Source organism: Sorex araneus, chromosome 6 (assembly GCF_027595985.1).
Source record: "Sorex araneus isolate mSorAra2 chromosome 6, mSorAra2.pri, whole genome shotgun sequence".
NCBI lineage: Eukaryota > Metazoa > Chordata > Mammalia > Eulipotyphla > Soricidae > Sorex > Sorex araneus.
Window position 1 is genome coordinate 74,609,572 of NC_073307.1, and position 288,358 is coordinate 74,897,929.

Genomic DNA, 288,358 nt, shown 5'->3' on the forward strand with positions numbered 1-288,358 from the left:
GGGTAACTGGTGGAGGGAGGTGGACACTCTGGTTATCTGTGTGGTATTGGGATAATGTATGAAGAAAAGCATAATTAACAATATTTTAAATCCTGGTACCTTAATGAAAGTGGTAAAATAATTTTTACAGAGTGAAAAAGACTCAACAACATTCTAACTTTTTAAGCTTTATGGAAACGCCACAGTTTACAAAGTTGTTCATAGTAGTTGTTTCAGGCATTCAATATTCAGCACCAGTCCTACCACCATTGTGACCTTTCCTTCACCACTATCCCATTTCCCAACTAGCTCCTAGGTCTAATCCTTTAGTAAGCACAGAATAATCTATTTTGCATTGCTTGCTGCAACAAAATAGAAAGTGAAATCATAAAAAAAGTAGTTCCAAAAAATTTTTGTGGAAATTGTTATATCTCACACTGGTGTTACCAAAGTCCTTGTCTGAGGACTTACTGAGCTTTTAGTTGCTAGTTGAGTCTTCTGTGTCATTGTTTTTGCTTATTGAGCTTAGTGAGCTTCTATGCTACTTGCCATCTAATTTGTTGCGGTTCTACTGGGTTATCAGTAGCAGTATTGTGGAATTTGGAGGTGTTGTATGGCCACATATGCGGCTGCATCTTCCCCAAGAGTCCCAGGGTCTGTGAAACTGGGCTGAGTCTCAGCCCACTCCCCTCCCGAGGAGGCCCCACTTGTTTTCAGCCCGAAGGCCAGTGTGCCTGTTAGTCTTCTCTGCTTGGCTTGGCGTCTCTCCCACAATCAGATGGAAAGCAGTGAAGCTGGACTGTTTATGTGATGGCAGCTGTCGGGTGTGGGTGCGGCTGTTGGGGTTTCCCAGCAGGATGGGGACTCAGCTCGCCCCCCCCTAAGGGGGCCTTAGAGCTTTCAGTCCTAAGATCAGTGTACATCTGAATTTTATCAGCTTAGCCTGGTGTTTCTTCTGAGTTAGTCATACAGCTGTGAAGTTGAGCAGTTTACATGGCACGTAGATGGCAGAGGCTGTTCAAAAGTAGTAAAAACAAAAATTAAATTATTTCAGTTAGAGGGTCACAGTAATAATGTAGGTACAGGTAAATAGTAAGAGAAAAAATGGTAAAAATTACATTTCTAATTTGAGCCCTGTTTCAGATACATGAGAAGTAATAACAACAACAACATAATTAGATCTGACTAAAATTCTGCAAATTAATTCCATACATTATAAGGTCTACAAAAAAGTAGCAATAATCTCTGATCATTAATGTTCAAATTTACCTTGATTATTCAAATAGCACAGCAGGTAGGGCCTTGCACGTTGCCAACTGGGTTTGATTCCTCTGCCCCTCTTAGAGAGTCCAGCAAGCTACCGAGAGTATCCCACCCACATGGCAAAGCCTGGCAAGCTCCCCATGGCGTATTGGATATGCCAAAAACAGTAACAACAAGTCTCACAATGGAGATGTTACTGGTGCCTGCTTGAGCAAATCAATGAACAATGGGGCAATGTGCTACCATCAGTGCTACATAAAAATAAAATGTTGTCTATTATATAAAACATGCATGGATATCTACACATATGCTTCATGTAAATATATGCGGCTATATGTTAGTGCATATGTATTTTCTGTAAAATATGTATATATGATGGTAGTAAAAGTCAATGTATACATGGGTATATAGATATATGTAAGCAAATACTGAGTATATACAAAACATAATATAGATTTTAAATACATAGATTATATATTTGTATTAAAATAATATATATAATACATGAAAATTTTTCAGCAATGTTTAAAGTCATACACTGTGTAATCACAAAATAAAATGGGGGGTGCCCTCTCTCTACACTTGCGTTTGGTGGTCAGGCCATTTTCCCACCTTGGATGGCTGAAAGCGGTGGATGAAAGAAGAATAAAATGGGAGCCAGGCTGGTTGGTGATCAGTTGCCATTTATTCTTTCTCCGCCTCCTTCCAGTCTCACTCACTGCCCGTATCCTCCTCCTCAGCCCTCTCCCCGAGCCTAGTTATACCTCCTCTCGAGGTTGGGGGCAGCAGTTACACACAGGTGAGGCGGCACAATCAACGCATGTAAAGGCCCTTCCTTCTGGGAGGAAGCTCTTCTAAAGATCTCCTGCAGCAGGAGACCTGCTCAAGGGCCAAATACCGTCTAGGGGTGTGTTTCTCCTTTCCTTAGTCCAACAACCATTTCAGCATTCATCTTAATTCTACTTCTTAATATTAGTCATTAAGTATGGACACAGCAAGAGATACATTAAGCTTATAGGATGGTTCTCCTGGGGACATCTCACTATAGATCCAGACTACAGTGCTCAGGACAGATTAGTCTTTTCTAACCCAAGCAGGGTCCTAATCCAGTTGTTACTCTTTGGATCAAGACAAAATTTGTCCATGATCGTGCCCTTAACTTAGAGTTTAGTATTATGGCTCTTGGACTGGCCGTTTCAATGTCAGGGCAGCTCACAACTTGCTCTGGGTCCATCCAGTCCCTCGTAGGGAACCTGCTATTGGATTGCTAAAAACTAAGGGCAACTGCAGCTTAAGTTAAGAAAACAGATGTCCAGGAGTGAATATTATTCAGATTTAATAAACTTATAAATTATAAAATTATAAAAGCATAGCGTTAGCTGTCTACTGTCTATACAAAAAGGACATTGCTCTAAAGTAAACTAGGCAATTGGACATAAGGGAAGGGGAAAAGCAATATTTCACTTACAAATACAAATCCAGAGATTTCTGAGGAATTTGACTCTTCAAGTCACAGGTACTGCTTAGGGGAAATGAGTGATTAACAGGTAGAGAAAGCAGAGCACAGAGAAGTTAATGGGCGTGCTTCGGGAGCACTGTGATGGGTGTTACTAGTGAACCTAAGCTCCTCGTGGTACAGGAGAAATCACAAACCAATGTTGTCCTACAATACACTATTCTATTGAATAAGTCATAAAATTTCAGAAAATAGCTTCTGACTTATGTCAGGGACTATGAAGCTAGTATTCATATTTGATTTCTTTTTTGCTTAACTAGCAGATGGCATTGAGAAAAGAAAATGTGCTGCCAACAGTTTTTTTCCATTTACAGATTTATAATGTCCCTTTACCCCTTATAATAATCCACAAAATTGTTAAAACCAAATCTGAAAAAAGAATCTCTATTATCCTAATGTCAAACCAAAATTTAATCTCTGTCCTTATAGCAATGAAGTTTTCAGTTTTCTTCCTCAAAAAAAAAAAGGGGGGCAGAATTAGTGCTTTTATCCTAGAAGTCCAAAATTCACCTGATCAACACAGTTAATGTTGATTCCTCTCTTGAACTTCATTTTGGACCAGTAAAACCTTTGATCTTCAGATGTCAGTCTTTAAAGCTCATGACTTTAAGCTTTAAAGTGACTCTATCTTATTACCTGAGTAGGGCCCTAAAGTTTGAGAATTCTACTTGAGTAACAATCTTCAGTTGAGTTAGAGTCCTCTTTTTACCCTAAATCTCTACCATCCTGAATTCTTTAATTCTCTAAGTGCCTCATCTTGACCCCTTTTTAACTTCTACTTTTAGCTTAGTAACTTCTTGCCACTTAGGCCTCTCTCTGTCTCTCTGTCTCTGTCTCTCTCTTTCTGTGTGTGTGTGTATGTGTGTGTGTATGTGTGTGTGTCTGTCTGTCTGTCTGTCTGTATTTGAGTCACACCCAGCTGTGCTACTCAGGGCTAACTTCTGGCTCTGTGCTCAGGGATCACTCAATGACAGGTTCAGGGAACTATATGGGGTGCTGAGAATTGAACTTGAGTCAACCGCATGCAAGGCAAGCACCTAACCTGTTGAACTCTCGGATCTCAGCCTTCCTTCTCTTTAAATCGCCATACATGTTGTTTAATATGTTAGATGGGGAACCAGAGAGAAGAGAGATAGTGCAGTGGGTAAGATGCTTGCCTTCATACAACCAAAACTCAAAACCCAGTTTCAACCCCGGCACCATATATGGTCCCCTGAGCACCACCGGAGTCACAAGTAAGCCCTGAGTACATCTGGCTATGACCTCGAAACAAAAAAACAATTGTGGGGCCATACTCGGCATTGCTCAGAGACTCTTCCCAAGTCTGAGCTCTAGGGTTGCTCCTGATAGTCACCATATATGGTGCCCGGGTGGAACTGAGGCCTCTGGCATGCAAGGCATGTGCTCCAACCTGTTGATCCTAATCCTTTAGCCACATCCTTTGTTGCGCTTATGATCCTGCCAAATTTGGATAGAAAACTTTGTCCTTGTAGGGTGTGTGTCATTTACCTTACCTTGACAACTAGTTCTCTGGAAAATCCTGTCAGCAATGAGCAGTGGGAAGCCCCATCTATGCCTCCTGTCTGATTGGAGGGATGGCTGGACGTGTTGAGCGTCTGTATTCACTGGGTTTTTCAGAATGAACTTTCCACCCTTTGACAGAACCTTCTAAAGACATGTGTTCATCCCTGAACATCTCACTGATCAATCGCCAAGAGAAACAGACTTTTTCTTGCCCTGGATAAAGAGCAAGATGGGTGATTCATCTGTCACTATTAGTAAATGGGTTTGAACATTAGGGAACACATAAAGAAAAGTATTAGGATGAATCAGTTACCAGGGTTAAATATATATATATATACATATATATATGTATATGTATACATACATACATATATATGCACAGCAGAGCTTGGCAAGCTCCCGTGGCATATTCGATATGCCAAATACAGTAACAATAACAGGTCCAAATACAGTAACAACAACAAGTCCAAATACAGTAACGATAACAGGTCTCATTCCCATGACCCTGAAAGAGCTTTCAATATGGCACTGTTTGGAAGGATGAGTAAGGAGAGGCTGCTAAAATCTCAGGACTGGGATGAATGGAGACGTTACTGGCACCTGCTTGAGCAAATCGATAAACAATGGGATGACAGTGATACAGTGATACAGTGGTATGTATACATTTCATGATTGCAACCTATTAATTATGTGGTAATAAGAAACTAGAGAGAAAATAAAGTCAACAAAAATTAGTAATATTAGAAAGTATTGAGTCACCACAGTTAGATTCCCATCTTATATGGAGAAATTCAAAAGAAATGTAAGGAATCAATGGCACAAACCGTAAATTCTATCTTGGAAGAAGTTAGTTACCAAGATTGGTAACTTGGATGAATTCATTAAAATTTACAGAGTTTCATATTTCTTCTTTTAGATACTGCTGCTAAGGACTTTCAAAACCAGTAGTAGGGACTGGTAGCAAGCCTTTCATTTGGCAAGAATAATTTTTTAAATTCCTCCTTTAAGGGACTGGAGAAACGATATATAGTTGGTGGGACGCGTGCCTTGAATGGGGCTGACCTAGGTCCATCTGTGGCATGCCTTGAGTCTAGAGCTAGAAGCATGCCCCGAGAATATCTGCATGTTCCCCAAACCTCCCCCAAATAAAATTACTTCTTTGAATTTGAACACCTTTCATACTAAATACAATTTCGTATTCACTGTTAAGTTGATCCATCCCCTTAAGTCAGGTGTTTTGAAAAAAAAATCCTGTAGTTCTTTGGTATCTGGCTTCTAAAGCATTTGAGGGGCCTTGTTCAGTAAAACTCTCCAGAACGCAGATATAAGAATTTAATTATATCCACCTTGGATTCTGTGTTGCAGAGCGCATTGGGAGTATTTAAGAGCTTTGGTAGCTGGAGGGCTCCAGAGGTTCTAGAGGGAAGGAACAAGGCTGATCATTGCAGACTGGCGGGATACCAGGTCCCTTGGAGCCTGACTGTGTTCCACAGCAGACTCACAGGTACTCATGCATTGTTCTTCACAAGATCTCTGTATTTCAGTAGGGATCCCAAGAGAGAAATATTAAGGACTTGGATAAGATCAACACACAAGAAATTAGCCTAAGTGGCCTATGACTTTATATCTGGAACCCAAATTCAACTCCCATGGTCAAAAATTGGAACTCTGATATTTGATAGTGTGAAAGTGCCCTGGAAATGCGTAGGACATGAGCACTAAACTTAGTATGCTGGGGAGGACTGGTAAGAAAAAAACGTTAAGACCTTCTTGTAAAAGAAAGAAAAGTTAATTTTCTAGCAGTATAGTTTCTGGGTTAAAGGGCTCATATGTCTACAATTTTGACAGATCCTCCACCGCATTATACAAACATGCATTCCCATCATTGCATAAGAATGAATTTTCCAAACTCCTATCAACATGCCCTGCTATCAGCCTTTGTCAAGTCACTGAAAAATTATTTGTTAAATTTTAAAATTGCATTTCTTTTGCTTCTTACAAATTTAAAAGATTTCCTTAAATTGCATTAAAACATCCACATAATTGTTATAATGCATATTTCAGTAATTATAACATATATTAAATCATTGATTTATAGGTCATTTGTGTTTCTATCTCTTTTTTTTTTTCTTTTTTGGGTCACACCTGGCGATGCACAGGGGTTACTCCTGGCTCATGCACTCAGGAATAACTCCTGGCGGTGTTCGGAGGACCATATGGGATGCTGGGAATTGAACCCGGATTGGCCGAGTGCAAGGCAAACGCCCTACCTGCTGTGCTATGGCTCCAGCCCCTCTATCTCTTTCTTTAATTTAAGACTCTATCCCTCTATTGGTGACGTGTGCTTTAAGGAGTGGGGAGGGACAGTTCACTGGGTGGGAGCTCACACTTTGCACACAGGATTTCAAGTTTCTATCTCTGACACCATGTGGTCCACTGCACACTGACCTGGGAAGAGGCCTTGAACAGCATCAGGTAGAACATAAAAAACAGGACAAAATAAAACATGAAAGTTTCTCTACCATTTTGCATTCCAAATAAAAATATGAAGTGTTCTTGGGATCACTGTATCACTGTGGTCCTGTTGCTCATCAATTTGCTCGAGTGCATGCCAGTAATGTTTCCATTCATCCCTGTCATGTTCAGGGTCAGGGGAATGATGCCCATTATTGTTACTGTTTTTGGCATATTGAATATGCCACGGGTAGCTTGCAGGCTCTGCTGTGCATTCTTGGTATAGTTCTCAAAAATATATTTATAGTTAATGAAACTTTAGCAAACTTTAGAGAGTCTCTTGCCCCCGGGTCTGGCTGTCTTCCCCGGGGCCCCTCGGAGGGGGTGGGCTTCAGTTTCCCTCCCTGCCCTGAGCAGAGTCCCAGAAACCAAAGAACTCTGGAACTCAGCCACAGCCATACTCAAGGCTCCTCTCCACAAGCTTGGATGAGCCTCACGCATGAAGGAACCGGCAGAGGAACCCAGGTGTGCGGGACCCAGGCTGAGATCTCCAATGCTGCTTGGATTAGGACTGGGCCTCTTCTACCCAGATTCTTCATTTTCCAGTAGCTAGGCAGTCACACCCAGAAACTGACCCTGGTGCGGTGTAATCCCATTAATGGCCAACATCCAGAGACTATAAAAACAAAGCTCTCAGACATCTTATAGCCCTGTTCTCCCTCTGGGAGAACCTGGCAGGCTACCGAGAGTTTCCTGCCCACATGGGAGAGCCTCACAAACTCCCGGTGGCATATTCATATGCCAAAACCAGTAACAATGATGGGTCTCATTCCCCTGACCCTGAAAGAGCCTGCAATGCGGCACCATTGGAAAGAACGAGTAAAGAGAGGCTTCTAAAATCTCAGGGCTAGGATGAATGGAGACGTTACTAAGACCACTCAAGAAATTCAACAATCAACGGGATGATGATGATGATGATGGAACTTTAGCATCTGACTAAAAGAATATGTTATATTTTTCCTGTGTTCTGTGAAATCCAAGTCTGACTTTTTGGTTTTGTGGAATCTTCTCTCTGCTTGCTAACATTTTTGTGCTATGTACACTATATTACTCTATTAATTGGGGGCAATTAATTTTTTCCAACATTACCAAAACAGATCATTTCCTTTGTTTAGAGATAATTTTTAAGTTAATCAACATTCTAATAAAGTGCTTCATCAACTACTAATAGAAGTTATTTTGCTTGTATGATGGTTAGGTAAGCCAACAACTTCACATGTACTAAGAAGTACATGTGAAGTACATGTACTTCAAGTACTAAGAAGTACAAAGGGTGCTTGAGTTACTTGAGCTCTAAGTAGTAGATTTCAAAGGGCCTGATTGTCCCCAAATGAGTCTCTGTTGCATTGTTTCTCTTGAAGTGAACACGCATTCATTTTTAAAATTTAAAAATATACAATATCAGGGCTGGTGCGATAGCACAGCGGGTAGGGCGTTTGCCTTGCACGCGGCCGACCGGGTTCGATTCCCAGCATCCCATATGGTTCCCTGAGCACCGCCAGGGGTAATTCCTGAGTGCAGAGCCAGAAGTAACCTCTGAGCGTCGCCGGGTGTGACCCAAAAAGAAAAAAAAATACAATATCTAGTTCAGTGGATAATATACTTAAAATGCCTCAAAACAATGTTGCCACTAGGAAGTCTGTACTAAAACAAATTTATAAATGTTTATTTAAATGTGGAGAAACTGAAACATACATAGATGGCTTGGTCAGAATGTAAAATATATTTTCTTTGGGGTATCACTTGTATCACTTCTTGTCCTGCTTTCATAGGGCCCAGGTCTCTGAGGCATATGTTAGTGTAGGAAGAACAGTGGGGTTGAAAAGATGTGCCTGAAGCCGAAGTTTCTTTGTCCTCTTAACCACTTCTTCGACGCTCTTGAGGGCGGAAGGCGTTCCATGCTGCTCTCTTCCTCCTGCACAGTTCTGGCGCCAAGTCATTCCTCATGTTGAGTTCTCGACCCAGGTACATATAGCTGCTGCATTCAGAGATGTTTGTTCCATTGAGAATAAATGGAACGTCAGGGACTAGTTTGTTTTTCATGAACCTTGTCTTGGTGAGATTCAGCTGTAGTCTGACTTTTCCACACTCGCGGTCGAAGTCGGCCAGTATTTGTGCCCTTGGCTAATGTTTGGTGTTATTAGAATGATGTCATCAGTGAAGTGGAGGTGGTGTAGCTGCCGACAGTCTATCTTCACTCTTTTTCCAGTCATCTCATGATGTTTGTGAGGGTGGCACTGAAGAGTTTCAGTGAAATGGTATCACCCTACCAAACCCATCTTTTTTTTTGCTTTATTTTATTATTATTTTTTTAAACTTTTTATTAAATCACCATGTGGAAAGTTACAAAGTTCTCAGGTTTATGTCTCAGTTACACAATATTCAAACACCCATCCCTTCACCAGTGCCCATATTCCACCACCAAAAACCCCAGTTTACCCCCCGCCCCCACCCCCTACTGTATAACTAATGAATTTCACTTCATTTTTTATTTACCTTGATTACATTCCATAATTCAACACAAAACTCACTATAGTTGTTGGAGTTTCCACCCAAGAGAGACAGACCTACTACCAAGGAAGCATTTGATAATTAGTTTTCCATTGCTGGAAATGAAGAGATATGTAGCCCCACTGCTACAAGTACATAACTCTCTTTTTCTTTTTTCTTTTTCCTTTCCCCCCCTTTTTTCCCCCCCCTCATCCCCCTTCCCACGCCTCATAGTATGGTGTATGCCACGCCGCGTTGGCCAGCGTAGGGCTTTTGCTTAGTTCACAGTCCAGAGAGGTGGCTGCTACATTAATAACCTTCAATATTTCAGCAAAAACTTACTGTTATTATTTGGAGTTTCCCCCCCAAGTCAGACCTGTTCAAAAGGAACCGTTTCACATTGCTGACAATTATAAATGTAACTTTTATAATTTATAAATGTTTACTTAAATGTAAACCGCGTCCGCACGGTTTTGGATTTCTGTATAAAGTCCAGGGAAAATTCTGCCAGAAATTACATAGCCCAGCTCACAGTCCCAGTGCATTGCTGTAAGAAGTCTCTGGAATCAAAGTGTTTAGGCGCAGAGGGTCCGCTTCACGCTCAGCGGCTCCGGATTTATCTGGGCCGAGGGCGTGCCGGTTACGTCCCCTTCCCATGAGTTCCTGGGAGCCCCAAAAGTAAAAACTGAATACCTCTGGGTTTGGAGTCATAGAAGATGGCGCCTGCCATGCAGTTGCTGCCAACCCGCCGTTTTCCGTGCAGGAAGACAGGGTGGGGAGGAAAAAAATCCACGCCCTGGCAGCACAGAGTTGTAGCCCAGTTCACAGTCCCAGTGCATTGCTATTAGATGCTGCGCTGGATGCCCAAATGTGTTAGGTCTCTGGAATCAAAGTCTTTAGGCGCAGAGGGTTCCAAACCCGTCTTTTTATGTCGATGATTACTTCTTTGTAGAATGGTAAGATCCTGGTGGTGAATCCGTAATACAGCTTGTGGAGGATCCTGATGTATTGAGTTTGAATGCCCTGTTTTCTCCTCCACTACCCAGCCACAACCACGCTCTAGGCTGTTTTCCAGACCTGGAGCAAAACGGCAGCATGACACATCATAAGACACTTAATACCTATTTTCCATAATTACCGCACCATCACAAAATCCCGTTGATCATCGAGTGGCTCGAGTGGTCACAGTAACCTCTACATTCATCCTATCCCTGAGACTTTAGAAGCCTCTCTCTTCTCGGCCTTCCCAAGGATGCCACATTGGAGGCTCTTTCAGGGTCAGGGGAATGAGATTCAGCTGGTTACTGGCTTTAGCATATGAATACACCATGGGAAGCTTGCAAGGCTGTCCCATGTGGGCAGGAAGCTCTCAGTAGCTTGCGAATTTCTCCCAGAGGGAGAAGTAGGTTATAAGATATCGCTTCTGGGAGCTTGCTTTTAAGCCTCTGGATGTTGGCCGTAGATGGGATTACACACACCTGGGTTCCTCTGCTGGTACCTTGATGCATGAGGCTTGTCCGAACGTGTGGAGAGGGGCCTCCAGCATGGCTGGGGCTATGTTCCGGTGGTCTTTGGCTGCTGGGAGCTCTGCTCGGGGAGGGGAGGGAAGCTGGTGCCCATCCCCTCTGAGGGACCCCGGGGAAGACAGCCAGGTGTGCAGGCAAGAGACTCTCTGCCGCACCATATTTGATGCAGTTCAAACAGAGTGTGAACCATGTAAGGGTGGACCTGTAAGGGAACACCTGTAAGGGTGATTAGAGGCCGCCCTAAAAGCCTCCGTTTCTCTCAGAGAGCCCGGCAAGCTACCGAGAATACCTTACCTGCACAGCAGAGCCTGGCAAGCTACCCGTGGCATATTCGATATGCCAAAACCATAAGAACAATGGGCCTCATTCGCCTGACACTGAAAGAGCCCCCAATACGGCAGCGTTAAGAAGGATGAGCAAGGAGAGGTTGATAAAATCTCAGAGACGAACTAGACTATCAAAACCAAGAAGAACTAAAATGACTGTCTGTACTTTCAATGCACGTATGCTGGCATCGGAAGCATCCATTGAGAACTTGATGGTGCAAGCGCAGAAGATCAAGTACGACATCATTGGTCTGACCGAAATGAGAAAGCATCGATCACATCACACCATTTTCGACACTGGAGAAGAACTCTTCCTCGGAACATGCGAATAGAAGCGTCAGTGGCATCAGTGTCCTTGTAAACACGAACTTGGCCATGAGTGTTGATTCATTCGAATGCCTAACAACCTGAATCAGACAGTTACACTTGAATAGATGTGGCTCACTGCCGGCAGTTTCTATCTTCATCGTCTATGCACCAACATCCAATTACAATGAAGAGGAAATTGAGAAGTTCTACATGGAGCTGGAGAAGTTCTATAAAGAAGACCACACCTTCTACAAGATCATTGTCAATGATTTTAATGCCAAGATTAGACCGAGAAGATCACCCGAAGAACTCCACATTGGGACCCATGGCCTAGAATGGAACGAACAGGGTGAGAGACTGAGTTCATCATGTCAACCAAGAACATCCATGGTAACTCACAGTTCCAGAAGGCCAAATCTAAACGTTGGACATGGGAGTCTCCACGTGGACAGTTCCACAACAAAATTGACCACATCCTATTCAAGTTTTGCCTGACTGATGTCGCTGTTGTCCCAAAATTCCAAATGCGATCTGACCACCGTCTCCTTCGTGCAAAATTCTACTTCACAGAGCTGGGAGAAAGAACTGCAAAGTTTAAGTTTAAGAAGAGAACTCCCAGAATGACCACCAACTGGGAGCTCTTTGGCACTATTGCAGCAATGTGCGAAGATGATGTCGTTGACAACATTGACAAGGAATACGATCGACTGGTTCAGCACCTCCATGACTGGGCAAGGAATGTTGAGATTGGGAAAGCCACAAACAGATGCCTGTCTTCGAAAACTCTCGACCTCATTCACCAACGTGGTTTGGCATGAGCCTCAGGCAATTACAAGCTAATGTCTGAGCTCACAGAGCTATGCAGAGAAGTGATAAAGGAAGACCTCAAAGAGAGAAGAGCAGCGGTATTGGTCGATGTGGCCAGAAGATGGGAAAAGTATTCACAACGCTCTCCTGTCCTTTGCTAACTACAAGTCCAAGATGACTCCCCTCTGACGTACTGATGAATCTATCACATCTTCCAGAAGAGCAATGGAGAGGATTTTTCACGACTTCTACTTGGATCTCTTTGATAGCCACGTCCACCTGCCCACATACCAATTCTGCAGGATGATATGTCATTCCCAACGTCCTCCCTTCTGAAATCCGACATGCCATTTCATTGATAAAGATGTGTTCAGCACCAGTCCAGACAAGGTCAGACCTGAACACCTGAAGAATCTGCCGCCAGTACTCGTCAATACACTGGCTTGGCTCTTCACATGCTGCTTGTCCAAATGCAAGGTTCTGTCCCAATGGAAAACCAGCAGGACCGCTCTGTTGTATAAGAAAGGAGATATCCACGACATCGGCAACTATTGCCCGTTCTGCCTGTTGTCTGTCGTCTACAAGTTGTTCACTAGAGTCATCCTGAATAGAATAGGCAGAACACTGGACAAAGGACAACCATGTGAACAAACCGGGTTCCGAAAAGAATTCAGCATGATCAACCATATCCACATGGTGACCAAGCTCATTGAGGTTTCACAAGAGTTCAAGATGCTGCTCTGTCTAACATTCATCGATTTAAAGAAGGCCTTTGATTCTGTTGAATCTGAAGCAGTCATCAAAGCCCTAGCCAAATAGGGCATTCTTTGGTGTATTAACAACATTTTTGTTGATGTTTTGGGGTCACACCTAGCTTTGCTTATTCCTGGCTCTGTGCTCAGGGGTAACTCCTGGTCATACTGGATACTGGGGACGATTATGTGGTGCCTGGGATTGAACCAGAGTCAGCTGCGTGCAAGGGAAGTAAACTAAGTGCCTTATCTATTGCACTATACCTCTGACCATGATATGTCCACTTGGGAAAATAGACCAGTGTTCCTCCAATGATTAAAGATAGAATTACCACAAGACCGAGAAATTCCATTTCAGGTATGTATGTATACAACAGATTTGAAAATATGTCCAGACAAAAACACTTACACAGGTGTTTATAGGAATTTTCTGTAATAACCCAAAAGTAGAATAATACAAAACGTTCACCAATAGACCAAGCAGCATGACACAATAGTTAATTTTCATTTGTCTCTTGGCCATCCCTAACAATGCTGAGGACGTACTCATGGCTCTGTGCTCAGGGATAACTCCTGGTGGGGTCGAGGGACCGTATAGGGCGCTGGAGACTGAAACTAGGTCAAGAGTGTGCAAGGCCAGCACCCTACCCACTGACCTCTACAGCCCCTACAACACAACACTACACTTGGTTTTTGTTTATTTTAGACTACATCTGGAGGTACCCAGGGGCTATACTTGGCTCTGTGCTCAGGAGCCACTCTTGGGTCTGTGTTTAAGGATTGCTCCTAGCTCTGTGCTCAGGACATGCACAGGTACTGGATTTGTCATAAATGAAACAAGGACCCTAAACTTTGTATTATATCTCTGGTCCCACAATGTATATATTTCATATATACAATAATATGTTCATCTTGAAGGGAAAAAAAAGACTGAAACATGCAACAATATGGATGATTATTAAAAACACTTTAAGTGAAAGGAATCCTTCCAAAGACCACATATTTTATTATTTCGTTTATGTAAAATGGCTGAAAAATATATAATACAAAGAATAGATTCATGGTTACTCAAAGTTGGGATTGAGAGTGATTGTAGGTCAAAGGAAAGAATCCCAGAGTACAGTTCACTATAAAGAATATATTGCAAAGACTGTATGGAGTTTCTTTTGAGGAGATGAAAGTATTCTAAATTTTATTGTAAATAATATTTCACAATTATCTAAATATGTTAAAAACACTGAACTGTACACTTTAAATGGGTGCCTTGTATGTACATAAATTATAGTGCAATAAAGTAATTATTATAAAAGACAATGAACCAGAAATTTTGCTATGTTCAAATGTTACTTATCTCAGAAACAAAAATGAGAATGCTACTTACCTTGTCTGCATTGGTCTACCACAGGTGGTAACCTTTGTTTTAGATGAGATATTTCATCGTGTTTTTCTTTTTTCCTTCTATTTCTTATTAAGACACCATGATTTACAAGATGCTCCTGATGGAGCTGTTTCAGGCATGCAGAGTTCCAGCACCACGTTCCCCTCTGCTGCCCCCAGGTCTCCTCCCACCCTTCAGCCCAGTTCCCTTGGCAGATAGAAAGCAAGTTTATTTCATCTTGCTTACTCCAGCAAAACTTAAAGGAATAGCATATGTAATCACCAGTAAATAAATTCATAAAAGTCCAATGAAACCTATCCCTTTGTATTAAAATAGAAATATTTTATACAAAGTCACTAGGAGTTATATTACCAGGTTGTGATGTGGCTTTTAGGGCAATACAGCATAGTAAAATGTTTACTTTTTGTGGGTTTTTATTTTACTGTAGTTAACACTTTCACTGTCACTGTCACTGTCATCTCGTTGCTCATCAATTTGTTCGAGCGGGCACCAGTAACGTCTCTCATTGAGAGACTTATTGTTACTGTTTTTGGCATATCCAATACGCACGGGTAGCTTGCCAGGCTCTGCCATGCGGGCTCCATGCTCTAGTAGTTTTCCGGGCTCTCTGAGAGGGGCAGAGGAATTGAACACGGGTTGGCCGCATGAAAGGCAAACGCCCAACCGCTGTGCTATTGCTCCAGCCCGTTAATACTTTATTATGAAAAAATTCAGAAATTTAGCTAAGAAGATTTTAGCTAACATCAGTCTACTTATCGTTAATGATTCAAAGTTTTAGCTTATCTTTGTATGTATGGACATATTAGAGGCATCTAACCTCAGAGGAAATTCAGTTGTAACTTGCTTTATATTTATTTAAAAAATTGCACAGCCAAGTGTGCTGCACCCATAAACGTGAAGTGGAAAATGGGCTCTTATCAATCCCTTGAAAAGCTTTGTAGGAAAGCCCAGAAGATTCATAGCAGATCCATCAAATGAGACCTTATGAGCCAATGAGAATGGTGGAAAAAAACAAAACAAAACAAAGCTCAATGAAATTGATATCTCACCAAGAGCACTCTATCCAATGTGATGTAACTCAGATGTAAAGGAATAATACAGAGATTCTCGGACTGGCAACAGTTTAGGCATCTCATAGCTTAAAACCAGTTTTGCAAGACAATTTAAAGGAGATTCTTTAAAAGATAAGAGAAACTTCTCAGCAGTTTGTCACTTCTGGCACTTAAAGTTGCCCTCTATTAGATTAAGAAAGATTTATGTATTCTTCATTTTTAAAAGGATTTTATACTTTTCAATAATGAATTAACATTTTTTATATTGCCTGTTCTATGCATATTCAGGTGACTTTTTATCTATCGATATTTTTATTATGATTTCTTATTAATGTGGATAGATCAGCATAACTCATTATATTTTCTAACAAGGGGCTGGAGCAATAGCACAGCAGGTAGGGCATCTGCCTTGCATGCGGCCAATCCAGGTTCAATTCCTCTGTTCCTCTCGGAGAGCCCGGCAAGCTACCGAGAGCATCTTGTCCGCATGACAGAGCCTGGCAAGCTACCCGTGGCGTATTCAATATGCCAAAAACAGTAACAACAAGTCTCACAACGGAGATGTTATTGGAGTCTGCTGGAGCAAATCGATGAACAGCGGGAGGACAGTGCTACAGCGCTATTTTTCTAACATAAAACCAATATTCCCTTTTAGTATAAGGCACACTTTTTTACTTTTATAGGCTTATTCATATTTTCGCTTAAACTTTTCTTAACTCTTCTCTCCTCACTCACTAACTTGTTTATTTGTTGGATTTATATGTTTCATGTAAAATTAAAGGTGTGATTATCATATAACAGTTGCAGGCAACTTAATGTGAAGTGAGGAGAAGAGAGACATCCAACTTAAGTGCCTCTGCAGCTTCACTCTTTATGGAATTGAGGGCTGCTGGGTGTCTGTGATGAGTACCTCATGTTTCACCAGCTCACGAGGACGTTGTCAAACCTTTAAGCGCTTTCAGGTGAGTAATCCTCTGGCACTGCAAGACTTCAGCAGCACTGCATTGTTGCATTGAGCCACCAAGACTGGCTGGGAAGAACTACTCCCTCTCTCCCCCAGCTCAGGCCTCCTTAGCATCCTTTGAGAGTCCACCACCTCCTAAAAGTAATTGCATTCCTTCTAAATGTGGGGGTAGAAATATTAACCTACATACTATAGAATATAACTATATTTGGAAACAAAATTTTAAAAGTGGTGGCTAAAGTAAAATGAGATTGTATATCACTGTCATCCTGTTGTTCGTTGATTTACTTGAGCAGGCACCAGTAATGTCTCTATTCCTCCCAGCCCTGAGATTTTAGCAGCCTCTCCTTACTCATCTTTCCCAACAATTGGAGGCTCTTTCAGGGTCAGGGGAATGAGAACTATCATTACTGTTTTTGGCATATTGAATATGCCACGGGTAGCTTGCCAGGCTCTGCCTGTGCGGGCGGGATACTCTCTATAGCTTGCCAGGCTCTCTGAGAGGTTTGTATAGATCTGTTACTGTATTTGGGATATGACTACGCCATGGGGAGCTTGACATGCTCTCCCGTGTGAGCAATAAACTCTCGGTAGCTTGCCAGATTCTCCAAGAGGGAGAACTAGGCCATTAGATGAACTATTATAGAATTAGGCTATTTCGGGAGCTTGGTTTTATAGTCTCTGGATGTTGGCCATTGTTGAGATTACATGGCGCCAGGAGCAGTTTCTGGGTGTGACTGTCAAGCTACTGGAAAATGTGGAATCTGGGTGGAGGAGGCCCAGTCCCGATTGGAGCAGCCTTGGAGATCTTGGCCCCGGGTTCCGCACACCTGGGTTCCTCTGCTGATTCCTTCACGCATGAGGCTCATCTGAACAAATGGAAAGTGGCCTCAAGCATGGCTGTGGCTGGGTTCCAGAAGTCTTCAATTGCTGAAGCTCTGCTCGGGGCGGGGAGGGAAACAACCATCCCCTCTGAGGGGCCCCGGTGAAGACAGTCAAGTGCAGGGGCAAGAGACTTTGTGTCTTTCAGATTATATAAATGGAGTCTAATCTAATATAATGTGTATCAGAGAAAGAAATTAGCACAAAGGATTGGGGAGGTGACCAAAAGGTTTGGGCAAATGCCTGGCATGTGGATTCCCCAGCTTCCATGCTCAGTACTGAATGCATCCCTGAGCACCTCATGAGTGACCACTAAGGGGTACAGAAAGATAGGACAATGGGCACAGTACTTTCACTGCATGTGGCTGACCTCGTTTGGTCACCCAAGCACTGCCAAGAATGACCCCTGTGTGCAGAGCCAAGAGTAAGATGTTTTTCACTTTCCCCAAAAGAAAGAGTGTGAGAGTGGCCATGAGCAGCAGCTAGGAGTAGCTCACAAACACCACTGGGTATGCCCCCCATGCCCCAAAATAATGGAACAAATGACAGTATGGACACATTTAAAAGGAGACTGAGAAGACTGGAGAGAGGCTGCTGTCATCTGAGCAATCCAAAGGAGGCTGAGCAGGGGCTTGGAGAAAGAAGCCAGGCCTGTTTCCAAGGAGACACACATTCAAAAGGCTAGGCAGAAGATCCGGCACGGACAATATTTGGATAAAAGAAGAGAAGTGGAGGGGCTGGAGCAATAGCACAGCGGGTAGGACCTTTGCCTTGCACGCGGCCCACCCAGGTTCGATTTCCAGCATCCCATATGGTCCCCTGAGCACCGCCAGGAGTAATTCCTGAGTGCAGAGCCTGGAGTAACCCCTGTCCCCTGTGCATCGCCTGGTGTGACCCAAAAAGAGAAAAAAAAAAAGAGAAGAGGAGAATCGCCTGGTGTGACCCAAAAAGAGAAAAAAAAAAAGAGAAGAGGAGAACCCCGCGGTGTAAACGTCACTGCTTCTAAATGAGAGTAAATATTCAGACCCATGGTTCAGAATCTGGGGTTAATCTATAAGAGGCAGGACTGCCATCTGGGTCCTTCCAGAGACCCCAGTCTCACAATACCGATGACAATGCCTGGGGCTCGGGCTCCTGGGCAGGAGATAATTTTCAGTCTTTAGCTCTTGCAAAGACTGAATTCAAAGCTCCGTGTACTGGAAGAAAACTCATTTTAGCATTGCATTTAATTCCGGCGACTATGGCTGACAGCGCAGAGGAGGTGCAGGAGGGAACCCAGTGTTCGGTGGGAGATGGTGGCCGGCACATGGGGCGCTGAGACGGTCCCTGCGTGTGGGGTGCCGGCACGTCACCGCGGGAACTGGGTTCCCTGAGCGAGTCTCACAGCTGGCGGCAGGGGCTATCCGCCGGGTGGAGCGCTCGCTCGGCAAGAGGCCGGCTCGGCGGCCTCCCCGGGACCCTCGGTGGCAGCTGCAGCAGGTGACCCTGGGCGGGGCCGGAGTGGCCGGGCAGCAGGTCCCGGGGCCGTGGAGAGCCTGCGGGGACCCAAGGGCGTAGGGCAGTCGGGGTCAGGGGTCCGGGCGGCGCGGCCCAAAGCCTGCCCAGCCGGGCCACTCCCCGCCTCCGGCCCGGGCCCTGCGCTGCCCGCACCCCCGGGACCGCGACCCCCGCACCTGACCCCCAGGCCCGCCGCCCGCGCTCTGACAGCGGCCCCGCCGGCCAGCGGACGGCCTGCGGCGCGGCGTCCGGCGTGGCTCGGCGCCCGGGGGTGGGGCGTGTCAGGGCGTGTTGGGGGCGTGGCCTGCCGGGCCGCGCCGCGCGCGGGGCGGGGCAGGGGCGGTTCCGGGGCGTGGCGGGGGCGTGGCCGCGCCCGGGGCCGCCGGGAGGCCGAGCCTGCTGCATTGCAGCCGCCGCGGCGCCGCTCGGCTCTTCCTCCCAACAATGGCGGCTCCGAGCCCGAGCGGCGGCGGCGGCGGCCCGGGCCCCGCGGGGTCCCCCGCGCCCGCGCCCCCGGCCGTCAGCAGCATGCAGGGTAAGCCCGGCCCCGCGGCCCGCGCCCCAAGCCCGGGAAGGCCCCGCACGGCCCGCGTTCCCGCGCCCCCGCGCCCCCGCGCCCGGGCCTGCGACCCCGGGGCCCCGCGCCGCGACCCAGGTCCCCGCGTCTCCCGGACCCCAGCCCGGCGCCCCCAAACCCCGGGCCCGCGCCGGTCTCCGCACTCCCCGGCCCCGCGCCCCCCTCCCGCGCCCCCTCCCGCGCCCCCCGAACCCCCGCGTCCCGTGCCCGGCGCCATCTGTGCCCCCGCGCCCCGCTCTCCCTTACGCCCGCGCCCCGCCCGCCCCGGCGCCCCGCGGACCCCACAATCCCGGGCCCCGGCCCCGAGTTCCCCGCGCTCGGCCCGGGCCTCGCCTTAGGGCCGCCTCGGGCGCCCGGACTGGACCCCCGGGCCGCCGGCGTCGGTGCCGGGAGGTGCCGGGCCCTGCGAGACCGCGCGCGGGCGGACGCGGCCCCGGGGAGGGCGAGCGCGAGCCCCGCGGCCGGGGAGCGGGGTCCGGAGAGCGGGGCGGCCGGAGAGCGGGGGGCCGGGGCGCGGGGCCGGGCGGCCGGGCAGGCCCGTTGGGACGCCGAGCCCCTCCCGGGCCTGCCGGGCCTGCGCGGAGGTGCGAGCCCAGGCCCAGCCCGCGGGCCCAGGCCACCGGGCACTTGGGGCAGTGGAGCTGCCCCCGCGGTAGGGGAGCCCTGGAAGGTGCTGTGTTCCGGAAGGTTCCTTGCTCAGGCCCGGGGGCAGCGTGTCTTGGATCTGGATGTTCCTGAGAGCGCGCGAGTCAGGAAGCAGACAGGAGCCTTAACTCACCTTTATGTTCCAGTAGACTGCAGAAGAGAATTTTAAACACGGAGAGCGGTGACAAATTATAAACAGGATGATGTCAGACATCAAGAGGACACTTGGTGTTGCACTCAGATAGAATTCAGAGGGAGCTAACTATTGGATGCCACTACAGCGCACACATACCATATAGACCAATTGCGGGATGGCTCTCTGCCTTGACAGGTTTGCGGTACACTTGTCGGGAAATGAAATGGCAGAGTGACAATTAGGTATTGTTACTTATCCAAAATGGGTAACATAAAGCTTGTAACTACTGTTAGGAAGTGTTTGGGGGTACAGGAATTGGCGCTTCCTGGGTGCTTGGGGCTGGGAATGTGCATCTGGAACACCACGTGGTGCCAGGGACCAGGAGAAACACATTCTCAGGCATTGCTGAGTCCAGCTCACCGCGCTGTATGTCGGTGTCTCACTGGCCGTGCCCCTCCATTTAACACCCAGCAAAGCACCCAAACCACCACCAAAGCAAAAATGGAGCATCTGCCAAGTACCAAGACTGGCAGGTGAGTGTGGGTATGCAGAAAAGAGCAGGGCAGGTACTCTTACTCCCAGGGGAGCTATTAGGGTGGAGGAATATGAGAAGCAGGTAAATAAATTAGAAAAATGTTATGAAGATAGCACACTGGATTTTCTAATAGAAGATGAAATGGGACAGTGCAGAACTCTAATAAGATAACCAAGAAAAACATATCTGCAAAATTTTTATGCTAAAGAAGGTAGCGTAAAAGAAGAGAAAACAGTATATAGGAAGGTTCCAAAGTGCAAATATTTGTAGTGTTCTGGCAACTCATAGTTATTACTTTTGTTATTCACTATTCTCCCTACACCTGTGTTTGAGTACTTAGTAAACTTAGTAAGCAAAACCCATTTGAACAGGGAGACAGAGTTAATGGTGAATATGCTCTTAATACTGTAGCTTTGACTGGTTGCGTCTCCTGTTAGTTAAATCTTGTTCTTGAGACTTTTTATTAAAATGAAGAGAAGTGCTTGCAGTTTAGCACAGTCCAGGTTCTAAAGTAGGACCAGAAGCAGCAATCTGGATCTCTCTCTGCTCCCTTGCTCTCACTTTCCCTGTCCCCTTTCTTCATTCTCCCTCCTCTCCTGAAGTTGTTAGTGATCCTACTTTCATTTATTTATTTTTTAAACACTTGAAAAATTATTTTGTTTTGGGGGACCATATGCGGTGGCAGGATTTGAATCATTGTCAAAATCAATTCAGTATCAATGGCATGCATGTCAGAGCATTCCAGGAAAGTGTGTTAACCGCTGTACTATCTTTTCTGGTCTATTAAAAAAAAATTGGGCACTGATTTGTGATACTGTTAATATTAATGCTTCATCAGTACACTATTGCTACATCACACCTGCTATTAGAGTAGCCGCTTCCCTTTACTCTTTGAAGCAGAAGGAAGTAGCTTTGGGCCGTATGGAATGTGCCTCATTTGTTGGACATTGGGGATGTGAGGGACAGGCTGGTGCTGGCCCCTGGACGGTCCTGTACACTTTCTTGTGGCTTCATGTTTGTGACTCAAGACCATCCCAGTTGGAGACATTTCTTTTTCTTTTAAAAAAATTATTAAATCACCATCAGTTATAAAGTTGAAAAGTTCTCTATGAGTGAGTTTTGGGTGTACTGTGTTTTCCAGTACCAAGCCCTTCGCCAGTGTCCACTTGCGTCCCCGAGGCATTTTCCTGATGCAGTGCTGGCGATCAGTTCTGGATATTGGATTTGAACACTACAGCAGGATTTTAAGAACTTTGTGACTTTGGGCAAGATTCTTAATCTTCCTCAAGTTTCAGTTTCGGCTGGACTGATAATACAGCGGGTAGGGTGTTTGCCTTGCACGCAGCCGACCTGGGTTCAATCCCCGGCATCCCTTATGGTTCCCCGAGCACTGCCAGGAGTAATTCTTGAGTGAGGAGCCAGGAGTAACCCCTGAGCATCGCTGGGTGTGACCCCAAAAAGCCCCCAGTTTTTTTTTTCCCAGCTTCTCAGCTGCAAAGTAGAAATACTGCTGATTATGTTGCAGTGTTTTGAGCCTGCGAGGACAGCATGGCTGGGCTCGCGGGGAGAGGTCGGGCTGGCCGCCACTGTGCAGCGGCCGTCCAGCCCTGATCCCTGGAGTCTGATGCGCACTTACAAAATCAAAAACATTTTTTTCCTTCAGATTATTGTCACCTGTTATCTCCCTGTGGCAGCCTCAGTTCCCTACACTTTGTTGCTACTGAGTCCTGTCCTCTATAACCTGTTACTTTCCAGTTTTCTTTTATAACATTGTTGAGCATTTGTCCAGTTTTAGGTAGTTGCTCTGCCCATGTACAAGCTCTGTTGCTTTGGGGAATTATTTCTTAAAGACTTTGAGGAGTGATACCCGCCTTGTAGGTTGACTTAAACATCACATTAAATTAAAGCATATGAAAATGTTTTAAAATTACAAAATGTGGGGGCTGGAGCAATAGCACAGCAGGTAGGGCATTTGCCTTGCATGTGGCCAACCCGGGTTCGATTCCCAGCATCCCATATGGTCCCCTGAGCACCGCCAAGGGTAATTCCTGAGTGCAGAGCCAGGAGTAACCCCTGTGCATTGCCAGTTGTGACCCAAAAAGAAAAAAAAAATAAAATTACAAAATGTTTAGAGGTCTGTTATTAGATGTGTTCCTTGCTGTAGTTACTAGTCACTTAAAATATAGATTTAAAAAGCAGGAAACCTTTGCCCCATTTTTCTCTAATGTGGTTTATCAGAGTCAGTGTGTGCCGAAATTTAAGATGGCATATAAATTGACTCTCTACTTTTTTCAGTTTACCAGAAAGCCCATCTTTTCAGCTGATGTAATCCACTGAAAGTTCAGTTTTCTATAAGTACATTTTTGGTATTGAAACAGTGATGATACATACGCTCACTAAAACTGACTTGGCTTGATCACATGTAATATTCCTTTCCCAAGTTTTCTTTTCCACAGTTCATTGTTGTATTTAGAGTTTCTCCTACACTTTTCTTCTTTTCTATTCTGGAGTAATAGGATTCCCTCCTCCCCCCTTTTTTAAAAATAAAAGCACTGTGATTTACAGAGTTATTCATAGTTGAGCTTTAGACATACAGACAGTATTGCAGCGTCAGCCCCCCCACCAGTGTGAGCGTCCCTCCGCCAGTGTTCCTGGGCTCCCCTTCTGCCCCCCCCACCCCACCCGGCCTGCCCTCTTGACAGGCACCTTTTAAGTTTGGTAAACTTTGTTTTTTTTTTTTTTTTTTTTTTTGCTTTTTGGGTCACACCTGGCGGTGCACAGGGGTTACTCCTGGCTCTGCACTCAGGAATCACTCCCTGGCGGTGCTCAGGGGACCATATGGGATGCTGGGAATCGAACCCGGGTCGGCCGCGTGCAAGGCAAACGCCCTACCCGCTGTGCTATCGCTCCAGCCCCAAGTTTGGTAAACTTTGTAACCCTGTGTTTTAAATCAGTTTCTTTTTAAGTAAATTTCTCTTTTCATTCTATTTCTCCTATCTGATTTGATAAGCTACGTTGATATAGGTGAGCCCCAGTAATTTTCCTTATTTATAGGGATCTATAGGAATTATAAGCAACTCTCTCATATAATCCAGGCCAGCCTCCTTTGCCATCTTCATCTCTGGGGAGTAGAGGTGACCCAAATGAGAAAACCTGAGAACTCTTAATGCAGACTTAAAATTAGGATGGGAGATACACAGCTCTTTATCCTTACCCTTACCTGCTGTGTATTCTTTAATGTTAGGTGAGCATTGGTCTCTTTCATAGTTTGGAAATTTGCCCTAGTAGTGAGGTGGATTTTAATCCAGGTATCTGAGTAGGATACTCTTCTTCCTACTGTATGCACAGGTTCAGAGGTTCCCGTTTTAGTCATTTGAGCCACTCAGGTCTGAGAATAAAACCTTGCCAGAAGTGATGCAGATCCAGGAACAGAAGGGAGAGATTATTTTTGGCTTTAAGTGGGGTGGGTGGAAGCTTGAAGCATCTAGTCACCCTTGGGTCGTTCTGGAGCCTTGGTGCTTCCTACTGCTCCTTTATGTTAGAGTCCTAAATGTCTGGAGGGTTTACAGTAGCATTCTGAATTGGGAGGGCATTTTAATTGAGAATCTCAAAAGTTGAAATTTTAGATCCTTAATTGTGGAAGCCAATGTAGATCTGGAAGATAATAGAGCTCCAACATTTTGCATGATACAGCGAGATAGCCAGGTGATATTTGATCAAATGGCATATGTTGCCTTCTGGCTAAATCTGTCATCTGGCAAATTATTGTCCGTGCTGATGGGATAAATGCTAGTCTCTCTCTCACCCCAGCCTTGGTAAGTATTCATGTATCTCTCCACACATTCTTTTTTTTTTTTTCTTTTTGGGTCACACCCGATGATGCACAGGGGTTACTCCTGCCTCTACATTCAGGAATTACTTCTGGCGGTGCTCAGGGGACCATATGGGATGCTGAGAATCGAACCCGGGTAGACCGAGTACAAGGCAAATGCCCTACCTGCTATGCTATTGCTCCAGCTCCCCCCATTCTTGGTAGCATTGAGAATTAATTTGTACCCACAGAAAGGACTTAGGACAAGAAGTGTTAGGTGGCTTAATTTATGGCCATTATAGAGAAAGCATTTGTCAGTACAAGTCAAAGTGTGCCTGCTTTTTGAGAGAAGATAATAATTATATCATATGTAGCTTGATTCTTGAAGAGCACAGGGAAAGATGAATGTTTATTACAGCACCTTTTTTCCTAATAATATTTTATCTAACCAAAAATCACAAAGATAAAATTTTCAAAAGGGGCGATGAGAATAGTGTTACCAGATATCTTACTGATATATCAGGCAATGTCAGATAGTTGTATAATTTTAAAATTAAAATTTAAAAAGGCAACACTATCGGGCTTCCCTGATGTGTTTTCTGGCGTTCCTGAGATCTGGGTAAAGTTGCCAGGAGGACGTATTCAGCGTTTTGGAGTTGGAAGCCGTAGGATACTAAGCTGGCCCTGGGGAGGCCTGGAGCAGGGACGCAGGGCTTGGGGCCCGGCGCCATCGGGAGTTCTTCCTTTCACGCCTTCCAAGGTGACCAGAAGAGAAGGAAAAGGTGCAGCTTTATAGGCTGAGCCTTTTTTTTTTTTTCTGGAGTTGGTGGCAGGGGCTGGTTACTGCCTTGGCTCCATCCGACGAGGGCCAAGGATCATGATGAGGATGATAATAGAAGCCTCTTCGCTTCACTCTTACTTCACTACCATTTCTCTTTGGCGGTGGGAGCCACTCCCGGCAGGACTGAGGTTGAAGGACACGCATTGCTGGGGGTAAAACCCAGGTCCTTGTCCTTGCCGTGCATGTGCTCTGTCACTTGGGCCACATCCAGGGACCTTCTTTCCTCTCCCCCCAGATGTTTCAGGGATTGAACCAGGTCTCATGCATGCTAGGCACACAATTTCCTGCTGAGCCACATTCCCTGTACTATTTTTTTGGACTTGTACTGGAGCAATAGCACAGTGGGTAGGGCTTTTCCTTTGCATGCAGCCGACCTGGGTTCGATTCCTCTGTCCCTTCCTCTCAGAGAGCCTGGAAGGCTACCAAGAGTATCCTGCCTGCACGGCAGAGCCTGGCAAGCTCCCCATGGCGTGTCGATATGCCCAAAACGGTAACAAGTCTCACAATGGAGACGTTACTGGTGCCCACTCGAGCAAATCGGTGAACAATGGGATGACAGTGCTACAGTGCTACACATATATAGTAAACACAGTAAATTATAGGTTTGGAGTTAGGACTGTTAAAGTACTCCAGGACTGAGCTAAGAGGGCGAGGCTGAGAGGGGAGTATGGGAAAGATCAGAAGAAAGCAGGTGAAGAAAGAGGAGAAAAAGGTTGGGGAAAAGCTGAGCGTAGCTTATTTCCTTTCATATAAGCATGTTAGCACTTTTTCTTCCACATCTCAGTCTTGACAGCGTGTAAACCTGCCCGGGGTAGGTGGAATGAGACAGTGGATTTGAAGGAAGAGGGCTCTGTGTACCTACACCCCGGGATACAGGCGCTGCGCCATACTCAGCCTGTGAGACACCTGAAAGTTAACTGGTTGCTAGCAACAGATGTAACTGTGATCTAGAATATTCCTGGAGAAATCGGAATATGTCTGTTGAAACTTTAGGCAGAAGTTTGGAGACAAAGTGAAAACTCAAGCATTGAGTGATTGTGAGCGAACACCAGTCTTGACTCTAGCACCGTGTTGCTTCTGTGGAGTTGGGGGTGTTGGAGCTTCTCGGCACCGTTTCTCCCCCACGCCCCCCCAGTCTGAGCGCTGGCGTCCTGTCCGCTCCCCGCCCCTGCCCCTCGTGTCCCTGGACAAAATGAATTTACGAAGCAGCTTGGTGTTCCCCAGACTCGCACAGCAGGCCTTGATGGGTAGGGCCGTGTGTAAACAGTCTCAGTAGTCACAGAGAGGCTCTTCTCTGTAGTCCTTAGAAATACAGACGTGTGTGTGTGTGTGTGTGTGTGTGTGTGTGTGTTTGCGCGGGGGGTGGGGCACACCTGACAATGCTCAGGGATTGCTCCTGGCTCTGTGCTCAGGAATTCCTTCTGGTGGTGCTTGGGGGCCTTGTGGGATACACGGGGTGGCACCTGCGTCTGTGGCAAGGCAGGCCCCACCCTGTACCCACTGTCTCTAACGCCCCGAGATTCAGAACTATTTAGCTAAGATTTTTCCTGTTTTTTGAGGGAATGTGTTTTTTTGATTTTGGCCCCACCCAGCGGTGCTGAGGACTTTCTCCTGGCTCTGTGTTTGTGGGTCACCCCTGGAGTGTGGCAGGGGCAGCCTGCCGCTGCCGTAGCACTCTCGTCTCTGAGCCTTGTTCTTGAGGGGCCTCCCGTGCAGTGCTCAGGGAGTTTAGGGCTCTTCCTGGTCTGGCCGTTGTGTCAGGACTGAGGCTGCTACTGCCCTGCCTGGGGTTTCTGGGTCCTGGGGCCTCGCCCGGGAGCCCCTGTGACGTGTGCTGCACGCAGGACAGGTGCCTCGTCCCCTTGCTCCTGCGCTCCTCCTGGTTCCACCTGCTGATGTTAAGTGGAATTCTGACTTCAGGTAAGGTATTGTATTCCAGTCAGTCTAGCTCTTCCTTGCAGGACCCAGGGTCAGTGAGCGGGTTTTTAATTTGTTCGTGAGAGATGTTATTCAGAGAGATGGATCTTGGTTCGAGGCCCTGGAATCTGTTTACTGCTCTCTTCATATATTGAGTATTTAGAAAAAGTTATTGTTGTTGTTAAATTTCCTCTTCTTTATACTACTTGCACCGATTTTGTACTAATGGGAAAGTTTTGAGAATTACTTAGTACTTAAAGTGGGCATGACTTCTTTTTTAAAAAATAAATTTATATTTTTGGTTGGATTACAGAACTATTAATAATGGTTTCTCAGGGGTGTAATCCCTGCACTGTACCCATTACCAGTGTACTTGTCTCCCTGTTGGAGGGTCCCAATACAGTGGGCATAACTTCTGTTGGAGCAGGTATTGGTTGGTTGCGTTTGAATGGTCTTGGTCACATACATGAAGCACTTGTCCCGAGTCAACATAATTTGTCGCGTATAGATTCAACTCCTTCATTATTTTTTTGTCGTTTATGTATAGTTTATGGTCCCTTCCTGACTTGGTGCTCAGGGGGTGTCTACCAGGGGTGCTGGGGGACAGTGCAGTACCCGGGACTGGGGCCAGGGCCTCTGTGTGTCCTCCCACCCTCGCTTACCTCCCTGGCCTTCAGTTTCCTCGTTTCCCTGTCCCTTCAGGCTTCCTTTTCCCGCCACTTTCTGAATTCCTGTTTCCGTGTGTGTGCAGTGCCCTCCCGCCCCCACCCTGCCTTCCGACTTCGCCCCCCACGCAGCGCTAAAGAGGAGAGGATTGCCTCAAAGCTGCTGCTGTGTTGACCAGCGTGGCTCGGGCTTGCGAGCCAGGGGACTGGCCGCTTCCTCGTCCACTCAGGCTCTGGGATGTTTTCTCAGCTGGACGCAGCGTCCCTGTGCTCTCTCCTCTCCTGCTCCCGAGGCCAGTGTCCTCGCCTCCCGTCCTCTCTTCGGCTCGTGTTGCCTGGCTAGTAGGAGCACCAGTTTCTGGTTGCTTGTGTAGGGACTCGTGGACTCTGTCTTTCTGAAGTCAGTTCCTGCTGCACAGTTCACACGCGCACCTTAAAGTTTCTGTTACATTTTATTTGTAACTTATTTTGAGCTTATCAGGGTTAAGTTGTGGAGAAGTTATCAGTGCAGTAACTCCAGGCTTTCTCTCAGTTTCTCCACTCCCTTCCAGGTTGCCATTTTTGATTAGGTTATAAAGCATCGTGTTGCTGCTGTGGCACTATATGTCCTAGTAGCTACATTTGCATTTAAAAAAATTTTTTTCTACTTATATCAGTAATATCTTTATCTTAAGAAATTCAGTAAATGGATGAGGAGGATTATTATTCTGGCCCTTTGTCATGTCCATTTTGATTGAATATCACTATCACTGTTATCCCATGGTTCATTGATTTATTCGAGTGGGTGCCAGTAATGTCTCCATTCATCCCAGCCGTGAGATTTTAGCAGCCTCTCCTTACTCGTTTTTCCCAAAGATTGGAGGCTCTTTTCAGGGTCAGAGTATGAGACCTGTTAGTGTTACTGTATTTGGCATATCGAATATGCCACAAGCTTGCCAGGCTCTGCCGTGCAGGTGGGATACTCTCGGTAGCTAGCCGGGCTCTCCGAGAGGCATATATACATATATATTTCCCTTTATTGTGATTTGTTGCACAGCCACTCATGTGTGAGGCTCAGCCTGAGCGTGTGGAAGCAAAAATTAAATTCTTCAAAATTTGAACCAGTGGTCAAGAAGAATTGTTTAGTGGGTTCAGGAGAAAATCTCTTTCTCCAGCATGTTGATTGAATATAAAAAGACATATTAAATAAAGGTTAGGGTGATGCATATTCTTAATATACCTTCACTGTAATAAATATCCATAGTCTACTAGGGAAGCCAGGCATTCACTTGGTAAACTCAGGGGTTAAATATTTTGAGAAAGATTTGTTATTAAACAGCTTGTTTTATTTGGTATGTTAAAAATTATATCTGTATACAAAAAACATAGGTATTATTAGCACCATGGGACTTAAAACTTTTTCCAGCTTCTAAGTAGATGTAATGTATTTTCTTCCCTTAGAAAGTTCTGGTATGCCGAGGAATATCTTGGGTCACTGTTTCTTTTTCAGGCTTATATCAGGAAAATTTTAGGATCTATATTAATTCATTATTTTGCTAATAGATTCTGACTGGAGAATCCTACTTTATATGTACATAGATTTCACAATTTATCAATGGAAACGACTCATTAGTAATTTTCAGGAGCTTCTTGCTATTATTATTGAATACTATCGAGAATAAAAGTAAATACATTGTGTAACTCAGATATAATAAAAATATATTTAAACCAGCTGACATGGTAGGGCTAATGTGATTTGAAATGCTCTTAAATTGATTTTATTCAAAGTATAAATGTAATATTATGTTCTAATTATGGTTTGTTTGATTTACAGTAAATGAACTGGAACTTATCTCTTTTACTTTAGGCTTTCAGATAAACTTCTGTGAAAAGGCACAAAGTAAGCTACAAATTTTATGATATTATGCTACTTATCTCTTCCATATTCATTTTGGTATTGGGAATGCGTCCACTATTGTTTTCAACTAACCTATCATGGCAGTTTTACGTAAAAAGAGCTTCCATTTTTCATGTTTTTTCCAATTAAAATTTTGTGTTATATTCTTACTGTAAATTGTTCTTGTTTTCATTTGAACTTGAAGTTGGAAAAATAGCTGTGTTGACACAAGCCAAATGGATATAAGTACAGAAAGTACGTAGATATCCAAATGTATATAAATATTCATACATATATACATGACAGGCATAAAAAATGAGATAGACTTCAGAAGGTCTGTGTAGGTATAAGGATATATATAGGTATTCATACTGTGACATTAGAAAGATATGTATAGGTTTTTGAATTTAATCATAATTTAAATAATGCTAAAGCAAATCTTTTTCAGCATGTGGTACAAAAAAGTAAAAGATTAAACCTGGGTTAGAGAGACAGTACAGGGGTCAAGGTGATGCCCCGAGCACGGCCAACACAGTCTATTCCGGCCCAGGGGCGTGCCCGGCCCGCCGCTGCAGCCGCAGGGACTCTGCTCGACACGCCGTGGATTTCAAACTCTACACTGAGGACGTTTTTATTTCTATTTTTTTTTACGACTTGCTCCTGCCTTCAAATTCTTGCTCTCACCTCCAACGGACTGGTATTCTTTATTAGAACATCGTTTTTCTAGACTTAGTGGGAGGTTTTCTATAGAAAGCAGAGTTTGAAAAGTTAAAACAAATGCATTTTAAATTTGTATCAGACATAGTTAAAACAACAGCTCAATTTAGTGGAGAGATTCTATGGGGGTTAAAGTGCTTGTCTGCATGCAGCCAGGGTTCGATTCCCGGCACAGCCCAGGAGCGGAACTGCTAGGCACGGCACACCCTCCACCCCCCAAATTAAAAAACAAAAAACAAACCTATTCAAGGAAACTACTCTCCAGTTAGTGTAAAAATATCCCCAAATATGGCTAGTTTCATCTTCATTTAATGGGAAATAATGATGACCACTTTTTGTAATCTGTCATTCTTCCTTTTCCCTTCTTTCAGCATTATTGTGACATACTTAATGTATGACACTCTCTAAGTGAGTGTCTAAGTAAGTAATGTACTAGTTGTAGTGACATATTTCACTTATGTACTGTGAAATGTTTATCATAGTATGATTAGTTATTCCCATTACTTTAAATTGCTAGTTTTTTTTTGTGATGAGAACGTTTAGGATCTATTTTCTTAGCAGCTAACACCATGCTTTACATAGTTTCTTTAGTGATATACCATTCTAAAGTAAATTAGTTGGAAGGAAACAAAGTTGAATCTGGAAAAAATTTCTTGGAATCAAAGTGATTAATTTCTATTGGTTGACCATTGTAAATTTCTTTGAAATAGTTAGGAAAGCTTTGTTACTTATTTCACTTATTTTTGGGGCCACAGCGACAGTGCTCAGGGATTGGTTACTCCTGGTAGAGCTTGGGGTTCATACGGGGTGCCAGAGATCGAACCTGGGTGGGCAGGTGCAGCGCCAGCTCCTCGCCTCCTGTGCTCTCTCCAGCCCCAGCTTCAGTTCTGGAGCACTTCGTGTCTGATGGAAGTGGAGAGTGAGTACCAGAGCTGGGCAGCGCATCCTTGGGAAAGATTTTTGAGTTGGTTGATTGTGATTGTCATCTTTCTAATCTTATAATAGAAATAGTGTAGTTTCTTTCTTGTCCACAGTGAATCTACCTATAGTATATGTGGTAAAGTTACAGCTTACATGTTTTTCATTTGTATGAAACATGTATTTAATTTTAAATTTTATTTTATTTGACATAGTATAGTTAGCACACACAATAGTGTTAACGTCTCTGACTCCAATGCTTTTGCTGAGGGTGCTGCCTCAGCACCGGGCTCACGCCCCAGACTGAAGGGGACTGGACAGGGCCTCCGGCCGGTACGTCCTCTCCGCAATTCAGTGTTTATGGTTTGGATAAAGAAAAAGTTACATGCCTTCACCACCACCACCCGAGGGCCCCCAGCCAGGCCGGCTTCACTGTCTTTCAGATGTGAAAACTGGCCTGGTAGTTTCTGGTGTGGGGCCCACACGGGCTGCTGCTCGGGTGTCCTTGGTGTGCTCGCAGACCCCGGGGTGCTGCAGTCAGCCCGCGCTCCCCGCGTGCAAGGCCAGGACTCGAAACAGGCCTGCACTCTTACTAGACCTACTAGTTTATTTGGACATAAAATACTGTATTGATTTTATTATGTTTAAAATCATGTACCCACTAATCTACAGTTCTGGGAGTAGACAAATGTCTTTAGCTGCCTGAAGAGGCCTGTCCTGTCCCAGGTGTTCTGCCGCCTGCGTGGACGGGTTTGGGGAACCTCACCTGCGGAGTAAAAGCATGTGGCTGTCTACTCGGATGCTTTCTGGCTGCCTTCACTATCTCCTCATATTCCCACTGACTTCCTCTGACTTCTCACATCTCACTTAAAATTTTCTCTTCTGGAGTTCTTTATTACTTGCTGACTTTTGGGGCGTAACATAATTTTATACAGGGAGTCATGAAACATGCATTGGACACCTAAGTACCGTCCAGTAAGTAAGACCATTGGTACAGAAGTGAATTCCGTAGGCCCCAAGCCTTGGCTTGCTGTAGTGGACTAGAGCTGATCTCTGTTGGTTTGGTTCAGCTGCTGGTACTATCAGTACTTAACTGTTTTAAATTATATTATTTTATTTTTAATTAACAAAAGCAAGTGAATAGAAAAGTAGCTGAACTCTGGCTCAGTGGTACAGAAACAGGTGGACTGAAGACCTTGACTCCTTCTGCGCCATCGTAGGAAGAGCAGCACTGAAGGGTGTGTTTTCTGAGGGGCTGTGTTACTGACTGGAAGTCACGGATCAGAGGCCAGCACTGGGGACCATAGCAGAGGGGACGTGCTGAGAGTGTAGGGGGCAGAGCTTGTCTTTGCTGCTGCTCACCCTCTTTGCGCCCTAAACACTGCCAAGAGTGACTCCTGAGCACAGAGCCAGGACCAACCACTGAGCGCAGTTGGATGTGGCCCCAAAACCAACAACTAAAGCCCAGAACAAGAGTAACAAAACCAGGTCCCTAGGGGGCCACCGGCCTCTGGAGTCTCCTCGCCTGCCTGGGCTGCTGCCCGGTGTCGGCGGGGTCTCGGGAAGCGGAGGTGTTGGCAGGGACAAGCAGCTCCAGCTGACCATCATTTTATCTTTGTGCCACTGGTACCTATAATTCAGGAAGTTTTCAGTTGTTCACTTATAATGACTCTCTTTTCCAAGATTTGTACCTCAAAGATTAAAAGTGCAGTTAAATTAAAAGTTAAAAGTGGTTTCTCATTTCTTTCTTTTTTTTGCTTTTTTTTTGGGTCACACCCAGCAACGCTTAGGGGTTACTCCTGGCTTTGCACTCAGGAATCCCTCCTGGCGGTGCTCGGGGGACCATATGGGATCCATATGGGATACTGGGAATTGAACCCGGGTCAGCCACGTGCAAGGCAAACGCCCTACCCGCTGTGCTATCTCTCTAGCCCCTGGTTTCTCATTTCTTGAAAAAGCTTGCAAGTGGCTCAGTGGTAGAACTCATGCCTTCTATGTGTGAGTGTCTGGGTTTCCCCAGCACCATGAATAAAATTAATAAAATTTAAAAATGTATGAACTTCCCATAGTAATGATATTTCCCCCATTCAGGTATAGTGTGAAAATCTTTAGTTTGAAGAACATTTAAAAATTACCAGAAAGCTTACATTTAATTTGCTAAAGCCGATTGTATATTATACAATTGTGAAAGGAATGAAGTTCAAAGAATCCAAAATTTAGTGTTAAAGGTTCAATAAATTTGAGTATTGTTGCTTTTAATAATTCACAATCCAAAAAGTTATTATGATTTTGATGACTAATGGAAGCTCTCTAGGATTAATTTTTTCCCATTGTTTGGCTTTCACATAGTTTTTGTTTTTGTATTGTCACATCACTGTTTTGGCTTATTACAACTGCCTATTATATGTAAGTTAGTGGAGTTTTATTGGAGATACATGTGTAGGTACTTATATGCAGCAAATCTGGGAGTCCACATTTAATTTGGAACCCAGATTTCTATAAAAATTCAATAAAAATCCACTTTGCATTTCATAGTCTTTCATTTTATTAATGATAATTTGTGCATTGCTTGTTGCTATTCTGAATATGTATGTATAAAATAATATTTAAATGAAGTTATGACTTAAGACAACATTGTTATATTCCTTTTAATGCTTTTGGATCACTAGATTTTTTGATGATCCAAGTCTGAATATAAGTCTTTATTACAAAAATAATTTCTTTCCAATGTAGAGCTCCTGCATTTAGAAGATTGGTTAGTTCAGTAGTTATTATTTACAAATCATTTTACTATAAAGATGTTTATATGATTTATGACCAACTGTGAATTATTGTCCCGGTAGCTTTTATGATCTACCTTATTATTATTATTATTTTTTTTACTATTATTCACTTTTGCTTTACGAAACCTGTTGTTTTGGGAAGGGAAGGAGATTTGCTTAAGATAGAGTATGTTAGAAATACGTTGATAAATGTCAGTTTTACCTTAGTGCATCAGCATTTGGATATTTTTATTTGGGTGAGAATTACCACATGTAAAGGAGCCTGGTGCATAGAGATTTTCTCAGGAAATGTCCAGCAGAACCAGGTATTACTCAAAGTATGAATAGTTAGGAGTTTGGCAAAGTCTGTATTAATGTTATGTTTCACATAAGGCACTTTTACTTTTAAAACAATTCTGCACTGTACTATATTTTTGGCTTATGATTATAGAGTTCTTAGAATGCTGAAGCCAAATTTAGATTGTGCTGAATTTCTGTAGCATTGCCATTTACATATTTGGTAGATTTATAAACTTTTTATGGCTTTTAAAAATTATTTTATTTGGGAAATGTTTGTATAGTATGAGTACCTTTACTAGAGAGATATATGCTCCAGGCCCAGCTGTTATCCTTTTTTTTTTTTTTTTTTTTTCTTTTTGGGTCACACCTGGCGATGCACAGGGTTCTACACTCAGGAATTACCCCTGGCGGTGCTCAGGGGACCATATAGGATGCTGGGATTCCAACCCGGGTCGGCCTCGTGCAAGGCAAATGCCCTCCCCACTGTGCCATCGCTCCAGCCCCTCAGCTGTTATCCTTAAGTCACTAATAGAAACAAAATTATAGGTGATGATTAATTTGGTAGCACTGCATATCAGACTATTTGGAGAAATGATGGATGTATCATAATGACAAATTCTTCTTTTATTGTGAAGCTAGTCTTTTAGAGTAAGTATCCATAATTATTTTAAAATTGAAAAGTCATGAAAAGAAAGACAGACTCCAGACATTTGGGGGGTTATGAAATAAATTTACTGACATTAAGACATGTTTATAATAGATGTTTTCCTCAAGAGTATTTGACTTAACCGGACGTGAAATATAGAAAACTAGAGAGAGTAAGGTTAAGATCTTAGAAAATCAAGTTGATTGAATTCTATTTTCCCATTTTATGTACCAATTGTGTTTTCTTTTGGTTTTTGCTATATGGGGCAATACTCAGCTCTGCTCAGGAATTACTTCTGGCGTGGCTCGGGGACCATTTGGGGTGCTGCGGTTGAACCTAGGTTGGCCGCGTGCAAGGAAAGAACCTTACCTGCCATGCTATCTCTGATCTTGTACCAATTTCTTAAGTAGGTAAAATATTATCATTTGGCACCTGGGTTTTTATACTCTAGCGATTGTGAACAGTGCTGCAGTGGACATACAAGTGCAGATGGCATTTCTGCTGTGTGTTTTTGCACACGGGGGGTTTATTCTCAGAAGTGCTATCTATTGCTGGGTCATATGGAAGCTCAGCTTCTAGGACATCTACACAGTGGGATACTATACAGCTGTTAGGAAAAATGAAGTCATGAAATCCGCTTATACATGGATGGACATGGAGAGTATCATGCTGAGTGAAATGAGTCAGAAGAAGAGGGACAGACATAGAATGACTGCACAGACTTGTGGGATGATGAGAACATAGTATGAGACTGACACCCGAAGACGGTAGACACAGGGCCAGGAGGACTCCTTCATGGTTGGAAGCCGGTCTCCAGGGCTGGGGGAGAAGGCAGTTGGGACGGAGAGAAGGAGACCACACGTCAGTGGTAGCTGGGAAGGATTGCTCTGGGTTGGAGATGAGTGCTGAAAGTGGGTAACGGACCAAACATGATGCCTTTTATTTTATTTTATTATTATTATTTTTTTTGCTTTTTGGGTCACACCTGGCAATGCACAGGGGTCATTCCTGGCTCATGCACTCAGGAATTACTCCTGGTGGTGCTCAGGGGACCATATGGGATGCTGGGATTCGAACCCGGGTCGGCCGCGTGCAAGGCAAACGCCCTACCCGCTGTGCTATCACTCCAGCCCCACATGATGCCTTTTAGCTTTGGTGTTGCAAACCATATAAATGCCCCACCCCAGGAAGCAAGTGTCTGCTGTAGAGGCAGGCCTGGGGGAGGCTGAGCAGAGGGAGCATTGGTGGGCGCGTCATGGGGCTAGTGGTGGAGGGAGGGGTGTTAGAACATGGTGTGACTGAAACCCGATAATGGAAGTTTTGTAACTGTATATCTCATGATGATTCAATGAGGAAATCATTTGGAATTAAATTCAGCTCACTTTTTTTAGTATACTTAAGAAATCAGATAATTGCTCTTGCTGCAGTTAGGGGTAAGAAAAGTTTATTTAAATGCATACAGTTGTCGAAGTTAATTGAAAAATCAGATTTTTGTAAGATTAGCCACATATTATCCAGTATTTTTATCTTGTCTGAGGAATCATGACAAATTGCCGATGGAATGTCCATCTGCCTGGAAATGTTTTATATTTAAGAGTAAAAACTGTAGTGGTAGTATAGGCAGTCAGTGTTTCTATATTCCTTTATGCCTTACTTAATCCAAGCTTTTTGATCTTGGAAGTATTGTGGATATGAATTGCTCCTGGAAAATGGTTCCGTTTGGAGAACTTTAATGTGCTAGTATGTTGAATGAGAAAAAGAGGATTGATTTCTCCATATTTCAGTGCTTCCCCTTAAATGCTGGTTACTTCAAGCACTGAGGCAATGTTTGACAAAACTTCCTCAATATGCTGTTCAACAAGTATGGGGCAGAAATTTTATGGAAAATTTCCAGAAAGTATTTCCAGTTGAGAATATCCATTCAAAGTGGTTTTCAATTGAGCATATAAATTTAGGGAGATAGTTTTGAAACAAGGAGTAAATGCTTGAACTCTTTTTTATATGATTTTGTGAGTGCTTTGCAAATTGAAATACAAGTATCTAGATGAGATGATTTGCTAAGAGCAAATTTTGACTCATCTAGATCTATCTTTTCATTAAGTATAAATTCTAGGTGATTCAATGGTAAAAATCAAATGTATACTAGCATGGTCACTCCCATTAGAGAATCTCTGGCCCAGATTTCACATTTAAGAAGCACATGTACACTGCTAGTGGTGAGAGGTACTGTATAGTCTTAAAGACGAATGACGTCTACAGACTATTCTGAAGTTTCTGTTTTTGAGCGATCGTGGTCTGTCTATAATGGATAATAGATAACTCTCACTTTTAATTTTGGGGGATGGGAAGCCTGCTTGCCTGGTGGTGCTTGGGAACTGTCTAGTTTAGTTACCCTGACAGAGTATATGTTGCAGCCCTGTGGGCCATTTCCCTCGCCTCAGCGCTTTGTATTCTTAGAGTATGGAGTAGGGCAGTATTATCAGCAGGGCTTTAAGCGCAGTCTTCTGTCAGTGACAGGGCTGGTCAGAGGCTGCGTGCTGTCAGCTGTAGTGTTTGATTCTTGAAAAAGGGAGGGTGCTCATGTGAAGGATTTTCTAGACTAGATTCCTAAATGGTAACTAGAACTTGAGGTGCACAGTGTTCTGATCTGAATCCCACCATCAGTGTTGACTCCCTCCACCAGTTTCCTTCACTGATTTCCCTCCAGAGGTGTCTCCAGATTCCCTCTTATCCCCCGAACTACCTCCATGACAGGCACATTTTATTTAATTTTTTTTATTTTATTGAATCACCATGTGGAAAATTACAATGCTTTCAGGTTTAAGTCTCAGTTATACAATGCTGAAACAACCATCCCTTCACCAAGTGCCCATATCCCACCACCAAAAAAAAAAAAAACATCAAAAACCAAGTATACCTCCAATCCCCCCACACCCCAAACTGATAAATTTCACTTTACTTTCTCTTTACTTTGGTTATGTTCAATATTTCAATAAAAACCTCACTATTATTGTTAGGAGTTCCCCACTAGAGTCAGACCTGTTGTGGAGAGATACGAGGTTGCAATAGCGGCCACGCGGTTTTGGATTTCTGTACTTTAGCAACCAAGTCCAGGGAAATTTCCAGATATTGGATCATTGCAAGCTTGTAACTCTCATCTGTGGTCGTCATAATATGGGGGTCGCCACGCCCTTCACCCCCGGCAAGGAAGAGGCGAGAGAGAGAGAAATACCTTTCCCCTCCTGGGCAGGCATGGGGCCGCGGCTTAGTTTTCAGTCTGGAGACATTCTGCGAGGAGCTGCCCATCCCCAAAGTAGTTTAGCTGGCGTCTGGAGTCACGCTCGTGCAGCTGCGGAGAGGCTGCACACGTGCGGCCCCCGGGATCACATCTTGGCGGCGAGCGGGGCCGGTGCCGGACAGGCACATTTTAATGTTTGAGGTACTCTGGCTCTCGTTCTTGCCATTTGGTTGTCTCTTGTTTATATCTATACACATGCTCCAAACCATGGATGTACTTGAGGTGCCTCACCTCGTCCCTATTACATTGATCTCATTATCACCTCCGGTTTCTTTCCTTCCCTATCCTCATTTTTGTGATGTAGGTTCAAGGGTAATCTAGGTGTCCCCTCTTTGATAACATGCATTCTCTCTTATTTTTATATATATCACAGATGAGTGAAATCATACTCTGTCAGTCCTCCATCTTCTAATTCTCCTCACTTAACATGATCTCCTCCAGTTCCATCAGAGGGGCTGCCATTTACATGATTTCATGATGCCTTGCAGCTGCATAATATTCCATTCTGTGTATATGCCATACTTTAATTATCCACTCACAAATCAGTTGGTTTTTTAGGTCTTAACTTGCAGTATTATGAGATTTAGGTTTACTATATTTTTTCTGATTTTAGTTTCTAGAGATCTTTATTTCTAGAAGAATGTTGTCTAGTAATATGAATTCACTGTATCAGTGTCATACTATTGTTCATCGATTTGCTCGAGCAGACGCCAGTAACGTCTCCATTCGTCCCTGTCTCATATTGTGTAGTCCAATGGTGTATTGGCTCTTTCAGGATCAGGGGAATGAGGACTGTCGTTGTTACTGTTTTTGGCATATCAAGTATGCCAGGGGTAGCCTGCCAGGCCCTGCCATGTGGAGGGGATACTATCGGTCGCTTGCCGGGCTCTCCGAGAGGGACGGAGGCTTTTGGGACGGCCTCTAATCGCCTTTACAGGTGTTCCCAGTCTACCGAATGTAAGCTTTTGGTCGACTGGCATGTTGTAACCATCTGCACACTGACAAACACACACCTACCTGCCTGTGTCTGGGCAGCACCTGGGCCATCTGCGGCCTCAGGTTGATCTTGTGGTTGCTGGAGTGCGCCCGGAGGTTGTTGAGAGCTGGCAGAGCAGGCCCCTGTCGCAGAGGGTCTGTGCCAGGTCGAACACCCGCGCCGCTGCTTCTCCGTGCCCCACCGACACCATTGTGTTCGAGTCTTGCAAAAGAGCTGGCGATGTCCATCAGGAGTCACGCGTAGAGTCCCAGCAGGGATCCATGCCTGGCGTGCTGAGCTGTGCGTTGACTAAGGTGAGATGGTGAGCCGGGTTCGGGCGGTGTTGGCGCCATCCTGCCTCCAGTCAGCTATGGTGTGGGAATCATGGAACACGAGTAGGAGTGCTTTATGATGTGTCGTGGCCCTGTGGTTTAGGAATCTGTTTACTCCTCATATGTGAGGCTCAGCCCGAGCATGTGGAAAGCAGCGGGTGGGTAGTGAAGGTCAGCTGCCGGGGCTGGGTACCTCGGGGGCGCCCCGAGTGAAAACAGCCTGGCGCGGAGCCCGGTGGCATGGTTATGGGGGCCTAACTTTATGCTCCCATCCGGAGAAGCAGCTGACTTCTGGAGAAGCAGGAGTCCTGGATGATGGCTGGTGAGGAGATCATCTGGCGCCGGCACGTAGTAATATAAATGATCTAACATAATTGCCTAATATTATATTATTGTCTGGCTTTCTAATAACATAACAACATGAAGGGGAAAGGGATGTACACTAAGGAAAACATATGTTAGTAAATCAAACTTGACTGCCCAGACAGATGCAGAGATGAGTGTTGAGGACTCTGAGCACCTCAGCCCCCCCTTCTCCCCGGCCAGCTGACGGAGATGAGTCAGGTCAGAGACTCGGGCTGCAGCGCGGCGCGCTTCACAGTGGCGTCTTTGGATGTGCACTCTTCAAATAGAAGTCGGTATTGTCGAGGGTCCCACACCCGGTGGTCCTCAGGGGCTACTGAATGGTGTTCGGGGTCTTGTGCATGGGGGCTGGGGTGTGGTGCTGGGCTTGTAAACAGGCCTCCTCGGCCGAGCTCTCTGACCCCCACTTCTTTCCGTGAGGAATCGAGAAAAGAATATTATTTATTTCTAATAGGCTATTAAGGACTTTTCTAAGAGAAATGGAAACAGAATAGTAGAGTGAACCTCCACATCCTGGCTCTGGACGTAGCGTCAGCCATGATTGATCTGTGGACAATTTGCTTTCTCTTCTCCTGTCATATGTGTTTCTTCCTTGCGACTGGGAGGGGTGGCCACTCCCACTGGTGCATGGGGCTCCTCTTGCCTCAGACTCGGGCTACTGACCACGAGCTCGCAGGCTAGCCCTTTCCACTCTCTCTCCGACCTGTCTGCTGAGGTGTTCTAAAGCTGCTCTGATCATTATTCACCCGCAAATGTCAGTTACCTGTTTCCTAAGTCACAGGGATTCTCTGAAGTGCTGATGAACACAGGGAGAGAGATATTGTAATAGGCAGGTGCTTGCTTTGTGTGAGGCTGACCTCTTGACGCCACATTTGGTCACCTGTGCAATGCTAGGGGTCAGTCCTTACCTTAGGGGTAGGAGAGGCCTTTGAGCATTGCTGAGTTTAGCTTATAACTAAACTAAATCCTCCACCCCACGCCTCCCTCAATAAAAGAAAAAGAAAAGACCAAGGGACTCTTGTCACTATTTGTTTAAAAGGTTCATTTTATTTTAAGTTTTTGGTTTTGAGGCCACACCCAGCATTGCTCAGGTCTGCTCCTGGCTCTGGGCTCTGAGGGCCATCTGTGGAGCTGCAGGTGACTCTGGAATTGCCTTTTCTATCCTGTCCACCTCTTTCCTATCCAGGATCTCTTTCCGGTCCCACTGCTGTCGCTGTGAAATGGAACGTGATCATGCAACCACTCTTTAGATGGCCTCAGATGCTTTACAGATGCCTTGTGGTTAGGCTGTTCAGCTGGAAATCTTCTACACATTCTGGGTTTTATTAATATGTCTCTTAAGTTTCTTGAGATATATTTGGTAGTTTTTCTTGCTATTTTATTTTTGAAAGAGTTGGGTCATATATTTTATACTGCTTTGCATATCATGTATTTGACTCATCATATTCTTACATTCTTTTTAAAATTGTTGTTTTGTGTTTTGGGCCATACTTGGCATGCTCTGGGTTTTGGGGAGAGTCACAGCTGATGGGGCCTGGGAGCCACGTAGTACCCAGGCTCAGACCTGGGCCTTTTGTATACACAGTGCTTGCTTCTGCCCTTAGGTCCTGATCATATTCTTTTAGGAATTAATATTCACATATTTCTCTTTGTATAGCATTGGCATATCCTTGCTTCTTCCTCAGGGAGCTTAGATTTACTGAGTTACTCCTACAACAGTGCCCCTGAGGCACACCCAGTTTCATCAGGCACTAATAAATCTCTATTTCTTTTCTCTTTCTCTTATGGCCTTTGCATGGTTTAGCAATGGCTTTTTTTTTTTTTTTTTTTTTTTTAAGCAATGGGCTTTTTGTATAGACAAAAAGGAAGACAGTTGATGCTATGCTTTTGTAACATGGGAGTTAATTGACTCCAAAATAATACTCCTGGGCACCTGTCATATTTTCCTGACTCAAGCCTCAGTTGCCTTTACTTCTAACACCCCCAAAAGGAGAGTCCCAGTGAGGGACAAGGATGGACCCAGGGCAAGCTGTAAGCTGTAAGCTACCTTGACATTTGAAATGTACAAGCTAAGTGCCATAATAAGTATAGTCAGTAAAGAACACTGTCATGGAACAAACTCTGATGAGCCAAAAGAAGTAACTGAATAAGGACCCTGCTGGAGTTAGGAAAGCTAATCTGGCCTGGGACTGTAGTCGGGGATATATAGTGAGACGTCCCCAGGAAGAGCCAACCTTTAAGCTTAATAATATATTTCACTGTTCATACAAGATTACTAGAAATGCAGTAGCACTGTAGCACTGTCGTCATTGATTTGCTCGAGTGGGCACCAATAACATCTCCATTGTGAGACTTGTTATTGTTTTTGGCATATTGAATATGCCATGGGTAGCTTACCAGGCTCTGCCATGGGGGCAGGATGCTCTCAGTAGCTTGCCAGGCTCTCTGAGAGGGGCGGAGGAATTGAACCCGGGTCAGCTGCGTGCAAGGCAAATGCCCTACCTGCTGTGCTATTGCTCTAGTCCGAGGAATACAATAAGAAGCAAATTTACTATGATTGTTGAAATGGATTACTAGCCAGGGAAAGGAGAAAGCAACACACCCCAGATGGAATCCCGCCCTTGAGCAGATCTCCTAACCTAGCGTGCTGAACCCTCAGCTGAGATCTGGTCCTTGAGTTAATCTAGAACTTCCCTGAAGGAGGGGCTTTACATCTGTTTGTCGTTACGACAATGCTCAACCCCACCTGTGTGTACCCCCTTCACAATTTCTATGTAACTCTGCTGTACGGAGGGGGGAAGGAGGAGACATTGCTGTGCTGGGAGGGAGGGACTGAGCTAGGCCAGGGAAGGGAAGAGAATGAAGAGGTTGGGGAGAGGGAGAGATAGCGAGGCTGAGGGGAAGAAGGGTTCATGCTGTGGGGGTCTGACTGTGTTGAGAAGTTGCTGTGCTGTCGGGAGAGACTGAGCTGCCCTGGGGGAGAGAGAGAAACAGACTACCTCCAGCCTGGCTCCGTCCTGCTCCCTGTCCCGTCTCCATTCCCTGGGCCTCTGTCCGCTTCCTGCGGCTGGCGAGGGGAACGGTTCTCGGCCACCGAACTTTTGCGTCCTGCGTGCCCACGCAGTTTGAAACTCACAGTTATTCTGTGTTTAGATTGATATTTGGCCAGAGAGATTCAAATTTTGGATGCAACACATCAAGAGGCTTCTGATGTTCAGCAAACTTTTATTAATATTGATCAGTGCTTTCTGATTAATGTTGGAGAAGTGTTCCAGTCACCCTTTTGATCACCACTTTGATCACAATGAATGACTCTGTCATAATTATTTCATTAGTAATAGCTATTCCCATTTGTAATACTCGAGAATTCTGCAGAGAGGAGCAGCTAGCCAACAGAGTTTGTATTAGCATGTCATTGAGTCAAGAGGCAAGGAGTGTGTGAGGGTGCACGCGCGCGGGCTGTGGGGCTCTGGCGGGGAAGGCGGTCTCCCCTGCTGCTTGGCCTTTGAAAGCAGTGCAGTTTGGCTTCCGTGCAGTCTTGTGGGCTTACAAAACGGGGAAGAGATGAAGGATCTCATCTGTGAGCACTGGCGAGCAGGTCTCTGGGGATGCCGGGCCGCTCAGCTGGCATCGCAGACAGGCCCCTGGCGTGGCCTCGTTGCCTCTGAGATGGGCGTTTCTTACACTGTCTCACACGACACATTAGTTCAGTCACTGGAATGCTACAGAGGTATTTGCTTTTTGTTTTTGTTTTTTTTGGTTTGCCTATCTACAAAATGAAAATTTCACTTAATTTCTAAGAAACTCATTTTTTTTTTGTTTTGTTTTTTTGGGTCACACCTGGCAATGCACAGGGGTTACTCCTGGCTCTGCACTCAGGAATTACTCCTGGCAGTGCTCAGGGGACCATATGGGATGCTGGGAATCGAACCCGGGTCGGCCGCATGCAAGGCAAACGCCCTACCCGCTGTGCTATTGCTCCAGCCCCAGAAACTCATTTTTTAATAAACAATTGATCAATAAATTCATGTTGTTTTGCTTGTGCCTGACACAACGCTTCCTATGCACCCTGATGCCTTGCCAGCTGCACCTTCTTCTCTGCCCTCGGTGCCCGGAGTACTGCCGTGGGGCTTCTCTTGGCTGTGCGCGAGTCTTGAGCACTTGCTGAGCCCCAGTAACCATCTCCTCGTGTTTCTGCTGCTTTGGCAAGTTCGGCAACAAGCTGGCCGAGCCACCGGCTATTTTCTGAAACTTGCCAGTTCTGCCCACCAAGTCTGCCTTGAGCTCAGTCCTCTGCCGGTGACCTTTGGCTCCTGCCTGCACAGCTTCATCAGCCCCTGCTGCAGTCCTGCTTCACCTGGGCTGGCCTGCTGTCACCTCAGGCCCGTGTCAGCAGTGAGCTGTGGCCCAGGCGGAAGTCTGCAGGCATCTTCCCACTCCAGTTAGCCCCGTGGACAGCCCGTTTCCAGCCCACCCCACCCCGCTGCTGCCACAGCTAGAAGCTGGTTTTTTTTTTTTTTTCAATTGAATCACCATGAGCTATAGTTACAAAACTTTCATATTTGAGTTTCAGTCATACAGTGATTGAACACCCATCCCTCCACCAGTGTGTATTTTCCACCACTGATGTCCCCGGTGGACTGCAGCGATAGCACAGCGGGTAGGGCGTTTGCCTTGCACGAGGCCGACCTGGGCTTGATTCCTCCGTCCCTGTCGGAGAGCCCGGCAAGCTACTGAGAGTATCTCGCCCCCACGGCAGAGCCTGGCAAGCTCCCCGTGGCAATTCAGTATGCCAAAAACAGTAACAACAAGTCTCATAATGGAGACGTTACTGGTGCCTGCTCGACCAAATCTATGAACAATGGGACAACAGTGTGACAGTGCGACTGCAGTGTCCCCAGCATGCCTCCCCCACCTCTATGGCAGACAATTTCCCTCTTACTCTCTCCCCTTGTGGGTATTATGGTTTGCAGTAAAGAGAGACCATCAAACTAGTGTTCCCCTTCTTCCCGCTGATGTTCTTCCCTCTTACCATTTCTTATAGAAGTGACGAGGCTTGACACACCGCTTGGTAGGGATGTTTGCTTTTGCAGTCTTGCCTGTTGGGCTGGGCTTGTTGGAGCTTGCGTTCTTCTGGTGCCAACACGCACTCTGAGTGCTTACTTGGGCTTCTGGGGGAGTTCATCCATGTGCTTTCCAGGAATACTGCAGTGTTCACAGTCTCTGGAGTTGTGCTGGCTGGCTGCCAGGTCTGCTGAGGTGCTTTCACATGTCTGCCCGCTGTGCAGCCGGAGGCCACTGGGCTCACAGATAACACGGCTTCCAGGGTAACTTGGTGCGGGGGAAACTGGGCTGAATGGAAGCATTTTGCCACTGACCCCATCCTTCATCCCTTCCATTAATGAAGACTTCTTTCTTTTTTTTTTAAATAATGTAGGAGTACTGCTATTTGTTCAGCCATTCATTAAACTGATTGAACTGAGCATGAACTCCACATTACTTTTTTTTTTGTATCACTATGAGATAGAGTTACAAAGCTTTGGGGTTTCGATTCAGCCATATAATGATGGAACACCCATCCGTCCACAGTGCACATTTTCCACCAACAGTGTCCCCATTATCGCGCCCTCCCCCCATCCCGGTCCTCACCCTGCCTTGGTGGTAGACAGTTTCCCCAGTAATTCTCTCTCTAATTTTGGGCATTATGTTTTCTTTCTTTTTCCTTTTTTTCTTTTTAGAAGGTTATGTTATTTTATTTTTTGTTTTTTGCATCATACCCAGTGATGCACAGGGGTTACTCCTGGTTCTGCACTCAGAAATTACTCCTGGAAGTGCTCGGAGACCCTATGGGATGCTGGGACTCGAACCCGGGTTGACCGCATGCAAGGCAAATGCCCTACCTGTTGTGCTATCACTTGACCCCCGGACATTACGTTTTGTTTGAATTTTCCCACCACTATTCAAGCCTACCTGCCAGGGGCAGACGCTAGATGATTTATTTTCCATTGCTCATTTTGAATATCATGAGGGCTCAAGTGGTCACAATTGTAAATGTAAATTTCTAGATTGTAAATGGTTGGGTTCCAGAGACATCTCTATGGCATTAGTCCATTTTGGGAGTCAATTGGGCATCTCTGAGCCAGGGATGTTGGTGCACTAAGATGGAGCCCAGAGTCAAATTGGGAGTGTGATAGCTAGTCTTCTGGGCAGGTGGGGACCTGGGGAGAGACAGCCCAGGTCCCCATGCAGCCTGGAGATTCAGTCTGAACCTGCATACCTGGGCCTTGCTTGTGGAAGCTTTTGGTCACCGGGATTCCATCTGGAGTAGGTGGGGAGACTGCACTTGCTCCATCTGGGGTGCCCTGATGAAATTGACCCGGTATGGAGCCTGGAGAGATCTCTGACACTGTGGTGTCTTCCGGGACTTGCTGCTGTGTCTGTGGGTCAGGGCTGTTGGTGTGCAAAGATCCACCTTACAACATTTTCAGCAGATTGTATATTGGTGCCGGAGTGATAGCACAGTGGGTAGGGCGTTTGCCTTGCACACAGCCAACCCAGGTTCTATTCCTCCGTCCCTCTCGGAGAGCCTGGCAAGCTATCGAGAGTATCCTGCCCACACAGCAGAGCCTGGCGTATACAATATGCCAAAAAACAGTAACAAGTCTCACAATGGAGACGTTACTGGTGCCCCTTTGAGCAAATCGATGAGCAATGGGATGACAGTGACAGTGACAGTGACTCTATTGGTGAGGCCCATCCTGAGGCTGGAGTCAGGCTGGGGGTATGGCTGCGATTTTGGATTGTAGAAGTAAGTTGCTGCTGGGGCTCTGCTTGGGTGTGCATAGGCCAATCTGCCCCCTCCAGTGTGCCCCGGTCTGTTCGGCCATGCACAGGTCCGAGTTTAACTGTGGCCTTTGACCTTTTTCGAGACTTATTTAGGGGTCTCTGAAGAAGGCTGGCAGTAGAGCTTACAGGGTGGTGCTGGAGTTTGTTCTGGGGTGACTGCCAGTGCTTCCATATATGTTGGGAAGTCGGGGGAGGTAGCCCACCCCAACTCTGAGAAAGTCTGGAGATTTCAGACACATAACCCCCCATACCCGAATTTTCAGCAGATTCTCTCTTGGTGAGGTCCGTCCTGAGATGGTGGAGTCAGGCTGGGAGTGTGGCGGTGATTTTGGATTGTGGAAGCGAGTGGCTGCTGGGGGCTCTGCCTGGGCAGGCACAGGCCAACCCGCCCCCTCCAATTTACCCCAGTCTGTTCAGCCATGCACGGGTCTGAGCTTATCTGCAGCTTTTGATCTCTTTTGAGATTTATCTATGGTCTCTGAAATAAGGCCAATAAGTGAGCTTGTTTTGCTTAGTCAGAGTTGGTTTGTGGGTGTGGTTCCCACATAACTACCTTTTGGGCCTTTAATTTCTTGGTAAATTTGGCCCCAAGTTGTTGGGGCCTGGCACAGCGGCAACTTTGGGGTGTCAGGAAGCCTTAAGGCACCATCAGGCTGCTGATACAGTTGCCCCGCAGGTACTGGTTGACCTGCAGGCAGCACCATACCCCCGAATGAAGACTTTTTGGTGGAGGTTTTCTTGGGCCAAACCTGGCGATATTGGCTCAGAGATTATTATTTTTGGCTGCATGCACAGGAGTGGTTGCTGACAATGATCAGGAGACCCCATGTGTGATGTGGGAATTCGAACCAGAGCTGTGATTCTAACTGCTTTGCAGGGCAGTTGCCTGGCCTCTGTATTATCTCTCCAGCCCTATCCAGGAATTCAGAAACCTTTTGAAATCTTGTCATTTATGAAGACAGTAGAAAAATGAGTCACATAATTCTTGACTCTTTTTTTTTGAGTGTGAAATTGAAGAATCAGTGGATATATGGGTATGCTTTTGCAAAAGTAAGATTGGTTCCACACTGGAAGTCCAACTGTATATTCAGTGTTCGGGATGTTCAGGTTTTGGGGCATTGCTGTTCCAGTAATTGGGAACCAAAACTATTCATCACTAACCATTCCAGTGAGAATAGACGTTAAATAAGAGTTCTCATTCAAAAAACCTGCAAGACCTGGGGACCTGCTTCTTTCCCAAGCCGCACCTCTGTGTTTCATGACTAGGAATGACAGTGGGCATCATTACTGACAGCTACAAACTCTGCCTTTTCCACCGTTTTTCTTTCTTTCTTTTTTTTCTTTAGTCACTATCTTCTAACAGTTGTTAAAGTTTCTTCTTCGTGGTGTTCTAAAACTCATTTGCTCTTTGGTGTTTTTTTCTTTGAAATGAAAATTGAAATTTGAAATAACTTGGAGTTCAAGAGACAGTATAGTCGGTAAGGTGCTTGCTTGCACGTGGCTGACCTGGGTTCAACCCTGGGCACCCCTTAAGGTATGAGCCTGCCAGGAGTGACCCCTGAGTACTGCTGGCTATGGACACACACACATCACACACCACCCCCCCACACACCATACACCATACACACCACTACCCCCCACACCACATACACACACACACCACACACACACCATACCCCCCTCACCCCCTCACCCCCCAAAAAACAGCCAGCAAACAAAAACAAAACCAAAAAAACGAACTGGAAAATAACAAAGAAACTGTTAGTGAAGTTACTGTGAAGTTAAGTAGATGGGATGCAACTTGTGTTCTTTGATTGTCATTTATTCTCTTTTTTTTTAAAAAATTTATTTATTTATTTTTTATTTATTTATTTTTTTAATTTAAATTTTATTGAATCACCATGTGGAGGGTTACAAAGTTCTCAGGATTATGTCAGTTATACAGTACTCAAACACCCTTCCCTTCACCCGTGCCCATATTCCATCACCAACCACCCCATTATACCTCCCGCCCCCTCAGTCCCCGCCCTTGTAAGTGATAAGTTTCACTTCGTTTACGCTTTATCTTGGTTACAGTCCATGTTTCAACACATAATTCACTATTGTTGCTAGGGTTTCCCCCCAAAAAAGAGAAGACAGTCCCATTGTCAAGGAAGTATTTGATGGCTCTCCATTGCTGAGAATGTAGAGATATTAAGTCCCGCTGTTTGTTACATAACTTTTCTATTTTTTTCCCCCCTCGTCCCGCGCCACCGAGATCACGCCTGTTTAGTAATCACCACGCTGCCTGACAAAGGGAAAACAAACCAAAAGAGATGGTTATTTCTCGTCATCAGCCGGCGTGGGGCTCTGGCTTAGTTGATAGTCTGGTAGAATGTCTGCAAGCAGTTTCTGGAACCAAAAGTAATACGCTGGTATCGACCCCGGCTCAAGATTCCACCAGCGTCCCGCTGTTCCAAGTACATAATAATTTATTCCCTTGCATCCCATTCCCACGCCACCAGGTCCGTGTCAGCTTAATGGACATCATACTATGGTTAACGCCACGCCGAGTTTCTTCCCGAGAAAGAAGGATATTTCTTCTCAGCCGGCGTGGGGATATGGCTTAGTTCAGTCTATAGAGATGGCTACCACTTTGGTGGCCTTCAATATTTCAGCAAAAGACTTACTATTCTTGTTAGGATTTCCCACCAGAGTCCGACCCGTTAAAAGGGAACCATTTCATATTGGTGATGATTAAATGACAATAGGTTGCGCGGCCATGGCAGCAGCCTCGCGGCTTTGAATTTCTGTATAAAGTCCAGGGAAAGTACAGCCAGAAATTACACGTCGCTACAAACTTTAACCCTATTATGGTCCCCCCAAAGTCCAACCCATTACAAAGGAACCATTTCATATTGCTGATGATTAGATGACATTAGGCTGCTGCGGCTGCGCAGTTTTGGGTTTCTATATAAAGTCCAGGGAAAATTCTGCCTAAAATTCTATCGCTACAATCTTTTACCCTTTAACAAAAAACTTAGTACTATTGTTTGGAGTTTCCCCCCACGTTAAGCCCTGCCAAAAAGGAACATTTACACGTTGCTGACAATCAAGAGATATTAGGTTTTGGATTTCTATATGAAGTCCAAGGAAAATTCTTTTGGTAATTGCATCACTCGCTGGCAGCGCCTGGGCCAGAAGCTCCCAGCACACAGTTTGGAGGCATTTTGGGGGCGCCACTCGTGTCCAAAGTGGTTCAGTTGCCTCCGGGGTCGATCTCGCGCGGGGCCGCAAAGGAGCGTCCCCACATGGCTCTGTGCTTAGATGTCGGCCGGCACAGGGCGGATCCGGGAGTCCCGCCCATCGGCTATCCCGGGCTTCCTGTAGAGTCTAAAAACCGGCTATAGTCTCGCTGCGTTCAAAAAGAAAGAGTTGAGAGAGAAAAGACCATACCCTGCCGGCAGCGCCTGGGCCAGAAGCTCCCAGCACATAGTTTGGAGGCATTTGGGGGCGCCGCTCGTGTCCAAAGTGGTTCAGTTGCCTCCGGGGTCGATCTTGCGCGGGGCCGCAAAGGAGTGTCATTTATTCTCTTGATTAATCTTTGTTCTAACAGTTTTTAGTCTTGGGTGTCGTATCTGGTAGAACTTGGTGGCTCCTTCTGGCTTGATGCTTGGAGTGTCAATGCTGGACGCTTGGCAGCACCGTGTGGCTGGTGACGGGTTAAACTGGGCCTCCTGCACCTGACCAGCCTGTTGAGCGTGCGCGCTCTTTCTCCCTCCTCTCTCTCTTCTCTCGTCTCTCTCCTCCCTCTCTCTTCTCTCTTCCCCCACTGCCCCCCCCCCCCCCGCTGCTCCTGTCGCGGAGTTTGGTCTCCATCTGCCATGCTCACGGGCTGTTCCTGTCAGTTCTTGGAAGACTGTGTATGGTGCTTGGGCTCTGAGGGCTTGGGAGCCTCCCTGCACCGTTGAGTGTAGATTACATGTATGTGCAAGAATTAGTTCGTAATTATGTCCAGTGAAAAAATCAGTGTTACATTTTAATGTCACTGTTTTGGGCATATCGAATACGCCTTGAACCTGGGTCGACTGTGTGCAAGGCAAACGCCCTACCCACAGTGCTATTGTTTTTTTTTTTTGTTGTTGTTTTTTTGCTTTTTGGGTTATACCTAGCGATGCCCAGGGGTTACTCCTGGCTTTGCACTCAGAAATTATCCCTGGTGGTGCTCAGGGGACCATATGGGATGCTGGGAATTGAACCCAGGTTGGCCGCATGCAAGGCAAACGCCCTACCCACTGTGCTATCACTCCAGCCCCCGTTCTAGTCTCACAATGGAGATGTTTCTGGTGCCCGCTCCAGCAAATTGATGAACAATGGGATGACAGTCTTGCAGTGCTACATTTTAATGTATTTGAAATTGGGTTCAAACAAGCGGTTTAGACTCTGGTCACAGGAACCTCATACGTGCTATGTTACTGCTTACGTAGACAGTATTGGCTTTGTGTGGAAGATGCTTATTCATTTCTGCCTCTTGTTACTTGCTTTGATGATACCAGTTGAATTTGAATTTAGCAGTGTGTTGCCTGTTCTTGAGCATGAGTGGGCTGGAGAGATACTGCAGGTGCTTGCTTACATGCCGCCGACCCCGTCAGTGCCACAGGAATAGGCTCCTGGCACCTGCTGTTTGGGTTCCACCACCCTTCATCACGGGGTAATGTGGCATGGGTGTGAAAGGTCATGAGTCCACGGAAGACCACCACATGCCATGGAACCTAAGGCAGTGGAAAATGTCCAACAAGACTATTTTTAAACCAGAAGATTGCTGCTTTACCATATGTCATGAAGTTCTGTCAGAAACATTTCTGTAGTTAAATCTCTGGTTAACATTATGAGGTAGCTGACTTAGCTTCTAGTTTTACATATTTTGATTCACTGTCAACTGTCACTGTCATCCCGTTGTTCCTAGATTTGCTCGAGTGGGCGCCAGTAACGTCTTCATTAGTCCCATTTGCGTGCTAGTGGAGCCCGATGGCGTTTGCTCACTCCAGAAACACGAAGAGCATGTTGTTGTTACTGTTTTTGGCATATCGAATACGTCACGGGTAGCTTCCCCGGCTGCTGATATTTTGATTAATGAGGAAAATCCGCCCCCCCCCCACCGCCAGTAAATATAACCCTTGTAGTGAGATGTCATAGAAACTTTCCCCTAGAGATCACTGTATCACTGTATCACTGTCATCCTGTTGTTTATGGATTTACTTGAGTGGGTGCCAGTAACGTCTCCATTCACCCCAGTCTTGAGATCTTAGCAGCCTCTCCTTACTCGTCAATTGGAGACTCTTTCAGGGTCGGGGGAAGGAGACCTGTTATTGTTACTTTTTTTGGCATATCGAATATGCCACAGGGAGCTTGCCAGGCTCTGCTGTGCGGGCAGGATACTCTCAGTAGCTTGCTGGACTCTCCAAGAGGCACATATATATATATATATATATATATATATACATATATATATATATATACACTTCCCTCTATGGTGATGTGTTGTAGCCACGTGGTCCGGGAATATGTTCACTCATGCGTGAGGCTCAGCCCGAGCATGTGGAAAGCGGCCTGGAGCGTGGCGGCGGGTGGGTAGTGGAGGTCGACTGCGGGGCTGGGTCCCTTGGGGCGGGGAGGGCTCCCACCCGCCCCTCTCCGGGGCGCCCCGAGTGGAAACATCCTCTGGCCGGAGTCTGTTGGCATGGTTATGGGAGCCTCAATTTATGCTCCCTTCCCCCCCTAGAGATAGTAAATCAAAACTTGGACTTTGGGTCTTAATTTGTTCAGGAAGTGTTTTCATTTCCTATGCTGTACAGCAGGGTAGAGAGCACTGAGCCACGGCAGTGCTGTGTCTCATTTCTAAGTAAATGCCGACCGTTCTTCTAGATGAGTACTTTGGTGCTGATTAGAAAGGAAGATTGTGTCTAAGTGTTGGTTGTGTTCCTGAAGAAAAAAGGGCAAATTATATTGTTGATGACTAGTTAGAAATTTTACAGTGTGACTTTTTTTGGTGTTCCCTTTCTGCATCTATTAAATCACTGGTGAACAGTTGATGGCTTTTTAGAATTGAGGGACTCTTTAGGATAATGTTTTGCCAAAGTGTAGTGTTAACCACTGGGAAGAGTCTGTATTCCACTGTTTTGAAGCAGTAAGTAACTCAGGCTTCTGAGTGCAGATTGCCGACCACTCCATATAATGATCAGTAAAATTTAAAGAAGTTAGGTTGGATAAATGTCAACTACGATCTGCTAGGGTTAGGGTTAGAACAGAAGAGAAGCTGACCCCCTGGTTTTTCTGAACTGGCATGCTTTGATCATATACTGCCACTCTTTGCTCTAAGTCTTTCACGTAAAGAATCTGTCATTGAATAACTTTCATGTAAGGAATCTGTCCTTGAATAACTTAAAGAATCTGTCTTGAATAACTACTGAGTTGATAATCTTGGATAATATATCAGCAGTTTATCTATTGACTATTGATCTATCAATATAAAAGTAGAAATAAAAATATAGGGCACATCTTTCCAGTTTATCTTCAACTAAATGTAAGAATGTTTTGTTGTTCTGCACTGTGACTTACAGTGTTGATAGCTCAGGGTTCCGTGTGTGAAACATGCCAACATGTCAGTGTCCCCCACCATTGTCCTCGTGTCTCCTTTCTCTTCTCTCTTTCTCCCCATCTCTCCTACAGTGATACCTTTCCTGATTGAAATTCTAAAATCTTGTTTATATTCAGATATTAAAAATAAATTGCAAATATTAATAGAGATAAATTTTATTTCTTAAAATTGACCTTGCATAACTATGATCACCTTTAGGAAATCTAAATTTATATTTCTTTCGATTTTGGGGCCATACCTGGTGGTGCTCAGGGCATACTCCTGTGCTGAGGGATCACACTGGCAGTGTTGGTGTGGGGATTGGCTGGGGTTTGGCTGTATGTAAAGCAAGTGCCACCCTGTTGCTCTCTCTCTGGTCCTCAATTTCCATTTCTTTTTAGGGTCTCAGAATTTGACACTAAGGTGTTATTTTCTGACACCAGCCACTACTATATTTCTTTGAAACCATTTGAATATCCAATAATTCAATGCAATTCTGATACTTTCCATTTGGAATTAGCATCAGGTTCCACAAATCGGTAACTGGGGAGGCAGCCAGGTTGTTATGGGTCTCCTGGCAATGAGTTTCATGTAGCAATAAAAGGAAGATGTAGTGTGAAAGTGTTGTTTTGCCAGAGCCCCATAGTTCCAGGCTCAAGATTCAGATGAGCTAGTCCTGGGACTCCGGATTCGGAGACCCAGTCTGGGAACCCAGCTGAGACTCAGTTACTCAGTTACTGGACTCTGTCAGGAGACAATTCGTCTAATCCCCGATGAAACTCCTAACTGCAGAAGATCATCATGGCTCCAACTCCTTTTTCCTTGACACTGTTCTGCTGAGGGCTCGTGTCTGTGCTCGAAGCTAGCGCAGTTTGCAAATGCCCTGCAACACTGACATTGCAGAGTAGCACCATGCTGCCTGCAGCTTCCCACATTCCAACTTATGTATATAATTCCTTGCCTTTTCTTTTTCGGATTTCCTTTTCCTTCTCTTATCTTGCCTCTCATACTTGCTAAATAAAACATATTTTCTTCTTTTTGTCTTTTTTTATTAAATTATTCTTTTATTGAATCACTATGTGGAAAGTTACAAAGCTTTCAGGTTTAAGTCTCAGTCATACAATGCTCGAATACCCATCCCTTCACCAGTGCACATATTCCACCACCAAGAGTCACAGTATAGCTCCACCCCTCCCCCACCCTCCCCAGCCCCCCACCCCGCGTAACTGATAAATTTCACTTTCACTTTACTTTGATTACATTCAATATTTCAGCAAAAAACTCACTATTATTGTTTGGATTTTCTTCCCCTTAAAGTCAACCTGCTGAAAAGGAAGCATTTGATAATTTGTTTTCCATTGCCGAGAATGAAGAGATATGAGGTCGAGTGGCTGCACTAGCAGCCGCACGGTTTTGGATTTCTGTATTTTAGTATTTAAGTAACTAAGTCCAAAGAAATATCTTCCAGAAATTACATCCATGCAAGCTTGTACCTCTCAGCTACTTTATATTCCACATATGAGTGCAGTCTTTCTATGTCTGTCTCTTTCTTTCTGACTCATTTCACTCAGCATGATACTTTCCATGTTGATCTACTTATATGCAAATTTCATGACTTCATGTTTTCTGAAAGCTACATAGTATTCCAAAGTTTCTTCAACCAGTCATTTATTTTTGGGCACTCTGTTTTTTTCCAGATTGTGGCTATTGTAAACAGTGCTGCAATGAACATAGAAATGCAGATGCCATCTCTACTATACCTTTTTGCCTCTCCGGGATATATTCCCAGGGGTGGTATTGCTGGGTCAAATGGAAGCTCAATTCTTAATTTTTTGAGAAATGTCCATATTGTTTTCCAAAAGGGCTGGACCAGTCGGCATTCCCACCAGCAATGAAGGAGAGTCCCTTTCTCCCCGCATCCACGCCAACACCGGTTGCTTTTGTTTTTTGGTCTGTGGGCCAGTCTCTGTGGTGTGAGATGATATCTCATTGTTGTTTTGATCTGCATCTCCCTAATGATTAGTGATGTTGAACATTTTCTCATGTGCCTCTCAGCCACTTGGATTTCTTCTTTGGGAAAGTTTCTGTTCATTTCATCACCCCATTTTTTGATCGGGTTGGCAGTTTTCTTCTTGTGGAGTTCAACCAGTATATCCTTGTTATCAATCCTTTATCAGATGGATACTGCGTAAATATCCTTTCCCATTCTGTAGATTGCCTTTGTATTTTGGCCACTGTTTCTTTTGAGGTGCAGAAACTTCTTAGTTTGAGATAGTCCCATTTATTTATCTTTGTTTTCACTTGCTTAGCTAGTGGTGTGCCAGCTTTGAAGGTATCGTTGGTTTCAAATGTCATAGAGGGTTTTGCCGACCTTGTCTTCAATGTACCTTAGGGATTCTGGTCTGATGTTGAGGTCTTTAATCCATTTTGATCTGACTTTTGTACATGGTGATAGGTGGAGGTCTAAGCCCATTTTTTTGCATGTAGCTGTCCAGTTTTGCCAGCACAGTTTGTTAAACATGCTTTCCTTGCACCACTTCACATTTCTTGCTCCCTTATCAAAGATTAGATGATCGTATATTTGAGGGTGTGTGTCAGAGTATTCAACCTTGTTCCATTGGTCTGCAGCTCTGCCTTTTGTTCCAGTACCATGCTGTTTTAATGACTACCGCTTTGTAGTAGAGATGGAAGTTGGGGAGGTTGATTCCTCCCATTTTCTTTTTCCCAAGAATCGCTTTAGCTATTCATGGGGGCTTATTGTTCCATATGAATTTCAGGAGAACTTGCTCCATTTCTTTGAAGAATGTCAAAAGTATCCCTATAGGGATCGCATTGAATTTGTACAATGCTTTGGGGGTTATTGCCATTTTGACAATATTAATTCTTCCAATCCATGAGTAGGGGATGTCTTTCCATTTCCTCATGTCCTCTCTTATTTCCTGAAGTAGTGTTTTGTAGTTTTCATTATACAAGTCCTTTACCTCCTTAGTTAAGCTGATTCTGAGGTACTTGATTTTTTGAGGCACAATTGTGAATGGGGTTGCTTTTATCATTTCACTTTCTTCTCTCTCATTATTTGCATATAGGAAAGCCATGGATTTTTGGGTATTGATTTTATAGCCTGCAGCTTTACTATATGAGTCTATTGTTTCTAGGAGTCTCTTGGTAGAGGTTTTAGGGTTCTCTAAGTATAGTATCATACAATCTGCGAATAGTGAGAGTTTGATTTCTTCCTTTCCTACCTGAATGCCCTTAATATTTTTTTCTTGCCTAATTGCTATTGCAAGTACTTCCAGTATTATATTGAACAGAAGTGGAGAGAGTGGGCATCCTTGTCTCGTCCTTGTTCTCAGAGTGAAGGCTCTCAATTTTTCCCCATTGAGGATGATGCGTGCCGTAGGCTTGTGATAAATGGCTTTGACTATATTGAGGAAGGTCCCTTCTATACCCATTTTGGCGAGAGTTTTCATCATAAAGGGGTGCTGAATCTTGTCAAATGCTTTCTCTGCATCTGTTGATATGATTATATGATTTTTATCTTTTCTTTTGTTCATATGATGGATTATGTTGATTGATTTCCGGATGTTAACCCATCCTCGCATCCCCGGGGTGAATCCCACTTGGTCATGTTGTATGATCTTTTTGATGAGTTGTTGAATTTTTGTAAGAATTTTGTAAGAATTTTTGGAAATTCTTTTCCATCATGTAAAGACTTGAGCAGAATCCTGGTAAAGATTGAGTTTTTAAAAAAACTTTTTTTTTAAAGCAGTTCCTCAAGTTCCTGGACCAGACCTGCTCCTAAGCTGCGAGGGTTCTGTTACACAGTCTACTTCTGCTTTAGCTGAGCTGCAGTGGGGTGCCCACGCTGCCCACCTTTCTGTTGTCTGAGGGCAGCTGTGACTATCTGTGACCATCCCCCATCCACGTTGGCTCAGTCATTTAGTCCACAGAATGTGGAAAAAGCATTTACAGTTTATTCTGAAGAATGCAATTTAGGAATGGTCATATGGAAGAGCTGCGTACAGAGAGGTGACTTATGCCTCACCTGGATGTACCATCATCTTAGCACTAACACGTCTTCATTATCCAAAAAGCTGCTTGAACTTTTTTTAGGGTTTTTATGGAGGTTTTATTGAAGGTACGATTAACGCTGACCGTTGCTGAGCGGGCCAGCTGCTGGCACCTCCTCCCTTATGTGCCTGATAAACGGGAATTCTTTACGCATTGGATTTTTTCCCTCCTTCACTGGAAGTGAAAGGTTTTCTCCTTCCTTCTTTTGCTGTTACTGTGGTGGTCGGTGGTGCTCGCGCTGTTGGCTCAGGTGCATGTGTAGATTTCGTGCTCGTCGAGGTGCTAGACTGACACACTTGCTCCCTTAGTCGTGCTCAGGGAAACTAGTGCTTACATACTTTCTGATTGTTGCACTTGCTGGTTATCAGCCAGGGATTGAACTCATGATCTCAAACTTTTCAGCAGCTGAGCCAAACTTCAGCCTCACAATTAGTTTTACTTCAGAAAATTAGTTTTTCTGAAAAACCATCTGTCACCTTGAAGTTACGCGTGTCACTTCCCCTCCCCAGACGCCTCACTTTAGTGGCGTAAAGTCAGATGTGGTTGAAAGGGCCTTGTTACAGTCTTGATAATAAAGATTGCTACCACTTAGGAAACGTGTTTTTCATTTAATTTTTTTATTGAATAACCATGAGCTCCACAGTTACAAGTTGTTCACGATTGGGTGTCAGTCATACAATGTTCCAACACCCATCACATCACCAGTGTACGTTTCCCACACCAGTGTCCCCACCCAGTTTCCCTCCAGTTCCCGCCCCCAGGAACAATTCATTTACGCATCTCCTGACAGTCCCCTCCCAGCTCCCCGCCTCTCTGCAGCCCGCCTCTGTGGTGGACATTCTGTCTGTCTGTCTGTCTCTCACACACACTCTGTCGTGCGCATGCTCTTTCTCTCTTTTCCTTGGGCATTATGGTTTGCGATACAGGTACTGAAAGGTTATGTTTATCCCTTTACTGAATTTCAGTACTCAGTTCTTGTCTGGAGTGATCATTTCCAGCGATCACTATCATCGTGGGCTTCTCTGTTCTAGCTGCCCTCCCCTCTCCACCTGTAGCTTCCAGACATGGGTCAGTCCCACGGCTCTTGTTTCTACTGTCCTTAGGTATTAGTCTCCTTCTATTTTTTTTTTTAATATCCCACAAATGAGTGCAGTCATTCTATGTCCGTTCCTCTCTTTCTGACTCGTTTCACTTAGCATGATATTCTCTAATGTCCATCCACTTTTAAGCAAATTTCATGACTTCATCTTTTCTAACAGCTGCATAGTATTCTTTTCTGTAGATGTACCATAGTTTCTATATCCGTTCATCTGTTCTCAGACACTCGGGTTGTTTTCGGGTTCTGGCTATTGTAAATAGTGCTGCAATGAACATACGAGTGCAGATGGTATTTCTACTGTGTGCATTTGGGCCCCCAGGGTTTATTTTCAGAAGTGGTATTGCTGGGTCAAATGGGAGCTCAATTTCTAGGGTTTTTTTTTTTTTGGGTTGAACCTGCACAGAGGTCATTCCCGGCTCTGCACTCAGGAATTACCCCTGGTGGTGCCCAGGGGACCATATGGGATGCTGGGAATCGAACCCGGAGTGGCCGAGTGCAAGGCAAATGCCCTACCCATTGTGCTATAGCTCCAGTCGCTCAATTTCTAGTTTTTTTGAGAATGCTCATATTGTTTTTCAAAAGGGCTGAACCAGGCAGCATTTGCCATCAACAATGAAGGAGAGTCCCTTTCTCCCTGCATCCATGCCAGTACTGGTTGTTCTTGTTCTTTTTGATGTGTGCCAGTCTCTGTGGCAAGAGATGATATCTCATTGTTATTTTGATTTACATCTCCCTGATGATTAGTGATGAAGAGCATTTTTTCATGTATCTTTTGGTCATTTGTATTTCTTCTTTGAGGAGGTTTCTGTTCATTTCTCCTCCTCATTTTTAATTTTTTTGTTTATTTTTATTTTTATTATTTATGTTTTTTCTTTTTGGGTCACACCTGGCAATGCACTGGGGTTACTCCTGGCTCTGCACTCAGGAATCACCTGGCAGTGCTCAGAGGACCATATGGGATGCTGGGAATCGAACCTGGATCGGCCGCGTGCAAGGCAAACGCCCTACCCGCTGTACTATTATTGCTCCAGCCCCTCCTCCTCATTTTTTAATGGGGTTGGATGTTTTTTTCCTTGTAAAGTTCTACCAGTATCTTATATATCTTTGATACTAGCCCCTTAGTAGATGGGTATTGCATAAATAATTTTTCCCATTCCACAGACTGTCTTTGTATCATGGTCACCATTTCTTTTGAGGCACAGAGAAGCTGCTTCTTCTTTTTTTAATTGAATCAGCATGAGACACGGTTACAAAATTTTCTTGTTTGAGTTTCAGTCATACAATCAAACACCCATCTACACTATGGAATACTGGCAGCTATAAGAAAAGATGAAGTTATGAAATTTCCTTATAAACGGATGGTCATGGAGAGTATCATGCTAAGTGAAATGAGTCAGAAAGACAGGGACAGAATGACTGCACTCGTTTGTGGAATATAAAATAGCACAGAAGCGTCTTAATTTCACGTAGTCCCTATCTTTGCTTCCACTTGCTTGGTCAGTGATGTTTCATCTTAGAAGATGCCTCTAGCTTTAGTGTCATGGAGGGTTCTGCCTGTGTTTTCCTCTATGTACCTCATAGATTCAGGTCTGATATTGAGGTCTTTAATTGAGTTTGATCTGACTTTTGTGCTTTGTGTTAGAAAGAGGTCAGAGTTCATTTTCCTGCATGTAGCTGCCCTGTTTTCCCAGCACTGCTTGTTGAAGAGACTTTTCTTGGTCCACTTCATATTTTCTTCTCCTTTATCAAAGATTAAGGGAGCACATTATTGAGGGTCACTGTCAGGATATTCAACTGTATTCCTTTGCTTTGCATTCTGTTTTCCTTTCTATACCCTACTATTTTAATTACCACCACTTTGTAGCACTGTCGTCCCATTGTTCATTGACTTGCTTGAGCAGGCATCAGTAATGTTTCCATTCTGAGACTTGTTACTGTTTTTGGCATATCGAATACACCAGAGGTAGCTTGCCAGGCTCTGCCTTGCGGGCGAGATACTCTCGGTAGCTTGCCGGGCACCGAGAGGGGCAGAGGAATCAATCCCAGGTCGGCCGCGTGCAAGGCAAATGCCTTACCCGCTGGGCTATCACTGGACTTTGTAATACAGAGAAATTGAGATTTTGAAGAGCTCTACCAGGAATTTAAATAAGTCTTCTGTGGGAGATATATACCAAACATGTTGTTGTATCAGACATTGTAGCAAAACTACCTTCAAGGTTTTGAGGGAGTCTTATCTTCAGTTACCTAGGAAGAATTGTGCCCAGTATCATTTTGGCTACAGTCATTTTGTCTGACTTTTGGTAAAATAATCAATACACCTAGTCTCCTAGGGTTGTTTTCAAGATTATGTTGAAGGGACCAGGAGATAATAGAGGGGCTGTGGCTCCAAATCTCTGCTGTCCCTCACTGTATCACCGTCATCCCATTGCTCATTGATTTGTTCGAGCTGGAACAGTAACGTCTCTATTGTGAGACCTGTTGTTACTGTTTCTGGCATATCAAAAATGCCACAGGTAGCTTGCCAGGCTCTGCCGTGCAGGGGAGTTACTCTCAGTAGCTTGCCGGCTCTCCAAGAGGGATGAAGGAATCTAACCTGGGTCTGCTGCATGCAAGGCAAATGCCCTACCCACTGTGCTATTGCTCCAGCCCCTCAAAAGAATATATTAAATTTCCTTATTTTTTTTTATTCCAATGTACTTGTAAAAGAAGCTCATGTAAGGAGTTAATTCATAATTAGCAAGAAGAGTTAGAAGAATTCCTATTATAAATACACACACGCATGTGTGTGTGTGTGTGTGTATGTTTGTTTGTTTTGTGTCATACCTGACTTCTCTTGGCTCTGTACTCAGGGATCACTCCTGACAGGGTTAGGGGATCATATGGTCCCTGGGGATTGAATTCTACTGGGTATTGAACCCACTTCAGCTCATGCAAGGCAGATGTTTTATGGTCTTAATCACTGCCCTATCTTTTTGCCTCATTTCATATTGTTTTAATGAGCAGATAATGGAAAGATGGGTAAAATTTATTTTCTAAAAAATGTGACTTTGTTAAATGGCTGACAGATTTTAAATACATTTTTTATTTTATTTTATTTTACTTTAAATACATTTTTTTTAGAAGGATGAGTCAGAAGAGTTGCTTTTGGTACAGTTTGGGTACTGTGTATTACCTGTCAGGTGAAATGTAAATCTTAGCCCTATGCCTTGGAGCTATTCAGAACCCCCAAGTTCTTCTAAGCCTTCACCTAAGAACAGCTTCATTTTTCTTCCTTGTGTTGTGCAGATGGTCTTTTTAAAAACATCATAGTACGTATCAAAACATTTGAAGCACTGATTTAAAAGGTATTGGTTGTAAGGAAATTTGATTAGTGTACTCCAAATTTATTGGAGTTGGAAGTTGAAGTGGTCATGATAGGATACTGTGCTATCTGCCAAACAGAAAAGGCCACTGTGATCTAAGACCAGTTCACACTTTGATTTTTTGATGGGGCTCATGTCAACTTTTCTGAAAATACCTGTTGTGTGATGTGTCTTAGTGGCTGGACAGTAAGTTCATCTGGAAGCTACTGTCTATATTCTGATATATTAATGAAAGCCGGAACAGGCTTTGTGACTTTTCTTGACAGCTAGTTGCATGTTTTGTGCTTTGCCCAGCTAGATAAGATACGTGGCAAATTTGAAGTAAGAATCATTTAGTTTAGATTTTTCTTTCTTTTGAAAGTTTTTATTTAGCCATTATGACTAATAGTGCTGTTAATAGAGTTTTGGGCATACAATATTCCAGCTCCAAAACTACTCCTTTGTCCTTACACCAACATCCTTTTTCCTTACACCAGCACCTTCCTTTCAGTCCTACTCCTTTAGTAAACTCATTTAAAAATCTTAATTATTACAGTTTGGGTTATAGGGTGTCAGCTCTTACTGGCTTTTTTCAATCCCACCTCTATACCACTAAAGTGTCCAGTGCCCCTGACCAATGAATGTCCTTATGTTACCACCAGCCTACCTCTTTATCCTCTTTTAAGGAGGTTCATCCTTAGCATTCTTACTTTTTAGACTTTTAGGGCTAAGGATTTTTCCACATTTGATGCCTCTGGTTCCCTGTCTTGGTGTTCTTTATCTCACTCCTAAGTGACAGCATAGGTGTTTTCTGGTATTTTCCCTTCTGTTTCTGGTTCTGCCTACTAGCACACTGTTCAGTTCCACCCAGCTTGCAGCAGACTTGATGATTTCATTCTTCATTGTGACTGTGACATCACAACTCTTCATTCACTCATCTGTCATTGGGCACTTGGGTTGTTTAATGTACATATATTGAAAAAAGAAATTCTAATATTATTTTTACGTGGTCAGACAGCAATGTGGTTTGGGGGAGCCCTTAAAGAGCTTCGTGGGAATTCTTAGAGGTCTAACAAGCAGAAGTATGTTTCTGTTTCTCTGACACTGCTCACTGGAGGAAGACATCATTCTTGACTTTTCTTTTCTACTCTTGGTTTTGGGGCTACACCTGCCAGTGCCTAGGGTTTACTCCTGGTGGGCTTGGGGAACCATATGAAAAGCTGGGGGTCAGCTGTGTGCAGAGCCAGTGCCCTGCCCATAGTTGTATCTCTGACTGTTCTGCATGGGAGATTTCGAGGACTGGAGAGACAGCTTAAAGGGCACCTGAGACCCTGGATTTGACTCCAGACACTCTTTGGTAGAGCCCTGGTCACCGCAGAGTGCATCATCAGGACTGGCCCTGGTCCCCTAAGCACAGCAGTCTCTCCCCACACTGAAAAGGAGTTTGTGGAGTTGAGCAACATGCACTTTCTAGTTCACGTCTCTCCGTGAGAACTTTGTGGGACAATTTAAAAAAATTAAAATTCAATTGAAAATAATTGAATTTTAACTTTTTTTTTTTTTGTCTTTGGTGGTGGGATATGGGCACTGGTGAAGGGATGGTTGTTTTTTTAGCTTTTAGGCTCGCACTCAGGAATCCCATCCACCATATGGGATGCTGGGAATTGAACCCGAGTTGGCTGCATGCAAGGCAAACGCCCTCTGCACTCTATGCACTCTGCTATTGCTCAAGCCCCTTGATAATTTTGATAATTTTGGTAAATTATCAAATTTTGAAAATTTTGATAATTTTCTTCCACATTAGTGGTTTATTTGTCTTATTTTTTTTTTCAGGGGAGGATGTGCTCCTAAGCAGTACTCAGAGGGCCTGGTGGCCATCAGGGTCCGTGGTCAACCGTAGTTGAACACAGGGGCTCTCTCTGGTGTAGCCCACATTGGCAGCGATCGCCTCGGCCCTCCTCTTGTTCCCTGAAGGGGCTTGTTTGTATCCTCTAAGTCGCATCTCTGGGAATGGTTCTCCTGTGTCTTCTTCCTCCCTAGCTCCTGCCACGGCAGAAGGTAGTTTGTTCTGCGAGGGCTTAGGAGTTCAGACAGAGGTGTTTCCTTTCTGCCTCTCAGAGAACTTGGTACTATGGAGATGCAAAGCTAAGGTCCTGCTCAGTAGAATCTGATTCTGTCTGTGTGACTGAGGATAAGCATTTAAGCTTATTTCAATAAAGCCTTGACATGTGTTTCGGTGGTAATCCTATAGTGTCTTTCTGAATTATTTGTCTCTCTGGGTATTTTTGAGGAGTTTGTACTCTTTGAGACCTGACTACTTTATCTGGAGGAATTCCATTTGTTAATAGACAACTGAATCTGAATCTGACAAAAGACACTGCTAACATTGGTTTTAATAGCTGCTATCTCAAAAGTGATGTATAGAATTTACTGCAACATTTAGAGTCCCTTAATACATTTTCACTGTATCACTGTATCATTGTATCAAAACCATTTATCATTGATTTGAGCGGGCGCCAGTAATGTCTCCATTTGTCCTAGCCCTGAGATTTTAGCAGCCTCTCTTTACTCGTTCTTCCCAGCGGTGTTGCATTGGAGGCTCTTTCAGGGTCAGGGGAATGAGACCCATCATTGTTACTGTATTTGGCTTATCGAATACGCCACTGAGGGCTTGCCAGGCTTTGCCGTGCGGGCAGGATGCTTTCGGTACCTTGCCAGGTTCTCCGAGAGGGAGAACTGGGCTATAAGAGGTCGAGCAGCAACTAATACATTTTACATAATTAAAATAATGAAACATAAATGATTGCATTTTGCATAATGATCATAAAGGGGCTATCACAGTTCAAGTCATGGAAAGCTGTAGCAGAGAGTGAAGATTCAATTATGAATGTTTACTGTTTGGAAGGATTTATCAGGGCATTCTCTGTATTTTAAAGAGTGAAACTTGATAGACTCACCCTTTCATTTTTGATAGGTTAAAATTTTAATTTTTCTGGGCTGTATATATAGTGTAGCTAGGTGCTTACATTGCTGGTGGCCAACCTGGGTTTGATTCCTGACACCATCTTTGGTCTCCTGAGCACCGCCGGGAATGGTCCTTGAGCACAAAGCCAGGAGTAAAGCCCTGAGTGCTGCTGTGTATGGCTCCAAAATTACAAAAACAGAATTTATTTTATTTATTTTAGTTTTCTTCGTTGGGTGATCAACTTTAAGAGGAAGTTTGGGTCCTGTAAAACACACACACAGTAATGATAAATTCACTTTATTCAAAGATAATTTAGAGCTTTTAAGCTTTCAACTTCTTTCTGTAGAGACTTGTTATTCAAACAAGGGCCTCAACATAAAACATAGTCTACAACAAGCAAAATACTTATATTGCTTTAGCTGATATCTGCAAATCAAACAGTCTGCTAGTAGTTCTTCTGTCTTCTGTGTGGTACACACAGGAACTGCGAGGAATAACAGAATCCTGGAATCTGTTTAAAATCTTTGAATTTAAAACACATTTGTTCTAGAGAGGGGTGCGAACCATCTGCCAGAGGGCAGGGACGACTAGAATGGGGTAATTCCGTTTTTTATTTTGTGAGCAGAGCTTCTGAGGCCAAAATTTGTCAGATAAGGAAGATTTGTAGCATTTAGGAATCTTGGCATTAGTTCAGCACCTTTCTGCCTCATATCTCAAGACACCTGATAATTAGACCTGCCATGATAGTGTGGTTGAAGCTGTGTACTAGTGATGTCTTTGTTCATGGTCTTTATATTTAGAAAAAATAGAACTGAGGCAGAGGGGTGAAAACACTTGACCATAAGTAAGTCATAAAGAGGAATCTCAAAATTAAGTAGATTGACTCTGTTTACCTTGGGCTTCTCTAATTTCTTATTGAGTATATAATTTTCAAGTTGGATTTAGATAGGAATAAGGATTTTTAGAGGATAGCATTTAAAATGAATCTACAAAGCAAGTCGAATTCTTTATTTCCATATTATTCATATGTATTGTTGGTTTAAAGTTATCAAACTCCAGTTTTTAAAATATTTTTTAAAGTTAATATTTCCATTTGATTTTAATATGATTAATACTTAGAATAGTTCACGAATCATGAAATCCCATTAATCACCGATTTCTCAGGCGGGCCCAGTAACATCTCATTTCGTCCTTTCCCTGAGATCTTAGAAGTCCATCTTGACTCGACCCTCCTAACTATGTTGCACTGGGGGCTCTTCAGGGTCAGGGGAATGAGATCCAGCTTGTTACTGGATTTCGCATATGAATACACCATGGGAAGCTTGCAAGGCTGTCCCATGTGGGCAGGAAACTCTCAGAAGATTGCCAGTTTCTCCCAGAGGGAGAAGTAGGCTAAAGATATCTTTAGCTTCTGAGAGCTTGCTTTTAAGTCTCTCTCTGGATGTGGCCGTTGATGGGATTACACACACCTGGGTTCCTCTGCCGGCACCTTCCTGCATGAGGCCTGTCCAAACGTGTGGAGAGGGGCCTCCAGCATGGCTGTAGCTAGGTTCCGGTGGTCTTCGGCCGAAGACCACCGGGAGCTCTGCTCAGGGTGGGGACGGAAGCTGGAGCCCAGCCAGGCGTTCGGGCAAGAGACTGTCTAAGATGGTGGACTAAGAATAGTTACCATTTTTTTTTTCCAAAGCCAGGTATTGCATTTTAAGTGTATTGTTTATCTTCACAATAGTGTTGCTGAGTAAGGGGATGTTTTTAATTTTGATTTTATAGATATGTAAACTACTAGATCAGAGGATTACATGTTTATCCTTATTATTTTTGTGCCCCTTTAGTATCTAGAAAATTTATTTTTATATGTGTGTGGGTAGGTCAGATAATTTACTTAAAAAATTCTAGACACTGTAATTTACAATAATACTAATGCAGTTTTAGGCCTACAATGTTCCGGCACCACACTCTCCATTAATATCAGTATCCTAACCTTTTATTTATTTATTTTTTTGGTGTTTTTTTTTTGGGGGGGGGGGAATCACACCCGGCTATGCATAGGGGTTACTCCTGGCCCATGCACTCAGGAATTATCCCTAGCAGTGCTCAGGGGATGCTGGGATTCGAACCTGGGTTGGCTGCATGCAGGGCAAATGCCCTACTCATGCTATCGCTACAGCCTCTATCCTTTTAAATGAATTTTTGTTGGTCTCCTGGCCCTGCAGCAGGGCTGAGGAGTGGGGGGCAGGTCACCCCTAATGAAGTTTGCGCATAGGAGTGTAAAGATGGTGCTTGGGTCTGGCAGTGCTCAGGGTCCATGTTGGGTCCAGGATTGCACTTAGGACTTGGACTGTCTCATCTCCTTGGTCCCGCTACACTTGTGTCTCTGTTGTATGACACAGTCACATATATAATTTTGATATTTCTTCATATGAATATTATATTGGCCTTCCTCCAAATCTAGTGATCTATGCATAAAAGTTTTAAGATGTTTTAAAAAAAATGTTATTTGCATATTTTTTTTTCTTAATCAAATTTAAGATTCTGACGTGCTTAGCTGTATGGATGAATAACAGTGTTTTATTGGTGAGGTCAGAAGTTACAAGTACAGTTTGGTGAATTTCTTTTTTAATTGCTCACATATTAAAGATGAGAAGGAGAGGGCAATATAATAGTTATTGCTAGTAGCTCACTTAATACCTGGATTGCTAGAGATTACAAGTCTAGGATAGAATTTATAGGTTTATTCATTTTTCCTAATTTCAAATGTAACATCTTACATCTGTTATTCTGTTGAGCTCAAAAAATACATCAGGACATTCATCACACTGTATTATTTAAAGAGAATAGGAAATGGAATAATTTTGCCTGCCACTTTATTTTCTGACTTTTGGACTTGTATGAATATAAAGTTGTGTGGTTGAATAATAATACATGTCTTGGTTTGTTTTTTTTGGGGGGAGGGGGATTTGGGCCATACCTTGTAGTGCTCAGTGCTTGCTTCCGCTCTGCACTCGGGTCATTCCTGGTGTGGCTGCAAGGGGACCTTTTGGGGTGCTGGGGATCAACCCTTGACTTTTGCAAGCAAGGCAAACTGCTTAACCACTGTACTGTTTCTTCTGCCCTGTCCTTAATTTCTTAACCAGTGATTCCAGATCATTTAGAAACTGACTACTGTGTTTTCAGAATGAATTAAGAACTTGAGTCACAGGAGAAATGGGAATTTAAGACAGACAGACAGACAGACAGACAGACACACACTCTCTCTCTCTCTCTCTCTCTCTCTCTCTCTCTCTCTTCTTCCCACCCCTCTTCCCTCTTCTCCAGTTGAATAATCGTAATCCAGACACTCAGTTCTTAAAGGCATTCTATGAATAACTCTCATGCTGTAGCTCATGTTCTCACTTCTTTATTTATTTGGTTGGGATCTCCTGTTACATAAGTGAGGGTTTATTAAGAGAGTCTGATTCCGATTGCTGTTAATCTTCTTTGGCCCCTTAGTAGTGGTGAGAATAGAATGATCTATTTTCTTTTTCTTTTTAAACTTTTTTATTTTATAAGGTATCACTGTATCACTGTCATCCCGTTGATCAATGATTTGCTCATGCGGGCCCAGTAACATCTTGATTCATTCTAGCCCTGAGTTTTTAGCAGCCTCTCTTTACTTGTCCTTCCCAACGGTGCTACATTGGAGGCTCTTCAAGGTCAGTGGAATGAGACCCATCATTGTTAACTGTATTTGGCATATGAATACGCCACGGGGAGCTTGCCAGGCTCTCCCGTGAGGGCAGTAAACTCTGGGTAGCTTACCAGGTTCTCCAAGAGGGAGAACTAGGTTATTGGATGTTGTGTGGCCGTGTGCTTCCGGGAATTTGGTTTTATAGTCTCTGGATATTGGCTGTTGATGGGATTACATGGCTCTGGGGGCAGTTTCTGGGTGTGACAGCCTAGCTACTGGGAAATGGGAAATCTGGGTGGAAGAGGCCCAGTCCTGATCCGAGTAGCCTTGGAGATCTCAGCCCCGGGTCCCACACACCTGGGTTCCTCTGAGGGTTCCTTCATGCGTGAGGCTTGTCCAAACGTGTGGAGAGTGGCCTTGAGCATGGCTGTGGCTGGGTTCCAGAGGTCTTCCTATAGTACATTTTTTCCTATAGTACACCTAAAAGACCTTACAAAGTTTTATTCAGTCCTTTCCTGGGCACACATTTGCTGCCTAATTATATACTGAAAGGCCAAAAGTGTTTTGTCCAGTTGGGCTTTTTGTTAGGAGGATGATTTCCTACATACCTAAAATGCTTTTTTTTTTTTTTTTATGTTTATCGGCAGGAGCCATAGCGTAGCAGTAGGGCGTTTGCCTTGCATGCGGCCGACCTGGGTTCGATTCCTCTGCCCCTCTTGGAGAGCCCGGCAAGGTACCGAAAGTATCTCGCCCACACGGCAGAGCCTGGCAAGCTCCCTGTGGCATATTCAGTATGCCCAAAACAGTAACAACAAGTCTCACAATGAAGACGTTACTGGTGCCTGCTCGAGCAAATCAATGAGCAATGGGATGACAGTGACAGTGATGTTTATCAGTAGTAACATGGCATTTTACACTGACATTTAACATTATGTCAGTTTCAGGTGTACAGCATTATAAATCAGAATCTGTGGTTCACCACAATTTACTAAGTTTGTAAATAATTAGTTTATCCTGTTGTGCTTTGACCATGAGTCTCTTTGGATTGTAGGATTAATCCTAGTTAAATGGAACTAGTCCCTTGTAAAAAATATACAAGCGCACACAAGCATGGAAGGGTGTGATGTGTGTTCGCTGGCTCTCGGGGCTGCGCTCTCTCTCTCTCTCTCTCTGCTCGCATTCGGTGCTCTCAAGCTGCTGTGTATGGACCGGATCGGGATGGCTCCTCCTTTATGCTCTGCTTCTGTGTGTACTGCTGTGCTCTCTTCTGTCTGTTCTCTATCTCTGACTCTGTCTCTGTCATCTCTCCTCTGGTCTCTTCTGACCTCTCTCTGTCTCTGTCATCTCTCCTCTGGTCTCTTTCGATCTTTTACTGATCTCTCTTCCAACCTCTCTTCTTCTGATGTCTCTCTCCGGAGCCCTGATCGTACGTATATGAAAGGATCTTGCTTTTCTATGGTGTGATGAAAGAAAATAAGCTCACTAGGTTAATGAGATGATAGTGGAATGTTGATTAGTAAAACAATCTGTATTTTAACCCAATAAACATTAGTAGAACTGCTGTGTTGTTCTAGTTACTTAGTACAGATGTTTGTTAGAGTTAAAAATAATCGAGATAGTTAAACATTTGGCACAGAGAGTTGCTTATATTTGATGAAGGGAACAGGTTTGAGGAGAATGAGAAATAATACATTGGAGACTCAGTATAAACAAAGGCCCAGACTGATTTCTCTGATTTTGGAAACTTTAGAGACGAATACAAGGAGTATGCTCTGGGCTCTTTTTCTTCCTGGCTCAAAGTAAAGAAGGCTGAAAGACACCTTCCTTCAAACATCAATATTTTGAGTCTCTTGCTATATTGTCAGAATAAGAGGAAAGGGATATTCATAAAACTCAATGAGAATCAACATACTTTGTCAAATACCTGTTTTTAGAATCACAGTTCTGTATATTCTCAAAGATCCAAGTCTAGGAGTAATTGTTCTAACAACTCTAGAAAATAATTGTATATAGAGAATTTTAAAAAGTTGTTTAAAATAGTGTTGAGTGTTAAGTTAAGGCATGGCTTTGAAACTAATAATTGATTTAGTAGCATTGTCACTGCAGTGACCGAGAAGATCCTGAAACTGTAGAGCTACCTAGGCTAGCTCTGGGTCAGCTGTGATGTGAATTTTCCCAATGTTGTTAAACAGCATCCTCATTTAAAATTAGCCACAAAATGAAAAAACGTTAGGTAATATTGCCTTAAGGGGTGGGGCAGTGCTTTTCAGCCTGATGTTAGGAACGGAGATAAATTTTTCTTATGAGTCATATATTTTGGGTGCAAATTACTTTTGATAATTTAACCTACATTTGAGTAGTTTGGTTTATGAGGCCTCATGTAAAATTTGTTCCCAGATTAATAAGCATTTGGGAACAGACATTGAATTTAGATGTTAAGTATACAAAGACAGTCTTCTTTCACAGGAAAGAGCTTCAAGCAATTTAAGGTGCTTTTTTCATACCTGATTTTTATCCTGATCTATATGACAGGTCTCTCTTTTTAAAATTATTTACTTATTTACTTTTTGGTTGGACCACACCCAGCGGTGCTCGGGACTTACTCCTGGCTTTCAGGAAACACTCCTGGCAGGCCTGGGGAACCAGGTGGGGTATTGGGATCAAACCCAGATCGGCCGTGTGCAAGGCAAGCCCCCACCCACTGTTCTGTTGCTGCAGTCCCCCTCCCCCCTTTAATTTACTGGATCATCATGAGACACAGAGTTATAACGTCGTTGAGGTGTTTGATGCCGGGATTTAGGTTTTCAGAGTCTAGCACGCATCACGTCACACCGTTCGCTTCCCTCCACCAGATTCCCCGTCTAATCCCAGCAGCAGAGTTTCTGAATTATCTGTCTTTCTCTTGATTGGTTAAGAATTATTTAGTGAGTTTCACCAGTGGGGGCATTATTATGTTTCACCAGTGGGGGCATTATTATCTTTCTTAATTTTAAGTTGTATACAAGTATTTTACTCCTGAAAATTTGCACAGGCCATTTATAATATCTCTTCTTTCTTTTACTCCCTGTGGAAGTTGTGGCAGACTTTTGGAAAGCAAACAAACAGAAACAAAAACCAAGCTACTTTGGCTCATGTTCTATTTATTTATGGTTTTTCTCATTAAGCATGTCTGAGTACTTGATGACAGATTGCCTTTAAAGGGCTTGATCTTTTGGAGGCCTTTGAGGGAATAAAAGGTGAGATGAACCAGTTGTGGTAGAGGTTCTGGTATTAGAGAGGAAAGAGATGTTTTTTTCAAAAGTTCATGCCCATGGATAGTGAAAAATAGCTTCTACGAAGTAATTGTAAAATCTGCTTTTTTTAAAACCCTTTCATGGATCTCAACTTAGATGGATTTCTTGAGGGTATTCCTTTTCCTTTAGTTTGCCTAAAGTTAATCTTAAATTGAGTATCATTTTACTATAATCTTAAACTGCTCATTTTGAGATGACTCTTCAACAGAGTGTAACTTGGAGTTGGTGGTGAGTGCAGCATACTGAGGATGGGCCACGTAAGCTGTGCTTACCTCACTGTCTGGGACTTACTTTAGGCTGTTTTGTCTCTTCTTAGGAAGTTTCTGAGCTTTTATAAAATTATTTGGTATCCTTTGTCAGGGAAAGATATGAATACATACTTGAACTGTTTTCAAGATAGTCACAGATTTTTTGAAGTAGAAAGTGTTTAGATTTTAATATACTGCAATTTAAATCTAAATTAAAATATAATTTTATAAGTTTTTACATTTTTACACTTTTTTACTTAATTATGCAGTAAATGTCTTTAAAATTTTTTTCTTTTCTTTTCAAAGAGTTGTCCATAGCAATATTTCAACACTAATCCCACTGCCATTATACCTCCCCAACACCATTATTTCAAGTTTTCCCATCACCAGTCAAGCCTGCCCCAAAGACAGATGCTAAATTATTTATTTTGCATTGCTTGTTATGAGTAATTGACTGAAAATGATCCAAAATGGTTTCCTGTGTGAAAATTGTTGTATCTCATCTTGGAGCCATTAGCCCCTGTATTAGCGATCATGACATGTTAGAGTTTGAGTCTTGTGTGCTAATATCTATCTATCTATATTTGTCCACCTTCCACCCCATCAGATGAGGTGTGCTCTTCTGGGTATGTAAGTGGCAGAATTGTGGGAGGTGTCACACGGCTGCTCTGTGGCCTTGCACTCTGGAATTCTTAAATTTCTCATAGGGTGCTAGATCTTATTTTTTGTAACCGAATGGTGATTTTGGGGTCCCGCGGCATCCCTGCAGCACGCTGCTCTCTCGAGATTCATCTGTGAGTGTCTGGATCCTGGCGCTGGCGCCCAGAGGCAGGGTGCGGGCGCCTGCCCAGCAGAGGGAGGCGGGTGGGGGATGGTGGGGGGCCTCCCCCGCCCCAAGGCCCGGACACCTACAGAGTCCCACGTACCTGGGCTTTCCAGCGGGTCCAGTCTCGTGTGGGGGCTTCGACTGACTGTGAGCATGGCGGTGACTGGGTTCTGGAGGTTTCTGCCACGGGGGTTGCTTGGAGCAGGTGGAGGGACAAGCCCGCCCCCGGGGCGCCTTGGCTGCAGCCTGGCGTGGGCGGGGAGCCGGTCTGTGCTGCAGCTCTTTGCCGACGTTCCTTTGTGCCTGCAGTAAGTGTCATGAACCCAGCTTCATGTTTGTTTAAACGTGAAAGCAATACTGAATGTCTCGTGTAATGTCTGTGTAATATATGTGCATGTTTTCACAAAAATAGATCATAATTTGTTTTTTGTTATAAAAGTTACCTATTCCCTAAAATTGAATTTTTGAAGAAATTTTGGTGTCTCCAATTTTGGTGTTTCATCTGGCTCATTTTCGCAGTGATTCTTTGCATGGTTATTGTTATTAAATTGGAGCCTTCCATTAATTTTTGCTCTATAGAGATCACGGTGAGATGAGTGATTTTATTTTATTTTGTTTTTTTGCGGGGGAGTGAGTGGAACTTTGTGCCACACAGAGCGACACTTAAGAACTGTTCCTGGCTCTGTTCAGTAGCGGTTCCTGGCCGTGCAGGGCACAGTCTGGTGCCGAGGAGGGCCCAGCGAGAGCACTTTCTCCCCACAATGTCTCTCTGGCCCAAGGTGAGGTAATTTTACAAATGGCTTTTTTTTTTTCCACAAATGGCCAATTTAACAAATGGCTTTCTGCTTTACTTGAGGAATTTGTGGCCATTGAGCTCATTCAGGTTTATGGTTTCAGAGATCCTTAAATGTCATCGGCTTCAGGGGCTGTATTTGATTTCTCTCTGGGAGACCCTTTCAGTAAAATAGAATCTTTAGTTTGCCTTGTTCCATCAGCAAAATACATTCATCCTATTCTAACATCCCCCAAACTTTTTTTTTCCTGGTTCTGGTGGGGTGGTACCAGATCATGCTTCCAGGAGCCTTGCTACATTATGCATCAACTCATATCTAGGTGTCAGTAGTCCTAAACCTCAACAGCAAAGTAGCCTAAATCAGATACGGGTGAAACTGATCTGATTCAGTGCGACACCTAATTTTTCTCCATCTCTGGACCTAGAGACTAGAGAATGGTGTACCGGCTTTTAGAGTACAGTGGTGGGTCAGAGTTGGGTAGCAGTTAGCGGCATTCCCATTCACAAAGGGCTAAGTAGGGAAAGGTGTTAAGTATCTATGTAACTAAATCCTAAGGAAGAGATTTTATAAGATTTATTGATAAAGAAATCTGATCAGTGAGTAAAATATGTTACAAAATAGTATTTTAGAACATATTTTTAAGTATAGATTAGAAATATATAGCATGTAGCCTGTAACAATGATTACTTGGCATAATTGAATTTATAAGTCATTATGTTTTAAAAAAGTTATATATTTGTTTGTGTAAATACTTGAAATAATTTTTTTAAATGTTTACTGAGTTACTTGATTTTTCTAATGTATTTATTTTATTTGTGTAATATAACATTTAGATTTCTTCCCTTCTCATTCCGAAGAAACTTCTCCAAATAAAGGATTACTTTTTTGGTAACACAAATCCCTGTGTTACAAACTTGAATCTCATAGTACCATGATGTTTTCATAAAAGCATGTTGTGGTTATGAAATGTCTTGATCTCTTTACGAAGTTGTTTATATTTAATTGAGGTAAAATGACTTTGAATAAAGGCACCTGAAAAGGTACATTTTTAATGAGCTGAAATTGTTAACAGTGGCATTTTAATTTGCAGTAGGGATAGCATCTTTAAATAAATGTTATCTCCAAAACATTGAGCACTGCGTTTTGTTATATTGCAATATAGGGTGATTTCTGCTTAAAAACAATTTTGTATAATTTGAGTTTAATTTTTTCTTAATTTTGAGAAGTTCTTTGTTGCCTTTCAAAATATTGGCAAATATGAAGTAAAAGCAAGCTTTTCTTTCTTTTAATGTGAATTTCTTATGCCCTTAGAATAGTACTTGTTTTATAGTACTTGAAACTTTTACTTTTTATTTGTCATTCTTAGGTAAACGCAAAGCATTGAAGTTGAATTTTGCAAATCCACCTTTCAAATCTACAGCAAGGTTTACTCTGAATCCCAATCCTACAGGAGTTCAAAACCCACACATGTGAGTATTTCAACTAATCAAATAATAGGTTCAACTCAAGCAAAGATTTTTAAGTTAATGCATCTTATGAAATTTTCTATTCTGAGGGGTTGGTTTTCCATAATGCTATGTAACTTAGAGAGAAATTGATTCTGTAGTATGAGGTAGGTAAATGCAATTTTTTATTTTTAAAGTTACTTGTAGATAATAAAGAGCTTAGGATATAGATGTTTTTAAAAAATTTTCTCTTACAAAACTTTTTTAGAAATTATTCTTTCCCTTCTGGATTTTCAATTAAGTTACAAGAGATATTTTAAAAAAAATTGACTCTCCCCATAGAACTGAATAACACATATGCCTACTAGGTGACAAATTAGATGTTGATTCTTAATATAACAAAATTTCTGTAAAAGTTCCTGTAAGCTAATAAAAGAATCTGTACACGGCAGTGATTATTTTTAAAGTTTCTGAATGTTCTTAGTTAGAACAATAGAAATAGCATCACACTAAAATCGCTTTATTTTTTGTATTTTTGAGTCACACCTGCAGGACTTCTTGTTCTGCGCTCAGAGATCAGTTCTGGCTGTGTTAGGAGGAGGGGTGGAGATTTACCATATGGGGTGCTGGGGGTTGAACCGTGTCGGCAGTGTTCAAGGCAAGGCATGGCATATGGCATGCTGGGGCTTTAACCATGTTGGCAGTGCAAGTGATGGCACCATATGGGATGCTGTGGGTTGAGCCATGTTGGCAGCATGCAAGGCAAGTGCCTTCTCAGCCAGGTTCTCTCTCTGGCCCCTTACACTTCAAAATATTAATAATCTGTGAATTTGAGAGAATTCCTTCTGAATGATACTTTATAGAAAACTTTGAGCTGAGGGCTGGAGAGATAGTACAGCACTTGGTAAAGCACTTACTGTGGACACTTAATACCAGGCACCCCATATGGTCCATGGAGCTTGTCAGGAGTGACCGTTGAGCGCGGAGCCAGGAGTAAGCCCTGAGCACAGCTTGGTGTGGCCTCAAAACTCAATAAGCTCTGTTCAAAAAAAAAAAAGAAGGGAAAAAGGAATCTTTGCATGAAATGATACATTAAGTATGATATATTTAATAATAATATGAATATTTTTATCGTGACCTGTTATGAACACAAAGCTTCATTCACTTTTTACACATATCCATATCATGATTCCCCCCTGCTTCTGGCATTAAGAACTATGGAGCAAGTGGTCAAAGCGTTGCTTCAGACAAGCTCTCAGGGGCTATGAGTGTCACTCAGTGGTGGGGCACTTGCCCCAGCCCTAAGCCTTATTTTACCACCTCATTGACTTCACAGCATAATCATTACTTTTTTTTTTCTTGGTAATACCACTACATATACTCACACACTCACAAAACACATATACACATTTCATATAAGAGTCAGATCCCACTTTTGTGCAAAATAATTGACATGAACTCTCTGATGAGTATGCTATGCAGTACTGTATGTGTGAGGTCCTGGGTTCGATCCCATCACTGCAAAACTAAGAAAGAAGGAAAGAAAGAACTGCCAAAATAATGTTTGTTTTCAGTAATTCCTCAAAATTTTATTTATACCTCAGTGACTGCAGATATATTTATACTTCTTAAAGAGGCATACTAATTACTATTTTAAAAATGGTACTGCGTTTGTAAACAGAAGCTAATGGATAAAAGGTAGAGTGTCTTACAATATAATGCTTAAAAAATTTAATAATGTTAGAAGAAAAGGATTGTTCACATACATATGTTTACACACATCTATGCTTTCACCTGTAACCTTACAGGTAATGAAAGATGTTTTAAATGAAGATTGGAGTAACAATTTTGGCAATAATGACTTAGTTTTATTAGACTGGTGTTCATAGTGAGATGTCTTGTCAGAATATATCCCATAATTCCGGCCATTTTATCTTTGAAGTACCAAGTGGGGTCTATACTGAGGACAGAAATTCCTATTCTATTTTGGGGGCCATACTGGCAGTGCTCAGGGATCACTCCCATTGGTGCTCAGGAGACCTATGGGGTGCTGGGGATGGAATCGGGTCGGCCACATTCAAGGGAAGTGCCCACCCTGTTGTACTGTTATTCTGACCCAAGAAATTCTTACTGCTAAATATTTCATCAGAACTCCCTCCAGTAACAAGGAATAAATCTTAAAGGAGCCTCCTTCCTTAAATTGTAGTGAAAGCTTGTATGGAACAGACTCTTGCACTCTTGACTTACTCCTGCTATTTTGGTTGCTAGCTGAACCACATATCTGAAATGTAAGAAATAAGGGCCATAATTATAAATGCCTAACATATCTGTTTCCTTTTTCTTTTGCAAAGCCCCCTTGGATAAGGAGAAATACAACCCCACTTATATTTAGAATTAAAACAGACTTTCCTATGTGTGTACTCGCTTCCCAGAGTTTTTTCATGTCATTGAATTTATGAAGAAATCTTTTCTTTAATAATAAACAGGGTGAAAAGGGTTTTTCCAAAATTTGAGTTGGTCTGAATTTTTCTTTTTTTTGTCTAAAAAATTTTATACTCTGACATTGAATTTTTTTTTTTAATTTTGATTTTCTGTTTTCTGGATCAAGAATTGGCAGTAACTGACATTGGTGTTGACGTATATTTTGACTTTAGACAACATAGTATCTCTCCTTTTCTATTCACATTTACAAGGAATCCTTTTGTACACTGAGTTGTATACTCTTAGGCATTGAAAACCAGTTAGTTACTTTTTAGGATAAGTGCTTTGTAGCCACAAAGTATAGCTTTGGATTTGTTCAGCTTTGAATCCAAGATGTCTTAGAGGATTTCCTTGATTATCTGACCCTTATATTTTAGCAGCCAGTTATAATTTACAAGAGTAGACTGTGCATTCTTTTGGTAGGGAGTGATTGTCGACTACACTCAGGATGTTAGGGGTCTCTGCAAGGTCTTAACCCCCATACTGTCACTTCAGCCCCTGTTGTTTTTCTTTAAACACACACACACACACACACACACACACACACACACACACACACAACTGAATTTAGGAAATAAAATTCAGACAGGAACCCTGGGCTTTAAAAATAGTCACAGGTTAAAGTTAATTTTTTTTTACACATAAACAATAGTATGAAGGGGCCAGCAAGATGATTTCAAGGGCTGGAGTGTTTGCTGTGCTGTGGAAAGCACATGGTTCTCCAAGCGTTTCCAGGCACGTGCTGCTGCTTTCCCTCAAAAAAAGTATTAAAATAAAAACATTTGTCTCTGATACCTGGGTGTACCAGATTTAACATTTTTGTCCTTGGCTCTTAAAATGAAAGATAAAGCTAAAAACCTAAAAGCCTAATAAAGGAAAATTGTATGGCTGTATTTTAACTTTACTTCAGAATTTGATTGTACTAAGGCCTATATGTTTTTTTTTTGTTACCACAGGAGTATTCTTATTAATGTAGAAGGCTTCTATTAAAATCATTTTCTGTACATAAATTCAACACAAGCAGAAGCAGATGTTCTAGTCTTGTATTCTGTGCTCTCAGCATACCAGAACGTTCAGAATATATTAAATACAGCTGTTGTTACTAAGGAGCTCCCCTTTTGTTTATCTTCATAACACAGGGCAATCTATAAGGAGAAATAGGTTTAAAATTAGTATTGGAAATAAATGATGGTGAACAGGATGCATCTTATGGCTTATGATAAACATTTTATTACCAATTTGTTCTCAGGTTAGTGGGCTGTCTTTGTTAAGGCCAAGAGGATCTCTACAATTCTATCATTATTTCATATAAACAAAAACAACAAAAAGGTTCAGTTGTACTAGATAACATCAGAAAGTTTTTTGTTTTTTTTTTAAATTGAAGCCTAGTTAACTGTGTGCAAGGCTAGTACCTTAACCCCTAGACTATCTTAGAGGATAGTTACATTTTTTTAAAACCGAATCGCTGTGAATTACAGAGTTGCCAAGTTATTGCAATTTGAGTTTCAGGTGTAAGGTGTTCCAGCATCAATCCCTTCACCAGGGTTCCAGTTTTCCTCCCGCCTCTGGCCTGCCTTTTATGGCAGGCACTTTTTTTCTTTTCTTTTTTTTGCTTAAAAATCTTTCTTGTGAGTATGTAAAACTTAAACTTTCCCCTCTTACAGAAATCTTAAATATTTATCTTCAAGGAGGCCTGTAGGTTCCTCCTACCCTTGGAGGAAGGCAGAGGCTAGGTGATGAGCTCCTGGCCGGGAAGAAGGTGGCTGTGTGGTGCCGGTCAGGAGCAGTGTGCGGGCCGGGGCCCGGGCTGTGAGGGCCCAGAAACACAGCAGAACCCAGATCGGAACAAACAAGAACCACAGCACCTGGAATAAATGTTTTCTTTTTGTCGTGTCTGATATAAACCCAGGCCATGCGTGTGAGCCGTGCCCTGTAGCATCGGGCCCCTTCTGGTTCGGGTGCGTCATGCTTACTGTCAGTGCTGATCTGGAGAAAGGCCTGGGTCCAGGATGTCTTCAGTGTGCCTTGAAAATAACATTCCCTAGCTTTCTAGTTTCCCCTTTTCCTGTGCCTGGGACCAAATCCGGGACCTTGTGTGTGAGGCTTGCACTGAGCCGTCTCCCCATCCCGCCTCCCCTCTCCCTTTTCTCTCTTTTTGTGGTGGTTGTGGGGTCACACCTGGCCATGTTCAGGGACCTCTTGCAGCTCAGTGCTTAAGTGCTCCTGGTGGCGCTCCTGACCTTGTGGTGCCTCTGGTGTACGGAGCACGAGCTCCAGCCTCCTGAGCTCTTTGCCTGCCAGCCTGCTTTTTTCAAACACAGAGAATAAGGAAGAAAGAAAAATGCTTAATCTTATTAAGCAGATAGTACTCGTGCAGCCCTTTAAAACTTGCTCTGGCAAGAGAATTCAATCAGAACGGAATGTTGTAACAACAGCAACCCGCTTTTCAGTCCTTTGCATTTCTCTGTGGAGATAGAACTTTTTGTTCTCTCTCTATATTATCAGTATATAACTTCTGGGTTATGCTCGGTTCGAGCCTCATGCATGAGTGAAGTCCCACGCAACCTAGGTAATGTGGAACTTTGTGACCTTGGACTCTGGGCTCAATGGGACCTGGGAGCAGAGACCCTCTGCCTGCTTTCCCCAGTCTCTGGTGACCCAGGGAGTCATGCCCATAAGCCACCTCCTGCCGGCACCAGATAATATCCTCATTGGCCACCGTCCAGAAATCATAGCTCCTTCTCCCAGAAGGGAACATAAAATGAGGCCCCCATAATCATGCCACCGGACTCCGTGCCAGGCTGTTTTCACTCGGGGCGCCCCAGAGAGCCCTCCCTGCCCCCAAGGGATCCAGCCCTGGCAGCCAACCTCCATAACCCAACTGCTGCCACGTCCAGGCCGCTTTCCACACACTTGGACCGAGCGTCAATATGTATTCAATATGTATGAGTGAACATATTCCTAAACTGTGTGGCCACTTTGCGGCCACACAGCACCATCATAAGACACTCCCTACTCATTTTCCATAATTACCACACCATATTTGATTGGAAGGAAGATGTCGCTGATGCCGCCCTGAACTCTTCACGCTCTCCTGAACCCGGCTCACCATCTTGCCTTAGACAACACGTGGCTCAGCATGCCAGGCATGGAACTCTGTGCATGATCCCTGCTGGAACTCCACGCATGATTCCTGATGGGCATCGCCAGCTGTTTTGAAGATTTGAACAGAACAGTGTCAGCGGGGCATGGAGAAACTGTGGTGGTGGCCACAGTGTTGCTACCTGCCCCGGCTGGACCGAGTTGCAGCACCGTCAGACATAGAGCCATGCGGCAGTGTGCACAGTGGCTCATTCACTGTGGGGTGCTGTCATCCAACCACCGGGTCACCTGGAACTTGGCGCAGGTGTTCGACCTGGCACAGACCCTCTGAGATAGGGTCCTGCTCTGCCAGCTGCTCAGCAACCTCTGGGCGCACTCCATCAACCTCAACTTGAGGCTGCAGATGTCCCAGATGCTGCCCAGAAATGAAGGCAGGTGGGTGTTTGTCAGTGTGCAGATCGTTACAACGTGCAAGTTGACCAAAAGCTTATATTCGGTAGACTGGGAACACATCCATCCCTCTCAGAGAGCCCGGCAAGCTACTGAGAATATCCTGCCCGCATGGCAGAGCCTGGCAAGCTACCTGTGGTGTACTCAATCTGCCAGAAACAGTAGCAATGACAGTCCTTATTTTCCCCTGATCCTGAAAGAGTCCCTAATACACCTATGGGCTACACTAGCACGCGACAGGGATGAATGGAGATGTTTCTGGCGCCTGCTCGAGCAAATCAATGAACAACGGGATGACAGTGATATAGTGATACAGTGAACTTTTTGTAAATTTATGAAAATGTGCTGAAAGCAACGTTATTGTGTGCACTGTTTTGTAGCTGTTTAAAGAAAAATCTTCCCAGGCTGGAGCGCATTACTTAGCATGCAAGAGGCTCTCAGATCGTCGCTACGCATCAGAATCAGCGTTTGAGTATGGAGCCAGGTGTGTGGTACAATCCCACTAAAGAAACAAACCAAACAACTCAGTGTATCTTTAAAAGCATTTCTTAGTTAGCGCATATTTTTAAAGAATGTGAGGCTTGCACTGAGCCATCTCCCCATCCTGCCTCCCTTCTCCCTTTTCTTTCTTTTTGTGGTGTTGTGGGGTCACACCTGGCCATGCTCAGAGACCTCTCGCAGCTCAGTGCTTAGGTGCTCCTGGTGGCGCTCCTGACCTTGTGGTGCCTCTGGTATACGGAGCACGAGCTCCAACCTCCTGAGCTCTTTGATGAAGTGGTTAAATGTTTTTTTTCAGTCTTGGCATTATTGATATTTTAGGTTGAATAATTCTTTGTTGTAGGGAGTTATTCTGTGCATTGTAGAATACTTGTATTTCTAGACTTAATGCTTTAGATGCTTAGAACTGACCTATGCAAGTTGTAGCAACGAAAAATGTCTCCATCATTGCTAGATGACACCCTTGGGGGCAGACCTGCCAGTGGCTGATGAACTCTTCATAGAGATGGTTAGTATTGCTCTTTCCAGATCAGAGACTGCCAAGACAACTGACAACTGATGTGATTCTGTTTTTATGAAGTTTAAGTTTGGAAGGCATTCAGTAAATGATTATATATACAGAAGGGGGAATTCAAGTGGAGCCACTAGCGTGCATCAGGAGTTTTGTGAGGAAGACAGTGAATGTAGAAGGTGCCTGGAAAGATGGCCATGCTGCTCACGGTGAGGGGCTTTCAGGTCATAGCTGCAGGGTTGGGATGACGTCCAAAGCACAGTGGAGAAGCTAGGGAAGACTTCATGTCTGCTGAATTATATCTCCATTTTAAGGTGATTTTCAGGCTGCTGATATGTGGAATTCAGTGTATTCATAAGGATATGTGTATGACCACATAGTGGTGATGATAGTGGAGGTAAAGGGAGGTGGAGAGATTCCAAAGATATTTTGGAGGTAGCATTAATAAAAATTGGTGACAAATTGAATGTGAATGGTAAAGGTGGGTAGTAATTTACAGTGATTTTCATAATACTGCTACAGTGTTATAGTGGATTTAAGTTATTATTACAGATATGGGTACAACTAAGCATGGGACATTTGTGCATTAAGAGGACTGTAAAGGTAAGAGTTCTGGGGCAGAAACACAGTACAACAGGTAGTCAGTGGCCTGCACACGGCCGCCTGGGCACCACACAGGGTTCCGTGGTGAGAATCTGAATCTGCCACCCAGAGAAGAGAACGTAAATTAGAAACTTAAAAGTCGAGTGTTGACTTTACCTTGGACATGAGAGTCAGGTCTAGGGCTGAGCCCTGAGGAGTCCTGATAGTTCCAGAGAGGTGGCAAAGTGCCAGGGCTGGGGAAATGGCTTTAGTAAAGCATGAGCCTTGCACTTCGGGACCCGGGGTCAGTGCATTTCTCTGCATGCTCCCTGCCCCAGCGCTGCCGCTGAAGACGGCCCCACAGCTGGGCTACAGCAACAACCAAAGGAAAGGAAAGAAGAGAGAAGCAATAGGTAAAGATAGAAACGATGGAGAGGTAGGAAGTGGGGAGAAGTGTCATAGACACCAAGCTCATTTCAAAGGACAGATGGAAGAGGATTATGACCAGCTCTCTGAAAGTCTGATGAGTGTTTTGTTGAAGAGTCCTGGCTTACCCCCACCCTCAGACACTTTCCAGTGATTCATTTCTTCATTCGAGGGAAAGAGGTTTTAGCTGCCTATGAAAATTGGGGTACAGATAGATCTTAAGACTGTAATCTGTTGAGTCTTGACAGCTTTCTGTACCTTCTCTTGAGACATCCCAGAGACAACCCGTTTGAATGAACCTTGGGTTCAGCTCCACATGAGCAGCGTTTAAGGAATCCGTAGATAGCATCAGTGTGTGAATGTGAAGCTTCCTTGTTCTGCTTAGTAGTGCTCACTCCTCTTGGGGGAAAAAGTCACTTCTTCACAAATCAGTACTTATCAAAGTACTCCAAATTTATCTTATTAATAACTTTTCTTTACTGACTGAATAGCAGAATCTTAAAATTTGTATTTGCAATTTTTGAGCATACTTCTGAACAGTTTTGTCCCTTTGAGACTTTTTTCCCTTCAATTTTTCCTTTTGCCTCATCTTAGATCTTAGCAAAGTTACTCATTTATTAGTGCCAGGAAGCATGCAGTTACCACGGTAACAGACAGATCAAGTTTACTGTGGAAATTTCCGGAATTAACAGTGCTGCATTGCAGAAGGATGTAAATAAAGCAACATTCATCTACAGATTGTAACACTGTGGACACAGAATAACAGTTGCAGTGGTGTGCAGGGTACTTGTTATGTTTATTTGCTAAAAAGAATTACTGATTGTGTGTGTATGTTAAGGAAAGTGTACAACAGCTTGAGGCATGTGCTGATAAAATCAAGAACAGGGGAAAAGCATGAAGAAATACCTTGGAAATGAAGTTAATAGTGGGGATGAAGGAAATGGTGACAGCCCCTGTTTATGAGTCAGAAGGATCAATATCAAAATGAAAATTCTACCGAAAGCACTACATAGATTCAGTGCAGTTTCTATAAAATACCTATGACACTTCAAAAAAATGTAGACCGAATGCTCTTTAAAATTATATGGAGTAATAATTACCCTCTACCCTTGTCAGAATAGCTAAAGCAATCCTAGAAAAAAGAATATTGGAGACTTTTCTTTTTCTAACTTAAAGTTATGCTATAAAACTATAGTAATCAAGACAGTCTATTACTAGAATAAAGGTGAAAATTTCCATTCCATTCTTTTAAGATGAGTGGAATGGAAATGAAAGTCCAGAGACAGGTCCTCAGTATATGGCCATCTAATCTTTGACAAAGGAGCGAAGGTGATGGAGTGGAGGGAGGAAAGCCTCTTCACAAGTGAGGCCGGGAAACCTGGTGTGCCAAATGCGAAGAAAGAATGCAGACTCCTTTCTCATGCTCTGCACAAAAGTCATCAAAAGGCAACTTGGTATCAGACCCGAATCCATAAGTTATGTTGAGGAAAACAGGCAGAATATTTTGTGACATTGAATATAGGACTGTCAATGATTTGGTGCCATTGGCCAAGCAAACAGAAGCAAAGAGAAGCAAATTGACTACATCAGACTAAGAATTTTCAGCATTATTGCAAAAGAAATAATGGCCAGAATAAAAAGACACCTCATAGAATGGCAGAATATACTGTCTGCCACTCATCTGACCAGGGTTGAGATCCAAGAGACTTAAAAAACTTGTAAAATTTAACAAGAAACCTATCAACCCTATCAAGAAGTGGGAAGAAGAGATGAAGAGAAACTTCCTCCAAAAAGACATAGATTAGTCAAGCCGATTATGCTGTGCATCACCATCATTGATCATCAGAGAAATGGAAATCACTTCACACTAGTGGGGCTGGCACACATCAGAAAGACAGAAGCAGCCAGTGTTGTCGTGGATGTGGGGAAAAGGGACCTTTTCCACTGCTGGTAGCAATGTTGACTGGTTCAACCCTTTAAAAACTTCCCATTTTTATTAGTTTCAAATTTTGTCTTATGCAATGTGGTTTATAGTACCATTACTGATAAGACTTTGTCCGTGACAGTCTCTCAGCTCACCTCCCCCTGACTCCCCATCGCCCCTGTGTCCCTGTTCTGCCCACCCCCCACCCCCACCCATTCTGAGTCTTTCCCTCCATCCCTCTGCAGTACGTTTCTGATTGAAGACCAGTTCTTGATTTCTGTTACCTTTGGTGTAGATGCCAAGAAGTAGAATTGCTGGGTCAGAGAGTAGCTTGATTCTTAGTTTTTTGAGAAGTGTCCATATTGTCCAAAAAGACTAGACCAGTTGACATTCTCGCCGGCTGTGCCAGTCTCTTTCCCCACACATCTGTACCAACATTTGTTGATTTTGTTCTTTCTGATATGTGGCAGTATAACTGGTATGAGATGACATCTCGTTTTAATATGTATTTAAATGATAATAATGATAAATGATGGTAGAAAGTTTTTTTTTATATGGCTTTTGGCCATCTGTATGTTTTCATTGAAGTTTTTGTTTCTCTCCCCCTATTTTTTGATGTGGTTGGTTGCCTTTTTCTGTTAAGGTTTTGGGCCACACTCGGCAGTGCTTATTGGTCACTCATGGTGGCACCCCATATGAAGTGCCAGAGACCGAACCTGGGTCAGTCACATGCAAGGGTAGTGCCCCAACTGCTGTGCTACCTCTCCAATCCCCGTTTTGTGTTTCGCTTTTAAAGTTCTACCAGTGCTTTATCTATCTTGGCTATCAAATATCCTCTCCCACTCTGTGGGCTGTCTTTTTATTCTGGTATTCAATGTTTGGGGGGGTCCGGTACATATGCTTTCTCATTTGATGTAATTCTGTTTATCTTTGCTTCCATTGCCTTGGCCAGTGGGATTGAATCATTGAAGATATTTCATGCTTTACTGTCATGGAGTGTTCTCTTTTTCTTGAGATGATTTATGGATTCGTATTTAAATTTATATCATTTAAATACATATTAAAACGAGATGTCATCTCATACCAGTTATACTGCCACACATCAAAATTCTCAGGGCCTGGTACTGAGAATTTTAATCCATTTTGGTTTGACTTTTTGGCTTTTGTGTATGATGTTAGGAGTCTGTGTCTTTAGTGCATGGGACTGACCAGTTACCCCAGCATCATTTGTTGAAGAGATTTTCTTTGTCCACTGGATACTTTTTTGCTCCTGTTTTGAGAATAATTTTCTATAGCAGAGGATCTGTCCTTGGACATCCAATTCTATTCCATTGGCTTGAGAATCTGTCCTTATTTCATCATCACATTATTTGGATAACTACAACTTTATATAGTAAAGTGTTAAATTGGGAAAAGTGAAACCTTCTGTATTTTTTTTTTCTGGATTTTTTTTTTTTTGGCTATTTGATGGGGGTGTTACTATTCTATATGAATTTCAAGAGTGTTTGATCTCTGTCTTTAAGAAATGTCATGGGTGTGGGCCACCGCCTCCCGTCTCCCCGCCCTCCCGGTGCCCTGGCAGTCACACTCATGAGGTGCCTCTGGGCGCCGTTTAGTCACATTAAGGGCCATGATTCAGACACTCACAAATGAATCTCCAAAGAGAGCAGCACACTGCAGAGATGTCTCCAGACCCTGTGCCAGGCTGATTTCACTGGGGTGCCTCAGTGGGGAGCAGGCGTTGTCCCCCCTGCCTGCTCCAAATGAACCCCAGTGGCCACAAACCTCCAGAACCCACCCAATTGCCGCCATGCTCACGGCCAATCTTCACAGGCTTATCCTGAGCCCCCCCCCCCCCCACACACACACACATGAGAATGAATCTGCTGAAAAACCCAGGTGTGTGGGCCAGTGACTGGAGACTCCAGGCTTTATGGAGTCGGGAATGGGTCACCTCTTCCAATCTCCTTGGTTCATGCCCATGAACTGCCTCTGGGCACCATTTAATCTCATTAACAGCCATGATCCAGACAGTCACAAAGGGATCTCTGGAGAGAGCAGTGCACTGCAGAGATGTCTCCGGACCACAGTTATTTAAAAGTTTAGAATTTCAGTAGCGCTCAGCCTCTGACATCTTGTACTGTTCATAATAAGCAATACAAAATAAATTATTTAGCATCTGCCTGTGGCGCAGTCTTGAGTCATGGTGGGGAAATTCGAAATAATGGTGATGGAAAGGTGTAATGGTGGTGGGATTGGTGTTGAAATATTGATTGTAATGAATTATCATGAACAACTTTATGAAAATAAAATTATGAAATAAAAAAATTAAAAAGAAATGTCATGAGTTTTTAAGGTTTAAATCAGTCAATTGCTTCAGGCAAGATTGCCATTTTGATTATGTTGACTCTGCCCATCCACGAGCAGGGAATGTGTTTACATTTCCTCATGTCTTCTTTAATTTTATTTTTTTAAGTGGTGATTTGTAGATTTCTTTGAAAGTTTATAGTTTTCTCTGAAAGGTCTCTTTTGTTGATTCCCAGGTACTTGATTTTCAGAGGCACAACAAGCTATGAATGAGATTGCTTTTAAAATTTTTCATTATTTAGACATAAAAAAAGCCATGGAATACTGCACATTCATTTTTGTAGCCAGCCACTTTACTGTGCAAGTCTTATGTTTCTAAGAATTTCTTTGTAGAATCTCTAGGGTTTTCTTTTTTTTTTTTCTTTTTTGGGTCACACCCGGCAATGCACAGGGGTCATTCCTGGCTCATGCACTCAGGAATTACCCCTGGCGGTGCTCAGGGGACCATATGGGATGCTGGGATTCGAACCCGGGTCGGCCGCGTGCAAGGCAAACGCCCTACCCGCTGTGCTATCACTCCAGCCCCCCTCTCTAGGGTTTTCTAAGTACAGTATATCTTCTGCAAATAGTGAGACTTTGACGACTTCTTTTCCATCTGTATGCCCTTAATATTTCTTTCTTGCCTAATTGCTATGGGAAAGACTTCCAATACTATACTGAATTGTAAAGGTTTGAATATGTAACGTTGTTATGTGCCTCATCTTTGAGGAAAAGCTCCCCTCCCCTCTCATTATTGAACACCATGTTTACTTTGGGATTGTGGTAAATGCCTTGAACTACTGTGAGGAAAATTCCTTTAATTCTCATTTTCTTGAGGGCTTTTAATCATGAGTGGGTATTGGATCTTGTTGAATACTTTCTCTGTATTTATTGATATGATTGTTTTGAATTTCATTTTTCTTATATTAATATGTGTTATTTTGTCTGCCCTTCTATCCTTAGGATGAATGCCACTTGGTCATGGTGTATGATCTTTTTCCTTATTGAATCACCATAAGATACACAGTTACAAAGTTGTTCATGATTGAGTTTCAGTCATACAGTGTTCCAACCCAACACCAGTGCACATTTCCCACCACCAGTGTCCCCAGTTTCCCTCCCATCACTCCCACCCCTTAGGCTGCCTCTGTGACAGGCACTTTTCTTATCTTTCCTTTTGAACATTATGGTTTGCAGTACAGGAACTTAAAGGTTATCATGTATATCCGTTTGCTTTCAGAACTCAGTTCTTGTCGAGAGTAATCATTTCCAACTGTCCTTGTCGTAGTGGGCCATTCTCTAATAGAACCTACCTGAGCCGCTCCCTGTCCCCAGCTTGTGGCAAGTTTCTGACAGTGGACCAGTCCTCCTTGCCCATGTTTCTGCTGTCCTTGGGCATCAGTCTCATCCTATGTCTTTATATCCTACGAATAAGTGCAATCATTCTGTGTCTGTCCCTCTCCTCTGACTCATTTCTTTCTGCACAATACTCTCCATGTTCATCTATTTATAAGCAAATCTTATGGCTTCTGTATGATCTTTTTGTTGTATTATTTGATTCATTTTTTGTTAAGGATCTTTGCATCTGTGTTCATGAGGGATGTAGGTCTGTAGTTTTCCTTTTGGAGGTTGTCTGTCTGTTTACAGTATTGGGGTTATGCTTGCCTCCAGCAAGCTGTTGGGGAAGCTTCCTGTTCTCTCAGTTTTCTGAAAGAGGCTGAAAGGATCAGGAGTAGGTCTTTAAAGGTTTAAAGAACTTACTAGTTAACACATCTGTCTGATCTGGGCTTTTTTTTTTTTTAAATTTTATTGAATCACTGTGAGATAGCTACAAGCTTTCATGTTGGGTTACAATCACACAATGATCAAACACCCATCCCTCCACCAGTACACATTCTCCACCACCAGTATTCCCGGTATACCCCCATTTTCCCACCCTCCCCTTGCCTCCATGGCAGACAATATTCCCCATACTCTGTCTCTACTTTTGGGCATTATGATTTGCAACAGAGATACCGGGAGGCCATCACTTTTGATCCTTTATCTACTTTCTACACAACTCCCATCCCGAACTATTCCTCCAGTCATCATTGTCTTATTGATCCCTTCTCTGTTCCATCTGCCTTCTCACCCCCACTCATGAAGCAGGCTTCCAGCTATGGGGCAATCCTCCTGGTCCTTGTATCTACTGTCCTTGGGTGTCGGCCTCATGTGATGTTATTTTATACTCCACAAATGAGTGCACTCCTTCTATGTCTGTCTCTCTCTTTCTGACTCATTTCACTTAGCATGATACTCTCCATGTCTATCCATTTATAAGCAAATTTCATGACTTCATCTCTCCTAATAGCTGCATAGTATTCCATTGTGTAGATGTACCAAAGTTTCTTTAACCAGTCATTTGTTCTAGAGCACTCAGGTTGTTTCCAGATTTTGGCTATCGTGAACAATGCTGCAATGAACGTATAGGTACAGATGTCATTTCTACTGTGCTTTTTTGCATTCTTGGGATATATTCCCAGAAGTGGTATTGCGGGGTAATATGGAAGCTCAATTTCTAGTTTTTGAAGGACTGTCCACGTTGTTTTCCAGACAGGCTGGACCAGTCTGCATTCTCACTGAGTGTCCCTTTTTCCCCACATCCATGCCAGCACTAGTTGTTTTTGTTCTTTTGAATGTGTACCAGTCTCTGTGGTGTGAGATGATATCTCATTGTTGTTTTGATTTGCATCTTCCTGATGACTAGCGATGTGGAACATTTTTTCATGTGCCTTTGGCTGTTTGTATTTATTTATTTATTTTTTGAGGAAACTTCTGTTCATTTATTCTCCCCATTTTTTGATGGCGGTGGAGGTTTTTTTTTTCTTGTACAATTCTACTATTGTCTTGTATATCCTGGATATTAATCCCTTATCAGATGGGTATTGGGTAAATATTCTTTCCCATCCTGTGGGCTATTTCTGTATTTTGGTCACTGTTTCTTTTGAAGTGCAGAAGCTTCTTAGTTTGATGTAGTCCCATTTGTTTATGTTTTCTTCCACTTGCATAGTCAGTGCTGTTTCATCCTTAAAGATGTTTTTAGCTTCAATGTCATGAAGAGTTCCGCTTACATTTTCCTCTATGTACCTTATAGATTTATGTCTGATATTCACGTCTTTAATCCACTTTGATCTGACTTTTGTGCCTGGCATTAGACAGAGGTCAGAGTTCAGTTTTGCAGGTAGCTATCCAGTTTTCCCAGCACCACTTGTTGAAGAGGCTTTCTTGTTCCACTTCACATTTCTTGCTCCTTTATCAAAGATTAAGTGGCCATATATTTGGGGATCTGTGACATGATATTCAACTCTGTTCTATTGGTCTGCAGGTCTGTTTCTAGCCTAATGCCATGCTGTTTTAATTACTACTGCTTTGTAGTAGAGTTTGAAGTTGGGGAAGGTGATGCCACCCATCTTCTTTTTCCCAAGGATTGCTTTAGTTATTTGTTGGGGTTTATTGTTCCATATGAATTTCAGTAGTTTTTGGTCTATTTCTTTGAAAAATGTCATGTGTTTGCTGAGAGGGACCACATTAAATTTTTATAGTGCTTTGGGCAGTATTGCCATTTTGATAATGTTCTGGGCTTTTCTTACTGGGGAGATTTTGATTGCCATTTCAATTCCCTTGGTAGTAATTGATCTGTTCAGGTGCTATGTTTTTGTTCAAACTTCAAAAGTTTTAGGAGTCCAAAAACGTACACATTTATTCTGGTTCCCCAGTTTTGTTGCTTAAAGATGATCCTTTGAATTTCTATGACATCTGCTAAACATCTCCCCTTCATTTCTAATTCTGTTTGCTAGGGTTTTCTTTGTGAGTTTTGCAAATAGTGAATCTTACTTCAAAGATCCAGGTCTTGTTTTCATGATTTTTTTTTTTGTATTTAAAATTTATTTTTAGTTTCCGTTGCATTAATTTCTGCTCTAGGTTTATTTTACTATTATTATTTTTGTGTTTTGGGTCATACCTAATGGGGCTCAGGGCACCACAAAAATCACTGTATCACTGTATCACTGTCCTCCCGTTGTTATCGATTTGCTCGAGCGGGCACCAGTAATGTCTCTATTGTGAGACTTGTTACTATTTTGGCATATTGAATATGCCACGGGTAGCTACCCAGGCTCTGACATTCGGACGGGATGCTCTTGGTAGCTTGCCGAGAGGGACAGAGGAATTGAACCTGGGTTGACTGTGTGCAAAACAAATACCCTACCTATTGTGCCCCTTCATTTCTTTCTTTAAAGCAATTTTTCCTTGTTGAGTGTTAGTTTAGTTGATCTAGTCCCACATATGAGTGAGATCATTCTGTATCTGTTACTTTCTCTCTGACTAACTTTACTCAGCTTGATATCCATCTGTGCTGCTGCAAAGAGCTGCATGGTATTGTGTATATATTTTTTACAACTTTTTTTAAGGTTTAATAATCGCTGTTTATTTTTGTTGTCGCTAAATATGATAGTTGTTTTGGAAAATAGTGCATTGGCTGTAAAATAATAATTGCTGCATAGGATCTCTCCAATTAGGATTACAAAATAATTTTTAAAAATTAAAAAAAGATCTGTGATTTAAAAATTTGTTCAACATGAAGTTGTTTGTTAAATTAGAACAGAAGGGGCTTCTGTAAAACAAGACAAGGCCCACAAGCACAACAAACTTTTACAGAAAGGTGGCACCAAACCCCATGACAACAATCTCTCTTAACATCAGTGGTTTAAATGCACCAATTAAGAGACACAGAGTGGCAAAGTGGATTTAAAAACTGAATCCAGCATTCTGCTGCCTTAAAAGAAAACACATTTGAACAGTCAGAGCAAACACAGATTCAAAGGCTGCAAAACAGTTCTTCAGGTAAACAACTCCTCCAAAAAAAAGCTGAGGTAGCTGTACTGGAATCCAACAACATAGACTTTAGGCTTGAAAAGGTTAGAAGGGATAGTGAAGGCCATTTTTTAATAACCAAGGGATATGTACATAGGAAGAAATTACACACCCAATGAGGGGCCAGCAAGATACTTAAAATAACTAAAAGACTTTAAGGAGGACATTGGTAGCAATGTTGGAGACTTCAACACCAATTGTCACCTCTTTTATTTTTCCTCTTTTTCATTTTCCTTGGTTTATTCAAGAGACCAAAGAATCAACCATCGTTTTGTACAGACACATGGCGGCAAATCTTCAGGGACTCTCAAGCTTATCCCCGCCTGTGCCTTGTCCCCACCCCCCGGAGCCACCCCTCCCCCAAACGAGGACCGGGCCAAAGAACACAAACTCCGGAAGAAATCGAGAGTCTAGCCCTCCCCAAGTCTTTCCGGGCCCCAGAATTTTGGATGCTGTGGGGGTTTCACTGTCAGCCTTGGTGGGAGGTCAGGCAGGAAGATTTAGGGCGTGGCAGTTTGTTGATGGGAGGCTGGGGTTTCCGGAGGGAGTGAGGTGTTTGCTGTGTGTGTTGGGGGTATCTCCAGCCTGGCCCCACCTCACAGGGCACTGGGAAATGGTTCATGAAAAGGGATGCGAGGAGAGGGGCTGGAAGAGGAGTCGTCAGAAAAAAAATTAAATTATGGTAAGACTTTTTTTTTTTCTTCTCTAAAAGGTGAAAAACTACAAAGGACCCAGGTCCTGAGCTCCCCTAGATGTGGGTCCTCCACCCACCCCTGAGAGCCACAGAAGTGGGGATGGGGTTGGGGGAGAGTTTTTTTTTTTTAATTTTTATTTTTTTATTGAATCACCATGTGGAAAGTTACAAAGTTCTCAGGTTTATGTCTCAGTTATACAATACTCAAACACCCATCCCTTCACCGTGCCCATATTCCACCACCAAAGACCCCAGTATACCTCCCACCCCCTGCCCCCCACCCCCATCCCTGCCTGCTTAGTTGATAAATTTCACTTCATTTTCACTTTACCTTGATTACATTCCATATTTCAACACAACATTCAGTATTGTTGGAGTTTTCCCCCAAGAAAGACAGCCCTGCTGCCAATGCAGCATTTGATAATTAGTTTTCCATTGCTGAGACAGGAAAGATATGAAGTCCCGTTGTTTCAAGTACATAGAATTTTTTTTTTTGATTTTTTTTTTTTTTTTCTTTTTGGGTCACACCTGGCGATGCACAGGAGTCACGCCTGGCTCATGCACTCAGGAATCACCCCTGGCGGTGCTCAGGGGACCATATGGGATGCTGGGATTCGAACCCGGGTCGGCCGAGTGCAAGGCAAACGCCCTACCCGCTGTGCTATCGCTCCAGGCCCCGCAAGTACATAGAATTTTTCCCCCCTCCTTCCCGTGCCACCAAGTTCGTGCCTGCTTAATGAATAGTCCTCATATTATGGCTGACACCACGCCGCCCGACGAAAAAAAAGGGTATTTCCAGTCCTGGCCGGAGTGTGGCTATGACTTAGTTCAGTCTAGAGACATGGTTGCAAGTAGTTTCTGGAACCGGAAGTAGTCTAGTTAGGCTCCGGATTCTGGTTGATCAGCAGCATCGTGGCCACACAAAAGTGTGGCCACCGGGGTCGAGTCTCGGGGGAGCATGCGCTGGTATCGGCCCGAGACTTCCCAAGCGTCCCGCTGTTCCAAGTATATAGTTTTGTTTTTTTCTCCCTCCCATTCCGGCGCCTCTAAGTTCGTGCCTGCTTAATAGACTTCTTAATATGGTGGACACCACACCGCGTTTCTCCCAGAAAAGGGAAAAGAACTGAGAAAGAAGGATATTTTCTCACCTTGGCTGGCGTGGGGCTTTGGCTTAGTTCACAGTCTAAAGAAATAGCTGCTACTTTGATTACCTTCAATATTTCAACAAAAAACTCAGTACTATTGTTTGGAGTTTCCCCCCACAGTAAGACCTGCTAAAAAGGAACCTTTTCACGTTGCTGACAATCAAGAGATATTAGGTCTTGGATTTCTATATTAAGTCCAGGGAAAATTCTTTTGGTAATTGCATCACTGTGATCTTTTACTTCCCTTTCGTGGTGCTCACATGATGGAGGAGCCTGGAGAGAAGAACCGTGCCCCACTGGCGGCGCATGGGCCAGTAGCTCCGATCACACAGTTTGGAGGCATTTTGGGGGCGCTGCTCGTGTCCAAAGGAGTTCAGTTGCCTCCGGGGTCGAGCCTGCGTGGCGGCAAAATGGAGCATATCCACATGGCGCTGTGCTTAAATATCGGCACTGAGAGTTTTTTTTTTTTTTAAATAAAGTCACCATTGCAGGGAGCAGAAGGCTTTGGTCTCTCTGCCTTGGTGTGCCAATGGGATGGCAAAGGATGAGGCCGGGAGGTGCAGCTTCTTCCCGATTAGGACTTTGGTGGTGTAGAGGTGAAGGAATTGCAGTAGAGGATGTCTGCGGCAGGCCAGAGACTCCCGCGAAGTGGCAGTGCCAGGTCCAGCTGAGAGACAGAGTGTGCAGATGCTCAGCGCGAGTAGGGGGAGACTGCTGATGGGCTCCGCCCCACCTGTCCTGCCGACTGAAGAGCCGGGACAGGATGGCCATTGACTCCACACAGATGGAGAAGGAGATCAGAGGATTTCCAGTGGGGTGAAGTTGTGCTTGGCCAGGAAGGCCAGGATGGCTGTGGGGACAGTGAGGAACTCCACCCGGAACATGTTGTGATTGCCGTTATGTGTAGCTTGGACCTTGCTGTAAGTCATCCAGACCACCTTCATGCAGGTGTTGCACAGTGAGATGGCATTGGTGAAGAAGCCAGGTCGCAGCAGTGAACACTACAGCCAACAGGACATGGCTCTTGCCTGCAAGCCTGGCACAGGAGGGGGACTGCCAGGTGGTGAGGGGCAGCAGAGTGATGGGTCTCTCCATAAGTCTCTTCCATGAGTAGAGGAGATTTATGGTGGGGGATCTGGCAAGTCTGGGCTGGAGCTGGTCAGGGGCTGCCCCCTGGAGCAGCTGTCTAGGCCAGGCATTTGGGCAGGGGAGCAGAGGTGGGGGCCCTGGGTGGGCCCGGCTCTGGGGTCGGCTAGTCAAGGGAAACTAAGGCAGGAACTGGAGGCTGAGCCCACCTTGTCACTCCTCATAGATCAAGGAGATACTTGCTCTGAAAGAAGAATTGGAAGAGAGAGGGCGTGTGTGTGTGTGTGTGTGTGTGTGTGTGTGTGTGTGTGTGTGTGTGTGTGTTTTCATCCCCTGAGGGAGAATAAACAATCTTCTCCAGTGCGCATGGAACACTACACTATATGCTGGGCCAGAAACACCTTAATAAAATCAAGAAGTTAGAAATTGTATCCTCACAGACCATGATGCACTAAAAGTATAAGTTAACCATACACAGAAACGAAGAATCAGATCAAACACCCGGAAATTAAACAGCTCATTGCTGAACAACCAGTGAATTCGAGAGGAAATCAAAGAAGAAATTAAAAGATTCCTAGAAACAAATGCAAATGAGAACACGAATTACCAGAACTTGGAGACATAGCTAAAGCAGTGTTAAGAGGAAATTTTATATCTCTGCAAGCATTCATCAGTAAGGAAGAAGGGTCCACATAAATAGCTTGACTTTATAACTTAAGATCTTAGAAAATAATTAACAAAAGGAGCCTAAACCAGGCAGGAGGAAAGAAATAATAAAACTTAGAGCAGAAATCAATAAGCTGGAGTCCCAAAAACAATCCAAAAGATCAATGAAACCAAGAGCTGGTTCTTTGAGAACATAAACAAGATTGATAAACCACTAGCAAGAGTCACAAAGAGAGAGAAAGAACTCTAATAAACCAAATCAGAAATGAAAAGGGGGACATCACAACAGAAACCAAAGAAATTCAAAAGATCACCAGAGATTGCTTTGAAAGTCTGTGTGCCACAAAATTAGAGAACTTAGAAGAAATGATAAATTCCTGGATTCCTATAACCTCCCAAGGCTGAACCAAGAAGATTTGGAATACCTGAATAGACCTATCACTCTCAAGGAATTGAAGCAGTAATCAAAAGTCTTTCCCCAAATAAAAGCCCAGGTCCAGATGGATTCACTAGTGAATTCTTCCAGATATTTAAAGAGGACCTATTGCCAGTTCTTTTCAAGCTTTTCCAGGAAATTGAAGAAACAGAAACACTCCCAGATAGTTTCTATGAGGCACATCATCCTGATATCCAAAGCAGACAGAGACACCACAAAAAATGAAAATAACATGCCTGTATCCCAACGACTCATCAAAAAGATACACCATGACCAAGTAGAATTCATCCCGGGGGTACAAGGATGGTTTAACATTTGGAAGTCAATCAACATAATCCATCATACCAATGCAAGAACAGATAAAAATCATAAGACCATATCAATCAAACCAGCACCCGTTTATGATGAAAACTCTCAGCAGAATGGAAACTGAAGGAACGCGATCCTCAATACAGTCAAAGCCATCTACCACAAGCTCACGACAAGCATTCTTCTCAGTGGGGAAAAAATAAGAGCCTTCCCTCTAAGATCAGGGACAAGACAGGATGCCCACTCTCACCACTTCTATTCAGTATAGTACTGGAAATACTTGCCATAGCAGTTAGGAAGAAAAAGTATTATGGGCATCCAGATAGGACAGAAAGAAATCAAGCTTACCATTCGCAGATGATACGATACTATACTTAGAGAACCCTAAAGCCTCTACCAAGAAGCTCCTAGAAACAATAGACTTGTATAGTAAAGTCGCAGGCTATAAAATCAATACTCAAAAGTTCATGTGTTTTCTATATATAGATAATGAGAGAGAAGAAAGTGATATAAAAAAACAATCCTGTTCACAATCATGCCTTAGAAAATCAAGTACCTCGGAATCAGCTTAACTAAGGAGGTAAAGGACCTGTACAAAGAAAACTACAAAATGCTACTTCACGAAATAAAAGAGGACACGAGGGAATGGAAACACATACCCTGCTCATGGATTGGGGTAATTAATATTGTCAAAATGGGAAAGATCATTCACCTAATACTCTTAGGAATTAATATTAAGGATATACAAGGCACTGGTAGAACTTTACATGAAAAAAGCCCATTTAACCCTATCAAAAGATGGGGAGAAAAATGAACCAAAACTTTCTCAAAGAAGAAAATTTAAAAGAGCAAAAGCACATGAAAAAATGCTTTTCATCACTAATAATCAGGGAGATGCAACTCAAAACAATGAGATATCATCTCACACCACAGAGACTAGTACACATCAAAAAGAACAAGAGCAACCAGTGATGGCGTGGATGTGGGGAGAAAGGGTCTCTCTCCATTGTTGGTGGGAATGCCAATTGGTCCAGCCTTTTGGAAAAAATGAATGGACATTCCTCACCATGTCATTTGACCCAGCAATGCACTTCTGGGAATATACCCTCAGGGGCTGAAAAACACACAGTAGAAATACCATCTGCATTCCCTGTTTATTGCAGCACTATTCACCATAGCAGGATCTGGAAACAATCCCAGTGCCTGAGAATGCACCAATGGATAGAGAACTATGGTACATCTACACAAAGAAATACTATGGAGCTGATAGGAAAAGTCAGGAAGTCATGAAATTTGCTTTTGAATGGACGGACACGGAGAGTATCATCCTGTGTGAACAGAGTCAGGCGAGGGACAGATATAGAATGACTGCATTCATTTGTGATACAAAAATATATGTAGTTAAAGACTAATATCCAATTAGTGATATTATTGGAGAGTAAGCGGGACTGTGGGGGGAGAAGAGGGACCTGGGGACACTGGTGCTGAGAAGTGTGCACTGGTGGAGGGAGGGTGTCGGGGCACTCTGACTGAAACCCAATCATGAACAGCTTTGTTGAGGGTCTTGTTCCAGTTCCAAATATATACAGCTTTTTGATCCATTCATCTGTCCTTGTCATTTGGGTTGTTTCCATATCTCAGCTATTATGGTAAGTGTGGTGATGAACATAGGTGCTGCGCATATAACCTTTCAAATTGATGTTTTTGTGTTGGGGCTAGATGCCAAGAAGTGGTATCATTGTAATGTGTCTTTTGGCCATTTGTATTCCTCCTTTGAGAAAGGAGGAATTCATTTCTTCTCATTTTTTTTATTGAGTTGGAACTTTTTTCTTATAAACTTCTACCAGTGCCTGCTATATCTTGGATATTCACCCCTTATCTGATGGGTATTTGGATAAATAGTTTTTCCTATTCAGTGGGCTGTCTCTATATCTTGGTCACTGTTTCTTTTGAGGTGCAGATGCTTCTTAGTTTAATGTAGTCCCATTTGTTGATCTTTGTTTCCACTTGCTTTGTCAGTGGTGTTTCATTCTTAAAGATGCCTTTAGCTTCAATGTCATGGAAGGTTCTGCCTACATTTTTCTCCATGTACCATATGGATTCACATCTGATATTGATTTCTTTAATCCATTTTAATCTGACTTTTGTGTCTGGCATTAAACAGAGGTCTGAGTCCATGTTTTTGCATGTAGCTGTCCAGTTTCTCCAGCACCACTTGTTGAGAAGGCTTTCCTTGCTCCACTTCACATTTCTTGCTTCTTTGTCAAAGATTAAGTGATCATATATTTGAGGGTCTGTGTCAGTATATTCAACTCTATTCCTTTGGTCTGCGAGTCTGTCTCTGTACCAAAACAATGCTATTTTAATTACTTCTGTTTTGTAGTACAGTTTGAAATTGGGCAAGTTAATTCTTTCATCTTTTTTTCCCCAATGATTTCTTTCGCTATTCTTGGAGGTGTGTTGTTCTTTATGAATTTCAGTAATGTTTTGTCTATTTCTTTGGAAAATGTCCTGGGTATCCTTAGAGGGACCGCTTTGTAGTGTATTGCCATTTTGCTGATGTTAATCCTTTTTGATCCTTGAGCAGGGGATCCATTTCTGTTTACTCATGTCCGAAGTAGTGTTTTGTAGTTTTCTTGCACAGATCCGTCTCCTTTTTAGTTGAACTGATTTTGAGGTACTTGATTTTCTGAGGCACAATTGTGAGCGAGATTGTTTTCTAATACCTCTTCTTTTTATTTGCATATAGGAAAACCATGAACTTTTGCATATTGATTTTGCAACCTGCCACTTTACTGTATAATCCTCTTGTTTCTAGGAATTTCTTGGTAGAGACTTTAGGGTTCTCTAAGTATAGTATCATGTCATCTGCAAATAGCAAGAGCTTATCTTCTTCCTTTCCTATCTGGATGCCCTTAATATCTTTTTCTTGCCTAACTGCTATTGCAAGTACTTTTAGTACTACATTGAATAGAAGTGGTGAGAGTGGGCAGCCTTGTCTTTTTCCTGATCTTAGAGGGAAGGTTCCAATGAAAATAAGGCTTGCTGTGGACTTGTGGTAGATGGCTTTGAGTATATTGAGGAAAGTTCCTTCAACTCCCATTTTGTTAAGAGTTTTCCTCATAAATGGGTGTTGGATCTTGTCAAATGCTTTTTTTGCATCTGTTGACATCATCATATGGTTTTATCTTTTACTGTTATGATGAATTATGTTGATAGACTTGCGAATGTTAAACCTTCCTTACATCTCTTTCTTGGTAAATCCCACTTGGTCATGGTGTATGATCTTTTAGATGAGTCATTGGATTCTGCTTGCTAATATTTTGTTGAAGATCTTTGCATCCTTTTTCATCAGGGATATTGGCCTGGAATTTTCTTTTTTTGTGGAGTCTCTGTCTGCTTTGGGTATCAGGTTGATATATGCTTCATAGAAACTGTTTGGGAATGTTTCTGTTCCTTCAATTTCCTGGAAGAGCTTGAAAAGGACTGGCAAATGTTTGGAAGAGTTCAGTGTTGAATCCATTTAGATTTGGGCGTTTGTTTTGGGGATGACTTTTGATTACCATTTCAATTTCCTTGTTAGTGATAGATTTATTCAGATATCTAGTTCTTCTTGGGTCAGACTTGGATCAGAAATTATTGGAGTCTGGGAATTTATTTATTTCTTTCAGTTTCTCTTATTTTTTGGCATAAATATTCTCAGTATCCTATGATGATCCTTTGAATTTCTATGCTTTCTGTTGTGATGTCTCTCTTTCATTTCTGATTCTGTTTATTAGGGTTCTTGCTCTCTCTTTTCTTGTGGGTTTTGCTAGTGGTGGTTTATCGATCTTGTTTATTTTCTTGAAGAACCAGCTCTCAATTTCATTGATCTGTCGTATTTCTTTTTGACTCCCAGCTAATTCATATCTGCTGTAAGTTTTATTATTTCCTTCTTTCTACCTGGCTTGGGCTCCTTTTGTTGGTCGTTTTCCAAGGGCTGTGAGGTTAAGTTACCGGTGTGCTCTCACTCTTCCTTCCTGAGGAATGCTTGATAAGCTGCACATTTATTTTCTTCTTAACCCTGCAATGTCTCCTAAGTTCTGGTAACTTGTGTCTTTGTTCTTGTTTTTCATTCCAGAATTTTTTGATTTGCTCTTGATTTCCTTCCAGTCCACTGGTTTTTCAGTAGTGATCTGTTTAATTTTCAGTGTTTAATTTGATTCTCCATTTCTTTGTGTGATTCACTTCTATTTTCAGTGCATCATGGTCTGAAAAGATTTTTTTGTACAATTTCTGTCCTCTTGATTTTATGGAGTTATGTTTTGTGGTCCAGCATGTGGTCTTTCTTGGAGAATGTACCATGTACTCTTGAAAATGTATATTCATCTTTTTAGGAATGAAATGTCCCGTTACATGTATATACATATATATGCATACACACACACACACACACACACACACACACACACACACTCAACTCCTTTCTTCCATTTCTTCCTTCAAATAAAGTTTGTCCTTGCTGACCTTAAATCTGGTTGATCTATGGAGAGGTGATAAAGCTGTGTTGAAATCTTCCACTAGTATTGTGTTTTGATCAGTGTCTTTCTTCAAGTCTGTTAGCAGTTGTTTCAAGTATCTTCCTGTTCTGTCATTTAGGAGTGAGAGTTCTTCCAAATGTACAGATCCTTTGAGCATTAAGAAATGAGCTTCTCTGTCTCTTGTGACTTTCTTCAGTCTGTCATCTCTGGGGTCTCATAGTATTATGGCCACTCCAGCTTTCTTTGAATTAGTTGTTTGCCTGTAGAATTCTTTTCCAGCCTTTGACTTTGAGTCTGTTTGCCCTTACTGTTCAGATGTGTTTCTTGCAGGCAGCAGAATGTTGAGTTCAATTTTCGGATCCATCCTGCCACTCTGTGTCTTTTTATTGGTGAGTTAGCCCACTGACATTGAGAGAGATTATTGTTATGGAGTGTTGTCCCATGTTTCTGCAGGAGTTCAGTGTGTTTGAGGGGCTTGTTGTGTCTTAAAATAGCCCACTGAGTTTTCCCTGCAGCCTTGGTTTTGAGTGGGAATTGTTTGTCTGTGAACCTGTGCATTGTTCTTTCAAGCATGAATGAGAGTCTCGCTGGGCAGAGTATTCTTGGTGAGGTGTTCATTTCACTGAGTTTTTTCACTGTATCCCCCCACTGTTTTTGGGCAAGAGTTTCATCAGATAAGTCTGCTGTGAATTTCAAGGATGCTTCTTTATAATCACTTTCCTTCTTTGATATTCCTGCTTTCAGAATTCTATCTCTCTCTATGCATAGTTTTGGTCATTCTTACCAGGATGTGTCTTGGGGTATCTTTGTTTGGATTTCTTCTAGCTGGTACCCTTCAAGTCTCCTGAATCTGTGTGCATGTGCATTTCAGCTTGGGGACATCTCAGTAATGATGGCTTTGACAGTTGCTTTTTCATCAGAGTTTTCTTCCTGTCCCTTTGGGACTCCAATGGTCTTTTTCTTATTCCTTGGCTTCATCTTGATTTTCTCTTGACATCTGTTGGTTATTTTGATGCTCTTTTATATCTTCTGCTGTTGTCCAGACATTCTCTCACCTCATCTTGGAGCTCACTGATTCTGTTCTCAGCAGTTTTTACTCTGCTGTGGGGCCTGCTACTGAGTTTTTCATTCACCTACCAGGTGTTTCAGGTCTGTCATATCTGCTTCTATTTTCTTCTTTATTTTCCTCATTTCTGCCCTTATATATCCTTTCATATTTTATTGGCGGTCCAGGCACTTTGCAGCCGCGAGACACATTATCATACAGGAAAATAAATATATATGCCTCTCTGAGAGCCCGGCAAGCTACTGAGAGTATCCCACCCGCAAGGCAGAGCCTGGCAAGCTGCCCGTGGCATATTCGATATGCCAAAAACAGTAACAGTAACAGGTCTCGTTCTCTTGACCCTGAAAGAAGCTTCCAGTCGTTAGGAAAGACAGTAAGGAGAGGCTGCTGAAATCTCAGGGCTGGGATGAATGGAGACGTTACTGGCACCCACTCTAATAAATTGATGGATGACAGTGATACAGTGATTTTATTTGCAGTGTGTTCCATTGCTTCTTTGAGCTCCTTATCCTTATCCAAGAAGTTACTGTAGCACTGCACTGCACTGCACTGTCATCCCATTGTTCATCGATTTGCTTGAATGAGCACCAGTAACATCTCCATTGTGAGACTTCTTGTTACTGTTTTTGGCATATCGAATATGCCACGGGTATAGCTTATTACTACTGTGTAGTTCATCTGTGCTAGTGACTTCACTCACTAAGCCTGGTGAGTTTCCGTGTTGTTTTAGCATCCTGACCTTTGTGGTTTGGGTTGTTTCCTGGTTTCCTGTGTGGTGCTGTTTGTTTAGGCCCCTGCAGTTGGGCTGTCTGTGTGTGTTACTGTGAGTTATGGAGAGGTGAAGAGATGTGAGGCCTGGTTCACTGGTACCTCTAATGTAAGACATAGATGAAGTGACTTTTTTTGCGTGGGGACTAGTCCATCCATGCAGTTTTGGGGTTCAAGATTTTAAAGGGGTGCCATGAGGCATTGTTCCAGGGGTGAAACTCTGAGTGCCAACACTTTCTTTATGTTTGGGGGTGTGGATTTCAGGCTGGGGGAGGAGGAAGAGCTTGCTGTGACCAATTTGAAGGTTTTTATTAGCCCAAGAAGGTAATCCATATCTCTAGCTGTTCACTTAAAAAAAAAAAAAGAAAAGAGAAGGAAAGAAAGATTCCTGAGAGGCAGTTCAATAGGTTGAATGCATACACGAGGCCCAAGTTTAGGATGAGTTCAGGATTCTAAAATTTCACCTTTTAGGTGATAATATAATTGTTATTCTGTGACTTTTGCATGGGAGTGAAATTCTTTACTTGTTAAGGGTGTTAGGAGCAAGTGTTGTAACAGCAAAATCCTGAGAATAACTCCTGCTCAGTCTGTGGGTTAGAAACTGTATTCCAGGCCCTTTCACACTCAGAGTCTTACAAAATGATGTGGACACCCGCAGCAGGAAGCTGGAGGTCATGGGGAACACTTTAGTTTACCACGACCTTTAAATGACTTAATGTTTTAAACATATTTCTAATTCACAGAGAATTTTATGTTTTTCAGTTGCCATTTCAGTGGTGAGCCGGTGCTCTGTCTGTCCAGAGATCAGACCAAGTCACACAGACGGGATTTATCTCCCAGTGTCTGTAACAGCAGTGATCATGACGCTGTTAGATAGGACTTTTGTTTTAATTGAATCACTGTGAACAGCACTTGCAAAGCTCTCGTGTCTGAGTTTCAGTCACACAGTGGTCAAACACCCATCCCTCCACCAGTGCACATTTCCCACCACCAGTGTCCCCAGTGCCCCTCCCCCACCTCTGCATCCCACTCCTCTCCCAAGCACTTTCCCTCTTTCTCTCTGCTCATGGGCATTATGGGTGCAATACAGATGCTGAGAGGCCATCATTCTTGGTCTTTCAGCATACATCTCCCATCCCGAGGGATCTCTTCAACAATCATGGACTTAGTGATCTCCTCTTTAGCCTAGCTGCCTTCTCTCCCAGCTCATGAGGCAGGCTTCCAACCGTGAAGCAATCTTCCTGGCGTTTGTCTCTACTGTCCTTGTCTCTACTGTCCTCATATTACAATATTTTACACTCCACAATTGAGTACAGTCATTCTATGTCTGTCCCTCTCTTTCTGACTCATTTCACTTAGCATCATGTTCTCCATGTCCATCTACTGACAAGCAGATTTTATGACTTCATCTTTCCTAACAGCTGCATAGTATTCCATTGTGTAAATGAACGAAATTTCTTTATTCTGTTCTCGGGCACTCGGTTTGTTTTGTGTGCCAGTCTCTGTGGTGTGAGATGATATCTCATTGTTGTTTTAATTTGTATTTCACTGATGATTAGCGATGTAGAGCATTTTTACATATGTCTTTTGTCCATTTGTCTTTTTTGAGGAAGCGTCTCTTCATTTCTTCTCCCCATTTTTTGATGGGGTTGGGGATTTTTTTCTTATAAAATTCTACTAGTGTCTTGTATATCCTGAATATTAAACCCCTTATCAGATGGGTATTGGGTGAATATTCTGCTGAGCCAGGAGTAACCCCTGAGCATCTCCAGGTGATTTTGGTTTTGACAAAAGCCAAAAACAAATGTACTTGCTGTCTTTTTATTTATTTCCCCACCTTCGCTTGGCATTAACACCAACAGGAGAGTATACTAAGGCATTTTGTGTACATTGCTAGAGTCGCCTGAGGATCTACAAAGATACTGTTTTCTCCTAGATATTCTGATATTTTTACTCCTAGCTATTCTGACTTAGTTGCTGTAGAATGTTACAAAGGCTTTGGTGTTTAAAAAGTCTCCACAGGAGATTCTAATGTATAACAAGTAAACTGAGTTGGCGAGAGAGCTGAACTGTTTGAGCACCCAGCAGGTAAGAGGATAGAGCTTTGGGAACTGAGTTGTACATTTGATAATGTAGTATCCCAGAGTTTGGAAAGGATCTGATATTTGAAGTGAAAATATAATTCTGATCTGCCAGATTAGTTTCTTTCAGTAGATGGCAATTTGGTTTTATAAATCTTGTTGAAACTTGATTAATAATTTTTGTTTGTTTTTCCATTTTGTTTTGTTGTTATTTTGGTCCTGCTCAGTTGTGCTCAGGGCTTCCTCCTGGCTCTCTGAGAATCGCTCCTGGCATTGCTTGGAGGACCTTGTGCGGCTGAATTGGGGTCTCCATGTACAAGACAGGTGCCTTATCCCCTGGATTATTTCTCCAGTCCCAGAAACTGTATTGGCTATTTAAGCTTAGGCCTTTCTTAATGAAGTCAACACATAAAGCTAAGATGTTGCAAACAGAAATACTTCAGAAATGTAGTTTAGCCTCAGTAACATGCGAGAAAACATGTTTCCTCATGAATAATTGAAAGAAAAAGTGTTAAGTCCTATTTAAAAATGTGGAAAAATTGCTTCCTAATATTTTCGCAGAGAGAGGCTGAGAACGCACAGCATTGAGTCGTCGGGAAAGCTGAAGATCTCCCCGGAGCAGCACTGGGACTTTACCGCGGAGGATCTCAAAGACCTGGGCGAGATTGGACGAGGAGCTTACGGCTCTGTCAACAAAATGGTCCACAAGCCAAGTGGGCAAATAATGGCAGTTAAAGTAGGTCGTACCCATAATTACTCTTACTAGTTGTACTATATTGTTTTTTAAGGGTGTTTAAAAATTGTTCTTCTGCAGTCTTTGCATAGTAGTTTTTTCTCTGGAGAGAACCGAGTGTATGAAATGTGTGTGTTCACTGCACTTTTTGTGTGATGCCCTGGGCTGCCAAGGTGCATTCCTCTGGAGACTGCTCCCGGGGGTGTGGGCCCGGGTGGGGAGGGGCGGGATCGAGGCAGTGGGATGGGCCGTCTGACCGAGCTTCCTGGAAACACTGGCCTCTCCGGACTCCTGCTTCCCACCAGCTTGGTTTCTGCTGGACTTATTTCGGCTCCACTGAGTACTGCCCTGTTCCCTGGTTTTAAAGTTGTATTTGGATGATGTCTTGTGATAATGCTGTCCTATTCTGTCATTATTGTGTGTGCTTAATAATTACTGTGTTCATTAAAATAAAACCAAGAACAGGCAGAATTAGAAGTTGCCCCATAGACTGTATCTGATAGGCTTATCTTGATGCTTATAATGAACTGATTTCCTCTGACTTCGAATGAGCCCATTTAATTGATACTTCTTCCTTTTCTCTTCAGCTATCTAACGAATATTCATTAAGCATACTTAAAATATTTAGGAAAATCAATAATCAGAGTGTGTGAACGTTTTAAAAAGAAAATGAGGGAAAGAAAAGCTAACTAAGTATCAACAAACATAAAATTCATGAGAATAAATAGTATCTTAGCTTGCAAGATTTGATACTGGGTTTGCAGATAATTTATGTGACTTATCTACCTGTAAATTCCATATTTTGTGTGTTTGTCAAAATGGTTCCATGACAGGAGTGTGTGTGTGTGTGTGTGTGTGTGTGCGCGCATGCGAGCATTTGTATTCCATGGGTGGTGGAAATTAGTGACATACTAATATAAAGGCTCTTTGTGTAGAAGTATATCGTGAGCGGACTAGTTTTATGATTCACTTTATTGACTCAGTCTTCTTTTGGCTATATTTCTTTTATAATTTGATTAAACCATAGAATTCAACTCTTCAGTTTCTGTGATCTATAAAGCTGTGGGTACTCGTGTTTTAGGCACACACTACCATCACACAAGCTTCACCACCACCCCGCATCCAGCACCCTCCTCCAGTGTCCCCAGGGTCCCCAACATTCCCTGTCTTCCTCCTGACATTGTTTTGTTTTGTTGGGGCAGGGCCAAGGGGTTTGGGGCAAATTTGGTTCTGTGCTCAGGGAACGAGGTGAGAGGCCAGAGGTGACTACTAAATGCTACACTCTCTGACCCCCAGTCACATTTTTAAGTATAATTTCTAGATTTTTTAAAAAAGGAAAATGCCTACATGTACAAATTTTGCTTATAATCATGCACAATTAAAACCTTTAATTTAGATTATATATTGGATTGCAGTGGTTTTCTTGGAATGTGCAGCAATTTCTATTTTTGTTATGTCTCACTTAGTGTAAAGAAAATGATTTTATTAAACTATTCTGATGACAGTACGTTATTCTTTTTTTTTTTTTTTCTTTTTGGGTCACACCCAGCAATGCACAGGGGTCACTCCTGGCTCATGCACTCAGGAATCACCCCTGGCGGTGCTCAGGGGACCATATGGGATGCTGGGATTTGAACCCGGGTCGGCCGTGTGCAAGGCAAACGCCTACCCGCTGTGCTATCACTCCAGCCCCGACAGTACGTTATTCTGCCGATCCTTCATGTGTACATCATCCTCAGAGCAAAAAAGCCTTATGCCTTCGAGCTTCCCTTTGAACAGGGTGTGTCCAGAGTAATTTCTTGAAAATGTGTTTGCCCTGCTCCTTTTTCTAGACTATGAAGAAAAGTCCAGGGAAGAGATAGACGGAATGATTTCAGAGCTGTGGAAGAGCTGTAGAAAAAGAGGAATGGAATTGCTGTCACAAGGATGGAGCACAGTGAAATTGTCATTTTAAGTGTTGTTTAAAGTTGTCATCTCGTTTGAGAACTGATACTGTGCAGGTTGGGTAGGATAGAAAGGTAAAGTTATGTTAACATTGTCACTGTTGATCATTATGATGACCTTTCAGTCTTCTGCTTGAGAAATTACTTGGAAAAATGAGTGGACTATTTTAGGTGTGGAGGCTAGGACCAGACTGAATTAGAGATGTTTTTTTTTATTTTTGCGTTGGCACATTGTTTCTTCTGTTGGCAATATCTCTGACTTACCTCTTCCTTCCACGCCTCTTCTGTCTTACTGATTTAAAGTGTTCCTTATCTAGGGCTGGAGAGATTGTACAGTAGGTAGGACACATTCCTTGCAGATTCTAGTTTGACCCTGGGCACCTCATATGGTCTCCTAACCACCATCAGTAACTCCTGAGTGTGGAACCAGGAGTAAATTCTGAGCATCATCCTTTGTGGCCCAAACACCAAAAACAAAAATCCCCAAACAAAGCAAGTGTTCCTCATTGACCTGATCTTAATTTTTGCATTTTTGTCTCTTCTCAGTATTTAGATTTAAAAAAAATTTAATCACCATGAAATTATCAAGTTATTTATGATTGGTTTCAGGCATACAGTGTTTCAAGAATGATTTTTTCACCAGTGTCCACTTCCCTCTACCAGTTCTGGTTGACTCCCCCCACCAGTATGTTCTATGGAAGCACTTTGTTTCTCTTTTAACAAGTCTTTGCACTGTGGTTCATAGAACTGTTGCTGACTGGATTTTGCACCTGTTCTAGCCTCTTCCTCCTGCTGGTGGCGCTCTTCCCTCCAGCGTAGATGTTGCACCGACCCCACCGAGCCCTGCACTCTGTCCCCCAGCCCTGCTCAACTGGCGTGTTTCCTACTGAATATCAGTTCAGATTCTTTCTTTCCATTCCCTTTTGGGTATTTGTTATTCCTCTGTAATGTTTGTGTTACACATGAGAGAGATCATTCTGGATTGGTCTCTTGTCCTCTGTCTAATGTCCCTCAGCATGATACTCTCCAGATCCTTCTGTGTGGCACCAAATTTCATGACTTCCTTTCCTTATGACTGAGTAATGTTCCGTTGTGTGTATGTACCATAGTTTCTTTATCCAGTTATCTACTCCTGGATACTTGGGTTGTTTCCAGATTTTGACTATTGTGAATAGTGCTGTAAAGAACATAGAATTGCATTGTCTTTACTACAGATTATTTTTGGGCTCTTGGTATATTCCAAGAAGTGGATTGATGGATCAAAATGGAAGCTCAGTTCCTAGATTATTCTTTAGAATTGTCTATTGTTATCCAGAAAGAGTGGACCAGCAGTAAATAGGACTTTTTTCCTGTCTGCATCCACACCAGCATTGATTGTTCTTGTTCTTTTTGATTTGTGTCAGTTTCTGTAGTGTGAGATTATGTTTCATTGTTGTTTTTATTTACATATCCTGTGCTTAGTGATACAAAGCATTTTTTCATGTGCCTTTTGGCCGTTTGAATTTTTCGAGGAAGTTTTGTTCATCTTCTTTCCATTTTTTGATGGAGTTGATGGTTTTTTCATTTTAAAATTCTTCCCATGCCTACATATCTTTAATACTAACCCCTTATCAGATGAGTGGTGGGTAAATAATTTGTATCTGGTAATCATTTTACTTTGAGGTACAGAAGCTTCTTAATTTAATGTAGTCCCATTTGTTCATCTTTGCTTCCATTTGCATGGTCAGTAGTGTTTCTTTCTTAAAGAATACCTTTTGCTTCAGTATCTTGGAGATATCTAAGTTTTCCTTTATCTACCTTATAGAGTCATGTCTGATATCAAGGACTTTAACCCTTTTGATTTGATTTTTGTGCCTGGCACTAGAAAGAGGACTGGTTTCTTTTTATTTATTTTTTGCATGACCTGATTAGTTTTCCGAGTACCCCTTGTTAAAGAGACTTCCCTTGCTCCATTTAATATTTTTTGCTACTTTATTGATTATTGTATACCTGAGGGTCTGTTTTAGGATATAGAAATCTATTCCATTTATCTGAGCGTCTGTTTTTGTTCCAATATCATGCTTTGAAAGTTCAGCCATTTTGTATTACTGTTTGTAGTTGAGAAAAGCGATGCCTTCTGTCTTATTTCCAAGGATTGCTTTAGCTATTTGGGGAGGTCTGTTTTTTCATATGAATTTCAGGAGTGCTTTGTTTCTTTGAAAAATATGGGTATCCTTATAGGTACAACAGTGAATCTGTATGATGCTTTCGGGAGTATAGTCATTTAGGTGATATCAATTCTGCCAATCCATAAGCAGAAGATGTATTTCTGTTTCCATGTGTCCTCTTTTATTTATTTATTTCATCGGGATGTCAGAGGGCAGTCATCTTGGTCTTGTAGTTGGTGAAGGACAGGCGAGCATTGCGAATACTTTTCCCGGCTTCTGCTGCACTGGCCAACACTGCTGCTCTTCTCTCTTTGAGGTCTTCCTTTATCGATATCTGTACAGCTTTGTGAGCTTGGACGTTAGCTTGTGGTTGCCTGAGGCTCGCACCAAACCACGTTGACAAATGAGCTCAAGAGTTTCCGAAGATAGGCGTCTGTTTGATTGTGGCTTTCTCACTCTCGGCATTCTTCGTACAGACATGGAGGTGCTGAACCAGTCGATCGTATTCCTCGTCGATGCAAGGACGGCATCTTCCCACATTGCTGCAATAGTGCCAAAGAGCTCCCAGTTGGTGGTCATTCTGGGAGTTGCCTTCTTAGACTTAAGTATTGCAGACTTTTCTCCCCGCTCTGTGAAGTAGAATTTTGCACGAAGGAGACCGTGGTCCGATCCTGTTTGGAATTTTGGGACAACAGTGACATCAGTCAGCAAAACCTTCGATTGAATTTGATGTGGTTAATTTCATTGTGGAACTGTCCAACGGGAGACTCCATGTCCAGCATTTAGATTCAGCCTTCTGAAACTGTGAGTTACCATGGATGTTCTTGGTCGACATGATGAATTCAGACAGTCTCTCACCCTGATCATTCCATTCTAGGCCATGGGTCCCAATGTGGAGTTCTTCGGGCGACCTTCTCGGACCTATCTTGGCATTAAAATCACCAACAATGATCTTGTAGAAGGTGTGGCCTTCTTTATAGAACTCCGACGTCCTGATGGATCTATCACATCCTACAGAAAGGCAATGGAGAGGATTATTCATGACTTCTACTCGGATCTCTTTGACAGCCATGTCCACCTGCCCACATACCAAATTCCGCAGGATGGTTATGTCATTCCCAACGTTCTCCCTTCTGAAATCCGACAGGCCATTTTGTTGATAAAGATGCGTACAGCACCTGGTCCAGACAAAGTCAGACCCGAACACCTGAAAAATCTGCCGCCAGTACTCGTCAATACACTGGCCCGACTCTTCACACGCTACCTGTTTGAATGCAAGGTTCCGTCTCAGTGGAAAACCAGTAGGACCATTCTGTTGTACAAGAAGGGAGACATCCACAACGTCGGCAACTATCACCCAATCTGCCTGCTGTCTGTCGTCTACAAGTTGTTCACTCGTGTCATCCTGAATAGAATAGGCAGAACACTAGACGAAGGACAACCATGCGAACAAGCCGGGTTCCGAAGGGGATTCAGCACGATAGACCATATCCACACAGTGACCAAACTCATTGAAGTTTCTCGAGAGTTCAAGATGCCGCTCTGTCTATCGTTCATCGACTTAAAGAAGGCCTTTGATTCTGTTGAGACTGAGGCGGTCATCGAAGCCCTGGCCAAACAGGGCGTTCAAACTCAGCATATCAAAATCCTTCGTGAGCTGTATTGTGGATTCACCACCAGGATCTCACCATTCTACAAGGAAGTGATCATTGATGTACAGAGAGGGGTGTGGCAGGGTGATACCATTTCACCGAAACACTTCAGTGCCGCCCTCGAGAACATCATGCGATGACTGGAATGGGAAGGAATGGGAGTGAAGATATACGGTCGGCAATTACACCACCTCCACTTCGCTGGTGACATCATTCTCATAACACCAAACATTAGCCAAGCGGCACAAATGCTGGCCGACTTCGACCACGAGTGTGGAAAGGTTCGATTGCAGCTGAATCTCAACAAGACGATGTTCATGAAAAACGAACTGGTTTCTGAAGCTCCGTTCGCTCTCAATGGAACGAACATCTCTGAATGCAGCAGCTATGTGTACCTGGGGTTGAGAAATCAACATGAGGAACGACTTGGTGCCAGAACTGTGCAGGAGGAAGAGAGAAGCGTGGAATGCATTTAAGAATGTCGAAGAAGTGGTTAAAAGAATGAAGAACCTCTGACTCTGGGCACATCTTTTCGATTTCACCGTTCTTTCTGCACTAACATATGCCTCAGAGACCTGGGCCCTACATAAACAGGATGAGAATGCTATTAGGGTATCCCAAAGAGGAATTGAAAAAACTATGCTGGGAATATCATGTCTCGCTCAAGTGAGAGAAGGAATCCGGAGTTCTGACCTCCATTGATGGTCAAAAATCAGGGATGCTGTCTTGTTTGCTAAGGCATCAAAAATCAGATGGGCCAGTCATGTAATGTGATTCATAGACTACCGCTGGACTAGAGCTGTTACCGACTAGATTCCATGGGACGTGAGAAGACCTTGTGGCCGCCCACCAACTAGGTTTCTTCATCAAATCCCTGAATGAACAATTTGAGGCTCTTCCCGTTCCTGGAGCAAGCAGATATCATTGGGCTGCATTAGCACGTGACAGGGACAAATGGAGACATTATTGGCGCCCGCTCGAGCAAATCGAAGATAAAAGGATTACAAGTGATAAAAGTGATTTATTTATTTGTTTATTTATTTATTTGTTTATTTTTTCATAGGTCTTTTACTGAGGTACTTGGTTTTCTGAGGCACAAAAGAAAGTGCAGACTAGTGGGTGGGAAGCAACTGGGGTGGTGGATATTGCTGGTGGAAAGAAGTCTACAGCAGTGAAGCAATGGTGTTGAAACATTGTATACTTGAAACCTAATCATGCAAAATATTGTAATTTCATGGTGACTAAATTAAAAAAATTGTTAATGGGATTATTTAAAAAAATACTTACTTGATTTTCATTATTTGCATATAGGAGAGCCATGGACTTTTTGCATATAAATTTTGTAGCCTGCCACTTTAGAATGCAATTCTGTTGGTTCTAAGAGCTTTTTTGTAGAGTCTTTATGATTTTCTAAATATAATATGACGTCATTTGCAAATAGTTAGAGCTTGACTTCTTCCTTTCTTATCTGGAAGCCCTTGATATCTTTTTCTTGTCAAACTGCTATGGCAAGTACTTCCAGTATTTCAGTACTGTATTGAATAGAAGTGGTGAGAGTGGGCAGCCTTGCTGGTGCCTGATCTTAGAGGGAATGCTTTTAGCTTTTCTCTGTTCAGTATAATGTTTGCTTTGGACTTGTGATTAAAGGCTTTGACTATGTTGAAGTTACTTCAATTCCTGTTTTGTTGAGTTTTTGTCACAGATGGGTGTTGAGTCTTGTCAAATGCTTTCTCTGCATCTGTTGATCATATATTTTTTTCTTTTATTGATATGGTATATTACATTGATTTGTGTATGTTAAACCATCCTTGCATTCTTGGGATGAATCCCACTTCGTTATGGTGTATGATCTTTTTGATAAGTTTCTGTATTCTGTTAGCTAATATTTTGTTTCAGATCTTTGCACTATGCTCTCCAGGGTATTGGCTGTATTTCTCTATTTTGTGGTGCCTCTCTCTGCTTTTGGTATCAGGGGGATGTTTGCTTCAGGAAAACTCTTTGGGAGAGTTTCTGTTGCTTAAATTTCTTAAAAGAACTAAGAAGGATTGGCAGTAGGTCTTTAAAGGTTTGAAAGAATTTGGTAGTAAATTCATCCCACCCTGGACTATTTTTCTTTAGGGAAGACTTTTGATTACCAGTTAGATTTCTTCAAAAGTGATAGATCTTTCAGTGTTAATATCTTTTTGGTGCAGCCTTGGGAGGTTATTGGAGTCTAAGAATTGGACCATTTCTTCCAGGTACTCTTGTTTCATGGCATTAAGATTATCAAAGTAATCTCTTATGCTCCTTTGAATTTCTATGGTATATATTATAATGTCCACCCTTTTATTTCTGTTTTTATTTATTAGGGTTCTCTCTGTTTGTGAGTCTTGCTTATTGGTCTTATTTATTTTTTCAAAGAAACAGCTCTTGGTTTTATGATCTTTTGTATTTTTATGAATTTTAGTTTTTTATTTTTTCTCTAAGTTTTATTTTTTTCCTCCTGCCTGCCTTGAGCTCCTTTTGTTGGTCATTTGCCAGTTTTTTAAGCTGTGTAGTCAAGTTATTTTTATGGGCCCTTTCTTCCTCCCTGATGAATGCTTGCATAGCTATTATTACTACTTTTTTGTTGTTGTTGTTAACAGTGATTTTGCTGTGTCCTACAATTTCTGGCAGGTGGTTTCCTCATTCTTATTTGTTTTGTGGAATCTTATTTCTTTGATTTCCTCTCCGAACCACTGCTTGCTCAGTAATGAATTGTTTAATTTCCACGTGCTGGAGTAATTTCTCCATTTCTTTTTTTTTTTTTTTATTAACTTCATTTTCAGTGTCTGATGGTCTGAGATGATAGTTGGTATATATTTTTTTTAATTTTTAAATTTTTATTTTATTGAATCACTGTGACAAAAGTTACAAAGCTTTCAGGTTTAAGTCTCAGTCATATAATGATCAAACCCCCATCCCTTCACCAGTGCACATGTTTCACCACCAAGAACCCCAATATACCCCCATCCACACCCACCCCCCACCTGAGTGACTAATGATCTTCACTTTATTCTCTCTATACTTTGAATACTTTCAATATTTCAACAGAGAACTCCCCATTATTATTTGTAATTTCCCCCAATAATCAAACCTGCTGAAAAGGCATCATTTGATAATTTGTTTTCCATTGCTGAGAATGAAGATTATATGAGCTCACGGCTGCGCGGTTTTGGATTTCTGATATTTTAGCTCAGTTCACAGTCTAGATGAATTTCTATAAGAAGCCGCTGGGTGCCAAAATGGGTTAGTAGACCTCCGGGATCATAGTCTTTAAGGAGCAGAGGGGCCGTTTTCATGCGTGGCTGCTCCGGATATCATCCAGTTTGTATAATTTCTATCCTCTTGACTTTTTTGGAGGTATATTTTGTATCCTAGCATGTGGTCTTCCTTGGAGAGTGTTCCATGTGCATTGTAAAATAATGTGTACTTGGCTTTTTGAGGCACCCTTCTTTTTCATTTCTTCCTTCAAAGCATGTATTTTATTTACTGAGCTTTAGTTGATTTTTTGAGATGTGAGGGTGTTTTGTTGAAATCTCCTTTTACTATTTTTCTGTTAACAGTTATTTTAAGTATTTTGCTGGTCATTCACTAGGTGTATATATATTTAGAAGTGTGAGTTCTTTGTATTACTCTGGTTGATGTAAGGAGGAGAAGGTGAGAACCTTGACTACCCACATTGAATCTCTTCATTCGTCGACTCTTAAGGACACCTTTGAGTACTAAGTAGTGAAAATTGGGTATAGTTGCTCTCGATTAACTTCAGTCAACAGTTTTACGTTTCCGAGCATTGTGAATATCTGTTGACAGGATTGTGACATAGGACTGTAACCAGCTCTGGTTATTTGTAGGACCGTAGCACTGTCGTCCCGTTGTTCATCGATTTGCTTGAGCGGGCACTGGTAACATCTCCATTGTGAGACTTGTTACTGTTTTTGGCATATCAGATATGCCATGGATAGCTTGCCGGACTCTGCCATGCGGGCGGGATAACTTTTGGTAGCTTGTCAGGCTCTCCGAGAGTGACAGAGGAATCAACCCGGGTCGGCCACGTGCAAGGCAGATAGATGCCCTACCCGCTGTGCTATTGCTCCAGATTTGTAGAAATCACTCCAGATTTCTATTTGTAGAAAAATTTATTTTATTATACCTAACTCTAAATGAAGGTTGTATGAACCAATATTTTATATTCCTCCTCGACATTTCCTATGATTCTATATTGTCTTATGAAAGTGGTTATGAAAGATTTCTACTTTTATCTTAATGTGTCATGGGTACTGAAGGGATGATCTATCAATTATGACTCTTAGGCCCTTAAAGTTTTTAGTACTAAGATTAGCATTTTGCTTTTTTCATGTGGATGATGTAATTTTGTAAAGAAGGTAGTAGCTTTCTTATTGAAACTTATCAAACTCACCCTGTTAATTTTATCTTCAGGGCATTTTTTTCTATGGTGTAATAAAACATTTCTGGAACTGATCCTCCAAGTTCCTGGTGATGTATAATAGAAAGTATGTGCAAGAAATTAATTGGACTGCAGCATTTTCAGTGAGAATAATATGAGATACTATGTATGATATGAGAATATTCTCATGTATCATATCATACGTGAGAATAATATGAGATAATATGTATGATACTACTATTGATTAATTTGATTGGGATATAATTGAGAGTTATTAAATTGAGTGTAAGGTTTTGGTTGAGTTCTTAAATAAGAATTAATATTCTTCATTCTGTAATTAAAGCATTTACCTTCCTAACTTAAAGCAATTGATTTAACAGACATAGTATGCCTCTCTTTGATATAATAAACAGCTTCCCATGATCAGCATAACATTTTAAAGAAATTAGTTTGGCTGTTTCCATCTGGTTTGACCATATTGGTGAGGGCATTATGACGTATGCACATTCGTCTGTGGTCCAGTCAGCAGACTCTTTAGCAGCTGAGGATAAACTGTTGCAGCTGGGATGAATTTTGTTGGCAACTGTGGGATATAGAACTTTTGTTTTGTAAGTTAGGAAAATACAAATGGCTGATATTTCCTGCAGCCCAGAGGAAGGAGGTGGACTTTGATGCTTCTGAGATTTTTCTAGCCTTGATTTAGAACTGAAGTCTGGGGCAGGAGGTAGGGCATTTGACTAGCATGTGGTTGATCTAGGTTTGATCCTCTGCACTCCATATTGTTTCCTAAGCATGTCTAGACATGATCCCTTAGTGCAGAACCAGCCCTAATAACTGCACTACTGGGTGTGCCCTCCCCGCCGCCCCCCTCCCCCGCCAAACTCTAAAAATGAAATTCCGGGAAAGCAGTGTATTTGTTTATAAGGATCGAAGGGACCTTTGGTAATCTGATATTTCTGATTTCTTTCCATTGCCTGACTGATTTAGTTTATTCTGAGACAAGTTGATTCACACATTTGCCACTCCTCAACCCCCCATATATGTATATATATATACATATATATATATATTACAACATATATATATATTTACAACACAGAGGGCTTGGCAAGCTACCAAGAGTATCCCGCCCACACAGCAGAGCCTGGCAAGCTACCCATGACGTATTGGATATGCCAAAAACAGTAAGAAGTCTCACAATGGAGACGTTACTGTTGTCTGCGTGAGCAAATCGATGAACCAATGAGCAACGGGATGACAGTGATACAGTGATATACATATATATGTAGAGAGAGAGATGTATACATAGATATGTATGTATATATGTATATATGTACATGTATATATGTGTGTATATTTATATACGTATATAGTATTTTGTTATTGAGATGGTTGGGTCACATCTGTTGGTTCTTGGGGGTGACTGCTGGCTCTGTGTTGGGGTGAATGTACATGGGGGGGTCAAACAAGATTAATTTCATACATGTTGGGCGCCCTAATTCCTGTACTGTCTGTCCTTTTTGTATTTTGCTCATATATACTAGCCTTAGGTGGGATCTTAGCAAGGAATGTTAAGATGGACCCTTAATAAGTAAATGTCCGTTTGTAGCATAGCAGTTTTTAGTTTCAACACAGGAACTAGACACGTTAAAAAAAATTTACAGCCATATCAGTAGGATAAGCCTTGTTCTTTTTAATCTTTAGATCTTAAATTTAACCACTTAAGAACCTATTACGATCCCTATTTTTTGTGGAAAGGACTTCAATGAGAGATTTACTGTAATATATTTGTTTATAATTAAAAAAATATAAGTATCACATGTAGATGATATTTGCCATATTCTGATGTGAAATGTAGAAGGACCTGTGTCTTGTTCTATGAGTAGGTCTCCTTAGCATATCACTTTGGCAACATTTAGTAATCACTTAAAATACGGACTACAAATTGATTGCCAATAGATGATGGCAGATCAGTGAGTATGGGAATGAGCCCACTAAACTCAGATACGAGTTTTAGCTCGCTGCAAGTGATATAAAATTCCACATAGCTCTGTTAAAGACATTATCAGGAGTATTGCTCTTGGGTGTAAATCATAATTTGCTTATTAATTCAAAGTACTAATAACTTGCACCATTTTATCCCATATCAAATTGGTTACCAAGTTTGGACCAACCTTCAAAGCCATGTACTGATTTCCTCTGTAGTTATTTAATCCTTACGTTGCTACAGTTCATTGGATCCAAACCTTAATTTTCTGATTGGGAAACTCCCTGCTCTTTTTCTTTTGAGTATTCTTACCTGATTTGTAGCTTATTTTTAAGCAGTTAAAGATGAACCTGTGGGCACGAATACTACATACCACTGATATATACTGGAGTAGCACACTACGTGGATGGGATGTAAAGTAGAAGGCACTCAGTCTCGATTAAAGAGGTACTAACACACAAGGCTTAACATGTAACAACATGTTGTAAATCTCTTATGTGAGGGTTCAAATGCTGCAGGATGAGTTACAACAATCTTCTCACTTTCTCTTAAATAAATATTTTTGATTATTTTTAGCTAATTATTCATAACAAGCAATACAAAATAAATTATTTAGGGCCTGCTCTTGGGGCAGGCTTGGCTGGTGGTTGGGAAAATTGGAAATAATAGTGGGTAGGGTATAGTGATGGTGGGATTGGTGTTGGAATATTGAGTGTAATAAGTTATTATGAACAACTTTATAAAAATAAAATAAAATTAAAAAGAAGAAAGGGCCTGCCATGTAGCAGTGTATAACTACTTTTCCTTGGGGGCTTGCACTGTCCTAAATTGTTTTGTTATCTTTATTTGTGCTATATTGGAAAATTTAACTGTTAAAATATTTCAAATGATTGCATGTGAATGACTTCTAGAATGACTTCTAGAATGACTATTCAGTGTCAGGTTGGGCGTTTACTTGGAAGCCCTTCAGCGGATCAGTAAGGAGGAGCAGGTCTGCCTTCCCAGCCCAGTCCTCCTGGGGTGCTCTGGCTCCCACCGTCCTGCTCAGACGAGTGACCGTACGTGCATCTCGGAGCCCCTTCATGGACTAGGCTGCTGCCTACTACAGTCAGTAAATCCAGTTTTATCTGGATTACCCGAGGGGGTACCCTTGAAATCAAGCTTATTAGAGTAAATTTATTCAGTTACTTCTGTAGAACTGCACTCTGATTTGTATAAAAGACAAGTTACAGAAATAGTTTACTCTCCACCTTCACTTTAAATTTGCAGAATGGCTTACTAAATCTGGCGTATTCTTTTGCATGAACACTGCAAGATTGTAGATCTCTCCATTTGAGGTACCCTGTTATTTCCTGAGAGGTCCTGGGGATTGGCTAAGGACAGGGCTGATGTCTTACATTAATGACGGCATTAGCGATAACACAGTGGGTAGCACAGCACACCTCTGTTCCTTTCGAAGAACCCAGCAAGCTACCAAGAGCCTGGCTAGCTCCCCATGGCGTATTCTATATGCCAAAAATAGTAACAAGAAGTCTCACAATGAAGATGTTACTGGTGCCTGCTCGAGCAAATCGATGAACAACAGAATGGCAGTGCTACAGTGCTACTGTGCTACAGTGCTTAGTATTTTGAACTGTCATGTTAGGGTTACTCAGGCTTGGCCAGTGTGAAGGGTTAGGGTTACTCAAGCTCGGCCAGATGAGCTGTAGGTGGGCTCGGGCCTTTCACCTCCTGCAGATGTGTCCATCTGTCTCCATGGTGGGGAGAGATCCTGGTATCCAGGAATTTTCTTGACCCTGAGAGCAGGACCCAGGCGGTGGTTAGTCAGTGCAGGTCTGGGAGTGCCTTTGCAGCTCTGAGGGTCCTCAGTTTCTGTAGCAGAGGTGATTTCCATTCTCCCCTGAGCTGGCCTGCCTCTAGGGTCTCCCTGAGGTTCATAGGGCACTTGTAACATACCTGTTATTATTGGTTTACTTCTGTCCAACGTAATGCCATCAAGCATCAGAAGAGAGAAAAGCAAATATTTCACTTGGTGCAATATATCCATTTGCTGTGCGTCCTAGTCAGAAGAAGCATCATTAAAACTTTTAGAGGTAGAACACAGTTTCACAATATTATGTTTACTTCATTTAGTCTCCTGTTGATCACCTTGATTTCCGGGAACTTTCATGTGTCCAGTTATGTAAGAGGACTATCATGAGTCTGAACTATCTGTCCTTTTGCAGAGGCCTCACCAAAGATGTATTAGAGCAGTTTTGCAGATATAATTTGAAGATCACCTTAAAATTTTTTTTTTTTTTTGCTTTTTGGGTCACACCTGGCGATGCACAGGGGTTACTCCTGGCTCTGCACTCAGGAATTACTCCTGGCGGTGCTCAGGGGACCATATGGGATGCTGGGAATCGAACCCGGGTCGGCCGCGTGCAAGGCAAACGCCCTACCCGCTGTGCTATCTCTCCAGCCCACACCTTAAAATATTTTGATTTCACCAGGCAGTTTTCTTGCCTTAAAACACAGTTACAGACCTTGCACAAACTCCTATACATTCCTCTGCCCTGTAGCCTTTCTTCACCTCTTGTGAGAAACTGCTGCGCTTCAACCAGGGTCCCGTTCACGCTCCCGGTGATGGTATCTACGTCCATTATCTTTCATACTTCGATTCTACATCTATACTCCTCATAGTCACATCTCAGATACTTGACTTATCTTACTGTATTTAGTAGAGAGAGAGAGAGAGAGAGAGAGAGAGAGAGAGAGATCGATCAGGAGAGAATGCAGGCTTCTCCAAAGGCTGAGCGCCTGGCATCCGCATCAGGAGGGGAGATGCACTTGACACATATGCTCGGCAGCCACGCGTGAGCACAAGCAGTACGTGGGCTCCAGCAGCATGGGGTACAGTTGGGAGTAGTCCATGGTCTTCAGATACGTCACTCCAGTGCCATCCGCACCACCTGGGGCACTTCTGGCAGGAAGGCGTCATCTTCCCTCCAGTAGTGCCCCAGGGACCCCTACCCTCTGCTCTCCTCTCCCTCCCACATTATCATGCTTCTGTGGACAAACTCTTCAGTTCTGATAATTGTGACCATTTGCCATTCCTTTACTATGTATTTTATTTTGTATTGCGCTTAGATCTGTATTTTTTTAAATTGTGGAGGTGGTGAAACAAACGTAGGTGAATGGAGCTAATCTGTAATTCCACAGAATTGTCAATTAATTATAAATAGATTTTTTTCTAAACCTGTCATTTTTATAGATATAAATATTATAAAATTATTATGAATAATTCTGCACAAGTACATTTTACAACTTACATGAAACAGATAAATCCTGCAAATAGAAAATTTAGTAAGATTAAAAAGGATAAATTTAGGAGGGAAGCTGAGTAGGCAGAAGTATAAAAGTCTTTTATCCTAATAAAGGGAATATTGACTTCATATTAGAAAATATTTTAAAAATATTTTAATTTTTGTTGTTTTGGATCATACCCAGTGGTCCAGTGGTGCTCAGGATTTATTCCTGGTTCTTTTCTCAGGGATTACTCTTGGAAGGGCACAGGGTAGATGCTGGGTTTAAAACCATGTGCAATGCAAGTGTCCAGAACCCACTGTGCTTCCCTTCCTGCCCTAGGTTAGAAGATACTGTTTACAGTACTGTAGGATAACATTGGGTGTATTTCTCCCTTGCCCCAGGGAGGTTAGGTTTGTTGGGTTACACCCATCACAGTGCTCCCTAGGCACTACTTCCCTTATCTGTTAATCAGCTATATCCCCAAATCAGACCCTGGGACTTGTAAGGTCAGATTCTTCTAAGGACTCTGGATTTTATATTTGTAAGTGAAGTATGCTTTTCTCTTTCCCTTATGTCCTTTGCATGGTTTACTTTCGAGCAATGTCTTTTTTGTATAGATACAGGATGACAGTTAATGCTATGCTTTTGTAACTTGGGAGTTAATTGACTCTGAATAATATTTACTTCTGGGTATCTGTCATATTTACTTGACTTAAGCCTCAGTTGCATTTAGCCCCTAGCACCCCAAAAGCAGGCTCCTGACAAAGGGACTGGATGGACCCAGGGCAAGGGGTAAGCTCCCCTGGTATTGAAACGGTACAGGACAAGTGCCATAAAATGTATAAGTTAAGAACATGGTCATGGACAAATTCTGTCATGACCCAGAGAAGTGACTGGACAAGGACCCTGCAGCGATTAGGAAGGACTAATCTGGCCTGAGGATTGTAGTCGGGGATCTATAGTGAGATGTCCCCAGGAAAGTCACCCTGTGTCCATACAAGATGACTAGAAAGATTATTAAGAAGTAAGTTTAAGATGATTGTTTGTGGACTAAGGAAAGGAGAAGGGGGATGAAATTCTTCCCTTGAGAATCTCCTAGTAGGAGATCTTTGTCTTAGAAGAGCTTCCACGGGAAGGAAGGGCTTTACATACATTGATGGTGCATCTGACCTATGTGTAGTTGCTACCCCCAGCCTGGGTGGTTGGGCTTTTGACTAAGGCTGCAAGTCCGGGCTCGGGGAGAGTAGCGTGGGGACAGGAGGAGATGGGAATGAGGCCAGTGTGAGGCTGGAATGGGTACTCGGTGAGATTGGACTAAGCGCGTGGGAAGAATGGAATAAACAGCAGCTGGTCACCAACCAGCATGGTGGCCCTGTTCTATCCCTTGTGTGTCTGTTGGTGGCGGCAGCAGGCTGGGCTGGGGAAACAGCTCGTGGCCACCGAATGCATGTAGTGCAAGAGCTCCACGATGTATTTTTTAACACAATACTGCTACTGTGTCTGCATAAAGAACGGGTACGCACGATGCTCTTTGAATAACAGGGATACAAATCATAGTACCTGATAGGAAAAAAGATAAAGAGAAAAGGGCCTGTCCTAGAGACCAGATGGTGGGAATCAGGATAGTGATGAGGGATTGGTGAGGTGGAAGGTAAGGATCCAGCTTTGGCTTCTTACACATAGTTATCCAATTTTTTCCAGCACCATTTGGTAAAGAGTCTACCTTTATGCCATTTTATGTTCTTAGCTGCTTTGTTGAAAATTAACTGCCCGTATATATGGGGTTTTGTCATTGGGTATTCGATTCTGACCCATTGACCAGATGGTCTGTCTGTATGCCACTACCATACAGTTTTGATCATGATAGCTTTGTAATACAGTTCCAAATTAGATAATGAAATACCTCCCTAATTCTTATTATTCAGTATGGTTCTGGCTATTTGCAGTCTTTCCTGCATCCGTAAAAACTTTATTATTGATTTTTCTAGATCCTGGAAAAATGTCATCTGAATTTAGATGGGAATTGCATTGAATCTATATAGTAACTTAGGTAGGATAGTCATTTTAGTCATATTGATTCTTCCAGTCCATGAGCATGGAATACTTTTCCACTTCCTGAGGTCTTCCTCTACCATTTTCTTAAGTGATTAAAAGTTATCACCGTATAGATCATCCACGTCACTTGTTATACTGACTCCTAGATACTTGGTGTTTTTGGGTACTATTTTAAATGGGATAGACTCCTTGATTGCTTTCTCCTCTGCATTATTCTTTGCATATAAGAAAGCGGCTGATTTGTGTTTGCTAACTTTGCACCTGGCCACTTGCTGTATTCCTTTATTTATTCTGAGAGCTTTTTTTGTGTTTTTTTTTAAATTTTATTTTATTGGATCACTGTGACAAAAGTTATAAAGCTTTCAGGTTTAAGTCTCAGTCATTAAGTCTGAGAGTCTCAGTCTTTAAGTCTCAGTCATAAAGAACACTAAAGTGTTCTTTAGTCCTTTTGAGTTTGTTGTTTTTATTAAGTGCTTGGATAGCACAGCGGTTGGGCGTTCGCCTTTCACGTGGCCGACCCGAGTTTGATTCCTCCGCCCCTCTCGGAGAGCCCGGCAAGCTACCGAGAGTATGGAGCCCTCGCGGCAGAGCCTGGCAAGCTCCCTGTGCATATTGGATATGCCAAAAACAGAAACAATAAGTCTCTCAATGAGAAACGTTACTGGTGCCCGCTCAAATTGATGAGCAACGGGATGACAGTGACAGTGACATTAAGTGCTCACATGTGATGTTATAATTAAATGAATATAGTTAAGGGTTCGCTAACTTGAATAGTTCCAAGCAATTCAGATGCATTACTGCACCTGCTCTGCTCACTGCGCCACACTTGGACCTGATATTCAGAGAGCAAGAGGGTGTGTTTAGTGATCCTCAGATCTTCAGAAGTATCATGAGCAGAATCAATTTCTTGCTAGACCAATAGGTTATTTGGAAGTTCCATGTTTTATTTTGTATGAGCAATGGAATTAGAGAATATTCTTTAGCTTTCCCAGCCACACTGACGACTTCATGAAGTTTTTTTTTTTTTTTTTTTTTGCTTTTTGGGTCACACCTGGCGATGCACAGGGGTTACTCCTGGCTCTGCACTCAGGAATCACCCCTGGCCGTGCTCAGGGGACCATATGGGATGCTGGGATTCGAACCCGGGTCGGCCGCGTGCAAGGCAAACGCCCTACCCGCTGTGCTATCGCTCCAGCCCCCTTCATGAAGTTTTTTTTAATTACCCCTAAATTAGTTATTTATCAGCTCTACTTTTAGAGATAAAGTCATGGGTTTTTGGGGCACTCATGTCAGTGCCCCGGAATCACTCCTGGTTCATCCTGCTGCTCAGTACTGTACGGAGCGGAGTGGGGGCTTGCAGGAACCCGGGCCTCCTGCTTCTGATTGTGTGTTCAACCCCTTTAAACTCTCTCTCTGGCCTTAGTTATGGTTTTATAGAGGAATAAATGGAATAAAATTGTCCACAGACATTCTCAATGTCATGTTTTGAAAAACTGTAAAATACATGTCTTGACTCTTTCAACAAGTAATGGTTTTGAGTGAACATAAAACGTTTTATTTTTACTTTTTGGCTCACACCAGTATTGCTCATTGGTTAGTCTGGGCTTTGCACTCCGGAGTCACTCCTGGCAGTAGTCAGGATGGGGTACCAGGGACCGAACCTGGATCGGCCCTGTGCAAGGCAAACGCCCTGCTCAGGCCTGAACATAAACTTTTAAGGTCACTTAAAAGCAGGCTTTTTAATTCCCAAGTTATGAAAATATCAGAAGAAAATTTTCAAAGTATCAATTTAATTTTTTTTAAATTTTGGATTCTTATTTCTCCTTGTTCATACAGTGATAGTGTAAAAATCTTATATCTATGTATATAAATGTATATGCAGCTGTACAGCTGTCAAAAAAAGAGTTAAATTTGTGTTTAGAATATATAGAATTCTTCATTTAGTGTGGAAAATTAAATTGAGAAAACCTGCTTCTGTTCCTTGTACAGCTGCTTATTTTGTGTCATGTCAGATTGAACATATCTATTTTATTTTCTGTGCCTTTGGCTTCTTCTCTGTTAAATGGGCTCAAGAATTTAACTTATTGCCTTCACCCCTTTCAAGAACATTGAGGACATATAACTTGAAGTCATTGGAAGCAAAATAATAAAATGTCAATTTTTATACCAACTTGCCTCATCAGTATGTGCCATATTTTGGTGCATTGTAAAAAAACGTCTAGTGTGATGTTGTGATCTTTTGTTTGAGAAGCAGAATTGTTTGCATGTCTGTGTTAAGTTATGACTTTGTTAAAGCTTTTACTCTGAACGTCTTTTCTCCCTCTCTCTCTCTAGTGCAGTGATAGCTACCCCATGGCTATCTCCATATTCTGTTCTTGAAGCACTGCTAGTTCTGTGTGGCATTGCTCAGAGTTGGGCAGGCCTGGCTGTAGGCTGACGAGGAAGATGTCTCAAGTCTGTGCTGTACTTACAAGCTCCTCATCAGCTTGGGAATGGACGGATAGTCCTGTTGTTTCTCATTTTCATTTTTTCTCCCGCTGCTTATGCTGCTCTGCATTAGGATTTGTAGGCTGTGATGTCAGGAGGACTTCTTGCTCTTACTAGCCAGCGTGGTGAATGGAGATAGAATTCCAGCCCACTCCCCTGCCCCCCAACTCTAGTTCCTGGTTATATCTGTTCTGACTGTTTTTCATATCTAAGGATAAGGAGTCTATATATAAAGATGTCAGGGAGATGTCTATTCTTGCCTTGAATGCCCAGGATTCTGGGTATTTTTCTGAAGTGGTGATTATGTAGGATGTATTGATGATCACATGAACACTGTGTAAAGTATAACTCCTTATGATTTTTATGCTTGATATGTTTGCATGTGGATTTAATTTTCATGAATTCGCTGTCTACTTTGCAATGTCATTGGTTAGTACTTGTGGAGCCCTGTGTCTCAAAGAATTCTTAAACTATTTTGCTAAATTTTTCTTGTAGTATAAAGGAGATAATAATTTCTATGTCTGTTAAGTATTTATGACGTTTGCATAATAATTTTCAGTCTTGTGGTAAAGGTTTTTCTGTTATTTTATTTTTTTAATTCCATGACATTTTCTTATTCTTTTACAGAGAATTCGGTCAACAGTGGATGAAAAAGAACAAAAGCAACTTCTTATGGACTTGGATGTAGTAATGCGGAGTAGTGATTGCCCATATATTGTTCAGTTTTATGGTGCACTCTTCAGAGAGGTAGGAATAACATGTTTGGGTTTTATCCAACATAGATATTTAATTGGAATAAGAGGAAGGCAGGATTATATTGTGATATAGAGTTAAATACTGAACATTAGTAGTAAATTCTCTTTTGTTGCTATTTTGTTTTTGAGCTACACCAGGCAGTGATCAGGGTTTACTCCTGGCTCTGTGCTCAGGGATCATTCTTGGCAGACTTGGAACCATGTTCCCGGTGCCAGGGAATTGAATCCTGGTCAGCTGTGTGCTGGCCAGTGCCCTGCCCACTGTACTGTCACTTTGGCCCTAAAATTGTTTTCTTAATATTTCAGTACAGAACTAGATAATTAGAGCATTAGTTTCTATCACTTACTGTTCTTTTGATGAAGGTGTGAATCTGTTTCTTTTCCTTTTGGGGAATTAGATCAGGGCCTCCTGTGGAGAGTGTGCCCCTCCTTAGATCAGCACTCTCTGCTTATTTTTTTAACATTTTAAAAAATACTGAAGTCTGTCATTAAAAGTGTGTTCATACTTATGACTGTCATTCAGATATGAATCCCATATACCCATTATCCACTTGCGAATACTCTCTTTACTTTAAGAAACTAATAATTCAAATGACTTCGAAAACTCAACTCTTCGCTCGAGGGTCAGGTTCCGCTTTGCTCTGGAGCACCCCCCGCCGGGCCGTTTTGCCTTTTGCCTTGTTCAGACTTTGCTCTCTCTGTTACAGCCGCGTGTACATGTCCCTACCCAACTCTTCAGTAAATTCACAAGAGAAGAAAATTTAAAGAAATAAAGAGAATTCATTTTATTTATTTATTTATTTTATTTTATTTTTTTTTAATTTTTATTATATCACCATGTGGAAAGTTACAAAGTTTTCAGGTTTATGTCTCAGTTATACAATATTCAAACACCATCCCTTCACCAGTGCACATATTCCACCACCAAAATCCCCAGTATACCCCCCGCCACAGCCCCCCTAACTGTATAACTGATGAATTTCACTTCATTTTCTCTCTACCTTGCTTACATTCCATATTTCAAAACAAAACTCACTATTGTTGTTGGAGTTTCCCCCCAAGGAAGACAGCCCTACTAAGGAAGCATTTGATAATTGGTTTGTCATTAAAAGATTGTATGTTTTCAGTTTTTAGAAAAGGTCGCGCGGCCGCGTCAGCGGCCGCGCGGCTCGGATGTGTTCCAGTCCCGCAACCCGGAGCCGTGTTAGTTGCTTCTCAGTGTCGCCAGGGTTCCATCCGGAGAAGGTGTACCAGCTGTACCTCCTCCGTCTGGATCCCTGGTGTTGTTGGCCCGGATTCGGGTCCGGAGCATTTCTCCGGCCGCGTTGCTCACCAGACTGCCTGGCCTCTTCTCTGTTGAAGGTGGGAAGATGGCGCCGAGGGTGGGTCGAGGGCGGGACTTCTGGCGGCCGGGACCATTTGGAGTTTGGGCAGGCGCTGCCCCACTCCAGTGTCCCCCCGCGGCTCGGATGTGTTCCAGTCCCGCAACCCGGAGCCGTGTTAGTTGCTTCTCAGTGTCGCCAGGGTTCCATCCGGAGAAGGTGTACCAGCTGTACCTCCTCCGTCTGGATCCCTGGTGTTGTTGGCCCGGATTCGGGTCCGGAGCATTTCTCCGGCCGCGTTGCTCACCAGACTGCCTGGCCTCTTCTCTGTTGAAGGTGGGAAGATGGCGCCGAGGGTGGGTCGAGGGCGGGACTTCTGGCGGCCGGGACCATTTGGAGTTTGGGCAGGCGCTGCCCCACTCCAGTGCCCCCCCGCGGCTCGGATGTGTTCCAGTCCCGCAACCCGGAGCCGTGTTAGTTGCTTCTCAGTGTCGCCAGGGTTCCATCCGGAGAAGGTGTACCAGCTGTACCTCCTCCGTCTGGATCCCTGGTGTTGTTGGCCCGGATTCGGGTCCGGAGCATTTCTCCGGCCGCGTTGCTCACCAGACTGCCTGGCCTCTTCTCTGTTGAAGGTGGGAAGATGGCGCCGAGGGTGGGTCGAGGGCGGGACTTCTGGCGGCCGGGACCATTTGGAGTTTGGGCAGGCGCTGCCCCACTCCAGTGTCCCCCCGCGGCTCGGATGTGTTCCAGTCCCGCAACCCGGAGCCGTGTTAGTTGCTTCTCAGTGTCGCCAGGGTTCCATCCGGAGAAGGTGTACCAGCTGTACCTCCTCCGTCTGGATCCCTGGTGTTGTTGGCCCGGATTCGGGTCCGGAGCATTTCTCCGGCTGCGTTGCTCACCAGACTGCCTGGCCTCTTCTCTGTTGAAGGTGGGAAGATGGCGCCGAGGGTGGGTCGAGGGCGGGACTTCTGGCGGCCGGGACCATTTGGAGTTTGGGCAGGCGCTGCCCCACTCCAGTGCCCCCCCGCGGCTCGGATGTGTTCCAGTCCCGCAACCCGGAGCCGTGTTAGTTGCTTCTCAGTGTCGCCAGGGTTCCATCCGGAGAAGGTGTACCAGCTGTACCTCCTCCGTCTGGATCCCTGGTGTTGTTGGCCCGGATTCGGGTCCGGAGCATTTCTCCGGCCGCGTTGCTCACCAGACTGCCTGGCCTCTTCTCTGTTGAAGGTGGGAAGATGGCGCCGAGGGTGGGTCGAGGGCGGGACTTCTGGCGGCCGGGACCATTTGGAGTTTGGGCAGGCGCTGCCCCACTCCAGTGCCCCCCCGCGGCTCGGATGTGTTCCAGTCCCGCAACCCGGAGCCGTGTTAGTTGCTTCTCAGTGTCGCCAGGGTTCCATCCGGAGAAGGTGTACCAGCTGTACCTCCTCCGTCTGGATCCCTGGTGTTGTTGGCCCGGATTCGGGTCCGGAGCATTTCTCCGGCCGCGTTGCTCACCAGACTGCCTGGCCTCTTCTCTGTTGAAGGTGGGAAGATGGAGAATTCATTTTATTCTTTCATTAACCTCCCCTCCCCCCTTTTTTAAAAAATTGAATCACACTGAGATAGAGGGTTGCAAAGCTCCCCGTGGTCAGGTTTCAGTCGTACGCTGTTCCACCCATCCGCCAGTGCACATTTCCCAGCACCAGTGACCCCGCTTCCCTCCCACCACCCCACCCCAGCCTGGCATCTTAAGGCATTAAGATGTGTATGTAGAAGCTTGAACTCTAATTTCTTGGTCTTGTGTGTGTGTTTTTTTTTTTTTTTTTATTGAATCACCATGAAAAAAGTTACAAAGATTTCAGGTTTAAGTCTGTCATACAAAGATCAAACCCCCAGTCCTTCACCAGTGCACATGTTCCACCACCAAGAACCCCAGCATACCCCCCTCCCACCCCCCACCTGTGTGGCTAATGATCTTCACTTTACCCTCTCCATACTTTGATTACATTCAATATTTTAGCAGAAAACTCACTATTATTATTTGGAATTTTCCCCCAACAATCAAACCTGCTGAAAAGGCATCATTTGGTAATTAGTTTTCCATTGCTGAGAATGAAGAGTATATGAGGTTTTGGATTTCTGGTGTTTTAGTAATTAATTCCAGAGAAATTTCTGCCAGAAGTTGCGTCACTGCACGCTCGTATCTCTGGTTAGTGGGCTCTATAAGATGGCAGTCGCCATGCGGCCACCGCCACCGCCGACGCCGCCACCACCTCGGAAAGGGAAGGCCGAGAGAGAAAAACCTTTCCCCTCCCTGGGCAGCTCAGTTCACAGTCTAGAGGCATTTCTGTAAGAAGCCGCTGGTTCGAAAGTAGTTAGTCGGCCTCCAGGATCATGGTCTTTTAGGAGCAGAGGAGCCATTCGTGTGCCTTGGTCTTGTTTCGGGGTTATCATTTTCTGCTTCAGCTGCCAGCGTATGCACTCATTCTCAGTCATCTAGCTAAAGCAGGAGATTGTTAGGCATAGGTGCTAAAGCTAGAGCAATAAGAGAATCAGATACTCTATGATATCTTGAATGACCTGTGGTATATATTTAGGTGAGGAGAACTGAACTCTTATTTTGAAAATATTAAGTTATACTGATGAGGGCTATTATGAATTGTTTTTTGGTGCTATTATGAATTGTAAGGAAATCAGTTCATAATAGCACCTTTCCTCCTGTCTCTCTTTTGGGGGATGGATTCCTAACCTTGGTTAGAAAGACAGGAAATCTTATCATTGGAACAGATCTTAGAGGTCAGTCAGTTAATCCTTCGCTCAGTCGTAATATATTAATCTACTTTTAAAAAAATTTTATTTTTATGAAGTTGTTCACAGTAATTTATTATATTTAATATTCCAACAGCAATCCCACCACATAACACCTTCCCACCACCATATTTTGAATGTTTCCACCCTGAGCCCAAGACCTGCCCTCAAGCAAGACTTAAATAATTTATTTTGTATTGCTTGTTATGAATAATCAACTAAAAGTGATCCAAAAGAGTTTCCTTAGAGAACAGCCTGTGAAGAAAAGTGTTGTATGTCACCCTGGAGCCGTCAAGCCCTTGTGTGAGAGATGACTGACAGCCCAGTTCCAGCCGGCCTGTGTCCTTCTAGACTCCATGTAAAAATGCAGCAGCTAACATCCTTCCCTTCTGAGCTCAGCTGCCTTCTGCTGTGCTCCCCACCCAGGGTGCTGTGCCGCTCCTCGTAAGTCAGTGAGGCAGCGTATGAGATGTTGCACCAGGAATTCTAAAATGTTAAATGCGGTTATTCAGCTGAGGTTAATTAATTTAAAAAAATTTTTTTAACTGGTGGCGACTTTGGCGTCTGGAGGCATGTGTGCAGCCTGTCACTCTGTCGCTCTCTTCCAAGAGATGTTTTTGTGTGTGTGAGTCTCTGGATTGTGGCTGTTGGTGGTGCCCAGGCAGGGCCTGCAGCGTCCTGGAAGGACAGGAGTGGGGGGGGGGGCACCCGGAGATCTCAGTCCCGCGTGCCTGGATCTTCCGGCAGATTCACGCAGGGGGGAGGCGTGGCCGCCTTCGGAGACTGGCCCTGAGCGGGAGAGCTCTGGAGGCTCTCGGCCGCCGAGGGCCTGCTGGGGCGGGGGACTCCCCTGCTCCCCTCCGGCTGCCCGGGTGAAGCAGCCTTGTGTGGAGTTGGGCGGCGTCTCTGCGGTGTGTTGCCTGTTTGTCTAATTTTTTTTTTTTTCTCTTTTTGGGTCACACCCAGCAATGCACAGGGGTTACTCCTGGTTCTACACTCAGGAATTACCCCTGGCGGTGCTCAGGGGACCATATGGGATGCTGGGATTCGAACCTGGGTCAGCCTGGGTCAGCCTGGGTCGGCCGCGTGCAAGGCAAGCGCCCTACCCGCTGTGCTATTGCTCCAGCCCCCTGTTTGTCTAATTTTTGATCACTTTCATGAAATTAAACATTTATTTCATCACCGCGCATTACAGATTTATTCATGGCTGGGTTTCGGGTGTACAGTGTCACAACACTGATCCCTACACCCGAGTCCCTCGTTTCCCTCCCACCTGCCAACCTGCCTCTGTGTCGGGCACTTTTTAATAAATTTTGGCACTGTGGTGTCCAGTGCTGTTACCGATGGGATTCCGCTCACGGCACTTGACACCGGCAGCACCCTTCTTCCTGCAGTGACCACTTCTCCACCACTGTTGGAGTGTTCTCTTCCCTGCCTGTTATTCCCCAGCCCCCCCTTCCTGCTGAAGACCAGTGCTCATATTCTTTATTTTATTGCCTTTGAACATTTGTTGTTCCCTTATTAATGTTTCTTTATATTCCTTACGTGATAGAGATCACCTGAGTCATTCTTTTCCCCTCTGACTTCATTCAGCATGGTACTCTGCACATGCATCCACAGAATGGCAAATTGCAGGATTTTATCTTTTCTTGTGGCCCAGTAATATTCTATTGTGTATTTGTCCCATCGTTTCTTTTTCCAGTCAGCTGCTCTTGGCCACTTGGGTCGTTCCAGATTGTGTCTATTGTGAATTGTGCTGCAGTGAATGTAGGAGTAGGAATGTCTTTTTTGCTATTGTGTTTTTGGTCCCTTGGTTTATATTCAAGAAGTGGAATTGCTGAGTCAAATGGAAGCTCAGTTCCTCATTTTTTGAGGAGTGTCCATATTGTTTTCCCACAAGGCTGAACCAGTGGGCAGTGAATGAGGCTCTCTTTCAAAGGTAGTTCTTAATGTTAGTGAAAATATTCTACTTCATTACAAAGGCCATTTTTTAATTCACAAATTATTCACAAATTACTGAATGTATTTTGTGAATTACATAAATGTCTTATGTGAATGTTCATTTTTTTGACCAGACAATTTAAATTTGCTGACTTATTTCACCACTTCCTACCGTTATCAGTGTACTGATAGGAAATTACTTACCTGGACCTGTGTATTATATGTTATTATTCTGGACCCGTGTATTATATGTTATTTCAGTTTGTATAAGAGTATGAGTCTGGAATTTGGATCTTCTTGTTGTATGAGGATCCTGCTATCTCTCTCTTCCCATGAGTGTAATCTTCATCATCAGGAAAGCCTGTGGTCTTTTTCCTTTTCAGATACTGTGTAGAACAGTATTGATTATTTTCCTTCAAACTGGATTCTGCTATCAGCTTTTCCAATGTTGTATTCAGTGCCATCATAGACTCCGAATATTTATTCTTATTTCACATCCACCATGCTGGTATGCACCAGTTTATTTATTATATATATTTGGTCATTCATTAAGCAACATGTTAAAAGTTATACCCCAGGGTAAATAGTGTAGGGTTTTGATTTTATGACAAAAGATAGATGGATATACATGATTAAAAAGGGTTTGGAAACAAATGAGAAAGCTTGAAGTAGTATTGAAGTACTGTTGAATACTGAATATTAAGTACTACCAAATATTTGTGGCAGTTCCCGTATGTCACAAATGGTGAAAAAAGTTTGGCTTTATATTTCAGAAACATTGAAGGCTTTGAGACTTGTACTTATCAGTACTGACACCTTTTTTTAAAAAAATCTTTTTTTAAAAAAATCTTTTTTTAAAAGTTTTTTTTTTTTTTTTTTTGAGAGGGCTGGAGTGAAGTACAGCGGGTAGGGTATCTGCCTTGCACTTGGCCCACCCGGGTTTGGTTCCCAGCATCCCATATGGTCCCCTGAGCACTGCCAGGAGTAATTCCTGAGTGCATGAGCCAGGAATAACCCCTGTGCATCGCCAGGCATGACCCAAAAAGCAAAAACAAACAAAACAACAACAACAACAAATAAACCTTTTTTCAAAAGCTTTGAATTGAATCACCGGAGTGTACAGCTACAAAGTTGTTCATGACTGAGTTTCAGTCATACAGTGTTTCGACACCTGCCCCTCCGCCAGTGCACCTTTCCAGCCACCAGTGTCCCCACCCTGCCCCGCCCCTGCAGCCTGCCTCTGTGGCAGACACTTTTCTTCTCTCTCTCTCTCTCTTACTTTCCACGTTAGGCAGTGTGGTTTGCAGCATGTTACTGAAAGGATATCATGCATATCACTTTGTCTTCTTCAGCACTCAATAATGGCATCTCTTGGCTGTTCTATAGATTTCATATGTTATTTTTATATATTGTAGTCATAACTGTCTCAGTGTATTTGGTGGTATTATGTGTTCCTTTTCTGAAAGGAAACAAATCTGGGTAGTGACTTTACAAAGTCTCATAGCTGTGCAAAGGATTGGTCTCCAAAGATGAAAAGCTCCCAGTTCTGTTTGTCATGCACAATTGGTCCTGAGGTCATAGTGGGCTGTGTGCAGGGATCGCGCCTTTAGCTTCCTTACGGTAATAGTCTCCTTATTGGAGCTTAGTGTGTGAATGTTGTCTAAGTCATAAATAAAATGCCTAGATTGAATAAAATGAACTCCCCTCCACTCCAGATTTTAGAGTGGGAGAACTAATAGATACTTTCTCAATAAAAGATGAAGTTTTTTTTTTTTTTGGGGGGGGGCTCTTTGGGTCACACCCGGCGATGCACAGGTGTCACTCCTGGCTCAAGCACTCAGGAATCACTCCTGGCGGTGCTCAGGGGACCATATGGGATGCTGGGAATTGAACCCGGGTTGGCCGTGTGCAAGGCAAATGCCCTACCCGCTGTGCTATCACTCCAGCCCCAAGATGAAGTTTTTAAAGAACAGCAAGTTCACCATTTAAGACTAAATAGTTAGTGAAGTTGAAGAGTTTATATATTAAATAGATTTAATAAGCTTTCTTAGAAACATTTTTCTTTTGAGTTTGATCACTTTAAAGAACAGGGTTATTTTCTTTTGGCAACATGATCTTCAGTTCTAATAATAGACACAAGTTCTGTGCTTAAGAAAGGAAAGAATGTAAGTAAATATATGCAGGAAGGACTTTCCACATCACTAAAAGGCACACACATGCTTTCAATTCTTTTCACTGTGAGGAACCCAACTGAGTATTTAATTTTATATAATAGAAGTGGCCAGCCACAGGTTTCAGTTCTTGGTGTGTGGGTTCAGCCCAGCATCAATTGAGGTGCTTGTAAGATCTTATTTTTTCTTACTTTTGCTCTAATATATAGAGATTACCTTGCTGTTTGGGAATAATTAAACTTCTGAATATTTTATATTTATTTAGTATAGTGAATATTTTATATGGAAGTGGGTAAATTTTTTGTTACCAGTGTCTCCAAATATGTGTATTTCTTTGTAGACCAGAGATAAACTTAAAAATAAGCTACACATGGGGGAAAAGGCAGTCAGATAGAGAAGGGAACACCAAGTAGAGGATGTTGGGAGGACCCATTCGGCTTGGAAGATGTGAACTAAAAGTAGACTATAGACTGAACATGAAGGCCACTCAATACCTCTATTGCAAACTACAACACCCAAAAGGAGAGAGAACAGAAGGGAATGTCCTGCTGCAGAGGCAGGATGGGGTGGTGGGGATGAGGTGGGGGTGGTGAGAGGGATACTGAGATCATTGGTGGAGGAGAATGGGCACTGGTAGAGGGATGGGTAAATGATCACTGTATGAGTGAAATGCACACTAAAGTTCAGAAGTTTGTACATCACAGTGATTCTCTAATAAAAAAATAAGCTACACATATTTAAATAATTTAATAAGTTTGAACAAATGCGTAAACCTTTAGAATTTTCACTGTAATCAAGCAGTGGACACATACATCCCTTATATGATTCATTGTACCCTGTAACACTTACCTCTTCTTGCTTACCCCATCATTAGGCAAACACATATTTGCTTTGCTTCTGCCACATATAGATGAATTTGCATTTTCTAGAATATGTAAATGGAATTAAGGAGTTTACTTTTTGCTTTGTCTTCCTTAAGCATAATTATTTTGCAGTTTTTCAAATTCTTGTCTGGCTGTGGAATGACTGAATCATTAAGAAGGTGTAAGTCGGATGCTGGAACCCCAATTCCTAAAGCTGTCTCTGGTTCCCGCTCGTTGCACATCCACCGGCTCTGCAGAGACATGGGCACCCGGGCCGAAAACCTGGCCGGCCGGAGCAGAGCCCCGGCCCTGGCGGGGGCTGGCCCTGTATCCCGCGGCTGTTTCAAGTTCAAAGCACACATTTTTTTTTTTTTTCCTCGCGCCAAAAGTTCATACCTTCTCAACGGACCCACAAAATGTCAGACACCACGCCGTCTCCCGGAGGGGAGAGAGACCAAGAAGGAAGGTTATTTCCTCCATTAGCCGGCGTGGGGGACTTTATACAGAAATCCAAAACCGCGCGGACGCTGCCGTGTCCGCGCAACTTAACATTTATAATTGCCAGCAATGTGAAACGGTTCCTTTTGAACAGGTCTGACTTGGGGGGGAAACTCCAAATAATAACAGTAAGTTTTTGTTGAAATATTGAATGTTTTTAATGTAGCAGCCAGCTCTCTGGACTGTGAACTAAGCAAAAGCCCCATGCTGGCCAACGTGGCGTGGCGTACACCATACTATGAGGCGCTGGAAGGAGGATGAGGGGGAAAAAGGAAAAAAAAAAAAAGGAAAAGGAAAAAGGGGAAAAAGAGAGAGAGAGAGAGAGAGAGAGAGAGAGAGAGAGAGAGAGAGAGAGAGAGAGTTATGTACTTGTAGCAGTGGGGCTACATATCTCTTCATTTCCAGCAATGAAAAACTAATTATCAAATGTAGTAGGTCTGTCTCTCTTGCTTGGAAGCTCTAACAACTATAGTGAGTTTTGTGTTGAATTATGGAATGTAATCAAGGTAAAGAAAAAATGAAGTGAAATTCATTAGTTATACAGTAGGGGGTAGGGGGTGGGGGCGGGGGGTATACTGGGGTTTCTGGTGGTGGAATGTGGGCACTGGTGAAGGGATGGGTGTTTGAATATTGTATAACTGACATATAAACCTGCGAACTTTGTAACTTTCCACATGGTGATTTAATAAAAAGTTATTAAAAAAAAAAAAGAAGGTATAAGTCGAACTTTTTACAATTTGATTTGGCAGCTACACCTGGCAGTGCTTAAGGGTTACCCCCAGCTTTGTGCTCAGGGATCACTCCTGACGGTGTTCAGGTAACCATGTGGACTGCCAGGGACAGCACCTGGGTTGCAAGGCCAGCACCTTACCTGTTGAACTATCTCCATAGACCCATTTCATAGCTTTGCAAAACGTGAGCACACTGTTTTCCAGAGCAGTACTATTTTATCGTTCCACCAGTAGTGTATGAGAGTTCTGTTTCTTTTGTATCTTTAACAGCACTTGGTATGGTTACCTTTGTAATTTTTTTGACATTCTAATATTTTGCAGAATTTGCTTGTATTTTTAATTTGCATTCCTGTAGTAATTAATGTATTCAACAGATTTTTCTGTCATTTATTTGCCAACTGCATGTCTTTTTTGATAATCTGTCTTTCCCAATATTTTGTGTATCTTTTATTGATTTTGGAGGGTATATTTTTCTTATTGAGTTTGGGGGAATTTTAACTTGATTCTGGATACCAGTTTATTTTTAGATTATGATTTGCAAGGATTTCTACCCACTTGGGCTTATCTTTATATACATTTAGCAGTGTTTTATTTTATTTGGGTGGGGGTGTTTGGGACATACCTGATAGAACTCAGGGTCAGTTTACTATTCTCTAGTCAGGAGGAACCCTGGCAGTGGTTGGCAGGTCTCTGCAGTGCCAGGGGTTGCAGGGTGGGGGTGTCAGCCACATGCATGTCAAGCACCTCACTTCCAGTAATATCTCTCTAGTCCAGTGCTCTTTAGACAGTCATTTTAATGAAAACACTGTGATTTGTAATGTTCCTCGTAATACAGCTGTTCCACACAGTGTTCCAGCACCAGGCCTGCTACCCGTGTGACCTCCCAGTGTCCTCAGTCTCCTCCCACCTCCCAGCCTGCCCTCTTGGCAGACACAGAGCAGATTTGCTTCAGATTGCTTGCTCCAGCAAAGCTTAGAGGAGTGGCGAATGGAATTATCAGAAAATGAAACAATGCAAGTCAGTTTGTGCTGATTGCTATATAATTTTAACCTGTATAAATAAAAAATGTCAAATAATGTAATATAATGCTAACTCATTTGCATAAATAAGTTTTTAACTGACATCTAAAAAAAACATTGCATTAAATTTTATTTTGTATTTGGGTCTTATTGAAGTAATGATCATGTCTTCCCTGTCATTAATAAAACAAAAAAAAAAAGAATAGTTCTGTACTAACATATTTTAGAGTTTACATGAGATGGGTAAAGCCTACAAATGTAAACTTTTAGAGTGAAGAGTAAAAAATTATAAAGAGGAAAATTTGAATAGTCTTATAAAAGTGTTTTATTTGAAGAAAATTAATATTGTTTTTATATTAAAAATACATATTGCTTAAATGTCTGCTAATGCAGACAAGAGATTGTAATAAAAATCTCTATGGATGTGAAAAACTGATAAGACATAGAGCACTCAATATAATTTATTATTAAATTCTTTTTGTCAGGAATTCTGTTCCTAATTTGCTGAGAGGTTTTTAATCAGAGATGGACATAAGAGATTTGTAAAATTCTTTTTCTACTCCCTTGTGATTATCTTATGGTGTTTAAAACTTTTTAAAATAATAACATGGAAAGATTTAAAAAATGTTAAGCCAGCCTTGTTTCTAAGATGAATTACAAATATATTATTTTAAAAATATATTTTTGTATAAAATTTTACTTGGAAGTTTTATTTCTGTTTATGAAAGATATTAATCTGTAGGGCTTTTATTTTTTACTGTGTTATTTGGCTTTTGTGTTCATACAAAGATAGTCTAATGCAATGACTTGAGAAATATTCCCTCATATCCTGTCTTTTGGAAGAATTTTTATGGAATTAATATTATTTCTTTTATAAATATTTAGCAGAATTTAACCATGAAGCCATTTGAATTATTATGACTTTTTTTATAATGATAAAGTATAAAAATGAGCAAACCTTTTGCATATGTGCTTGATAATATAGGTTAAATTCTGGCTATTGTAAACAGTGCTGCAATGAACATACAAGTGCAGATGTCATTTCTACTGTCCTTTTTTTCATCTCCGGGATATATTCTCAGAAATGGTATTGCTGGGTCAAAGGGGAGCTCAATTTCTAAGTTTTTGAGGATCGTCCATACTGTTTTCCAAACAGGCTGAACCAGTTGGCATTCCCACCAGCAGTGAGAGAGTCTCTTTCTCACCACAAAAGCCAGCACTGGTTACTTTTGTTCTTTTGGATATGGGCTAGTCTCCGTGGAGTGAGATGATATCTCATTGTTGTTTTGATCTGCATCTCCCCAATGATTATTGATGAAGAGCATTTTTCATGGGCCTTTTGGCCATTCAGATTTCTTCTTTGAGAAAGTTTCTGTTCATTTCATTGCCCCATTTTCTTACGGGGTTGGGAGATGTGTGAGGACAATAGACCACAAACCGAATGATGGCCATTCAGTACCTCTATTGCAAACCACAGTACCCATGAGGAGAGAGAGCGAGCAAAAGGGAATACCCTGCCACAGAGGCGGTGTAGGATGGGGGGGATGGGGAGGGGTGGCAGGAGGCATACCAGTATCGGTGGTGGAGAATGGGCACTAGTGGAGGGATGGGTACTTGATCATTGTATGACTGAAACGTAAGCGTGAAAGTTTGTAAGTCTGTAACTGTACCCCGTGGTGATTCATTAAAATAAATAAATAAATAAATAAATAAATAAATAGGTTAAATTTCTACAGCGCCTATATATAGACATGTAATTGTTAGGATAAATGATATGAGTGCCTTCACTAAAGTTTTGTAGGAATCAGAGGGGTAGTACAGGGAATTTTCAAGTTAAAGACTGACCCCAGTTTGAGTCCCAGCACCACATATAGTCCTGTAGTACGGACCCAGGAAAACAGACCCTGGGTACTGCTGGGGGCGCAAAAATTAAAATAATAAATATACGTATATTTATATACACATATATATGAGCATATAACATATGCACTTTTGGCATTTCTTACTGTGATATATACATATGTCTTACCATTTTATGTATGCATATATGTTTATACACACACACACACACACACACACACACACATACATACACTTTTAGTACCTGCCAGGAACTTTATACTTGACATCATTAACTCATTTGCTCTTTAGCGTAGATCATTAAGGCTAGCAGAACAGTCCTATTTTAAAAGAGAGGAATGGTGGGTGCCCAAGCTTATATGAGGAGAGTGTAGGGAAGACCCTGGGCAATAAGTCAGGCCTGTCATACTCTTGATGTAAATGTCACTGTCACTGTCGTCCCGTTGCTCATCGATTTGTTCGAGCGGGCACCAGTAACGTCTCTCATTGAGAGACTTATTGTTACTGTTTTTGGCATATCTAATATGCACGGGTAGTGATCTTTCTTTTTTCCTACAGTACAGAATTTAACTTCTCTTACTGGTTTTCTGAGTAGATAAATTGAAACTGCTTTTTCCATAATAAAAATTTCTACTAAACCTTCTGAGATAATATCTTTGTATCTTTAGGGTAATCTTTTTTTTTTTTTTTTTGCTTTTTGGGTCACACCCAGCGATGCTCAGGGGTTACTCCTGGCTTTGCACTCAGGAATTACTCCTGGCGGTGCTTGGGGGACCATATGGGATGCCAGGGATCGAACCCAGGTCGGCCGCGTGCAAGGCAAACGCCCTACCCGCTGTGCTATCGCTCCGGCCCCCTCTTTAGGGTAATCTTAATGCGAGTTGTGTTTGGAATAAAAATTTAACTCAACCTTTTGTTAGGTTCAGTCTGCAAGAGTACACAATTAAAAGACAGGAAAAAGACTTAAGGAAAATGTAATGGAAATGCACTTTTAGATATGCTTTACAAATAAACATTCTTTGAAATTTGTATTAGATGAATGCAGGTGTTTTGGTTATTGTGTTTTTACTCATCCTAATGCAAATTACAACATATATGATTCTTGCTTTGTAGGTATTGATGGGGAGAGAAGGGGTAAACTGGCCATTCCTGTCACTAGTACTGATAAGCAGTGTTGTTCTCGATTAGCCATTTTACTTTAATGTGCAATAATCTCTTTATTTTTGATTTTTGGAGCAACATCTGATGATGTTTGGGAGATACTCTCAGATTTGTGCTCAGGGATTATTCTTGGTGGTTCTTGGGGGACCATGCGTGCTGGGGTTCCAGTCCAGGGCTTCTGCATGCGGTGTTTGCTCCAGCCCTTGGAGCTGTCTCCTGGGCTTCATAGGGCTCCTCTGATGTCTCCGGGCCAGGTGCGAGGTGAGAGTTTCTGAGGATGAAGAGATCCATCGATCCTCAGATTATTAATAACACGAGATTATCATAGATAATTTTAGTCACAAGGTAGCTTGTAGCCCTTTATGTTGTATATGTACAACATTTTAGTCATGCTATTTGTTTATATGCAAATCTCTATGAGCTAGGTAGTTTTCAAAATAATTTTAGAGAAACACTTTAATAATGTATTAACTTTCTGGTTTCTGACTTTATTCTTTTCTTTTGTGATTTACAAATTATGTTAACAGCTGTAGCGATGTGGTCATGGGATGGCTATCAAAGAATATACTTTCATTTTATTGTCAACTTGTTTTCAAGGTGGGTTTTAGGCAATTTATGGTGCAGGCAGTAGTCTTGAGTGATTCTGCTTAATTTTAATCAGAATGTATTTATGTAAGAAATTCATATTGTACCCCTTGTGATATTCTAATAAGTGAATATCTAATAATATCTAATATTTGCGCGTTCCCCTGGAGATCTCTCCGGCCCGCGGAGAGACAACAGTGGAAAGCGCTCCTAATTAGGTGGATTCTGTGAGGGTCCCGATCTGAAATAAGACTAGTGAGGTTAGTAAACAGGGGGCCCAAGACGACACATGCCGATCAAGGGCAACTTTACTAACTGCCACGCTGGTTTTATACTTTTCTTAGCAGGGGGTTGGTACATAAGTTGTCAATCATCAGGGAAGTGTCTTCTCAGACCAAATAAGGAAAGGTTCGGGGTGTATTAGGTGGGCTTACAACATTCTTCAAGAGTAGATTGAGAAATAGTGGGGAGAGGAAGGCAAGGGTTTATCTGGCAGGAGCATCTGGCAGGAGGAATGCACAAGGTAGAGGAAGGTATTCTACTTTAGGGCTTTATGGGGTCTCTCAGTTAACTGCCCTGAGCTACTTTTACCTCTTGAGTTTGGCTATTTCCTTTGTCACAAGGGCACCTTTGCCTCAGGTCAAGCAAAGCTGGTAATGGAATTTTCCGGTTTGTCCAGGATAAAGGTTTCGGGGTCCTCTTTTGTTCAGGGTCCTGAGCAGTCCCCAACAAATATTCTAATAAGAAAGGTTACCAAAAACTAAATAAGGAAACAATATTTTACAATGAAATATGATAAGGACTACAAAGAAAAGAGTTGGCTAATGAGATATTGAGAATGGGATAGACCTATTTTTTTTTTTCACTTTTTTATTGAATCACTCGGGAATACAGTGCTACAGTGCTACAGTGCACTGTGTGATAGACCCTTACAAAGCTGTTCATAGAGTTCAGTCATACAGTGTTCCAACAGCCAGTGCACGTTTCCCAGCACCGGTGTCTCCAGGTTCCCTCCCGTCAACCCCCACCGCCCACCCCCTGCCTGCCTCTATGGAGGTACTTTTTGCTTTTCTTCTTCTTCTTCTTCTTCTTCTTCTCTCTCTCTCTCTCTCTCTCTCTCTCTCTCTCTCTCTCTCTCTCTCTCTCTCTCTCCCCCTTTCTCTGGGCATTGTGGTTTGCAATGTTGATACTGAAAAGTTATCAAAAAAACCTGTTTACCTGCTTTTTAACACTCAGATCTTGTCCAGCATGATAATTCCTAGCTATTATTGTCACACTGTTAGAACTAAATTTTAAATCAATTAAAGATTTTAATTTTAATTTTTTAATTTTAGTTTATATAAAATGTAGTTTTATATATTTATTTTATTTTAGTTCACTTCAGGGGACATGACCTGAAGCATTACTCATGAAAGAAAACACTTTATTCCTGAGCCATATTTCTGACTCAGGGGTTACTTTTTAAATTATGACATTTATGACATTAAAATCTTAAAGAGCCGGTCCTTAGATTTGCTTTTCCCCCTCCCTCCCTCCCTCCCTCCCTCCCTCCCTCCCTCCCTTCCTTCCTTCCTTCCTTCCTTCCTTCCTTCCTTCCTTCCTTCCTTCCTTCCTTCCTTCCTTCCTTCCTTCCTTCCTTCCTTCCCTCCCTCCCTCCGTCCCTCCGTCCCTCCCTCCGTCCCTCCGTCCCTCCCTCCTTGTTTTCTTGCTTTCTTTAACTATTTCAAGAAGTTTTTTTTTTTTTTTTTTTTTACTATAAGGTCACTACAATTTAATTTCCTTGGTTTAGGGAGAATAAAGTATTATTCCTATTTTTGTGTTTAATTGTGATAAAATTTAAATTTTCGTAAAAGGAAAAGTTTTCTAAGGTACTTTCCTTCCAATTAAGACTGGAGAAATAAGTTTGTCTTTAAAAATGAGAATATTTTATCTGTTGCTTAAATAAGAGCTAAACATATCACTAGTTTGAGGTTTAAAAAATATGGCTTCTTCAATGGAAAACAAATTATCAAATGCTTTCTTCTCAGCAGGTCGACTTTAGGGGGGAGAAACTCCAAATCAATAATAGGAATTTTTTGTTGAAATATTGAATGTAATCAAAGTAATGTGAAAGTAAAGTGAAATTTACCAGTTACACATGCAGGGTGGGGGGCTGGGGAGGTTGGGGGGAGGGGGGAGGTATACTGTGATTCTTGGTGGTGAAATATGTGCACTGGTGAAGGGATGGGTGTTCGAGCATTGTTTAACTGAGACTTAAACCTGAAAGCTTTCTAACTTTCCACATGGTGATTCAATAAAAGAATAAATTAAAAAAAATCAAAGACATCAAAAAAATATGGCTTCTTGTCTCATTGTACATCTACTTTGTCTAAAAGAATGATGATAGTAATGATGTATAGGAATAATAGATATTTGTTATTTTATAGGGTGACTGTTGGATCTGTATGGAACTCATGTCTACCTCGTTTGATAAGTTTTACAAATATGTATATAGTATATTAGATGATGTTATTCCAGAAGAAATTTTAGGCAAAATCACTTTAGCAGTAAGTATCTGCTTTTCAAATTGTTCATTCTATAAATAGTTCTATAAATAATCTCCTGGGATTTTGAATGCATATATCTGACTGTCCTTCATAGAATGTTAATATTTCTGGAAAATAATTTGTTTTAGGAAAAGAGACCAAAAATTACAAAAAGCATTAGCATAACTATCAAAATAAGATAAATATTGACATTGTTCTTTTCATTAAATTGCAATGAACTATGACAGAATGTGCTGTATAAATAAGAGTGGAAAAGCCAATTTTTTGTTTATTTTTATTCTGTCACTGTCACTCATTGATTGTCACTCATTGTTGCTCATCTATTTGCTTGAGCGGGCACCAGTAACGTCTCCACTGTGAGACTTGTTACTGTTTTATTCTGTCAACTTTTGTTATTCCTAAATTTTTGGAATTACAGTGGTCTCCTAGAAACTCCTTTATTAAAACTTGTAAGTAAATTATATTTTGTGTTGTTAAAGATTTGGACAAGACAGTCTAAACTATTTAAATTATTAATTTACTTTGGTTTTGGTGGGTCACACCTGGATGTGCCAAGGGTTTCCTCCTGGCTCTGTGCTCAGGAATGACCCAGGTATGGGTTTGAGGGTCCGTATGTGGTGTACTTGCTTGCAAGGCAAGTACTGACCCACCATACTATCCCTCTAGTCTCCTATTTCTATTTTTACTAGCAGTAGCAATAATCATCGTCACTGCTAATTTAAGACAATTATACTGGAATAAGTAAAAGAGCATTACTTGTTAGCATCTGTGTTTATTTTTTGAATGTAAATTCATGGTCATTTTCTGTCTTCCTCTGGGTCATTCAGGTTTCACAAAAGTACACAATATATTTTCCAAAAGGAATATATTTTTGATAGAGTAAAATTAATAACATTCCTTAAAACCACTGATGATTGAACTGTGTTGGTGATAAGACCTGAGTTCATTCATGCATAAAGGAAATTTTATAGGAAATTTAAAATAGGTATTTTATTTGCATGTAATTTCCCATTTCTTGCATGTTTACATCTTCTGCTTCTAGCATGACCTGTTAATAACTTCCAGTTCATCCTTTATGGGGGTTTGGGGCCTGGGCCACGCCCGGTGCTCTTCAGGGTTTGCTCTTGACTCTGTGCTCAGTCGTCTCTCCGGGGGGTGCTTGGGGCCCAGAGGCACTTCTGGACGCACAGCCAGGTCAGTGTGTGCGAGGGCAGAGCCTTCGACTCCGTCCTCTCCCTCCTGCCGCCCAGCTTCCTTCTGTTCGGCCATTAAGGGTTAATGTTAAAAATTAGTCTGAAGTAATTTTAATTATGAGGTAAATATGTGTGTATAACTTGAATGTAAAAAATCAGACTAAACTTTCTGTTATAATCCTAAAATTCATAGTTATAATGTTAGTATTTTGTTAACCTAGCTGAAATTAGGTTTAAATTTAAAAGTTTTTTTTTTTGCTTTTTGGGTCACACCCAGCGATGCTCAGGGGTTACTCCTGGCTCTGCACTCAGGAATCACCCCTGGTGGTGCTCAGGGGACCATATGTGATGGGGGATCGAACCCGAGTCGGCCGCGTGCAAGGCAAACACCCTACCCGCTGTGCTATCGCTCCAGCCCCTAAATTTAAAAGTTTTATGAACTAGATCTTATGAAAAGATATTTGTGATATTAGAAACTTTATTTGGATTTACATATGAAATTTTGTGATCAATTTAGCCATCTCTCTAGCTTGCCAACCCGTTATTGGAACTTAATAGTATTCATAATCATAGTATAATAATAGAATGATGATGTTAGCTGACGGCTATTAAGTATTTATTTGTATCTGTCCAAGATCTTGTTATTGTTTATCTTTGTTGAAACTCTGGTAAATAGTGTAACTCCTTTCTTTCAGATGACAAATTTGAAACTTGGAGAGGCTTAGTGATTGATTTTCTTTGAAAACTAGTAACTATAAGTAAATGATTTCAACCAAGGCACTGATTCTACAATGTCAGTCTTAACTATTTTAATATAGGATGATCGTGAAACTAGAAAACATAAATTAATTCTATATTTTGCAATATAGTCATAAATAATTTACATGTTTGACTATTTTATTAGATTTGCTGATGACTGTATATTAAGTACTGCATTAAAATTACTTTGCTAAGTTTGTTCCTTCTTATTAAAAACCACTTGAACTCACAAATGCCATTAATACTTAGCAGCTTGCTGGAAGTAGAACTTAAGTTTTCAGAGCAAGTGCTTGGCCTATTCAGTTCTTTTTTCAGTTTGTGATTGTGAGTATTTACATTGAAGTATTATTTCCTATACCACAAGAAACCGCTGTTTATATTTTCGTAACCTGTGATCAAACATGGGTATAGACTCTGGATAAGTTGCCATTTTGGTTACACAGTGGCATGGTTATATGGTTACATGGTTATACCCATGCTCTGCAGAAATCACTCTTTAAGATCCAGTGCTCCATGAGTACCAATGACTGTGAGACACTGAGAATTTTGTTAAACTTGCTAAATTCGGGTTGAACATGAACTCAGACTCTTAGACATACTTGTTCTTGTAATGCTTAGAGGCACAAAAAACGTTACACAACTTTTTAAGTGACCTACCTATTTAACAAGTTGTAACTTACTTTTGTTTTTTGCTCTGTCTGTGAGCAGTATATAAAGGCAACTATGCTTTCAAATGTAAATTGGCCATTGAGTGTCTTAATTTAACTGAAAAATGGCCAGAAATGAAGAGGGTTAGGGCTGGGGCTCAGTGAAAAATGAGTTTTCTTGTCTGTGGGTTCTTGGACTTGATTTTCAGTACTGCATCGTCCTAGGAGCACCATGGAGACTGTGGGACAGTCCCCACACACAGCCAGATGTGGCCCCAAAACAAAACGACGGGATACTGAAACATTGAATTAAAAAAACGCACTTTGTTTTGAGGCCACACTGGACAGTGTACGGTCCTGGCAGGACTGTGGGTGGGCTCGGTGGCTGGGGGGCTGCCCGTGAGGGAGCCGCCCGCCCGTGCATGTTGCTCTACCCGTGTGAGGCAGATGGTCGAACCATTGCACTTTTCACTAAGTGGAAACTGTTAATGCTCTTTCTGCTTTCCCCCCTTAGACTGTGAAAGCACTAAACCACTTAAAAGAAAACTTGAAAATCATTCACAGAGGTGGGTATGATATTTTTTTAATATTCATAAGTAAATATTTTTAATAGAAAAATGATTGAAGGTTATGTGTAAGCCTGTATAAATGGTATAATCCTTGTCACTGTACAAGCCTTTGTGAAATATTTGCTTGTTTAGCAAAGGTATTATGTGTACCCTAAAACTTCATTATTAATTTAATTTTTCTTTTATTGGATGCTATTAAGTTTTAGGCCAACTTAATGTATTGGAGTAGGAAATCAAGGTAGGTTTTAATGAAGTATTTTTTGGGGGGAGAGTGGATGGTTTGGCCTCATGAGTTGTTGCAGCCTTCTGAGGCAGCAGCTCTCTTGTGTGTGGGTGTTCCAGGAACAAGGGACTCTGCCCACTGGCACTGGCCTTTCCTGTCTCATTGGCTAGACTTGCCTGTGTGTTCACATAAAGGAGCCTGTCACTTTGGATAGACTTCTGGTAGACTGGAGTAATGAGATTCCAGTTTCCATGTATATGTAGATAACAGGGGAGGGATGTCTTAATGACATGCAGCCACACAGGATGGTTCTTTGAGTGAGGCTGTCACCAGGTAAGTAGTGGAAGGAATGTTTTCAGAATTTGTTTGTAGATCACTTTGTGAGTATATACTTAAAAAAATTATTTTAATCTTATTTTTATTAAAAGGAAAGTTAACTTTATTATTCATTTTTTGAGGGGGTTTTTGACCATGTCCAGTGGTACTTGGGAACTACTCCTGGCTCTGTGGTCAGGGGTCACTCCTGGTAGTGCTATATCCCAAACCTAGGTTGACTGAATTCAAGGCAGGCACCTTAACCACTGGACTATCTTTCTGCTCCCCTATTCTTTAAACCATTAGAGTGACAATGAGGTGGATAGAATCATTGAACTGGGATATAGAGTAAGTGAACAAAAGGGGAAAATTGACCAGTGCATTAACATGTACTGTGAGTGAGCTGGTTGCCAGTAAGAAGTGACGGCTAGGAAGCCAGCCATCTGGGCAAGAGAGCCAGGGAGCCAGGTACTGTAGCAATTTGGCAACAGAGCTGAGGCCTTTGCATGCAACGGACCCTGTTTCTGTCTCTGGCACTACAGAGTTTCCTGAGCATCGTTGGGTGAAGCCCTGGAGGTCCACAGCACTTTCTGAGTGGCCAGGTTCTGAGGTCACTGGTGGTCCCTGGTCACGTAGCACTCCTGGACACTGACTTGCTTGGCTGAGAAACTGGGAGCATGCTTGTACGACCCAAATGAACTCTCAGGAATGAATCCAAGAAGGGGTTCATTGGGAGAAACTTGACGAAATCATCTAAGATAAGGAAACCATTCCTGTGGTCAGAGATGATAGGGGTAGGGCATGTCACCTCACAGCAGGTGACCCAGGTAGTTTCCTGGTATCTCATATAGTCCCTCTGAAGACAGAGCCAGGAATAAGTACTGTTGGATATGGCTCCATATATTTTAAGAAGAAATAATTATTGGGGGGGTGTGCATAAGGTATTAATTTCATTTTGTAGATATGAAAATTAAAGTTGCAAATAATTGAGTAGTTTTCCCAAGGACGTACAGTGAACTTTAAACCCAGATTTTCAACTTTTGCTTGTCTGATTACAATGCTTACAGTCTTTCAGGGCCACTGTATTTTCTAACTTGGGTAAGTCTCCAAATTGTGTATATGTTTTGGTATAAATTTGGTATAATTGGTATTTGTATTGTATAGTGTACTTGAAATTGGACTTTTTGCACTTGCAGTTTTTGACACATTTGTGAAGTGACTTAGTATTCTCATATATTAAATTTATTATTCATATTTGAGTTAAGTAATAATTTTGAAACAGTAAATGACAGATTAATGTGTAATAATGATATGGTATATCATTATTGTACTGAAATACTGCTCAGCTATTAGAAACGGTGAATAAAGCCTTTGCTTTATTGTAGCTTTCATTGCAACAGGGATATAAATGGAGATGTTTATGTGAAGCAAAATAATTCAGAAGGAGAAAGACAAGTATTGGGTCATCTCAGTAATAAATCGTGTAGAAACATACAAAGCAGTGTCCACTGAGAACAGACCCATAGGCTCTGCCCGCAGAGCAGGAGCATTCAAGGCCCTTCCGGGGAGTGCCCTGGAAGGGCCCGAGGCTGTGCATGGGGGTGGAGAAGTGTTGCGTTGTTGGTGTTGGTTGTGGGGTCGTTACATTGAACTTTTAACACACATGTACATGCACACAGAGACTATGTCTTGTAGACCAGTGTCATCTAGTGTCAAGTACGGAACAGGACAGGACTGTGTAGGTGGCTTCTACGTCTGGAGAGTACTCATGACACGCTTGGAGCCAAGTTCTGCCCTGGCACAGCATGCACCCCCCACCCCCCACTCTCCGCCAGTGGGCTGTCGCACCCAGCCCTGCAGTGCCCCAGCGGGCCTGAGCAGCAGTGGTCAGACTGCCACGGTTGAGCCAGGTGGCACTGGCGTGGTCTCCAGACCCCAAGCACTGCCGGGCAGCTCTGCCAGTAATAAAAATTAAAACCAAACAAAACCCTTTGATTTAGGAAATGAATACAAGTCTCATGGTGATAAAAACAAAGAGAACATTTTAGAATTCCTAAATTTATTGTGAAGTACTTTGTGATAGTGAATTTTAAGTGTTAGCATTCAGGAAATTGTTCTTATTTCCACAGAGTAAAACCAGATTTTGTATGTGCATTATAAGTATAAATATGTTAATTAAAAATTAGTCTCTACCCTGTAGCATCTGGATTTTTCAGACGTTGCTGATGAAATTACTTCTGCTGTGTTGCATTTATAGGCATGTATAATTATACAGTTCTCTCTACCTGAGCATATTACATTTATGCAACTAACATGAGTAATGAATACATATGATTAATGAAAATGTTTCACATCTTTGTATCTGAATTTTAAGGACATGCTAACTTTACATTCTCTGAGATGTTGAATAAATTTTTGTTTAAAATATTTCTAAATATAGCTGATAGATTATTAAATGTTCATTAAATGACATCTACCACTTGCAGATATCAAACCTTCCAATATTCTTCTGGACAGAAGTGGAAATATTAAACTCTGTGACTTTGGCATCAGTGGACAGCTTGTGGACTCCATTGCTAAGACAAGAGATGCTGGATGTAGACCGTATATGGCGGTAAGTGCAGAGCGTGAACTGCCTGACGGTGATGGCCGAGAGACAGGAGAGCCCGGGGCTTAGGTGCCATTTCTCTAAACAGTCATTAGTTGGTGGCACAGTTCCACCGTATTAGAAAGTGTTTTCACCTTCCCTACTGACTATATTGGGGGTTTAGCTTTTCTGTGAATTTATACCAAACCAGCCCAATCAGTTTATAAAATTGTTTGCATTCTTTTTCATTCTATTATTTGAACCTTGGTGTTTGTGGCGTTCTCTGATTTCTTCCTAGCTCTCTAATCAGCCCAGATGATTAGTTCTCTGAAGACGTCTTTCTGTTTGACACAGTCTGTGATCTTGACTGTGATAAATATTACAGTACACAAGTTGGTAATGTGTAGTAGGCCTCTTAGTGATGCTCCGGCTGAGTTTCCTGCTCCCCGAGAAGTTAGCTGGTGGCCGTAACTCCCAGGCTTCCCCCATCAAGTCGGGCCTGGCTTGCAGGCTAGTGGGACTTGAGGCCTTCAGGGGCTCATCGGAGACAGCTGCAGTCCTGGACTGCCCAGCTCTCTGGGGTGCCAGAGGTGGCGCTGGAGAAAGTGGCCGTCTCTCTCCTTGCTGCTCACACAGGTCACCTGGAGCCCCCGCATCAAAAGCATCTTGCAAGCCTTGACTCTCTTAAATTCTCTGTCAGCTAATTTGAGGGTTTTTTAAAATAATTAATCTTGATGCTGCTTTCATGCCAGTTTCTAATGTCTTTTTAATATCCTTGATTGATGCAGTTTCCAGTATTCTTTAGAGAGAGAGAGAAGGAGAGGGAGGCAGAGAGAGAGGGAGGAAGCGGGAGGAAGAGAGAAAGAACAAAAAACTCTTGATTAAAAGTTTGGCTTTGTGAATCCTGAGATCTTGCATTCATCATCATAATAAGCTATAAATGGAACATGTTCAAAGAAAAAAGGTCAGGCATGAAACATTTTGAATTTTCAAATTTTGTAACCATGTCCTGTGAATTAACGAAGTCGTTACTTACCCTTTTAAAGTTTGGCCTAGTACTAAGATTGGCTTGTGTTTTGTGGTATAACAGTGGCAAATAATTTTATTTGATTTATGCAAGTTTAAAATACAGTTACGGCCAAGAATATTTTAATTCAGTAGGATTTTTTTGCCACACCAAGCAGTACACAGGAATTGAATTCACATTGGTTGTGTGCAAGACATGCATTCCTACCCTAACATCCTACTGTATCTCTGGCCATGAGTTTAGTAACTTTTAAGAAAAAAACAGCCTTCATATTTTTTTTTTTTTTGCGTAGAAAGAAGCACAGGAGGAGCAGGAGCTTCTTAGACCGCCTGCCTGTGGTCTCTCCTGGACTGTGCCAAGTGTCCAGTCTGTCTGAGGTCTTTGTGCATAGACAGTGTTGTCCACATTCACTAAAAGGTTTTGACCCCTAAATTGACTCCTGTTGTTTCCTGACTGAATTTATAGAACTATATCTTGTCTTTGTATTGAAATAATCTTTTTATTTAATGCTTACAATTTTTTTAATGTCTAGGAATGTTTGATCTAAATAATGTGACCTCAAAACATGATATATAGGAATTCTACATGTTTTTAAAAACTAAATATGAAAGAAGAAAGTTACTATTAATATGTAAGGTATACGATATTGGAATATGCTTTAAAATATGACAGTTTTTTTAAAATTATAAACCAGTTGTTAACAGTTTGCTGTCTTCTCAGCGAGGTATGATTTGTGTGTTTGTATGTGTATGTGTGTGTACCTTTGAAAGAAGCCACTGTTTTGTAAAACCACAATGTTCTTTTTTTTTTTAACAGTTACAAAGCTTTCATGTTTGATCTTCGGTCATACAATCATCAAATACCCATCCCTTCACCAATGCATATTTTCCACCATCAAAATTCTCAGTATTTCCCCCACCCCCGCCTTCTTCCAACCCTTTCCCCGCCTGTGTGACAGACAATTTCCCCCATACTCTCTCTCTACTTTGGTTACATTCGATATTTCAACACCAGTCTCACCACCATTCAAACCTGCCAAAAAGGCAATGTTAGACGATTCGTTTTGTATTGCTTGTCATGGATAGAATATAATGTCCAGAAAATTTTGTGTTGTTCTCTTCCAGGAGCTTTAGTTTATCATCTCTGGGTCTTGGCCATTGATGAGATTACATGGCGCTGGGGGGATGTTCATGGGTGTGACTGCCAAGCTTCTGGAAAACTGGGGACTTGGGGGGAGGAGGCCCATCCCGACTGGAGATCTCAGTCATGGGTTCCTGCATACCTGGGTTTTCCAGCCTGTTCTCCAGTGAGGTTCATCCCGTCTTGAGTGAGGCTCATCCCCTCTTGGGAGAGGTCATCCGAGTGTAACCATAACATTTTTATCATACCCTAAGACCTAAATCTAAAACTATTAACAAGAATTTTTATTGCATAATTTAAGATGTAATTTATACTCGTTTTTTTCATTGTCCAAAATAATTGCATTTTTTAAGCTGACAATTGAGAATCACATAAGGATTATACATTGCTTTTGCTTGTTATATTTATTTTATCCAAATTGTCTAGACCTTTCTTTCATCATCTGTGGCTTTGATGTATAAAAAAACATTTTTAGAATCTCTCAGCATTTTTGATTTATATGATTTTTTTGACCTGGAAATTTTATATATAATACATACTTTTTAAAAAGCACACATGTTGGTGGCTTCACTAATTGATGTAGACTTTTTGGTAAAGCATTTGAAAAGTTTTAAAAAATAGAAACATAGCTCCTCACATTTTTTTTCTTCCCGAAATGGGTAATTGATGAAAGTCATTTATGAAGAATTTCTTTACCCTCTCATCCTTCCTTTTTTGTTACCCTTCAACATCAAGAGACTTCTAAAACCTACCCTCTTCATTGTTCTGGTGGTGCAAGTGGTCACACACCTGAGTTGTGACGCTCGTGTACAGTGTCATTGCAGTGTTCTCTAGGGGCCGAACCTAGTTGTAGTCCTTGCATGCTGTTTTTTGGTTGAAGTGCTAGTTCACTGGTGAACAAGTGCTAGCACACTTGAGTTTTTGTGCTTCTATATGCTTGATTGTAGAAAGTCTGAGATTGCATACCTTTGTGTGTTTCCAGGGATCCCAGTGACGATTTGCTAGCTAGGATCACACTTGACCTGCTGATGGGACAGAGGATTTCAGAGATTGACAGAGATGGGACAGAGGCCTTTTCACCTGCTAAATACGTGGCTATGACATTGAGCTGTTCTGGAGCTGCAGTCTTTATAGAATTCACCAATACTCATTTAAAAGAAATCTAGGGTTTTTGTTAGTATGAGTAAGAACTTGTATCAGTACTTTCTAAAATAGTCTTTTTACTAATTTGGATCCTTTCTTAAACATTGAGATGCTCTTTCCAGGGAGATAGCTCAATGGGTTGGGATATGTGCTTTTTTTGTAGCAGCCTTGGGTTTAACCCTCAGCACCACCTTGTCTCTGAACGCCACCAGGGAGTTACTCTTGAGAACCGAGCTGGGCAGGACCCCTGAGCAGTATGGCCGGATGTCGCCAAGAATTAAAAAATGTGTCCTTATATATATTATGTGTATAAGTACACAATATAATACTTTATTTTATGACTTATGTATATGATCATATGGTTTTCTTTGTTTTTCTTGTTTTTCTCTCCTTGGTTTAAAAAGAATTTTATTATCAAAGATAAAATGTTTTGTTTTCAACTTTTGTGCAAGGAAATTTTATAGTCACCTTTTTCTCTATTTGCAGCCATTTAGATTTTCAAAATGGTAAATTATGTAGCACTTTCTTCTTCTGGTTGTTTTAAAATTGTAATGTGGGCACTGTTGTTTACAGCAGGTATCATACACTTACTGATAGGTTTCATGCCTGACACATAGCAGCACCACAGACTCCCCAGAAGGGCTGCTTCCCCCCTGCTTCCCGAGTCTCTCCCCCCCTTCATGCTGTCCCTCCCCACACCACCTGCCCCTCCCAGACTTTTTGCTTAAGACAAGTTAATTTTTGTTGTCTTTGGGCATTTTTTTAATACCGTTGTACTTTATCTCTTTATATCCCACAAGAGAGAAATGATTCTATGTTTGTCCCTCTCCTGAGCAGCTTATTTCAGCATGATACTTCCCAAGTCTAACCACAGAGCAGCAGATTGCATGATTTCATCTTTTCCTTTAGCCAAGTGGTATTTCATTGTGTATATGTACCGTGGCTTTCTTTATCCAATCATCTGTTATTGGTGACTTGAGCGTATAATAGATTTTGGCGATTGTGAACAGTGTTTTTTTTTTTTTCTCTCTCTCTTTTTTGGCCAGGGGATAGATTCCATGGAATCGCTGGGTCATTTGGAAGCTCTGGTTCTAGTATTTATTTATTTATTTATGCTAGAAACAAAATTAAATGTTACATTATTTTTATTATTTTTTAAACTTTTAAATTAATCACTATGAGATAGACCATTACAGAGCTGTTAATGAGTGGATTTCAGTCTACAGTAGTCCAGTACCCATTTCTCCACCAATGTACATTTCCCAGCATCAGTGTCTCCCGGTTCCCTCCCATCCATCCATCCCCCATCCCTGCCTGCTTCTGTAGCAGGCACTCCTCCTCCTCCTCCTTCCTTCTTCCTCCTTCCTTCTTTCTTCTATGTTCTTCTTCTTTCTCTTTTCTTCTTCTCCTCCTCCTCCTCCCCTCCTCCTCCTCCCCTCCTCCCCCTCCCCCCTCTTCCTCCTCCTCTTCTTCTTCTCCTCCTCCTCCTCCTCCTCCATCTTCCCTCTTTTTTCTTCCTTCTTTCTTCTTCTCCTTCCTCTTCCTCCTCTTCCTCTTCTTCCTCTCCTTCCTCTCCTCCTTCTTCTCCTCCTTCCTCTCCTCCTTCTCCTTCTCCTCCTCCTCATCTTCCTTCTTTCTTCTTCCTTCTTTCTTCTTCTTCTTCCTCTTCCTCTTCCTCCTCCCCCCTCCTTCTCTCCCCTCCTCCCCCTCCCCCTCCCTCCTTCCTTCTTCCTCCGCCTTCTTCCTCCTTCTTCTTCCTCCTTCTTCCTCTTCCTCCTCCTCCCCCCTCCCCCCTCCTCCCCTCCTCCTCCTCCTCCTCCTCCTTTCCAACCATTTACCAGTCCTCCTAACCCTTGTTTTTCCTGCCCATGGATATTACTTTTCTACTGTATATATATTTTTGTAAACCACAAATAAATGCTATCATTCTATGTCTGTCCCTTTCCTTCTGACTCATTTTACTCAGCATGACACTCTCCTTGTCCATGCATTTATAGGCAGCTATCATGATTTCATTTCTCCTGATAGCTGCATTGTATTCCATTGTGTACATATTCTGTATTTCTTTATCCATTTGTCTGTTCTTAGGCACCCAGGTTGTTTCCAGATTCTGGCTATGGTGATGAATAGTGCTGCAATGAGCATAGAAGTGATAATGGTGTTTCTGCTGTGTGTTTTTGTGCCCCTTGGGTATATTCCCAGAAGTGGTATTGCTGGGTCAAATGGGAACGCAATTTCTAGTTTTCTGAGAAATGTTCATATTGTTTTCCAAAAAGGCTAGACCAGTCGGCATTCCCACCAACAATGAAGGAGAGTTCCTTTCTCCCCACATCCATGCCAACACTAGTTGCTTTTGTTCTTTGAATGTATGTGAGATGTGGTGTGAGATGATCTCTCATTGTTGTTTTGATCTGCATCTCTCTGATGATTATTGATGAAGACCCGTTTTTCATGTGCCTTTCGGTTATTTGAATTTCTTCTTTGAGAAAGTTTCTGTTCATTTCATCACCCATTTTTGTGATGGGATTGGATTTTTTTTTTTTTTTCATGTAGAGTTCAACCAGTGCCTTGTATATCCTTGATATCAACCCTTATCAGAAGGGTCACTGTCACTGTCATCCCATTGCTCATCGATTTGTTCGAGCGGGCACCAGTAATGTCTCTCATTGAGAGACTTATTGTTACTGTTTTTGACATATCCAATACGCACGGGTAGCTTGCCAGGCTCTGCCATGCGGGCTCCATACTCTTGGTAGCTTGTCGGGCTCTCTGAGAGAGGCGGAGGAATCGAACACAGGTCAGCTGCATGAAAGTTGAATGCCCAACTGCTGTGCGATCGCTCCAGCCCATCAGAAGGGTATTGGGTGAATATCCTTTTCCATTCCGTATGCTGTCTTTGTGTCCTGGTCACAGTTTCTTTTCTTTTTAAAAATTTTTTTACTCATTTATTTTTTTAAATTTAATTTTATATTGAATCACTGTGAAAAAAAAAATACAAAGCTTTCAGGTTTAAGTCTCAGTCACATAATGATTGAACCCCCATCCCTTCACCAGTGCACATGTTCCACCAGCAAGAACCCCAGTATACCCCCCTACCCAGCCCCCACCTAAGTATCTAATGATCTTCACTTTATTCTCTCTATACTTTGAATACATTCAATATTTCAATAGAGAACTCACTATTATTGTTTGGAATTTCCCCCCAACAATCAGGCCTGCTGAAAAGGCATCATTTAATAATTTCTTTTCATTGCTGAGAATGAAGATTCTATGAGCGGTTTTGGATTTCTGGATTTAGTTCAGTTCACAGTCTAGATGCATTTCTGTAAGAAGCCGCGCTGGGTGCCAAAATGGGTTAGAAGACCTCTCGGATCATAGTCTTTAGGAGCAGAGGGTCTGTTTTGAGAGCAGCAGCTCCAGATGTTATCTGGGCGGAGGGTGGTTGTCACTGTTTCTTTTGAGGTGCAGAAGCTTCTTATTTGTTTATCTCTCTTTCCACTTGCTTGGTCAGTGGCATTTTGTCTTTGAAGATCCCTTTAGCTTCAGTACCATGGAGAGTTTTGCCAACCTCTTCTTCAGTGTACCTTATGGATTCTGGTCTGATTTTGAGGTTTTTAATCCATTTTGATCTGACTTTTGTGCATGGTATTAAAAAAACAGGTTCAGACTGTTTTTTTGCACATAACTGTCCAGTCTTGCCATTTCTGATTCTGTTTATCAGGACTGGTAGGTATTTTTAATATACCATACTTTTCCTTCAATTTAGTCTTTGAAGAGAAATCACATCCTTAGAAAATACCTTCGATGACCCCATCTGAACCACCTGCTCCCATACACATCTCTGCCTAAAGTAAAATTATTTTTATTTCCTTAATTTCCTTAATTTTACAAGTAGTAAACAAACTTGACTATCTGTTTTGCTATCTGTATCTTCTGTGGAGATATGAGCTTCTGGAAAATCATAAGCTTCATAGTTCACTGCTGTATTCTAAGATACTACAAGAGGTTTGAGAGGTTTTCATTGATACGTCAAGTGGGTTGTATATTTCTCAAAATTGCTGGAAGAAGAGAAAGCTTCCTCCCCCCATATTTATTTTATAACCAGCTAAATTGCTGATCTGTGTTCACTTTTTTGTTGCTGTTTGTTTTGTTCTGTTTGGGGCCAAACCCAGCATGCTCGGAGCCCAGTCCTTGCTCTGCACTCAGGAGTTGCTCCTGGTCGGACTGCGAGGACCATATGGAATGCTGGGATTGAGTCCTGCTCCACCGTGTGTAAAGCAAGTGCCCTGCCTGTGTGCGCGTAAGCTTTTAATGTTTCAGGGGGATACTCAGAATCTATAATCATTTTTGCCTAGACCTTGTTCTCATGTTTATTTTCTGACATGTGTGCATGTATATATTTACTTATCTCATGTTTACTTTTGTTGCTTTTCATGAACTTCTTGAGCAGTATGCAGTGACATTATTGGTAGAAGAATTCTTGTTTTTTTTCTGACTTAAGTGCAAATGTGTGGTTCTGATTTTGTAAGTCTGTGTTTATGTCTGTCTTGTAAAGATTTTGTGTGAGAGGAAATGAGAGTGAATTAAAATTAACTATTAAATGTTTTTGACATCATGGGTAAGTGATGAAACATTTTTCTCAGTAAAGATATTGATATGATGAATCATAATAACATACATTCCTTATGTTAAATCACTGATGTTCCAGACATACCTCTTACATGGTTCATAGTTATTATGATTAATATGTTGCAAATTTGGCATGTACAAATAGGTACTGGCTTATTGTTTACTCTAAAGTTTTTATATGGTTTGTATTTGAAATGAGGAAATTTCCTTTCATTATTTTATTCATATAGTAAACAAAGTTATTGATCATCCAGTAATAAAACACAAATCTTTGAACTTCTTGATCTACAAAAGAAGCTTCAGATCTACAGACAGTTGTGTCAGTTTATTTTTTTGTTTTTTGAAATAGAAATTCATTTTAGCCAATAATTTTTGTGTAAAGATAGAGAATTCTTTGAAAACTGTGATGTTTTCCTACATTCTTAGCATACATGTCAGTAGCCCTGTAGACATTCCTGCTTCCTTAGCATTGTTAAGTGTAGCACACTTAATATTCATACTTTGAATATTCACTTATGTGAATTCAAGCTGTCCATATTTTCTTGAATATATTCTCCTCCAAAAGGTAGAGTATGTAAGTAGAGTATGACTGGAAATTAGTGACTTGCTTTTAAAGTATGGCTATGGCAGAAATCACCGTTTCTTCCTTCTCGTTGTAGATCATAAAGGCATTATGACTTCTTTTTTTCTTTCTTTCTCGAATTGCTCTATTTGTGAGAAACCAGCTACTGTATTGTAAGGATACTCAAGCAGCTTTATCTAGACACCATGGAGAAAAGTGAAGGAAGCTTCTTGCCATTAACTGTGTAAATGATGTTGTTGACAAATTCTCCAGCTTGGTAGAAAGCCTGCAGTCCTAGCTGACATCTGTTTGTAGCCTCCAGAGGGGCCCTGTGTTAGAAGTATGTCTAAAAAATGATTCCCGAACTTTAACTCACAGAAACCCTGGCACAATAAGCACTTATTCTACATTCTTAAATTTTGAAGTAATTTATTGTTTCCCAACATAGGTAACCAAAACAAAGTTTGTGTTCATCTTTTGGCCTTTAAGATCAATAAGAAACAGTTTGTGGTAGTTGTTATATCCGACAGTGGTGTTACCACAGTCCTCGTCTGAAGATCTGCCGTGCTGGTCAGTGCCAGCTGAGCCCGCAGTGTTCCCCGAGCTCGGGAGCTCCTGTGATGTGCTCCCAGCCTTGCTGTGCTCATCCCAGGCTCTCACACTGTGAACTGTGGAGACTGTGCACCATAGGAGCTCTGGAGTTGGTGCCACTTGGTGGCGTGGGAGCTTGATAAAGGTCAGTTGTGGATGTGGACTCTCCATACTGAGGATGTCAGGTGTGGGTGGGGCTTCTGGGCCTTCGGACAGGGAGGAGAATGTGCCCTCCCTCAGTTTGAGAAAGCCACAGAATTCTTAGCCCACAGATACATCTACCTGGGTGGCTAGATCTTTTATTTTTAAGCCATTTTTATTGATGAGTCCACCGGGCACACCAGGTCCACAGCAGGCTCAGCACCATGGTTCCTGTGGTCACCCCAGCAGCCATCTCACTGTCCACTGGACACCACCATTTGAGTTTAAATAAATATTTGTTTATATTTTCCTGCACAGCAGAGGTACCCGTGAACGTATTTAATATGCAAAAAACAATAACAACAACGTGCTCTTCATGTTCCTGGAGCAAGCAGACACTATTGGGTTACACTAGTATGCAACAGGGACAAATGAAGACGTACTGGCAACTCGATGAACAGCAGGATGACAGTGATACAGAGATGCAGTGATTCAAATTGAAATAAAAGAACAAAACAGTACAGTAGCAAGTCTCAGCACCAGAATGGATAAAGCTGAGAATCAAAGTAGTGAACTCAAAAATAAAGAAAGCAGCTACAGCAGGAAAGAAGAGGCAATAGAAAGCATATAACTGTATCACTGTCATCCCATTGATTGTCAATTTGCTCAAGTGGGCCCAGTAACGTCTCCATTGGTCCTGGCCCTGAGATTTTAGCAGCCTCTCTTTACTTGTCCTTCCCAACGGTGCCGCATTAGAGGCTCTTCAGAGTCAGGGGAATGAGACCCATCATTGTTACTATTTTGGGCATATGAGTAGGCCACGGGGAGCTTGCCACGCTCTCCCGGGTGGGCAGTAAACTCCCGGTAGCTTGCTAGGTTCTCCAAAAGAGAGAACTAGGCTATAAGATGTCACTTCTGGGAGCTTGGTTTTATAGTCTCTGGATGTTGGCCATTGATGGGATTACACAGAGGTGCTGGGGGCAGTTTCTGGGTGTGACCGACTAGCTACTGGAAAATGGGAGATCTGAGTGGAAGAGGCCCAGTCCCGGTCCGAGCAGGCTTCGAGATCTCAGCCCCGGGTCCTGCACACTTGGGTTCCTCTGCCGGTTCCTTCGTGCATGAGGCTCGTCCAAGCGTGTGGGGAGAGGCCTTGAGCATGGCTGTGGCTGGGTTCCAGAGGACTTTGGTTGCGGTTTCGGGGACTCTGCTCAGGGAGGGGAGGGAAACTCAACCCGCCCTGCTCCAAGGGGTCCCGGTGCAGACAGCCAGGTGCAAAAGAAAATAAAGAGAATATTGAAGATATTATTGACAGTACCAAGAAGAACAACCTCAGAGTCACAAGTTTGAGAAGGAAAAGAGTTAGAGGGGAAGAAAGGTTAATTGAAGAAAAATTTAAGTGAGGATTTACCCAATCCTAAGAAAGAAATGTGAACTCTCCCATCTTAAGGCCCAGTGAATGCCAGTCAAAGTAAACCACGGCAGAACCCCAGGAATACATACACACTATCAAAATGGTAAGAAACAAAGACAGAAGCGTTCCTTAAAGACTCCCTATAAAGCAGCAAGAGTAAGGAAGCAAAACCTCTCGTACAAGGGGAAAAACATAGGATTTCAGAATTTCTCTAGTAAAACTCTACAAACAAGAAGATAATGAAATGATATACAAAATATTGAATACAAAGAACCTATAACAATCCCCTACTGGTAATGTTATCACTCAGAATTAAAAGAGGGATAAAAGCGTTCTCAGATAAACAACAGCTGAAAATATTTATAGACTCTAAACCAGCTTTTGGCAGCAATACTGAGTGGCTGCATATAGAAAGCAAAGATCAAACTGCCTAAGGAGCTAAACAGCTCTTAGATTCATGGCAGTAAAGTCCTTCGTATCAATAATTTCTCTTAACATCAACGTGCTGAACTTGCTTCTATATAGAGTGGTTTTATGGGTCAGGAAACAAAATCTAGCCTTCTGTTGCTTCTTGAAGAGACACTAACACTCTGATGGTGAGCACAGGTTCAGAGTGAGAAGCTGGAGAACAGTCATAGAGTCAAATGTCAGATTATAAAAAGCAGGGCGCCCATACTTAGATCAGCCCAAATAGCATTTAAGCTTAAAAAAATATGAGATAGCTGGATATGATATATTGGGTAAAGAACCAATAGATCAATAGGAATGAACTCTCATCAATATATATACACTGAAGGGGCAGCAAAGTTTATAACTGTGAAAAATCCCAAGGAGATATATGAGCAACAGCACAATAGTAGTGGAACACTTTAATATCACAACTGATCATTGGACAGATCAGTGGACAGAACATCAATTACAAAAAACAAGGAATTAGAAGAACTGAATCTAATAAACATATTCAAGATTTTCCAACCACCCAAACCCAAAATATACTTTCTCCCACATTGCACATGGAGCATTCTCTAGATTTTACTGCATGCTGGGACTCACAATTCAAATACAGTCACAAAAATGAAATCATATCAAATATCTTTTCATCCTGCAAAGTCATGAAGGCAGAAATAAGTCATAAAAAGAAATGCTGGGGAAAACAATATTTGGAAATTGAACATCATTCTGTTAAGTAACAGTTGGCTCAAAGAGAAAATTAAACAGGAATTCAAAAGATTCTTTGAAATAAGAATTAAGACCAAAAATCAGAACCTGTGGGACACAAGGAAGTTCATTGTTGGGAAGTGGTAGGCAATGCAGTCCTACATCAGGGAAGAATCATAAAGTGACATTAGTGACCTGCCCACATGGCTGAAGAGACAAATGAATCAAAAAATAAGTAGAAGGAAGAAAATAATAAAATTCAGGGAGAAATCTATGCCATAGACATATAAAAACAAAACAAGACAATACAGAAGGTCTGTAGAGACAGGAGCTTGTTTTTTCAAAGAGTAGATAAGATTACAGCTAGACTTAAAAAATAATAAAAGCAAAGAAAAAAGGATTCATCTGAATCAAATCAGAGGTGAAAGGGGGGAAATGCGATAGTTACATAGAAATCATAAGAAATTACTATGAATAATGTAGAACTGTTTCTAAATTAGAGAATTTAAGAGAAATGTATAAATCTTAGAAGGATACAGCCTTCCAAGATTCAGTTAAGAAGAGGTAGAAAACCTGAACAGACCAAAGAAGAGTGAAGAAACTGAAATAGTGATTAAAAATCTCCTTAAGAACAAAAACCCCAGGGGCTAGAGATAGTAGAAGGTTAGACAGTGGGGAGTGCCTTGCACACGACTCACCCAGGTCTGATACCCGACATTCCTGAGCACCACCAGGAGTGATCTCTGAGTGCAGAAAGAGAATAACTCCTGAGTACCACCAGTGTAGCAAAAAAAAAAAAAAAAAAAAGGCCCTGGTGAGTTCACTACTTCACTTTGAACAGAACTTCAAAGATGATGATACTCATCCAAAACATCTATGGAATAGCAATCTTTCCTAATGCTGCTATGAAGGCATTACAATACCAAAACAGAAATATAACTATAAAACGACAACTGCAGACAATATCCCTGCACATTGATGTGAAGATCCTCAACAAAGTCTTAGTGAACCATATCCAATAAAATCTTTAAAGGAAAATTATACCATTTTTGAGTGGGTTTTATCCCGTGTGCAAATCAGTTAATATACTACCCTACATCAACCAAAGGAAAGGCAAAGATAATGTAGTCATATACATCGATGCAGAGAAGGCCTTTGACAAAATTCAAAACCCATTTATGATCAATACTCAAGAAAATTGGCATAGAAGGAATGTGCCTTAAAAATAGTAATGATTGTTTGCAATCAACCTGCAGGGCCAGAAGGACAGCACAGCAGGTAAGGCGTTGGCCTTACACATGGCCCACCTGGGCCGGGTCCCCGGCACTCCTTCTGACCCCTTGTGATCCGCCAAGAGTGATTCTTTAGTATATTGGGACTAAGTCCTGAGTACCCGAGTGTGGCCCCACTCCAAAAGAAACAAACATACGATAAACTTCCAGCCAGAATCACTGTTAAAGACTGAGTCTCTCCCCTTGGATAGGTACCCGGCAAAGGGTCCACTCTCATTCATTATAATTGGGAAGTCATTGCCTCATCACTCAGGCGTGACAAACAAATCAAAGTTATTCAGATTAGAAAAGAAGGTAGACCATCATTGTTTGCAAATGAGAGCATACTAGACACAAATATTCTACAGTAAAGCTCTTAGAAACAATAAAACAACATAGCAAACTAATAGGCCAGAAATTCAACACACAAAATTCTGTGGCATTTCTGTGTACAACTGATGAATCAGAAGTGAAAGGAATAACAAAGAACCTCATTCAGTATAGTGTACTGAGGCATCAAATGCTTAAGAATCAGTAAAGGATGTCAGAGACGTGTACATCAAAAGTTACGTCATAATTCAGTAAACTAGCACACTAGGAAATGGAGATATTTTTCCATTGCATGTTCAGCAACAATGTTTCATGTTGTTGGAAAAATGAACATTGCCAAATGACCATTCTGTCCAAGAATGGCCATCCTACCCAAAGGACACATACTCAGCGCAATCACTGTTAAATTTCTGATAATACTCTTTAAGGACTTAAATTTCCTAAATTTTGTATGGTATCATAAAAATCCCCCCAAAATGAAAGCAGTTTAATAAAGACAGAAGACATTGCATTCTCTACGTTTAAATTCTACTATAATGTTTTAGTAATAAAAACAGTATGGGGGAGGCGGTAGAGAGATAATATGGTAGATAACGTGCTGGCCTTGAATACAGCCAGCCAAGATTAAATCCCTGGCACTCTGTATAGCCCCCTGAGCCTTTTTAGCAGTGTTCCCTGAGTGCCCAACCAGAAGTGACACCTGAGCACTGCTGCATGTGGCTCCCAAACAGAAAATGAACATAAACAAACAAAACTTATACTGCAGTAGGTAGACCAATGGAACAGCATCGAGAGCCCTAATTCTTAGACTTATGGTCAGTTAATGTATGACAAAGACTGAACATCGCAGTACTCCTCACAGCACTGAATGAATTTCTATTTTGCCTTGTTCTTACTAACACTTATTGTTTCTGAACTTTTTGATATCGAACATTTGTGCTTATGTGAGGAGATATTTCACTGTCATTTTGATTTGCTTTTCCTTGATGGTCAGTGATAATGAGAGAAATTGTTTTCTTACTTCATTTTTCAACATGCCATCTTTGAGGAATTTTTTTTATCTTTTATCATTCAGTGAAATTTGTTGGGGATTTTGGTGTTGCTACATTTTGAGAGTACTTTATAAATCTTGGATATTAGCCCTTTGTGTGTGATCAGCAAGTGTTTCTCATATTTTGTAGAGTGTATGTTTATTTTAGGCCTCATTTCTTTCACAGTGCAGGGGATTTTTAGTTTGATGTTAGCACATTTGTGTATTTCTGCTTTTGTTTTCTTTGCCAGTTCTGTCGTGTCATTGAGGACTCCTCTCGGTGGAGCTCTGCCTGTGTTGTACTCTGTGCGTTGTAAAAACAGGTTTGACACCAAGCTCTTTCATTTACTTTAATTGATCTTTCTGTATGGTCTGAGATGGGGTCTGATTCTGTTTTGACTTGTATATGTGTCTCTGCAGTCTCCCTCACAGTTATTGGCGTACTCCCTCCCCTCTCTGCCCACGTGCCTCCCCCCTCTCCCCCATGCATCCAGCCCCTTGGTAAATGATCTGCTCTTAGATCCGAGGATTGATCTCTGGTCTCGTCCCTGTGTCATTGATCCGGGAGTCTGAGTCGGTCTCTGTTCCAGTCCCAGTTGGTTTGATTACTAACTGTAGCTTTGTTGGAAAGATTAGGGGACAGAGCTAATGTAGAGTGGGTGGAGCTTTCGCCTTGCAAGTGGCCAACCCGGGTTTGGTCCCCAACATCCCAGTGGTCTCCTGAACTTGCAGGAGTGATCCCTGAGCATAGAGCCAGGAGTAGTGACACCTCAGCATTGCCGGGTGTCACCCAGAAACCTAAAAAAAGAAAAAAGGTATTAAATTTTTGGCATGCAGCACCTTTTGTTGTTTTTCCTAGCATTGCTTTTCTATTCTGGGAAATAGGTTTAAAGGTTTCATATGAATTTTACAAGTATTTTTTTCTCAGTTTTTGAAAAATGTCATGACAATTTTGATAGAAATTATATCGCATCTATAAATTACTTTGGGTAAGATACTAATTGTAATGATGTTGATCCCTCGAATTTTTGAATAAGGACTATGTTCCCACTTCCTGTGTCTTCTTTTATTAAAGAAGTAATTTAGGGGCTGGAGAGATAGCACAGCAGGTAGGGCGTTTGCCTTGCATGCAGCCGACCCGGGTTCAAATCCCAGCATCCCATATGGTCCCCTGAGTACGGCCAGGGGTAATTCCTGAGTGCAGAGCTAGGAGTAACCCCTGTGCATCGCCAGGTGTGACCCAAAAAGCAAAAAAAAGAAAAAAAAAGTAATTTAAATTGATTCTTAGATATTTGACTTTGACATTAAATGGAATAGCTTTTAAAATTTCTTTCTCTTCTACATCAATATTGCCATACAAAAATTCAAAAGATTTCTGTGACTTGAGATCTGTAACTGTAGCTTTTTTCTAGGGTCTTGCTACTGTAATCTTAGGATTATTTATAACATTATGTCATCCGCAAATAATGATCATTAGACATTCTCTTTACCAGTCTGAATTTCTTTGACTTCTTCTTGTCTGATGGCTGTGAGGGGCCTCCAGTCCTGTGTTTCTAGTGGTGAGGGGCCAGAGGGACTGCACGGGACGGAGGGTGCTTGCCTCCCGCCCGCCACCGCAGATGGTCCCGATCCCTGAGTGCAACCTTTCGCACTTGCCAGGGGTGGCCCCAAACAGAACCGTAGCAGTCAAAGTGAAATTCTTGTTTTGCCCCGGCATTTAGTTTTTCCCTATTGAAGATGAAGTTTGCTGTCTATGGCCCTTACGATAGTGAGGTGAGTTCCTTCAGTACTCATTTCTGTTCCCCTTTTTTAAACTTTGTTTTACTCCCTGTGCTCTAAATTCACAGTATTGCCAATGATAGGGTTTTATTCTTACAGCATTCTGACACCGCTCCCCAGGAGCCTGTGTTTCCTTGCCGTTGCTCCATCCTCCCCGGCTCAGTGTCCCTGCCTCATCCACGCTCATACATGGCGGGCTCGAGTCTGTGAACCAGTCCTTCAGCTAATTGTTACCTTAAAGCCGCTTGTTAATTCCCTTACTATGCCTTTGTATATTTCACATATGAGAGAGATCATTCTTTATCTGTCTCTCTTCCAACTGTGGGTTGGATCTTTTCAAATGCTTTTTCTGTATGGAGATGATCATGTGGTTTTGTCTTTCCTTTTATGGATGTAATATATCACAATTGATTTGTGTATATTGAATCACTCTTGTAACCTGGGACGAATCCTGTTTGATAATGATATATGATGCATTTAATTTATTGCTATATTCTACTCACTGGGGATAGTGAATAGAATATATCACTATATTTTATTCAGTAAGATTTTTTTTTTCATTCTGACATGAACTTTATTTTATTTATTTATTTATTTATTTTAATTTAAATTTTATTGAATCACCTTGTGGAGGGTTACATAGTTCTCAGGATTATGTCAGTTATACAATACTCAAACACCCTTCCCTTCACCCGTGCCCATATTCCATCACCAACCACCCCATTATACCTCCCACCCCCTCCCCGTCCCCGCCCTTGTACGTGATAAGTTTCACTTCGTTTACGCTTTATCTTGGTTACAGTCCATGTTTCAACACATAACTCACTATTGTTGCTAGGGTTTCCCCCCAAAAAAGAGAAGACAGTCCCACTGTCAAGGAAGCATTTTATGGCTCTCCATTGCTGAGAATGTAGAGATATTAAGTCCCGCTGTTTGTTACATAACTTTTCTATTTTTTTCCCCCCTCGTCCCGCGCCACCGAGATCACGCCTGTTTAGTAATCACCACGCTGCCTGACAAAGGGAAAACAAACCAAAAAAGATGGTTATTTCCCGTCATCAGCCGGCGTGGGGCACTGGCTTAGTTGATAGTCTGGTAGAATGTCTGCAAGCAGTTTCTGGAACCAAAAGTAATACGCTGGTATCGGCCCCGGCTCGAGATTCCACCAGCGTCCCGCTGTTCCAAGTACATAATAATTTATTCCCTTGTATCCCATTCCCACGCCACCAGGTCCCTGTCAGCTTAATGGGCATCATACTATGGTTAACGCCACGCCGCGTTTCTTCCCGAGAAAGAAGGATATTTCTTCTCAGCCGGCGTGGGGATATGGCTTAGTTCAGACTATAGAGATGGCTACCACTTTGGTAGCCTTCAATATTTCAGCGAAAGACTTACTATTCTTGTTAGGATTTCCCACCAAAGTCCGACCTGTTAAAAAGGAACCATTTCATATTGGTGATGATTAAATGACAATAGGTTGCGCGGCCATGGCAGTGGCCTCGCGGCTTTGAATTTCTGTATGAAGTCCAGGGAAAGTACAGCCAGAAATTACACGTCGCTACAAACTTTAACCCTATTATGGTCCCCCCAAAGTCCAACCCATTACAAAGGAACCATTTCATATTGCTGATGATTAGATGACATTAGGCTGCTGCGGCCGCGCGGTTTTGGGTTTCTATATAAAGCCCAGGGAAAATTCTTTTGGTAATTGCATCACTCACTGGCAGCGCCTGGGCCAGAAGCTCCGAGCACACAGTTTGGAGGCATTTTGGGGGCGCCGCTCGTGTCCAAAGTGGTTCAGTTGCCTCCGGGGTCGATCTCTCTCGGGGCCGGAAAGCTATTCAGTAAGATTTTATCGAGGATCTTTGCATCTATGTTTATTGTCAAGGGTATTGGAAATTGGGCTGAATTTTTTTAAGTAGTCTCTCTGTCAGCTTTTGTTAATTAAGAAAATAAACTGTTTGGGGGTGGGGGCGGTTACTCTTTCTTCCTTTTCCTTAAGAGCTTGAGTAATATGGGTAGAACTTTTTCATTTATTTTTTCTCTGATCTTTAAATTTTAATTTTTTATCTTTTAAAAAACTTTTAAATTTTATTTTCATAAAGTTGTTCTCAATAATTATTTATATTCAGTATTTCAATACCAATCCCATCACCATTACACTTTCCCACTACCATTGTTTCGAATTTCTCCTCTACCACCCAAGCCTGCCTCATAGGCAGACGCTAAATAATTTTTTTATTTTGAATTGTTGTCATGAATAGTATGAATGCTGGAATCCTAAAATTTTTAAATGTTTGGGGTCCAGAGGCATCTCTGCGGCATACTGTTTTCCTCCGAGATACATTTGTGAGTCTCTGGATCATGGCCATTAATGCACTTAAACAGCCTGATTTTGATCTCTTTCGAGATTTATTTATGAGTCTCTAAAGTAAGGCCAATAAATGAGCTGGAGGTGGTTTGTGAGTGTGACTCCCACATACCTAGCTTTTGTTCGTTTAATTTCTCAGAAACATTGTCCCCAAGTTGTTGGGGTATGGCCAAAGACATAGCAGCAGTTTTGGGGTATCAGGAAGCCTGGCGGCACCATCAGGCTGCTGATGCCCTCGCCCCACAGGTACAGGTTGACCTGCTGGGTGGCACTGTACCTCCAGAACTTTTGAAGGCTTTGAAAAGCTCCATTAGTTAACTCATCTAGTCTGGGACTTTTGTTCTTGGGCAAGAGTTTTGATAACTGTCTCAACTTCCTTGATAGCACTGATCTACTGCAGATGTCTACTTCCTCTGGACTCAGACTTGGGAAATTGTTAAGACTCTAGAAATTTATCCATTTATTCTGGGTTCTTCAGTTCAGTGTCTAAAATTGTTCATAATAAGCACATGTCTTTCATTTTTGGGTTATTTGATGTAATTTCCTCTCCCATTTCTGATTTAATTTACAGGTTTTTCTCTTTTCTCTTTGTGAATCTATCCAGGGAGTAATTTTTCTATCTTACTGACTCTTTAAAAAAATAAAGAACACCCAACTCTTGGCTTCATTGATCCTTTGTGTTCTGATTTTATTTCTGTATTGTTCTTTTCCACTCAGATTTATATTATTTATCTCCTTCTACTTGGTTTGCACTCCTCATATTATTGTGATCCTGAGTTTTTGAAGGTTGAGGTTATTTCCACGTGTTTGTTTCTGATGAGTACTGTAATGCTGTGAACTTCTCTTAGTATAATTTTTGCTTGTGTCTCACTCAGAAGTTCTGGTAGCTGTTGTCTTCATTCTCGTTAGTATTTATTACTTCTGGCCCCACCAAGCTGAGGGCTTCTCTGCTTAGGAGTCACTTCTGGTGGTGCTTAGGGGAACGATGGGACGAGGGTTCCCAGACATGGTGCTGGGATTGAACCTCAACTTCTTGTTTTGTTTTTGTTCTGCTTTGGGCCACACCTGCCACGTTAAAGGCTGTTTCTGGTGCTGTGCTCAGGGACTGCGTCTGAGGTGCTCGGGCACCACATGCAGTGTGGAGACTGAACCTGGATAGGCTGTGCGTAGGGCAAGCATTCTACCTGCTGTGCTATCTTTCCAGCCCTGCTATATGATTCTTGAGGATTCTTTTTCTTTTCCTTTTTCATTTCCTCTTTGATCCAGTGATTGTTCAATAGTGCATTACTCAGTTTCCAAGTACTTGTGCTCTTCCCAGGTGTTCTGTTCCCCAACTTCAGAGCCTTGAATTCTGAGAAGGTATTTGATGTGATTTCAATTTTCTTGATTTCATGGATATTTTGTGTCCCAGCTCATGGTCTGTCCTTATAATCCATGAGCAGTGGAGTATAATGTGCACTCAGTGTGACAGGGAGGGGGTTGGAGGGCCCTAAACATGTCTACTAAAACTATCTCTTCTGTTTTATCTTTTAAGGCTGCTGTTATTGATTGTCTGTCTTACTGATCAATCAATAGTGGGAGTGTGGTTTTAAAATATACTGCCTCTGTTATGTTGTTGATATATATTTTTAAATTTATTTTTAATTAGTGAGTCACAGTGAGGGTACAGTTGCAGGTACACATATTTTCATGCTTGTTTTTCCCTCATGCAATGTTTAAGAGCCCATCCCTCCACCAGTGTCCATTCTCCACCACCAATGAACCCAGTATCCCTCCCACCCCTGCCAGCCTCATCCCCCCCACCCCACCCCGCCTCTATAGCAAGGCATTCCAATTTGATATCTCTCTTTCCTTTTGGGTGTTGTGGTTCCAAATAGGGGTAGTGAGTGGTCATCCGGTTCAGTCTCTAGTCTACTTTCAGCACGCATCTCCCTTTGCGTGCAGGATCTCCAATCGCATATTACTTGGTGTTCCCTTCTCTATCTGGGATGACTTTCCCCCAGCGTGTGAGGCCAGCTTCCAAGCTATGGAGCCAACCTCCTGGTATTATGTATTACTATTCTTGGGTATTAGTCTCCTACTCTGCCATTTTATATTCCACAGATGAGTGCAATCTTTCTATGTCTGTCCCTCTCTTTCTGGCTCATTTCACTTAGCATGATACTTTCCATGTTGATCCACTTATATGCAAAGTTCATGACTTCATCCTTTCTAACATCTGCATAGTATTCCATTGTATAGATGTACCAAAGTTTCTTTAACCGGTCATCTGTTCTCGGGCACTCGTGTTTTTTTTTTTCCAGATTCTGGCTATTGTAAACAGTGCTGCGATGAGCATATAAGTGCTGATGTCATTTCGACTATACTTTTTTGTTTCTCCAGGATATATTCCCAGAAGTGGTATTGCTGGATCAAATGGAAGCTCAATTTCTAATTTTTTGACAATCGTCCATACTGTTTTCCAAAGGGGCTGGACCAGTCGGCATTCCCACCAGCAGTGGAGAAGGGTCCCCTTCTCCCCACATCCTCTCCAACAGTGGTTGCTTTTGTTCTTTTGGATGTGTGCCATTCTCTGTGGTGTGAGGTGGTATCTCACGGTTGTTTTGATTTGCATCTCCCTGATGATAGTGATGCAGAGCATTTTTTCACATGCCTTTTGGCCATTTCTATCTCTTCCTTGGAAAAGTTTCTGCTCATTTCTTCGCCGCATTTTCTGATGGGCTTGGAGTTTTCTTCTTGTGGAGTTCAACCAGTGCTTTATATACCCTTGATATCAACCCTTTATCAGATGGGTATTGGGTGAATATCCTTTCCCATTCTGTAGATTGCCTTTGAATTCTGGTCACCGTGTCTTCTGCAGTGCAGAAGCTTTTTAGTTTAATATAGTCCCATTTATTTATCTCTGTTTCTACTTGATTGCTTAGTTCCGGTGCATTGGTGTTCATCAGGGATATTGGTCTATAGTTTTCTTTGTTAGTGGTGTCTTTGTTTGTTTTTGGTATTAGGGAGATATGTGCCTCATAGAAACTATTCGGAAGGGTTCCTGTCTTTTCAATTTCCTGGAACAGCTTGAGGAGAACTGGCAACAAGTGTTCTTTAAATGTTTGGAAGAATTCGCCAGTGAATCCGTCTGGACCTGGGCTTTTGTTTTTGGGGAGACTTTTGATTACAGTTTCGATTTCCTTGATATTTATGGGCCTATTCAGGTATTTCATGTCTTCTTGGTTCAGTCTTGGGAGATTGTAGGAATCAAGGAATTCGTTCATTTCTTTTAGGTTCTCTTCTTTTGTGGCATACAGACTTTCAAAGTAGTCTCTGATGATCTTTTGAATCTCCTTGGTTTCTGTTGTGATGTCCCTCTTTTCATTTCTGATTCGCTTTATTAGGGTTTTCTCTCTCTTTCTTTGTGAGTCTTGCTAGCAGTTTGTCAATCTTATTTATTTTCTCGACGAACCAGCTCTTTGTTTTATTGATCTTTCGGATTGTTTTTTGGGTTTCTATATCATTAATTTCTGCTCTAAGTTTTATTATTTCTTTCCTTCTATCCGATTTGGGTTCCTTTTGCTCATCCTCTTCTAAGATCTTGAGCTGCAAAGTCAAGCTATCTATATAGGCCCCTTATTCCTTTCTGAGGAAAGCTTGCAGAGCTATAAATTTTCCCCTTAACACAGCTTTAGCTGCATCCCATAGGTTCTGGTAACTTGTGTCTTCATTCTCATTTGTTTCAAGGTATTTTTTGATTTCCTTCGTGACCCACTCATTGTTCAATAGTGAGTTGTTTAATTTCCAATTCTTTGATTTGGTTCTCCGCATCTGTGTGTGATTAACTTCCATCTTCAGTGCATCATGGTCTGAAAAGATAGTTGATACAATTTCTATCATCCCGATTCTATTAAGGTATAATTTGTGACCCAGAACTTGGTCTATTTTGGAAAATGTTTTGTGTGTGCTGGAAAAGAATTTGTATTCTTTCTTTTTGGGGTGTATAGCCCTGTATAGGTCTATTAGCCCTGTCTCCTCCATTTCTTCCTTCAGAGCCATTGCTTCCTTGTTGAGTGTTGTTTTTGTCGATCTATCCAGAGGTGATAAGGCAGTGTTGAAGTCTCCAACTACTATCGTGGTGCTAGTTATGTCCTCCTTAAACTCTGTTTGAAGTTCTTTTAAGTATTTAGCTGGTCATTCATTAGGTGCGTATACGTTTAATAGTTTGATTTCTTCCTGTTTGTACATATCTCTTGATGAATAGAAAATGACCTTCGCTGTCCCTTATGACCTTTTTCAGCCTGAAATCTATGTTGTCGAATACTAGTATGGCCAACCCCAGTTTTTTAAGGGAGCTGTTTGCTTGCAGGATTGTTTTCCATCCTTTGATTTTGAGTCTGTGTTTGTTCTGGCTATTCAGATGTGTTTCTTGCAGGCAGCAGAAAGTTGGGTTTAGTTTCTGAATCCATTTTGCCACTCTGTGCCTCTTGATTGGTGCATTTAGACCGTTAATATTAAGAGAAATTATTGTCATGGGATTTTGTGCCATTTTTCTGTAGGGTTTGTTGTTCCTGTAGGCTTTTTCCTTGTCTTAGAGTAGCCCTTTGAGTCCTTCTTTTAAATTTGGTCTTGAGTCTGTGAAATCCCTGAGCTGTTGCTTGTCCGTGAAGTAGTGTATGGTTCCTTCAAGTCTAACTGAGAGTTTAGCCGGGTAAAGTATTCTTGGTGAGGCGTTCATTTCATTAAGTTTTTTCACTATATTCCACCATTGTCTTCAGGCTTGGAAGGTTTCTTCTGATAAGTCTGCTGTGAATCTAAGGGGTGCTCCTTTGTATATGATCTCCTTCTTTGATCTTGCTGCTTGCAGTGTTGTGTTTCTATCCACGGCATCCATCATTCTGATTGTGATATACCTTGGGGATTTTTTTTTTGGGTCCCTTTTAGCTGGCACCCTTCGGACTCCTTGGATCTGGATGCCTGCATTCTCTAGCTCTGGGAATTTCTTAGCAATGATGTCTTTAATTGTGTTTTTTTCGTTGGGATTGGTTCCCTGTGGTTCTGGTACTCCAATGATTCTTACGTTGTTTCTCTTGAGGTCATCCCCTAGGACTCTAATTCACTCTGGAGCCATTTTGAGGTCTTTTCCCATTATTTGTTGTTGCCTGTATGCTTTGTGCAGCTCATATTCAAGCTCACTGATTCTGTCTTAGGCTGTAGTCATTCTATTATTGATGGCTCCTACTGAGTTTTTAATTTCATCTACTGATTCTTTTAATTGTGTGACTTCTGTTCGTAGCTTTGAAATTTCTACTCTCATTTCTTCCTGGATTATCTTGGTGGTCCGTTCTAATGCTGCATCCATATCCTCCCTTAATTTATTGGATGTTCGTTCCATAGTTGCTTTGAGTTCGTCAACCATCTTCACGATTTCCTCTCTGAATTCTTTATCCAAGAGAACGTTGTGTTTCTGGGAAGTTGCTGCTGAGGTTACTGAGATCCTCTCTTCCATCTCTCCTGGTGGTGGGGATTTTCGCTGTTTCTTCATGTTGTTATGTGCTTTACTATCAGGCACTCTCCTTAGCTTGAGAGGGGCCTCAACTGAAGACGTGGGGCTATGATCTTTTTACAAAGGAATTTATGTGCAGCTTGATGTGTTCACTGACAGTTCTTGTGAAATTAGGATAGGCTAGGCTAGTTGACTATTAACATATAGTGACTAAGATGACCAGGGTATTCTTCAGAGGAATAGATTATAACGATTGTGGCCAAAGCACAATGCATTAAATGGGAGAGATAACTGCGGCCGCATAAGCGGCCACCACTCCAGAAAGGCCACGCCCACTTTTGAAACCATGTCCCTTGACTTGAGGACGCACCCCTAACCTGGAGAAGAGGGAGGGGTCAGGGTTGGTCTGCGAGATTGCTAGGATGTGCCAGGCAGGGCTGGGGGTTTCAGAGGGCGCCCCCGACCGCGGGCAGGGGGCAAGCGAAGGCGTTGTTGATATTTTTCTTCAGACCTGCTGGAAATTGTTTTACATCTTTTGATCATTCTTAATTTGGTGCCTGCATGTTAATGGTTTTAAATCTTCTTGGTGTATAGATCATTAGATTATTACTATTATTCACTGGCAATCTCTGTTATCTTTCGTAGATTAATGTCTGTTTTGTCTAATGAGAATACACTGTCCCTGCTTGCATGATTGTTTTTCATCCTTTTTCCTTGAATCTGTGTTTCTCATGGCAGTTCAAGTTTGTCTTTCCTAAGCTGCCAAAAGTTGGGTTCACCTCATCCACTCTTGTTGGTAACTGCAGGTCATTAGAATTTAACAAAATTAATGAAATAATAGAATTTAACACCATCTTTTTGTATGGGTTCTAGAAATTTCTGTCATTGCCTTTTATTTCTTTAGCCTTTTATATTTGAAGATCATGTGTCTTGTGGTGTCAGCTTTGTAACAAAGAGCTATTTCAGTTGTTGTATTGCATCACCAAATTCAATTACCTAGCTGAATGAGGTTTTTCTGTCTGTATGTCTAATTTATTTGAGGTACTAATATGTCATATCATTCCCTTCTAGCATGAAGGATCATATTCAGAGATATGTAATTTTTATGAGGTTTCCATGCTCATAATAGTTTTCCATAATAGGTAATTTTGAGTTTTTTTTCTAGTTGCCTTTGAGATAGCATCTTCATCTTTGATTCTTATCCTTTTGATTACAATGTGTCTTGGTGTTTTTCTGTTTCTTTTATTCTGATTCATATTCTTTGAACTGCTTGGATTGATCTTCAAATTGGGAGAGTTTTTTACTATGAGTTTTGTTGCCAACACTTCTTCCTCCTCTTCTGTCTCTTCTGTCTGGTACCCCTATAATTAGGATGTTATTTCTTTTCAGACTATGCCAAAGATATGACATTGTTTTCAGTTTTCTTTGTTCTTCTTTCCCTTCTTTCTTTTCTTCGTTTTCCTTTGTTCTGTTTTCCCTTCTTTTCTTTGTGTATGGTTTCATGTATCTTGTCGTTAGTACACTGAATTGTTCCTTTGCTCTTTCATTCTGCTTCTCATTGCCTCTGTTGTGTTATTTCAGTTTTCCCATTATGCTGTTCCAATTAGTGATTTCTTAGTGAAGTATTCTCCTACTTTCTATTTCCTTGTTGGAGCTCTATTGTCTTCTTCAGTTTAGTAGACCTTCCAGTCACTGTTGCTTTGAGATCTTCATCTGGGGGATTAAGAGAGGTCTCCTATGCTGTGAGTCTTTCCAAGGCTTTGTTCTCATCTTTTAGACCAGGTGATTTTTCTGCTTCTTCATTGTGTTTGGCATACCCACTGCCTTCCTAAGTTTGTACAGTGGACAAACTTAGTCCTGGGTGGATTTTGAGCAGGGGCACAGGGTACAGCGTGTTCAGATGAACCCTCACCTGGCAGGACGTCAGGTCGATGTTCTTTCTTTTATCAGGTGGGGCTTCCTCCCCAGGTCCAGATTTGGTGAGACCCTTTGGGCTCCAGAGAAGCCAGGCAGCAGCAATGAGGCGCGCTAACCTGGAGTGACTCAGTTCTCTGGGGTGCGCTGCCTTACTGGAGTGGGATTTGGTGGGGGAACCCCAAGTTCTTGGGAGTTCAGGCGGCTCCTGACCAAGTAGGGGCAGCTGATGGGAGGGGAATCTTGTTTCTAATGATGGGTTTTTTTTTACTTTCAATCTGCTTCTCGATACGAACAATTCTAGAAGGAATTAGGCATTCTGGCTACTTAATTTAACTTTTGCCTTCAAATTAATAACTATGCCTTCTTTTGTGTTTTAGCCTGAAAGGATAGACCCAAGTGCATCTCGACAAGGATATGATGTCCGATCTGATGTTTGGAGTTTGGGGATCACATTGGTATGTTTATATTGAATCAGCCTTGCCATAGTAGGGGAAATTAGAAATTCAGAAAATTAATTTATTCTTTTACAAATTCTTTTTAGAACTGCTTTCTTAATTTTTGGATCTTAGGTTTTTGTTTTTGTTTTTGATTTTCTACAGACTTTTTATCCTCATGGCTGTAATCACAGAATATTTTTAATTGTTGGAAAATACGTGTCTTAGTCTAAGAACTGAACTAAAGTTGATATTTCTCTGAAGGTTTTGTGTCTTTAATGTTGTTGTTCTGGATATCTTGGACATAGGTAAAAGGAATCAGGAACTATTCTGGGATGGGGAACAAGGGAACAACTCACTGTCACTATAGACATGAAGGCACGTGTGGCTGGTAGTACTGTAGTATCACTGTCTATTCTAATGTCTATTCACTGTCATTCCATTGTTCATCGATTTACTAGAGCGGGCGCCAATAACATCTCCATTCATCCCAGCCCTGAGATTTTAGCAGTCTCTCTTTACTCATCTTTCCCAACGCTGCCATATTGGAGGCTCGTTCAGGTCAGGGGAATGAGACCTGTTATTGTTACTGTTTTGGCATATTGAATATGCCACGGGAAGCTTGCCAGGCTCTGTTGTGTGGGTGGGATACTCTCAGTAGCTTGCCAAGTTTGCCGAGCTCTCTGAGAGGCATATTTATATATTTCCCTCTATGACTTGTTGCCTACTGTCTGAATTCCATCAAATCTAGTGTGGTAGTTATGGAAAATGGGTAGGAAGTGTCTTATGATGTGTTGCACGGCCACTTTTGGACGGTGGCCGCGAAGTACTGTGGTAAGTGTGTATATTTTGGCTTAGTACTTTCTATTTGGAATCTTTCATTCACTGAAATCACAAATGAATGAACTGATTAAAGAACAAGTAATATCTTGGTGAAAAATTGAGATAAAAGTTCTTGGTTCAGGGGCTGGAGCAATAGCACAGCGGGTAGGGCATTTGCCTTGCACGTGGCCAACCCAGGTTCGATTCCCAGCACCCCATATGGTCCCCTAAGCACCGCCAGGGGTGATTTCTGAGTGCAGAGCCAGGAGTAACCCCTGTGCATTGCCAGGTGTGACCCAAAAAGCAAAAAAAAAAAAAGTTCTTGGTTCAATGCTGAGAAAGTAAGAGATTTATTTTTCAAGTACTAAGCACAACACGATTATCTTTCATCAAACTTCTTAGAGTATACTGCCCGCACAGCAGAGCCTGGCCAGCTCCTCATAGCATATTCGATATGCGAAAAACAGTAATAACAAGTCTCACAATGGAGATGTTATTGGTGCGTGCTCGAGCAAATCGATGAATAATGGGATCACAGTGCTACAGTGCTACCCATGGTTATATTTAAAATTTTTTATTAATAAAAATGGTTTTCTCTGTGGAGAATTAACAATAAAGCTTTTTAAAAACTTATTTTAGAGCTTATTTTATTTGTTTGCCTCTTATAAGCAAAGATAAGTTTTAAATTTAATTAATTAATTTTTTTTTTCTTTTCGGGTCACACCCGGCAATGCTCAGGGCTTACTCCTGGTTCTGCACTCAGGAATTATTCCTGGCGGTGCTTGGGAAACTGTATGGGATGCTGGGAATTGAACATGGATTGGCCGAGTGCAAGGAAAATGTCCTACCCACTGTGCTATCACTCCAGCCCCAAATTTAATTTCTTTTGATTGCTGTCTTACCACAACTCTCATGAGGGCATTTCTCTATTTGAACAGCTGATCTCCATTGGTTGTTAGTTTCCTATCTCAGATGGAACTGTATCCTGTAGCTAGGCAGACCAGATATTTTCCTTATATTTTCTTCTTGCCATCATAAGACTTCACAGCTAAGAGATAACACATCAAAGCAGAGATATAATAGGCATTAAATGCTAAGATCCACTTACTATATGGGTGAATCACATACCTACTCACCCCTGCAGTAGACTTCCCTTGTTCTTTTTGTGACAAGTATGAGAGTTAACTCCTGTGATCTTTTCTCATTTTGAAGCCAGCTGAAAGGGAATCCTTGTGTATTCAGAAAAGAACATGGAACTTGAGCATCTTTTAGGTGTAGCTCAACATAGAGCTTTAGAGGGAAACATTTGTTTATTCCCTGAGTAGTAAAGGGCTGTTCACTACTCAGGAACACCTAGCTGTTTCTCAACCAGTTGGGTTTAAAAAGCAAGTATATACTTCACTCGAAAAGCAAAAGTTTGTTCTTTAAGAGTTAAAAAAAAATAAGTTATTTGCCATAATTCTTTGTCTAAGCTTTGTTTAATAGGAAGATAAATAGTACTTATGATTGCTTTTATTTTTTCATATGAATGGATAATTTAACCACTGTATCACTGTGATCCCATTGTTACTCGATTTGCTTGAGTGGGTGCCAATAATATCTCCATTTGTCCTAGCCCTGAGATTTTAGCAGCTTCTCTGTACTGGTCCTTCCCCAAGATGCCACATTGGAGGCTCTTTCAGGGTCAGGGGAGTGAGACCCTTTATTGTTACTGATTTTGGATATCTGATCTGCCCGTGTGGGCAGGATACTCTTGGTAGTTTGCTGAGTTCTCCGAGAGGGAGAACTAGATAATAAGATATCTCTTCCAGGAGCTCTGTTTTATAGTCTCTGGATGTTGACCATTCATGGGATCACACGGTGCCTGGGGCAGTTTGTGGGTGTGGCTACCAAGCTCCTGGAAAATGAGGGATCTGGGTGGAGGAGGCCCAGTCCTCATCCCAGCAGGCTTGGAGATCTCAGCCCCGGGTCCCACACACTTGGGTTTCTCTGTCGCTTCTTTCATGTGTGAGGCTCATCCGAGCATGTGGAGAATGGCCATGAGCATGGCTGTGGCTGGGTTCTGGAGGTCTTCAGCTGCTGGGGCTCTGCTCGGGGTGGGAAGGAAGACTTAAACCCCCCCGCCCCCCAGGGGCCCCAGTGAAGATGCGAGGGCAGGATAATTTAATAAAAGTAACAGTATGTGTGATATTAAATTATAACATCATAAGTACTTCAGGTTATGAAGTATATCCTAATTTTTCCATCTCATCTAAGACCAGTTCTCAAGAACAAAGTTATTCCTAATGCTGTGAATATTCAGTAATATTACTTTTTCCAAGTGTGTTTTATTTTTACCAAAATTAAACTTGAACCAAAATAATACTTTTCCCTGTGTGTGTATGCATGTGTCCCTGCCAGGTCTTTCACAGTGAGCAAAAGGAATCATCCTTGCGGAAGGGCACCTTCTCATGTCAGCTTTCTCTTTACTCTTGTGCCTTGTTTGCTTGATAGCTCTCTTCTCAGTGTATAAGCTATACTTAATTTCTACTAGATTTACACATTCCAAATCTTTGTTGAAGAAGCCCAGATACTCTTCATGAGAATGCCCTATCTCATGTATCACCTTCTCTAATAATTTTGGAGGTTCAGCATCAATTGTCCACTTGTCAATGCTCATAAAATAGGATACACTTCTTCCATGGTTCAGATTTAGATATATTTCTTGGGAATAATTCAATTTCTAGGTTTTTATTATTCACAAAACAGAAGGAGAAAAATGGAGAATAGATTCACAAGTATTTTTAGTCCTTGCGAAGATTGGAGCATATTACAGATCTGATTAGGTATATTTGAGAGTCATTCTAAGTATTGTTTATACTATGGTTTAGAGTAAAAGGTGTTACCTACCTTAATTTAGTGTCTTGAATGATAGGCGTATCTAGTTCTGATTGACATTGTAGAAATTATAGAATAGCCATAGAATAGGATTTGTATATCTTTCCTTTGAACAGGATTGATCATTTGTTTGTTGACTGTTCTGGCTACAGAAAAAAAATTCACCACTCTAGGATTTTTGTCCAGATGACTGCATCCTGTATACTTTGCAGAAAAGGTTCTAAAACCAACCTTTCTGTATCTCTTGTACAAAAAAATCCTAACTAGAGAGTGTACTGGAAATATGTAGTAGAAGCATTATATAGGCTTGTATTTTGTGTTTCTCTTCAGTCTTTTGAATCTGGTTTATACAAAATTCTGTGGTTTTTTTTTTCCCCTAAAGGTCAGATAATCTAGCCAGACAAATTTTGAAAATTGAGTTTTTCATTGTAACCATTCCAGTGAGTACTTAGTCAGTGACATCTCATGTATCTTGCTTTTCCTCTGTGCCTTTTTCAGTATGAATTAGCCACTGGCCGGTTTCCGTACCCAAAGTGGAACAGTGTCTTTGACCAGCTGACCCAGGTCGTGAAAGGGGACCCTCCACAGCTGAGCAACTCTGAGGAAAGGGAATTCTCCCCCAGTTTCATCAACTTTGTCAATTTGTGGTGAGTACTTGATTTATGAAACTCAAAAAAATGTGAAAGTAGTGACCTTATGCTGACCTGAACATTATAAAAAAAGAAGTCCTTTTCTATAACATTCTGCCCTTTAAACCTCTGGTTCCCTGTGGCCACATGGAAGGTTCTAGCTAGCATGGAAAGGCGTTGATCTCTTGCTCTACTTACTACTTAGATATTGATGGAAAATAAAATTGGGTGTTTGAGAAGCTGTTGCTGCTACATTTTTATAGTACCTTGTGCTGGAAATAAAGTTCAGGTAAACTTGATGTTGTGGTGGTCTTTAGAAATGTACCAAGGCTTGGGCAGGGTTGGGAGGGGTTTCCTGGGGCAGTGGTGCAGGGAAGCAGACGTTCTGATGGGGTTTGTTGTTGGAATGTCTTATGCATGAAACCCTTCCATTCATAGTATTGTAAATCATGGTGCCTAACATAATTTTTTTTTAAAAAGCTTGATGTAAGTTCTCTCACTGTCACTGTCATCCGATTGCTCATCGATTTGCTTGAGTGGACACCAGTAAAGTCTCCATTGTGAGACTTGTTGTTACTGTTTTGGGCATATTGATTACACCATGGGTAGCTTGCCAGGCTCTGCCATGGGGCCAAGATACTCTCAGTAGCTTGCTGTGCTCTCCGAGATGGGTGGAGGAATCAAACCTGGGTCACCTGCATGCATGGCAAACGCAATATTCGCTGCACTGAAACTATATTGGAATCACTTAGAAATCGTTTAGTCAGACCCTTCCAGGTAAGACTTGGGGATGGATCACTATTTTAATAAGATATATAATAATGTATCTGGGTTCCTGTAGTAGAATCAACTCCAAAGGCTCATATAGTAACCTGTATATATCAATTCTTAGGAACCTCATTCCATAGAAGATAGGAGCCCTTGGGGTGTTTTATGTAACTTGTTTCAATAGGTACAGCCTCTGTGTGTGTGTGTGTGTGTGTGTGTGTGTGTGTGTGTGTGTGTGTGTTGTGTAAGAAAATTATGTTGAAACATGTTTCTTCATATATTCCTTTGATTTCGATTTCCTGTTTCGGTGAGGTTTCCCACCCTTAAATGGATGTTGAGTCTTTCCAGAGACAGTCTCTGCCTGTATTGATACAATTGTGGGATTTTCACTTTTTTTATTGATTACATTAACTGATTGTGAATGTTTAGCCATCCTATGTTCTTGGGATAAATCCTCCTGCTTTATGAAGAGGATTCTCTCACTGTATTGGTGGATTTGTCATGACAAACTTTGGTTGAGGGTTTTTGGTGCTGCTTATGTACTCCAGGATATAGGTCTATGGTTTTTCTATTTAAAAAACTCTGATATGATTTTGATGCAGGTACTGAAATTTTTGTCCCTTTCCTACTCCCAGCACTCAGTTCTTCTTCTTTTTTTTTTTGGTTGCTCGATCAGTTTATTTTGTTCTCTCTCCTTCTCCTGAGTCTGCCCCCCCCCCCCTTTGCCCCACAGTCTTAGTTTATATAGCAAATTACATAGGGCGGTAGCACAAAGGTGGGTTTAACATCAACAAATCAACAAAGAAGGGTAAGACCATTTCTTGAGGAGATTAACAAAATCTCATCTAAGGAAATCTCATCTAAGGAGATCCACTCAAGGGAGTGATTCCAAACAAGGGCAGCACTCAGTTCTTGTACAGAGTGATCAGTTCCACTATAATTGTCATGTATCATAGTGGTCCCTTTTCTTTCCTAACTTCCCTCCCTCCTACCCCTACTCCCAACTTGTGGCAAGCTTCCAACTGTAGGCCAGTCCTAGCCCTTGTTTCTACTGTTCTTGGGTATTAATCTCAGATTATGTTTTCTCATATCCTGTAAATGAGTGCAGTCATTCTATGTCTGTCCCTCTCCTTCTGACTCATTTTACTCAGCATGATACTCTCCAGTGTTGTCTATTTATAAGCATATTTCAAGACTTCATTTTTCCTAGTGGCTGCATAGTATTCCATTGTGTAGATGTGCTGTAGTTTCTTTATCCAGTCATCTATTCTTGGGCACTTGAGTTGTTTCCAGATTTGGGCTATTATGAATCATGCAGCAGTGAACATGGAGTGCAGATGGTGTTTCTTCTGTGTGATTTTAAGCCTCTGGGGCATATTCCCAGGAGGATCAAATTGCTGGGTCAAATGGGAACTCTATTTTTAGCTTTTTGAGAAATGCCCATATTTTTTTCCAAAAAGGTTGGACCAGTTGGCATTCCCATCAACAATGAAAGAGAATCCCTTTCTCCCTGCATCCACGCCAGTACTGGTTGTTCTTATTTTTCTGATGTGTGACCTCTCTGTGGTGTGAAATGATATCTTATTGTTTTGATTTGCCTCTCCTTTATGTAAAGCATTTTTTTGGGGTCACACCCAGTGATGCTCAGGGGTTGCTCTCACTCTGCACTCAGTAATTACTCCTGGCGGTGCTTGGGGGACCATACGGGATGTCAGGGATCGAACCCAGGTCAGCCATGTGCAAGGCAAACGCCCTTCCCATTCTCCTGTTACTCTGACCCCATGTAAAGTATTTTTTCATGTTGCTTTTGGACATTTGTATTTCTTTGGGGAAGTTTCTATTCATTTCTTCTCCCAATTTTTTGATGAGGTTGATTTTTTTTCCTTGTAAAGTTCTACCAGTGCCTTATGTATCTTTAATGTTAACTCCTTATCAAATGGTTATTGGATAAATAATTTTTTCCATGTTGTGGGCGCTTTCTGTATCTTGGTCACCATTTCTTTTGAGGTGCAGTAGGTTCTTAGTTTAGTGTTTGTCATTGCTTTCACTTCGGTCAGTGGTGTGTCATCTTTTAAGATGCCTTTATCTTCAGTGTTATGGAGGGTTTTGCCTATATTTCCCTCCATGTATGGGCTCAGGCCTGATGTTGTGGTCTTAAATCCACTTTGTGCATGGCATTAGAGGTCTGAGCTCATAATTTTGCATGTAGCTGTCCAGTTTTCTAGTACCACTTGACCACGTGTTGGAGAGGTTTTCCTTGCTCCACTTAATATTTCTTACTTTTCTGTCAAAGACTAAGTGGTCATATATTTGAGGTCTTTTTCAAGAGTTTCAACTCTATCCCATTGATCTGCGGGTTTCTCTTTAATATAATGCTGTTTTAATAACTACTGCTTGTAGTTTGAAATTGGGGTAGGTGATGCCTCCTATCTTCTTTTTCCCAAGGATTGCTGTTTGTGGGGGTTTATTGTTCCATATCAATGTCACAAGTGTTTTACTTATTTCGTTGAACAATGTCATGGATATTCTTGTAGGGACCACATTGAATTTGTATAGTTCTTTGGGCAGGATTACCAATTTAATGATGTTAACCCTTCAGATCCATGGACAGAGGCTGTGTCTCTTTCCTCCTGGTGTCTTTATTTCTTGAAGTACTGTTTTGTAGTTTTCTTTGTATTAATCCTTCACGTGTTTAAATAAGTTGATGCCAACCTACCTGATTTTCTGAGGCATAGTTGTGAACTTTTTAGAGATACTTTTTAAAGTATCTCTTCTCTTTCATTATTTTTATACAGGAAAACCATGTACCTGCCTTTACTATACAAGTGTATTGTTTCTAGGAAAATTTTTGTGGCATCTTTAGGATTTTCTAAGTAGAGTATCAATGTCATCTGCAAATAGTGAATAGGCTTGACTTCTTCCTTTCTTATCTGGATGCCCCCGATATCTTTTTCTTGCCTAACTGCTCTAGCAATCACTTCCAGTACTAACTGAACAGAGTGGCGAGAGCAGCAGAATTGTCTTGTGCCTGATCTCAGAGAAGGCTTTCCGTTTCCCCATTGAGAATAGTGCTGACTGCAGGCTTGTGGTAGATGCTTTTATTCTATGGAGGAAAGTTAGTTCCCTTAATTCCTATTTTGTTGAGAGTTTTTTTTATCATGAATGGGTGCTGGATCTTATCAAATACTTTCTCTGCATCTATGATACAATCATATATGGTTTTTATCTTTTCTTTCATGATACTGTGTACTGTGTTGATTGACTTGTGAATTTTAAACCACCCTTGCATCCTCGGGATGATTCCTACTTGATCATGGTGTATGATATTTTTGTTGAGTTGCCGGATCCTATTTGTTAGTATTTTGTTTAGGAGTTTTGCATTTGTGCTCAACAGGGATTCAGGCCTATAGTTCTCTTATTTGTGGTGTCTCTGCTTTTGGTATCAGAGCGTTATTTGCCTCATATAAACTGTTTGGGTGTGTTTCTGGTTCTTCAATTTCCTGAAAAGCTTGAAAAGTATTGGGAGTAGCTTTGAGAGAATTCACTGTTGAGTCCGTCTGGGCCTGGCTCTTCCCTAGTTCTCAGGGCCTGTATCTGGGTGCAGCCTGGCCAGGATGGCTGCCGCCCTCCCCTTCCCTGTGGGTGGATGCAGTCCTGACCTGAGGCGAAGAACGGTGCTCCTGAATTCAATACAGATGCTTCCGTGTCTGCTTGGCTTTTCTTTAGTTTTCAGGGACTGTAGCTGGCAGTAAACTTTTTTTTTAAACTTTTTTTTCGTTTGTTGTTTTGCAGTGCTGGGAATTGTATCTATGCACTTAACTTTTTAAAATTTTATTTTATTTTTATAAAATTGTTCACATTAATTGCATTTAATATTTGAATACCAATCCCACCACCATTACACTTTCAAACATATTTCAAATGTTTCCATTCTGAACCCCAAACCCTGCCCCCAAAGCAGAACTGAATTAATTTATTTTGTGTTGCTTGTTATGAATAATCCACTGAAAATGATCCAAAAATTTTTCTTAGAGGAAAGTATGTGAAGATAGTTGTATTTCACCCTGGAGTCATTAAGACCTTCTATAAGAGATTAATCATATGTTAAAGGTTGAGCCGTGTGTGTGTGTGTGTGTGTGTGTGTGTGTGTGTGTGTGACCATCTTGTAGGTGGGGTGATTAGAGGCCGCCCTAAAAGCCTTTGTCCCTCTCGGAGAGCCCGGCAAGCTACCAAGGGTATCTCGCTCGCACGGAAGAGCCTGGCAAGCTACCTGTAGCATATTCGATATGCCAAAAACAGTAACAATAATGGGCCTCATTCCTCCCTGATCCCTGATCCTGATATATCCTTATATGCACACACACACACATATATACATATATCTGTATAAATATATTTCCCCCTAAGATTGGTTGCCTTCTATTTAAACTCCATTAAATGTGGTGTGCTATTATTGGTTTATCAGTGGTATAAAGTATGCCAATATCTTACTGAGAATCTTTGCATCTGCATTTATCATGGATATAGTCTACAGTTTTCCCTTTTTGTTCTCTCACTCTGCCTTTCGAGCATAATGTTTGGTTCGAAACTTTTTGAGAGGAATTTTGTTTCTTCAACTTTTTGAAAGAACCCAAAATGAATTGGGAATAGGTTTTATATAGGTTTGAATGAACTTTTTAGTAAACCCATCTGAGCCTGAGCTTTTGTTTTGAGGGAGACTTGATTACATCTCGATTCCCTTAACAGTAATTTGCTGTTAAGGTACTCTATTTATTCCTGTATTCAGCCTTGGAAGGTTATGAGTTCACAAATTTAAACAACTTTTTTTAGGTTTTCCAGTTTAATGGCATAAATATTTTCATAGTAAACCCCAATGATCCTTTAATTTTTTTTGGAATCTATAATAATTTCCATTTTACTTCTGGGTCAGTTTATTTGAGGTCTTTTTTTTTTCTTTCTTTCTTTGTGAGTTTTGCGAGTGGCATATCAATCTTGTTTATTCTCTCAAGAATATCTTTCAAAAGCTGTTTATCCAGCTTTTGGTTTTGTTGATCCTTTGAATAGCTTTTTTTAGGTTTTAGGTCATCAATTTCTGTTCAAAGTTTAATTATTTCACCTTTCTGCTTGCTTTGGATTCCCTTTGTTGTTTTCTTTCTATCCGCTTAAGTTGTGATGCTATTTATTTATTTATTTAAAGTTTTTTTAATTTTATAAGTTATTTTACAATATTTGATTACATTTAGTATTCAGATACCAATCCCACCACCATTACACCTTCTCTCCACCAAACTTGGGATGTTTCCATTCCAATCCCCAATCCCTGTCACAAAACACAACTGAAATAATATATTTTGTATTTTCTGTTGTGAAGAATTGCTGAACATGCTTACAATAAAGTGTTCATATAGGAAACAATGTAAAGATTGTTCTATTTTGGCAGGAGCCATTCAGACATTCTATAGGATATCACTAACATGTTCTTGAAGTTTGGATGATGTGAGCTTTGGTATATATGTGTATATATGAAAATATGTATATATGCGTATATATTTCCATCTATGATTTGTTGCCTACTATCTGAACCCCATCAAATATGGTGTGGTAATTATGGACAATGGGTAGGGAGTGTCTTATGATGTGTCCAGGAATATCTTCACTCATACATGAAACTCGGCCCCAGCATGTGAAAAGTGTCCTGGAGCATGGTGGTGGTTGGGTTGTGGAGGTGGGCTGCCAGGGCGGGGTCCCTTGGGGTGGGGTGGGCTCTCACCTGCCCCCCTCTGGGGCACCCTAAGTGAAATAGCCTGGCACGGAGTCCAGCGGCATGACTATGGGGGCCTCATGTTATGCTCTCTTTTGGTAGAAGCAGCTGTGTGATCTGGAAGGTGGCCAATGGGGAGGGTATTTGGCACCAGCAGGAGGTGGCTTATGGTTGTGACCTCTGGTTAACTGGAGACTGGGGAAAACGGGCAGAGGATCTCTGCCCCTGAGTCCCGTTGAGCCCAGAGTCCAAGGTCACGAAATTCCTCATTACCTGGGTTTCGTGGGACTTCACTCGTATGAGATTCGGCCCGAGCGTGTGGGGAGTGGCTGGGAGTGTGGCGACGGTCAGGTTGTGGAGGTTTTAGGCTGCCTTGGGGCAGGGAGGGCACTCACCCACCCCCTCTGGGGCACACCGAGTGGAAACAGCCTGGTGTGGAGACCTGTGGCATGGCTAGGGGGCCTCATGTTATGCTCTGTGATGTTGTTTATGTGAGCCTTTTTTGTTTGCATATCGCTATGAACCCCCGCTGCCCCCTCCCTGTGGTTGTTCTGGCCACACTTGATGATGCTCAGTGCTTACTCCTGACTCTGCACTCAAGATTACACCAGTCAGGCTCAGAGACCCATATGGGCTGCTGAGACCAAATGGGGTCAGCGGTATGTAAGGCAAGCACCTTGCCCACTGTCTGATCTCTCCAGCCCCTGAATAGGCCTCCCAACTCTGCTGTTGCTGCGTCCCATATATTCTGGTAACTTGTGTCTTTCTTCTTCTTTTTTAAAGGACTCTGATTTTCTCCTTGATGCACAGTTATTTAATTACCAGTATTTGAATTTTTCTTGTGTTTCATTTTATGATTAATTTTTATTTTCAGAGCATCATGATATGAGAGGATAGTTGATAGGTTGTCTATGTTCTTGATTTTTATGGACATATGTTTTCTCACTAGCATGTGGTCTGTTTTGGAGATTGTCCAACGTGCACTGAAGAAAATTCGTGCTCAGCTTTTGGTGATGAAAGATATAAATGTGTCTGTTGGGCCCAGCTCTTCTATTTCTTTCCTCTAAGACCATTGTTTTCTTTTTCCTTCTTCTTTTTTTTTTTTTAATTGAATCACCATGAGAGCAGTTACAAAGCTTTCCAGTCTAAGTCTCGGTCATACAATGATCAAACACTCATCCCCTCACCAGTGCACACCCTCCACCACCAAGAACCCCAGTATGCCCCCCAAACCACCCCTCCCCTCACTTGTGTGGCAGATGATTTCCACCTTACTTTCTCCCCGCTTTGATCACATTCAATAATTTGACAGAAGATCCACCAGTATTATTTAGAATTTTCCCCAACATTCAGACCTGCCAAAAAGGCATCATTAATTTGTTTTCTATTGCTGATATTAAGAGCATTTTGGATTTCTGATATTTTAGTAATAAGTCTGGAGGGATTTCTGCCAAAAGCTGCTGGGTTTTTTTCTGCCGCCGCGCGAGATCGACCCTGGAGGCAACTGAACCACTTTGGACAAGAGCAGCGCCCCTAAAATGCCTCCAAACTGTGTGCTCGGAGCTACTGGCCCAGGCGCCGCCAGCGAGTGATGCAATTACCAAAAGAATTTTCCCTGGACTTTATATAGAAATCCAAAACTGCTCGGCTGCAATAGCAGCCGCGCGACCTAATATCTCTTGATTGTCAGCAACGTGTAAATGTTCCTTTTTATCAGGGCTTACCGTGGGGGGAAGCTCCAAACAATAGTACTGAGTTTTTTGTTGAAGGGTAAAAGATTGTAGCGATAGAATTTTAGGCAGAATTTTCCCTGGACTTTATATAGAAACCCAAAACCGTGCGGCTGCTGACCTAATGTCATCTAATCATCAGCAATATGAAATGGTTCCTTTGTAACGGGTTGGACTTTGGGGGGACCATAATAGGGTTAAAGTTTGTAGTGACGTGTAATTTCTGGCTGTACTTTCCCTGGACTTTATACAGAAATTCAAAGCCGCGAGGCCGCTGCCATGGCCGCACAACCTAATGTCATTTAATCATCACCAATATGAAATGGTTCCCTTTTAATGGGTCGGACTTTGGTGGGAAATCCTAACAAGAATAGTAAGTCTTTTGCTGAAATATTGAAGGCAATCAAAGTGGTAGCCATCTCTATAGACTGAACTAAGCCATATCCCCACGCCGGCTGAGAAGAAATATCCTTCTTTCTCGGAAAGAAACGCGGCGTGGCATTAACCATAGTATGATGCCCATTAAGCTGACACGGACCTGGTGGCATGGGAATGGGATACAAGGGAATAAATTATTATGTACTTGGAACAGCGGGACGCTGGTGGAATCTCGAGCCGGGGCTGATACCAGCGTATTACTTTTGGTTCCAGAAACTGCTTGCAGACATTCTACCAGACTATCAACTAAGCCAGTGCCCCACGCCGGCTGATGACGGGAAATAACCATCTTTTTCGTTTTTTTTTTTTCCCTTTGTCAGGCAGCGTGGTGATTACTAAACAGGCGTGAACTCGGTGGCGAGGGATGAGGGGGGAAAAAAATAGAAAAGTTATGTAACAAACAGCAGGACTTAATATCTCTACATTCTCAGCAATGGAGAGCTATCAAATGCTTCCTTGACAGTGGGACTGTCTTTTCTTTTTTGGGGGGAAACCCTAGCAACAATAGTGAGTTATGTGTTGAAACATGGAATGTAACCAAGATAAAGCGTAAACGAAGTGAAACTTATCACTTACAAGGGCGGGGACTGGGGGGGCGGGCGAGGGCGGGAGGTATAATGGGGTGGTTGGTGATGGAATATGGGCACGGGTGAAGGGAAGGGTGTTTGAGTATTGTATAACTGACATAATCCTGAGAACTATGTAACCCTCCACATGGTGATTCAATAAAATTTAAAAAAAATAACAACTGCTGGGTTCCGAGATTGTTTTGTGTGCCTCTGGGATCATGGCCATTCAGGAGCCAGGAGCCCTTTGTGGGCGGCCTCATTGGGGCAGGGAGTGGGGGCTGGTTCCACCCGCCATCCTGTGAGGCCCCATGTGTCACTTCACTGCAGTCTTGTACCTGGCTGTCCAATAGGCTTCGAAAAGGTGGTGGCCTTTGTGCCCCTGGGGAGAATAGGCGGAAGGGACAAACAGCTTTCCCCACCCGGCGTGGCACGGAACTGTAGTTTAATGCTCAGTCCAGATGCATTTCTGCCAAAAGACTCTGGGTTCCGAGATTGGTCTGTGTGCCTCTGGGATGATGGCCGTTCAGGAGCCAGGAGCCATTCATGGGCGGCAGCTCAGGGCCTCGTCGGGGCTTGGAGAGGGGCCAGTTCCACTCCCCATCGTGTGAGGCCCTGTGTATCACGTCACTGCAGTCTCATACCTGGCTGTCGAACAGGCTCTGAAAAGGTGGCAGCCGCCACGCTACTGGGGAGAAAAGGTGGAAGGGACAAACACCTTTCCCCACCCAGGGTGGCACAGTGCCGTCGTTTAATGCTCAGATGCGTTTCTGCCAGAAGCCGCTGGGTTCCGAGGTTGGTCTGTGTGCCTCTGGGATCATGGCGTTCAGAAGCCAAGAGCCATTCGTGGGCAGCAACTCGGGGCCTTGTCAGGGTGGTGAGAAGGGCCGATTCCACCCCCCATCCCTCGAGACCACTCCCCTCCACCCCCCACCCCATGTCACCGCCCTCTCTCTAGTTTTGGGCAGGGGCAGACGCTAGATCATTTATTTTCCATTGCTCACTTTGTATATCAGGAAAGGTCGAGCTTTGGAGGAATAGTCCTGTAGCCACATACCGGAGCCACGCTTGTAGAAGCTCATGGTTGCCAGGATTCCATCTGGAGAAGGCGGGGAGACTGCACCTGCTCCATCTGAGGGTCCCGGAGATATTGGCTCGGTATGGGGCCTGGAGGATTCTCCAGTGTTGTGGTGCCCACCAAGTTTCTTTCTCCACTGCTGAGTCTAAGACCATTGTTTTCTTAAGGAGTTTTTGCATTGATGGTCTAACCAGCAATGATAGAAGAGTGTTCAAGTTTCCCAGTACTATTATGTTACTGCTATTGTCTTACTCCTATTAGCAGTTATTTTTAATATTTTGATGGGCCACGAGCTGGAGCGATAGCATAGCAGGTAGGGCATTTGCTTTGCACGCGGCCGACCCAGGTTCTATTCCTCCATCCCTCTTGGAGAGCCCGGCAAGCTACCGAGAGTATTCCGCCTGCATGGCAGAGCCTGGCAAGCTACCCGTGGCATATTCAATATGCCAAAAACAGTAACATGTCTCACAATGGAGTTTGGCAGAGTGATATCATTTCACCAAAACTTCTCAGTGCCACCCTCGAGAACTTCATGTGACTACTGGAATGGGAAGGAATGGGAGTGAAGTTAGACGGTCTGCAACTGCACTACCTCCGCTTTGCTGATGACATTGTTCTCATAACACCAAACATTAGCCAAGCAACACAAATGCTGACTGACTTCTACCACAAATGTGGAAAGGTTGGACTGTAGCTGAATGTCACCAAGACAGTGTTCATGAAAAACGACCTAGTCCCTGATGTTCCATTCTTACAGAGAACGAACATCTCTGAATGCAGCAGCTATGTGTACCTGGGTCGAGAACTCAATATGAGGAACGACTTGGCACCAGAACTGTGTAGGAGGAAGAGAACAGCATGGAACGCCTTCAAGAGCATCAAAGAAATTGTTAAGAGGATGAAGAACCTCCAGCTCCAGGCACATCTTTTCAACTCCACCATTCTTCCTGCACTAACAGACATCCCAGAGACCTGGGCTCTATGAAACAGGATGAGAACGCTATTCGGGTATCCTAAAGAAGAGTCAAAAGAGCTATGCTTGGAATATCACATTTTGCTCAAGTGTTCTGACCTCCATCGACAATCAAGAATCAGGGTCGTGGGGCTGGAGCGATATCACAGCGGGTAGGGCATTTGCCTTGCACGCAGCCGACCCGGGTTCAATTCCCAGCATCCCATATGGTCCCCTGAGCACCGCCAGGAGTAATTCTTGAGTGCAAAGCCAGGAGTAACCCCTGTGCATTGCCAGGTGTGACCCAAAAAGAAAAAAAAAGAATCAGGGTTGCTGTCTCGTTTGCCAAGGCGTCGAAAATCAGATGGTCCGGACACATAATGCGATTCAGAGATGACTGCTGGATTAGAGCTGTTACCAACTGGATTCCACGGGACGGCCAAAGACCGTATGGCCGCCCACCTACGAGATGGCCAGACTCCTTTATCTAAACCCTGAACCAATGGTTTGAGGCTCTTCCTGTTTCTAGAGTGAGCAGATACCATTGGGCTACATTAGCACGTGACAGGGACAAATGGAGACGTTGCTGGCGCCTGCTCAAGCAAATCAAAAATCAATGGGATGACAAGTGATACAAGTGATCTTCTGTTTAATTATTAATACTCTGTGAGGTTGTGACTATCTATGCTTCCATTGAAATTTTTATCTTATTATGTTTGTTTTTTTTTTATAAAGAGGATCAACTTTGGAACTTCTGTAAAGTTTTGATTTCAGTATGGTTCCTTGCTCTGCCCTCTCTCCTCTTAGGACTAGGTTTGTTCTGATCTCAGTGTTGTGGGTTTCAATTCTCTCTCCTTTTCCAGATTATCTCTTATTCTGAGGCATCTGTGGTCATTATCAGTTTACTCTGGGGAACAGCTTTCTTTATCACCAAGAATGGGGAGGATCCTCAGCTTGTTACATTGGGGCTGTCCGTCTCGGGTTTATTTTCCATACAGCACCTGGGCGGCCGTGTCAGTCGGCCCTCTACTCCGAAAGACCTTTCAGGATCCCTGCAGGTGCACAAGCTCTCGGCTGGGCGCGGGTATGTCTCCTGCTGAGAGACGTCGTGTCTGGTCACAACATTCCCCCTGAGGTAGCCATGTGAATTGTTCATAGTCCCTTTCGGGACTCCAGTACACAGCATATCTCCAGAGCCCTGGTCTGCCCCGCTTGGGCCTCAGCTCCTGCACCCAGTGTCTTTCTTTGCTGGGCCCGAGCTGAAGGGAGTTTGGTACTTTGAGGCTCCTCGGACTATGGCTGGGTCAGCCCAGGCTGGGTGGGAGGCAGCAGTCTATGACAACCCGAATTCAGAATCGTGCCATGAGCAGTTTCAGGAGTGAGACACGTTCACCTTGGTTCGAGAAGGCATTCACTGGGATCTTGGAGATCTGAGTAACCCCTGATTCTGCCCCTTCTACTCTCTACTTCATCTTTGCAGACCTCTTCTTTGCCTACTCTCCTGTACTTCAGGCTCTACATCCCCTGTCTTCAAAAATACAGGTTTGCTGGGACTGGGGAGATGGACCAAAGACCTAGGTCATATGTTGAGGGAACCTCAGCTTTCATCCCTAGCACCGCCTGGTGCTGTAAGCACAGAACTGGGACTAGTTTCTGAGTGCCACTATTTTTCTAATTTGGATGGTGTTAAAATATGTTTCTTTCCCACTGCTTCCAGTCCTGTGTTGAACAGTAGTAGAGGAGTGGGCACTATCTTAGGATGCCAGTATTAGAGGGAGCATGTATTGGAGAGTTGAGCATGTGACGGCGGCTCCTGACTATGATGGGAGCTGCTCGGTGGTACATGTCTTTAATTAGATGGAATAATGCCCATTTCTTTGAGAGTATCATGAATTGGTTTTGGATCTTGTCAAACACTTTCTCTGCATTTATTGGTAGGATAATGCCTTTCATTTTTTGTATTAATATGGTATATTTCCTGTGTTGATATGACATTGATTGACTTGCATATATGTATCCTCTCTGGTGGGGTTTCCTATATTCCCTGCATCTCTTCTACTTTGTATCTGAAGAATTTAACTAGATTCTACTTAATGTTTTACTTGTGAAAAGAAAAATTCTTTGGTAAATGTGTTTCTGTTTTGTGTGTGTGTGTAAGTGGGCGGAGTTGTTGGACCTCATACAGCAGTAGTCAGGGCTGACTCCTGGCTCTGTGCTCAGGGGTCTGGGATATGTGTTTTGGGATAGAATCCAAGTCAGCTCCCTGCAAGGCTGCTGCCCACCACACTGTACCATCTCTTTGGCCCCAAATATGTTTCCATTTTAGTAATACAATTTTTATGTCATTTTAGCCTTACGAAGGATGAATCCAAAAGGCCAAAGTATAAAGAACTCCTGGTGAGTATGAAACTTTCAAAATTATAGGTATGTCCTCATCTTAGTGCTCTCAGCATGCTGATCAGCCGAGCAGCTGGTACACCTCTTTTATTGATGTGTGGTTTGGTCTTGTTGAATATTTTTTAAATATTTTTGAAGAATTTGTAAATGGAAAATTTATACTTAAAAGTTTTTGTGCTAATTCATTAGTTAGATTTTCATGCAAAATTCCGACCTTGGTATGTTATAAAAATAATCTCAAAGAATTTTAGTATTCACTTACACTGCGTGGTCTAACATATGCATAACCCATCCATGGTAATTTATTATTCTTATTATGACTAACATACAAATATGTATCCTATAGCCAGTTCACTTTTCTTTGAAAGGCCTTGCTAATACCAAAGAAACCTGGACATTGAATTTTTTTGTTTGTTTTAAATTTTGGCTCTGTGATTTATAAAACTTTTAATAGCAGTTTTGGCTTCAGGGTTTCAACTCCAAACTTACCATCAGTGTCAGCGTCCCTTCACCAGTGACCCATGTTCTTTTTCACTCCCCACCTGGGTGTCTAATTTTTATCATTCATTTTTATTGAGTTTTATAGTGGTGTTAGATTTTATTCTTTATGCAAACAATGTTACTGTGCTGCACCCCTCACCAAAGTACCGATATCGATCTCCCACTGTGTGGACAGCCTCATCTGCCCTCCCTCCTCAGCTCTCCCCACCTCTGTTCCCCCCGTCCCCCATCCCTTGCCTGCATAGACTCAGTTCTGAGGGGAGAGTCTTGGAGGGTCTGTTTCCATCACTATGGTCTGTCCCTTGTTTTATTTCTTTACATTTCACATATGAGTCAGAGCGTCTGATATTTATCATTTTCCTTCTGACTTTTCTGAACATGACACGCTCTAATCCAGTGTCCCCAGAGTGATGCTGACCCTGGGGTGCTTGATGCTCCAGTGCAGTGCCTTGCGGGGGGGTGGGGTGGGAGCTGTACTTTCTCTTTCTTAAAGAAGGTTCTGTCATTTTTTCCCCCAAGGGTGCTGTCATTTTTTTTCCTTAAAAGTGAGCTGTAGACCAGATAGTTTGGGAACCTTTGCTCCATTTCATCTAAAACTTTGGCATTTTAAACAGACTACTGGATGTAGTAGTGGTTTGAGCAGAAATCAAAGTACTGTTCTATAATAATGGGGGAGTATTTTAAGAAGAGACCCACTTGTTAGTCACGCTTCGCATCTAGCTGGCTCTGCCAGATTTTTGATCAAACTTTTGGCTAATCTCAGCAATGGCTGGAAAGATACCCAGTCAACATATTTTTAAAATATGAGAAATAGTATAGAGATGGAGCCCAGAAAGGTGGGTTTGCAGAGCAGTTGGGCGAATCCAAATGACATTTGTAGAAAAGCTTCTGTTGAGCAGGCCTTGGAGAGGGATTCAGAAGGATTGAAATTGGATATGTATTTTTGGGGGTGGTGTACTGGTCATGGGATCCTTAATCACCCTCATACATACCAATTATGTACTCCACTGCTAACCTGTTTCCCCAGGAAAACAGAAAAAAAATTGTAAAATACTTTGGCTGCATGTAGGGGGAATGGGATTGGAACTGTTTCAGGAGGGCCAATACCCATTAACATATCTGCATGAAATGTTAATTGTCCTTGCCTGTGCTAGAATTCTGCACACCCATATGTAGTTGGAACTCTTTAGTTGCTCCTATATCACAGTTGGGTAAAGTTCAATGTGGCCTCATACAAATATTGATATTTTTTTCTTTTTTAAATTTTCTTGCAGAAACATCCCTTTATTTTGATGTATGAAGAGCGTACAGTAGAGGTTGCATGCTATGTCTGTAAAATCCTGGATCAAATGCCAGCCACCCCCAGCTCTCCCATGTATGTTGACTGATATCGCTGCTACATCAGACTCTAGAAAAAAAGGGCTGAGAGGAAGCAAGACATAAAGAATTTCATCCCGTATCACAGTGTTTTTATTGCTCGCCCAGACACCATGTGCAATAAGATTGGTGTTCGTTTCCATCACGTCTGTATACTGTCACCTAGAACGTGCATCCCTGTAATTCCCAGTCGATCACAGTGTTAGTGCGCTCAGAGAGACCTCATCCTGCTATTGTGATGAACCTTCATGAAATGTGGAAGTCAGTACGATCAATTTGTTGACTGTGATTAGATCACATCTTAAATTCATTTCTAGACTTGAACCCTGGAGACACAGCTCCTGGAATGGTGTTTTGTCAGACTTCCAGATACTGGAAGAACGCAGTGATGGATGTACTGTGTCCGAGCAGAGAGACCTGGGCTGAGAGAGGAGAGCGTGCACAGCCAGTGGGACACATTGCCTTCTGGAGCTGGGAGACGAAGGAGGAATTTCCTTTCTTCACCAAGTGCAATAGATTTACTGATTTGACATTCTGTTGCTTTACAGTCACGGTCGATGTTTGGGGATCGATGTGCTCAGCCAAATTTCCTGTTTGAAATATGTTAAATTAGAATGAATTTCTCTTTACCAAAAATCATGTGTTAATCACATTAAAATATTGAGACAGGACAGAATGTGTTTTCTTCTCCTTTACCAGTCCTACTCTTCACTGGTGAGACTTGGGAGTCTGCCATTTGTCAAAGAAGGTGCTGATCTAAGAATATTCATTCTCAGAATTCGGTATGCTGCCAACTTGATGTTTCATCTGCCACAAATCACCAGGACTGAAAGAAGAAAAACAGTACTGAGAGCAAAGTTTACAGATACTTTTAATTGTTGCTTACCTGAAACAACTTGTAGCAGCTATATATTTCCCCTTGTTCCCAAGCTTGATACTTTAGCCATCATAACTCACTAACAGGGAGAAGTAGCTCGTAGCAATGTGCCTTGATTGATTAGATAAAGATTTCTTGTAGGCAGCAAAAGACCAAATCTCAATTGTTTGCCATCTCTGGTACAGGTCTTCAGTTTCTGAATCTCTTTTCTATCCATTTGGTCTCTTGCCACTGTGCGACTTTGGCTTAATCCAATATTTCAACCTCTTTTTCCTATATTCAAAAACCTTATAATCACCAGGTATTCCTTGCAACAAATTTTTAGCCCAGATTTCTTCATAAGCCCTAAGGTTTGAAAGGCTAAGAATCGTAAGACCCAACTAATGTGGTAAGTGATAAGCATTATTTTTATCGATACATTTGTGAGACAATAATCTGAAATGATGGTCATTTAGATAAGCACACCATCTGTGTCTCTAGCAAGTCACCATCATTTCTTGGAACTCTACAACTATAAAACAGAAAGAAAGAAGGAAAGAAAAAGAAAAAGAAAACCAACAAACCCTCTCCACACTCCAAAACTTTAGGACAGCTTGAAGAAGCTATATAAATCGGTTACCTTCTTTTTGCTGTGTTCCTCACTCACCCATTAGTTTCCCACTGGCCTCCTGGCCTTGAACACTAGGGTTTTAAAAACCAGTTAATCAGCACTGTGAGAGGTTTAAGCACACTGGAATATGAAATAGTCATGGTTTGAGATTCAGATACTTTCACTACAGGACCAAATGGTGGCAGATAACGCTGTCTCCTGCCAGGATAATGGTCATAAATGCTATTTCAAATATTGGGGAGAATAGGTCTTTTTAAAGTTAGATTGCTGTAAGGCTTGGAATTTAAAAATGATTTCTTTGGTCCACGTTCTGATTTGCCTATTTTATTTTCCATGGTCTTCTAAACCTTAGACTTCCCTGTGCTCTGAGAGGGAACATTGCTGTGTCTTTCTAAAGCCACACCAAGCCATTATTCCCTATTGCTCCCTGGGACGCAAGGAATCTCTCTGTCGTCAGCTTCCTATCTGGCTCAGCGTAGGGTCACTTACCACACACATGGAGATAAAAGCAATTCTGACTGTCCAGGAGCTAATCTGACCATATTATTGTGGAATACCACGTAAAATGGCAATTTTAGTGTATTAATTATAGATTATTATAAACTATAAATTTAAGGGCAAGGAGTTTATTACAATGTATCTTTATTAAAACAAATGGTGTATAGTGTTCACAAACTGTGAAATAGTGTAAGAACTGTACATTGTGAGCTCTGGTTATTTTTCTCTTGTACCATAGAAAAATGTATAAAAATGATCAAAAAGCTAATGTGCAGGGATATTGCCTTATTTGTCTGTAAAAATGGAGCTCAGTAACATTACTGCTTCTTGGAGCTTTGGAATATTTTATCCTGTATTCTTGTTTGAATTCCTCCTCTATTTAAAATATATACATGGAATCAAAGTGTTTATGTAATAGTTCTATCCTTTTGCCTGCAGGTCAGTTGTAATAAATCTAGGATGTGATGATGACTTTGTAATTTGATTTTCTGAAGTCTGAGGGGGAAATCAGGAAAATTCCATTAAAATATATGTGTATTTCATATTGGGAAAAATATTCTTCCTTTGGATGGGTTTAATGGTTTTCTTTCTTTTTCTATGACTGTTATTTCTTTATTTCTCTGCACATTCTTGAAATTACGGATGTAACATTAAGCATGAGCTATGCTTTCAGTTGAGCAGGTATGATGCAGAATCCCTTTAACTTACTTTGTTTTTGTTGGTTTCCATGACCTGCCGTAGCCTTCTTAAGCTAAAAGATTTTATTCTTTAGCTTGTGTCCTATTAGATGGAATTTGTAAAATCCCAGCCTACCTCAGCCTCATGTATAGTTTCCAGCCCCTTTCTGTCTTAGGTGCTACCTCTGGCTGCTAAATTCACTGTCACTGTCATCCCATTGCTCATCGATTTGCTCGAGCAGGCCCCAGTAACGTCTCCATTGTGAGACTTGTTACTGTTTTTGGCATATCGAATACACCACAGGTAGCTTGCTAGGCTCTGCTGTAGCTTCCCTAGCTTGCTGTACCAAGATACTCTCGGTAGCTTGCCGGGCTCTCCGAGAGGGGTGGAGGAATCGAACACAGGTCGCCGTGAGCAAGGTGAATGCCCTACCACTATGCTATCGCTCCAGCCCCGCTGCTAAGTTAGCATTAGATATTGACTCAGGTTGCAGTTACTCGTTGCTACCCTGAGAGAGCGCAGTAACTATGAGACGTTTGGGTCAGAGACCCGTAGAAGTTAGAAGTGGGAGGTTTATGAATGAGAGGACAATCAAAATGAACAACAAAGAAGTCATGGAAATCTGGAACAATCAGAAGAAGTTTAAGTTCTACATTTTTATCTGCTATAGTAATGTAGTGGTGGTGGTGGTGTGATAGTGATAGTACTAGTAGTCTGACATTCTCTGGGAAATGACTGTAATGATCCTCGTCACTGCAGTGGAGTCTGAGCAGCTGGAGGGAACCATACCCCATGGAGTTTCCCCATCACAATAAACGTCAGCTGTGTGGTGTGCGAGATGTCCGAGAGATAGTTGAGCTAACGTGCGTTGTGAGTTCACTGCCTGTCTGTGTTGACCTCGGTCAACCCTGCCATGGTCTTCCACAGACAGTCGTCCACATTCTCCTATGTGTGAGGTAGAAACTGCCTCGAGGAAGTGACATCGCAGCGTGTGTAACAGGGTCTGAGCTGAGGTGCAGAGCCAAGCCTAACACCATGGGCAGTCAGGTCGGCTTCAGTGTTGTCAAGGACGCATGGTGGAGTGTAGAAGCAGAAGAGTGAACAGAGGTTGGAAATACTCATTTGTGAACATCACCACGGTCTGTTTTGCCATACTCGGCAGCAGTGTGTAGACGGGCTTACCCTTAGACCTAGCCAGAAGCACCGCAGATCCTGTGCTTACGTGGACAGCTGAAAATGTACTAAAAAGAGCCACCGTATTAGCACAGCGAAGTTGTACACGTGTAGCGACTACTGAGAAGAAGAGTCTGGCACCACAGGAGAGGAACTTGAGGTGGCTCTTGATACCAAAGCGTCCTTCTACTCTGACTCTACACACTGTTGCAGTCTTGACAGTGCTCTGGAGTACTTGCTGCTCCTTGTCAGGCCGCCACGATTCTCTGTTCCATGCTTTTAGCCAGAGTTGGCCACAGATTCTGTTCTTAGTACTTGTGGTGAGTGGGAAAGAGAATCTGAAACTTTACATTAGACTTGGCGGCTCTCTTCAGTGTCGTTACGTGGCGAATGTGGTAAGACTCCGTGTGCTCTAAGAGCCACGTGTAGTGAAAGATACTAGTACTGTGGTATAAGGAATATTATTAATAAATGAAGATTCGCTTTTGTGTTTTCTTCTGTTTTTGGCTTTTAACACTGCTGACTGTGCTTGTTTCTGTGCCCTGGGTAACTCCGGGCAGTGTTGGGGTCAAACCAGGTCAGCTGCATGCAAAGCAGACACGTGCTGCTACTTGCAGCTCCAAGTTTCTGTTTTTATTCTGGGAATTTACTTCATTCCGAAATGATGTGATTTTTGGTCATACTCTTGTAACAAATTTTTAAATTTAATTTTTAAGTGAATCATCATGAGATAGAGTTACAAAGTTGTTCATGATTAGGTTTCAGTCATACGATGTTCCAACACCCATCCCTCCACCTGTGTCCATTTCCCACCACCAGTGTCCACAGTTTTTCTCCTGCCACACCTGCCTCTTCACCCTGCCTCCCTTTATAGTGAGCACTTTTCTTCCCTTACTGTGTCTCTGTCTCTGTCTGTCTGTCTCTCTCTCACACACACAAACATACACACACACACACACACACACACACACACACACACTTTTCTTTGGGGTATTGTGGTTTGCAATGCTAATACTGAAGTTACCATGTTTGTCCCTTTACCTCCTTTCAGCACAATCCTTGTCCAAAGTGATCATTTCCAGTTGCCATAGTGGTCTGTTCTCTGTCCTAACTGCCCTCCCTCCCCGCCCCTCAGCACTCGAGGCAGGCTTCCAACTGGGGACCAGTCCTCCCAGCCCTGGTTTCTACTGTTCTTGGGTTGTAGTCTCTCAAGAAATCTGAACTCTGAAACTTGACAAGGTCAACCCTATCATACCCACTGCCCGAGTGTCAGTGTCCTGCACCGCTGTCTGTAGCCTGAGGCTAAGCCTTTCTGCCCCTGCTTTCCCCCTCCTCCGTAATGGCAGTTTTATTGTCAGAAGATTGTTATTGATTAATTAATTTGGTATTTGGATCATACCAGGCTGTGCTCAGGGCTCAAAGATTACTCTTGGTGAGGTGCAAGGAGCCACCCGTGGCCAGTCACATGTAAGGAAGGCATCTTACTCATTGTAATAGCTCTCTGGCCCCACCGGAGTTTAAAGGGTGGTTTCCATAGCTCATTATCTAGTCTCTTGCTTTGTTTCTATATCCGTGAACAAGGTTTCCTGAATTTGTCTTTCCTTTTCTGGCTTATTTTAACATGACACTCTCCAGTTTTACTGATTTTATCACAAAAGGGAGGATTTCATCTTTTCTAATAGTTGAGCTGTGTCTTTGTGTGTCTGTGTGTCTGTGTGTGTGTACGTATTTCACAATTTGTCTTCTCTGTTGGACCCTTGCGTACTTTCCCAGTCTTGGTGATTGTGGGTATCTGCAATGAACACGAATAGATCTATCTATATTTTTCAAACTTGTGTTTTTGTGTTTATTGGATAGGTAGGTACACAGGAGTGATGTCAGCTCATATGGATCCATATTTAACTGGGGAAGTATCCATGCTGTTTTCCTTTCAGGCTGAATGAACTGTATGATAATGCCACCAAGGATTTCTTTTTCACTGCATTCCCCCAACCATTGTGTCCTCGACTTTTTGATAAAGACTATACTCACTGCTATCTCGGTGGCTCTGAGGGGACGGGGACAAAAGGTTGACTGTACCTGTGTCATGGACTGGCTTCAGGGATCTCAATTCCATTCCATTGATCTTAAAGTCTGATTATTTCTAGTACCATAGGTTTTCACTACTTTTACTCTAGAATATCATTTAAAGTCAGAGATTGCAATGCTTACAATATTGGTTTTTCTCAGGGTCCCTTTTGCTATTCAGTGAGCATTATGCTTTTGTAAAAACTAACTTTTTTCTATGTCCTTAATATTAGACTATTTCTAGAGATTGCATTTAATATATGGTTTTATTTAGGATGCTCATTTAACATTCTGAACCATGAACAGAGGCTGTTATTTCTGTTTCTTTGTGTCCTGTATTTCTTTTAAAAGTGAGTTGTAAACTCTAAAACATATTTTTGGTATATAAGATTTTCACATCTTTTATTAAATTGATTTCTTAGGTGTTTGATATTTTGGGACATAGTGTCAGTGGACTTTATTTTTCATTCTTGTTTGCATATATTTTGCATATATTTAGCATATATAGCATATACAAAAATATGCAACATTTTTATATGTAGGTTTTGTAGCCTGCTACTTTATTATGCTGGTTCATTGTTTATAAGTTTTTTGTGGAGTATTAAAATTCCTTATACATATGATCATGGCATCTGCAAATAGTGATAGTTTAGCCTTTTTTCCAATTTGATTCCTTATTTTAAAAAAGCTTACCTATTTGCTATTTTGGGGACTGTAATCCTATGTTGTATTTTAGTGGTGAAAAGGTTGTCATCTTTGCCTTGACCTTGATCTTAAAGACTTTTTTATTTTTTATGATTGTTATATTATTGGGCTGGAGCAATAGCACAGTGGTAGCACACCTTGCACATGTCTGACCCGGGTTCAATTCCTCCACCCCTCTCGGAGAGCCCGGCAAGCTACTGAGAGTATCTCACCTGCACAGCAGAGCCTGGCAAGCCACCCGTGGCGTATTCAACATGCCAAAAACAGTAACAACAAGTCTCACAATGGAGACATTACTGGTGCCCGCTCAAGCAAATCGATGAGCAATGGGATGACAGTGACAGTTATATTATCTTTGCATTTGTTTTATGACCTTTAATGTAAATTCTATCTCCATTTTGTGGTTTTATCATAAATTAATGTTAAATATGGCCCCCAAAGGTAGCGATTGGTGTGATAATTTATTTTTTCTATCTCCTTTTTTGTTGATGCACTATCTGTTTGAATACACTACATCTGTTTTACATCTCTGCGATAAATCCCACTTGTTCTTGGTATATGGTCTTTCAATATATTATTATTATTATTATTGTTGCTGCTGTTACTTCCTTTTTCCTCAGCTTTTGCTATTAGGGTAAAGTTTTCTTCATACAAACTATTTGGGTGATCTGATTTTTCAGTTTTTTGATGAGCTTGAGAAGACAATTTTTTTATTCTCATTGAAAATATATTGAAACTCATTAAATAAATCCATCCTTACCTGTACTATTTTTTCCTGGGAGACTTGATTATTCTTTTAATATCTTTGCTATTTATTGGACTGTTAGGTTTTATGTTTCCTCAGATTCAGTCATGGAAGGTTGTATGATTCTAAAAACTTTTTCTTCTTGGTTATTCAACTTAGTGGTATAAAACTCGTGCCTAGTAATAATTGTTCTTAGTAATCTCATGATAATTTGTATTTCTGTAGTATTGGTTCTCCCCTTCCATTAAACACCCTGTTAAGAGTTTCCTCTCAACTCTTTTGCTTTGTGAGTATAGTTAAGGTTCTATCAGTCAAGTTTACTCTTTCTCAAAACCATCTTTGATTTCATTGATTCTTTTTGTGTTTAAAAAAACCAAATTCCAGGTAATATTTCTACTAAAATTATTATTTCCTCCTACTCACTTTGGGTTTAATTTGTTGCTCTTTTTTATTTCTTAAGATGTGAGATTGAATTATTTATTGAGCTTTTTCTTGTTTTCTGATGTAAGCATGTAATGCTGCAAACAATATTACCTTTGATATGTCCCATTGTTCTGATAACTTTCATATTCATATTTGTTCAAATAATTTTTTATTTTTTAATGTCCAGTAGTATATTATTTAATGTCTAAATCTTTGAGTTTTCCCAAACTTTCTTTTTATTTTCTATTTTCATAACATCATGATCTGAAGGTACTTGTTATCATTTCGATTTCCGTGACTTTATTGATACTTGTTTTGTATTCCACCATGTGGTATGTCCTGGGTGGAATGTACACTGTACTTCCTTATGTTTTTTATTTCTTTTTGGGTCACACCTGGCGATGCACAGGGGTTACTCCTGGCTCTGCACTCAGGAATCTTCCCTGGCAGTGCTCAGGGGACAATATGGGATGCTAGGAATCAAACCAGGGTCAACCGCGTGCAAGGCAAACGCCCTATTGGCTGTGCTATTGCTCAAGCCCCGAGGACTTCCTTATGTTTTTATAGAAGACCATTTATTCTTTCTCATCAGAGTTTAGAGGCAATGAATTACTCTAGCTGTTGTCTGAAAATCTGTTCATCACTTTTACAAAATTGAATGATAACCTTACTGACAGGATTTTGTGGATGTCTTATTTTTTTTCCTTGAATGTTGAATATGTCAGTAACTCCCTTGTGGACCACTGAGTTTCATTTGAGAAATTTTCTGTGAATCTTACAGGGGTTTCAGATTTTTAAAATTTTCTTTTGTCGCTTTAAGTGTCTATCTTTTCAATTCTTATTGTTGGTCTGGATTTCATCTATTTGAATTTATTTCATTTGGGACTGTTTAGCATTCCGCATTCTGGTTGTATGTCTCCATTCTAAGATGGGGGTTATTTTAATAAGACCATTATTTCTTAGAAGTATTTCTTCCATTAATAACACTCCCCTTTCTCTGCTCCCTCTCCTTCTGAACCCCTATTAGGTGAGTGTTTTTTCTCTTATGGTTGTCCAATATGTCTCTTAGGTTCTTCACATTTTATAAAACCATTTATTTTAGGTTTCCTCTACCTTACTTTTGAGCTCACAGTCTGTGTATGGGTGGTAATCTGTGGTGGGTGCATGAGTTAAAAGAACATTAGAATCCACATCACAGAGTTTGCCCTCTGAACTTGAACCACACAGGGGCCCCTTGCCAGCTGGAAGGGGCATAGCTTTCTTGCAGTAGAGACAGTTGTGGTTTGGGACATGCTAAGTCTAGTTGCTCCGCTAGCTAAGCAGCTGTTATCCAGGAGTGTTTGCGCTGATGCTGCTTGAGATGGATGAAGCTCACTTCAGAAATGGGCTTTGCCTTTTCTCTTTCAGTGGTGGAGTTTTGCTCTTTTTTTACAATTTTTATTTTTAAAAAATTGGGGGAGTGCACACATAGCAATGATCAGGGGTTACTCCTGGCTCTAGGACATATGGGACAATGGGATTGTCATATGGGACAATGGGATTCAGGATCTAACCCGGGTCCATTGCATGCAAGGCAAACACCCTACCACCTGTACTATCACTCTGGCCCCTGTCTTTTTTTTTTTTAAATCAAATTCAGAGTCTCAAATGTAAAACAGATGCTCCACCCCTGAACTACATCCTTGGCCCTGGGGCTTTTTTCATATGTATTCCACTTAAATATAAAATGTGATCATACTTTTTAAAATTGCAGCTTATATATTTGCATCTATTGTCAGTTAATTAATCAATGTCTAATGAATCATTTGTTTCTGCGTTTGTAATTTCTATATATTTTTTGCTGAAGAACTGTATTCTTTGAAGAAATTCAAAGAAGGACTTTGAATTTCTCATGCCTTTAATCCTAGATTAATTAACCCTAGATTTAATATGGGTACAACTCCTTGGGATAGATAAGGCGGGTACTATTATTTTCTTATCCATAAGATAAAAACCTGAACAAAGAACGTGTCTTATTTCACAATGTGATTATTCACATAGTTTGATTAGAATTAAGAAATTCTAATTTAATCTAAGAAGATTACAAAATATAATGCTCATTCTTACTATAAATTTATTTCATTGAGTAGGTTGGAAGTTTTGGGAGTTCTTTTTGTATGTGTGTGATTTCTTTCCACATTTTTTTAAAAATTTATTTTATTGAATCACCAAGTGGAAAGTTACAAAGTTCTCAGGCTTATATCTCAGTTACACAATGCTCAAACACCCATCCCTTCACCAGTGCCCATATTCCACCACCAATAAAAACAAAAACAAAAGCAAAAACAAAACAAACAAACAAAAAAAACAGTATACATCCCACCCCTCACCCCCCAACCCACCCCGTACGTGAGTGATAATTTCACTTCCTTTTCTCTTTACCTTGATTACATTCCAGATTTCAACACATAACTCACTATTGTTGTTAGAGTTTCAAAACAGACTCACTATTTTTGTTGGAATTTATCCCCTAAGAATACAGCTCTATTAACAGGGAAATATTTGATAATAAGTTTTCCACTGATGAGAATGAAGAGATAAAATGTCGCGCGGCCGCTACATTGTAAAAAGGTTTACAATTTCTGTATTATAGTAATTAAGTCTGCGAAGATTTAAGTTTGAAAATGAATCATTTCCCTTCCTGGAACAGCATGTAGCCAAAGTTAGTTCACAGTCTCCATACATGGGTGCAAGCACTTGCTGGAACCCCAATTCCTAAAGCTGTCTCTGGTTCCCGCTCGTTCTACATCCACCGGCTCTGCAGAGGCATGGGCACCCGGGCCCATTTTTAAATTAAAGCACTGTGATTTACACTTACTCATATTTGAGTTTTAGACATATAGTCCTGTATCACTGATACTCCACCAGTGTTCCCAGGTTCCTTTTGATATCTCCTTCGTCCCCCCTGCCCTAACTTGCTCTCTTGACAGGTACCTTTCAAGGTTTTGGTCTCTTGATTTCAGGTGTGGACTCTGTAGTTTTGCTATGTGGCTCTGTCGTCCTTAACACCACCTTGGTACCTGCCTCCTGTCCTGGCCCCTATTGGTTCTCATCAGTCTCTTCTCCCCCTGCTCTTCGTTCTTCTTTCCTTCTCCCTATACTCTAGGTCCAAGATTGGTCAGGGCTTCCTCCTTTAAAACATTACAATTTCCTCACCAAGTTATTCTAAATAGCATATATGAATAGCATCATCATGTGTTTATCTTTCTTCTTCTGACTTAATTCATTTAACATGTCTTCCAGCCTATCCATGTTGCTGTGAATTGCATGATTCCATCTAACAGCTATGTAGTATTCCACTGTGTATATATCACATCTTCATGATCCACTTCTCTCTCATTGGACATCTAGAATGATTCCAAATCTTAGCTATTGTACTGACTGCTGCAATGAATCATGATATCTACACAATCTTCTGGATGAATGTTTTTCTAGAGGATAGATACCCAAAAGTAAAATTGCTGGATCAGATGGAAGATCAAGTCTGAATACACTGAGGACCCTCCAACTGTTTTCCACAGGCGTTGGACCAGACAGCATTCCCACCAGCAGTGGATGAGGGCTCCTTTTTCACCACCTCCTTGCCAACAGAGATTGTTGCTAGTATTTTTTGATATACGCCATCCTCACTGGTGTAAAATGATACTCATTGTTGCCTTGACTTGGATTTCCCTAATAATAAGTGATGATGAGCATTTTTTTATGACCCTGTTGACCATCAGTTGGTCTTCCTCAGAGAAGTGTCTGTTTTTATCCTCTCCCCGTTTCTTGATGGGGCTTTTAGGGTTTGTTTTGTTTTTATCTTTGTGAGTACTTAATAGATCCTGGATATCAACTCTTTATCTGATGTGCTGAGTGAAAATATTTTCTCCCACTAAGCTGACATTTGGCTATGTGTTTCTATTGCGGAAACTTAAGTTTGATGGAGTCCCATTTGTTCAGTTTTGATTTGGTAGCATTTGCTAGGTGGCATCATATTGTGGAAGACTCCTTGGAGTGAGTAGGTTGGAAGTATTTTTATTCCTTTAGTAAAATCCCATTAGTACATGCTTAGAAACACATACATAATTGTTCCTGCAAAATTTTTATCCCAGTAAGCCTCACAGGTTAACTTCTTTCTTTTAAAGATTGGGTCTCAGCCTACTTTTGCCTTTTTTTAAAAAAGTAAATTCAAAGCATGAAGAATTGCTTCAGCTGAGGAAAGCAAAACTATATGTATTTTTTAGGATCAATTTTTAAAAAATTATTTGTTAGTGAATCACCGTAGGTACAGTTACAAACTTATGAACATTCGTGTCTGAAATGCAAACGATTTTACCCATCCCGCCACCAGTGCCCATTCTCCTCCTTCTTAAGTCACTTAATTCCCAACTAAGAACAAAGTCCTTTGATTATATACCTTATGTATTTATTTATTTCTTTATTTTTGGTGTGGTAACAACACGATAAAGCCAACTGACCTTCAGCCTCCATCCAGCAGGGTCTGTCCCAAAGAATGAGATAAACACACACATAAGAACTGGCCAAGCTCGGGTCACCTGAGCAGGCATGAGTAAGCTCACAGTCTGGCCATCTATTCAGTACAACATCTGTGCCTCACCCTGGTTCTCAGAGGCTTTAAGGACAATTAAACACACCAAAGTTGTTACACTCAGAGCGGAAGCTGGGATAGTTCATGTGACCCGGCAGACACTCTTGAGATGTAAAGTCAGGATGATTTTCTGTGTGCGCCACTGCCGCCTCCAGAGTATTCAGTTCTAGCCTGGCGCTTTCCCTTTACTGAGACCTGTTTTACCCAGGGACAATCCCGACCTTGGGGATTTTATTAGGGGGCCAGTTTCCCACATTTTCCCTAGATCCCCCGCCCCCTGTGCTGCCTATTTCCGTTATCATTATGTATTGATTTCCTTACCATGTGTTATTTTACTTGCTTGCTGGTCTTCTTCTACTGGTTCTTTCAGTCTACTAAAAATAAATATTCAATCATGTCATTTTTCTTTTTAAAATTCCTTAACAAGTCCCTGAATATGTAAGATAAAGACCAAACTCATGTTTTTGAGGTGTAGCTTTGTTATTTACCATATGTGACTGAACCTTGTCCCATCATTATAAAGATGAAATATGATGGGGCGGTAGTTCCCAAATCTGTTCCGAAATCAAGTCTGTTTACTTGAATCTGAGCCCATGGGAAGGAGAGTCCGGGCCTGGAAAAAGAGTGGGGCATACTCCTTGCAGGAATTGTATCTGTACTTATCAGGTGCTTTTAAGTAAGGATATGATTTGAGCTGATTTTTTTTCTTTAGAAAAATCATTGAAGAGTCTATGTAGGCAGAAATGAAAATCGAGAAATTTTAGGATCAATTAAGAAACAATATTCTAGAGAAAAATCAGAGGGGAATAAGTAGTAGACCAGGACTGGAGGGGAACAAAGATAATTCAGGGAGGAAGTGAGCTGACTGGTTCCTGATCAAATGTGTGAAACAAGACTGAAGATTGTTTATTTGTTTATTTATAATTTTTGTATGGATGACTCCTGTTGTACCCATTCAAGATTTACAGTATTCTCTAGTGCATTAACCTTCTTATGCTTATAATTCTTATGAATATAAATGAAGGTATTGTCATATCCTCATTCATGGGGAATAAGGATATGAGAACACTGTAAATCCTGAATGGTTACAACTGGAGTCATCCATATAAAAAAGAGAGTCTCATGCCCGCACACCTGGCTGTCTTCCCCAGGGCCCCTTGGAGGGGATGGGCTCCAGCTTCCCTCACCGCCCCGAGCAGAGCTCCCGGCAGCCGAAGACCACCGGAACCTAGCTACAGCCATGCTCGAGGCCCTTCTCCACACGTTCAGACAGGCCTCACACATGAGGTACAGGCAGAGGAACCCAGGTGTGTGTAATCCCATCAATGGGCAACATCCAGAGACTTAAAAGCAAGTTCCCAGAAGCGATATCCTGTAGCCTACTTCTTCCTCTGGGAGAAACTGGCAAGCTTCTGAGAGTTTCCTGCCCACAATGGACAGCCTTGCAAGCTTTCCCATGGTGTATTCATATGCTTAATCCAGTAACAAGCTGGATCTCATTCCCCTGACCCTGAAAGAGCCCCCAGTGCTCTCCATCGTTGGGAAGGCCGAGTTGAGAGAGACTTCTAAGATCTCAGGGAAAGGACGAGTGGAGAGGTTATTGAGCCCGCTCAAGAAATCGATGATTAACGGGATTTTGTGATTTGTGTGATTGTCATATCTAGGCTGGTTCCTTCAGATTGTTTTTATTTACTAGCAGGTTATTGTTTGATTTCCCCCTCCCCCTAAGGGCAGTGGCAGAGGTAAAAGTGGCGCTCGATAATGAAGTCATTGGTGCTGAAAAATAAGGAATATCAAAATACATTGGCAACTAGGGCCAGTGGGATTAAGGTGCTTCCCTTGCACAGTGGACAACATGTGGTCCCCCAGGAATGATCCCTGAGTTCAGAGCGTGGTTAAGTCCTGTGCCCTGTGAGGTGTGATCCTTGAATATGTATATATATGTTAATGTAACATATATACTATAATCTATATATAATATATTAATATATTATAACATGAATAATAAACAAACTAGTGCTAGTAACACTAACATAGCTCCCAAAAACATTTATTCTGGAATCTTCCAGAATATTGGGGTATTAATACTCTAACAACCTTGCACTGAGACAGGGCAATGATCTAAGTATAGTGTAGAAGTCCTCCTTTTGAAATAGCCGGTCATAGATTTCATATCCCCCAGTGAGGTGAGGCATTGGTTTGTATTATTTGGGTGATCCAGTCTTCATAGATTTGTGTTAGTTTGATGACCCAAACAGGTAGAAAGAGATCACAATTTTCTTTATATAGGAGTAATTAAAACCCTGGGAAATGAAATGAATGCTCATATAGAATTATGGCTAGGAGAGACTTTCACCACTGAGAAAATTGGCCCCACTTAGAGAGTTGGCCCCCAGAGAAAACTGGGGAGAGAAACATACAAATACCTTTTCCAGTGCTTTCTTAGGCATGTGAGGTTATTTTCTCTTAACACCTCAGAGCTTTGCCAGTTCACAGGTTTTGAACAACTCACTCAGCTATAGATCATGAGAATTGAGGGCTTAATCTATGAATTCTGGATCCAAGCAAGCACCGCACTGTAGCACTGTCAGCCTGTTGTTCATCGTTTTGCTCGAGCGGGCACCAGTAACGTCTCCATTGTGAGACTTGTTGTTACTGTATTTGGCATATCGAACAAGGAGCTTTCCAGGCTCTGCCACATGGGCAGGATACTCTAGATAGCTTGCCGGGCTCTCCAAGAGTGACGGAGGAATCAAACCCAGGTTGGCTGCGTGCAAGGCAAATGCCCTACCCGCTATGCTATCACTCCAAGGAAAAACTTTGAATTTGATGTCAGTGCGTGAGGTCAAGATAAGTTAACGGGAAGACCAGATCATTTATCCACAAGAGGCTTGATTCTCTGTCCTCTCCAAATTTTTATGAAAACTTGACATCTGACTTTGAATAGTGAATTTGGAAACAGGGTATAAGTTTTATGCCTATATGACAGAAAGCTTGATAGTATTGACCTCATTTGAAAAGATGTCTTAGAGTTACCACTGTTTTGCTACTAGGAAAAATATCTTAAGAATGGTTATAAAAAATAAAGAACGGTTATTCATGCTTAAGGATTAGCCATTAATGATTTTTCTTGGGTTTGCAATGATCTGAATAGGAGCTACTATGCAGTCTATGGAAGACACTTCTAGTAGTGTATTGGACTCCTTCTGCAAGCAGTAGCAGGCATGACAGGGTTTTACTCTGGGCTGTAGTGGGTTAACCAGGAATGGTAATTTACCACATCCCTAAGGTCCATCAAGCTTCAGCCAGAGAAGGGGAGGGACAAGTTCCCACAACTTCCAAGGTATCTAATCAGGATCAAATGCAAAATCCAGGATACCAGAGTATGGAGAGAAGGGGGAGGGGGTATAAAATGCACACACACACATACACACCACACACACGTATCTATACTGTATATACTGATTCTGGTTGATTTGGAGAAACACGGAAACATTCCGCTGAACTTAGCTCCACTTGGGGAATCAGTACTGGGGACAAGAATTCCTTTATGACAACACTTGGTCATTTACTCCATGCTGGTGCTTTCGCTGCCAGATTCTTTCATTCCTTGTTTGTCGTTTATTTGTTAATGAAATGATCTACCATCTAGTGGATTCTTGCTCTGGCAAAAATAGTTAACATTATTCATGAAACTTGAACTTTGGAAAGTTGGTTTTTATTTCCCTAGGCCAAAGGTACACAAATATCTATTGTGGACCATTTGCTCTGTGAACTGGGGGATTCTGAAAACTGATGGCTCTGCACCATCCATATAGTATCCCCTGAAGAGGGGTCTCTTCAGTGGTGCCATAAGACTTGGTGGTTATATTGTTTGCTGTGTGACTATAAGGGTCATTAGCATTTGAAATCTTCCAGTTAACTTTCTCATCCTGAGTGGAATGGTGGCTCAAACTGTTAGGAGTTAAAAAGAACTCCCATTCCCCCCATTTCCTTGAGCACAGACATGGCAAAAACAAAAGCAACACTTTCAAAAAGTGTTCCTGGCAGTGTGAGGTGAGTCAGAAGGACAAACAAAATGATTGCACTCATTGTGGGATATACTAAAACGTAGTATGAGACTAACACCCGAGGACAGTAGAAACTAGGGCCCAGAGGATTGCTTCACGTTGAAAGCCTGCTTCAAAGAGCTGGAAGGTAGGGTGAGGCAGTTGGGAGGCACCATGACAAAGACAGTTGGAAATGATCACTCTGGATAAGAACTGAATGCTGAAAGTAGGGTAAGGAACAAAAATAATAACCTCTCAGTACCTGTGTTGCAAACCATAATGCCCAAAAGGAGAAATGGGAAATGAAGAAAAGTCCCTGCCATAGAGGCAGGCTGCGGGTGGGTGGGTGAGGTGGCGGGAGGGAAACTGGGGACATTGGTAGTGGGAAATGTACACCGGTGGAGGGATGGGTGTTGGGACATTGCATGAGTGGAACCTAATCATAAGCAGCTTTTTAGCTGTGTATCTCACAGTGATTCACTAAAAAATTTTTTAAGTGCTCTGGCACTGAATAATACGGTAAATCAAAACAGAGCAACTATCACTTGTATCACTTGTAGTCCCGTTGATCTTCGATTTGCTTGAGCGGGTGCCAGTAACATCTCCATTTGTCCCTGTCGCAAGGTAGTGTAGCCCAATGATACCTGCTCGCTCCAGAAACAGAAAGAGCCTCAAATTGTTCATTCAGAGATTTGATGAAGAAATCTGACCATCTAGTTGGTAGGCGGCCACGAGGTCTTCTGACATCCCGTGAAATCCAGTCGGTAACAGCTCTAGTCCAGCGGTCTTCTTTGAATTGCATTACATGACCAGCACATCTGATTTTTAATGCCTTGGCAAACGAGACAGCATCCCTGATTTTTGACCGTCAACGGAGGTCAGAACTCTGGATTCCTTCTCTCACTTGAGTGAGACATGATATCCCCAGTGTAGCTCTTTCGATTCCTTTTTGGGATACCCTAATAGCATTCTCATCTTGACTGCATAGGATCCAGGTCTCTGAGGTATATGTTAGTGCAGGAAGAACAGTGAAATTGAAAAGATGTGCCCAGAGTCAGAGGTTCTTTGTTCTCTTAACCACTTCTTCGACGCTCTTGGAGGCATTCCACGCTGCTCTCTTCCTTCTGTGCAGTTCTGGCACCAAGTCATTCCTCATGTTGATTTCTCGACCCAGGTACACATAGCTTCTGCATTCGGAGATGTTCATTCCATTGAGAGCAAATGCAGCTTCAGACACCAGTTCGTTTTTCATGAACATCGTCTTGTTGAGATTCAGCTGCAATCTGACCTTTCCACACTTGTGGTCGAAGTCGGCCAGCATTTGTGCCGCTTGGCTAATGTTTGGCGTTATGAGAACGATGTCATCAGCGAAGCGGAGGTTGTGTAATTGCCAACTGTCTATCTTCACTCCCATTCCTTCCCATTCTAGTCATCGCATGATGTTCTCAAGGGCGGCACTGAAGAGTTTCGGTGAAATGGTATCACCTTGCCACACCCCTCTCTTTACATCAATGAATACTTCCTTGTAGAATGGTGAGATCCTGGTGGTGAATCCACAATACAGCTCGAGGAGGATTTTGATATGCTGAGTTTGAACGCCCTGTTTGGCCAGGGCTTCGATGACCACCTCAATCTCAACAGAATCGAAGACCTTCTTTAAGTCGATGAACATTAGATAGAGCGGCATCTTGAACTCTCTCAAAACTTCAATGAGTTTGGTCACTGTGTGGATATGGTCTATCATGCTGAATCCTCTTCGGAACCCGGCTTGCTCACATGTTTGTCCTTCGTCTAGTGTTCTGCCTATTCTATTCAGGATGACATGAGTGAACAACTTGTAGACGACAGACAACAGGCAGATTGGGTGATAGTTGCCGATGTCGTGGATGTCTCCCTTCTTGTACAACAGAACGGTCCTACTGGTTTTCCACTGGGACAGAACCTGGCATTCAGACAGGTAGCGTGTGAAGAGCCGGGCCAGCGTATTGATGAGTACTGGCGGCAGGTTCTTCAGGTGTTCTGTCTGGACCAGTTGCTGTTCACGTCTTTACCAGCGAAATGGCATGTCGGATTTCAGAAGGGAGAACGTTGGGAATCACATATCCATCCTGTGGAATTTGGTATGTGGGCAGGCCATGAGCATCGATTCATTCGAAGGTGGGCATGGCCATGAGCATCGATTCATTCGAAGACCTAACAACCTGAATTGGACAATTACCTTTGAATAGATGTGGCTCACTGCCTGCAGTTTCTATCTTCATCGTCTATGCACCAACTTCCAACTACGATGAAGAAGAAATTGAGAGGTTCTACATGGAACTGGAGAAGTTCTATAAAGAAGACCACACCTTCTACAAGATCATTGTTGGTGATTTTAATGCCAAGATAGGTCTGAGAAGGTCGCCCGAAGAACTCCACATTGGGACATGGCCTAGAATGGAACGATCAGGGTGAGAGACTGTCTGAATTCATCATGTCGACCAAGACCATCCATGGTAACTCACAGTTTCAGAAGGCCTAATCTAAACGCTGTACATGGGAGTCTCCTGGTGAACAGTTCTACAATGAAATTGACCACATCATATTCAATCCAAAGTTTTGCCTGATCGATGTCGCTGTTGTCCCAAAATTCCAAACGGGATCAGACCACCGTCTCCTTTGTGCAAAATTCTACTTCACAGAGCGGGGAGAAAAGTCTGCAAAATTAAAGTCTAAGAAGGCAACTCCCAGAATGACCACCAAATGCGAGCTCTTTGGCACTATTGCAGCAACGTGGGAAGATGCCGTCCTTGACAACATCGACGAGGAATGCGATTGACTGGTTCAACACCTCCATGTCTGGGCGAAGAATGCCGAGAGTGAGAAAGCCACGAACAGACGCCTGTCTTCAGAAACTCTCGAGCTCATTCGTCAACGTGGTTTGGCGCGAGCCTCAGGCAACCACAAGCTAACGTCCAAGCTCACAAAGCTGTGCAGAGATGCGATAAAGGAAGACCTCAAAGAGAGAAGAGCAGCAGTGTTGGCCAGTGCAGCAGAAGCCGGGAAAAGTATTCGCAATGCTCACCTGTCCTTCGCCAACTACAAGACCAAGATGACTGGCCTCCGACGTCCCGATGGATCTATCACATCCCCCGGAAAGGCAATGGAGGAAATTATTCATGACTTCTACTCGAATCTCTTTGACAGAGCAACTATAGCATTGATTTAATGAATCTGCAATACGTTAACATTAATAGAATCTTCTCTGCCATCAATTTTTGAACATATTTATCACCACAGAAAAGCTCATACCCTGAAGCATAAACATCTAACCAACCAGTTACTTACCCTCAGCCTGCTATAAGCAACTAAAGTTCTCCCTACATAGATATTAACTGTGCTTAAGTGTCATAAGTATAAAATTACATAACATGTTAAATTTCCTATGTTCTTTTACTTAGCATGTTTTCAAAATTTATTCATGTTTACCCAACCCGACTTTTATTTTATAACTTTATTTTGTAACTGTATTTATTTTATAACTGTATAAAGCTTAGCACCTTATTTCTCTTTCCTACCAGATAATATTCAGTTGCTTTTCATACCACATTTTGTTTATTCATTCAATTAGTGTATGTATACTTGTGCTGGTTCCACCTTTTGGTTTTACTAAAAATGCCGCTAAGAATATTCACATGCAACATTTTTGTGTTAATGTGTGTTTTTCTTTCTATTATGATATAACGAGGCATGGGTTAAGTTTAAACAAAAACTTTATGTATAATCATTTGAGAAACTGAAAGATAATTTTCCAAAATGGCTGTATCTTATGTTCACTTTGGCATTATACAAGAATACAGATTTCTTCACCTGGTCTCCCAAGAGTTTTATTTTAAATTCATGCCAAAAACAGTAACAACAACTCTCACAATTGATGAACAATGGGACAACAGTGCTACTGCTACTGCTACATCTTGAGATAATCTTTGTATGTGATGGGAAGTATGAAATATATTTTTATTACTTTGAAACCGGTAGCACTAATTACATATGCATTGTATAGTACAGGCACTCCTGCAGAAAATCAGTTTGTCATAGACCCACCAATTTCCCCCACCCCAAACTTAATTCTGTTCCATTTCATTATATATATACCCTTGTGCTAATACTACTTGATTCTAGTGCATTGTAATAGAAAGAACAGATTTTTGACTGGGGAAAGCCGCTGTAGCATGCAGTTCACTATATTTTGTCAAAACCCATTATACTCTTTCTGTGACTACTTGAAAACATACTTTATGGTCTTAAGAAGCATCTTCAAAACATTGAATTTTTGACAAGCTGACAGAGGTGTTTCTTTCTTGTTCATCTACCAGTCTCAACAGATATTGTCTTCTATTCATCACTTTCCTAAAGCATGCTGTATCAGAATGATCAGATTAGGATCTGAATGCAGTGGTTCATTATGATCAATGGCAAGGTATGCACTGATATAATGTACCTTGAAGAATGTTGGGTTTCTTTTTGTTTGTTTGGGAAAACACCAGCTGTGCTCAGGGCTTATTTTGGCTCTGCACTGAGGGATCACTCCTGGCAGTTTTGGGGACAGATGGGATACCAGAGATCAAACTTAGGTCAGGCACATGCAAGGCAATCACCGAGCCTCTATATGATTCCTCTAGCCCTTACCTCACAGGTGTTACGGTTATCATTAGCATGATAAGACTGGAGAAAATTCCCATCTTACAATGATAACAAAGGATAATTTGCCATTCATCGCATTATTTCTGAGGGTGCTACATACAAGTTTTACAAAGCGACAGATCTTTGTGGACATCAGAGGAGTCTCTTAGTGACATAATTCTGAAGCATTTGCTACCCGAACTTCCTCATTTTTGATACCACTCCAACTGATTGAAAAATTGACACTCGTAACCCATGCATGTGACTAAAGGTGCTATCTGGGAAGAATAAGCTTCATCTCCAGAGAGAGAGACATACTGTTCTTTTGAAATCCTCCACAGGAAAGATGCTGATGGCAATTCCTTTTGCTGCCCACCACTCCAACATTTGTAGTGATTGGAAAAGGCAACAAATCATGGATTTCCCTTCCCCAAGATGCATCTGCCTTACCGTTGCTGAAGTGAGAGCCAAAAGATTAGCAGTCAAACAAAGCAGTGGGTGAAATGCTTTTTTGGTGTCAAAGTTGGGTGATGAAGATACCTGTGCTTAAATGAAGAGTATTAAAACCCCATTGAAATGCACAACAAAAAGGTGAGCTTTACACAAGTTGTTTCTTAAGTAATAGCATGATGGGGCTTGAGAGATAGTACAACAGTTAAGGCACTTGTTTTGCACACAGCTAACCTGAGTTCAATTTCTGGCACCTTATTTTTGTAAATATGAGCATTTCCAATATGATCCCTGAATGTAGGGCTAGGAGTAAGCTCTGAGAACTACCAGCTGTGGCCCCCAAACCAAACCAAAACCAACAAATAGACAAACAAGCAAAACCAGTAACATGAGAGAGGACAAAGAATGGGATGTAGATTCAAAAGACTCAGGCCTCATCAGATTGAGCTATATTTTTTGTTTACTAGGTTTCAGGCACTCAAAAAAATCTGAAAACCAAAAAAAGTTCCCTAAACTACCAGTTATTTAAAACTAACAATTGAAGCAAGTTGCTTTATCCTTATTTTTAAATTGTCATTGGAGAGTTTACCTAAGGAAAGCATTGATCAATAATGCTTCTTCGAGACCTACTGAATGAAGGGATCTATCCTCCAGACTCCTTAGCTCTCTCCCACTTCCTATTGGACTAAATGATTTGATAGTGCCAGGTAGAGACAGTTTACTTGAGGGCCTTTGGCTTCTGAGATCCCTTTTGGACCAAGTTAGTAGGGACCAGGAAGAAGGATGACGCAGACTCTTAGCCAAGAAAGGAGTCATTTTTTTTCTACAAGCAAGTAGCCCTTCAGACTCTCTTCAGAGGAAGTGCTGCTAACACCACCAAAACTTTTCTTCCTTTATCTGTCCAGCATGTTGACCCTGGAATGCCCAGCTCCCTCAGCCCATGTGTCAGTTTAGGTTCTGGACTCAAGCTCCCTGGGTTTGTGTTCTGGATCAACTGCCTTTGTGTCTCAACTCCCTCACGTGTAAGCTAAGAATAAGATAAACCAGTATCCTAGTGTATTGCTGAGGATAAACTAGAAAATACATTCAAAACTTTCCCTACTGTTTGACATAGAATGATCAGCGCCTTAAGTAATCACGCCTGAAACTCGAGTTGCATCTACACTACTAACCGCTTGAGGGCGCCAGATAGCTGAAATAGAGAACAGTCCAGGCGAGGTTAAAGTTTTCGTTTCCGTTAGAGAAAGTTAGGGTCATTTCCATGCTATTTTCTTATTTTTGCATTCGGGAAGAGGAAAAATGATTTCTTCATAATCAAGAAATATATGAAACTGTATTCTTGGAGAAACAATATTTTCAAACACACTAGATGATCACTTTCATTTTCAAAGCTTTAATTACCTTTACTAGGAGATCATTCTCAAATTTTTCTTTCTCCATTATATCTTTAGTCTGGATTGCAGGCTCATTTATCTAATTTTATTTTTCCTTCTTTCGGATTTGGGGCAACATTTTACTATGTTCAGGGCCTAACTCTGTCTCTATTTCTCAGGATTATTCCTGCTGGGGCTCAGGGGACAATATGCGGTGCCTGAGTGCAATCCTGGGCCGTGCACGGTAAGCATACTATTTTACTTACCAGACTCTTTAGATGCCCAGCCTCTTAACTTCTAAAATTTTTTTACCTGGATCTTTAAAGAAATCTCATGTTTCTTAAAACTTGAGCTCCTAATACTTATTCCTCCACAACTTCCTTATTTTACTTAAGGGAAGCAATGCCATGCTATTTTCTCTAAGCCCCTGAATTTCTTTTAAACCTCCCATCTACACTAACCACATTGATTTCATCAGCAATCATGTTGACCCTATTTTCACGATACATCCACGATCTATTTCTTACTGTTTCCAGAGCTCTCTTGGTTGAATCACTATCATCTTATCTTGGGTTGTTGACACACTGGTTTAATTGATTTTGCCTTCCTGTGTAACTTAATCTCTGTAGATTGTCAGAGAAATGCTGTAAAAACTCAGTCATGTTAGTCCTGGACGCTAAAACCACCAGTGGCATCTTTTCTCACTCAAGTCTTGTCACAGCTTTCTCAATGGATTCACTAAATATCTTTCAATCCCTGCTCCTCTCATGCCATCCATCAGCTTTTGTCACACTGTTGTTTACTGAAAATTTCAGGGAGGCTTCCTTCATATTCCTGTCCTACCTGCCTGTACTTCTCTCATAAGATACCTGTAGCACTCCTCCCCTTACTTCCTGCCTTTGTGGATGTCTTGGCAAATCTTTGCTCTCACTACTCTCAAAACTTTCAAAACTTCTAGCAGTCTTCCACTTCAAGCTCCTTTTCCATGATTATAGCGATTTTCACCTGGAATTCTATCTATTCTACTTATTTATTTTATTTAATATCTCTCTGCCTCCACTTGACTCTAAGTTACACAGGACTGAGATCTCTACCATTTTGTTCATATAATGTCCAGGGTATAGAGCAATACTTAGCACATGGAAGGGAGAACTACCAACTTCAAGGATAGTTGTGAAGCCAGGGGTACTAAGAAGTGAGCAATACAATTTTGCCATACTTGTCTCTTTTTGATTTGGGGCAAATTGATAATTTTATGGCTGTGATCATCTAATCCAGTTCTTGATTTTACATCTGAGGATGCAATATATATCCCCCTTTTTTTGGCTCTAAAATGTTCATATGCCAAGTTTAAACCCTGCAAATGCTGATCACTGCATTGAGATACTGCAAATTCCATTATTATTATGAGGCAGTGGTGCTCTTTGGAAAGTTGCTGGTCACGAGACAGGGTGAGATATAAGATGTCATACAGCAATTTAGCGTATAAGAAATGTCTGGAGGTGGTTAGGAGATGGGTCAGGCGATAGCACAAGGTGTCATCGGAAACAAATCTAAAAGCATCATGTTGATGCCTTGCTAACGGCATTTGTTTCCAGGCTAAAGGAAAAGCTCTTTAGTTGAAAAGTGTGTGAATGTGGGGATTGGGAGCTAGTATAGCTAGTTTAGCGAGCTTGCCTTCCATGCGGCCATAATGGGTCTAATACCTGGCACCCCAGATGGTTTCCCGAGCCCTGCTGGGAGTGATCACTGGGTACAGAGCAGGGGTAAACCATAAGCATCACAAGATGTAACCACAAACCCCAAACAACAATAAAAAGAATCCCCAAACAGTAAAAGTTAAACACATCATTTTGAGTAGATTATCTAAATAGTAGCTTAGAAAGAGTGATCTAATCAGTACAGTGTCGAGGAAAGTGCGTCTGGAGTCTGGAATAAATTGGAAAGTTATCTTTTTAGGTGTTAGATGATAAATACCTGGGCTAATATGGGTGACAACAGGGCCAGAATTAGAAAAATAAATTTGGAAAAGCAAATAAAATTGGAACAAGAATTGGTATTAGAAAGTTGAAGCTATTGAAAAGAGGATAAAGTTGCTTGGATATACACACCAGAACTAAAGGAATGATGAGGAAGATGAGAGAAAAAAGCTAAAAAAATATGTTGTGGAGGAAGTTAGGAGACTTATGGATCATCTTAGTTTGGACTGCCAGAATGGAAAATAAAACAGATGGGATGGTTTAAACAAGTTATTTCTCATTGTTCTGGAGGCTGAAAACCCAAGATTGAGGCGTTAGTAGATTTGGTGTCTGGTGAGAACCTGTGTCTGGGCTTAAGGGGAGTAACCTTCTGCTGTGTCCTTATGTGGGAAAGAAAAACCATTGTGCCTCTTCACCTCCACCTGACTCCATCAAGAGGGCCTCTGTCACTGTCACTGTCATCCTGTTGCTCATCGATTTGCTCGAACGAGCTCCAGTAAGGTCTCCATTGTGAGACTTGCTGTTACTGTTTTTGGCATATCGAATATGCTATGGGTAGCTTGCCAGGCTCTGCTGTGGGGGTGGGATACTCTTGGTAGCTTGTCAGGCACTCTGAGAGGGGCGGAAGAATCGAACCCGGGTCAGCTGCATGCAAGGCGAACACCCTACAGCTGTGCTATCACTGCAGCCCCAAGAGGGCCTCAAGTTCGTGAAATGGTTTAACTTTAGTTTCCTCCCAAGGACACACTTGTAACACCATCTCATTTGGATAAGGGGTTCGGTAGAGGATTTTTAAGGGAATTCAGGCATTTAGTCTATCATTGGTTCTTGGTATTTTGTGGGAGAGGAAGATAAGGGTTAATGTTTCTTTCCAAGGACATTCAGCAAAGCACCAAAAGTTTGATAGAAGATTCTTTTTCACAAGGAAATGCTTGTGGCTGTTTGAAGATGTGTGAAGACAAATTTAACTCTCTACTCAGCCCAATCTGTTATCCACTTGTTCCCCCCATATAGGCTGAAAATGAAAGGAGAAAAACCATCAGTGAAATTCTGTTAACTATTCTGTTAACTATCCTTTGTAACTGTGGTCAGTGACTCAAAGTGGGTACTTAGTTCTATGAAGAAGACTATCTCTAAAATCTACATAGACCATTCATCCTCCTGACCCTCCCACATGGTTATTTCATTTTTTCCTTCTGTTTTCTTCAAATCCTAGTTTGATTTTACTCATTCTCACTTTTAGTGTATGGCCTTACTTCCCACTTTACTGATAAAATAGAAGTAATTTGAGGAGACCTTATGTATTCTTCTACCACTAATCATACTGATTTGCTGTCTCTGTGTAGTTTCTCTCCTGAAAAGAAATATGCTTTTATCAGAGAAATAAATGGTTTTAGTTCTTCATTATATAAACAGATTTCATCCCTCATGACTATTCAAGGACAGAATCACAATCATCTCCCTGGTTTACTTGTTTTGCTCCCCCTCTGTTAAACCTTTCAATATCATCTTAAGGCACAGTTCACTTCATTCTCCACCTTTTCCTACTATTATTATGCATCCTCTTGCTAAATATGATATTCAATTAATTTTATTCTTTTCACTCTTGAATAATCATAGTTATAGTCAGGCATTTTCTCTCAAAATTCTGCCAGAATTTTTCATGGTTACTAATCACTTACATGCTGCTCAGTTTGGCAGAAACTTCATAGCATCATCTTGCCTAATTTATTAGATCCTTTTAACAAATTTGACTTTCCTTTATCTTTGACAACTGTTTTAACTTGACTTTCTAGCTTATTTTCATTTGATTTCAGAGGTATTTTGTTTTCATCACTAAAGATTCTTCATCAATATCTGCTTAAATCACTGGAAATGCTGAAGAGCTAAAGCTTTGAACAAGTGTTCTATGTTCACTCATTCTTCTTGTTGGCTTGTCATGACTTTAAATTCTGTGTATATTTATGAGTCAGAAATTTAACATTTTCATCACCTAGGACTGTATTCCCTTTACAACAATGACAAAACAAATGAAAGGGACACGGGGACACTGGTGCTGGAAAGACTCTGATGGAGGGGTGGGTGTTGAAACACTGTATGAGTGAAACCTAATCACCAACAGCTTTGTAAAGGTCTATTACAGTCATTCAATAAAAATATCTTCGATAAAATAAAACAAAACAAATGGAAATATGCACAATAACATTTTCCAGCTTTGAATATTGTCCTAAACATTTTAGGACCATGATTCCTCAATTTATCAATCTACCCTAAAGTAATTTTTGGGGTGGGTGTACAACTGGCAGTTCTCAAAGATTATTCCTGACACTGCACTCAGGAATCACTCCAGATGGGCTCAGAGGACAATATGGGATGCTGAGGATCAAACCCAGCTTGGAGTTGTGTGAGGCAAGTTCTCTACCTGCTATATTATATCTCCAGCCCATACCATCAAGTACTTTTAATGGCACTTCAATTATGATATAATCACTTGTCATCCCATTGCTCATCAATTTGCTCGAGTTGGAACCAGTAACGTCTCCATTTCCTCCTGTCACATGATAGTGTAGCCCAGTGGTATCTGCTTGCTCCAGGAACATGAAGAGCCTCAAAACATTCGTTCAGGTTTTTATGAAGAAGTCTGACTATCTCATAGGTGGGCGGCCACCTATATTCTTTTGACATCCCGTGAAATCCAGTCAGTAACAGCTCTAGTCCAACAGTCATCTCTAAATTGTATTATGAGTCAAGCCTATCTGATTTTCGTTGCCTTGGCAAATGAGACAGCATACATGATTCTTGATCATCGATGGAGGTCGTAACTCCAGATTCCTTCTATCACTTGAGTGAAACGTGATATTCCAAGCATAGCTCTTTCGATTTCTCTTTGGGAGAACCGAATAATTCTTACCCTGTTTTTGTAGGGCCCAGGTCTCTGTAGGGCCCAGAGTCAAAAAGATGTGCCCAGAGCCTAAGGTTTTTTTTTGTCCCCTTAACCACTTCTTCGACACTCTTGAAGGTGTTCCACGATGCTCTCTTCCTCCTGCCCTCCTGCGCAGCTCAGGTGCCAGGTTGTTCGTCATATTGAGTTCTCGACCTAAGTACTGCTGCATTCAGAGATATTCATCCTGTTCAGAGCAAATGGAATGTCAGGAACTAGTTTGTTTCTCATCAACATTGTCTTCATGAGATTCAGCTGCAGTTTGATCTTTCCACGCTCACAGTCAAAGTTGGTCAGCATTCGTGCCACTTGGCTGATATTTGGTGTTATTAGAATGATAATATCCATAAAGCAGAGGTAGTGTAGTTGCTGACTGCTATCTTTATTCCCATTCCTTCCCATTCCAGTTGCCTCATGATGTTCGTGAGGGTGGCACTGAAGAGTTTTGGTTAAATAGTATCACCCTGTAAAACCCCTCTCTTTACGTTAATGATCACTTCCTTGTAGAATGGTGTGATCCTGATGGTGAATCCATAATACAGCTCATGGAAGATCCTGATGTATTGAGTTTGAATGCCCTGTTTGGCTAGGGCTTTGATGACCGCTTCAGTCTCAACAAAATCAACAGAATCAGGCCTTCTTTAAATCAATGAACATTAGACAGAGTGGCATTTTGACCTCTATTGTAATGTCAATGAACTTGATCACCATGTAGATATGGTCGATCATGCTGAATCATTTTCAGAACCCAGCTTCCTCGCATGGTTGTCCTTCGTCTAGTTTTCTGTTAATCCTATTCAGGATGACTCAAGTGAACAACTTGTAGATGACGGACAATAGGCAGATTGGGCAATAGTTGCCAATGTTGTGAATATCTCCCTTCTTGTACAACAGAACGATCATGCTGACTTTCCACTGGGATGAAACCTTGCATTCAGGCAGGTAGTGTGTGAAGAGCCGAGCCAGTATATTGATGAGTACTGGTGGCAGATTCTTCAGGTGTTTGGGTCTGATCTTGTCTGGACCGGGTGCTGTACACTTCTTTACTGATGGAATGGCATGTCAGATTTCTGAAGGGAGAACACTGGGAATGACATATCCATCCTGCGGAATTTGGTATGTGGGCAGGTGGACGTGGCTATCGAAGAGATCCTAGTAGAAGTCATGGATAACCTTTTCCATTGCCTTTCTGGAAGATGTGATAGATCCATCAGGACATTGTCGTTTGCGAAGGACAGGTGGATGTTGTGAATACTTTTCCCAGCTTCTGCCGCATCAACCAATACTGCTGCTCTTCTCTCTTTGAGGTCTTCCTTTACCGCTTCTCTGCACAGCTTTGCATGCTTGGAACATTACTTTGTGATTGTCTGAGGCTCGTGTTGGTGAATGAGCTCGAGAGTTTCCGAAGACAGGTGTTTGTTTGTGGCTTTCTCTCTCTCAGCGTTCCTCACACAATCATGGAGGTGCTGAACCAGTGGATCGTATTCCTTGTTGATGTTGTCAATGATGACATCTTCCCCATATTGCTGCAGTAGTACCAAAGAGCTCCCAGTTGGTGGTCATTCTGGGAGTTCTCTTCTTAAACTTAAATGGAATTTTGCACGAAGGAGACGGTGGTCTTATCCCATTTGGAATTTTGGGATAACAGCGACATTGGTTAGGCAAAACCATCGATTGAATGTGGTCAATTTCATTGTGGAACTGTACACTGGGAGACTCCATGTCCAACATTTAGATTCGACCTTCTTGAACTGCGTGTTACCCATGGATGGTCTTGGTGAACATGATGAACTCAGACAGTCTCTCACCCTGTTTGTTCCTTTCATTCTATGCCATGAGTCCCAATGTGGAGCTTTTTGGGTGACCTTCTTGGTCTTATATTGACATTAAAATCACCTATAATGACCTTGTAGAAGGTGTGGTCTTCTTTATAGAACTTCACCAGATCCATGTAGAACTTCCCAATTTCTTCTTCGTCATAGTTGTATATTGGTGCATAGACAATGAAGATAGAAACTGCCAGCAATGTGCCACATCTATTCAAATGGAAGCGTTCAATTTGGATTGTTAGGCATTCAAATGAATCAATGCTCATGGCCAAGTTCATGTTGACGTTGAGGAGGACACCGACACCACCAACGCCTCTACTGTGCACAGGTTCCAAGGAACAGTTTTTATCCAGTGTCAAAAACAATGTGATGTGATCCATGCCTTCTTGTCTCGGTCAATCCAATGATGTCATACTTGGTCTTCTGCACTTACACCATCAGGTCCTCGAAGGATGTTTCCAATGCCAGTGTACATGCGTTAAAAGTGCATACAGTCATTTTATTTATTTTTTCTCTTTTCTTTTTTAAAATTTTTTAATTTTCATTTTTTAATTAGTGAATCATCGTGAGGGTGCAGTTACAGATTTATACATTTTCATGCTTCTGTTTCTGTCATACAATCTTCGAGAGCCCATCCCTGCACCAGTGCCCATTCTCCACCACCAATGAACCCAGTATCCCTCCCACCCCCCCCAATCCTATCCCCCCACCCCATCTTGCCTCTGTGTCAGGGCATTCTATTTTGTTCTCTCTCTCCTTTTGGGTGTTGTGGTTTGCAATAGGAGTATTGGGTGGCCATCGTATTCAATCTATAGTCTACTTTCAGCATGCATCTCCCTTCCCGAGCGGGTTCTGCAACCACATTTTACTTGGTGTTTCCTTCTCCCTCTGAACTGCCTTTTTTCCCTGCATGTGAGGCCAGCTTCCAAGCCATGGAGCCAACCTCCTGGTACTTATTTCTACTATTCTTGGGTGTTAGTCTCCTATTCTGTTATTTCATATTCCGCAGATGAGTGTAATCTTTCTATGTCTGTCTCTCTCTTCCTGACTCATTTCACTTAGCATGATACTTTCTATGTTGATCCACTTATATGCAAAGTTCATGACTTGATCTTTTCTAACAGCTGCATAGTATTCCATTATATAGATGTACCAAAGTTTCTTTAACCAGTCATCCAGACAGTTATTTTAGTCCTTTTTTTGGCATCCTGGTTCAGCCCTGAGATTTTAGCAGCCTCTCCTTGTTCATCCTTCTCAGTGCCGTCGTATTGGGGGCTCTTTCAGGGTCAGTGGAATGAGGTCTATTGTTACTGTTTTTGGCATATTGAATACGCCACGGGTAGCTTGCCATGGTATGCCATGTGGGTGGCATGTTGTAACCACCTGTGTGATGATGAACATGCCACACTGTAAAAAACTAAAGCTCGCCGAGGGGCAGGCGCACTCGCGGGCTCTCCGGGCAGCTCTGTCTCACCGCCCGCGTCCAGTGCCCCGGAACTGCTGTGTGTGCCGTCGGTCAAAGGCAGGCGACGGAAGGAAGAAGGAAGAAGGCCAAACTGGTTGCTCGATCCGTTTATTTCATTCTCTCTCTCCGCTTCTCTCCCGCTCTCGTGGATCTCTCTGGATCTGTGGATCTGACCCCTGTGGATCTGCCCCCGTGGATCTGGCCCCATGGATCTGGCCCCATGGATCTCGCCCCCCAACCCACTCTTCCAGCCTAGTTAAATCTCCATAGCATGAGGGGGTTGGGGTGTACACATAGGTGTGGTCACCATCAATAGGGTAAGGTCCTTTCCCTTAGGGGATGCTTCTCCTAGGACTTAATTCTCTTTCAGCAGGAGGATCCACCCAAGGGCGAAGTCCCGTGAATGTGTTTCTCTTCTCCTCAGCCAGCAAATATATAAGAATTCATAATATTAATTATTTTGTATGGACACAATAAGAGATGCATTAAAGCTTATAGAATTGCTCTCCTGGGGCCATCTCAATTTCAGACTACAGTGCTCAGGCCAGATCAGTTTTTCCTATCCCTGGCAGGGTCCCAGTCTCATAATTACTATTGGATCATGACAGCATTTGTCTATGATCAAGCTCTTAACTTATAGTTAAGAATTAGGCACTTTGGCCAGGCCCATCTCGATGCCAGGGTAGCACATAACTCACCGCTTGCCCTGGATCCTTCCCGTCCCATGTCGGGGACCCTGCTTTGGGGTGCTAGGAACTGAGGGCAACTGAGGCTTAAGTGGAGAAAGCAGATTCCCGGGAGGGAATAATATTCAAGGCCAATTAATTCCCAAGTTATAAAAACATAATATTGTCTTCTTGTGTCTATACAAAACAGTCATAGCTTTAAAACAAATTATTCAAAAGGCACAAGAAGAGGAGAAAGGCAATATTAACTTATATAATATAAATTCAGTATCCTAGGAAGGTCTGACCTTGCAAATTAGCAGAGTCAGATTAAGGGAAAGCCGAGGATTAACTCTTTTGGGGAAGAGAGCATGGAGAAGTGATTATAGCTAAACAAAGGGATGGGAGAGATTCGGGAACACCTTGATGGGTGTGACTGGAGTAAGCCTAAACTCTGGGTAAAACCAGGACAAGCTACTTGTGGCAAGGAGGGAAAGGACAAAGTAATGTCATCCTACACCACACCTTTTGCATGGATGTGCTGCTCGCATACAGAAAGTACTGGCCAGATCTCTACAGTCGATGCAAGGAGTCCACCCCTGCACCTGCCTGCATCTCTGGGCAGCACCTGTTGGTTCGCTTTTCACCAGTTGGCACCATTGCCACTCCTTTGCCACGATGAGGCAGTGAACCATTGAGGTTGGTGAATCTTCCTACTCCTCCCTTATCTAAAATAGCTGGCTCCCTCCCTACTCCTCCCTTACCGACAGTAGCTGGCCCCCTCACTACTCCTTCCTTATCTACAGTAGCTGGCCCTCACCCTATTCATCCCTTACCTCCCTTATCTACACATGGACATATAACACTAATGACACAGAAGATGACAGTGAAGGTGAATTGAAATATATTTTGATGAGGTTATTACATCACATCTATTAACTGTAGACTGTATATATGATGTAATAGCCACATCAAAATATATTTCAATTCATCCTCACTGTCATCTTCTGTGTCATTAGTGTTATATATTCATATAAATAAAAAATTACTTTCATATGTATAACAAACCTCTCAATATATCCTTAATGCTTTCACTTTAGAAAGTTTTCTCTTGAAGAAAATGTTTTATTTCTTTCTCAATAAATGTTTTTATATTTATCCATAGACTTATTGCAGGGGTCAGATGTTCCTTTCTTTGAAGTACATTCAAATTTCTATTTGATAGAATTTCTTCTTCATGAAGCAGAAGAATTGTTTTTCTTCTTAGACATTTCAACTGAAGCCTAATCTTATTATCAATAAAAAAAAATTAGAACTCAGAGAGAAAGAGGCACCCTAGTGGCATTGCAGGAAGATATTTCCTGGGGCTGGCAAGATGGAGGAAGGCTGGGACCCAGAATCTACCATAATGATGGTTGCAGGGTCAAATGCCCTGCGACTCCCACAGGTAGGTGTGATTTTTCAGAGTAGTTGGCAGCTCATGAAGCCTCCAGTTAATTAATTTCTCCCACCACATCCTATTTGGGGAAAGAAGAGACCACAGCCTAACAAGCTCTACAGATAGCCCTAGGCAGTGTGTGTGTGGGGGGGGCAGGGGGTGCTGATAGTGTATTAGAAAGAACCTCTTCTGAGTACCACAGGCACCACAGGGAAACTGCACAGACACCCACCCAAGGAGTGAATGAAGACAGAAGCCCTGAAGCCTCAACAAGGAATGACCATATAAATCATCTCTCTGATAAAGAATTCAGAGAGGAAATAGTGAGGATGTTAAGTGAGCTCAGTGAAATAGTGGAACAGACAGCCAACAAAATATAGGAGGAAATAAGAGAAGAAATTACATTACAAACATAAATGGCATTAATTAAAAATTTGGTAGGTGAAATGAAAAACTCAATGGATGCCCTTAACAATGGAGTAACAATAAGTTAAAGACAAAATCAGTGAGCTCGAGGATGAGATGCAGAAAACCTCCAGGGAGCAGCAAAAGATGGAGAAACTCTCAAAATAACTGAAGGCCAGAACAGAGAACTACGGAATGAATTCAAGAGGAACAGTGTAAGAACCATCAGAGTCCCAGAGAAACAGGGAGGCAATCCCAGCGAGATAATAAGAGTTAAAGACATCATTGCTGAAAAGTTTCCAGAGCTGGAGAATGCAGGCATTCAGATCCAAGGAGCCAAAAGGGTACCAGCTAAAAGAGATCCTACTAAAAAGATTTCAAGACATACCATAATCAGAATAACGAACACAATAGAGATACAATACTGAAAGCAGCAAGATAAAAAAATTACATAAAAAATGAGCATCCCTTAGATTTACAGCATACCTATTGAATGAAACCCTCTGAGCCTGAGGACAATGGTGGGATATAGTTTAAAAAAAAAAAAACTTAACGAAATGGAAGTTTCATTAAGAATGCTCTATCCAGCTGAACTCTCATTCAAGATCTTCTCAGGAATGTCATAGGCTCAAAACCAATCTTGAAAGAAAACTTCCTGGGGCCTCTGTAAGGCAAGACAAACCCCACAAACACAACAGTCTTCTGAAAAAAAGATGGCACAAAACCCCATGACAATAATTTCTCTCAATGTGAATGGGCTACAAGCACCAATTAAAAGACACAGGGTGGCAAAATGAATTAAAAATTGTATCCAACATTCTGCTGCTATAAGAAACAAATTTAAATAGAACAAACACAGACTCAAAGTGAAAGTCTGGAAAACAATTCTTCGTTACCTAAAAAAAAAAAAAAAAGAGTGGGATGGGGATGGCCATCCTAGTATCTGACAACATAGATACTAAGCTGAAAAAGGTTATGAGAGATGGAGAAGATCACATTTTATTAATCAAGGGATACATACATCAGGAAAAAATTACATTCCTAAATTTATATGCACCCAATGAGGGAACCAACAAAATATTTAGAACAACTGCTAATAGACTTCAAGAAGAATATTGGTAGCAGAACGATAGTAGTTGGAAACTTCAACACTGCCTTGTCACCCCTTTATTAATGAGACTAAAACTCAGCACAGCAATGCTGGCTTTGATGAATGAAATAGGAGAGAGTGGACTAGTAGTTGTTCATACCCCAAAAGCCAAATGTACATACTTCTCCAGTGAACATTGGGACATCTTCCAAGAAAGACCACATGCTGGGCCACAAAACATACCTTAATAAAATCCAGAATATAAAAGTTGTATCAACCATCTTTTAAGGCCACAAAGATAGAAGTTAATCACACACAGAAATAGAGAATCAAATCAAACACCTAGAAATTAAACAACTCATTGCTGAACAACCAGTGGGCTAGCGAGGAAATTAAAGAAGAAATCATAAGATTCCTGGAAACAAACAAGAGTGAGGACATGAGCTGCCAGAACTTGTGGGACACAGTAAATTAAAAATTAAGTTTATATAGCTTTGCAAGCTATATCAGGAAGGAAGAAAGGGCCCACATAACTTGACTTCATACCTTAAGAGCTTAGAAAATGATCCACAAAAGGAGTACATGCTGGATAGAAGGAAGGAAAAAAACTTACATCAAAAATTAATAAGCTGGAATCCCCAAAAACAATCCAAAAGATCAATGAAACTAAGAGCTTATTCTTTGAAAAAATAAACAAGATTGATAAACCATTAGTAAAGCTTACAAAGAAAGAGAGAAAAATCTAATAAACTGAATCAGAAACAAAAGAGGGAACATCACAACAGTAGCCACAGAAATTTAAAGGATCATCAGAGATCACTTTGAGAATCTTTATGCTATGAAAGAAGAGAACCTTGAAGAAATGGATAAATTCCTGGATTCCTATAACCTCCCAGGCTGAACCATGATTTGGAATACCTGAACCGAAGGAGAGTGAGGAGGGGGAGAGAGAGAGAGAGAGAGAGAGAGAGAGAGAGAGAGAGAGAGAGAGAGAGAGAGAGAGAGAGAGAGAGAGAGAGAGAGAGAGAGAGAGAGAGAGAGAGAGAGAGAGGGAGAGAGAGAGAGAGGGAGAGGGAGGAAAAGTACCTGTCACAGCACAGAGGCAGGAGGTGGGGGTGGGGGGAGGGAAACTGGGGAAATTGATGGTGGGAAATGTACACTGGTGAGGGATGGATGTTGGAAAACAAATACATTAAAATAAAAATTATTGGAAGTCAATTTATTGTATATGGTAACCACATCTACAAAATATTTTTCTGATTGGGGTTTGATTAGTAACTATGTAATCTAATTCTGCACAGTTCACCTCTTGTCAGCTTGATAACCATACACATTTCATGATACTGAATTGATATATAAAGAAAATAACAAAGTCATAATTTTACCTAGCCTGATATTATTACTACTTTTTGTACAACCTCAAAACCTTTCTACAGAGGAGAAAGCAAAATACTTTAATATTTTAATACTGTTATTCTTTTATTTGATAGCTTATAGCATATATGCTGTGATATAAAGTAAACAATAATACATTTATTACAAGGGTAAAAGAGGCAACAAAGATAGTTAATGTATATATACTATTCTTTTTACAAAATAAAAAGGACTCATAACAAGGGTCATGCTCATTTCTATGTGTTGTGGCTGAAGTATTTATAACTGACTTCTTCCATGGACCATCCCATATGTTTTCAGGAAGTGCCTGAAATGGTCATGATTCTTGGCCTTGTGAAGTGACCCAAAAAGTAGGTTCTTGAAAGGGGCTGGATTTTTGTTTGTTGTTTGTCTGTTTGGTTTGGTTTTAGTTTTGGTCACACCCCGAAGTTCTCAGGGCTCACTCCTCACTCTGCCTTCAGAGATAACTTCTGCCATGTTCAGGACTTTCACATGTGGTGTTTGGGATTGAGTCCAGGTTGGCTGTGTCAAGGCAAATGTTGTACCTGTTGTACCTGTTGTACCGTCACTCCAGCCCTAGGACTGAGTGTTCTTCATTCCTACATGAATTGAATTATCATAGTTTTCTGTTGGGCAGGCTGATACTAGAATATGCCATAAAAGGTCTAATGTATTGCAGACTATCTTTGACTGCATGGTGGAGTAATCATTTCCTCTGGTTTTTAGGTAGTTTTGCCATAATTTTTGCTCTAGGCATTTTCACTGTATAATTAAATAAGGTAGGATTTTACCCCCACGAAAGATAAAATAACTGGTGAGAGTCATTCCAGGAGTTGACTAAAACAAAATTTTATCAAGATATGACTAAAACTAGTAATTCAAGAGTATTCAAGAGACTCACGTAGAAAATTTTTACCTAATTTAGATGTAACAGCTTGATCTCCAATCACCTCTTTACCAAGTTAATTAGTTAGTGTTTAGGACCAAACCTGGCAGTGCTCAGAACTCTGTGCTCAGGGATCGCTGGTGGTGCAGAGGGGACCAACTATAATGCTGGGAGTGGAAGCAGGGTGGGCGCCGACCACTGCAGGCAGCTATGTCCTGGAAACTGCCTCTGGTCCCAAATGTATCTGTTTATAATAGTTTTTATACTTTACGTAATATGGTTGCATAGCTTGTTTTAAACTTTTAAGAATTTTAATTGAAGTACCAAAGTTTATGGTATTGTTAACCACACTTTTCCTGCACAGAAGTTCCAGTACAATATCCTTCCCCACACAGTCTATTTCCTTGCACCAATGTCCCAAAGGTCCTCCCAGCACTTCCCCTGCCAGTGAATTAGTTCTATAAACAGAATCTTCTGTTCCAGTGACTTTGGCCGTTTATTGTTCCTTTAGTATGTTTCTTTGTCATTCTGCATATGGGAGAAATTTGTTTTATGTGGAGAAGTGGTGATACCACCACACATAAAGATGAATAGAGCTAATCTTAAATTCCACAACATTGGAAACTAATGCTAGCTTGATAAATTTTTGTTTTTGAATTTCTGTACTTTAACACAAAGTCCAGGGAGATTTCTTCCAGATATTGGATCATTGCAGGCTTGAAAACCCAATATGTGGTCATCTTAATATGGCGGACACTGCGCCCTTCATCCCCGGAGAGAAAGAGGCGAGAGAGAGAGAAATACCTTTCCCCTCCCGGGCGGGCATGGGGCCGAGGCTTAGTTCTCAGGCTGGAGACATTCTGCGAGGAGTTGCTCATGCCGAAAGAGGTTTTGCTGGGTCTGGATTCACGCTTGTGCAGCTGTGGAGAGGCCGCACATGCATGCGGCCCCTGGGATCACATCTCGGCGGTGGGAGGGGCCGGTGCCTCCCACCTTCCCAAGAGCACCCTCGTGTCCTTTTGCTGCAGTTTTTGTCGTAAATCCCATCTGTGGTCGTCTTAATATGGCGGACACCGCGCCCTTCATCCCCGGAGAGAAAGAGGCGAGAGAGAGAGAAATACCTTTCCCCTCCTGGGCGGGCACGGGGCCGAGGCTTAGTTCTCAAAGCCTGCCATCTTGACAGGCACCTTTTATCTATCTATCTATCTATCTATCTATCTATCTATCTATCTATCTATCTATCTATCTATCTATCTATCTCTCTATTTATTTATTTATTTATCTTTAATTTTTTAAATTTTTTTGTTATTTTTATTTAGTGAGTCACAGTGAGGGTACAGTTACAGATTCAAACATTTCGTGCTTGTTTTTCCCTCATGCAGTGTTCGGAAGCCCATCCCTCCACCAGTGTCCATTCTCCACCACCAATGAACCCAGTATCCCTCCCACCCACCATTCCCATCCCCCCAACCCCACCCCACCTCTGTGGCAGGGCATTCCAATTTGTTCTCTCTCTCTCCTTTTGGGTGTTGTGGTCTGCAATCGGGGCATTGAGTGGCCATCATGTTCGGTCATTAGTCCACTTTCAGCACACATTTCCCTTACCACGAAGGATCTCCAAACACATTTTATTTGGTGTTCCCTTCTCCATTCAGTATGACATTCCCCCAGCGTGCGAGGCCAAGTGCCAAGCCATGGAGTCAACCTCCTGGTATTATATGCTACTATTCTTGTGTATTAGTCTCCTACTCTGTTATTTTATATTCCACAGATGAGTGCAATCTTTCTATGTCTGTCTCTCTCTTTCTGGCTCATTTCACTTAGCATAATACTTTCCATGTTGATCCACACATATGCAAAGTTCATGACTTCATCTTTTCTAACAGCTGCATAGTCTTCCATTGTATAGATGTGCCAAGGTTTCTTTAACTGGTCATCTGTTCTTGGGCACTCGTGTTTTTTCCAGATTCTGGCTATTGTAAACAGTGCCGCGATGAACATATAAGTGCAGATGTCATTTCAACTATACTTTTTTGTTTCTCCAGGATATATTCCCAGAAGTGGTATTGCTGGATCAAATGGAAGCTCAACTTCTAGTTTTTTGAGAAGCATCCATATTGTTTTCCAATGGGGCTGGACCAGTCGGCATTCCCACCAGCAGTGCAGAAGGGTCCCTTTCTCCCCACATCCTCTCCAACAGTGGTTGCTTTTGTTCTTTTGGATGTGTACCAGTCTCTGTGGTGTGAGGTGGTATCTCATCGTTGTTTTGGTCTGCATCTCCCTGATGATTAGTGATGCAGAGCATTTTTTCATGTGCCTTTTAGCCATTCGTATCTCTTCCTTGGAAAAGTTTCTGTTCATTTCTCCGGCCCATTTTCTGATAGGGTTGGATGTTTTCTTCTTGTAGAGTTCAACCAGTGCTTTAAATACCCTTGATATTAACCCTTTATCACATGGGTATTGGGTGAATATCCTTTCCCATTCTGTAGATTGCCTATGTATTCTGGTCACTGTGTGTTTTGCGGAGCAGAAGCTTCTTAGTTTGAGATAGTCCCATTTATTTATCTCTGTTTTCACTTGCTTGGATAGTGGCGTGTCAGCTTTGAAGATACCGTTGGTTTCAATGTCATAGAGGGTTTTGCCGACCTTGTCTTCAATGTCCCTTAGGGATTCTGGTCTGATGTTGAGGTCTTTAATCCATTTTGATCTGACTTTTGTACATGGTGATAGGTGGAGGTCTAAGTCCATTCTTTTGCATGTGGTTGTCCAGTTGTGCCAGCACCATTTGTTGAAGAGGCTTTCCTTGCTCCACTTCATATTTCTTGCCCCCTTATCAAATATTAAGTGATCATATATTTGGGGTTGTGTGTAGGGATATTCCACTCTGTTCCATTGGTCTGCGGCTCTGCCTTTGTTCCAGTACCATGCTGTTACCACTTTGTAGTAAAGTTTAAGGTTGGGCAGGGTGATGCCTCCCATTACCTTTTTCCCAAGAATTGTTTTAGCTATCCGTGGGCGTTTATTGTTCCACATGAATTTCAGGATTGCTTTATCCATTTATTTGAAGAACATCATGGGTATCCTTATAGGGATCGCGTTAAATATGTATAATGCTTTGGGGAGTATTGCCATTTTGACAATGTTTATTCTCCCTATCCATGAGCAGGGGATATGTTTCCATTTCCTCATGTCCTCTTTTATCATGGAGTAGCGTTTTATAGTTTCCTTTGTAGGGTCCTTTACTTCTTTAGTTAAGCTGATTCCGAGGTATTTGATTTTTTGGGGCACAATTTTGAACGGGATTGCTTTTTTCATGTCCCTTTCCTCTGTCTCATTGTTTGCATATAGAAGGCCATGGTTTTTTGGGTATTGATTTTATAGCCTGCTACTTTACTGTACAGGTCAATTGTTTCTAAGAGTTTCTTGGTAGAGCTTTTAGGCTTCTCTAGATATAGTATAATATCGTCTGCAAATAGCGAGAGTTTGACTTCTTCCTTTCCTATCTGAATGCCCTTAATATCTTTTTTTTGCCTAATGGGTATTGCTAGTACTTTCAGAACTATGTTGAAGAGAAGTGGTGAGAGTGGGCGTCCTTGTTTTGTCCCCAATCTTAGAGGAAAGGCCCTTAGTTTTTCCCCATTGATGATAATACTTGCCATAGGTTCATGGTAGATGGCTTTGACTATCTTGAGGAAATTTCCTCCAAAACCCATTTTGGTGAGAGTTTTCATCATGAATGGATGTTGGATCTTGTAAAAATGCTTTCTCTGCATCAATTGATATGATCATATGGTTTTAATCTTTATTTTTGTTGATATGATGGATTATGTTGATTGATTTCTGAATGTTAAACCATCCTTGCATCCCCAGGATGAATCCCACTTGGTCATGGTGTATGATCTTTTTGATGAGTTGTTGGATCCTATTTGCTAATATTTTGTTGAGGATCTTCGTTTCGGTGTTCATCAGGGATATTGGTCTATAATTTTCTTTCTTAGTGGTGTCTTTGTTTTATTTTGGTATTAGGGAGATATGTGCTTCATAGAAACTATTTGGGAGAGTTCCTGTCTTTTCAATTTCCTGGAAAAGCTTGAAAAAAACTGGCAACAGGTCTTCTGTAAATGTTTGGAAGAATTCGCCACTGAATCCATCTGGACCTGGGCTTTTGTTTTTGGGGAGACTTTTTTTATTGAATCATCATGAGAACAGTTACAAAGCTTTCCAGTCTAAGTCTCAGTCATACAATGATCAAACACCCATCCCTCACCAATGCACTCCCTCCATTGTAAAAAACTAAAGATCGCCGAGGGGCGAGAGTGCACTCGCGGGCTCTCCGGGCGGCTCTGTCTCACCACCCGCGTTCGGTGCTCTGGAACCGCAGTGTGTGGACTGGATCGGGACGGCCGGTGGTCAAGGACAGGCGAAGGAAGAACGAGAACCAAGCTGGTTGCTGATTAGTTACCGTTTATTCAATCTTCAAACTTTCTCATCTCCCACACTCCCAGCTCCAGCCTCTCTCTGGATCTACCGCTCAACTGCTTCTCTCTGGCTTCTCTCTCTCCTCCTCCTTGTCTCTCCCACCTTGCCCTCTAGGCTACAACCAGCCAGGTAGCCAAATCAACATAAGAAAGCCCTTCCTGAGGGCAGGGCACTCCAAAGCCCTTCCTCACTCTTAAGGTTTTTTTTCTTTTCCTTAGTCCAGGAACTTATTAACATCTCAATACTAGTTATTTTTGTATGGACATAGCAAGGGATACATTGAGGCCTGCAAGGCAGCTCTCCTGGCAACATCTTGCCACAGGCTCAGACCACAGCACTCAGGCCAGATTAATCATTCCTCACCCTAGCAGGGTCCAAATCTAGTATCACTGTTTGGATCATGACAGCATTTGTCCATGATCAAGCTCTTAACTTATAGTTAAGCATTAGGCACTTTGGCCAGGCCCATCTCGATGCCAGGGTAGCACACAACTCACCGCTTGCCCTGGGTCCTTCTTGTCCCACGTTGGGACCGTGCTTTGGGGGTGCTAGGAAGTAAGGGCAGCTGAGGCTTAGGTCAAGAGAACAGATGCCCTGGAGGAAAATATCAAGTAGAGTCAAATGACTCCCAGGTTACAAAAGCATAGCATTTGTTAAGTCTTCCTGTGTCCATACAAAAAGGACTTGCTCTGAATAAACTATGCAAAGGACTCAAGGAGAAGAGAAAAACATTATTTACAAGTCAACAGAACACTAAGAAAGAAGCTACAAATAAACAAAGAGGAATAGGAGCACTGTAACGGGAGTAACCCAATAAACCTAAACTACTGAGGCTATGTTATCCTACACTCCACCACCAAGAACCCCAGTATAACCCCATCCCGCTCCTCCCCTCACCTATGTGGCAGATGATTTCCACCTTACTCTCTCTCCGCTTTGATCACATACAATATTTTGACATAAGATCCACCAGTATTATTTAGAATTTTCCCCAACATTCAGACCTGCCAAAAAGCCATCATTAGATAATTTGCTTTCTATTGCTGATATGAAGAGCATTTTGGATTTCTGATATTTTAGTAATAAGTCTGGAGGGATTTCTGCCAAAAGCTGCTGGGTTCCAAGATGGGTGTGTGCCTCTGGGATCATGGCTGTTCAGGATCCAGGACAGGCACCTTTTAAATTTGGTTATTAAATTGTTGTTTAATTTAATTCAACTGTGATTTCAGTGTTGTTGAGTCTGTAATTAGGATATTTAACTCGATCTTTCCTTAATGTCACCAATGTACCTGGGTCCCTTGAGCCCTAGCCCTTCTTATATCTCTGCTCCCACTTCTTTTTCTTCACACTATTCCTTTCCTTCTCCTCCCTACACTCTGGGGCCAAGAAAATTGAGAACATTCCCCCTCCCTTATTTGAGCACCCTGGTTTACAAAGTTGTTCATAGTGATTCGTTACAGACCTTCAGTATTCCAACACCAATCCCACTGTCATTGTCGCCTTCCCTCCACCATTCTGCCCATTTTCCCAAACCCCCCTCAAGCCTGCCCCTGTTGTAGGTCTACAGTAATTCATTTTATTTTATATTGGTACTTATAAAGTGGCAAATGGAATGATCAAAAAATTCTTTAGTTAGAAAAAATTGTTGTATCTCACCATGGGGGACATGAAGTTCAATTGAGGGTTTATTAAGCTATTGTTGCTTGTTAAGCCTCCTGTGTTAATGTTTTTATTAGTTGAACTTAGTTTGCTTCTACATCACATTCCCATCCAATCTGGTGTTCTCCTATCAAGATGTTAGTATTGTAGAGTTTGGAGATGTTGCTCCAGAAAATCGGAAATATTTAAGTGGGCAGTGGACTTACAAGGTGTGGTGGTGAAACATAAGTTTCCGAAAGTATGGAGAGGTGGGGTGAGGCCTCCCACTCTAACTCCAAGAAGGTCTGGAGTTTTCAGCCAAGAAACACCCAGTGTCACTGAAATTTTCAGCAGGTTAGTGATGCAGGTTGAGGCAGAAGTGGCAGGTCTCTGTGTTCATTCTCAATCCCCAGATTCTTTGATATTTTCAAGAATAAAAATATTGAATAATAAAGATGCTCAGACTCAGAGTTGAAAAGTAGAAAAATTTATTGAAAATCAGAAGAGAAGAAAAGCTGCTTCCAAGTGGGAAAAACAGGTCTTTGTGTTCCAGAGAATGCAGGAAATCTACAAGGTGGTTGGGCAGATTTGTCTCTCTGGCCATGTGCCTGGGGTATTGTTAATTATCTTGCCTTTGTGACTCTGGGTTCTGGGACAGAAGAACAGGGTCCCAGGGAACTCCGAACTGTTCAAAAGAGGGCCTTGGGGATGAGATATGGTGGGTGGATGGGAAATGGAACTGCTGGCGTGGGGAACTGTGGGCGATACTCTTGTTGGCAAGGGGAAACTGAGTCTTCCTCTTTCATTAGCATCTCCATGTGGCTCAGTGGTGAGTCAGTGGTGTCTGGCCAGACGCATGGCAGCTGTTGCTGGCCTGAGGGCAGTGGCTGGGGTTTTGGTAGGGTGGAAACTTGGTCTGCTACCCTCCCAAGATCAGCCCAGAGCTCTTAGCTGGGACCAGTGTATCTGAGAAACTTTTGCAGCTAGTTGATTGATTTCTTTCGAGATTTAATTATGAGTCTGTAGCAGGGCCAGCAGGTGAGCTTATACATGGTGGAGACAGTGGGATATCTTTAACCAGCGACTGGTTATGAATCTGTTTTTATTTTGTTACATTAGTATCTTTTTTGGGGCTTGCACTCTGTCTTTCAGTTGGAAAAATGAGAGGTAAGTTAATTCACTCAAAATTCACTCAGAAGGAAAGTTTGGGAGGGAGTGAAGAGATCAGAGAAGGAGAGAGAAAGAGGGGGAGAGGGAGAGAGAAAGGGGAGAGAGAGAGAGAGAGAGAGAGAGAGAGAGAGAGAGAGAGGGAGGGAGAGGGAGAGGGAGAGGGGGAGAGGGAGAGAGAGAAGAGAGAGAGGGAGGGAGGAAGGGAGAGGGAGAAGGAGAGAGGGAGAGGGAGAGAGGGAGAGAGAGAGGGAGGGAGAGGGGGAGGGGGAGAGGGAGAGGGAGAGGATTGGCACTCAGTCTTCGCCCAAAGAGGGCATAGGTCACTGACGGCCAACTTCTAGGGAAGGCAAGGATCCAAGAGAAGTTTCCTGTTTGGTTTCTATTTCCGTGGGGCTCCCAGTCGGCTGTGCTCAGGGATCCTGGTGGGGCTCAGGAGTCTTCCCTGAACCCGGGCAAGGCAAGCACCTTACCCGCTTTACTGCTGCGCTGGCCTCCAGCCCGGACAAGTTTTTCTTCATAGTAGTCATTTTGTCCAAGCCAAACCAAGTCTGGTCCCAGACCCAAATGGCTGTCAGAAAGCACACCCAGAGCTCAACAACCTCAAGCTCTCTATTTTGAGGTGAAAATGGCAATAAAAAGCTAAACTGTGGAAACATCTGTTCTGTAGCTCTTGAGGTGCTTGGGTGCCACTACCCAGGACAAGCTGTCCTGTGGCTTCGCCCCCCAGACCTCCCACTTGGTCGCAGTCCCCTGCCCTCCACCATGTGGGTCCTCCTCCCTGGAAGACAGTCATAAATCTGCAACAGTCCTTCCTGTCTGTGCACAGAGTGCCTTTCCAGGAACATCAGGAGTTATTTATTGGAGACCTTAGAATTCTCTGTAAGACCTCACTCCCAGGTGCAGGAGACGCATGTTCTATTTCTGTTTAACATCCTATGTCAGGAGTGAGCCCTGGAAGAGGAATAAGTAACTCAACATTGTATACAGAGGGTGGAGTTATGTGCTAATATATCAACACCAGGCACTGAAAGTCCTTGGAAATCAGGAAAGTATAATTTTAGAATGAATGTATCAAAAATGTTACTCCTTTTTTTTTTTTTTTTTTTTTTTTTGCTTTTTTGGTCACCCTAGCAATGCACAGGGGTTATTCCTGGCTCTGCACTCAGGAATTACCCCTGGCGGTGCTCAGGGGACCATATGGGATGCTGGGAATCGAACCCGGGTTGGCTGCGTGCAAGGCAAACGCCCTACCCGCTGTGCTATCACTCCAGGCCCCCAAATGTTACTCCTTTACTTTAAAATGTGTTGAAAAATAATTTGAAGGATTTTGTTAGTGTGGATGTGGATGCCTTCTATTTTTAGTCCACCATAGGTGTCATTTATTTTATTCTTCCCCCTCACCCCCCATTTTATTTTATTAAAGCACCATGATTATAAGTTACACATGGTTGGGTTTCTGACATGCCACGTTGCATCCCCATCCCACCACCAGGGTCCACCTCCTCCACCAGTATCCCAGATTCCTTATCCTAATCTTGACAAAAAACTTGTAAATTTGGTTACTAATGTTTGGGTCTTGCGATTTTAGTATTGTTGGCTCTGGTTTGGATAGTTAGCTGTGTCACCCTGAACACCACTGATGCACCTGAGCCCTCTAGACCCTGACCCCCACTGTTTCTGACCTGTCTCTTCTCCCCTTTCCCTTTACTCTATTTCTTTCCTTCTCCTTCCTGTGCTCTGGAGCCAAGGGTGAGCTAGGCTTCCCCACTTACACCATTGCCTCTCCTCATCCAGTTAATCTAAGTACCACATATAAATAATATCATGTTTATCCATCTCGTGTTTATCCTTATTATTTTGACTTATTGTTTTTAACTGGAGCGATAGAACAGCAGCTAGGGCATTTGCCTTGCACTTGGCTGACCTGGGTTCGATTCCTCCATCCTTCTTGGAGAGCCCGGCAAGTTAGCAAGAGTAACATGTCCGCACGGCAGAGCCTGGCAAGCTACCCGTGGTGAAGTCAATATGCCAAAAACAGTAACAATAAGTCTCACAATGGAGACATTACTGGTGCCCACTTGAGCAAATCGATGAACAATGGAACGACAGTGCTACAGTGCTATTGTTTTTAACATGATATCTTTTAATATTTAATGCACAGCAGGGCCTGGCAAGCTACCCGTGGTGTATTCGATATGCCAAAAACATTAGCAACAAATCTCATAATGGAGACGTTATTGGTACCGCTTGAGCAAATCAATGAACAACGGGATGGATGACAGAGTTACGACAGTGCTACGATCTTTTAACATTTAACATGATATCTTCCAGTTCCATCCATGTTGCAGCAAATTGCGTGATTTCACCATTCCTTATAGCTATTTAGTAATCTATTGTGTAGACAACACATTTTCATGATCTGTTGCACACCTAGGTTGATTCCAAATTTTGGCTATTATACTGAGTGCTGCAATGAATAGTGGTGTGCTTATGTCCTGTTGGATGAATGTTTTTCTATCCAGGGGCTAGATATCCAAAAATAGAATTGCTGGATTAACAGGTAGCTCAGTTTTAAGTTTACTGAGAATTCTCTGTACTGTTTTCCATAGAAGTTGAATAAGACTACGTTCTCACAAACAGTGGAAGAGAGTTACATTTTCACCCTGTCCTTGCCAATACAGATTGTTCCCATTATTTTTGATATGTGCCATTCTCATTGGTGTGAAATGATATCTCATTGTCATCTTGATTTGGATTTCCCTAATAGTAAGTAAGTTAAGGTGAGCACTTTTTCATGTGTCAATGTTGGTCATTCTTTGGTCTTCCTCAGAGAAGTCCCTGTTCATTTTCTCTCGCCATTTTGTGATGAAGTTTTTGTTTTGTTTGTTGCTGATCTTTGTGAGTACTTTATATTTTTATATTTGTATAAAGACATTTACCTATATAAAGGCATATCAAGCTTTATCTGATGTGTTGATTGCAAATATTTTCTTCCATTCCTTTAGCTGTCACATAGTTTTATCCCATGTTTCTTTTGCTAGGCAAAACTTTGATTTGATGCAGTCCCATTTTTAAATTTTTGTTTCTGTTGCTTTTGCCAGTGGCACTGTATCATTGAAGACACCTTTGAGGTCCAGAAGTTGGAACATTCTACCAATACTTTCATCGATGTATTATAGATTCTGGTCTGATCTCAAGGTTTTTAATCCACTTGGAATTGACTTTTGTGTGAGGTGTGAGATACAGTTCCAGTTTTATATTTTGGCACGTGGTAATTCAATTTGTCTGCACCATTTGTTGAAGAGGCTGTCTCTACTCCATTTCATGCTCTTGGCACCTTCGTAAGAAGTTAGATGACCACATATTAATTGTTTGTTCTCGGTTATTTTATTCTGACCCATTGATCAGAGTCTATCCTTATTCTAATGCCATGCTATTTTGATCACTACAGCTTTATGGTATGGTTTCAAATTAGATTATGAGATGATACCCGTCAGTTTCTCACTTTCCAGTATAGTTTTGGATATTTGTGGTCTTTTATGATTTTATACAAACTTTATTTTTGGACTATTCCAAGTCCCTAATGAATGGTGTCTGAATTTAGATAGGGATTGCTTTGAGTCTATATTGAATCTAAATTGTAGTTTAGGTAAGATGGTGATTTTGACAATATTGATTCTTTCAATTCAAGAACATGGATTATTTTTCCATTTACTAAGATCATTTTTTTTCTTAAGGGTTTTGAAGTTTTCATGCGATAGAACTCCCACCTCATTTGTTAAGTGGATTCCTAGGTACTTGATGTTCTTGGACACTATTTTGAATGAGATAGAGTCTTTGATTTCTTTATCCTCTGATCCATTCTTTGAATATAAGAATGCAACCGAATTTTGTGTATTTAATTTAGTAGCCGGCCACTTTGCTGTACTGGTTTATTGTTTCTAGAAGGTTTCTTTGGACTCCTTGGTGTATCATATGTATAATATCATCTAATCTGAAAATGGAGATAATTTTACTTCTTTTCCAATTTGGAACCCTTTGATTTCTGTTTTTTACCTGATCACTGTTGCTAGGACTTATAACAGAATGTGGAATAAGAGCAGAGGCATTGGACATTCCATCCTTGACTTATACTTGATCTTAGAAAGGATGCTTTCCATTTTTCACCATAATAATAATGTTTGCTGTGGACTTGTTATAGATAGCCTTTACTATCTTGAGGAGGTTTCTTCTGCTCCTATTTTATTGAGGGTTTTTTTAAAGTTTTTTTTTTTTTATTGAATCACAGTGAGATAGACCATTGCAAAGCTGTTCACAATTAGGTTTCAGTCATACAGTGTTCCAACACCCACCCCTCCACCAGTGTACATTTCCCAGCACCAGTGTCCCCAGATTCCCTCCCATCACCTTCCCAAGCTTGCCTCTATGGCAGGTGCTTTTCTTGTCTCTCTCTTTCTCTCTCTCTCTTTTTCTCTTTCTCTCCTTTGCCTTCTCTATTTCATGAAAAAATTTTAAATTCATAAATGGATATTGGCTCTTGTCAAAAGCTTGATATGGATTGATAAGATCATATGATTTTTATTTTTCCTTTTACTGATCAATTATGTTATTTGATTTTTATATATTGAACCATCCTTGCATCCCTGGGATAATTCCCACTTCATTGTGGTGTATTGTTTTTTAATATGCTTTTGAAGTAAGTTTGCTAAGATTTTGTTAAGGGTTTTTGCATTGATCTTTGTCAAGGAGATTAGTATGCAGTTTCCTTTTTAGCAATGTATCTGCCAGCTTTGTATATCAGTATAATGTTAGCTTCATAGAGGATATTAGGCAAGAGTCCTGTTTCTTTGAGATTTCAGAAGAGATAAAGATCAATGACAGACCGCTGCCGAGATGTGACCCTGGGGGCCGCATGCGCGTGCGGCTCCTCCGCAGCTGCACGACGTGAATCCAGACCCAGCTGAACCAACTACAACATGGGCAGCTCCTAGCAGATTGTCTCCAGCCAGAGAACTAAACCGCGACCCCATGCCCACCCAGGAGGGGAACGGCATTTCTCTCTCTCGCCTGTCCCTTCCCGGGGATGAAGGGCGTGGGGACCGCCATATTATGACGACCACAGACGGGGTTTACAAGCTTGCAATGATCGAATATCCGGAAGAAATCTCCCTGGACTTAGTTGTTAAAGTACAGAAATACAAAACCTCATTTCTCTTCACAACAGGTCTGACTCTAGTGGGGTGCTCCTAATAATAATGGTGAGGTTTGTGTTGAAATATTGAATGTAACCAAAGTAAATATAAAGTAAAGTGAAATCTATCAGTTACAAGGCGGGGGGGGGGGGAAATGCGGGGGTGGGCCGGATGGGAGGTGTACTGTGGTTTTTTTTTTTTTTTTGTCTTCGGTGGTGGGATATGGGCACTGGTGAAGGGATGGTTGTTTCAGCATTGTATGACTAAGACTTAAGCCTGAAAGCATTGTAATTTTCCACATGGTGATTCAATAAAATAAAATTAAAAAAAAGAGTCATTATGACTCCTTATGAGTCATTATGACAAAGCAATCTGGACCAAAGTTTAGAGGAGTTATTTTTCAATTATTTTACAAGAAAAGTTGTATTAGTAATCATTGGTAATAAATCTTCAGAGCCAAGTTAAGAATAATAATTACTTTTGTAAAGCACATTATCAATTATTAGTAGTGATGAGAAAATAATGGCTAAACAATTGTGCTAACAATCAATTGTGAAATGCTGGAAAAATAATGAGTGGTTTTTCATAGTCAGCCTGAAAATATGACATAGCAAAATGATTCTTGACATTGAAAGCTGACTAGGAAAAGAATGAATAACAGAAATTAGGGCCATCTTGTACATGTTTCAGGAGATTGACAAAGATCAATCATTCTTCAGCATAAGTCATGCGTTAGCTGATATTCAAACAAGACTGGACAGATTCGGGCACTGTTAAGAATCAGGATGATGGGTATTCGATCATTGTAAGACTAAAACTCAAATGTTAAAGCTTTGCAACTTTTTTTCAAGGTGATTCAATAAAAAATTAAATATTCAGTTGGTAAAATGATTATCTGCAAAACGAAGAATAGAAAGCACTGGAAAAGTTTTTGGATTTTAAGAAAACAGGAGGAAAAAAAGATTTCAAAAGAACTAGGGCTTAAAAATCTTGCATGGAAGATGTGTGAGACTCTTCCATGATATTTCTAAAAGTTTGCTGCTCTGATTGAACCTGTAACCAGAAGCTTCTCATAAAGAAGAATACACACAAACACATTTGTATATTTATAGTCATATGACCCAGTAAATCAAACTGTAAGTTTCATAAATTTGCTTCAAATAAAAATTTTGGTTAGCACGAGTTCTTTCTTGTCCTTATCTTAACAAAATGTATACTTGGACAGAATTTTGTAAAAGTTTTTTTTTATGCCATTCTCAAATCTACAATGATGAAAAATTTTAGAATCATTGGAAGTGGAGAGTATATATTAAGAACAAGCATAGGCATGATTTTCAGTTATTAAATAAAAGATGATGTTTCAGTGCTATACTAAAAAAAAAGATTAATGACAATAAAGTGTTCTCTGAAGGTTTGGGAAACTCACCAGTAAACTCGTCTTGACGAGGACTATGGAGCATTGTGACGGGCACTGGAGCAGATAACACCCAACCTTGCAGAGCAGCCCAGAAGCAAAGCCTGCGAGAGGGAGTATCTGGGCAAAGTTGGCAGGAACAGGGTGTCAGCCAGCACCAGGTCTTTGACCTTGAGCCTCACTAGACCTCCTAGTCGCATGAGCCCTAGACACAGAAGCTGCCAAGTTTCTGTGACAGTTTCTGTGACATGCTTAGCAAGTCATCCTAACTGCAGCATCTAGCCTGCATTGGGATTGGACCAGGGCAAAGCAGAGTTGGAGAGGTGATAGGCTAGTAATGCTGAACTTCATGCGATTGGACTTTCTTGTAAACTGAGACACTCTATAAAATATATGTGTTTCTGGGAATAAGGTGAATAGCCATTAGCTGCTCCCAGAGGGTGTTTCTCCTCGTGCCCAGCATCCTTTACCCCACGTCTGCCTGGACCTGGTGCGCAACATGTCCAGGCACCTTGGGGAAAACTGTTCCCTAACATCTGGCGTCCTTAACTCGGGGCATCTACGAAGGTAATAAGTGAGGTTTCCGGGTGGGTCAGTTCCCCTGACCTGATCTGAGGGAATACCAGGTTTCTTCAGCCCCTGAGCCATCTTTCCTTGTCTCATTTTCTTCCTTGTCTTTCTTGCTACTTTCCCCATGCACTTGCATGTAATCCTGAGCTGTCTCTTTGTGCCAGGACAAGCGCTGGAGCAGCCTCTTTTCCGTGTGAGTGAGCAGTGCCGAGGGAGTGTCTGGAGAGTGATCAATAAGGTCCCACGGCTTCAGCTACAGGGTCTGAGTGGGCACCAACCCGCAGTTCCGTGGATCCCTATGGCTGAAGGAGACTCGCCCTGCAAGGGAGCAACCTGGCAGGGGGCTTACCTGCACTCCAATGCCAGAAGAACCTTAAGATAAGGTCAGTAAGATCAGTAGTGGCAACCTGGTTACAGGGAATTGAAGTAAGCCTCTGTTTGACCAGAAGCTAAGAGCCAGGCTCTGTAAAGTGGCTCCCTACAAGCCAGGAGTCATCCTCGTGCATCGCCAGGTGTGACCTAAAAGCACAATAAGATAAGATAAAATAAAATAAAAGGTCTAGGTGTTTTTGGACAGAGAAATTGAAATTCTCAATCTAAAAATCTCTTATTAGAAAAGCATTAATGGTTATTAACAGTTGAATTCTTTTGAGCTTTGGAATCTGTATATCTAGAAAAAAGCTGCAGAATTAGAGCCTGAAACTAAAGTGAAATAAGAGTTCAGAGAATGCAAGGCTTTATCTTAGAAGCCTCAGCCAATTTTAATGAAGAATTAGTCTGCTTTTTAGAGTGATAAAATTGGGTTGCAAAACTTATCCTACCAGTGTTTTATCTGATCTCTGAAACTTTTGGTAACTAAAATTTCTAGAGCTACTTAGCAAAGGGTTATAATGGGTTGATCTCAGATGTCAGCCTGATAGCCTGAAGCCCCAGCATTGTGCCTTCATAAAAGTTTTAAAGATAACAGGTTTTCTTGTTGAAATTTCAGAACAGCTTCAGGTTTTCCTGTTGAAGGAAAAAATGTGAGTCACTTTAAGTCCAAGCGGCTGAAAAAGGCTTTGGTGACCTTGCAGCTGAACAGAGGCACATGCCGCGCCCCCGGCCCCTCTCCCTTCTCAGCTGGGCAAGTGAGAGCTGAGAATGGTGATAAATCACAGCCGAATAGAGCATATCCAGAAAAAAAATATGTATTTGTGGTAAAAAAGAATTTAAAGTTTAAGGTATTCTGGCAGTAGAGTTTTGCCTCAAGAATTATGAAAGAGGGGGCTGGAGCGATAGCACAGCGGGTAGGGCATTTGCCTTGCACGCGGACGACCCAGGTTCGATTCCCAGCATCCCATATGGTCCCCTGAGCACCGCCAGGAGTGATTCCTGAGTGCATGAGCCAGGAGTAACCCCTGTGCATCACCGGGTGTGACCTAAAAAGCAAAAAAAAAATTATTAAAGAAAAGGAGGATAAAACAGAAAACTAGAAGGAATATTTGACCTCTGTACTAAGATAAATATGGACAATCTAAAACTGTTCCCTTTCTCTATATTGAGTTATTTTCAAGGATTGTCTAAGAATACAAGCTTAAACGGCATGTATTACTATTTGAGTTGAATACTGCAGAAAAATAAAAATTGAGGTTAAAATTTTTTTAAAGAAATAAAGATGCCCTCTTGGGTTGGGAGATACGGGCTGAAAGTAGACTATAGACCTAACACGGTGGATACTCAATGCTTGTATTGCAAACTACAACACCCCAAAATAGAGAGAGAACAAAAGGGAATGCCCTGCCACAGAGGTGGGGTAGGGTGGAGGGGGGATTTGGAGGGAGTGGTGAGAGGGATGCTGGGATCATTGGTGGTGGAGAATGGGCACTGGTGGAGGGATGGGTACTCGATCATTGTATGACTGAAATGCAAGCAAGAAAGTTTGTAAGTATGTAACTGTACCTCACGGTGATTCACTAATAAAAAATAAAGATACAAAATTCAGTCCACTGGAAGTGATGAAGTGGGCAAAGATTGAAGAAATATGTAGGAAAGTGAAATATATGAATCTTGTACATGTATTAACCCTCTTTTATCCATATATTCCTAGGATTCTATGTTATAAGATCTTTAATTGTGAACATCGTAAACCTTTTGAATACTATAGCACTGATGTAATGCTTTTGAAAGAGTACTGCAGAGTACAGCTGAGTCATGGTAATTGAGATAATGATTAGCCACTTGTTAAACAGGACAGTAAAATAAAGAGGTTAAAACCTGTGAGATGTGACTATCAGGAAGGAATACAAATGCACATTTTAAGTAAAAAGAATGATGAATGGAGATATCATTGATAGAAAATCTTTTTGAAACTGGTTTTGAAGAACAGGACAGAATGAACACGAAGAAATGTGTAACTTTGAGGTTGTGTCTTAAGGATAGAAACTGTGATCAAACTATATTGTTATAAAAACTCTAAATTATATCTGCACAATTGTTCTAGTATCTAGACTCCTGTTACAGTGCTCTTAGATAATTGGAAGTCAAGGTTTTCAACATGGCACTAAACGAATTAGATGTGATGTTGTTTTAAACTATATTCTATCTCTACAAAACTTAATGCTTCTTTTGACTAGGACCCATAAAAAACGGGTATATTGTATCCCACCGTGAGTAACATGAAACATTTGCTTTTCTCCTCTTTGTACTTTCAGTATGTTTTGATGCTTCATGGCACTATGGTGCTTTGCACAAATCCAGATAGAAAAACTTTTCTCTCTGTAATAGAGTCTATCCCTTATACAAAGAAACAAATACACATACTAAGAACAGATCCCGGACCCCTGGCACCAACGCTGGCAGGTGGGAGCTGACGGGTTTCTGTCTAGACCCCTCCTGGCCCGGTATCTACGATATGCACTGAATCTCCACCCTCCTTGGAAAAAACCTGCTTCTTCACTGCTATTGTCCCCCAGTTTACTCTTTACAGCTCGGATGAACTCGCCTGGCTCCTGCCCAGAACCTGACAGAAGCCTGCACTTCTCCTGCCCCTCTTGGCTGCCTCTGGTCTACCTGCCTCAGTGGGACTGTTCTCTGGTGGTCTGTCTGAAATACTTCTGACAGCCCTAGACTTTGCCATCCAGCTTCAGGGAGTGATTGCCCCTACCTCATCATCCCTAGCAAAGTGGCAACATCAGATTAATTCCCTGGCTGAAGTCCTGGACTTAATGGATTTAATTTCGACAGACTAAAAAAATAGGTAGTATGGGGTCTGTAAGCTTCTTGATGAACAATGTTGTAATTTTATTAATGAATCTGGAATAGTTGAGGATTATATCTAGAATATTGTTAAAATTCGCGATAATCTTAGGGAATGCTTCGATAACCACCCCCTCTTTTCCTGGCCCATTGCCTCAGTCCTGCACTGGACAGTTACCTCCATCAATTTACAGTCCAGCACTATGAGCCCCTAATAATCAATTTATCCTACATGTGGCAATTCCCAACTGTATTACATAAGTGTGCATATATTGCTTTTCTCTTTCCTCTATGTCCTTTCCATAGTTTATTTTTAGAGTGATGTTCTTTTTGGACACAGGAAGACATATAATGCCATGTTCTTATGGGAGTTAATTGACCCCAAATAATATTTATTCCTGGACATCTGTCATATCCACTTGACTTAAGTCTCAGTTGCCCTTAGCAAATGTTTTCTTAGCAAATGAGTGCAAATGTTTTCTCTCATTTAGTTAGGTGTCTTTAGTTTTAACCCATATTTTTTGGCCATAGAAAACTTTTAAATTTCACATAGCCTCTTTCTTTTTTTTTCTGTTGCCTTTGCCAGTGGTATAATATCATTGAAATTTCTTTGAGGTCCAAATGTGTGAGGGTATGCCTACACTTTCCTCAATGCGCTTTATAGATCTGGTCTGGCATCAAAGTCTTTGATCCATTTTAATTGACTTTTCTGAAAGATATGAGAATGGATCCAGCTTTAATTTTTTACGTGTTTTTTACATGTCTAGTTTTCCCAGAAATATTGATGAAAAGTCTATCCTTATCTCATTTCAGGACCTCAACTCTTTTGTTGAAAATTAGTTGACTATTGGCATGGGCATTTATGCTTGTCTATTCCATTCTGACCTAGTCCTTATTTAGCTTGCTGTTTTGATCACTATAACTTTATTTATTTATTTTTTTTATTTTTTTTTTAATTTTTATTAAATCACCATGTGGAAAGTTACAAAGTTCTCAGGTTTATATGTCAGTTATACAATATTCAAACACCCATCCCTTCACCAGTGCCCAAATTCCACCACCAGAAACCCCAGTTTACCCCCCGCCCCCACCCCCTACCCCCTACTGTATAACTAATGAATTTCACTTCATTTTTTCTTTACCTTGATTACATTCCATAATTCAACACAAAACTCACTATAGTTGACATAACTCTCTCTCTCTCTTTTTTTCTCTTTTTCCTTTTCCATTTTTTTTTTTTTAATTTTTCCCCCTCATCCCCCTTCCTGCGCCTCATAGTATGGTGTACTCCACGCCACGTTGGCCAGCGTGGGGCTTTTGCTTAGCTCATAGTCCAGAGGTGGCTGTTACATTAAGAACCTTCAATATTTCAACAAAAACTTACTGTTATTATTTGGAGTTTCCCCCCCAAGTCTGACCTGTTCAAATGGAACCCTTTCACATTGATGACAATTATAAATGTTAAGTCGCGCGGACGCTGCTGCGTCCGCGCGGTTTTGGATTTCTGTATAAAGTCCTGGGAAAATTCTGCCAGAAATTACATATTTCCTCCGTTAGCCAGCGTGGGGCAAAGGCTTAATTCACAGTCTCCATACATGGGTGCAGGCACTTGCTGGAACCCCAATTCCTAAAGCTGTCTCTGGTTCCCGCTTGTTCCACATCCACCGGCTCTGCAGGGGCATGGGCGCCCGGGCCGAAAACCCGGCCGGCCGGAGCCGGGCACGGGCCCGACTCTGATCACTATAACTTTATAATACAGTTTCATGGTAAGTAATAAGATATGTCCAGTTTTTTATTCAGTATAGTTTTGGCTCTTTGGTATCTCTCCTGATTACATAGGAACTACTACTTATTATTCTAAGTTGGGCTGGAGTGATAGCACAGCAGATATGTTGTTTGCTTTACATGCGGCCGACCGGGATTCAATTCCTCTGCCCCTCTCAGAAAGCCCGGCAAGTTACCAAGTATCTTGCCCACACAACAAAGCCTGGCAAGCTACCCATGGCATATTTGATATGCCAAAAACAGTAACAACAAGGCTCATAATGGAGACGTTACTGGTGCCTGCTCGAGCAAATCGATGGGATGACAGTGATACAGTGATACAGTCATTCTAAGTTATTGAACAATGTCATCTGGATTTGGATGGTGATTGCATTCAGCATATACAATAATTTCAGTAAGATGGTCATTTTGATGACACTAATTCTTCCAATCCATGAGCATGGGATATTTTTCCATTTACTAAGATCTTCACTAGTGAGTCATTCCAAACTTCTTTTTAAAGAAATTTAATGTAGGAGCACTGCTATTTATTCAGCCACCAATTAAGCTGATTGAATTGAGCATGAACTTCACATTACTTAAAAACAATTTTTAATTGAATATCCATGAGATAGAATCATTACAAAGCTGTTCATAATTGGGTTTCAGTAATATAATGATCCTGTACCTATCTCTCCACCAGTGTACATTTCCCACCACCAATGTCCCCTGTTTCCCTACCACCATCTCCCAACACCCCACCCCCCACCCCCAGCCTCCCTCTATGGGAGGCACTTTCTTGTTCTCTCTCTCCTTTTCCTTTTGTGCATTATGGTTTGCAATAGAGTTGTTTAGAGGTCATGGTGTTTGTTCAGGGCATTTGGTATTTTTTGTGGGACAGTAAGACTGGAGTAGCTTTTCAATTGGGTGGCTGCTTTGGGGTGTGGATGTGACTGCCGAGACTTCCGAAAGTACAGGGAGATAGACCCTGAGAAAGCCTGGAGATCTCAGTCACAAAACCCGCATACCAGAATCTTCAGCAGATTCTATCTTGGTGAGGTCTGTCCTGAGACGATGGAGTCAGGCCAGGATTATAGCAGCAATTTTGGAGTGTGAAAACAAGCAATTGCTGGGGGCTGCTTGGGCGGGCACCAGGCCAACCTGCCCCCCCTCCGATTTACTCCTGTCTGTTCAACCATGCATGGGTCCAAGATTAACTGTGGCTTTTGGTCTTTTTCAATATTTATTTATGGATCTCTGAAGAAAGGCTAGTAGTAGAGCTTACAGGTGGCGCTGGAGTTGGTTCATGGGGGTGATTGTCAGTACTTCCAGGAGTATTGAGAAGTGGGAGGAGGTAGCCCACCCCAACTCTGAGAAAGCTTGAAGACTTTAGTCACAAAAACCCTAATTTTCAGCAGATTATTTCCAAACTTCTAAGGAAGAGCTACCTCCAGTCCTCTTCAAGAGCTTTTATAAAATCGAATAAACAGAAATTCTCCCAGTTTCTATTAGACACACATTATTCTGGTATCAAAATAGAAAGCATCATAAAGGAAAACTGCAGATCTATATCACTGATAAACATAGATGCAAAGATCCTCAACAAAATACTAGAAAACTGAATCCAACAACACATCAAAGAGATCATACATTATGACCAAGTGGGCCTTATTCTGGGATGCAAGGAGGGTGCAACAAAAACAAATCAATCAACTTAGTACACCGTATCAATACAAGGAAAAAGAAAAACCACATGATAATATCAATAGATGCAGAGAAAGCATTTTACAATGTCCAGTGCCCTGCCTAGCACCATGATGAAAACTCTCAATAAAGTGGGAGTTGAAGAATCTTTCCTCAACATAGCTAAGGCCATTTATCACAAGCCTACAGTAAACATAATACTCGATGATGAAAACTGAAAGCTTCCGTCTAAGATCAGATACAAGCAAGGATTATATGACAATTAGTCTCAGCAAGGTAAGTATCTTATCCTATTCTGTTTCTTGGAAACCTCTCTACTTTCGTAGAGGTATAATTTTGAGCTTTAGTTCTTAATTATTTTGAAATGGACTTTTTTGAAGAAAAATGATTCAAAGTTAACTCTTATGCAACTTGAAACCTATGAAATACTGCATATCAGGCTGCATTGGTTGAAGATAGAATGGCCTTGAGGCCATCTTCATACACACTGTGGGGGCCTCTTGCAGATGTATTTGAAGATACTAACTCCAAACTACAGAAATCTGTCTCATCTCTTCCTATCCATGACCTGAAGGCCCCAGGCCGGGAGTTAAACACATATAGCGACAGGCTAGACTTCTAGATCATGCTATATACCCTCCTGTTAAACCCAGTTCAGTCCATGCATGGTGCTGTCTGCTCTGATCTTTCAATAAACAGCTCTGTTCTCGCCAAGGTTTGTGTGGTATGGCTGTTATGGTTAGTGGAGAAATTGCAGGAGGGTACTTCTACAGAATGCTCCATTGCTGTCTGTGTTTTATAGAACTAGTTGATTTCATTTTGACTTCAATTCCTGCCCGATGAATTTAAATAAATGAGGCAAATATGAATTAAATACAGGAGATGGAAACAATTCAGGAGAAGGACACTTGGTCTGTATATAGAATAGCTCTCATTCTCTTTGTTAAATATTTGCAATTCAGTATGCCAAAAGATGAGCACATGGTTGAATAATGTGACTTGGAGAGAAAGAATTGTCTTCTCTTGTCTTTAAAATGTTTTGAGACTCTGCCAAAATGAGGCCCTGAACTCAGATGGTGTGTATTAATTTGCTCTGTGCTTCAGTTCTGCCTCTGTCTTTCTAAGAGTCTATCCTTAAACTTTATCCTTTGCTTGGCTTGACATCTTTAATGCATCTCTGCAGGACTGAGACTACCTCAGAGGCCATTCCTGTCCTCATCTGCCTCCTAATTGGTCATGAAAGCTGTGGGAATACAAAGCTTTCTGACCATACACTTTGGAAAATAGTTTTTACCAAGGTTGTTCTTGTTTATTTGTTTGGGTCACACTCAGCTATGCTCAGGGATTACGCCTGGCTGTACCCAGGGATCACTCCTGGCTGTGCTCAGGGATCACTTCTGGCAGTGCTTGGGCTACCATATATGGTTCTGTGGATTAGAACTGGGTTCAGCTTCATGCAAAACAGTACATCACACCATGAATTATCTCTAAAACCTTGTTTAGCATGTTTTTTTTAAAGTAAAGATTTGGGGGGCAGAAGATACAGAAGTACAGTGAGAATGGCATCTGCCTTTTATGCTGTCTACTGGAGTTCAGTTCCCAGGACCCCACATGGCCCCTTGATCACTGCCAGAAGCGACCTCTGAGCCAAAGATAACCCTGACAATAAATTGCTAGTTGTGGGTCAAAAGCCAAAAATAAAATATAAAAAAAATTAAGATTCACCTATTATATGAACAGATGTGAAGTTAGTAGGGGAAGAATTCAAGGACCTATACTTAAAGGTTCAATCAGCTTTATTCATAGCAGCATAATTGACAACTAATGTAGTCACATGTGAACAGATAAACAAATTGTAGTACACCTGTCTTATGGAATTTCACTTTGTAATAAGAGTAATAATCTTCAGGCTATGAAATAACAATCTCAAAAAGCATTATGCTAAACAAATAACTCAGATGTATAAGATAAGTACTGTGCAATTCTATTGAAATATTTTTGACGGGGGATGGATTTAGGCCACACTCATTATGCACAAGGCTTACTCTGGCGTTGAACCCGGGGATTACTCCTGACAGGGCTCAGGGGGACCATGCGAGTATTGGTGTTGGACTCAGGCTTCTGGTGTACAAGAAAAGCTCCTTGGTTTGCTCCAACCCTCATGTCTGACTGCAATGTTACATTTTATAAAATGAATTTTTTAAAAAGCAAACTATTGTGGCAGGAGTGAGCAGTTATAAGTTATTAATGCAAGACTTTAGAAAGAGAGTCTATTGTAAAGGAAGGTGAAGAGCATTGTGAGATGAAATTTTGTAATTTTAGCTTTCATATTACATCTGTGGTCTGTTTCAAGTTGAAGTTTATGCATGGTGTAAGATAAGACGAGATAAGATGAGGATGCATTTTGTTTTGCTTTTGTATAATATTGATTACTTTAGCATCAATTGTTGAGAAGGTTCTCATTTTCCTATCAATTCCCTTTTATAACTGTATCAAGACCAGTTAAATATATGTATATAAATCTCAGTAGGTTTTAATTCTTTTTAAATTCAGATATTTTCTTTGTAATTTAAAAATTCTCAATTTTTTTCTACATTCTATCTTTGCCATCACAGCTTCCTACTAGCAATAGCTAGCAGTAGTGATAACTAATATTTATTGAGAAGTTACCAGTGTCCTGACACCATTTCAAAACTTTTACATATATTAACTAATATAATCATTGCAATTATTCTGTAAAAAATGTTTTTATTATCTATATTTTACAGCAGAGCTCTGTTACTTTAGATAATTTTCCCTTTGTTGCAAAGAAAAAAATATCAGAGCTGTTATTTGACTCCATGTTGTAAAATTCTCACAAATTTTAAAGCACACTCTAGAATCACTTCTATGTTGCTTGTAGGTCTTGGCCTAACATATATTTCTTGAATTAATACAATTACAACTGAAAATCATGTTGTGAATCATAGAAACTTGACTAAATGCTCCAACCCTTTTTTTAAAAAATTTGGGACCACATCCTATGGTGCTTGTGGGCTATCCTGGCTATGTACTTAGAATTGCTCCTGGAAGTGCCTGGGGCTCTGTGATTGCCAGGAACTGAACTACTTTTATGCAAAGCATGTGCTTGACACTTTGAGAAATCTCTGACCCTGAATACCCTTTAACAAAAAAATAAAAGAAGTATGTTGTTAATTTTAAAATATTTTGTAAGGTTTACTATTACATTAAACAGTATGTGGGGCAGAAGGAATGCAAATATTAACCAAAAAATGATTAAATGAATTAACAAGCACAGTGGTTTCAGTTCTGATGTTTGAGGATCTTCTGGAATTTTGTCCCTATCTGTCAATGTAGCTGAACTGCTTTCTTCTCTATACTGGGTGCTATGTACAAGAAATATGAATACAAGCTGGTCTGAGCAATAATCAGGTACTCACACTCACCACATTACATGAGTGTCGATGGCTCTGAAATTGTGTGGATCTGCATGTCTGCTGGGGTGCTGTGGTAGCAGATGACCTGCAGCTGCTGGGAATTTGTCATTACAAGCCTACTGTGTAAATTGTATTTCTAAGACCAGGTAGGTCAGTGATGTTTCTCAGAGCTCAGTATTTCCTGACTGTGGTGTCAATACCGGTTGGATACTAACCCTAAGTGTTTTAGACTTCACCAGTGAATTTCCCCTTTGTCTCCCCCCAGAGAAGCTTACAGTGCTCTTATGATAAACCCAAACCCCTGAGTTTGTCTTTAACCTTTTCTTTGTGTTAATGACAAGTCGGGTCTTGTTATATAAGTCAAACCTTCTAGTAGCTGTGGACTTTGCATTTGTAGTGAATTACTTGCTTTTCTATTTCCCCTATAACCTTTTCATATTTTACTATAGAGCAATGTTCTTTGCTTAAACACAGAAAGACCTTAATATTATGCTCCTAATCTTTGGGAGGTGATTGATTCTGAAATATATCTACTCCTAGGCATCTGTCATAATTACTTGACTCAGTTGCTGTAGTTCCTAACAACCCAAAAAGAGGGGTCCCACTGCAGGACCTGGATGGACTCAGGGCGATCAGTGAAGCTACCCCAGCATCGAAATAGGACAATCTAGAAAGCATAAAAGCATGGTCTTATTTATTTATTTATTTTTATTGAATCACCATGTGGAAAGTTACAAAGCTTTCAGGCTTAAGTCTCAGTTACATAATGCTCGAACACCCATCCCTTCACCAGTGCACATATTCCACCACCAAGAACCATGGTAAACCTCCCCATGGTTTACCCCCACCCTCCAGCCCCCCACCCCGCCTGTGTAGCTGATAAATTTCACTTTACTTTCTCTGTACTTTGATTACACACAAACAAAAAAACTCACTATTATTGTTTGGAGTCCCCTCCAACCCCCAGAGTCGGACCTACTGGAAAGGAAGCATTTGATAATTTGTTTTCCATTGCTGAGAATGAAGAGATATGAGGTCGTGTGGCCACAATAGCAGCTGCGAGGTTCTGGATTTCTGTATTTTAGTATTTTAGTAAGTAAGTTCAGAGGGTTTTCTGCCAGAAGTTGCATCATTGCTAGCTCATACCTCTCTGCTACTTTATATTCCACATATGAGTGCAATCATTCTATGTCTGTCTCTTTCTGTCTGACTCATTTCACTCAACATGATACTTTCCATGTCGATCCACTTATATGCAAATTTCATGTCATGTTTTCTAATAGCTGCGTAGTATTCCATTGTGTAGATGTACCAAAGTTTCTTTAACCAGTCATCTGTTCTTGGGCATTTGGTTTTTTTCCAGATTCTGGCTATTGTAAACAGTGCTGCGATGAACATACAGGTGTAGATGTCATTTTGACTATACCTTTTTTTGCCTCTCTGGGGTATATTCCCAGGAGTGGTATTGCTGGGTCAAGTGGGAGCTCAATTTCTAATTTTTTGAGAAGCGACATATTGTTTTCCAAAAGGACTGAACCAGTCGGCATTCCCACCAGCAGTGTAGGAGGGTTCCTATCTCCCCACATCCATGCCAACAGCGGTTGTTTTTGTTCTTTTGGATGTGAGCCTGTCTCTGTGGTGTGAGGTGGTATCTCATAGTTGTTTTGATCTGCATCTCCCTGATGATTAGTGATGAAGAGCATTTTTTCACATGCCTTTTAGCCATTCGTATTTCTTCCTTGAGAAAGTTTCTATTCATTTCTTTGCCCCATTTTTTGATGGGCTTGGATGTTTTCTTTTTGTAGAGTTCAACCAATGCTTTATATACCCTTGATATCAACCCCTTATCAGATGGGTATTGGATGAATATCCTTTCCCATTCTGTAGATTGCTTTTGTATTCTGGTCACTGTATCTTTTGCAGTGCAGAAGCTTCTTAGTTTAATATAGCCCCATTTGTTTATCTCTGTTTCCACTTGGTTGCCCAGTTGCATGTCATCTTTGAAGATACCATTAGCTTCAATATCGTGGAGGGTTTTTCTGATCTTGTCTTCTATGTATCTTATGGATTGTGATCTGATGTTGAGGTCTTTAATCCATTTTGATCTGACTTTTGTGCATGGTGTTAGGTCGAGGTCTAGAGAAACCTAAAGCCTCCACTAAGAAACTCCTAGAAACAATAGACTTGTACAGCAAAGTTGCAGGTTATAAAATCAATACCCAAAAATCCATGGCCTTCCTATATGCAAATAGCAAGTCAGAGGAAAGTGACATTAAAAAAATATCCCATTCACAATTGTGCCCCAGAAGATCAAGTACCTAGGAATCAGCCTAACTAAGGAAGTAAAGGATCTCTACAAGGAAAACTATAAAACGCTACTCAACAAAATAAAAGAGGACACGAGGAAATGGAAACATATTTCCTGTTCATGGATAGGAAGACTTAACATTGTCAAAATGGCAATACTCCCCAAAGCACTATATAGATTCAATGTGATCCCTATAAGGATACTCATGAAATTCTTCAAAGAAATTGATCAAACACTCCTGAAATTCATATGGAACAATAAACGCCCACAAATAGCTAAAGCAGTTCTTGGGAAAAAGACGATGGGAGGCATCACCCTCCCCAACTTCAAACTTTACTACAAAGCGGTAACAATTAAAACAGCATGGTACTTACTGGAACAAAGGCAGAGCCACTGATCAATGGAACAGGGTGGAATATCCCTACATGCAACCCCAAATATATGATCTTTGATAAGGGAGCAAGAAATGTGAAGTGGAACAAGGAAAGTCTCTTCAATAAATGGTGCTGGCATAAAAGCACGGTCTTGATGCAAGCTGTTATGACTTAAGAAAACAGACTAGGAAAGGGAGAGCTAAACTGGCCTGTGGACCTAGTCTGGGATTTATGGTAGAAGCCCAGCAGCCACGCCCCTGGACCCCAGAGAAGTAAGTTATCTCTTACTGTGTTTATCCAAGTAACTGCAAGTATTAATAATAATAAAATTAATTGTTTAATATTTGCTTATAGCTAGGGAAAGGAAAAAGCAATATAATGCTTGTCGCCCCTGCGCAATCGCTCTGTATAGCCCCTGGGAGACAGAGTGTCTCCTTGAGTAATTCCCACAAGGTAATTGCCTCCATAGAAACACTTTACCTCTGTAAATGAGCGATCACACCGAGGTGCAGTCCTATTCCTCAACCCCCTCCCGCCCCAAGATGTTCTATAAGAATGCTCACAGCTCTGCATTAAATGGGCCATTATAACCACCAGTCTGTTTCCTGTCTCTTTGTTCCTCTGCTGGGGAGCCGTAGAGGTGGTTCTTGGCCACTGAACACAAGTCTCATGCACCCACATTCTGAACTCACAAATACCAACCAAGTTTTGGCAGTACCTTAGGTCTCTTGGTTAGGAGCACCCAATACTACCTCTAATACCAAGAGTCACCACGATCAATTAGGGGAGCTGTGGTTTCTGCATGCCAGTCAGTATCGCCCAGTCAAGCCCACCACTGTAGCAGCCCATGGTTCTGCCTTATACTTGGCCAATTTTATTCCACTTAAATAAAATCAATAAAGACCTCAATGCCCTAAATGAATGATTGAAAGAGTGGGAGGCAAAAGACACATGCATGACTTGCCATCTGCCAAACAGAATGCAATTTTTCTTCAGGATAGACCACAAGTTGATAGAAAAAATAAATGTGCTGCTAAAGGTATCTTCAAAGCTGACACGCCAGTGGCCAAGCAAGTGAAAACAGAGATAAATGAATGGGACTATCTCAAACTAAGAAGCTTCTGCACCTCAAGAGAAACAGTGACCAAAGTACAAAGACAATCTACAGAATGGGAAAGGATATTTATGCAGTACCCATCCGATAAAGGGTTGATAACAAGGATATACAATGCACTGGTTGAACTCCACAAGAAGAAAACTGCCAACCCGATCAAAAAATGGGGTGATGAAATGAACAGAAGCTTTCCTAAAGAAGAAATCCGAATGGCTCAGAGGCACATGAGAAAATGTTCCACATCACTAATCATCAGGGAAATGCAGATCAAAACAACCATGAGATATCATCTCACACCACAGAGACTGGCCCACATCCCAAAAAACAAAAGCAACCGGTGTTGGCGTGGATGCGGGGAGAAAGGGACTCTTCTTCACTGCTGGTGGGAATGCCGACTGGTTCAGTCCTTTTGGAAAACAATATGGACGCTTCTCAAAAAATTAGAAATTGAGCTTCCATTTGACCCAGCAATACCACTCCTGGGAATATATCCCGGAGAGGCAAAACGGTATAGTAGAGATGGCATATGTATTTCTATGTTCATTGCAGCACTGTTTACAATAGCCAGAATCTGGAAAAAACCAGAGTGCCCCAAAACAGATGACTGGTTAAAGAAACTCTGGTACATCTACACAATGGAATACTATGTAGCTGTCAGAAAACATGAAGTCATGAAATTTGCATATAAATGGATCAACATGGAAAGTATCATGTTGAGTGAAATGAGTCAGAAAGAAAGAGACAGACATAGAAAGATTGCACTCCTATGTGGAATATAATGTAACTGAGAAGTACGATGCAACTTCTGGCAGATATCTCTCTGGACTTAGTTACTAAAATACTAAATTACAGAAACCCAAAACTGAGAGGCCGCTAAGTGTGGTCACTCGACCTCATACCTCTTCATCCTCAGCAATGGAAAACAAATTATCTAATGCTTCCTTTTCAGCAGGTCTGACTTTAGGGGAGAGACTCTCCAAACAATAATAGTGAGTTTTGTTGAAATACTGTATGCAATCAAAGTGAAAGTAAAGTGAAATTTATTAGTTACACAGGCGGGGGGGGGCTTAGGGTGGGGGGGGCTAGGGGCGTGGGGGGGTTAGGGGTGTGAGGGGGCGGGGTGGAGCTATACTGGGATTCTTGGTGGTGGAATATGAGCACTGATGAAGGGATGGGTATTCGAGCATTGTATAACTGAGATTTAAACCTGAAAACTTTGTAACTTTCCACATGGTGACTCAATAAAAAATTTAAAAAAAAGTGCTGAAATTCATGAAAATACCAATCATATCAATGTTCCTTTCAGAATACAATATTGTGAAGATAAAAATTAACCATAAAAATTCTGGAAAAATGTTTGAAAACCAAGCTATACTTTTTGAGTTTGTTCATGTTTTGGACCACACATAGATGTGCCCAGGGCTTATTCCTGATGCTGAGTTTAGGGATCACTCTTGGTAGGCCTTGGGGACCACATAAAGTGCCAGGGATTGAATTTGGATTGGCACCTTACCCACTATACTATCTCTGTCTGTCCCCAGACAATATATTATTGAATCATCATTGTATTTAATAGAAAACATTGAAAAATAAATTGAAATATCCTTGGAAATGAAGAAACAGGTGAAAGGATCCAATAGAAATACAAGAAAGGATCCAATAGAAATACATACAAGAGAAAAGCTCCTAGCAAAACAAGCTTACAATGGGAAACAAGAAAAAATTAAAATAAATAGCATAATTTTACATGTTAAGAAACAAGGAAAACAAAACATTGAATCCAAAGTAGAAGGAAGTAAATAAGAGTTAAAATGAGAGTCGAAACAAATTATGTATCAATAAGAAAAACTCTTGTGAATCCTGCAAACAGGTCTTGCAGCCCTGGCCAGTCACACACAAGGAGGCAGCAAATAGGAGGTAAACGGACACACACAGACTGTCCAAATTCAGAGAAGCTGAGAAGCTCTGTGTCACGGGCTGACCATTGATTTATTCAATGCTATATGGTAACCTACCAGGGCTGACATCGCCTAAGTTGACAGAAACATTAACATACAGCAGATACTTGAAGATCAGAGGCTGGGGTATTTCACATAGCTAATCAGCTGACACTCTTTAAAGTGCAAGCAAAGCCATGACAGTTTATTCTATTTTTGCCCATCTTGACCCTTTATCTAAATGACCCTAAATCATCTTATTCTGTGCTTACCTGGCATGTTTTTTGCAGCCTTCAGAAGTTTGTTACCTACTTTATTCTTCCTTACTCTATTATTCTTTACTTATGAATTTTTGCACACCCTTTGCATCCTAATACTTAAAGTGTGTTCCTTAGTGGCATATCCCATCCTTGTGCTTGTTTTTTTTTCTTTTTGCTAATGGGACAAAATACCACAAAAAGTAATTCCAAAATCTGTGAAACTGTGAGTTTTGTAGAAGACAAATAAAGAAAATTCCTTTTTTAAAAAAAAATTCCTGAAATAATAAATAACAATTCCTAGAAAATTGTTAAGAAGAACTAAGAGAGAGAGAGTTATTTTTAAAAATTTTTACTCAAAATTAAAAAAGAAAAATGGATGGCTACAAAGTTGCTCATAATGAAACAGCTATAGCTGAAGGGTGGAGAGCCAGGTCACCTTCAGCTACATGGAACATGAAGCCAGTCAGAAGGATAATGGGATGGCTGGGGGTTGTAGATAAAAGGAAGCCCCCAGTTTCATCTCTCATCTTTCTGAGCACACGCTCTCTGGACTCTCTTCTCTCTTCTCAGACCTCCAGGTTCAGGTAGGACTCTGCCGGGACACATGTTCCAGTAGAGACAGGTCACTTAGGCCCAGACAGGGCCAGAGAACACGCAGGGCTTGGACACCTGGGAGTGATAAGGTGCCGAGTCTCACCTGTATGCACGTGGCCGAGGCTGGAGACTATGAAAACCGGGACAGGATGACAGGAGCTGCTGGGGTACAGATGGGAGGCCCAGAGATGGGGATAGAGCACCGGGATCTCGCCCATGTGCACGTGGGCATGGCCGGAGGTGGGAAAGTGTGCACAGCATGGAGAGTGATGCAGGGATGAACCTGTCCACTTACACAGGAAATGTGAAGACCGCGTGAGGCAAGCTGGGGAAGTCACTACAGGACCAGTGACATCGTTCACAGTAAAGGAGAGGCCTGGACATAAGGGGTGGAACCCTGACCAATCTACTTTATCTGGATAATAAACTAACTTTGAATCTTTAGAGTTTTGTATGCAAATACTGCATACAATTCTCAAGACTGCACCAGTGCAGGAAAATCCACTTTCATGCTAACAATAATACGGTTGTTTCAGGCATACAATGTTCCAACACCAATCCTACCTCCGTGCAACCTTCCTTTACCAATATCTACAGTTTTCTTTCCAACTCTCAGCTTGACCCCTTAGCGTTCACATAAAATTTTTATTTTGTATTACTTGTTCCAAGATAATGTAAAGGAATGGCAATGAAATTAAATTAAAAAATTAATTTTTAATTATAGAAAATTAAATCAATACAAGTGAATTGTGATTATTGATGGCTATAGTATTTTAACCAATGTGAATAAAGAATTTTAAATCATTTGGTAAAATATAATGCCTATGCTCATTTACATAAATGCTATTTCAATTCTTGTATCTAAAATCACTTGTATCACTTATAGTCCCATTGATCTTCGATTTGTCGAGCAGGCGCCAGTAACATCTCCAATTGTCCCTGTCGCGAGCTAATGCAGCTCAATGATATCTGCTCGCTCCAAGAACAGGAAGAGCCTCAAATCGTTCATTCAGAGATTTGACGAAGAAATCTGACCATCTAGTTGGTGGGCAGCCACGAGGTCTTCTGACGTCCTGTGGAATCCAGTCGGTAACAGCTCTAGTACAGCGGTCATCTCTGAATTGCATTACATGACCGGCCCATCTGATTTTTGATGGCTTGGCAAATGAGACAGCATCCCTGATTTTTGACCATCGATGGAGGTTAGAACTCCGGATTCCTTCTCTCATTTGAGTGAAACGTGATACTCCAAGCATAGCTCTTTCGATTCCTCTTTGGGATACCCTAATAGCATTATCATCCTGCTGCATAGGGCCCAGGTCTCTGAGGCATATGTTAGTGCAGAAAGAACGGTGGAATCGAAAAGATGTGCCCGGAGTCGAGGTTCTTTGTTCTTTTAACCACCTCTTCGACGCTACTGAATGCATTCCACACTGCTCTCTTCCTCCTGCACAGTTCTGGCACCAAGTCGTTCCTCATGTTGATTTCTCGACCCAGGTACACATAGCTGCTGCATTTGGAGATGCTCGTTCCATTGAGAGCAAATGGAGCTTCAGGGACCAGTTTGTTTTTCATGAACATCGTCTTGTTGATATTCAGCTGAAATGAAGCCTCCAGGTTGCTCTCCAGACACTTGGGCAAAACCTCATGCACCAGTGAAGCCAGGTAAGCAGAACTTTGAGACCTTAGCTCTATGTTCAACGAGACCTGGAAACAAGATCCTCTGGCTGCCTCCTCCAATCTCCGGCATCTGAGGGAGGGGTCCAACCCAGGCGCCCCACCCTACCCAAGATAAATACCTCACTGGCCGACCCCCACTACATCCACTACCCAGACACCTCCACCCTCCAGGTTGCTCTCCAGACCGTGCAGCCATTTTGCGGCTGCACGACACACCATTAAACACTTAATACCTATTATTCCCACACCATATCTGATAGGGTTCAAATTTGTGTGAACCATGCTAACACCTCTAAGTGCGATTGGAGGTCACCCTAAAAGCCTCTGTCCCTCTTGGAGAGGCCGGCAAGCTACCGAGATATTGAGCCCGCAAGGCAGAGCCTAGCAAGCTACCCGTCACGTATTCATATGCCAACAACAGTAACAACAATTGGCCTCATTCACCTGTACCGAAAGAGCCCCCAATATGGAAGCGTTAAGAAAGATGAGCAAAGAGAGGCTAAAAAAATCTTGGGGACGAACTGGACTGCCAAAACGAAGAAAGACTAAAATGATTGTCTGTACTTTCAACGCACGGACACTGGCATCAGAAGCATCCATCGGGGACCTGATGGTGCTAGCGCAGAAGATCAAGTACGACATCATTGGTCTGACCAAAACAAGGAGACATCAATCACATCACGCCGTTTTCGACACTGGAGAAGAATTGTTCCTCGGAACATGTGACAACAGAGGCATTGGTGGCATTGGTGTCCTTGTCAACATGAACTTGGCCATGAGCATCGATTCATTCGAATGCCTAACAACCTGAATTGGACGATTATGCTTGAATAGATGTGGCTCACTGCCTGCAGTTTCTATCTTCATCGTCTACGAACCAACTTCCAACTACAATGAAGAAGAAATTGAGAGGTTCTACATGGAACTGGAGAAGTTCTATAAAGAAGACCACACCTTCTACAAGATCATTGTTGGTGATTTTAATGCCAAGATAGGTCCGAGAAGGTCGCCAGAAGAACTCCACATTGGGACCCATGGCCTAGAATGGAACGATCAGGGTGAGAGACTGTCTGAATTCATCATGTCAACCAAGACCATCCATGGTAACTCACAGTTCCAGAAGGCCGGATCTAAACGCTGGACATGGGAGTCTCCCGGTGGACAGTTCCACAATGAAATTGACCACATCATATTCAATCCAAGGTTTTGCCTGACCGATGTCACTGTTGTCATTCCAAAATTCCAAACAGGATCAGGCCACCGTCTCCTTTGTGTGAAATTCTATTTCACAGAGTGGGGAGAAAAGTCTGCAAAATTTAAATCTAAGAAGGCAACTCCCAGAATGACCACCAAACTGGGAGCTCTTTGGCACTACTGCAGCAACGTGGGAAGATGCCGTCCTTGACAACATCTACAAAGAATACAATCGACTGGTTCAGCACCTCCATGTCTGTGCAAAGAATGCCGAGAGTGAGAAAGCCACGAAAAGACGCCTGTCTTCAGAAACTCTCGAGCTCATTCGTCAATGTGGTTTGGCGCGAGCCTCCGGCAACCACAAGCTAACGTCCGAGCTCACAAAGCTGTGCAGAGATGCGATAAAGGAAGACCTCAAAGAGAGAAGAGCAGCAGTGTTAGCCAGTGCAGCAGAAGCTGGGAAAAGTATTCGCAATGCTCGCCTGTCCTTCGCCGGCTACAAGACCAAGATGACTGGACTCCGACGTCCCGATGGATCTATCACATCCTCCAGAAAGGCAACGGAGAGGATTATTCATGACTTCTACTCGGATCTCTTTGACAGCCATGTCCACCTGCCAACATACCAAATTCCTCAGGATGGATATGTCGTTCCCAACATTCTCCCTTCTGAAATCCGACACGCCATTTCGTCGATAAAGATGCGTACGGCACCTGGTCCGGACAAGGTCAGATCCGAACACCTGAAGAATCTGCTGCCAGTACTCATCAGTACACTGGCCCAACTCTTCACCTGCTACCTGTCTGAATGCAAGGTTCTGTCTCAGTGGAAAACCAGTAGGACCGTTCTGTTGTACAAGTATTTAAAATATATTGCATTAAGTTTTAGTAGGTCTTTTAATTGAAATAATCATGCCTCACATGTCATTCATAAAATGAATTAAATTTTTTTCTGCTAATGTATTTTGGAATTCATATGAAATTCATAAAGCTTACAAATGTAATATTTAGTTAGAGTGAAGAGAAGTTTTAAGAAAATTTAAAAGAGAAAATGGAATAGGCCTATAGAAGTACAAATGTTTTATCCTCAGAAAGAGAATATTGGTCTTATATTAGAAAATATATTACAGACACTGTATACCACCGCACAGCAGAGCCTGGCTAGCTCCCCGTGGCGTATTTAATATGCCAAATACAGTAACTATAGTGGGTCTCATTCCCCTCACCCTGAAAGAGCCTCCAATATGGGACCGTTTGGAAGGATGAGTCAGGAAAGGCTGATAAAATCTCAGGGCTGGGACAAATAGAGATGTTACTGGCGCTCACTTGAGCAAATCAAACAATTGGATGACAGTAATATAGTGATTACAGATACTGGTTAAGTGTTCTTTTAATGCAGACAAGTAAGAAGTTTAAACAAAAATCTCTATGGAGATTAAAAAAACCAGAAAAGACATAGAATATTCAATTTAAATGAGATGCTAATTAATTACTGAAAATGTATCAAATTTCTTTTTAAGATAGAAGTACACATACTTCTCTTAGTCTGGTGGAGTGCAACCACAAGCACCATAAGTGAATGCCATGCTCAATGGCAAGTGCAGAGTTTATTTTGTTGTTTACCAAAGTTTAATGTTTTTTATAATACTTGTTTCAAGGTTATGAGTCCCTTATGCTGTTTCCTGTCCTGGAAGCTCTGTATCATTCCTTTGAATCTGAATACTAATCTACCTGGATAGAGGATTCTTGGTGAGGTGTTCATTTCATTGAGGTTTTGTGCTATTCTCTTCTGGCTCCTAGAATCTCATTTGGTAGAGCTGCTGTGAGTATTATGAGTTGTTCTTTATATGAAAGTTCATTTTCATTTTCTGATATTTCTGTTTTCAGCATTCTGTCTTTATCTTTGGATTTTGTCATTACAAGTGCAATGCACCTCAAAGTTTTCCAGGATGAGTCTATATTTGCTGGGAACCTTTGGACTTCTTGGATCATGGTGCCTGTATTTCTCAAACTCTGGTGAATTCTGATCTATGATTTCTTTCTTTCTTTTTTTTTTTTTTTTGCTTTTTGGGTCACACCTGGCGATGCACAGTGTTTCTCCTGGCTTTGCACTCAGAAATTACCCCTGGTGGTGCTCAGGGGACCATATGGGATGCTGGGCCTCGAACCCGGGTCGGCAGCGTGCAAGGCAACACCCTACCCGCTGTGCTATCACTCCAGCCCCAGATCTATGATTTCTTTAACTACTATTTCTTTGTCAAATTTGCCTTTCTGTTCTTCAGGGACTCCTATGATTCTTATATCATTCCTCCTGAATTTATTCCATAGTTCTCTAGTATACTCTTTATTTCTTTTCAAACTATTTCCCACCTCTGTTGTTTCCTAGTACTTTCCTCCACCTCATCTTGGAGATAATTAATTTTTTGTTCATATGCCATTAATCTGCTAGATTTAAAAAACATATTACCTACCACATCCTTCATTTCTGTTTGTCATTTTCTTAGGACTCATAATTTATTCTGCTGTTCTGGCTTTGCTGACTACTGTTTATGATCTAATTAAATTCAATCATAAAGTAATTCTAATGAGTAATTTGATATTTCTCAAAAAACTAGAAATTGAGCTCCCATTTGACCCAGCAATGTCACTTCTGGGAATATATCCTGAGGGTGCAAAAAGCACAGTAGAAATGACATCTGCACCTGTACATTCACTGCAGCACTGTTCACAATAGCCAGAATCTGGAAACAATCTGAGTGCCTGAGAACAGACGACTGGTTAAAGAAACTTTGGTACTTCTACACAATGGAATACTCTGCAGCCGTTATAAAAGATGAAGTCATGAAATTTGCTTATAAGTGGATCGACATAGAGAGTGTCATGCTAAGTGAAGGGAGTCAGAAAAGTGAGGTACAGACCTAGAACGACTGCATTCATTTGTGCAATATAAAATATCATAATATGAGACTAACACACAAAGACAGTAGAGACAAGGGCCAGGAAGATTGCTCCATGGTTGGAAACCTGCTTTATGAGCTGGGGGAAAAGGTAGCTGGGATAAAGAAAAGATCACTAAGTCATTTAATACTTGGTCGGAGGGATTGCTCAGGATGGGAGATGTGTGCTGAAAGTAGGTAAAGGACCAAATATGATGGCCTCTTAATATCTGTATTGCAAATCATTATACCCAAAAATAGTCCTTGGTATGGGATTGGTGCTGAGACAGTGTATGTCTAAAGCTCAACTGTGAATAACTTTGTAAATCATGGTGCTTTAATAAACCTTTAAAAATCAAAGAGACACCAAGCCACATGGCCGCAGCAGAGTCAGGCAGTTCCACCCCGGCTTCCCGTCCACTCTTGAGGCCAGATGTCACGCCCACAACCAGCCTCTGGGCGACATTTAGCGCACCAACAGCCTGGTCCAGAAAATCCCAGTTGAATCACAAAATAGATTAGCTCCCTACAGAGATGTCTCTGGAACCCAACCATTTAAAATCTTAGATTCCAGAAGCGTGCAGCCACGTGACCTCTCATGATATGCAAAATGAGCAATGGAAAATAAATGATCCAGCATCTGCCCCGGTAGGCAGGCTTGAACGGTGGTAGGAAAATTTGACCAAAATATAATTCTCGAAAGTAGAGAGAGAGTATCAGGGATATTGTCTGCCATAGAGGCAGGGTGAAGATGGGGATGGGTGGGGGTGGGGGAACAATGGGCACATTGGTGGTGGAATATTTGTACTGGTGGAGGGATGGGTGTTTGATCATTTTATGGCTCAATCTCAAACATGAAAGCTTTGTAACTGTATCTTTTTTTTCATTTAAAAAATTTATTCTTTTATTGAATCACCATGTGGAAAGTTACAAAGCTTTCAGGTTTAAGTCTCAGTCATACAATGCTCGAACACCCATCCCTTCACCAGTGCACATATTCCACCACCAAGAATCACAGTATACTTCCCCCCTCCCCCTCACGTCCCCAGCCCCCCACCCAGCCTGTGTAACTGATAAATTTCACTTTACTTTCACTTTACTTTGTAACTGTATCTCACGGTGACTAAAAAAAAAATAAATAAATCAAGGAGACACAAGACAAAGGTTTTGTGACTGAAGTCTTCAGGCTCTCACAGACTCTGGGATGGGCTTTCTCCCCCCATCTTCCTGCTCTTCTGGAAGCCTAACAGTTACACCCATGAACTGCCTCTGGTGCCAAATAAACTAGCCATGATCCAGAGACTCATAAATAAATCTCAAAAGAGATCAATAAGTTGCAGAGATGCCTCCGGACCCTGTGCCAGGCTCTGTTGTCACCCAAAGTCACAATCCAGTTAAAAAGTGAACTCCAGCTATATTAAGTTACCCCATTCAAAATTTTTGAATTCCTGGAGCATGGCCACGTGACATCTCAAATCTACACCACTGATGGGCCAGGAACAGCACACCACATGGGATAGGCTGCAAAGAAAAAAGCAACCAATCTTGATCAAGAAAATATTAACCCAAAAATCTAAACAAGTAAACACATTAGTAATCTTCCCTTAATGACTCTATGGTGAGATGCACCAATATTCACACACTTTCTTCTAAGAAACTTTTTTTGATCAAAAATAGTGAGTTATAACAGGCAATATAAGATAAATTATCCAGGGCCTTCTATAGGGGCAGACTTCAGGGGTGGTTAGGAAAATTGTAAATAATGGTGGTGGGAAGGTGCACTGGTGGTGGGATTGTTGTTGGAATATTGAATGTGATAAATAATTAACAACTTTATAAAACTTAATGAATAAAAAGAAAAAATAAATTAAAAAAATTAAAATCAATGAGAGTTCTTTCTATATTTCGTTGCATGTATTTTATGGCAGTGATACAGTGATACAGTATTTTATGGATTCAGTTATAATATAAAGTATTTAATGAAAGTTTATTTAATCTATATGTAGCCTGACAAGCTACCCGTGGCATATTCGATATGCCAAAAACAGTAACAAGAATCACAATGGAGACATTACTGACTCCCGCTTGAGCAAATCAATGAACAATGGGATGAAAGTGCTACAGTGCTACAGATGGTGTGAAATAAGGGTACAATTTATTTTTTCATGACTGACCAGTTTTCACAATGGCATTTGTTGGAGATGTCTTCCTTCTCTCATTTAATGCACATAGCTCTTTGTCACAAGTTAACTGCCCATATCTGAAGGTTTATTTCTGGACTCTTAATTCTATTTCATTGGTGTCAAAATTTGATTTTATTCCAATATCACACTATTTTCATTATTGTCACTATATAGTACAGATTATAGCCAGAAAGTACAGTCATTATTCTCTTTTATCTCACAACTGCTTTGGATATTCAGAGAAGTTTATTGTTCTATTAAAACTTTAGTAGGATTTTTTCTATGTTGTTGAATCTATGGCCATTAGATTTTTAATAGCACGGCAGCACTGTAGCACTGTTGTCCTGTTGTTCATCGATTTGCTCGAGCGGGCACCAGTAACGTCTCCATTGTGAGACTTGTTACTGGTTTTGGCATATTGAATACACCACAGATAGCTTGCCAGGCTCTGCTGTGCAGGCAGGATGCTCTTGGTAGTTTGCTGGGCTCTCCAAGAGGGATGGAGGAATTGAACCCAGGTCGGCCGAGTGCAAGGCAAATGCCCTACCCCCTGTGCTATTGCTCCAGTCCAGATTTTTAATAAGGATAAATAATTAAACGTATGTAAAGATTTACTTTTAAAAATAATTTTAATAATGTTCATTCCTCGAATTTATGAAAATGTAATGTAATATTTTTATTTCCTTGTGTATTTTGTTTTTTTAAAAGTGACTTAATTTGGAAATGGAACTACATAAAAGCTTCTGCATAGGGAAGAAAGTCTTAAATAAAATGGCATACTACTAAATGGGAGAAAATATTTGCAACAACACAGCAGATCAAGGGCTGATATCCAAAATCTATAAAGCACTCACAAAACTCAACAGCAAAAATCAAATGACCCCATTTGGGGCAAATAAACACTTTCCAAAGGAGAAATATGGATAGCAAGTAGCATATAAAATGTGCTAATTGTCACCCATGCATGAAAATCAAAATAACATTGAGATGTCATCTCATTCCAGTGAGAATGGCACATATCAAGAAGTCTAAAAATAGTCACTGTTGGCAGGATTGTGGTAAGAAAGGAGTCCTCATTCACTGTTGGGGAGAATGTCATCTGGTAAAGCCCCAATGGAAAGCAATATTGGAAAACTGTCCAAAAAATAGGAATATAACTTGTGTAAGACTTATCAGTAGCACTCCTTGGTACCTACCCCCAAAACACAAAGCATCAATTCAAGAGATATATGCACACCTTTGTTCATAACTATATTTAAGGCAATTGCCATCATATAAAAATAACCCAAATTCCCAACTAAAAAATATTAATCAAAAAGTTTAATATAGCCAAGTTGATCATAGAATACTATGTATCTTTACATGTCACTAATATGTATCTTTAGGAAAGAATAAAATTAGAGGATGCATGCTAATTAATGTCAGTCAGAAAGAAAAGGATAGATACAGAGCAATCTCACTCATACATGGGGCCTGAGGTAGCAACAAAGGGCTAAAGGCATTTTGATGGGAGATCTGATGCACACAATTGAGTTGGTCCAAGGTGGGAGAACAATTCTAAGAAAGAGTGTTAGGGTCCTTAGGGGAGAGAGATGGGTACACTGGTGATGCATGTGGTGTTGGAATCATGTGCATGGGAAACTGTCAACAACAGTATTGTGATTCAAAACCTTAAATTAATTAAAATAACTTTAATCTATAGCTTAGGGTGGTCTCTATGACAGTGTGCAGAGCGAGCAGCCACAGGGACTGGCAGACTGCTTCTCGGCTCAGATGCCCACAGGAGCACCTAGGCCAGAGGGTACTCCTGCAGAGTTAGAAGTGTGCTGGAAGTAGAACTCTTACCAAGGACCAGCACCAATGTGGCCCCTCCCTCACAGGGGAGTGAGGTACAGTGGTGGGGAGGGGGCGGGGGGGCTGACCTCCAGGGTGGCAGCTGTGTGAGCTTAATTTCCCATTTCAGAGTGCTTTGAATTAATCTCAACCTACATTCCATAATTATTACAAGGATAGCCTAGCTATTCCAAACACAATAGGCCAATAGTCCACTAGTTTATTCCAATCAAAATACTCCCCAAACTCACCAAAACAAGTGTAGAGGCCCCACACTAGTCACAGAGGAGAACCAAAGAGGAAGTTAATGTTCTTAAAGGGGTAAAGAAGCCACTATTGACTGAGCTCATCCAGAATCCTCCCTAGCAGCAAGAAGGGGACACTGATAGGGAACTGAAGGGATCCACCTCCATACTACCTAACATGAAAAAACAGCACAGACCCCCACTGTGAGGAGTGGATAAAGAGCCCAAGAGTGAATACACACAGATACAATCTCTCCGATGAAGATTTGGAGATGAAATGTTGAGTATGTTCAATGAGCTCAAAGAAATGGTTGAATGGACATAGAGTAAATTAAAGGAGGATATGAAAGAAACAGTGGAATGGACAGCCAATAAAATACAGGAAGAAATAAAAGCAAAAATAAGAAAGCTACAAACAGAAGTGTCACTAATAAAGAGTTCAGTAGATGAAATTAAAAATTCAGTGGATGGCCTCAATAGTAGAATGACTACAGTTGAAGACAGAATCAGTGAGCTTGAAGATGAGCTGCAGAAGCATACAACAAACAATGGGAGAAGATCTCAAAATAGCTCAAGGGTGAATAAGATACTTAGGGAATGAATTCAAGAGGAATAGCATAAGATTCATCAGAGCACCACAATCACATGGAGACAACCCCAATGAAAAGGCCATAGTTAAAGAAATCATTGCTGAAAAGTTCCCATAGCTGGAGAATGAGGGCATCCAGGTCCAAGGAGCCCAAAGGGTGCCAGCTAAAAGAGACCCTAATAAAAAGAGTCCAAGACATATCATAGTCAGAATGACAAATACCACAGATAGAGATACAATACTGCAGGCAGCAAGGCCAAAGAAGGAAATAACATACAAAGGAGAACCCCTTAGATTTACAGCAGATGGATCAGAGAAAACAGTCTGGTCCTGAATACAGAGGTGGGATATAGTGAAAAAACTCAGTGAAGTGAATGCTTCACCGAGAACATTATATCTGGCTAGACTCTAATTCAGACTTGAATGATACACTATTTCATGGATAAACAACAGCTCAGGAACTTCATAGGCTCTAAAAAACCTTAAAAGAAGGACTGAAGGGGCTACTGTAAGATAAGATAAACCCCTACAAACACAACAAACCTCTACAGAAAGATGGCACAAATTATAGTAGCTAATAATCTCCCTCAATGTCAATGGTCCAAGTGCACAATTAAGAGGCACAGAGTGGCAAAATGGATTGAAAAACTGAACCCAACATTCTGCTATCTACAAGAAACACACCTGACCAGTCAGAGAAAACACAGACACAGTTAAAGGATGGAAAACAATTCTTGAAGAAAACAACATCCTCAAAGAAAGCTGGGATGGCCATATCCGACAACATAGATTTCAGGCTGAAAATGATTAGAAGGGACAGTGAAGGCTGTTTTTAATAATCAAGGGATATATATATATATCAGAAAGAAATAACACTCCTAAACATATATGCACCCAAAGAGGTGCCAGCAAAATACTTAAAACAACTGCAAATAGTCTTCAAGGAGGATATTGGTGCAACACAATAGTATTTGGAGACTTCAACACCACCTTCGCACCTCCTGATAGATCAACAAGACTGAAATTCAGAAAGAAAGTACTGGCTCTGAAGGAAGAAATGGAAGAGAGAGGGCTAATAGATGTAGACAGGGCTTTTCTTTCCCCCAGAACTGAATACACATTCTTTTCCAATGTATATAATCAATATACTGGGCCACAAAACATACCCCAATAAAATCAGGATGTTAGAAAATGTATCAAATATCTTTTCAGACCATGATGCATTGAAGATAGAAGTTAATCACACACAGAAACAGAGAATAAGATCAAATACCTGGAAATTAAACAGCTCAATGTGGAGCAACCACTAGGTTGGATTAGAGAGGAAATCGAAGAAGAAATCAAAAGATTCATGAAAACAAATTAGAATGAAGACACGAGCTACCATAATGTGTCTTTAGCTTGTGGCACAAGCTAAAGCAGTGGTAAGGGAAAAATTGATAGCTCTGCAAGAGTTCCTCAGGAAAGAAGGAAGGGCCCAAACAAATAACTTGACTTAAAATCTTAGACTTAAGATCAGCTTAAGATCTTAGAAAATGACCAACAAAAGGAGCCCAAACCAGGCTGGAGGAAAGAAATAATATAACTTAGTGCAAAAATCAACGATCTGGGGTCCCAAAAAACAATCAAAAGGATCAGTGAAACCAAGAGTTGGTTCTTTGAAAATATAAACAAGATTGTCTAGACTAGCAAGACTCACAAAGAAAGAGAGAGAACCCTAATAAACCAAATCAGAAATGGAACAAGGTACATCACAACAGAAACCAAAGAAATTCAAAAGATCATCAGTGATTACTTTGAAAGTCTTTATGCCACCAAACTAGAGAACCTAGAAGAAATGTATAAATTCCTGGATAGCTCTAATCTCACAAGACTAAATCAAGATTTGGAATACCTGAATAGACCTATCACTTTCAAGTCTTCCTTGAAACAAAAACCCAGGTCCAAATGGATTCAATAGTGAATTATTTCAAACATTTAAAGAGGACCTATTGCCAATCCTTTTCAAACTCTTCTAGGTAATTGAAGAAACAGAAACACTCCAAAAGAGTTTCTGTGAGGCACATTTAGCTCTAATATCAAAAGCAAACAGAGACAGCACAAGAAAAGAAAATTACAGGCTGATATCCCTGATGAACTCGGATGCAAAAGTCCTCAAGAAAATATTAGCAAATAGAATTCAATGACTCATCTAAAAGATTATACACCATGACCAAGTGGGATTAATCCCAGGAATGCAAGGATGGTTTAACATTTGCAAGTCAATCTACATAATCCATCATACCAATAAAAGAAAAGATAAAAACCATATGATCATATCAATAAATGCAGAGAACGCATTTGACAAGATTCAGCACCCGTTTTTGATGAAAATTCTTAGGAAAATGGGAATCAAAGGAACTTTTCTAAATATGGTTAGAGCCATCTACCACAAGCCCACGGCAAACATTATTCTAAATGGGGAAAAATTAAAAGTCTCCCACTAGGATTAGGGATAAGAAAAGGCTGCCCCCTCTTGCCACTTCTATTCAATATAGTACTGGAAGTACTTACCATAGCAGTTAGGCAAGAAAAATATATTAAGGGCATTCAGATCAGAGAGGAAGAAATAAAGCTCTCCTTATTTGCAGATGATGTGATACTATACTTAGAGAATCTTAAAGCCTCTACCAAGAAGCTAATAGAAACAATAGACTTATATAGTAAAGTCACAGGCTATACCCAAAAGTCCATGGCTTTCCTATATGCAAATAATGAGACAGAGGAAAGTGACATGAAAAAAGCAATCCCATTCACAATCATGCCTCAGAAAATCAAATACCCCGGGATCAGCTTAACTAAGGAGGTAAAAGACCTGTACACAGAAAACCACAAAACAGTATTAAGAAATAAAAGAGGACATGTGGAAATGGAAACACATCCTCTGCTTATGCATTGGGAGAAATAACATTATCAAAATGGCAATATTCCATAAATATTCAATGCGATCTCTATAAGGTTCAATGCGATCTCTTTAAGGATATTCATGACATTTTTCAAAAAAATTGATCAAACACTCCTGAAATTCATATGGAACAATAAGCCCTGAGGAGCAGTTAAAGAAATTATGGGGGAAAAAAGATGGAAGCATCACCTTCTGCAACCTCAAACTCTACTACAAAGTGGTAATAATTAAAACAGCATGGTATTGGAACAAGGGAAGATCTGCAGACCGATGGAACAGGGTTGAATATCCTTACAAACACTCTCAAATATATGATTATCTAATCTTTGATAAAGGAGCAAGAAATATAAAGTGGAGAAAGGAAAGCCACTTTAACAAATAGTGTTGGCAAAACTGGATAGCTCTATACAAAAAAAAATGGGCTCAGACTTCTCCCTAACACCATGCACAAAAGTCAGATAAAAATGGATTAAAGACCTCTACATCATACCAGAATCCATAAGGTATAATGAAGAAAAGATTGGAAAAACCTTCTACAATATTGAAGCCAAAATTATCTTTAAGATGAAACACCACTGAACAAGAAAGTAGAAGCAAAGAAAAAAAAAGACTCTTTTTTTTTCTTTCAGTGATACAAGAATTTATTATTATTGCTTATTCTAGGATGCACTGCTGATAAAATATCTATAAAGCAGTTGAAGTGCTACACCACATTAACAAAATCACTTGTATCACTTATAGTCCCATTGATCTTCGATTTGCTTGAGCAGGCGCCAGTAACATCTCCATTTGTCCCTGTCGCAAGCTAGCGCAGCCCAATGATATCTGCTTGCTCCAGGAACAGGAAGAGCCTCAAATCATTCATTCAGGGATTTGACGAAGAAATCTGACCATCTAGTTGGTGGGCCATCAGGAGGTCTTCTATTGTCCCCTGGAATGTAGTCAGTAACAGCTCTAGTCCAGCGGTCATCTCTGAATTGCATTACATGACCGGCCCATCTGATTTTTGATGCCTTGGCAAATGAGACAGCATCCCTGATTTTTGACGATCGACGGAGGTCAGAACTCCAGATTTTTTCTCTCACTTAAGTGAGATGTGATACTCCTAGCATAGCTCTTTCGATTTCTCTTTGGGATACCCTAATAGTGTTCTCATCCTGTTTGCGTAGGGCCCAAGTCTCTGAGGCATATGTTAGTGCAGGAAGAACGGTGGAATCTAAAAGATGTGCCTGGAGTCGAGGTTCTTTGTTCTCTTAACCACTTCTTCGATGCTCTTGGAGGCATTCCAGGCTGCTCTCTTCCTTCTGTGCAGTTCTGGCACCAAGTCATTCCTCATGTTGATTTCTTGACCCAGGTACACATAGCTGCTGCATTCAGAGATGTTCGTTCCATTGAGAGCAAATGGAGCCTCAGGGACCAGTTAGTTTTTCATGAATATCGTCTTGTTGAGATTCAACTGCAATCCGACCTTTCCACACTCGCGGTCGAAGTAGGCCAGCATTTGTGCCGCTTGGCTAATGTTTGGTGTTATGAGAACGATGTCATCAGCGAAGCGGAGGTGGTGTAATTGCCAACCGTCTATCTTCACTCCCATTCCTTCCCATTCCAGTCATCGCATGATGTTCTCGAGGGTGGCACTGAAGAGTTTTGATGAAATGGTATCACCCTGCTGCACCCCTCTCTTTACATCAATGATCACTTCCTTGTAGAATGGTGAGATCCTGGTGGTGAATCCACAATACAGCTCGAGGAGGATTTTGATATACTGAGTTTGAACGCCCTGTTTGGCCAGGGCTTCGATGACTACCTCAGTCTCAACAGAATCAAAGGCCTTCTTTAAGTCAATGAACGTTAGACAGAGCGGCATCTTGAACTCCCGCGAAACTTCAATGAGTTTGGTCACTGTGTGGATATGGTCTATCATGCTGAATCCCCTTCGGAACTCTGCTTGCTCTCATGGTTGTCCTTCGTCTAGTGTTCTGCCTATTCTATTCAGGCTGACATGAGTGAACAACTTATAGACAACAGACAGCAGGCAGTTGCCGATGTCGTGGATGTCTCCCTTCTTGTACAACAGAACGGGCCTACTGGTTTTCCACTGAGATGGTACCTTGCATTCAGACAGCATGTGAAGAGTTGAGCCAGTGTATTGATGAGTACTGGCAGCAGATTCTTCAGGTGTTCGGATCTGACCTTGTCCGGACCAGGTGCTGTACGCATCTTTATTGACGAAATGGCGTGTCGGATTTCAGAAGGGAGAATGTTGGGAACGACATATCCATCCTGAGGAATTTGGTATGTTGGCAGGTGGACATGGCTGTCAAAGAGATCCGAGTAGAAGTCATGAATAATCCTCTCCGTTGCCTTTCTGGAGGATGTGATAGATCCATCGGGACGTCGGAGTCCAGTCATCTTGGTCTTGTAGCCGGCGAAGGACAGGCGAGCATTGCGAATACTTTTCCCAGCTTCTGCTGCACTGGCTAACACTGCTGCTCTTCTCTCTTTGAGGTCTTCCTTTATCGCATCTCTGCACAGCTTTGTGAGCTCGGACGTTAGCTTGTGGTTGCCTGAGGCTCGAGCCAAACAACATTGACGAATGAGCTCGAGAGTTTCTGAAGACAGGCGTCTTTTCGTGGCTTTCTCACTCTCGGCATTCTTTGCACAGACATGGAGGTGCTGAACCAGTCGATTGTATTCTTTGTAGATGTTGTCAAGGACGGCATCTTCCCACGTTGCTGCAGTAGTACCAAAGAGCTCCCAGTTTGGTGGTCATTCTGGGAGTTGTCTTCTTAGATTTAAATTTTGCAGACTTTTCTCCCCACTCTGTGAAATAGAATTTCACACAAAGGAGACGGTGGCCTGATCCTGTTTGGAATTTTGGAATGACAACAGTGACATCGGTCAGGCAAAACCTTGGATTGAATATGATGTGGTCAATTTCATTGTGGAACTGTCCACCGGGAGACTCCCATGTCCAGCGTTTAGATCCGGCCTTCTGGAACTGTGAGTTACCATGGATGGTCTTGGTCGACATGATGAATTCAGACAGTCTCTCACTCTGATCGTTCCATTCTAGGCCATGGGTCCCAATGTGGAGTTCTTCGGGTGACCTTCTCGGACCTATCTTGGCATTAAAATCACCAACAATGATCTTTTAGAAGGTGTGGTCTTCTTTATAAAACTTCTCCAGTTCCATGTAGAACCTCTCAATTTCTTCTTCATTGTAGTTGGAAGTTGGTTCGTAGACGATGAAGATAGAAACTGCAGGCAGTGAGCCACATCTATTCAAACAAATCATCTAATTCGGGTTGTTAGGCATTCGAATGAATCGATGCTCATGGCTAAGTTCATGTTGACAAGGACACCAACGCCACCAATGCCTCTGTTGTCACATGTTCCGAGGAACAATTCTTCTCCAGTGTCGAAAACGGCGTGATGTGATTGATGTCTCCTTGTTTTGGTCAGACCAATGATGTCGTACTTGATCTGCGCTTGCACCATCAGGTCCTTGATGGATGCTTCTGATGCCAGTGTCCGTGCGTTGAAAGTACAGACAATCATTTTCGTTATTTAGTGATTTAGCCACTACCCAGCCACTGCCACACTCCAGACCATGCGGCTGCGGAGCCATAAAATACCATAAAACACTTAATACCCATTATCCCGCAACATAGTTAATAGTGTTCAAATTTGGTGTGAACAATGGTAACACCTCTAAGGGCAATTGGACGCCACCCTAAAAGCCTCCATTTCTCTCGTAAAGCCCGGCAAGCTACTGAGAGTTTCCCGCCCACACGGCAGAGCCTAGTAAGCTACCCGTAGCATATTCGATATGCCAACAACAGTAACAACAATTGGCCTCATTCACCTGTCAAGGAAAGAGCCCCCAATATGGCAGCGTTAAGAAAGATGAGCAAGGAGAGGCTGAAAAAATCTCGGGTACGAACTAGACTGCCAAAATGAAGAAAGACACTAACAAAATGGGGAAAAAAATCATGTGATTAACTCAATATATGTGGGAAATCAATTCACAATATTTAATCTCTGATTTATGATAATATAACTTAATAACTAAACAATAAAAACTACCATATATGACAAACTATTGCTAAGGTGAAATTCTAGGGTGAAAGTTTTTCATGTATGGAACAACAAATGGGACTATCTTAAACCAAGATGCTTCCGCACTTCAAAATAAACAGTGACCACGACACAAAAAGAATCTACAGAATGGGAAAGAATATTCATCAAATACCCTTTTGATAAGGGGTTAATATCAAAGAGATACAAGTCACTGGCTGAACTGTGCTAGAAGAAAATATACTATCTCATTAGAAAATGGGGCGATGAAATGAACATAAACTTTCTCAAAGTAGAAATTTGAATGACCAAAAGGCACATGACAAAATGTTCTTCATCACTAATTATCAGGGAGATGCAGATCAAAACAACCATGAGATACCACCTCACACCACAGAGACTGACACATATCCAAAAGGCGTGGGTGTGGGGAGAAAGGGAATCTACTTCACTGTTTTTGTGAATGCTGACTGGCCCAGCCTTTTTGGAAAACAATATGGACCATTCTCAAAAAACTAGACACTGAGATTCCATTTGACCCAGAAATATTGCTTCTGGGAATACACACTGGGGGCCCCAAAACATACCGCAGAAATACCATTATCACTCCCATGTTCGTTGCAGCACTATTCACCAGAGCCAGAATTTGGAAACAATCTGAGTGCCTGAGAACAGACGAATGGTTAAAGAAACTATGGAACATCTACATAGTGGAATACTATCGAGCTGTCAGGGAAAATGAAGTCATGGAATTTCCCTATAAATAGATGGACACGGAGAGTATCATGCTGAGTGAAATGAGTCAGAAGGATAGGGACAGATAGAGAATGACTGCATTCATTTGTGAGATATATATATATATACATATATATACACATACACATATATATGTATATATATTAGAAGACTATATCAATGGCCCAGGAAAACAGGGATCAGGAGGACTGGTCAATGTTTGGAACTAGCCACAAGTGTCTGTGGTGCTGAGTGTAGGTACGATAGAGAAGAGACCACTATGACAATAGTAGCTGGGAATGATCACACAGGACCTGATCTGAGGGTTAAAAGTAAGTAAGGGATATTGTTGATAACCTTTCAGTATCAATACTGCAAATCAAAGTGCCCCAAAGGAGGTAGAGAGAGACGTACAGAGAGAGAGAGAGAGGGAGGGAGGGGAGAGAAATAAAGATAGGGAGAGAGGAAGGGAGACCAAGAGGGAAACGGAGTGAGGGAGAGGTGAAACTGTTTTGTCAAAGGGAACTTATGCTTTCAACTTAATATATATAAACATTTAACTTTTCAAAAAAGCTTGGACATTTTTTAAGGAGTTAAAAGATCATTTTTATTCTCTTAAAATTATATAGTAATACATTCAAATAGATTTATTTTAGGTCATTGTCTTTGTTTGTGGGCTGGAGCACAGCTGGTAGGGCATTTGCCTTGCATGCGGCTGACCTGTATTCAATTCCTCCGCCCCTCTCAGAGAGACTGGCAAGCTACTGAGAGTATCTTGCCAGTACAGCTACAGCCTGGCAAGTTACCCATGGTGTATTCAATATGCCAAAAACAGTAACAACAAATCTTATAATGGAGACATTACTGGTGCCCTCTCGAGCAAATTGATGAGCAACGGGATGACAGTGACAGTGACAGTGACAGTCTTTGTGTGAAATATTCTTTTCACATATTTGAGCAAATATGGTCTTGGAGATCAATTTTCCTACCAAGAGTGACTATTGTCCAAAGATAGATATGGTTTGCAATGGTCATATATTTCTCATTTTTCATTTTTTTTGTTTGTAAATCTCCTTGCTTTTCAGTAGAAATTTAGTAGACTGGCAGACGTGGTTGGCAATAGCCATCTTGTTCTCATTTTCTGTTAGTTTATCTGTTTAGTTCCTTACTGTTCTTTAGTAGAAATTAAAAAGCAGACTGCAGATTGGTAGAGATACGCATGTGCACATGTGCATGCATACATATGTGTGTGCATGTGCATATGTTTGTCTTATAGAGAGAGCGAGAGCTTTTCATAGTGTTTAAGATACACAGAAAACAGTGAAGACAGAACACATTGTTCCCATTGATCTCACTTCCTCTCCCTTTTTAACACCTGAGACTACTTTGGAAAATTTGTTACAATTAATGAAACTATATTACATATTACTGGTAATTAAAACCAATACACTACTTAAACAATTTATTCCTTAGCTTTGATTTTGTGCAGTTTTTCTATTCCAGGACACAACTCAGATCCTTCAGTACATTTAGTTTTCATAGATCTTTTTTTCTCCATTTTTGGTTTGTTTATTTGAGGGTGATACCCAGTCTTACTCAGGGCTTCTTCCAGTCCCTGTGCTGAGGAGCCATTCCTGCTGAGCTCAGGGCACCAGGCGCGGGGCGGGCTGCACCCGGGCAGGCCACACGGGAGCGAGGAGCTCACCTGCCACATGTCTCTCCTGCCCCGAGTCGCCAGACCTCTGGAGGCTCACTAGTGGCTCTCAACGTCTCTCAGATTCCCTTTGTTTTGGATGACCTTCATAAGTATTTTAGGGTAAGTGTTTCCTACCTTAATAAAGATAATTTAGAGACCAAGGCAGAGGAGCCCTGCATGGGATGAGCTGGGGTGCTTTTTTTGAGAAGACAGTATTGGCAGAGAAAATGTGAAATAATCCAGACGAAAGAGATTGTGTGAAGAAAATGATGGAGAAATGGTGTGTGCTGAGTGTTTTAAGAATGGTGCTCAGTCCAGGACAAGCAGAGTACAGAGGTACTGAGACCACATTTAGCACAGTGAATGTACCATGGGGCACACAGGCATTCCTGTTTTAGAGAGGGGTCTACAGCGTCTGCATCTTTTCCAGCATCTGCATCTCTTTCTCTTTTTTCGGCATGATAACAGGAATAGAAGGGACACTGCGCAGCACTGCCTGAGTCCACTTCCTCCAACCCTGCCTCCTGTCTCTGTAACCAGGAACCCAGTCTATCTCAGATCTGTGGCATTGATGGTGTTAACTTAAGCCATATTAGAGATGCAAAAGTCATAAAAATGCACAATTCTACCAGCACTATATTACAGTCACGAAAAGTATCACATATCCATTGGTTAGCTCCGGGGAAATAGAAACCCCACAGACTAATTTAATCATTGGCAGAAGGCCACAAATCTCCAGACAGGACAAGACTCAAACTGGAACTGCTAAATATAGAAATATAAATTTGGGTTTGTTTAAAATCACTTGAAAACTGAAAGAACACATGAGCCAGTGTGCAATCATGGCAGTCTCTTCTAAAGGCATGGCTCTAGGGTCCTTTGTCCTCACCTTGCACTTGGGATGTTATCTTCCCCCAAACCTATTTTAGCTTTTCAGTGGAAATACTGAACAGGCACCCACATTTAAAGGCCATAGCAAACTTTTGAAACAATTTAGGCTGAAAATAGATTCCTCTTGTAGATATAAGACATCCATAAAGATTTACTATAAAGACTTGAGGGCAGATTGATTTCAAAGTTGAGTTTAGCAATCCTAGTCCTCATGTTTTATTACATCATGTCTTTGACACTTTGCCTGTACAGACTGGAGAGTGAGTATCTAAAGTCTCCCTCTGAAGTTTCAGACTGAACTACTGAAGCAAGGAGTCATATGGGACAAGATTAAAAGGGGAGAAAGGTAAATGTGTCTTTATAATGATTATGCTTTCTATATCTCTCTTGCTCAATATTAATAATCAAAAGGACCATAAACATGAACATATGTATCTAGAGGAACTTCTGAGAGGCAGGAATTCAAGTAAATGATTATCAGGTACAAAAAGGAGATCAGCCAGCCCACTCATAGAGGAGAGCAGAATGACACCTCTAAAAGTCCTGAGGAAATAATTACAGTTGAGGCAAAGCGCTCGCTCATGAGTGCACTCCAGGACAGATCTCTAGTTAATAAGTCCAAGTGCTTTTCAAATTAACATTTCAGTTCCACATGTCTACCCTTTGATTTTCCCAGGTAGTCACGACTGCTCTCTGCCTCATTCATGGTGTTCCTGTCAGATCCCTTTGTCATCCTTCAGTCATGCCGGGTCCTTCCATACTCTGATCTTCACCTTTCCAGCTTGAATGGAAGCTATTCTGTTAAATATGTGCAGCACTTTTCCCTCTCTTTCTTTCTTTCCAGGTCAGTTCAAATGTTAGTTTACTGAAAAAATGTCACATTAAATAAAATTTAATTATATTAAATGTAATTATATTTATAATTATAAATAAATTATAATCATATTTATTTCTTATTTCTGATAAAAGATTACTATAAACCATATAATTACATGTTCATTCCATCAGGAATTCAAAATCATTATTTCCACATATTATTACTACTATTGATTTGTAACTGTAGCACTGTCGTCCTGTTCATCAATTTGCTCGAGCAGGCACCAGCAACGTCTCCATTGTGAGACTTGTTGTTATTGTTTTTGGCATATAAAATACACCACGGGTAGCTTGCCAGGCTCCGCTGTGTGGGCGGGATACTCTTGGTAGCTTGCTGGGCTCTCGGAGAGAGATGGAGGAATCAAACCCAGGTCAGCCTCGTGCAAGGCAAATGCCCTACCCGCTGTGCTATTGCTCCAGTCCAATTTTGTAACATTACTTGTAAATGGTTACAGACTTTAATTGTAAAGAAAATCATTCTAAATCTAGATAGAGATAAAATAAGTGACAAGGCAAGTAAAAATTGGCACCTAGGTTTGGGGTCAAGGGTTTTCAAATTAGGTGGGGTGCTCCAAAAAGGCCATGAGACACCCTAAAAAGAGGTGCCCCTTTTTAGATTAAACCAATAGTCTAATTTTTTAAAATATCAATGCATTGTAATTATAAAAGCCCAAAGTGCATTTCAAATGTAAGAATCATTTTGCGACAGACATGAGAATACGAGAGCAAAACACATGGTAGGTAGACACAATACACAGTCACCAAGTCACCCAAGAAAAATACATAGAAGAATTTTATAGGTGCTCCTAGGAGTATAGAATGAAGAGAAAAAGACAAGGGTGTGTTAACATCTGAAGGCTAGGAGAGGAGGGGAGACATCTGTGGAAATACTGTTAGACTTTCTAGGTCATTCAGTATTTGCAGGCAGTAAATGAAATTGTCCAAATTTGTATTCTCATGAAAATGTCAGCTTGGGCACTTAAAGTGAGTAATTCTTTTCTTATGGCTCTAAAAATGAAGCTCTTTTTATTTTGTTACCCTGAGACAAAAGAGGCTTTTTGTTCTTGTTCCATGTTTCCAGTTTGCTGGAATTCTTCAGATTTGCTTACATAGAAGACAAGTATAAATTTTCAGGTGGAAGAAACCAGGGTCTGACATGTTTTTTTTGCTTTAAGCCAGAGCTGTCAGCACCAGCCCGCAGGATTGGTGGCGTGTGGGGGTCTTGGTTCTCCTTTTGTTCCAGGGTGAGATCTCCGGCCCACAAATGATTTTTCCCTTACAATATATTTAATAATTTGAGGGCATAAAAGGGATAGAATGACATCATTCTTATTAGTAAATGTTTTGTTTCATTATCTCAT

The 288,358-nt window shown here is 41.8% G+C and overlaps 1 protein-coding gene across 3 annotated transcripts; it reads left to right on the top strand.

The window, feature by feature from the left end:
- The first annotated feature begins 19,169 nt into the window (after positions 1–19,169).
- MAP2K4 (mitogen-activated protein kinase kinase 4) lies at positions 19,170–199,349 on the top strand. Of its 3 annotated transcripts, none has more exons than XM_055141645.1 (12): positions 19,170–19,335; positions 29,741–29,806; positions 75,248–75,350; positions 105,890–106,064; positions 126,674–126,793; positions 144,163–144,282; positions 147,396–147,447; positions 150,475–150,602; positions 176,941–177,018; positions 181,195–181,343; positions 194,970–195,015; positions 196,791–199,349. In XM_055141645.1, the coding sequence occupies exons 1-12, from the start codon at positions 19,245–19,247 to the stop codon at positions 196,902–196,904; spliced, it is 1,242 nt and encodes a 413-aa protein (XP_054997620.1). In that variant the 5' UTR covers positions 19,170–19,244; the 3' UTR covers positions 196,905–199,349. The 3 variants fall into 3 exon arrangements, with proteins under 3 accessions (XP_054997620.1, XP_054997621.1, XP_054997622.1); XM_055141646.1 differs by having other exon boundaries at positions 29,774–29,806; XM_055141647.1 differs by lacking the exon at positions 29,741–29,806.
- The last annotated feature ends 89,009 nt before the right edge of the window (positions 199,350–288,358 follow it).

Excerpts from the sequence above, each read along its gene's own strand:
- MAP2K4 (XM_055141645.1), top strand. The coding sequence starts at position 19,245 with ATGGCGGCTCCGAGCCCGAGCGGCGGCGGCGGCGGCCCGGGCCCCGCG. Across the intron at positions 29,807-75,247 it reads CTTCTGTGAAAAGGCACAAA|GTAAACGCAAAGCATTGAAG; the intron begins GTAAGCTACAAA and ends TGTCATTCTTAG. Across the intron at positions 147,448-150,474 it reads CTTGAAAATCATTCACAGAG|ATATCAAACCTTCCAATATT; the intron begins GTGGGTATGATA and ends TACCACTTGCAG.